This window comes from Zosterops lateralis (genome assembly GCF_965231275.1).
Source record: "Zosterops lateralis genome assembly, chromosome: 6".
NCBI classification, from domain to species: Eukaryota; Metazoa; Chordata; class Aves; order Passeriformes; family Zosteropidae; genus Zosterops; species Zosterops lateralis.
Window position 1 is genome coordinate 19,992,759 of NC_139761.1, and position 222,337 is coordinate 20,215,095.

Here is a 222,337-nt window from a genome sequence, read left to right on the forward strand (position 1 = left end):
TAGTATGAGTATGAGCCCAACCTATCTGCCCAAACCACTCAAACATCTGCTGATGACTTGACTAAGCAGATTATATGAAGAATTAATACAAGTTTTACATGATTGCCATCACCTGTTCAAATTGAGGCATGTAAGTGTCCATGTAGGCATCGCTACCTACATAAACCCTTACTCCCCTGTAGCCCATGAGCACTATGGGGCTATTGGATCTCTGATATGATCACAATCTCTACTCGGATATTAGATCAATGATATGATCACTATCTATGAACAGTCTTGTCTGCTGACTGTTCAGCTTTTCATCTCTGCAAAACTGTAATTACTTCATGATTTGACAATGGTAGTGCAAAGCGATTACTTCAAGTCACCTGAGCAACGCCACTTACATTTTCAGAAATTAGAAGCTACTTTAAACATTTCTACCCAAGTCTCATGATTAGCCTGTTAAATTGTCTATTCAGATAAAAAGCAAAAACAAAATAAACTACTGCCTTGATCAGGATTATTAAAGAAAAAAAAAAAAAAAAAGGGTAGAAAAAGTGATTTTCTTGATGCAACTCTTTCAGAAAGGCAAAATACATTTTAAATTATACTAAAAAGAAAACGTTATGATCTCTACAGTGCATGGGTAGCTTGACACAAACGAAGAGAAGGAAAGGAAAGCAAAAGAATGTCAAGCACTGCCCATTTGTACATTTTCTGTGGAGAGAAAGATGCATGCTGGTGGTAAACCTAATAGCATGTGAATGGAAATGAGGCAGTGGCACAGCACCACTGGTTTGTTCTATTTAAGCTCTGAACACTGATGTATGAGATCATTTACTAGAGAAGCTGGGAGAGCAATTCACAATAAATAATTTAGTCTCCAAATGTACCTCTTTTACTATTCAAACTGTGCACAAAGGCCAAGCTATTTCATACATGTTTGCTGTTTGTACTTATCCAGACAAGTATTTCCTTCCAGCCTATACCAATTCAAGTCCTGGTTTAAGGATTCAGCACTCACAATGACAGCACTGTGACTGCTCAGGCAAGTCAGCTGGCATTTCTATTGCTCCAGCTTAGCTGCATATACTAAATTCCATTATACAGAACTACAACTTCTGAAAGTTCTATCTCAACATCTACATATCTGGGGTTGTCTCAAACCTTAGCATAAAAACCCCTGCTCTTGCTGTACACCTCACAATGGATGTGAAGAACATGTCACCATAGGATTTTATTGCAAGGTTAGTCATTTTTTTACTTATTTCTGCAGCTCTGCTCTAAAGCACACAGCAAAAAAAGAGAATTTAGTAGACAGTCTGAGAGACAAGACAGGTAGAATTAGTCCCTTTTGTTATATCTGCTCTGTCCCTTTCCTCTATCCTTTGAAATTCAATTTCTTGTTTGCTGATATAGCATCTCATAAAAGCTTAACCAGAATACACATAAAACATTTCTTCTGTAAATCTGAGATTTATCTTTTCAGAATTCAGGTGTAAGTGCAAGAGAATCATACAGCTACTTTTCTAAATGTAACTTGATTACAGACCTCATACAGCTCCCAGAAATATGGCATGGTGATATCACATCTCAGGCAGGTAATTTTATATACATTCACTGTAGTTCACTTGCATACTCTGTTTATTCATAATAAGCTGCAGCTGTTGAAGTACTTATATTTCAAAAAATAAAACCACTTGGGGCTATCTGTGCTCTGGGATTTTAGGAAACTGATGGAGAAGAAATGGGTTTTCCCCCACAATGAATCTCAATGGAAATACATCCATTTTCCATGAAGACTGTGATTTTTTGGGATAGTACAATTCTATATATATTAAAAGTCAGTGGAAGGCACAATGTTCCCTAATAAAACTGGACATACTGCTTCATAATATCATACTTTTCTGCTTTCTGTAAGATATACAAAGCCAAAGGTACGAAACACAAAACAAGGTTTAAACATTGTTCAAATCCGAGGTGCTGAAACAAAAAACCGGTATTTGCTGTAATTTTGCACTGGAGAATAGATGAGATTAAAGGTACATCAAGTAGCAGAAGATCAAAAGAAGACATCTGGAAGAGTTCAAGAAGGATTGTGCTATCTCTGAATTAGAAGGTTATCAGTCATTAGACACCATGTATCCCCTGACCTAGAGTGGGGAAAAAATCAGAGAGCACTGTACTCTCTACTTGCTTCTGGTCTAATAAATATTTCCTCATAATCAGTTTCTTTTCATAAAATCTGACCCAGTAAAGCATTCATCACACTTTGGTTTTAGGTACAAGTGATACCATGCATTTCTAGGACACTATTCACATCACATAAGAATTCACAGAGTTAAAAGTTTGCTTCAGAACATCAAAATAATTAAGTTCTTGTATGATTAAACCCATTACTAAACCTCTAAGGCACATGATTTTACTGGCACAGTATTAATCATCACAGAGGCTTTCTAACATAATGCTTTCTATCCTGGAAAAGCCATCTCACTAATTTCATCTTAAACTAAGATTTTTAGCAGTCCTAATAAAAAATATAGAGTTACCTGTAATTCCCAGAGTCAAAATAAACTCTCAAGTGACTCAAATAAACAGAGTCAAAATGTCTGTTATTTTTTTCTTTCATATTCAAAAGTACAAATAAACACATTAGCAAGAAGGGAGAAAAATGTTTGACTGCAACACTTACTTTTCTAAAGCTATAAAACAGATTTTTAATGCATGAGAGGTTTTAGAATAATTATATTTCCAAGAGATTACTCAAGGATTATGAGTCTCTTTCAAATATACTAATCTTAACCTAATTAATATTTCTAATTTTACAGATGGGGTAATTGACATAACTGACATCTTCAAATTAGGTCTCCTATATTCAAATTACTATATTCACATTGAGAACTGAAGGAATGCAGGATCTTTGAATGTCAAGATATTTTTTTAGGAACCTATGCTTTGACTAAGCTAAGAATTACAGGAATTAATTTTCAGGAATTGTGGTCAATATGATGAGACCATGGGTATCATTAGGAAGAAATGAATATCTGTTCAGTAGTTTGACTAGTGTCTGATATAAAGCTAATAGCTTTCTGGTCTGCAGGTCCAACTGAAAGGAAGCCTAGAGGCTTCTGATCTAAAGAAGTTCCTCCTTAGCTCATAACACTAAGCCCTGGAATGTAGTTGTTGTGCATATGGGTAGTTAGTCACACCACAGAAGAAAAGCCACTCTCGGTCCAAACATTAAGTCAAGGCTCAGTTCATTAACAATCCTGGAGCCTAATTGTTTCTCCTTGAACTTTGGGGAAATCGGAGTTTAAAGCACGGAATCAGCAGGCTACACTGCTTTTCAGTCACAAACTTTCAGCATGATAGAGGAAACAAACTCAAATGGCTCTTGTACATTACATCCAGAAAGATGTAGGACATGTTTGCAAAGCAGCAGTTGCAGCCACTTAACCATACAGCCTTAAATATCTAGGGCTGTCTCCAATCCCATTTTGCTTTATTTGAAATATATGATTGTATTACTCATGCACAAAGAAACTCTGACCTTTGAACTACTCCTGCTCCTGAGTCACTAAGAAGATACTGGTATCTCTACCTTGTTGTTCCACACAATAAAATATCCTAGAAAATACATATAAAATAAAAGTGCTATCTTGATATTAATTGTATTTATTCTCTTTAAAGTCTCAGTGTCTTTTGCCAGTCCTCTCCACTAGCAAGTTTTCATCAGCAAGTACAGTATACATTAAATGCTGATCTATTTCTGCCCTCACAGTATGCTGGTTCACTTCAGCAGTCAATAAGCAAAAGAAACAAAGACATAAAATTTGGGATAAAAACAAATACTAATCATTACAAAACCGGAACTGTATGCACTTGTAATATCAAGCTTCAGCTATATCTCCAGCAATACTGAAAGACCAGTTTAAAATCAGACAGCAAGACTTAGCAACAGTTATCTGGAACGTGTTATATAAAAATGACACCATTCATCTTTCAATCTCAGATCAGAAAGATGTGCTCTTTCAAAATGAAATTGGTTTGAGTTATAAATTGCCTAAAATTCAAAAGTGAAAACAAAGTTACCTAGTCAGTCCCATTTAGAGAAAATAAACAAACAAAAAACCTAAAAACTTTTAAAAAATGAAAGCCTCACAAGCTAAAAACCACCAAAGTAAAAGAAAAAAAAAGAAAAGGATAGAAACATAAACTGTTCCTCATGGTTTTGGATATATATATCTCAAACCTGTTCAGAGATTAAAGTGTTTTAGTCTCTTCAACACGTTTTCATGATGAAGAAATCTGCTATTGTTCTACACCTTGGTGAGGCAGATTATGCACAATGATGTCACACGCTACTTAAAGTACTGAAGTCAGTTTTGCCTTGCATTTGCTTTCTTTGTGGTGTTTACCCAGATTTAAATAGCTTTATTACAAAAATGCCAGAATATCACTCCACAAGAAAGCTCTTGTTCAGTAGAGAAGGGATGCATTACTAATGCCATTTCACAGCTGAGCTATGTAAGTCTTGAGAGATTAAGGCAAGACTTCTCAAAAAGTGGACTCCGAACCAGAAAAGCTTTGCCCGTTGTTTTTACAGAATGACAGAATGGGGTTGAAAGGGATCTTTGGGGACCATGTCGTCCAACCCCCTTGCTAAAGGCTCACCCAAAGCGGGGCCAGGATTGCATCCAGGTGGGGTTTTTTGTTTGGTTGGTTGGGGGTTTTTTTGTTTGTTCTTTTTTTGTTGTTGTTTTTTGTTTTGTTTTGTTTTGTTTTGTTTGTTTTTGTTTGTTTGTTGGTTTGTGGGGTTTTTTGGGTTTTTTTTTTTTTGGGGGGGGGGGGGGGGTTGGGGGGGGGAGGTTGGTTTTTTTGGGGTTTTTTGTGGTTTTGGTTTTTTGTTTTTTTTTTTTTAACAGGAGATTCCCCAGCCTCCCTGGCTCGCCTGTTCCAGTGCTCAGTCCCGCTCCCATCCAAGGACTTTCTCCTCACGGCAGGACGGAGGTTCTGTGTTTCAGCGGGTCCTGTCGCCTTCCCCCTGTGGCGGGGCGCTCCGTCCCTTGGGACAGGCAGCAGCACAGGCCCCGCCGAGGCACAGCGCTCCGCTCCTTGGAACCGCAACTGCGTTCGAGGTGTTTTCAGACACTCGAAAGGAGACCACTCGGTGTATGTGTAAGCGGCAGGGGAAACCTCTCAGATCACCGGCCGAGCCTTTCCCGCTCCCGGCCCGGCGACCCCGACCCCGCGCCCTCCGCACCCCAGCCCGGCCCGGCCCCAGCCCGGCCCGGCCCCAGCCCGGCCCGGCCCCAGCCCGGCCCGGCCCCAGCCCGGCCCGGCCCCAGCCCGGCCCGGCCCCAGCCCGGCCCGGCCCCAGCCCGGCCCGGCCCCAGCCCGGCGCCGCAGCGACACCTGGCGGCCCCCGCAGGCACCGCGCTACAGGCCAAGGTCATAAACCTACCCAAACAAACACACCCAAACAAACATAACAAACACACCCACACAAACGTACATGGCAGGCACGTGTATCGATGGAACATACAGATATGCATATATCTAATATACCCATGTGGTACAACAACAACCTTAAAATAGTGTTTGCAGCATCCAGCTGTCACAGCTTTCAGCAGCTTTGAGGTATCTGCGTTAGTACCCAGCAGGAAACTGCGGCAGAGTGTCCCTAAACAATTCAGGACAAATCTAATCTACATGGCAAGTGTGTTTCTTTAGATGGTTATTTTACTTCAGTGTTTAGAATAGGCACTGCTGAGGAACAACGCCTGATTGCTGAACCAAATGTGACATGTATGGCAGCAGCAGAACAGACAGCTTTCTGCTCAAGTCAAAATTATTCTTAAATCTGAACTCCTCCTGCACAACAAATGGATAGTTGGATCTCTAATCTAGTCAGTTTATAGCTGAGGACACTGAAGTTTGCAACATGAACTCTGAGCTCCATCAAAACTGTGTGTGCTGTGGCTTACAGATCAGCTAAGCAGACAAAAACCAAGATCACAACAGAAGTAAGCTGGTCACTAGTGTCCTGAGGGAATGTTAAAGAGTCAAAAAAGACTGATATGCCAAACATTTAAAACTCACAATCACACCACAGGAAAAAGAAAATCTGAAGTGCAGTTTGTACTCCTTCCCAATGTGAGAATCATCTATCCTTCCACAGCGTGAACCGACAGATGCTTGCCCTGAGCAATCCATTGGAAAGCTCAGACTCCTGGTGCAGTAGATGAATAACCTGCCTTAAATCACATCTGACTGGCAATACCTTAACCTGAGCACAACTCTGAAGCCATCTGTGAAACCTGTGTGTCCTTTAACAACATACAAAATTTATGAGACACACAGCAATTAATTCCAATTAATTGCAATTAATTCCAATTAATTCCAATTAATTAATTAAAAAATTAATTCCAATTTATTTCCCAGCCATTCTTACAGAATTTACTTACATTCTTACAGACATTCTTGCAGCCATCTCACTTTGTAGCTTATACTTTTAATTAGAGGTAAACCATAAACAGAAGCAGCTAAAGCATTTGAGGAAAGAGCTTTTTCACTAAAGCAAATATTTCCAAAATAAAATAGGCTTGATACTTTTTCATTATTCTCTCTCTAGATATCTGATCACTAGACCATTATTAGTGCATCAGGGACCAGACATGAGAAACACAATGAAACTGATAGCAGTGTAAACTTTGTGTGAATTTTTCTGAATAAATTACACTCTGCATGAATGACAAGATTTTTTTTTATGATTGATAGTTTAAACCTTGTGATTGTTTTCAGGTTTTTTCCACCTGAATGACTCAAATTTTCTAAGCAAACCTTTACAAATACTAACTACACATATTTAAGAGCTAACTCTGAAAAAGCCCAAGAAATAACAGTGCTGGCATTCCATAAACAAAAGTGATACCTGAGAGTTCACAGAAAGCTAGGGCATAGTTAATAGAGCAAAATATGTTATCAGAAATGCACTTTTCTTCATCTGGCATTGTGTACCTTCCAGAATTACAGCTCTGGAGATGTTTCCCAGTTAATACCCAGTCCTATTATCGTAATAAATATCCTGCTCCTTGCCTGATCACTGAGCAGAGCTCTGGCTTTGGTCTTGAGCCTGCAGTCTGCACAAAAACTTTCAAGAAAAGAGCTCACAAGCTCGGAAGAAAAACATCAAAACCAGGTCCCACTTACCCTTGAACCATTTCCACGCTGTACTTGTTATCTTGTCCTATTTTCCCTTGAAAGCTTTCAGCCCCATTGAGGTTTTCTTACTTTTAAGTAATTCAGGCTACTCTAGAAATTGCCACTAAAATAACTGACACTGCTAAATCCATAATTGCAACTGAAGTGCAACATATATGAAAATTTTAGTTTGCAGGCAGCATAAGGTTTAATTTCATCTGCACTGCAACTCATAAGACACTTCTCTGGAAATCACGTGAAAAACACACAAATATACAAGAATTCACATGTATGTGCATGTTTCAACTTCTTTATCAATAGCCAAGGATAGAATGTACCCTCAGCAGGTTTGCTGATGATTCAAAACTGTGAGGAGTGGCTGATCTACCTGAAGGCGGTGCTGCCTGAAAAGGCTGGAGAATTGGGTGGAAAAAAACCTAATGCCGTTCAACAAGGCAGAGTGCAGGGTCCTGCACCTGGGGAGGAAGAACCCCAAACACCAGCACAACCTGGGGGCTGTCATACTAGAGAGCAGCACTGCTGGGAAGGACCTGGGAGTCCTGGAGGATGACTGGATGACCATGTCCCTTGCATGGGAAGGGACTTAACAGTGCCCTTGCAAGCAGAAGGGCCAATGATAGCCTGGAATGCATCGGGAAGAGCATTGCCAGAAGGTAAAGAGAGCTGATCCTCTCCCTCTAGTCAGCCATGGTGAGACCACATCCAGCATGCCATGTCCAGTTCTGGGCTCCTCAATACAGCAAAGTGAAGGAGCTACTGGAGAGGGTCCAGCAGGGGCCACAAAGATGATGAGGATCTGGAACATCTTCCGGAGAGGAGAGGAGAGGAGAGGAGAGGAGAGGAGAGGAGAGGAGAGGAGAGGAGAGGAGAGGAGAGGAGAGGAGAGGAGAGGAGAGGAGAGGAGAGGAGAGATCTCATCAATGCATATTAGTATCTCAAACATGGGTGTTAAGAGGATGGTGCCAGACTCTTTTCAGTGCTGCCCAGCAACAGGACAAGGAGTAACAGCCATAAACTAAAACACAAGAAGTTCACCTCAGCATGAGGAAGAACTTTACAATGAGTGTGGCAAAGCACTGGCACAGGCTGCCCAGGGAGGTTGTCAAGTCTCCCTCTCTGGAGATACCCAAAACCCACCTGGACAAGTTCCAGTGTCACCTGTTCTAGGTCACAGGTCACCTTGGCAGGTGGGTTGGGCTAGATGATCTCCAGAGGTCCCTGAGAACCTAATTCTGTGATTTTGTGATTCTGTTCAATAGTACAGAAAGGGAACAGACCACAAGCAGAATGTGATTTCCAATTACAGACATTTAACAGTTGGACTGTTTCTTCTTTTCTTCATTTTGTCCAGTTTCTGAAAATTAGGGGCTAGAATACAAATCTATGGATTTTACACAGCCTTAAAACAATAATCTGTATGTTTTTTAAATTATAAATACTGTGTTTTCACCAGACTTGTACACAGGTCAGCCTGATGTCACTATACTTTATCTCCAGAACAGACTAGCATTTGTTTTGCTGTAACACCTGCAGACTCATTTGTGCTTGCTATTCATTGTCATCTAAAGACAGGACCTCGAGCACACAGACAACTGGATAACATTATTTTTAGTGCAAGCACACCAACTGTTCTCGCTGGAGGGTTCCCACACTAGGCACCAATCTGAAGCTCTCAGCACAATTTGTACACAGAAGAAATCTATGTAAGCAACTCAGTCATGCCTCTGGGACTCTAACATTACAATTGTGGTGAGCATGTAATACTCAGGTTTCATTAAATCCTATAGGAAATCTCATTGAAGATAACTGGAGCTCTTCCCTTGAGAAAATGAACAGAAAAAAAAAAGCAAGTGATAGCAGTAATTCAATAACAGAGGTAAAACCAGAACCAATACAAAAAGCAGCATGATTTCAGGACCTTAAATAAGCAAGAGTATTTTTCCTCTATGTCACTGTAAGAGTACATAGACTGTAAGAGTATCTGGTTCATTAAGCTCTTTAGTTAAGGACCATTCAGTGTAATAGAAGTAATGAGCAACAAGGAAAACAATAAAGCAATAAAGGAAATGAATACACAAACATTAATGAGCAGGTAATAAGGTAGACAAAGACCAGAACTTTTCATTCACTGATTGATGGGCTGTTAGAACTACTTAGACATAGGCAGGGGCAAGGGGGAGTGGGGAGCAGAGGAGGGAACAGAGAAGAAATCAAGACTTTGTAAGTATGATGGCATATTTGAAAGTCTTTCTGAGAGTGTACCAAAACCATGGAAAAATAAAAAGAACTTGTGGGGGTTATGTAAAAATTATAGCTTATTTATGGGAAGTGAAAAATGTAAGGAAAGTTGAGATATGGCTAGATAGCAGAGGAATAAACATAGGACATTTGTCTGAGCCACATGATCAATACGTGATCAACACATTATCAACCCAGTGCATCCTTTCTTCTTAATAAATTCTATTACTGACTTTACCTTTGTAACCTCACTCTGTCCTACATGAGTGCTACAATGTCCAATTGCCAGCAGCTGGAGAACACACCACGGGTCACCAGGTTGTAGATCCAGGTGACAACAGAAAGACTGGAATACAATAGAGATCTGAGTGCCAGCAAGAGGGGAAGGGATCATTCCCCACTGGCAATAGGGTGTGTATTGGTGGGGTCTAAATGTCAACAACTGCAGCAGGGACTGTGGCTCACAGGGCCCATATGTTTAAGTGCCAGCAGTTGGAGACACCAGACTGTTTATATTTCCTACTAGGGAATTTAACTGTGCATACACCTGTGTGTATGCACATCCACGTGTACACCTACGTACACTTTGCTAGCCAGCCTTAAGCTGTAGCCATGAGTAGCCATAAAATAGAAGATCTATATCTGGAAAGACTCCAGCTCTGAGTCAGCAGCTATGTAAGGGACACAGTGTGTGTGCATGGACATTCCATCAGTGGGAGATCTCATGTCTGAGCAAGCATGCTTGTGAGAACAGTGTGTGCATCTGTTCTGTACTGAAGATCAAGCCAGACTCTCCTGGTAAGTAGGAGAGGCCCCAAATAATGGGTGAGGGCCATGAGTCTAGGCATGTGTATTGGAGCCCACACTGATATTACAGAGACCTGTGAATGCTGGTATATTTAGGAAACTAGAAAGCAACGGCTGATGTTTTCACTAATGAGCTCCAACCCTTACCATTTGGAGAGCAGAAACAGGCCTGGGTTATCTGCATTTCTATTTACGCAAATGCTGGTGGTTCACAGTGTTGCCTAACCTCTGCAATCAACCTCCACCAGTAACCTCTACAGTTTGTTACTGGTCTAGACTGGGTGACAGCTCTTCAAGCTACATCTTTCTTGTTCCTCTTGACTGGAGTAAAAAAAAAAAGCTTCACAAAAGCTTTGGCAACAACTTCTTTTCTAAAATATACTGGAAGAGTCTTCTTCCTGCATCACTGCTTCTCTCTCCCTCATTCCCTGTGACTGGGCATTTGATTTTACAGACCAGGTGCTATTAACCATGGCAATTTTCACCTTTTCTCCCCCTTAGACTGCTTAAATAACACCTGTATTATTTCTCTTACTTTGCATATAGGCCGTGGTAGAATCATAACCCTCCAACTGCCATGAACACTGGAGATACAGGAGTGTTATTCTCCTTGTAATGGTTTTCTCAGAAGTTAGCATGCAAAAACTTTTAAAAACATAGTAAAATATTTTCTAAAAAAATCATTAAAAAGATATGAAATTTAGTCTGCCTAAAACTATATATTTTGTATACTAATTTAAGAAAATAAAAGAATTAAATAACTTTTTGCTAGAAAAATCTGTCACAAAACCAATGTACCTTTTTAATGAAAAACTGCACAAGTGGGAGAGGTATGAAGCTTGGTAGATTTTAAAGAGCAATTTCCCAAGAGTTCTCCTTGCAGAATGTTCTCATAAAGTTTTTTTCAGCTTGCTTCAGAAAAAAAAATAAAAGGAGAACGCTTCATCAGACATCTCTCAGGGAAGATTTCTGTCCTAAAATACATTGGTATCCCTCAGCCAGCCCTGGGTGGGATTGCACTGGCCACAGCTTTCGGCACTGTGTCCCATGGGAGGAACAGCCGCTGGGGCCGCTGTGGCCCTGCAGAGATCCCAAGGACAGCGCTGTGAGGTGAGGGGCCCTGACACCACTGAGACACTGCGGGGAAAACCCACTTTACAGTTCACCACAGCACTGCGTAACAGTGCAGTCCTGTGACGCGGTGACATCCACCCCCAGCCGTGTTTCAGTCCATTAAAGGCTCGGTTGCTGTTCCTTCCTCGTTCGGTTTTTAACTGGCCCACAGAAAGATGCAATTCATGAGAACCGAAGAGTTGCGTCCCAGAGCGCTACACCCATTTCTAGAACTGGTGCCTTTCTGAAGATAAAGTTGCACTAAACTCTTTATGTTTCACATACTCCATATGTGCAGGTTTAGGCATACATTTAATTTACTGCCGCTGACACTCCTGGTCAACGAAGCGTATCCCACCCGCCGGAATTGGGCGGTCTGGAGTGGGCGGGGCTGCGGGCGGGGGCGCCGCGCTCGCGCCCCGCGCCGAACGGCGCGGGGCGTTGTGGGTCACGTAGTCCCTGCTCAGCTGCCGGTCCCCGGGAGCACACGCTCCCAGGCGGCATCGCGGCCATCGCAAGGGGCTGTGGGGGCTGTAGGATCGGCGCACGAGCCAATGGAAAAGGGCCGTTTCGGGAGGAACTGCTCGCGCAGCGGCCGTCGCTGAGACACGTGCGGCGCTATTCGCTAACGGGAGGGCGTGACGGACGAGCCGAGCCAATGGGAGCGGGCCATGTAGAGCCAGCCGTTCCCCGGGGTTGCGTGTGCGGCTGCCAGCGGCCCGTAGTCGGCCGTCAGCGCGGCAGCTGATTGGTGGCGGCGGGGCGGTGGGCGGGGCGAGCGAGCCGGAGTCGGGGGCGCTCGGCGCGGCCCCTCAGAGCCCGGCGGGATGGGGCGGCGGGCGCGCTGGGTGGTCCTGCTGCTGTGCCTGGCCGTGCTCTCGGCCGGAGCGCTGCCCGCGGCCGGTGAGTACCGCGGCTCCGCCTCCCTGCGTCCCCCTGGGCCCGGGCGCTGTAGCGGCATTGCCCCCCGCGGCCTGCGGCGGGGGAGGGGGGCAGAGGTGCCTGTGCGCGTCCCGACGCCCGCACCGGGGCGCGGAGGCGGCCACAGCGGGAGAGGCCACCCGGTGCTCTGGCCGAGGCTTTGGGGGGCGTGGGGGCAGCGCCGAGCTCGCCGGGGCGCTGAGGCGGCGGAGCGGAGCTGCGCGGAGGGGGAGCGGGGCTCCTGTCAGCTCCCTGCCCGCGGGTGCCGGGACCCGGCTGGCTTGAGCTTTGCCACCGGCGCTGCTCCCCGGGCCTGGTGGGGCCAGACGCATTGCTCAGTGCGGTGCCTGCCTTTAAACAGCTCGTTGGGAGCCCACTTGGTAGTGCTTGCACTGCATAAAACCGAAGTGAGGCGTTTTTTCACCCTAGAATGCATTTTATCCCCGAGGCGCTGATAATGCTGATTTCAGCCTTATCAGAACGTCTTACCACCTCGATATGTAGAGAACATTTATGCGTCCTGTTTTATGTCCCCATAATACTGTTTTCCCCATCCCTATTTTGGTGTTCTGCAGCTCGGGTTTTGTCTGATTCTTACGTGTTGTTGTCACCTACTTCCTTTCCTGAGGTTTCTACCTCCCACACTCTGCTTTCCACCACGGGCTGCTGGGGGGGATGTGCGGTGCATTTATTTATAAAGCCAGAAGCCACTACCTTAAAGACAGCCATATGTGGTGCTGCTGGGCATTTGCTTTTCCACTATTTCAGGAAAGTAACTTAAGGTTTTCTCTAGAGGTGAGTTCAGTAGTTTGGGGTTCATTTTCCTGTATGCGGTAGGAAGTTGAAATTTAAAGTAATATTACTGTACCTCGGATCATACGAGCTTTGTGGGTAACTTTATAAGCCAGCAGGGCACTTTTGAAGTTATGGAAAGGATACACACAAGTTCTGTGAAACCAGAGAGATGTGGCCAAACTTTTGAACTGCGTGCTCTCATTTATCGTGTATATGAAGAAAAAAGCTGAGGTGAGATGAGGCTGTGAATGTCAGATGAACAGTGTGTTGTGTATGTGGGAGTTGGGTGCTGAGGGCTGGTCAAGTGTGCACCAGTGGCTGTACTGCCTTGCAGCTCTGCTGTCTTGGCTCTTTGTCCACTACCACAAAGTAGTTTGTGAGCTCGAGGTTCTGATAATTTAATTCAGTCTGTAGAAACAAAATGTTTAGATTCAGTCTAATACAATTAATAATGCAAGGAAAGCACAGGACATGAATGTAGGCTTAGGAGCTGTTTACAAACCTAAATTGCTACTGTAGTATCAAACTGTTGATATCCACGATTAATTAGGAGAGGGTGTTCAGAGTCCATCTTTTTGCAGAAAGTTATGAGAGGAACAAATTTCTTGCTCCAGTTTTTGACAAGAATCATTCTGAAAGTTGTTTTTACTTTATGCTTTGATTTCCCACTGTAACTTTCTGTAGTAGAGACTGGTGTAAGCCTTGGGACTGTGTATTAAATGCTTCCTTGAATACTTAATTGTTTCTAATGTCTGGTCTGGGAAGAGTCATCTGGGGTGTGAGTACAGTGGGAGGGGTTTTAAGAAGAATGAGTCAAAGTGGTCCAAGTATTACATTTCCTAACTTTAGGAAGAGTTTTTAATGAGGACTTTTTTTAATAGTGAGTATTTTAAATATAACTCTATCATCATAAACTTTGTTTAAATCAATTTATTGACAACTTGAGTTGAATGCAAGAAAATTCAGGCCTAAGGAGAAGGGCACTATATTCTTTTAAACACAGGCTATTGCTGCAGGTTATGAAGGCATGGGGAAGGATATTAAGAAGCATTGGCAGAAGTAGCTAAAAATGCTAAGTGTGTGCATGTTCTCCAGATTAAACTAGCTGTCTTCTGCTCATCGCAGCAATGATGGCCTTCACCTGCTGATCACTCATTAAAAACATTGAAAAAATCCTTTTTTTTTTTTTTTTGGAGATTGCTGGTATTATTTGGTTACTGGGATTTTCCTCTTGCTCACAGACTAAAAGGTAAAAATGTTCTCATTCTGCCTGAAGAGAGGAAGTGATGCTTCCTGTGACTCTCCTATGTATTCCATGGCTAATTTCAGTGATAGGGAGATGTTTTTATACTGTCCCACTCATTGGTGGGACAAAGAAGTGCACTCATATACCTGTGGAGAACTTCTGTTCCTAGTCTTCCGTAACACAGAGCTCAGTGTTTTTTCCTGACCTTTCTTTTTTTACTTACCTGAGAGAAAAATATTCCTTAAACTATTTGCCTTGTTGCCAGTTGGGAATCTCAGTTCCTACTGAGGAACTGCTGGAAAGTAAGTTCTGTAACTAGTTAGCCAGCAAGTGCAAGGACACTGGAAAAAAGATTTTTATTCAGGGTGAGCATTGACCTATATCTCAACCTTTTGGTTGAACTAAAATGAATATCTTGCACAGATTGTAGCTGGGAACAATTTACTTGCTGCCAAGGATATTTTGGAACTATTCTTGCTGAATAGGTGCCACTTAAGGATTCTCCTTAACTCACTGCATGTTTTAAAGCTTCATATAATGGGAATAACATCTATGCCATTGGGTCTGTTTCTTCTGTGCTGAATATATCAGTCGAAAAATTGATGGGAAGCAGTCTGAGGTAACTTTTTTCTTCAGATTTCCTTTTTTCCTGCAAGAACTGGATAAATAGATGTGTTCTCTTTCAGTGTCTATCTAGTCACTTGCACAAAAACAATATTGAAAGACATTGCCAAAAATACTACAGAAGATCTCTCATGGATGCTGTAAAGCAGTCACTGCCAAACCATTTCTGTTCATGCACCCCTCTCCATAGAAAGATTTTTTTAGCATGCATTTTAGGTGTATTTTTGGTAAGTTAAACATTGATGTACTCTTGTTCTAATATATTATGTACCTCATAAAGCATGCACAATAACACAAATGAAAAAAAGAATGAAATAAAGGCAGAATGACCACTGCGTTAAGAAAAGTTTTATGTATTAACAGTCCAAAAGGTAAGTTATTCCTGCAGCCCCAGTGGGTTGGCTGGCATACTCCTGAGGTGTGCACACTCCACTTGGGAGATCCCTGCTCTCAGCAGAATCCCACTAGTTGCTTTGCTCTCATAGTGTTTGAGGCTTGAAGAGTTTGGCAAAAACTAGAAGGAAACTGACAACAGTAATCAGTTAGGGATTCATCAGAACTGTGGGAGACTGCTTAGCTTACAGAATTTTTGGCTACTTCCTGAATGTGGGTGACCGTTTTAACATTGAAACCAGAGGTATTTCTTGTCAGTAGTAGCAGCCCTTTAGCTTTATGAAATGTCAGTTGATCTGTTCTTCTAATACAGCAAAACTTTGGAACTGCTGAACTCCCTCAAGCTAATGACGTTATTGCTGAATCACACTGCATAGCTCTTCTGGGTTCTACCCTTTTCTCCTCTAGTGCTCTCTTGAAAACAGTAATTCTCAAAAAATGGTAGTATCTTATCCAGCATATGGTAGGATCTTTTTCTCTAGCATAGGCTGCCAGAGTACTTTTGGTATATATACATAGCATGCTTGAACACTGGCCTTTCTAATTGAGGAAAAAGGAATACTTTTTAAAGCCGATTTTAATTATATATGAACTGGTGTATGGTTGAAAAAAGATTTTGATTCTGTGAAGTGCTTTAAGGTCTTAGCTGGCATGAGATTACCCAGCAATGTCTATAGCTCAGCACTGTTTGTAAGTGAAGCATTCTGTGCAACATTGTCAGCTGTCCACTTGAGCCACAGGTATTTTTGCCTACCTTTTGCTTTTAAGAGATCATTGCACTCCCTAACTTCTTTAACAAATTGGCCCTCTTAGAGGAGGTTCATAGAATTAGACAGCCTTGGTAATAGATCCGAATAACAATAAAAAAAACTTAGTTACTCTATTTAATTGAAGTGTGGAAAAACAAGCTCAACTATCAGCTGTAATCTCTGAAGCAGGTGTGTAAACTTAACATCTGTGACTTAGTTCAGTAGCTCAGCCTTGACTGATAAACTGTTCTTAGGTCCAGCTGTGACCTTTCATAGACCTTTCATTAGCGCTTTCAGAATAGTTTTCTGAACTGTTTTGTAGGAGTAAACACTTCTATAAGTGGTGGGTGCATATTAGTCAGCAATTCCATGAAAAAACAAGGCTGTGATACCTCCTCTAGTCGTACTATTCATTTATCTCTGCAACCTCATCTGCATACCTTAGAAGTCTCAAAGCTAAGAAAAGTTAAATTAATATTTTGGTTTGCTTTAGTGCCTTTTGGAACCACTGTTTGAACACAATCATTAAAGTACAACATCTCAGTAACCAAGCTGGTTTCTTCAGAGAAAATTTAAATGATGCAATAGGAAGGAAACAGGTTTATTTACTTTCAAGGAAGAAGAGCAAACACTTAGTGAGCTCTACTTTGTGTTGCTCAGGTGTCTCTTGCCTTTCAGTTTAGCAAACCTTTTGCTTTGCCTATGAAGTTACAATAAAATTGTCCTTTCGTATGTGTGCATAGACAGTATAACCTATTTATATTTGTTCTTGTGTGGTCTTTTGACATAAAGTGAACCTACCACCACAGATTGAAATCAGTTAGTGAAGCCTTTTCCAAAATGTTAAAAAGCTCTAGTGCTGTCAGGCATATAGGCTGGTTTTGTACAGACAAAAACAATCACACTAGCTGGTATAGCTGTTAAAAAAAAAAAAAAAAAAAAAAAAAAAAAAAAAAAAAAAAGTTTTCTGCTGCAGTAACAGGTACTTTATAAGTGCTTTGTGTGTATTAAAAGGAGCATACAAGGTTCTGGGTAGGTTACCCTGTCTTAGTTTTCCTGCTCTCCAGAAGCATGTCTGGATGTCTTGACAAGCTCTGAAGTTTGAAGGTGGCATTTGGTCTTAGGTCAAAATTATTTAGTATAATAGAATGTAATATGTGGTAAACATGGTAAATGACAACTTCTTTCATAATTTCGAACACCAGCAAGTATCCTAAATGTACGTGCACTTTTACTGAATATAATGACCAATTGTTATATCATGATCTGGAGTGTCAAAGCTCAGTGGTAGAACTTGTTATGACTTTTCACAAACGCCCTTACCTCAAGCTGCTAAGCCCTGAGGTCTCTGCCAAAAATGCAGCTAGCCTTGCTTTTTCCTTATGCCTGATAATGGGGTTTTTTTTTCCAAGTTGGTGTGTGTTCTTATGCTGTTTTGGTTGCTCCTTGCAGGGTCTGTTTCATCTGGAGTGCTCTTTGCTGTCTCCACAAGTTTTTCTGAAGTGCTCTACACATTTTCATTTTCAGACCCATAGAGGACAGCTACTTACCCGCATCAACTGTTCTACGTCCTTTTAATTCCATATCTGCTGGCAGTCTGACTCTTTGAGCTTTACATCCTCTTCACCATGCTCAGCAGGCTGTTATATGTCTCAGTTGTACCCTCAATCATCTCATCACCACAGATTTGTAGCTTCACTTATAAGTCTTTGCAATTTTTCTTAATTTCTATTACACTGTTACAGCTTAAACTTGAATTCTCCCTCATCTTTTTGCTTGTTCCAATCAAAGATTGTACTTCAAGTAACAATATGGAATCTAGATTCCAGAAAGGGATTTCCAAGATTAACCCTTTAGTTGCAAGGGTTATAGTAGTATGCTTCAAAACTTGACCTGAGGGAGGAAGTGTCTTGTTTGCAATTTGTCACTTCAGAGATGGTTTATCTCTGGTAAGTCACTTTACTTGCATGAGAATGAAAATTGTGCAAGTTTTGTTTGCTAAGTGCTTACAGGAGTCAGCGGAGTTCTCTAAACTGTTGGAAGTGTTTGTGCAGATAACCTTTCATGGCTAACTGTGACATACTAAATGTATCTCATGCATGGGGCATTAACTTCTATCAGTTTAGACACCTTTTGCAGTCTCAGTGTAGGTCTCCAGCCCATCGTTGCTTTGCCACTGCTGCAGGGCATTGTGCACCCCAGAGCTTCAGAAGGCAGGATTTCTATACATAGGAGTTAGTGGCAGCTTTGCTAAGTGGTCTGTTCATGTTTTGAGCTTTTATTTCAATGTAAGTGAGTTGTGTACCAGAGAGAGGGAGGGGCCTGTAGCATCTTCTTTCAAATGTAGGGGGGTTTGTTTGCTGAAATGAGGTGGTATCAGATACTGATGATTGAACAGTCACATCTCAGTGATGATAATTTTAGAGGCTTCCCATCAAAATGATAGCACAGACCAAGCTGTTTGAAGCACAAGTAGCCCATTTTAGTTAAAGGAACAAAACACTTGTTGCAGAAAAAAATTCTGAAAAACAACGGTGAAGCTGTTTTAAGTAAGTTTTTCTGATTATCTTCACTTTTTCACCTCTATTCCTTTAGGTGTCTGCCTAATAGCCTTTCTTCTTTACCATTTCTTCCCCTTCCAGCCTTTCTGATCAAATATCCTATAGCTTTTAGACAAGAAAGATGACAGTTAAACAAGACTTGCATATCTTGAAGAGTATCTTAAAGACAAACAAATTCTGCGGAGTTTTGAAGAGAAACCTCCATATGAAGGTTTGAATATGCTGGTCAGGCAGAACGAACTGGCATTTTGTAAAGGACAATGTTTAATTACAACCATGGGATTGTGAATACAACTGTCTGGTTGCTACTGATGCCCTTCTTACTAAGGCTGATTTGGTCACTAAAAACCTTATGTTCCATAGGCCTTTTTCACTTGATGCAAACCTTTTTAAGTAGTTTGACTGGACTCAAGCCATTCAGACTGTGATTTGGGTTTAGGAAAACTACACTTTTTTCACAATGAAGTGCACAGTTGTGTTGGCATAATTTAAGGAAGAGGATCATCTGTGAAACATTTGATTTCTCCTTGTCACAGTAACAAGGTTTTTCTGAAGTGTATTAGTCAACTTACATTAGAATATTTCAGAACCACGGTGCAGTATTGTAACTAAAGGTTTTATTTTTGAGATAGTTATTCATGGAAAAGCATTTTACTGACTTGTATCTCTTCTAGATGAAGAAGGAAATCAAGATGAATCACTGGAGTCAAAGGTGAGGAGATAAGTTTCTAGTCATTCTGTTTTACCTGTGGAATGAGAGCAAAGGTCTGAAATTCAGAACAAAAATTTGATTTTAGGTTTTAAGCTTTTCTGTAGCTCTTGCTGTCTCATTAATTTTTTCTGTGCATCAGGTAAATTAATACTGTGTTACAAGTTTGAAACCTTTTTTTTTTTTCAAAGACCTGAAAGGGATAGAGGGGTAATGAGAGCTGATAGGTAGCTCAGCTTACTTTGATTCTACTGTTTAAGTTAGTCCATTTAAAAAGTTCTTAAAAGATATGGTTAGTTAAGCCAGCTGCTGCTTCTCAGTTTCAATCTTCTTAATTATGTGTCTGCCTTCCTTCAGACTTTATCTGCAGAGGACCAGGTAAAGGATCATTCCACAGGAACTCGAGTGGTAGCAGGTCAGATCTTCCTTGAATCTGGGAAATCAGACTCTCAATCAGAGAATGAAGAGAACTTTCACAGTCAAGAAGAGGAAAAAGAGAATTCACTGGAAGAGTTGAACTCTCTAGAAATGTCAAATCTATTAAATAAGGATTTGGAAGAAGCGGAAGTACAGAGTCCAGGTAACTGCTCACAGACTTTTGAACAAGTGGCAACATAGATGCATCTGAGTAACTCCAGCACATGGGTGAACACAAACAGTAATTTTGAACATATGAAATAACTAGTGTCTTAACCTTTCTGCAATGGAATGGTAATTGCTGCCTTTTTATTAGAAAGTAGCATCAAAATGTCTTGAAATGTATTGTAATTGAAATGAGTAGTTATTTTCCGATGTGTTTGAAAGAATTTTCCATTTTTCTTATTGTTTCCACCTTGCTGTAAAACTTTAACTATCAAATAGAGAAGTTCCTGATTTCTTCAAATAGAAGTCAATTACAAATCCTGTGCTCTGTGTATGTACACCAGCAAATACAAAGAGAAATTTGCATCAGTCTCTTTCAATCCCCTGACTGTTTGCCTGGTGAGTCAATTGACAGAAAAGGAACAAATAGTAATGTAAAGACAAGCTTCCTAGAACAGCATTGAGGTCAGCATCTAAATTCCATGTAAACTTCATGAAATTTTTAAATATAGGTAAAGCCTTATGTCTTGGGCCTAAATTCCCAGGAAATTCTAGTAGGGCTTTTTTACTACATGATTTTTTTTATTTTTTGATTTGCAGTTAGTAGTCAATGATAACTAGATGGCACAGTTGAGTACCTTAACCTATGCAGCAGACTTTTCTTTTTCATTTGTCCATAAAAAATAAATCTTCAGTGTTACTGAAAAATACAGTTATGGGTACTAATGATATTTGAAATGTCAAAAGAAAGCAGGAGTTTTTAAATGAGATCTATCATTTAATGGCTGAGTGTTTTCCAAGCTGTTTCCTTATTAGAGCAGAACTAATATCAGTTTGTGAAAACTGAGTAATAGGCTTAACTGTTGTTTTTGATGCTGTGTTGTACAGGAAAAAAGTGTATAAAATCCACTAAATATCTTTCTGCCACAAAACAGTGAGCTAAACACCATATTTAGTCAGTGCAGTCTATTTCAAAAGTAAACTTTAAGATACTTTTAATCTCCTACAAAAATATATCCAACTGGCTCCTCGGGAATGAAGGTTTTTAACTCTACCTCTCAACATACTGCAAGTTCCTTTCAAAAACCATAAGTTTAAGTCTTACACAGTTCTTGGGACATCTTATGAATTAAATAAGTAGTGTGAATGAAGGAATTTTTCATTTAAAAAAGCAATTCTAATAGAAAATACGTGCTTTCTGTATCTATCTGAGGTGCAGGACTGCATTAAGGGACAAAAGCTTTTCTACAAACAGTTTAACTGCTCTGTATGGTCATGACATTGCGTGGAACAAAAGTATATTCTGTGAACTTCCATACGTATTTTGTAGGCCATGGAACAAAAAAATCAGTAATTTAGAATTAGTGATAGTAAAGGTTATAACTTTCTTAGAAAGTTGTCCTGCTCTCTTCTGATGAGTGAGGAGACTGTGTGTAAAGAAAATGATATTTTTTTATTTATTGCTACTTCGTGTTCTAGGGGTTTATAACACTAAAGTACCGTACTAAAAGTTTTTGCTCAAAATTGCTCACAGATTTATACCAAGCTGGCAATTCCTGTTCCATTGGTTTTCCAATTTGGAAGAATCTTACAATAATATTGCCAATACTTACAAGTAATCTATATATGGGTTTCCTGCAGCATGAAGTATGAAATGAGACATAAGTAAATTAGGACAAAATATAATGAAATAGCGTGTATTTTATTCAGAGATAGTAAAGAGGTAAATTTCTTCTGGAGCATTTGGTTTGACAAAAGCTAATTTATCCCCTGGGTAAATTGTTTGCCTCCGTTAGTATTTATCAATGTCTAAGTATGTGAATAACTGTTGTGAGCTTTTTGACCTGTGATTGCATTGCTGTGTTGCTCTTGGGATTAGTCTTTAGTTAGTTAATTAGTTATTATCTGGAAGCAATTAATTAATTAAATATCTGGGTTAAATAATTAGTTATTATCTGGGAGCAAAAACAGCATTATGGTTGAATTTAGAAATTAAAAAATGCAAAGGGGAGCACTGAGGTAGAGTAATTTCCTAACTTTAGTATGCAGCTACATCTCATTCAGAGCACTGTGTAAAACTGCTTTCCACACAGGAAAAAAGGTACAAAACAATTACAAGTAAAACTATGAGCCCTCTAGTAGTGCTGATACCCTGGACTGGGAGCTTTTCAAATGAGTGATCAGAGGTCCCATAAGTTGTAGTTACATGAACCCTTAGCAGGAGTTTGTGTATTAATTTGTAGTTAACAAATGTCTGAAAGTATTCTAGGCTAATTGCATCTTACCACATTATTTTTGAGTGCAGTTACTGAAAATTTCAGTTTTTCTCTTGTGGTATAATTAAGTTGGATTGATGTGGTGGAATCTGTGTGAAGGCATCCAGTTATGAAGAGCAGTTTGAACAGGTCCAGCTATACCTGAAGACTTTATTTTGCTTCAAAAAATCAAAATTAAATATTTAAATTAGTATAGTCTTTAGACTTTTCAATTATAGACCCTCAAAAAAAGAACCAATTTTCTCTGTAACTACAAAAATTATGAAGTTAACTTGAAAAACTTCTTTAATTGATTATGTCAATTGCATGATTTTGCAAAGGTTTCAGATGAAGCTGAACCCAGCTGTTGGATTTAGCTTAGTGAAAGAGGAAAACTTTTATAAAAGTCTAATTGAAATATTTCCATCTTCAAAACCTAGAGAATTCTTAGTCTTCATAGAAGATTGATTTTATTTGAAAATATTGTGATACTAGAGTCATTAACCTTTGAAGTTTTAGTGCATGAAAAGTGAATAAATTGTGCTGTTCAAAGCCATTTTGGATGCAACTAAATATATTGGCAAAATGACATAATGATTTTAATCTAAGTATTTTCAAGAATAGAAAATTACTGACCTCATAGTGATGAGAATCTTTTCATCTACATCGTAATGATTTCACTTAAGCCTTTCCATATAGTTGTATGTTCCAGCCTAGTCCCTGCTGATACTGCAGGACTTTCAAATATAGCATTTTGTGATGTGTGGTGTTCTGTTGTGATTGTGTCCAACCCTGGGGCTGAAATGAATGTGCTCTGGAATGCACTTCAGGCATCCATTACATGTTTTTTACAGAGAAAGAGAAAGTTCAAGGAAAGACTGTTTATTTTGGTAGGCAATAAAAAGGTAACTGAGATTTGCCTTCTCCAGTCAAAATGATACTTTCTTTGCTTAGAACTAAGAATATGAGAAACCACATACCTTCTGCTTCATTTCATAATTAAAACTAAGAATTATATTTTTCAAGTGCTATTTAGAAAAACTGCCTTTTCAAGCTTTTGTAAATTAGAAATTTTAGTGAAAACTTGATTAATTGTAGTTCATAGAAATTAAAACCAACATAGGAGCACTTTTCTTTATGTAATATATGATTTTAATTTGGGAATAAAGGAGAGTAGTCTTAATTGCTGGATGTGTGTTTTCAGTTTTGACAGCCATTGGAGGCACTGCAGATGGGGAACCTTGCCACTTTCCATTTTTGTTTATGGAGAAGGAATATGCGGAGTGCACTGCTGATGGGAGGGAAGATGGCAGGCTTTGGTGTGCAACAACCTATGATTACAAGAAAGATCAAAAGTGGGGCTTCTGTGAATGTAAGCAACCTTTTGTCTTATTCATGGAATGCTTTTTTAGGCTAGTGTTTTCAGTCCTCTTAACAGTCTTTATTTCAGCATGTAGAAGTCCCTGGCCACTTCATACCACAATAAACAAATAGTTATAAAAGCAGAGTTTTCATGGTGGAAGAAGTTTTCAAAAATGGCAGTTCCCAGACCTGATTTGGAAATCTTGCAGTGAGGGCATCTATAAAACTGTTTCTGAGGCTGTAGGAGGGTGGAGGTTTGACAGTGTTGCCCATTATACTTACTGACTTGTTGCACAGAGGCAACCCTTCTCTAGGAAACATCCTTCTGAAGGAGGAACCTGCACAGCTTGCTTTTGAGCAATGAATGAAAAGAACATTTTGTCAGCAAACTTGTACATGAGAGACATCACACAAGAAAACATCATGTATTAATATATCAAACAAATCCATTAGGCAGCTTTTTGTAATCACTTAGTTTGTTTATTGGTGTTCAAAAGCATGTTTCTGGCTGTACTTACCCTTTAGAACCAATAGGAATTTTGAGAGGATAGTCTTGAGTGTGTAATTGGAGCTTTTTATGTACACTTTTATTTTTTTTAGCTGAAGAGCAGTCTAATAAGAGAAGGCAGATGCAAGAAGCTGAGGATGTTTATCAGATCGGAATGAAAATCCTTAATGAAAGCAGTAAAAAGGCTCAGAAGAAAGTGTAAGTACTCCTCATCTACCCCCACAAGAGAAGGATGATATGGCTGGTCACTTTTTTTAACAGAAAGAACTTGAATGAGCTGCCCTGACATTTTGAGCTTTATTGGACTCAGCATCACTGTGCAGCGATAAAAAAAAGTAAATTCAGGGTAATTAGAAAAACAAATTTATGCCCGCATTCCTTTGAATGCAGTAAAAATTGTGTAAGATTGATTTCTGAAGTGTGGGTGTCATCAAAACATTGACTTAATGCAACATGATTCTGCAGTTCTCTAGCCCCAGTTTATAAGTGGCAACTGCCCAGGAAAAAACCTGAGAAAGTGATACAAGATAATTGCCCTTTTCCAGATGTTTGTTAAAGTCCAGTTCTCATTCTGCTTCAAAGACCAAGTGGGAAAAATTGGCATTTCTTGTCCTGCTCTGGTTTTTCTTCTGCTTTCTGATGATATTGGTCACCATAAAAATAGTATTAAACTTAAGCTCAAGAAATCATTAAAATTCTAATAATGAATGTTGTTAGAAATGCTTGTAGACAACACAAAAAATAAGAAATCAGTGTTCTGCTCAGTCTTGTCTCAACTTTCTCTTCTGTATGCATCCAATTACTGATTAAATAACTATGGACTTAGCACTATAATTCAGAATTGCTTTGTTAGTTTAGATCTTCCTCCTATTCATGTTGACAACTTCCTCAGTTAAGTGGTGACTTCTGCTGATTAATATTTGAGGACTATTACTATTTTAAATTTGTTTGTGGAAATAAGAGTGTATTTCTACTTTGTATGAGGAAAAATGAGGCACATCTATAGTTATCTGCACCTTGGCAAGGACAAAGGGAGTCAATATCTCTTGGATTCTGAGTGTAGTATTTTTTAGAATAAAATAGTGTAAGAACTCTAAAGCAATATTAGGTGTTAGTTCTCTTGTACACCTTACACCTTCTTAGAAAATGAAGCTCTGTGAGGAACCAGGTTTGCCTCTGTCTCTCCTAAAGAACAGACATGAGAATAGAAAGGAGGAGAGGTAAATAAAAATCTTGGAGTGCTATCAAGGATCCCTGAGGCTAAGCTGAGGCAGGCTTGCTGATACTGCATAATGTGTAAGGTTAGAGGGGTTTTGATTACTGTGAAACCAGCTGCTGTGAAATTACTTTGAAGTAATTGCTTACATTCTGAGACTGAAGTAGAAAGAGGCATTTCCAGAGATCCTCCTGATTGTTAGCATTACTTTTTTGGCACAAAATTGGTCATGTATGCAGCTGTCTTGAGCCCAGGGCTTGGTATTTTCACTGGAGTGGTTTTGTACCCAAATTGTAGAGGCTCCATTGTCTTTTTCAGGCTGCTTCTTTTTACTGTGATATATAAGATAGTTATGGGAGTGGTGCTACTGGATACCTGGTACAGAACTAAAAACAGTTGCTACAAAAATATGATCATTTGCCCTTAAATGTCTTGTGTATCGTAGAGGGGAGGAAATGCATACTGCTTTGTTTATGGAGTAGAGCAAATGTTAAAATTCAGCTTGTCTATTAACTAAATCATGAGTTATTGCTTGTGTTGATGATTTGTAGCTGAAACAAATGACTGTAGGCAGATGTGGTTTTAGAAAATAAAGGCTAAAACAGAGAAACAAAACCCCTCTCCAGAATCTTCAGGTTTATGAATGGAATTTGCTGCTTTGCTTCAAGTTGACAAAGAAATTGTTTTCTCTTAAGAGCCTATCAGTATCTTCTGAAAGCAGCTGACATGAATCATACCAAGGCCATGGAGAAAGTATCTTATGCTTTGTTATTTGGGGATTACCTGAAGCAGAACATCCAGTCATCAAAAGAACTATTTGAAAAACTAACAGAAGAAGGTTCTCCTAAAGGACAAATGGTATGTATGTCCTAAGATTGGTTCTCGTAAAGGACAAACAGTATGTATATCCTTAAATTCTACAGATGCTTCTATAGGTTTGTAAATGGTTTATAAATTGCACTCCCTCTAGGGTGCTTTTATAGGTGGCACCTGCACCCTAAGAGTAAACATGAACATATCTTCTGTGTGAGTTTTAAAAAAATGTTTGACTACTAGGAATACGGGATGGTGGTGGTCCTCTAATTTAATTTTTTTCCTGTTACATGACTGACAATATTGGATGTATAAGTCAAAAACACAGGTAGATATAGATGACTCCAGCCAACAAACTTTCTAAAATGGTGTGGTTCTTAGGTGTTTTTTGGGCAATGTTGTGGCTTTTCATTTGCAGTTTTATCTGAGATGACACCAATTTAGGAAATAAAAACTCCTAGGAAACTTGGCATGTATTTAGTAGGTTGGGACTTGCTTTGTCCCTGCGCCTGTGAATACAGAATTATTCCTACTTGCTATTACAAAGTGTCAAAAAATGAGTGTTATGGATTTAATGTCTCAGTATCTGCATATACCTATTGTTCAGTTCTCACTTGTTTTGGAAGTATCAGCTTCTTAAGGAGTTATTAACTTACTTCTTTGGCTACCAGATCTCCAGCTGTTCCCTCTTTAATGGTGGAGTACTGATTTACCATAGAAAGCAGGAACATGTTTCTTCTAGAGACTTATCTGTCAATGATGACCTTGGCTTCTATCGATCTAGAATTCAATACTGTCTGCATGAGATAATTTGTGTATGCTTTCAGATTGCCTAGAATAGTCTTAGAACACTGTGAAATACAGACATCTTTACATATACGCTGTCTTCTGTACTAGTTTCTATTCTGAGCTATCAGCTGTAACAGGTGTGATAGGTAGAGTAATAACTATGTAAATCTTAAGAACAAAAATAACTTCTGAAAGAACATCAGCCAAATAGCTCAGTGTATTTGGATTGTTTATATTTATAGTCACAGTTGCAAGTAACCAGGGGCAGAACAGATGGAAAACTGTAAATTCATAGGGTCTGTGAATCAAACGTTACAAATCATTTGTGCAAGGCTGTGGTTCACAGATGTTTACACTGGTGTTTGAGGCAAACTAGGTACATGAATAACCGGACAGATACTGCTTAGCTTCACTCAAGGATCTTTAAACTGGGATACCTTCACTGTTTAGGACCTTTGGATCTACTCTTGATATTCAGGGCAGTAGTAGTTTATTCCTTGCATTTGATTCACTCGTCTGAATTTTGGTGAAACTCTAATTTATGTTAGCATCCTAAGCAACTGAATAATTTAGAAACTTCGTGTTCTGAAAGGGGTAGGGAAGAGCATAGATATAGGCAGCACCAAACCAAAGGTAGCGCTTGGCACAGTCTTTGCAGCTTTGAATCTTTATGCCTATGTATTCCAGGAAAACTGATTCTTGGGTTTTTTAAAAGCTGTGCTGACAAACTTCATTTTATTTCTAGGCTCTTGGATTTCTATATGCATCTGGCCTAGGAGTCAATTCTAGTCAAGCTAAGGTAATTCAGAAATTTTCAGTGTGTGGTCTTGTATTTTTCCTTGGGGACCGATGTTAAATAACCAATGATTTTGTTTTAAGGCCCTGGTGTATTACACTTTTGGAGCTTTAGGAGGAAATCTGATCGCTCATATGATCTTGGTAAGTAAGATGGTTAATAACTTTAAACGTCCAAGAGTGTTTTTTTTACTCCTACATTTTCAGTGTTAAGATTTTCATAAGTCTTTCATATGAATACCCTGTCTAAATACTAGATCATTTTGCATGTTTTGGGTGGGCAGTAGTATCTTCCCCATTATTAGTTTTTAATTCAAAGATTATTCTGCTCATTTTAAGCTATGTGCTACTATGAATTTAGATTGACCATTTTTACATCTCTTAAGTCAGAATTGTCAGACTAAAATTTTTGTAATCTAGTGAGAACTGTGAAAGAGATCTTTACAGAGAATGCTTTAATCAGTATTGTGAGATTTAAGAGAAGGTGCTATATATAAATAAAAGGCTTTACATGTTCACCTTTAAGCATCATTCTTATTTGCTTTTTCTTGAGTAATATTCGAGCTCTGCTGGCCATGTTTAACCTTTAACAGTGTCAGTCATGTGTTTTTTATGTAGCTATAATGGACTCATGGCCTTTGTCCAGCCTATTGTCTCATCAAGTCTTGATCAAGTAATGTGAAAAAAGTTTGTGACATGGCAAGCAGTATGTTCTCAAGTAACTGATAGTTCCATATTGACATAATTTCCTTTCTAGGGTTACCGGTACTGGGCTGGGATAGGAGTCCTTCAGAGCTGTGAATCTGCTCTCACTCACTACCGACTTGTAGCTAATCACGGTAAAAGCTTTTTACTTGGGTAACATTCCTGACTTTGTGTACTTCTGTATCATTCAACTGGAAGATACTGAAGTACTCCTCGTGGTAATAGGATAAATAGAGAATTCCTGCTATTAATCAAGTTATCCATTTGGCTCTGCATTATGATACGCTATTTTTATCTCTATTGAAATGGCTTAGAGGGTATCAAAGTAATTAATTCTCTCTTGAGTTAACGGCTTAAAGCTCTGTAGGCATCTGGTTTTAGTAAGTTATGGTGTAACTTCTGCATTGAAAAAACCTGTCCGAAATTTTCTCTCATCTGTTTTCCAGTTGCTAGTGACATTTCCTTGACTGGTGGGACAGTGGTTCAGCGAATTCGCTTAGCAGATGAAGTAGAAAATCCAGGAATGGCAAGTGGGATGCTAGAAGAAGACTTGATCCAGTATTACCAATTTTTAGCAGAGAAGGGAGATGTACAAGCACAGGTAAAATTCAGTTCATCTGATGGCACTCAGACATTTTCAAGAATTACAGAACAGCTTTATAAAATATACAAAGAGATTGGAGCTTTAGTGTTCTCTTCATCCAGAATCAACCTGTTTGCTATTTCCCCATTAGTTTTTATGTGAAGAGACTTAGATTTTAGTGTGTTTAAGGTAAAATTTGGACAGAAAATGCAATTTTTTTTTTAGTAAGTCAAAAACATTACAAGTTTAGCATCTTAGGAATGAGACTTGGCTTTCACTAGAAACCAGGCAGACTGTTTCAAGGATAGCTTCAGTTGTGGAAGAAGGCTAGATAAAAAAACTGGCCTTGACAAGGGATTTCAGTTTCTCACTGCTCCTGCTCTTGTGTGACTTGTGTGTGGTGCATGCTGGACCTCTTCTACACACAGTGCAGGAGGCAAGGATGCTAATAGAGGCAAATTGTCCCAAACCAACTTGACCATGTATGACTTAAGACTTAGGTTGGCAGGATTCAAACAAACAGTTGTTACTTTACATCTAGGACATTATGTTGCGTCTGTCCAGGATTAATTTCCATTTCGACTAGTGTGAAAAAGTAGGATAGTACTGTAGTTACTGAAGCAAATCTGTGCCTTTGAACTTTGTGGCATCTTTAACTCTGATATTGTCTATCTTTGTGCATGTAATTAGCTCACCCATATCTGTATTGGTAGAAAAAGGAAGTCTCAAGGGAAGAGTGATTTACTTGAAATGTAAAATTTATTTTTAGGTTGGCCTTGGACAGTTGCACTTGCATGGGGGAAGAGGAGTAGAGCAAAATCATCAGGTACTTTTTCTCTGTATCTCTGATGCACATTGCGCTTAGGCAGAGGGAGAGAAAGTATAACTGAGAAAACAGTGATGCAAAAGTGTGTAAGTACCACTGTATGGTATGTAAAAATTTCAATAGCCTTGTTCAGTAAAACTTAATATTTATGTGATTAGAAGATGAAACTGATTTTTTTTTATGTAATTAGTTTAAGGCTAACCATCTTAGAAATGAGAATGTCAAAAATAAAAACTTTATCAAATAGTACTGGAGCTGGCTGAGCTTTTGTAAATGTGGTACAATCTTCATGATGCAGTGGGCATGCATTAGTGATGACAGTGTAGTTTGTGGCTTGCAAGAATATTTTGCTTCTGCAGACAAAACACTGCAATTCTAAATACTAAAGATATTAAGTGTACGTAGAAAATAGAATTTCTACTGATGTTAGCCAAGCTAGCCACCTTGTTTATATGAGTTAAAATAGCTAACCTCATCTTGAAGTATGTGTTGAAAAATAGAGAGCTAAGGATCTGCAGTCCTGAGGATTATTTCATCCACTAATGTAATTATCTGAGAAATTATTTATTGGTCATCATCATTATAATACCTCAAAATGACTGCTTCAGGAGGGTTCAGAGACGATAGTGAGCGGTCAGAAGGAGTATAACCAAATTCTGTGTAAAAGTAGAATAGGAATTGGTAAATCTCACCTATTCCAGACAGGGTTTGATGGTACACTAAGAAAGTAAGATTTACCTGTGTGGCTTGTGCATAGTAACAGTTGTAGTTTGTTGGTTTTTCCCCTTCTGGTTTTTGGAATACACTGGTTAGAGGGATTGCTGCTTAATATTGCAATTATGTAAGTGAAGAACCCTGACACATATATTAAATTAGGTGGGATTGATAACTTTCATTCTCAGAACCTGGTAACTTGGCAAATCTACCTGCCTCTACTCCGTTTGCAAGAAAGGTTATTCAAATTGTAGTGATGGTGGTTAAAACACTTGTTCTCTACAGCGTGCGTTTGAATACTTCAATCAAGCAGCTAATGCTGGCAATTCCCATGCTATGGCTTTTCTAGGAAAGGTAAGATATAAATACTCTCAAAAGTAAGAAAACTGCCTTGCAACGAAAAATAGCAGGTGTTTCCTACTTTCTGATATCAGGCAATCTAAAACTTGAATTCTGAAATCTAAGTGTTAGATTTAGCTCCTGTTTAGCTCCTGTTTTGATTTTCTTTCTGCAAGATTTGAGTGTTGTCTGTAATGTCTTGTCCAAGTTTTCCTTTACTTTAGGAATTTTTAGGGTTTTTTCAGTAGTGGTGGAACTAAAATCAAATTATTAAATATCTAGATGTCCTTTTTCCATGATGGAATTCAAAACTCTAAATAGGCAACTATTCTTTTCCACACAGTATATGGGGAACAGCTAGGCTTCTCAAAACTTTGCCCAGCAGGAAATACTGAATTGGGAAAGGAAATGGGAAGGAAATTCTTCCAATTTCATTCTGTGTGGAAAATTGAGGCTTCTGAGTCAGAATTGCCAATAGGCCTGTACTTACTTTGCACTAAAGCCTGTATCTATCTGCAGAGTGGGCCATTGTTTCAGTTATCTCAGATTTAAGGGGTTTTTGTGTAGGGGCAAATCTTACCTGACCAGTCTGCCTTCTGTGATGGAGTGAAAACAATGGTCAACAAGGGAAAAATGTCTGATATCAGGCATCTAGACTTCTGTAAGGCCTTTGGCATGGTCCCGTACAGCATCCTTGATTGGAGAGACATGAATTCAAAGGGTGGAATATCTGGGGGATAAGGAATTGGCTGGATGGATACAGCCAGAAAGTTGTGATTAATGGCTTTATGTTCAGGTGGAGGTTGGTGACAAGTGGATTCCCTCAGGGCTCTGTCTTGGGACTGGTGCACTCTAATCTTTACAAGTGGCACAGTGAGATCGAGTGCAGCCTCAGCAGATGACACCAAGCTGAGCAGTGCAGTGACAACAGAAGGATGGGATGCCATCCAAAGGGACAAAACTGAGATGTGAACCCATGAGAACCTCATGCAGTTCAACAAGTAAAAACGGGAGGGCTGCACCTGTACAAATACGAGTGCAGACTGGGAGATGAACTCATTGAGAGCCTTGTAAAGGACTTGGGGAATCTCATGGGTGGAAAGCTGGATGTGACCCAGCAGTGTGCACTTGCAGCCCAAAAGGCAAACAGCATCCTGGCCTGCATCAAAAGAGGAGTGGCCAACAGGTTGAGGGAGGTGTTTCTCCCTCTCTACTCCGCCTTCATGAGACCCCCACCTGGAGTACCATGTCCAGGTGGGCAGTCCTCAGCACTGAAAAGACATGGACCTGTTGAAGTGAATACAGAGGAGGGCCATCAAGATGATCAAAGGGATGGAGCACTTCTCCAATGCAGGCAGGCTGAGACAGCTGGAGTTCTTCAGCCTGGAGAAGGCTCCAAGGAGACCTCATTGCCACCTTCCAATACCTAAAGGAGTCTTACAAAAAAGAGGGAGAGCAACATTTTGCATAACAGATACTGGTAGGACAAGGGAGAATGGTTTTAGACTAAATAAGGAGAGATTTAGGCTAAATGTTAGGCTGAAGTTCTTTATTCAGAGGATGGTGAGGCAGTGGAACAGGTTGCCCAGAGAAGTTGTGGGTGGTCCCATCCCTGGAAGTGTTCAAGCCAGGCTGGTTTGGGCCCTGAGAAACCTGGTCTAGTGGCTAACATCCCTGCCCATGGCATGGTAGTTGGATCTAGACCAAATCTAGTCTATGATTTTTAATTTAAAACATGACTGGCAGGCTGCTGGCAGTAATGATAATGCCTTACTGCTTAGAGAGGTATTTAGGCCGCTTGTCTGAGATCTGGGTTGCAGACTATGTAAAGCCTGGGAAGAGCTAAATCCTTATGACTCCATTTGAGTACCTTCTAAAGGTTAGGTACAATAAGCACCAGCTCTAGCTCATCTTTTTCAGGCTGTCATTGTAGTAGAGGATGCAAAATTAATGTCCTAAAAGCCTAAAAAAACCCAATGTGCTGTTCAAGGCACTGACAGAAGAAATTGCAGTTCCTGCTTTCTCTATTGTTTGAGTGTTTTGTCACTAATTATTGTTGAAGTGACCTGTGTTTAGTAACCAATTTTTGCTTTGTTTTTGCAAAGGATTTTGACTGCCAATACAGTTTGATTTCCACTGGTCTCAGATTTTTGCCTGATTGCACTTTGGTAGAAATTAAAGGGTATTGTCATGAAAAAAAATTTAATTTTATGGGCAGTTCATTTTCCATTAGAAAGTTAAACCCTCTGAGTTTTACAGCAGATAGATGTGTTTTCTGTTTCTGGACAAGTTTTAATGATTATTCAGTAATGCAGTAGTCAGAATAATCTAAGTACAATAGACTCCCTCTCAGTGTGTAAAGCGAAGATGCTTCATGGTGTTCATGCTAAACTGACTCCTTTGGCTGTTCTTCAGTAATGGCTTACTCTTTCAGATGTACTCGGAAGGAAGTGATGTTGTACCTCAGAGTAATGAAACAGCCCTTCAGTATTTCAAGAAAGCTGCTGATATGGTATGATTGTCTGTAAGGTGGAACTACAACATGTGCACTAGCTCTGAAATGCTGCAAATGCTTCATGTGCTCTTCCATGTGCACACACCTACTCCAACTTCTGTCCCAGATTAATTAGCCCATAATCTTGCCTGCCTAAGATGTCAAAAACTGCTCTGGCCATGGTGCTTCATGGAGTTGTGTTCAGCATAAGGAGTCTAACTCTCATCAATAGTCTAACTCTATTTCCTCAATATGAAATAATGTCCACCTAAATAGTCTGCAATTCTGTGAAGTGCTAGTGTTTATTAATTTGAAATTGTCTTGTCACAGGAATTTACAGTGCTTATATTTTGTGAATTTATAATAGTTTTATACCTCTCATTTCATTGGACTGTTTGCTTTTTGGGATGACGTTTTTTGATCCTGTTAATCCCTCATATCTGTCTTTGACCTGTGGTCACTGCCCTATGGTAGTGTTTATACAGTTAAAGCATGAGTAGTATTTAAGGAAGGATGTTTAGCATGTGAAACACAGTAGATTAAGTTCTGAAGGGACTGTTGTAAGATAGCTGCCTTCATGGTTCTTACATTCCACAATCAGAATGCTGTTCCACATCTCTGTGCTAAAGTGAGGATCTCTCAATGTGCTCATTCCCTGCATTCACTGAAACTTTCTGATGTGTTCCAATGCCTGTCCTGGCACTGAATGAGTGCCATCATGCCTGCTTTTGCAGGGGCAGGGGTTAGTAATGTAGCCCACAGGACAGCCACCATTCTGCCCTTAATACAGTTTCTTAGAGTTCCTGGAGTTGTTTTGGGAGTTCCTGTAGCACCCAAAATGTTTTGAAGTTGGAAAAACTAAAGAGAAGTAAGCTATTAATGCCCCATCTTTCTAGGGTTATGGGCTCTGCATATTGTATGGCACTGTAAAAGTACACGGAAGACTTTCATAGCTAATTTTGAAAGTTCTTTCCCTGTTCATCAGCTGTGTAGTTACTGAATAAAAATGACTGTAAATGCTGTTTCCTCCCCAAATAACTGCTACTAGGAGCAAGAAATGAATCACTTGAATACTATATACTTCAATGATGCTAAAGACATACAGATTTGAAAGATGTAGATAAAGGTTTTTTGCATTTCTTTGCAGAAGTGTTTTTCTGTGTTTTCAGGGTAATCCAGTAGGACAGAGTGGATTAGGAATGGCTTATCTCTATGGAAGAGGTGTTCCAGTGGTAAGCTTTTGGCAGTCTTCTTTCTAATCATAGGCGATTGTGTGACTTTCTGTTGTCAACAGTTTGGGTTTTTTTCTGGAAGGAAGTACTGTAGAAGGCTTAATTGTGACGATTTCTGTTACACTGAAAATTCCTTGAGGAAATCTGTAATGTAAAAAAAATGCACTATGGAATTAGCAGCTGTGAAAGAAACATCCTGATTTTTCTTCTCAAAAGTTTGAAACTGTTGCTTAAGCTATTAGAAATGCACAGAAGTGTTCATTTTAGCAGGAGATTTGAGCTTGTCTGTCATTTTCTTGTGAAATAAAACGAATACTAGCTGTCCCCATTTTGTGTCTCTTGTGGGAGTGGAGGAACACTTTGAAACTTTTAATTAGTTCATTTGCTTTATTGCTTTTCCCACAAGAAGGTTTCTTGTCAAATGTTTTATATTTAGCTATGCAAACAGATACTCAAAAGTTGAATTAGCCCAAAGTTGAGGAAACAAGTGTTCTAGAAACAGAACAGAGCTTCCCTTCTGTTAAGCATAGCTGTTCCTAGCAATGGTGTGTAGATGCCAGCTTTGAGATAGCTGCAGAGTTACAACAGGTTAAATATCATTGTAGTCTGTTTCATTTTTTGCCTCCAGATTCTGAACAGGGGAGTATTTTCACTGGAAAATCTTGCTGTAATTTTTCTGTAAAACAGATCTGTCCTTTCACATATGCACATGCATATTTTCGCTCTTAAACTTTGGTGTACTGCAAGGCTCTAATGACTGGACCAAATCTTCCTGCAGAACTATGAGCTAGCACTGAAGTACTTCCAGAAGGCTGCAGAGCAGGGATGGGTTGATGGACAGCTTCAACTAGGTTCCATGTATTACAGTAAGTGGCATCAAAACCATTTGCAGGTCTCAGCACCTGCCCTTTCAGTCTCTCTTCGCTAGGTGGCATTGGAAGTGTGCATACACTGCATGTTGAATGGGCTGACTACATTGAACTTGTTTCATTCTGGCTTTTCCTAACATTTTCACAATGCTTTCTAGAGTTAATTTTAAAAAGTGTACTGTATTTCATACAACACTGCTTTGGAAGAGGAATGAATAGCAATGATTTTCATCTTTCTTTTAGATGGCATTGGAGTCAAGAAAGACTATAAACAAGCTTTGAAATATTTTAACCTGGCATCCCAGGGTGGCCACATTCTTGCTTTTTATAATCTGGCTCAGATGCACGCTACTGGCACTGGAGTGATGCGGTCCTGTCATACTGCTGTTGAGGTAAGGTCACCCATTTACAAAGATCAATAATACTGACTTGCAAGAGGTTGGCTATAACCACATCAGCCTGTATACGACATTTCTAGTAGTGACTGCAAAGACTATCAAAAGGGAAAGTGATTAGAAAACTTGTTTGTATTTCATGCAAAAAATCTTTGGCTATTCTGTTATGTCAGGTTTGTCTTTCCTTTATTTACTTCAAAGAAAATCAAAAGAATGTAATACAAAGCAAGCAACAGTAACTTAGAAATACCAAATTCTTTTTTTATACCTCTATTTAAGTGTAACAAAACTAAGATACTAAATAATTCCAAGTAAGCATCTGAATCTTACAAGTTACTACTTTTACTTACTAAGGATGTTACAAGTTACAAAGCATCTATCTTATTAGTAACTTGTATCTTAAAGTAAGCCCGTCTTGAACAGTGGAGTTTGCTTGTGGTGTTTTTCATGTGAAATACAAATATTTTGAACAGGCATCAGAATGTTCAAACGTTATTTTTTGCAAAACCTAATTTTTTTAAGTTCCTGACAACCAGTATCCTCCCCCTTCCTTTTTCCTCTGCAGTTATTTAAGAACGTATGTGAACGGGGGCGTTGGTCTGAAAGACTGATGACTGCCTACAACAGCTATAAAGATGGTGATTCAAATTCTGCTGTGGTTCAGTATCTTCTTCTGGCAGAACAAGGCTATGAAGTTGCACAGAGCAATGCTGCTTTCATACTTGATCAGAGTAAGAATCTGAGTGTGTACTGAAAAGGGTTTTTCTGGAGGTGGCATGTTAGAACTTTGAAGCTCTTGTCCTCTTTCCTGCTCTTCAGACTGGAAAGTAATCAGTTCTTTTTCACTTCTAAGGATGACTTTGTAGACTAAAAGTAAAAATACATTCAATTTCTGACTTAGAGATTTTAAAGTAGCATAGGAAAAGAGTCTTTAGAAGCTTGCACAGTGCAAAAAATTCTCATCCCTAGATTTCCTAAGCACAATTGTAGAAGTAGGAATTGCATTAGGTGTACCTTTGACCTGTACTATGCATGGAAGTCTCCGTGTCCTTTGTTCTTTCTCTTGTAATGCATTTTCTCAGCACCTTCTTTGTGTGACTTTACTGATGCTACTCTTGAAGTAGGAGTACGGAGCTGGGCACTCTTAGATTTGAAAAAAAAGCCTTGTCCCATGTGTCTTCCTGGAACTAGATGGCTAAAACTTGGATTTATTAGAATTTTAAGTCAATGGGAAACAATGGAAGTACACTGGCAAATCTTTCTAGAAACTGCAAAACCCAGTATTTTAAACTTTCTCTATACCAAATCTAGGTCTCATTGCCAACTTTTTATCTTAGTATTGAAAGCACATGTTGGTGGCTGATGGGCTAATCTAACATCTTCATTTCCAGTTAATGTTTTTGAAAGGTGTCTGAGTGAATCATCTTTAGATAAGGTACAGTAATGACAGTCTTGGCTGGAAGTGCATGCTTGCAAAGAAATAGCATTTTTCCTTGAGTTAAAACTCTGTTTGTTTTTACTCAGATATATCTGCATTTCAGCTGGAGATTGATTTAAAATTACTTTATATTGTTTTGGACAGAAAACCTTTATGTCAGCTGTGGGATAGTACAGCTGAAACCATAATTACAGTAGAAGTTCAAGTTATGAATCCTTTGAATTGATGGAATTCTAATAGTTCATGAACTTTCAAATTGTGAAATGAAAAACGTCTGAGGTAGCCAAAACACTGCTGTGTAAAAGAGAGACTGTAGTCTCTGGCTGGTTAAGGAGTTTAAGCCTTTGTTTTACCTGACTAGTCCTGGGTTTCAGATGGTCAAACTATAACAGGTTATGCTTCAACCATGTATTTGTCAAAGTCCGAATTATGTGCTCTTAAGACTTGCCTTTTCTGTCATTCCTCAAGCATGCGTTAGAATCTCATACAGCTGGAGTGGGAGAGAGGCTTGGTGTAAGCCATAATTCAGGGTGAAATTATATAGCTCTCTTATGTGGGCAGATAAGTGGAAAGGCCATATAACTGAAATGGGTTTTTATAAATTTCAGATGGATTGAATCTTGTTTGTTCCATAACAGAGATTGCTTCAAGTTTTTAACTGATTTCAACAGACTGAAGATAAGCAGGGCGGTTTTTGTGGTCATGTGTGCATATACCATGGTTCTATTTAACTGGATTCATTTTCTTCTTTAGAAGAAGCCAGCATAGTAGGAGAAAATGAAACCTATCCTCGAGCTTTGCTTCACTGGAATAGAGCAGCTTCTCAAGGTATGTCAGTACCTCACAACTTCTATCAGTTTATTTTTATGTTGAGGAATCCATTCAGTGTGGGTTTGCAGCTGCAGTGTGAGCTGCAGGTTGAGTTCTGGGTAGGAGGAGCCCTTGGCAAGGGGCCATGAACTGCCGACCGTTTGCATCACAAAGGGCATGGGGACCTGTGGGCAGCCAGGTGAGAGACAATGGGAGCCAAGGACCCCAGACTTAAGTATGAACAGACTGAGTGTATAAAAGCCCAGGGATCCCTTTGTTTGGGATTCCTCCTCAGAAATACAAGCTCAAACTGAGTTTTGTGTTACTGTGCCATTATTGTTTAAAAGATTCAGCCATCTAAGACTCTGCTTTGGAAACCCAGGGTCAAACCAGTAAGGAAAGCTTGTCTGACTGTGTGAGTGTGGCACAAGTAAGGGGTCAAGCACCCATCAGCCCCTGAAGCCACCCACTGTGAAGGGGGAAGGAGGTTCAGTCCCTGCAGTAACAGTCTGTAGTTGTGGGAGTGTGATGGCCACAGTGCCTCCCAAATGGTCAGACAGGAAGGTTTCCTTAACATTTAGTAGAGCCATTAATGTGCAATTTCATGTTTTGCTATGAAACATGTAAAGAGGGAAAGTTTACCTCCTCCTGTTCAACAGAAGTTGTATCCCAGGTAGGATAGTTGACATTCTTTGTTCTACTGTTAGATAGTGTGTCATTGCAATGCCCTTTCAGGTCTGAGGCTTTCTGTGATTCTGAAGACTAAAAGGACTGAAATACAAATGTATTGTGTGCTTCTTTTGCTGTTCCATATGGAATTGTAGAGCAGTGTTAAACAACATCAGTAATGTTTACACTGACTTTTCTAAAAATATATCTGATTGGAAAAATGGATCCAAAATCCTTAAGAGTAATTTGCTACTTTTCATTATTTATAAGAAATACAATTTCCTGTTCAAAGTAAACTGAGTCCAACAATGAGGAATGCAGCCTTGATGTCCAAACAACACTAACCCTGGTGCTTGTGATCCTACCCTAAAATAAGCAAAAAGTGAACTTAAAATATCTTGAGGTATCTAACTTCCAAATTGGATACACTAATATCTGTCTACTAGTTTTTGGCTGTAGAGCAAGAGTACCATGCAAATTCAGACTTTCAAGGCTTTTAGTTGAAAGTTAAGAAATTGAGATGATGACATGGATGAGACACTGTTTTTCAAGTTTCCAGGATTACTGCTTTAAAAAAAAGTTGAATCCTTTAAACGCCATATAGCAAATGAAGAGTTTTTCTGTACTAAGTGACTGATTATGAACATGTTACAGGTTTTTAGCTGACACCACTTCATAGCAATAAAAAATGTTGGTAGGATTACTAGGAAAAGGTCTTACCTGCAAATCAATATTGGTTGTGCTTTAGTTAGCTTAACCAAATTTAAAAACTAAAAGCTGTTTATGTCAGGGGGTGGCAAAAGATAAACAGTTTCTACAAACTGTAAAAAGTAATACTAATGCTCCTACTACATCTTCATAGGAAGCCAAAAGGGTTTCTTTGCTTAACTATTTTATCTTTTTTTTTGTTGTTTCTTTATTTATAGGCTATACTGTTGCAAGAATTAAACTTGGAGATTACCATTTTTATGGGTTTGGTACTGATGTGGATTATGAAACTGCATTTATTCACTATCGACTGGCATCAGAACAGCAGCACAGTGCTCAAGCAATGTTTAATCTGGGCTACATGCATGAGAAGGGATTGGGCATCAAGCAGGTGAGTGAGCTGTAGACTGAGAATCTGCTTTGTTGGAGTACATTTGCCAATATTCAGTTAAGGCCGTAACTACTACTGGGCTTTGGGTACTATATAACCACTTAAATGGAATTAGCATGTCTCCTAATACATTCACCAATAGGCAATAGACAAGTGCATTGGCTTCACACTTAACTATGGGAAGTTTCACACTTAACTATGGGAAGTAATGATGCATAGACAGAGAGGAAACATTTGCCCAAAACAGTGGATACTGGCAAAAAGAGTGCCATATGCTTCAGTAATGCTTTCAAGAGATTGAAGTGTGCTGAAATGAATGCACATCAACTTTAGGCTCATGGTGTTTTAGTACAGGATTATTCTGGTCCTCTGAAACACTGATTAAATTGTTTCCTGTATCATGATATTTTAAAAACGAGGTAACAAAGCATAACCACGACCCAATCAGCTGTGGTTTTTCAAGTTAGGCAAGCTATGTCACCTAAAGAGGGCAGTATATCTGGTTCTCCTATGAAGTCTGTGGTATGTTTCTGTCCATGAGTTAATTCTTATGGAATCCAGAGCAATGTATTTCTGTATGTGTCAAAATAATGAAATTGGCAATTGCATACTAATTTTGAGCAGCCTACTTTAGTGTAACATATGAATTTAATAATAACTTGACCAGAAACTTCAGAAATGGCTTCATTTTCTCTATTTTCAGTGATCTTCAACTTTTTTTTTTTTTTGGTCTATGTATGTACCTTTTAGTTATTCTGTTGCTTTGTGAAAAGATCAATTTTTGCTTCTTGACAAAATACGAGAACAATGCAGAGCAATTAATGGGTTAGTATTGTTACTTTGGTAACATCAGGCAATCAACACTTGAAAAATGCTTAATGACCTAGATCTAGAAATGACAATACAATACACAAACTATTTTTCCTGAAGTTTATTTTCAAGTGTTACTTTAAGATGGTTTTCCGTTTGTAACTGAGCCCTCAAAAGTAGTTAACTTCTGAAAATAAGTCCATGGCTAAAAGCAACAGTTCTAAAGTTGGAGGTTTTCTTTAAAAAAACAATTCTTTCAGGCATGAGCCTTTTTATTTTGCTTCTGTCTTGAACACAACAAAATTTAGATCAAATAATAAAAGATTTGAGACTGTTCTTGCATCGTGTTCAGCATGATGAGAAAAATGATTCCTAATGCCATCACTTGCACCAAGCATGCCCACAGAGAGCCAAAATGAGTGCACAGAGGCTCATGATGAGTATATGTAGCCTTGCTTATGCATAGGAATAATACTCTCCCTCCTTCAGATCCATCATGGAATGAAATGTTGAATTGCAAGGGCAATAAAAATAGTTAATATAGATATAGGAAAGGAGCACTCTGAATGTCTAAGCAAGGAAATTGCATGTATAAAACCAGTCTTAGTAATTCTGAATATGTAATGTCTTTGCTTTCTGTGTTCTAAAACTCTACAACTTTAAGACGTGAAGATGAAGATTTAGGACTGATTAGATTAAGGCTAGAGGCTGGGCCAGGATATTGTAAAAAGGCTAAGACTGAGTTTTCTATGAAGCAGAATATTTGGCTTTCCTTTCACAGAATGGAAATTGCTGAATTCTGAGCACCTCTGAAAATGATTGACAGTTAAAGTCATGTTTCCTGATCTAGTAGGATGTCTACCACTGAAGTGTGTTTTTCCACTAGAGGCTTCTGGATGGGACATATAAACTGTAGTAGTGCTGTAGTATGTAACAAAATTGGGGGCTTAGTGTTATGAAGAAAAGGATCTGTACTCTAAATATCTCCTCACCCAGATCCATGTCATTAAGACTGTAAACACTCCAGAGCTAGGGAGAATATTCCAATAAGGTGAACTGCACAACTTCAATTCAGGACACTGTTCATTCTGGATAAATGTGGTATTTCTTTATGTGGGGATTTTTTTCCCCACCAAAGAGCTTTTGCCTTATTTTCTCTTTAATTATTGAATAAATAGTATTTTCCTACATACAGAATTTTATGATGCACTTCTTATGCCAAGAAGGTTTTCAGACTCAGACCAGGTCAATGCCAAATATTGAGCACTTTCAGAAATCTCATGCATGTACGCTTGGACACTCTTCGTGGATTTAATGCTGTCAATCTCTGAGGCTACATGTCAGAATGAAGACTGTTTCCATAAAAATTAAGAATGAGTTAATTTTATTACAGTATCATCTTAAGATTTGGTGTGGCATGTCAGTGCTATTTGTGTGTTATAGCTCAGACTCCTACAGTTTTCACTTTTCTGTCAAGTAAGAGTAAAGTATGCATAAGCAGGATGAATTGCTTGCTAATTAGAAATGAAAATAAGCCATTATTTAGAATCTCCTTTTCCACCAACACTAGCATGGTGTGAAGGAGGTAAGGAAGCTCTTTCAAATATCCACTGTATCAGGGACAAGAAAACCTTTATGGTATTTCACCATCAGGAAATGATGCTGCATGCTCATTTGATAAAGTCCTGGAGATTCCTCTTATTTTAGGTGTCCAATTTGGAACACTTTCAGAGGCAAGTCTTACATGATCCTATTCTTCACCTCATTGGTTGAACATAGCCAGTTTGTATCCAAATATCCCTAACATTGTACAGTATGTATCTGAAGCAGAGCCAAAAAAACACTGAACAGCCAAGGAAAGTTAAACTATTCAGAATATGTACCCTCAGTTCTTACAGTCACCACCTTGTTTCAATTGCCACCAAAGAGCACTAATGTAAGCTCTTCCTTAAATTGCTCCCTGTTTGTGCTCAAACTTTTGCCAGGCTCCTCTCACTAATGCCAGTTATGTGCATTTTGGACAAGTAGTAGAATCTAATCTGTGTATATGTGCAGAAATAATTAGACACTGCACTGTGCAGAAGGCACACTGTAGTGTAAGTGAGAGGAAATGCTGCTGCATATTTCCCTGAAACTTGGGTTTTCTTAGTCTTTTCTGTTTCTTGCGGTGTTGGAGATGTTAGAGTACTAGAGTTACTGAAATATTTTCCTTGGTTTACAGTGAATAGGTTGAATATGTTATCACAAACCTGATTGTGAACTTCAATTCTAGCATCAGTTAAAATAGCTTCATCCTCAAATTGAAGCTTCCATTTACTTGTATATTCAAAGGTGAACATCTCAGGAAAAAAGCCCTATGGTTAATTTTTCAAGTTCTTCAAAACTGAGCTTTGAATTTTCTTAACTTTAGGATATTCATCTTGCAAAACGATTCTATGACATGGCAGCTGAAGCAAGCCCAGATGCTCAGGTTCCAGTCTTCCTAGCACTTTGCAAGCTTGGAGTGATTTATTCCTTGCAGTACATACGGGAAATCAATGTAAGTAATGCAGAATTAAAAGAAAACAGCAAATGCGTTTTCTATTTTTAAAAGGACATTTGTAATCTTAAGATTTCAATTTGTAATCTTACTTAAGTAGAAGTATTGCTTGAGCCTTCTGCAAACTTAAGATAAATTTGTTTTCTGCTGTTGCATATCAAGAAAGTCACTGAAGCTTTCAATCCTGTTTCCTATTAGTGTAAACCTCTGAAACTGAAATGTGCACAGGCAGTGCTCTTTTGTGCTGTTTTTCACTTGAAGAGACTTTCTCAAAAGCATTTGACTGTTCTAATCATGACCATCTGCTATCAAAATGAAGCAGATTTAAGTGACATAATTGTTCAGGGGAAAAAATTATATCTCTGATTCTCATGCTATTTTATGTTCAGCTTTAACAACCCCATTAGAGTTGTGTTTGATCTCTGTGGGGAGAAAAATGTATTTGTGTTAGATAGTTTAGGTATTTTCTAGTGTTTCTACTGGGTGATGGCCCTGGAAAAAAAAAAATTGTCTGGAACTAAAGTGAAGTCTTTCCAGTATTTCTCAGTGTTCTGATATCTTACCGTCTTTCTGGATTAATCAACAAATTAAAATGGTATGGAAGTTATTACCACTTAGAGCAAATGCAGTTTCAGGTAATTCAGCAGAGTTTGACAAATTATAGTCTTGAGGCTGAGGTCAGTCAAAATACTCTTAAGTCAATTGGACAAATACCCACATAGTGCTCACAGAAGCTGGTATGCAGAACACAGCTTTTCCTAGTTTTAGGTTTGCTGGTGCAGATTAAATTGGCAGTGACTGTGTAGGATCATCAGATAGAGTAGTGAAGCATAGAAGTGCATGTTGGTCAATCCTTATGCAAATGGAATCTTATAAAAAGGCACTTCCATCAAAACTAACATTAAGTCACTTTAATTTACCTGTCTGTTACCTGCACAAATCTCAGCATTGTCCCACAAGTGTCCTGAGGCTTAATGCTCTGTCCTTTATGGGAAAGCCACAAAACTCCATGGTGAGAACTTTGATCTCTAAAATAGAAAATAGAGTGCCTCATTCTATATAACATGGCACTTAGAGGTATTTTAGTTCCTGGAAACTAAGCATATCACTGATGGGATATTATTTTTTCAGAGAGGAAAAGAGCCACTTAGTTTTAAAACTGGTACTGGTAAGTGTTACAAGTCACATTTAAAATCAAAGTAATTTGCCCTTTGTCTTCTTTAACGTGGTGTGGACTTTTTCTTTCTTAGATAAGAGAAGTATTCTCACATATTGATATGGACCAGCTGCTGGGGCCTGAGTGGGACCTCTACCTTATGACTATCATCGCCTTGCTCCTGGGAACGATTATAGCTTACAGACAAAGGCAGCACCAGGCAATTCCCAGAGCAGCAGGACTGCGGCCAGCTGTGCCTCAACAGGAACCGCCCCCAGAGCATCAACCACCACAATAGCAACAAGAGCCTCCGTGAAAGAACTGGATTTTTCCAAAAGGAACAATTTTCATTGTGAATTAGGACTTTGGATCAACAGTCCCTCCCCAAAAGAGGCACAAAGAAGTTTAAAAAAAAAGTTTGAAAGCTGCTTAGAATGATGCCTTTTTTCAGGGATAAGAAAATTATTTTGCAACTGATTTGAATGTTATTTCAGTGCCAATGGAATAACACTATGGCTTTTTTTCATGGAAACACAAGAGTGCTACTACAAAAATGTTGCCTGCTGTATCTAGTTCCTCTTTATTCAGAGTTCTTTTCATCTCCCAGAGAGACAGAAGTCTAGCAGTGGAAGGTTTTTGCCTGCTTGATAGCAGTTGCCCTTTATAAAAGTAATAATAAATTAATGGCCAATTTAAGTCCAAGAAGCTGAACTATATTCAAATTCTGAAAAGATTAGAGCTGTTAGGAACTTAAATTCTGACCTGCATCCCAAGTATTTCTATAGTCTTTATTTCATTATTTTTTTTTTTAGTATTTCTTACACTTCGGTCTTTTAGGCTGTCTTGGATGGTTTAACATAGATATTGATAAACTCTGTAAAAACTAAGCCAGCGAACATGCCACTCTCCATTTATGCTTTGTTTTGGGTATCTTCCTCCATTCCCCTTAGGTAGTTCTCAGCAGTCAGTATGCAGCCTGTGAGGTAAAGTGGGACAGACTGGGTCCATAAAGCTCGTCAGTTCAAAACTGTCCACACAGCGCCCAGATCTCACATACTTCTAAAACTTTTCAGGAGCCTGTGTAGTTTCCAATCCTTCATGACATTAAACCATATTGGTAGTGTTCCTAAATTTCAGTTTGTCTTTACTAAGAGGCTGAGTCTAGATTGGAGAAAGCACCAGTATTACTGCACACACTGGAGAAAGGAGAGAGCCAGAAATCTCCATGAGTTAGCTGACTTGCATTTAGAGTTGGAAGTTCTATGCTTAATTTTCAACCATCCTGTTAGTGATTTGCACTGCAAGAAAGAAATGTGTGTATCTCATGCATGCATCTGCTTAATGCATCTACAAAAAAAAAAAAGCCACAAAAATGCATACTCTCTACAAAAGGGCATGGGCTTATCTGATGCTCTGATGCTACTTCAGAGCTACAGGGGTGCTCTGGCTGTTGCCAGCCTCTTCTTGTACCTGGTATAGGAGAAAGTCACAGTAATGTCTCTGGCTGTGCCATCTCAAGGACCCCTTGAAACAAGAAAATCCAAAGAGAAAGAAGACTAGTGGCTTCTTGATGCCACCAGGTCAGTGTAAAGGCCTTTTAATGAGTGTAAAGAATGTGACCTGTGGACTGATGATTTAAGACTGCAAGAGGAATCTTCACTTAGAGACGATTTTCATTGAACTATGATTTCCGGGGCTGGGGGTGGGAAGCAATTGGGGAACAGTTTAGAAGCACGAAATGCAGAAATGTCTGTTTTTATTTACCAATGGTAGTTAAATATTGGTTTCTGTACTAGCATTAAACCCTCTGAATATACTATCATAAAGCTGAATGGATACAAACGAGGAGGCTTTAGCTGCTTTCTGACAAAAGCTGTTGTGTTTAAAAGGTTAAGGGCTTCTTTTCGTGCAAATGTTTTTCCAGTGTATTGGCAACAACATATCAATACACTTTATTTAGAATTGAGATTTTGGTATGGTTTCATACTTGATACTTTTGCAAGGATATCATTGCACAATAGAGCTCTAGCTTGGGATAGAAGATGAGCAATCCCTTCTTTTGTAAATGGAAATGTCACAGATTTACTAGTATTAAAGGTACTAGTATTATAGGTAGAACTCAGTACTTAACAATGCTTATGCTGATCACGTGAAGACAAATCTTTAATTCTGGAGGGTTGCAGCATGTGGGAGAGGAATGTCTTGTTTGGTCTTAATCATCATTAGCAGATGAAACAGTATTGAACTAAAATGTAGTGTCTTATATGTACAGCATTCCCCAGCTGCATTTCTAAGATATCTGTGACTTCTGAACACTCCCTCTGAAATATTTTGCCACTGTCACTTAACTCTTTTTAGCTTGGCATGAGTAAATTAAAGAGTATATGGAAAATGTTTTTCAGTTAAATACCATTGGTTCATTGGTATTGCTCTCTTAGGCAATTTAACAATTTTGTTACTGCATTATTAAAATGTTTTGGTTGTTTATCAAATAGAACTAAATTCTAAAATCGCTATTCTACTTGCATGAGAATCTCTCATCACTGCTGCTATATGACAGTCTTATAGATGACTTTTAAGGAATCCGATGCATTTTTACATCCAAGAAATCAGCAGAAGAAAACAATTGAAGATCAGCAAGTTACTTAATTTTTAAAAATGCTTTTTGAAGGAGCAATAAGGAAGTCTTTCTCCTGCTTTTTTCCCTTCCACCAAATTACTACCACTAACTTTTCAAATGACATTCATTTGAAGGTGGTGGTAGAAGAAAAAAGGTACTTACCATAAATGATGGCAAGTTAACTCAGGGATTAAAGAAATGAATAAGTTTTCTAAATCAGTTATCTACAACATGACTTAAGTTTTTGTGACAATCCCTTACTACTCTGTTCTGAAAGCTTGCATTTCGAGGAAAGTATATTTAACTCTTACTAGCAATATGTTCCATGTTGTGCACTCAGTTGATCAGGCATCTTTTTCCTAAAGAAGCTGAGTTGCTCCATTTATTGCAGTGAAGTACTTTTCCCTTTTGGTAGTACACAGGTTATCTTATAGTTCATATGCAGGAGTATTTTAGAAAGGAAATTTGATTTAAGAGAAGCATTTCTGGGTGTGTTCAGCATGGTTTGAATGGAAAAGTTGTATTCTTTGTGTGTAGTAACATAGGCCACAGCCTGCCTATTTGACCTTCATAGACACATGCTCTTCTTTCCCTGCACAGAAAATGGAGCTACAGAGCAGTAAGTGTTCTTGGTGGTATTTTTATATGTAGGAAAACTGTGGGAAAATATGGACAAACACATTATTCTGCATCTCAAATTATAAATCAAACACATTAGCTGTTTCTTGCTTGTTCAAAGAAACACTGAACTGTTGAGAAAACAGGATTTTAGTTCATCGCTGGTGAAATTTATCCCAGAGCTATCTGTTGAAATAATTTTCTTGCTTTATATTGTCCATGATGGGACAGTGTAATAGAAGGTAAGACCTTTGATACAAACATCCCCGTGAGATTCTTGCAAGTTAGTTTTACTCACCTTTTAGTCATCTTCCATAAGTCAGCTACTCTTATTAAAAAAAAAAAAAGGCAAAAACTATCAAATGTTTTAATTTGGGGGAAGAACATTAAGATATGGTTTGTGAAAGGACTTTTTAAAACTATGCATTATCTAATGTTCACCTATTATATGCTAATTTTGGCCTATAAAAGGGGATGAAACTCACCTTCGCAAGTTGCTTTCCTTTTAGATAGGCAACAATGAACTGAAATTCTATTTTTGTTTCAGAGAATATTAAACTGAAAAGATTTAGTTTGATTTGAACTACTGCAAATGCATATGGCAAATAGGGACTATTGGGGGGGAACCCTTTGTTTTTATCAGCTACAGTTCTTTAAAGGGTCTTGTAGGAGTTTTGTAAATTTATTTTGTATTTAAAATCAGTATAAAGGCTGGTCAAATGTAATATAATTGTGTAAACAAATTCTGTTAATAGAAAGATGTACAGATTCATTTTGTACTGTATCTTTAATCTTGTGAAATAAAGATACCACCTGTGTGGTTACCCTCAGTGTTCACAGTGGTTATGATAACAGAAGGTGTGAATTGCTAGTCATGTGCACTGGTAAATGCCACTGTTCAATGCATCCCTTCCTATAAGGATTCTCATATTTTTGCTTCCATTTCTTAGGAAGGGCAAAGAAAGAGGCAATGGATCATTGTGCATTTTGTCTTCAGTTATGCTATAAACTTACCCTCTGTGTGTGTATGTGTGCGTGTGTCTATAGCATTTGTACCATGTCTGACAGCCACAGAACTGCTGTGTGATTCAAGTAACTTTAGACTTGTTACTGCATTTTCAGTACTGATACAGGGATAATTCAGTCAGTTGGAACAGATACTGGGGGAGGGACCACTCCAACTGACAAATTTGTTTGCATTTTTGACTCATTCATCCCTTCAGGCTCCACCTGTTGAGACCAAGTCCTCCCTTGTAAAATTCATTAAGTCGATGGGCTTTCCAGTGTGCTTGTTCCTTGGGGAGAAGGAAAGTAAGGACAGTGGGGGGAGCAATAATGGCTAGGAAAGGCATCAGTAGGTAAGTGATCCTGAGCATCAGCCCAAATTAACATAGTTTTCTGAAGTATTTGGAAGCTTTCCATGTTGTCTGCTCCTGCCAATAGCACTTTTTGCAGGTAAAAGCAGAACTGCAGGTATTAAAATCAGCTTGAGTTTGACTAACAAAGCATAGTGAGGTCATCCCTCACCTTCAAAAAAGTCCATTGTTTGAGATGTGGTTGCTGACATACTCAGTTGAGGTAGGGTCAAGTATAGATACTTTATTTGTAGCCTGTAGCGAACGTGGAGCTGTATTCTGTGGAGGGAACTGAGTACCAGGTAAATATATGATGAGGTGTGGGGGAGTGTTGGGGATTTCTGTTGCTTGTTTGTTTAAAAAAGCTCCAGGATACTGTTCATTGAAAACTAGTATTTGTTTTGTTTTGGTTTGGTTTTTATATTGCTGTATTCTCTACATTTTAGTCTTGAGACTAAAACCAATTAAAATGTTAGAGAATAGTAGTTTCTAAACCTATAAGACCTGTTTGATTAGAATGTGTTATTTGGTATAATGACAAAATGTTCTTCCTCTTCTCTAAATTATGATCTTAATGGATTTTCTGAATCATGACTTTGATTTTTTTTTTTATATATATAAAGAATAATTGAGGAAAAAAGTCACTCTAGCCTACTTACTGTCAAAAATCTTCAGACAACTGTAATCAACTTCTTCTAAAGCCAAGGGTGAGGGAGGGCAATGATAATTAAAACTGTAACATATAGTCTTAAATTTTATTTTCAGAAAGAAAAGTAATGCAGATGGAGTACCATTGTAGTTGCACTTCAGGTAATGAGAGATGTCATTTATCTTCCACAGAGATGGATTGCTCACATTTTTATTTCTTTGGTATGCAACTTTGTGAGCTTTCTATGTAACATGGGTTGCAATTGCAGATTTTTGAAAATAGCTTTGAAGAATATCAGGTTTTTGTGTTGCAAAATACTGAAATTATAGCTCTTCAATTCTGCTGTCAATAATTTTCTGTGTTTCCTTATTTTTTTATATGCTTGTTTTTTCCTCATTCTTCCTCCTAAACACAGGCTGTTCTGTAAAATTAGATGTTCCAGTTCCCATCTGTTGTAAATGTGACTCCATTTCTGTACAAGATTCATACCAACTTTTTTTTTATTGCTTCTAATTAACTGCTTTTGCTGGGGCGGGGGGGGGAAATGTTGTACCTGGCATGTGTGTTTGTAGCAACAGGGGGATGTTAGACAATAATGGCAACTTGGACTTGTTAAATACTTAGGGTCTCAAAGATTGGGAATGGAGTAACTTCCACACTTTGAGTCACTGTCATATCTTGGGAGAATGTGTGTATATCTGTGAGTGTGTGTATATACACACATACACAGACAAAAGTCCTTGGTAGCATGACCTTCGGAAACTTAACAAAATTTAGTAATTTTATTTTAAGAAGTACTCTTCTTTCTCTCATATCTGTGGAGCAAAAGTTCAAAATTAAAAATCACTGTAGCTTCTGGTAAGATCTGGTAAATAATTGCTTTGCCATGACTATTAGAACTTTTGTGGTATGTAAATCACTCTAAAATGTGCCAGACTGTCTTCCAACGTTGTTTGAAATATTATGTGCACAGCTTCCAGGAGAGTAGCCTCTTTTGCAAAGTTAAATCCATATTTTCTTAGAGTCCAAAATCTTTCCCACAAAAGTAAGTGAAAGTGTTTAGCAACAGGTGATGAAGAAATTTTTTAAAATCATTTTTCACTGAGATCATCTGGTGCAAAATTTGAGGTATTCAAATAGCTTGAAAACTGTAACTAAAAAGATTTTACGTTATTTGTTTCTGACCAATTTTACTTTAATGTTTGTTAGGCTCCAGGCTTTGCTATATACTGAAATTATATTAATTAATGGCATTTTAGGCACGTCTAAATAATTTATTATTGTTGTTATTATTACTGCTACTATTTGGAAAGTTTCCCAGATCTAGTCAACAGCAATTTTAAAGGAAAAGCAAATTTGCATTGCTAGTATTAAAAAGTGATATGTGCTAAAGTCAAACACACTTTATAGACTTTAAAATCATTATTATAGTTGATGTTAAAATTACTGAAGAAATATGTGGAATGTTCCAGTTCAAGGGTTATAACTTTTCATTATAAAAGAGATCCTTCTTGAACAGTCATCCAACTTTGAATTCAAAGGCTCAAAGCCTAACAATCTACATGGTAGTTTTCCAAAGTGATTTTGTTACCTTCATTACTGGGGCTGTGAGATCAGGAGGACTTGAGTTAATTCTTTTCGGGTTGTATTTAGTTTCATCTCTAGTTTTATCACATTAATTATAGGACTGGACAGTCCATTAGGAAGAATAGCAACACCAAAATATGTATACACCTCCTTGTGGAATCCAATGTTATGTTAATGTTCAGCTGTAAGAAGAAGTAAAGGATTTCATATTTTTTACAAATCATTCTGTGTTTGACTTGGTTGTTGAAATCTGGGAAACATTGCACAGAAGGGAGGTGACTCTAGTAAGAGAATTCAGACTCAGTGAGATAAATGTGGTGATCTCACTGCATGCAGCTGTGTTGGCTTTTCCTGCCTCTGCTAAACTAACAGCCTTGCTGAGCTCCCTACTAAAAGTCTGATATTTTGGAAGGCAAAGGGTACAAGTAGGTAGAAACTTCTCAAAACAGAGCAAGAAAGGATTTCTTCATCGATGTAATCTCTCAACTAACAAAGTGAATGTTGTATGTTAACTGTTTGCCTGCTCTATCTTGCCTATTCAGTGAATAACTCCATAGAGACACAAAAAATACTTCAGGTTTTTTGCACATGTAATTGCAAAAAATTGGCCTAATCATTATGTTTGGGTTTACAAGCCCCAAAGACTTTACTCTTCACTACATATGTCATTCTTAGTTCAGTTCCAAAAGATAGATTGATATGAAATACTTGTAAATGTTTCTGGTGATACTAGTTCAGCATCGTAAAATACAGCTCTCATGCTTAGAGTAAACAGTTTGCAAATAATCCTTTGGCTGAAAACTGAAAAATTCTATGGTAAATACTGAAAATTAATAGAAAAGTAAACTAAAAATAAATCCCCTTTAAGATTGCAAGATCTAGTGTCTCACTAATCTCATTTGGCCCTGTGAAAGGTGCTAGAACAAACAATATTCTCTGTCATTTTAAAGTACTATTCCTTATTTAAACACAGCAAATAAAATATTCATTTCCACTGTTTCCTTGGGATTTCTGAATGCCAAATGATAAAAACATTCTTGCAGTTACAGAGAAGGAAGCAAATTACATAAAATGAGTACGTTTAATAGGCTTTTAGCTCTCTCTGTACTTATATTCAGCATATTATGCTTCCAAATTTCTCCACTAGCCGTTACACTCCTGGCACTGCTATTCTACAAACTCTTCATTTGCTCAGATTGCAGGCAGAACAAGCTCTGCAGGTACTGGTAATTTGATGTGCTGTTAGATGGCAAAACAAAGGTGTCTGGTCATAGAGAAATGTCCTTCTATGGGGAAAATATCATCTGTGAAGGGGAAGTGAAGGCGATGGGCTGCCATGCTGGAAATAGTGCATTTGTCTCAGCAATATTTGTTTTACACTAATCGTGCCATTACTGAGATGTGCAGTTAAACAAATCTCTCCTGAAGTATGTGATCTTCCAGCCTGGGCTGTGGCAGTGGGAGCAAAGACCACTCAAAAGTGTGCATGTGGTCCAAGGAAAGGGAGCTAAGCAAACAATCTTTTGGCACTACGTGTTTATTTTCTTACTGCTCTGTGTGTCAATGTCAGCTCACCAGCTGAGAAGTAACACTCCTGTGAAACTACTTTGTGATACAATATAAAGAAATGTAGACTTAATTGTGGAAGCAGGTCCTGGTAGGTAAAGAAAATCTTGACGTGCTTCTGCACACTTTGGAATTGAGTCTCCGTTGGCACACCACTAAGGGTTATGTCACACCACCTCATTTTATATGATGGAATATATTGAATTCCGTTAACTGACAAATTTAATTAAATTTGCAGTAAAGCTTGCATGAGAATCATGGTTCTGTATTGGAATAAAATAGTATCATTTTCCAGGATGTAATGAATTATTAATATCTTTATAATGAAATATTAACAATAAAAACCCTAGTTAGCTGTCAAGTTGAAGGGATAAAAAGTCAGGTGATGTGTATATTCAAAATAAATTAGATTTTGGATCATTCTAGCAATTAGTTATTCAGTACATGTGTTTATAGTTATGACTTCACATTCTCTAACCCTGTAGAGTCGTATCATAGATACATATTCAACATCAGTCAGAATTTCAAGAATAGAATGCTGTATTTATATGGTTAATGTTGTCATATTCTAGAAAATGGAAGAATATAATCTTTGTTCTTCAAACCCAAACTGTTTGAAGTAGCCAAACCAGACTGGAGTATGGGAGGTTTTTGGGGTGGGGTTGTTTTTTTGTGGTTTTTTGTGGGTTTATGGGTTTTTTTGTTGTTTGTTTTGTTTTGTTTTTGTTTTTTTGTTTGTTTGTTGGTTTGGTTTGGGTTTGGTTTGGGTTTTTTTTGTTTGGTTTTGTTTTGTTGGTTTTGTTTTTTTTTTCCCCGCTATGTCTTTACTTTGTTGGGGATAAAAGTTCAAGTATATTCTAACTTCTCTTTCCATTGTAGGAACAGCAATGTTCAACCAGAAACTGAATATGCTTATGTAAATAGAATAATTTTGGGTTTGACTCTCTGATGTAATAGTGTGTTTCAGTAGAAAGGACCTATAATGACCATTAAGTTCAATTGCCTGACTGCTGCAGGGCTGACCAAAAGTGTTTTCTGTGGTTTTGATTCTGAGAAGACTCAAGAAAATATAAGAACCTGTATCAGGTATGTTACCTCCTACTCCTTCCATTCCAGGTCTCACTAGTAAAAGAACTTCAGAAATATAAAGCAAAAATTTTCTTGCAAGTCCAAACAGAATAATAGTACTAAACAGAGTTGTGTGATGTTGTGGTAATGATGTCATAATTTGGATGGAATAAAAAGTGTAAGAGAATCAAATCTTGTAAAACATGTTTTTGCTCTCCCTCCACCTCTCTCCCCCTCCTCCTTTTTAAAAGGATGCTTAATACAGGAACTTCAATTTACCTAATATCAGAAAAAATGATTGGTGCTGGAGCAATTTTAAGCCTGATAATCTGCATAAAAGAGGGAAAAGTGTTAAAAAGCATAATATATTATATGCAATCCTTTCTTCCTTTAATGATTTCTTAAATGAGGAAACATCCCTTTCCTCAGCCCTTAAACCATCTAAATGATATCAGTAAATATGCTCTGGTGTGAAAAGAAAGCAAAGATGAAAAATATATTTCTGATGCTAAGTCTTAATTACAATCTGATTGATGACATTTCATGCTTTGTGCTCTAGCAATACAAGGTACAGCACCCACTGTCACTGCGGGACTGTGACAGCATTTGTAACTGCCTTTGTGACTATAAGTTCAAATACTGTTGTGAAAAGTTACTCTCTAATAGCTTTTACTTTTATTCAGAATACAAAGAAGAATAAAAAGCAAAAGAAGAAATGGGGTTCAGGACTTGACCAAAACAAGGAAGGATTGATGGCCTTCAAGTCTCTTTCTATCCAGGATCTTTCACAGGACAGTACATCAGAGGTCCATAATGTTATTCTGGATCCTGGAATTATTAAAGATGGGGAAGATAAAGGGAAACAGTCAGAAAACTAATCTGTAGTTCTTTTGACTCATAAAACAATCCTGAGAAGAAATGAAGACACCAGTTGTACCTGAGTGGAACTACCCGTGTCCTTGTTGAATTTACCCTGTACTCGTGTAAATGGGTCTGACACCCAGCCTAAACCCATCTGGGCCCATGGGCAGATTATTCAACTAAACATCTTCCAGGTGATTTCCTTTGTCTGGGCAATCAACATCTACTGCTGGGTAAGACAGGATCTGCGAGTCCCGTTTGGGGATGTGCGAGCTGGGTGCTGTTTTCTCTGAGCCGCCTCTAGCTGGCACTGGTGTCGGTGCTTTGGGATGTCCTCGCTGGTGCCGCGGGTCTCTGGGCTCGAGTGTTCTCTGTGATGTGTGTCCCCAACCGCTCTGCACCAGGATCCCCTTCGGAACAATCAGGGGAACCAGACGTGCTGAACTGAGTGTAACATCAGTTGTAATAACATGGTTATCTTGCACTTCGCATTTGAGATTTTCCCAGCGATTTTGCACTTTTAAAAACTCTTAGCTCACCGAGAGAAGAATAAAACTGCGACTTTCTTTTTCTTCTTCTTCTTTTTACAGTCAGTCTCTATTACTAATTAAGGCTGTTATTATAGTGTTTATTGCGAATGTTAAGGTCATTAACATTTTCTAGGAAGCTCTTTGACTTGCTACTCCCTCAGCTCTGCAGAGTCGTTCTCTGACTCTGCTAAAGGATGTAAATGTGCACAGCTGTGCTCACGTTTGCGCTAATGATGCACATGTTCATTTTGCATAAGCCTCCCTTCAGCTGGAGTCTCGGAATTGTACTGAGGTTAGAAGTTAATTCCTCCATAAAGATATTTCCCTATGTAAATTGCTCTCTGAACTATTTTAAGGCACAAAATAAGATTAATATTACCATACAGTTTATATTATTAGGTTTATAATACTCTTACAGTTTAACAGCTTAAACACAATTTGGTTCGTAGCCATTGTATTAACTTTTTTATACCTGCATAATCGGCAAAATTCATCAGGGTCCACCAAAAGAAGTGAGATGCCTGTTAATTGGTGTTAAAAGTGTGTACACGAACTCACCAGTTACAAATAAATAGCGTTGTATTTAAGCATATAAAATAAAACCATATAAATAGCGTTGAATAAGCCCCGGCAGAAGGATATTAGCTTGCGTTATCGAGTGTTATTTGCACATTGCTATTTATTTTTGCCCGTGAGTGAGCGGAGACGGCAACGTCCGCTGCCTTGGACTCGTGTGGAGAAGCGGCCCCTCAGAAACTTCGCGGGGACCGAGGCCCGAGCGCGGGACCGGCCGCCCCTCAGAGACACCTGTGCGGGGCCGGGCCCGGCGGCGGGCAGCGGGGACGGGACAGGCCCGGCCAGTGCGGGGGGCGGGCGGGACAGGGACAGGGCCCGGCTCGGTGCAGGGAGCAGACAGATACAGGGCCCGGCTCGGTGCGGGGGGCAGGCGGGACAGGGACGGGGCCCGGCTCGGTGCAGGGAGCAGACAGATACAGGGCCCGGCTCGGTGCGGGGGGCGGGCCGGGCCCGGCCAATGCGGCGCGGCCCCGCCGGGAGCGCCCAATGGCGGCAGTGTGGGGCCGGGCCGGGCTGTGTGGGGTCGGGGCCGATCTTGCCGGGAGTGCGGCCACAGAGCCTGCAGAGCCCGCGGAGCAGCGCCCGCCGGTAGGTGCTGGGGCCGGGCGGCTGGGGGCAGTTCTGCCTGCCGAGCGCCGGGGAGCGGGGCCGGTGCGGGCGGGGGGCATCAGAAACTGGAGCCGGGGAACCCTAAAGCCAAGGCAGGTGGCCCTGCTGGCGGGGCCGGGGTCGCCGCTGCCCCGCGGTGCCTGGGAGCTGAGGTTCCCCTCCGCCTCCAGCCCCTGCCCCGGCCGCTCCCCGGGGCCTCCCTGGGGCCGGGCCGGTGTCAGTGTCGGTGCCGGTGCGGGGCAGCCCGGCGGCACCAGCGGGTCGGCGCTCCCGGCTGCGGAAGGGTTAAGGCTCATCAGCCCGGGGAGCTGCTCGTACCCACCTGCCCGTCCGCTGCTCTGGGTCATTACTCATGCCTTGGGGTTTGTTCTTGCTCGGGTCCGCTGAATTGTGCTGCTTTTGAAACGTTTTTTTCTGCGGTTCGGGTATTGCAAGGCAAACAAAAATCGCTCGCTCATCTTTCTGTTCTCGCGTTTGAACACGCTGTGTAAATTGTAGGTTTGAAATGCTCAAATTACAGATTTCCATGCAAAGTAGGTTTTTGTGTTGGTATACGATCAGACAGCCTTTTTTTTCTGCCCATTTGTTTAGTTCATGTGGTAAATATTCTTTCTGTGCTGCATCTCCGTTTTTCTCTATTGATTTTTGCTATTTGTTTTGTGGATTAATTGGTTGCAATCAGCCTCGACTTTTCTGACTTTTTCTTTCCCATTGCTAAATCTTTTTGCGACTTCATGTTTCCAGAGACACAAAAGTTTAAAAAATTCTGCACTGCTTGACTAGGGCAGGTGATGCTTTGCAGCTCATTGTCTTCTCATACTTTAGTCGTGCCTTTTGCTGGGAAATGTCCTTAGGGTAATATTGCTGTATTGGTTTGAGGGCACTTTTAGTATTGTCGAGGCAAAAATTTGGCAAACACTGGCACTTCTTTACTTGTGAATCAGATATGAATCATTCTTGTCTTCTGTGAAATGTGTATTTTACGGACTTACTAGTCTGGGCAAGCAAATTTCAAACAACAGGTTGCCTGGAAAATGATTGTGTTTGCTAATTCTGCCATGTGACTCTGATTTTGTGTTTTCTCTGCCAAGGTGATGGAAACATGCCTTGCATTACACAGACAAGAGAGAGCTGGACTTTGCCTTAATATTGTCTAGATAAAGAGGTTTATTTTAATAAACTTTGTGTTATCACCAAAAAGCTTAAAGAGCAGTTTCCCACATCTCTAGGATTATGCAACACATCAGACTTCCCTAAATACTTAGTTTCCTAATAGCTAGGCTGTCTCCTCTACAAGAATTTTCAGTTTTGATTGATTATGATTTAAAGCGGTGTTTGCTATGAATTACTTCATTATGTCATGGGGTTTTTTTCAGGTAAATATTTTACTTATTCTGTATATATGGCTTTTCATTATATTCCTATGATGCTTTAAAGTACAAAGTGAGTAGCAGTAACTCCCTAGCAGATCAAACACACAGGTTTCCTTATATGTAGGAATACAGCTGGCAACTTTAGTGATCTCTGCTCTTTTATAGTTTTGGCTTTTAAATTATTTTAAATATATGAGTATAATCAGGAGCATGACCATTAAATTTTCCAGTAAGAGAAAAGGGTCAGATTTTTTTTTCTCTCACATGGTGCAGTGTATCTCAGTTCTGAACTAGTTGTATGCTCTTATAATTTGTGTCTTTCATTAAGAACAGAACAGCATACCTAGGTCTTTAACTCTAGAGCTTTCTTTAACTTGAGTTCCTTGCATCCCTCACTACATCAGTGGCATAATTAATACTCAGTGGGTTGATTTAGAGTACAGTCCAAGGGATGAAAGGTAAAAAGGTAACAGCTACATCTCAGTAGTGGCCAACTGCCCATGTCAAGTCCTTGTTTGTGCTGCCTTGCCAGCTGTCTTGTTAAGAACTGACAGCTGGTACAGTTCCCTGCTTGAGAAACCCAGACTGTGTGTGGGTTAAAACCATATTGTGAGTGGGCTAAATACATCATGTTTATAGAGGCTGTAATTTACAGCTATCTCAAGTCTGGCATCAGCAAGCGAAGATGAGAAGTGGTATCTAAGTGCGTTACTAACATCTCAAGATGTTTTGCTCTGCAAGGCTCCTGTTGCCCCTGCAGCAGTGAGTCAGTTCCAGTCAGTGAGCAGTTTCCAAGGTGGCATCAGCTATAAGGTTGTGCATGGCTCGTGGATTCTCCTGCTCTGACACTTGGCTCCTTGGCTCCCTTTCTTCATGCAGCTTTTAACCCAGATATTGCACTGAGGTTTTGTGCAGTAAGCTATCAGAATCAATTTTGATTTGTTGAAGTCCTGTTAAAGACCAGCTTTTCAACACGACAAGCTTTCTCTTTGGAAGCTGGAAAACCAAAAAGATCATTAGGAACTAAGCTATAGAGTATAAGGATTCATGTGGTAGTGACAGTCTTCTAACAGAATGTTTGCCATCTAAAAGTTGTGTTTATCAAAGACAATCACTGAAACTTACTCTGCTGGTCAGCTAGGAAAGGACAACCTTCTAAAGGCAATTATTAGTCAATTTGTCTGAACCACTAATTGCATTAAAAAAAATAAAATAAAGTACTCAACTGCAAAACCAGATTATTCTGTCTTCAGATGTCTTAGTACATTTCTTTGGAGTCTCTCATGACAGATGTTTTCTTACAGGATTGTGAATTCTGCTAATGGATGTAATACCTTCACAAGTGGTTAACCTCAAGGAAGGAATGCCTGTCTTTGTACGTGTCGCGTATGAGCATGTGTTGTCTTCAAGACTATAGCTGTAATTATGACCACAAGAATTTGAGTCCTAGGAAATTAGAAGCCTTACAACTCATCTTGTTCATCTGGAAACTTCAGGGATTAAATCTTTGCACTTTTAGGTGGTGAAATGTTTACCAGGACCTTAAAGAGGGTCAGAAATCCATCTACAGGTCTATGTGGGTAAAACTGCTTCCCAGGAAGGGATTATGCATCCCCTATTGACTTCTCTCATCAATTTTCACTGTCTCCTAAATGTTCAAATAAGGTGAATGGTATGGAATGCCCTATTTTTTTCAAAACTGAAAGCGGGGTAAAAGTTCAGAAATTGATTGAAAAATTGAAAATATGCAGTCCTGTGGCAAGACCAGGGAACACACATCAGTGTTCCAGATTTATTATCTTTCCTGAAAAAGCTATGGATGCAAATACATGAGTACATTATTTAGAGCAGGAATGCACTTTTGAAATTTATATCCTGATCACCTGCATTTCTGCAGTTCAGTTTGCATCTCGGAGCACATAAACTGATTCTGTTTGGGATAAAACTGAGCAGAAGGAGGAGCTCATTTAATGTACTCCAAGTGCTAATGCAAATTCAGTCTACAGGATCATTTTGGAGATAATTGTAAGTAAAACCCACAAAAAAGGTAGTGTGAAAGTTGTGCCCTTGATGCTTAGTATTTTACTCTACCTGCTCCTACTGGTAAAGTTTTATGCTGTTTACTAGTGAAAACTCAGGATATAGTCTCTTGACCAACTTGACAATCCATTTTTAAATTTAGCATAATCATTATTATATATTGACAGAAAAAACAAATACAAGAAAAAGAATAAACATCATAGAACAATGCTAAAAGAGTTAATAGCAGACATCAATGCTAGGACAGTGTGTCCCTTAAATAAACATAGAAACAAATAGTGCTTTTTTAATAGGAAATAATCCTAAAAGAAGTAGCTTACTGGAATGCATAGCTTTCTTATACATCAGTTCTATAGAGATACAGTTTTTGAAGGGAAACCATAAAATTAAAGAGCTTTTGCTCTCATCAGTCCCAAAAATCCTTCAATAGGTACTTTTTTGACAGGAAGTATTTCCCATAATACTGAAAATAATTCTCAGTGGTGATATATTAAGGTTTGCCAGTCAGCTGCAATGAAATGTCTAGAAATGTGTGAAGACTTCTTAGGTGTGAAAAAAGACGTGCAAGTCCAAGTTAGTTACCATACTCTTCTTGGAGAGGGGTTCACCTCATTTGGAAATAGATCAGGCAAAGGACCCTCTGGAGGTGTCCTGTTCCTTCTGTTGACTGTAAGCAGAGCATCAGGTGACTATCTCAGATATCTGACAGGTGTCTGGAGTTAAAGGAGGTGTGATTCATCTTGCTTTATTAAGGTAACTGAACTAAATATCTCAGCACAACTCCTTCAGCTTGAAACAGAGGGCAGAACTGACCACTGTGCTTCAGGATCCTACAGAGGTGCTCTAGTAGTTCAAAACTATGCTGATATTCAAAGAGCAGACAGTCTTCTCCAGAGCTGAGATTCAAAGGGGAGCTCCTGGTCCAAGGGCAGCAGACCTGCCTGGTGCGCCAGAGAGAAAGGATGTCTTTTTGCTGAGCTGTTTCTTAATTCATTGTGCTCTTTTAGGCCAAGTTTTAGTTGGCATTTATAGACATGAATATTTATAGAAACCAGTTCTCTCTGTGGGCTCTTGGGCTTGCCAGCTGTGAAATGAAATTAAAGAATTATCTTCAATTTACTTTTGAAATAGAGGGTGGCTATACAATACAGTAATTTTGCTATCTGAATCAAGGGCCTCTGCTGAACAGAAGGTACTATTTTGCAGAACTTCATGGTGGTTTTGTGGTTGTGTGGGTGATGGAAATGCATGAAAAAAAACTTGACTAAGCAGTTTTGAAGAGAAAAAATATTACTAGCTTCAAAACTGAAACTGGAGCTAGTCAAGCTCCGCGGCACAAGGCCTGTTTATTTTCTAATAGAGCAGTTTCAATTGAATAGCTGTAAGGAAGAATTTGGCTTATGAAGTTTAATGATTAGTTGCTGTTTAGTTGCCAGCTCTCCTAATGACAGAAACTTGCCAACAGAAATGCTCTTTTCTCTCTGATCCTTGCTAGGTTATTTCAAGTTCACCACAGTTCAAGTATTTACCGGGATAAAGCTTATATTCTATATATAAAAATTACACATGGTGAAAACATCAGGTGCATGGTCCCAAATTTATCCTAAGTTATCCAGTACATGAGTTTAGCATGAGGAATGAGATCTCATTTGATAGGTGCATGGATTACTTTGGGGGCATTCACAGCCAGAATCTCAAATGTCACTGAAGAGGATAAAACTGAGATGGAATAGATTTGGCAGATCTGAGCTTTCCTCACCTAAATAACTCATCTCTGACCTCTGCAATTTAATCATCCAGTCTCTCTGAATGGAGGCGGCTTTATTAGTTTACTGCACTACATGTGGGCTCAGAGCTTGACACCAGCATTCAACTCTTTTTTTTCTCAGAAAAGTTTCCAGATTCTCCCTGTATCCAGTCCAGGCTATTGATATGAATGTGCTTGGAGCTGAGGCTGATTGAGGGTTGCCACAGACCTTTGGGAGCTGCAGCTCCAAACAGCTACATTAGCTCTTCAGTGACACTGAAATAGGCACTAACTCTCAAGAGATAATACTTTTTTTTCAGGAAGTTTGTCTTTAAAAAAGTTCTTCTAATTCTGCTAATTTTCAGTAATTTCTAACATGCTTTTGTGTCTGTGTGAATTGTGTCAAATTTACAACTCTGACACAGTGACTCTTGGTAACAGAGTGTCCCTGTGCCTTTATGAAAGAGGAAGTAAATACCATAAATATTTTAAAATCTACTTGTCTGTATTCCACTGCCAAAATTTGTCGACTGGATTTGGCAGCCTTTGCCAAAGGTTAGCTGGATTCAGCCTCCCCAGAGCTGCCAAGAGAGCAATTAGGATTGCCATGAACTGGTATTTCCAGATGTCATAATGCTGTGCTGCTGAGACTTACTGTGGGCTGAGGAACAGGATAACCATGGTCACTTTTGGCTGCCTAAGGCTGGGTGGCAGGTGGGATGGCCTGACTGCATTGCTTCCATTTCCAGAGCAGCTTCAGAGGGCAGCATGCACTGCTGGGAGTGTTACCTGGGAGGGGTTGCCCAGGCAGGATGTTCAGATTCCAAACCTCTTAATGAAGAAAGGCCTTGCTGGTATGACCTGAGTGCCCAGCATCCATCTCCAGTCCTTTATATTGTTTCGTTCAGTGAAGCGAGTGAAGTCTTCCTAAAGTTCTTTTTTCTTTGTTTTCCTGACTACACTCTAGAGTTTTCAAGGCAACAATGAACCTGTCTTAAACTTGTGGTGGCTTGGATGGAAAGGGAGTCTTGGGGTTTCTTGGGTGGTTTTTGATCTTGTATTTTTGTGGGTTTTTTTACACGGTTGCTCTACTAAAGCACTTGCATAACACAGAAGAGGTCATGCATTAACCAAAATGTTATGCAATATTTGACAGCACTCAGAAATGTAACATGAATTAAATTCTTGTCTAAAAATTTGGGATACTGCATTACCCAAGCCCAGCTGAGAGATAGAATATGTTCATGACTTCACTTCTCTTACCATGTGAGTCTCATCTTACTCTAAGTTTCTACATGCATAATGCAGAAGGGGAGCACAGTTCTAGCTGTATAGAATGGCTGGTCACCTGCTGCAAGTTAAACTTTACATGATTTCCTCTTCATTAGGAACTGTACTGATAAGAGAAAGAGCAGTGGGTACAAATTGAAATAGGAGAAATTCAGGCTAGACATTAGGCCAGAATTCTTTACTGGGAGGATGCTGAGACACTGGAACAGGTTGCCCAGGGAAATTGTGGATGTCCCAACCCTGGAAGTGTCCAGGGCCAGGTTGAATAAGGTGTGCCTGCCCATGACAGGGTGTTGGAACTAGATGATCTTGAAGGTCCCTTTCACACATTTACATTTTACGATTCTATAATTAAATGATAAAACAAATCTCAGCTATTTGAAATTTAAGCATTAGTTTTTTGGGAAGGAAAGAACAGAGATATGCCTTGCTGTACATTTATCTGCATTTTCCTTTCTCTTTTTCTTTCATCTTTTTTTCTGAATACTGATTTGTTGTAACCAACTAAATTATTATATATCCTCAAAACATGGAATTTTGAATGATTGAATCACATTCCTATTCCTATGTGAAAACTGAAGTGGTTTTTTTTTTCCATACACCTATAAATAGTGGTTTGTTTAGTTTTGGTTCTGTGTAGCCTGTGCATGTACACACAGCAACACCACTGGTGTCCCACTGGCTGAAGCCAGGCATACAAGAGGGTGCCACTGCAGAAGCTTCCCCAGCAAATGGTTTGGCCTCCAGGGACCTTCCCCAGGGTGTCTGCACAGCTCTGTCATGCACACAATATGCATGCAGTGCTCCCTGCTATTCCAGTTCTGACAGTTTACTTTGACAATAATGCCCCTACCATTGGATGATTAGCCATTGTCCCACTCTGTGGGAGCTGGTAAATAGGAAATTTGGTGTATAATACTACACGTTTTTTAACACCCTGAGTTCTTTGTAACTGGGCATTTGTGTCAGATTAAAAGATTGAAAGATGATGGAAGCCATGCAATAACATTGGTATTAATTGTTTGATGCCCTCTAGCATGAGGTGCAGCCAGTCCTTTTTCCTGCAGTTGGTGTCAGACTTGCATTATTTCCCTGTTGTAGCTTCCTCAGCAAAATACTGAGTGTAATAAAGTACAAGTGATTTGCTGCCTGCATATGCAAGAGGGGCCTGCACCACTCGCACCATGTACCTCTGCATCATCTAAAGGATCTCACCGAGATAGATGGCCACATATCTTGGATTCCTCATTTGGAATGCACAAGGTTGCCTGATGTCTCACAGGCTCTATCATCAGGGTACTACCATAGAGTACCACTTATTAGTGTGTTAGTAAAAACAAAACAACCCAAAACCTCAGTAAAACCAAAACCAAACAACAAAAAGTGAAGGATTTTCTCATACCCTCTGTTCTAGACCACGCTAGTATACTACGCATTCTTATGTTTTGACAACTAAACAAATACAGTTAGACACAAATGCATTGGACAGTACCATTGCAAACAAACATACTCTTTTGGACTGTCAGGAACTTTGTTTCTACTTCAGATATATTTTTGGTAATAGTATATAGAATACTGGGTACCTTTAAACTCAATCTTTGCACAAGCTTTCTTTTTTTTTTTTTTTTTTTTTTTTTTTTTTTTTTTTTTTTTTTTAATCTAGAGCTGTTTGTTCATTCTCTTGAAACAGGAGTAGCCATGCTAAAGGAATAGAACCATCATGTCTAATGGGCCTATATTTAGGCTGTCTAAAATAGAGAGTGACAACAAACATGATATTTGTGGGTTGCCCCGAAGGACTGCAGTGTCCTGGCATCACATTAAGTTGCATTTGACTCTTCATACACTGGAAATGAGGAAAGACCAGTTGGATCATTGAAAGAATTTTCTTCTAGGGCAAGCTTGTTCCCTGTGGTTATCTCTTCTGGAGTATTGTTTTTTGTCTGGCTTTAAATAATCAAGCAGGGTTTCCTTAAACTGGGAGACAACTTTACATTTTAATGTTGCCTTTACCTCCAACAATTGAGAAGGATCTCCTTTATAACAAAAATGTTATAAAAAAGATCCTTCTGGATTGTTGGAGATAAATGCAAAAATCCCTTTTTAAATTCTTTTCATTGGAAGGATGCTGCTGATACAGATTAGACATTATAAAAGATGTCACATAGAAATACAATTATAGAGAAATTATTTATATGTAAATAGTTGTTAGCTATATGGAAATACAGAGAAGGCTTGAACAGAATTTGACTTTCTCGCTCACTATTCCTATTCACCCTTTTGAGCCAACATTCAGCACAAGAAACCTTCTTTGCTTTCATTCAGGGCTGCATCACTTCCTCAATAGTCCTTGTCTTCCTGATGCTTTCACAGTTGGATTCTGTGTTTTTCTCTCACTCAGAATCTGTTCTCCCGTTCTGTGCATACTCACAGCTCAGATAGATCAGTGCCCATCCTCTCTGTGGGCATACAGCCTCCAGTGAAGCATCTCTCAACAGAATTCAGTTCCTCCCTTGTCTTGAATGTGGCTAGTGTTTGAGGGCTTGACTTCTTTCTTTCTTGGAGTTTCTTTTTGTTTGGGGTTTCTTTTTTCCTCTTCCCTCAACTGTCTTAGTCAAAATGAGAGTTTAACTGATACTGATTGTTGGCGAATAATTGTACCCACCATCTTCGCTGAAGGTGTTTTTACCTATCTTCTAGCATTTAACCTATTTGCAATCAGAAAATTAAGCCCTGATTTCATTTGTGCAGGTGAAACTTGAGGCACAGGAAGAATTCTGCTGGCTCTCCTTTTACTGATGGAAGCAGGATCAGTTTTTGAGTTGCACAGCAAATACTTGAAATGCAGTAATTCATTGCAATGTGTATAAGCAGTGCTGGAGAGTTAGTATCTGTCAGAACAGAATGGCATTTCATACAAGCCAGGTTCTGTGTTTTCTAAAAGCATGTTTATCATCCAGTCTGATATTTCAGTAAACTTATGATTGCCTACTCCTTTCCCTGTTTCTTTTGTCATTAGTCCCAGTACAGAAGAAGGACATGTAGATAGGATTTTATGATCTGTGTTTACTTCTTGATGGCTGTCTTCAGTGATGTCAGGCTGCAATGGCATAGTTGGTTCTACAGTGATTAATTGGAGCACATTGTCCTTTTTGTGTTAGTGAGATAACTTTAAAAAACACTTTGATAGTCATCACAACAACAAATAAAGTACAGGAGCTTTTGGAGGGTTTGGTAAACAGAATACATCTGGCTAGCTTGTCTGTGCAGAATTTAAATGAGAATATATGAAAGCATCAATATCAGACATGCAAACCAGGTCGTGCAGTAGGAATTTTCTTTTGAAAGCCACGTTCCTTGTATGACTCGCTTTTTGAGATTTGAAAGAAGAAATCAAATTTTAAGCACAGTTCCCTCCACTTACTGTGGGTTGGAGCATTGATTTTATGGTATTGTGTTGTGCAATAGTTGTGACTCCTGCAAATTCAGCATCCTGAAGCAGAGAAGAATTTGTGACACACGTAATGGGCGTTGGGATCTGGATGCTGCTTTGGCCTTCTGCCCTGTGGAGGCCTTGAGAAAACAAGGAGGAATAGTAAAGACCCGGTACCCACCCTCTCTTAAGGGGATGTTAGCAACCTCTCCTCCCTTACTGCATCTGGATTTCCTGTTGCCTACTATGATTATCCACGGAATTTTGCTGAACAAAGTAAAATCTGATCTGAACTATTCTAGTCTTTGGGAAGAAAAACCTTAAATTAGTGGGTTTTTTCCTTTCTATTTTTCCCCCTATTTGTACAATACTGACTGGAGAAGGGGAAAAAAGTGCCAGATTTTAGAGATGCAAATGTTCTGCTAAACAAATTGACACATTGGTCTTTCCTGTGATCTTGTCCCAGTCTAGTTTTATTGCACTGTTGCTCTATATGGTAAGAGAAACATTTGACTGATTGTTGCCTCAGATTCTAGTTTGAGTTGAAAAGTTGGCACTTTGGGAAGTTGTCCTTCAAGTTCCCATGCAATTACATGGCTTCAGTTATGCTTTGGATGAATCATGTACCCAGAGTGAGCTATACTGAAAGTCCTGAAATGCAGAACTTCTGTTTTCCTGATGTGACTGGTGATGTGAACTGTCGCTGTCAAACATTTTGTCTCACATCCTCCCTTGCTTTTTGCCTGCTATATATTACTTCTGATAGTAAAAATAAATAAATAAATAATCCTATGTTGTTTTGCACTGCTGGTTTTCTGCAGTGTCTTACTACATTTCTCACGTTCCTACGAGTACCAGGAATAGAGGAGGTTATACAATTTGTCTCCAGCATCAGACTTTGAATCTGTCTGTCATTATGAGGCATCCAAAATCCATGAAGTATTTCTGAGGCATGGCCTTGACAGGAGAGACATTATTGCCTTCTGAACTGCCTAAATATGCTGGTATTGCCTGCAGGAGAGCATTTTAGGTGTCTTCTCTTTCTCTGTGGAAAACAGAGGAGCTTCTGTGGCAGATAAATTTTGGGGCAGAGCAAACAGCAGCTGTTGACCTTCCAGATATTAGCTTTGACGCAAATATTCCTGGGGGATACGCTCATGACTTTCTTACCAACACATCCTGTACAGGCTCTCCTCTCTTACTGTCACTGAATTGTGAGCTTCCAGGAAAGCTGGGATCTATGTTTGTGGCATATGGTTTTATGTGTGCTGGTTGTGCTGGAGAAAATAAGGTCATTCCAGGTCACCTCAGCTTTAACACTGCTTTTGCCGTGGGCTTGCAGTGTGGATTTAGGCAGATCACTTCATATCTGTTGGAGTAATTGGGAATGGTCATTAGTGTGGCTGCACTGGGTCCTGGGCTCAGGCAGGCCCCCAGTCTTCTTTTCTGTCATTCAGTGTTCCGGATGGCTCTAGTCACCTTCAGTACCTCACTCCACCTCTATCCACCTCTGTCTAAAATCGCCAGAAGACAGCACTAATGACCTACCTTGTAATGGCACAGGTGGATTTGCTCTGGCTCTGCAGACACAGCACTGTCAAGGCTCTTACTACCATTCACTTAGGTGTAATCCATAATGGGAAAAGCCATCCTTTCTCCTAGAGAGGCTGCAGGAGTTTAATAAAGGCACATCCATTTGTCTCCCTTTGGGCCCTAATTCTTCCTTTCATATTGAGAGCTTTTGTGTTACATGCAGGTAGTGACTGAGCTTCTTAAGCTGTATCTGAATTCATGGAGCTCATCTAAAAGCATGTATCAAAGTAAGTAAAACTGGTCTAAGATCTAAACAGTTTTACCAGAGACTTTCTCAGGGCAATTTACAAGCTGGCAGAGCTGTATACAATGGGGAAAATATTGTCAATATTACAAATACAATAATCAACCACATATAACATTATTCTTGTCATCATCTAGGTCATTCATAAGGTAATCTTACTTACTGGCATTTAGGCAGAGGTTACTAAAATGATTTTTTTTTCAGTAAGAATGATATCCAAATCCACTTCCTTTATTTCATTGGGTTTCGCAAGTTCATTGTTTTGGTTTTTTTTCCTGTTGTTTGGCACTGTGTTTTGTTTATGCTGTTGCACCTTGAAGTACTTGGGACTTGGTTTTGATGTTCAAGAGCAGAGTTTCAATTTGGAGTTTGTTTATTATTCAGATCATGATGTGCTGATGGTCAGTGTTTATTTACAGGCCAAACTGAGAGGAAAAGCCATGAGTTCTCTCTCACTTGAAAGTTTGCCCAAGGCAGCAATCATTCCTCAGTTCATGCTACTAGAATAGTTTCATCTTTACAGGTTGCCAAACACATGGTCAAGATAAAATTACTTATTTTTCCTTGAGGCTTTCCTGGTGGGAGTGAAGCTTGTTTGTAACAATAAAAGCCCGGTCAGAGATTTTCCTTTTCTTACTGTCCCTTTGGCTTAGTTTCTTTTCTCTTCTGTGTGGAATTTAACAGCTTGTCTGGTTGTTTTCCCACAATGGTCTCCTACAAAACTAAATGCAAACCACCGTAACTAGTTAATGTTTCAGTTCCTGGGATTGTAAGAGAATATGTAAGCAAGAAGAACAGAATCACTGTATGGATACAGTGATTTTTTCAATAGTGTTGCCATGTAAGGCAATAGAGTCTATGCACTTAGCACAAGCTTGCTATTGATATTATATTTGGAAAACAAGAAAGCAAACAACTGAATTTCGTTCTCAGTATTTTTATTCTGATTTTTTCTCCTGTTTTCCCATGGAACTGTAACCTTGTAACTCTGGGTAGTGACCAGAAAGCTGACTGCAGCCTGCATCATATGAATGTAACTTGAAGCAATTGAAGAAATTACCCTTAGTTCTACTAACTGTGCTAATCTGTTTCTTCTAAACAGAGTTGAAATCTACTGAGAAACTGTTTGAGTTTGCTGTCCAAACACAAGTAATTAAATACTTTGCACGGTATGTTAACAAAAACACCACGCAATTACAGATACTCCTGAAATCCATTACAGATACTTCTGGTATTTCTAAATGTCAATCATGCCACAAACATTTCTACATATCAACATTACTGCTGGTGGTGTTTGTACTCATATAGTGTGTAAAGGTCCCACCTAAAGTGAGGGCTCATTGTACAAGGTGTTGGGTGTCAGACTTCTGGCATAGGATAATTATGTGTGTGTTTCTCAAATTGTGTTTTTGGTTTACCAAGATAAAGGGAGAAGGACAATGATCTGTCTCATCTGTTGCTAGAGTGGAGTTGTACAAAAGGACAGTTGGGTAGTCATGTCACAAGAAGGAATGACTGTAGGCTGTGAATTTACATAGTTTTGAAATGAGAGGTTTCTAGTTATCAAAGCAGTTTTGTCATTTTAGAATGAACGTTCATCAGTTTTAAAAAGGGCTTGTATAATGTGTTTTATCAGAACACTGGGAGGACTAAAGAGACAAGGAGTTTTGTTCCAGCTCTGTGATCTCTGCCTTCTGGAGAACTGGAAATAACTGTCACCTACTTGTCACTCAGATTTACATGCACCACTGTGAAACTGTAATGTGAAAAAGAACACCTGAAGCAGAAATTTCAGCTTCTTAGAGGGTTTTTTTGCCTCATGGTCAAGTCACTGCCTTGAAATTGATGGTAAGGATCACTGGGGTGAGAAGATATAACATCTTCTTTACTTTGTATTTACTGTGTAATAGTAGGAAACAAACAAACTTTTGATTCACAACTTTTTACCAAAAATCTGATTAATTAGCTTACATTTTTTTAAACCAGATCAGCACCAAAAGCTTAGTGCACATAATAACATGAATCCAGAAGTAACAATCTAAACAATCCTGTTTGTGTAGAGAGAAATAATGCTGGTCTGGCCTGGTAATATCTTGTTCCAAGAAATGTGTTTCCATCTGCTCTTGTTTGGGCTGTGCAGCATAAACTTTTGCTTTAACTATAACTCACTTGGAGTTTAAAGCATCCATTTGTTCTTAGTCCTAGTAGGCTCCAAAATTCATTCCTTTACAAATAGCCAGAGGTGTCTGAGAAGTCTGAAGAACAGGAAGGAAAACTCTGAAATTCACTTGCAGAGTACTTGCTGCGTATTTTGTACAGGCATTTAGGTCAAGGGCTGGGATTGAGGCTTTTTTTTGAATGTTGAAAGAATGCAAAATTATATCTTTTTCTCTTTTTTTAAACCTAACATATGCATCCTCAAAATGCCTCTATTCCGAATATCTTTGAAGTTATTAGCTACTCAGACTGCCTTTCCTCTCTTTCAGGCTGCTTGTCTAAAGGGTGTGATAACCCTAATAAGTCAACACAATCACTTTTATTTACCAAACTGAGAAGTTTCTCGAAAATTCCAGCCATGGGAAGTTGTATAACCCTCAGTGCACAGTATTCTGATGCTTTTCTGGGCTTATAGTGCTCACTATACATTTTAAAGTGCTAGTTTTGCTGTCTGGTACTAAATGGATTTTATGTTTGTCACAGGGCAGTAGAGTACTAGAGGAAGTCCAACTTAAAATAATGGTATAATTCTCTCATGTATGTGCACTGGGAAAACAGTCCATTTTCTTGCCTCCTTTCATATCTTTCTTCTTCTTGAAATTAAAAGGGAAAAAATTAATTTAGAAATGAGCTCTACTGCTGTCTCTACTGCTGTCTCTGTGCATCAAGAGCAGGCTGAATTGTTTTCTTTATTCATTTCCTGCCACTTCATGCTTCTGTCAGGACTTTTCCAGGAGAAAGGGCAAGTCAGTGTCCAGTTGTCTGGGAAAAGAAAACTTAGTTACAGATATTTAAACAAGCCCAAAACAAACAGCTTAATTGGTCACATGAGGAAAACAAGATGCCAAGGTCATCCTCTCCTTCCCTCATATGGCATCCAAATGACCCTAAACATCTGATTTTTTTTTTCTCTTAGCTTGCTTCTGTGTTTAGCTTTTTAGTTTCTATTAACAGCACCCAAAATAGATGTTGTTCAAGGCAGGCAGTGTATCTGCCCACACTGCATGGAGACAGAGCTCCTGCCATGGCAGTGGGGGAAAAGGGGCTCAAGCACTACTGTTCCTCCTGCAACAGGGAATTGGTTGTGTAACAAGGGAAAAATATGCAAGGTGACTGGTCAGGGGGCCATAGGCTCTGCAAAGTCTATGGCAAGAAGATCAGTCTTATGGCAGATTGCACTTAACCATCAGGATTATCTCCAGGAATCCTTTTATGTGTTTGTAGGAAATTGTACGTTTTGCATTCTATTCTGCCCAAAAAGATTATTCTTCAGGGACTGAACACAAATTCTCTCTAGTTGTCAGCAGGTTTGTAACTTCCAAACTTTTGAAGTTTTCAGCTCTTTCTTGGTTGCTGATCTGCCTTCAGCAGACAAAAGACTTTGCGGCTCTGAGGAGAATAGTAATACTGGAAGCTATTTGATGATCTGTCTCCTTCAGAACTACTTAAAGATTGAACACATTTAAATATGTCTGCTTTTTAGGCCTATATTTTGTTAAAATGTGGTAAAGAGAAGCCTTGGTGAAGTATCTTTTCCGCTACACTAACATGGAGTTTCACCCTGAAAAACCCTTTAGTTAGGTGAGAGACAGGAGGCCAAGAAATGCTGCTTAAAGCTCTTTCAAATAGTTAGGTCTGAGTTTCAGTATTTTCAAGTACTTCAATACCATGGCAACAAGAGCTTCAATGCTTGAGATTGTGATAATTGGGGACAGAATTAGCATATTTCCCTAGGAAGAGTCTTCTGAGAGTTTTGAAGTGGTTTGCAAAACTGAGGTGGTCCTGGGTGCTTGTCAGAGAGAATTTCTCTGCCTGTACCTGACTGTCCCCGTTACTAGCTAACAACCAGAGCATTTTCCAGTGTTCCATTCCATCTAGCAGGTTCACAAATTTGTGTGGGGTGCATACCATTGGCAGGCTTACTAAATTCAGTTTTCACATCTGTGAAAACATTTGCTGAGCTACAGCAGAAACATGCTTAACTCTGGTCAAGGTCTAAGATGGTTTTTAAAATTAAAATGTGGAAGGAGACAGGAAGCAGAATGGAAAGTGCAGCTGAATGAGAGGGCAGCTCTCTATACCCAGACTATGATAACAGTCATTGGCCACTCATCCTCATTCCAGAATCAGCTACATAAATGTTATCAATAATGAAACGTGCAATTTATTGCTTGCTCTGCAGAGGGATTAGACATTGTAAGCAGCAAGGTGGGCAAAGATGTGTTGACAGCTTGGAGTGGGGATTAAGTTACATTATAATCAAAATTTGCTAAACCTGGGAGAATCTCCTCATCTGCTCTTCCTGGGATTATGAGTTGCTCAAGTGCAACCCTCCTCTGGACATAGGTGACATTCCTGTCTCAAAGGTGGTTGTGTTTTGACAGTACTGTGACTGTAGTATATAAATCACTTTAGCATTCTATATTAGAAAAAATGGTGGCAGTAGTTTCTCCTATTTAATTTTCTAAAAGACATAATTTATTTCTTTCTTGTCTTAACAGCAGTTTGGAAAAAAGCACAAAGGAGGTGTTTCCCTCTATTGTCTCATCTTCACTGTCCCTCTCCCATTCTGCTTCCACCTCCTCATGATCCCCAAGTGAAGATGAGTGACCTGCTGCGAATATGACATCTCTGACAAGTGTCATTGCCTCCCACCAGTCTGAGTGGGTGTCCTTCACTGATGAGCTTCTCCTGCCTGTTCACCCACGAGGTAAGCTCTCTGATTTTCTTTGAAACTGGTGAGACTTCCTTTGTTTAATTTAGACCAACTATTGTCATATATCTAGCATGGGAGAGCATGCCTTCTACATGGAAGCAGTTTGTGCAGAGATTGAATTATCTCCTGCTACCCCTATGCAATAGGAGAATTTGGGCCAAAAAGGCAAATTACTCTTCTCATGTGATGTAATGTGGATCTACTACAGGTTTTGGATCTGTCCTTCAAAATTCAAGACAGTATCCAACCAACCATGGAGAAAATCTCACCTATTATAATCAAGTGCAAGACTGCCCAGTGTTAATCCAAAAACTGCATTAGGTGAAGGAAAATTTCCTACATTTAATGGCAAATTGTAGATGTTTCAATAAAAACCAATGAAATAATGGTCAATCCTGTAAATCTCTGTTGTCTCTATTTTAGGTGGCACTGAAGCTCCTCTGGTAAAATGTTTAAATTCCTCAGACACATCCTCAGAAGAGAACCACAATGCAAATGGAGGATTTCAAGACCCTTTCTGCACAGAGCTGGAAGAGGCAGCTGAGCAGCCCAAGGTGGATTCTGCTGTGCTTGGTAACCATGGTCTGTCATCATCCATCAGTGCTTGGGTTCAGTTTGAAGATGCACCGTGGACCAGTGTTTCATCAACCCACCCACAAACAGGTGAGGCAAAAGCAGTAAAAAAGTCTGTTCCAGTAAGATAATAAAGTACAATGAGAGCAATTTTTTGCCTTGCTCTTTGACTTCTCAGAGGTTTAACTTTGAGTAGTTTGTATTGTATTTTAATACAAATAATGTTACCAGAGTTTCAAAAAGGGCTCACACGATCCTTCTGGATTGAACAAGAAATATTTTCTTTTCAGAAAAAAAGTGAAAACCTTTTGTGATTCACTCCACCTGTGTCTTGACTAAGTCTTGGAGATGGCCAAAATGCATTCATGGAGATAAAGCATAGAGGTGTTTTCAGTAGTGACATCTCTTACATAGAGGTGTGATCAGCCATCGAAAAAGTCTGAGCCATGTTTGCCTCTGTAATCTGGAATTGAAAGAATAGTGATCACCTCTGTGATAATAGTTTTTATCTGATCATAGTTCCCCTATGTTTTTTTGCCAGCAGTTCATTGATACCAACAATTGGTGTGCCAAGTGTTCATCAGTACTTTCTGCTGTCTTTTGATACTATGATTTAGCAGCTGGAGAATTACGAAGATAACAGAAGTTTATCTTAATTCCAGCACTGCATGCACTTTCCTTCAAATATAGCAGTTCTTTCTGACATACTTTAAACAAGTGTACAAACTCTGTGGCTTGCCTCATCAGCTTATGGTAACTGATGTGGCTGTATGAACTTCTAGCTTTTCTGCATGAACAGACTTCTGTCCTTCCTTGCAGGAGGTTGTGGAGTAATTGCCCAAGAAAACAATAGTTTACTTTTTCATGTTTAAATAGAGATTCTCTCTTCTTAATTCCACTTTATGTCTGATAGTTAGTAAAGCAGTTTAAAGAGTTATAGCTTTCCTCTGCTTACTGAGTCCATCAGATATTCCCTGTAATATGAATAATATTTCTGTCAGAAAACTTGGATTGTCAACTTTGGATTGAGTTTTGGGTAAACCCCATCTGGTTTTCCATCTGCTCCTTTGATGGGTGCTACATACTAGTCCATTTGAGACAGTGTGGTTAGACCTTTGTGCAAAATTAGGGAAATCTTCAGGCTAAAAGGGATTTCACTGACCTTCTTTATATTTATTTGTTGGTTCTTAGTTGTAAATGCTTATTTAAACTTGTGATATGGAGAGAAGGAAGAGCACCCATGAAGTGTAAATATGTAAAACGGAGGTGCTGTACCTCTCTCTCTAGTTTCATTACTGTGTGATCCTTATGCTTACTCATAACAGCCACACACTTTTGAAATGCGGCTCTTGGTTGCTCTGACTTGGTATTTCCTTCCTACTGTTGTTATATCCTTGTTAACTGAAAAACTCATAAATGCACCTTCTTAAACAAAAAATAAAAATCTTTATTCAACCTTAATAAAGCTAATAATAAGAAAAAGACTTCCATAAAACAAATCCTATGGTATATTACTTGATGTCCTACCCTTAGAGGGATGTGGCCCAGTCTTAAGGTGTGTGCTTAGCCAAAGCACTGCCTTGGTGTGTGTTTCCAGTCACAGGGGACACTAGTCTGTAGGCAGAGGTCTAGGATATCCAGATGAGGAGAGCAGAGTAGACTTTCCAAAAGCATTGCAGTTTTAAAGAGAACACTCATTTGTGTCCCTGTAGAGTTTATCCTGTGTGATCCATGTCACGGGGGGGAGGATGTTTACACATTAACTTTGGCATCTGAGATTCATAGAGGAGGGTGGTTTCCCTAACAGTGGGACCAGGATGTACTCCATGTAATTCTTGCATGGGAAGCTATTATTCTGTGAACTGTATAGGAACCCTAAGGAGGCGTTTCTTAAGGATATTTTAAAATCCTTCTTTACAGGCTGGTCCCACTCCTTTTCTGGATCCTGTATGATAAACGGCCAGACAGTGCAGCTGACAGCCTCTAAAGGGAAGCAGAAATGACAGTTCTGTTTCTGGCCCTTTACTTTAAGGGACATTTGACAGCAAGAGATGGGATAAACTTCAGCCTAGTTGTTCTCCATTATTGTGCAGCTCACATTTTTTTTCTATGGGCGACAGCAAAGTGGAGATGTTGTGAACACTGACACCCGCAGTGGAAAGCCTGTGGTGACAGCAGTTATTCATTTCCAGTAGCAAACATTCTGCATAAGAACAATAGCAAATACCCAGACAGGAGGAGGGAAGAGTATAAAGGCCAAGTGCAAACAGAAGGATTGGTGTGAGGAGGATGGACACATTTGAATTCTGTTTCCTGTGCAGGCAGCTGTGAAGAGCAACGTCCTGGAGGCTCAGCACCCCCGATCGCATTCCTGTCAGGGCTCCAGCGCTGTTAGGAAATCGTCTGTCTGTCTGTCTGTGCTTAAGCAGCTGCTCAGCTGACTAGATAATTACCCAGGCTGATGGCCAGGCTGCCTGGAAACACATTTTGAAAAGGGCTTGCAAAGTGGGATTTCCAGAGTGCCATGAGAGCCAAGAGGATGGCTCCAGGAGAGAGAGACGCTGGCTTGCTCTGACATTAGGGCTACAGTATTTTGGCACAGGTTCCTCCAAAGGCAAATATTTGTCCCAAAGTACTCAGTCTAAAAAAATAGCATTTTAAAGACAGCTTTAGTAGTGGCTATGCTATAGGAAGTACATTTTAAAGAAAACCAAGACTAATGCTGGACCCTTGTTCTGGGAAAAGTGAAGATGTTATTGGGGGAGCAGAGGTCAGGGATTGATGGCAAGAAACAGGGCTGAACAAACAGGAAAAGATTTTGAAAGATGAAAAGAATGGTCAAATTCTGAGGTACAGAAATGAAAAGCACCCGTAGTAAGTCTCACAGTGAAAACTATCTTTATTTAGGACGTTCTTGTAAACCCTTCCTTCTACCAGGTTCAGCCAGAGTAAATGCTAAGCAAAATGTTTGTTTCAAAATATTTCTGCATTTGATGTTTATGTATTATTATGATGTTTATGTTTATTTATTTGATGTTTATGTAACTGACGGCTGCCAAATAAGGTGGATTTCTCCTCAAGACACAAAAACTCTTGAGTGAGGCCATAGAAATCTTGACTCACAGAAATTATGTATTGCTGTGTCTCTTTCTCTGTTTTCCTTTTGCTGGGAAAAGAAGACCTTTGATTTTTGTTATGATTATTATCAGCCTAGTCAAACTGTTACTGCCAAAGTGAAAAATGAGATTTTTAGGCTGACCTAAATGTTGCTATCACAAATGCTGCACAATCTGTAAATGATCACAGCCAGCAGGTGACAAAACATTTGCATTTGTTACAGCTCACAGTCTCGTATTCTATCAGTGTTAGCTGCACTCTTCAATTGAATGAGGTATTCTTAGTCACCATAATTAGAATAAGGCAAGATCTGTTACATCATCCATCCTATTCAGCCACGCCCACTTCTTCCCAAGAGCTTTTGTCTGATTTTAAATGGCTCAAATTACTTGGACTCTTACCGTATCCCTTGAGAGGCTATCCAACAGCATATCTGAGCTTAACTACTTTGTGCTGTTCTCTCTGAAAGTAGGCAATATTTGCAACACAAGATTAGCAGCTGGAAGCTACACCTGTCACTAGAACTGTGATGATATGCTAAAATCAGAAAAATTTGAAGTCCTATGTAATAAGAAAGGAAATTATGCTAACATGGTTTATTGTAATACAATGTAGGGATCAAGGAACAGGTCCTCAAAGCACCAAAGAGGAAGGAATGCTTCAAGGTAAATCTGCATATCAAAAGCCAATCCATTGTTTTAAGAATAAACATGTCAAGAAAAGTAAAATGCATGTTGAAGGGAACACTTTGGGAAACAATGAGTTGATTTTCAGTATCCAATGCATGCTACAGAATTTGCATTTTAGAGATAGTTCTGGCACTGGTCTTTCAACATTAACAGATTTCTGAGAAATTCCTGCAGCAGAAAGGCTGTGACTCTCAGGCTATTGGCATTAGAGACTGAACTCAAAAGTTCAGCAAAAGAGCCCTGCCTCATTTAGGAATTTGTCTGCAGCACTTCCAAGAATCTGAAGAGCAGAAGCATTTGAAGAGAGATTTTAAACATGTGTAGATGTTTACTTTTGCTTGTCTTGCTTTTTGAGATTGCTAGATGGTTTTTTGGCTGAGCATAAGGGAAAATGCAGCTTTGCTAGTTTTAATAGTTAGTGTTGGGGAACCTAGAACAGTCACAGGTAGAAGTTGACTGTAGTAAGAATTTAAAGAACATCTGTTGCAGAAAAAGCTGCCTGTGGTTTTAGTTTTCTGAAGTACAAGGCTCCTTTTAGGAAAAAAACAAACAATTCTGTTCTTTCAAGATGGCCCAACTTACCTGGAATAAAATTAATTTGCCTTATATAGAAGCATTTGGCAACACTAGTCCAGTCAGTTGCCTCCTTAGATAAAAATTGACTTTAGAAAGCACAAAACTAGTTGGCAGTATTTGAGTTACTCTATCTGACATGTTTCTAAATTAGCCTGGTTTTTCAAATTGCTGTGAATGGCTTAAAAAACACTGGAAATCTAAGATGTTTTTTCTATAAAATAATTCCACAGTTTCTAGGATATGAAGCATACTTTAAAAAAACATACAAACAAACAAACAAACAAAAAAAAAAAACCAACAAAAAAAAAAAAACCCACCCAAACCTTGGCTCCTGTTAGTGATCCACATGCAGAGCTCAGCTTTTCAGTTTGTCTCCTGTGTCCAAATAAAGTGCTCTGTCTGTCAGAGCAATTTCAGCTGAAGTTTTAAGGGTGGCTTTTGAGGTGCCTCATGCCATGTTTAACAAAAGGACTGAGAGAGGAACTGATAGACTATAATCATCCATTCATCATCCTTTCTCTGCAGGCATGGAGCGCAACACAGTGTGCAGTTACAGGAGGAGGAGGGGTGGGCTTTGGTTGTGTGTCTGACACCAGAGCTGTCAACCTGTGCAATAAGGAGACAGATCTGACTTGCAGCTCCTCGTCCTCAGGGATGACTCTACTCAGAAGCCACTCAGTGTCAGTAGACTCACAGCTGTATATATATATAAATACTACTGCCTGCTTACCTGAGGCTGTCAGTGCAGGCATATAAAATAAATTCACACTTCTCAAGAGGCAAGGCAGAGAGCACTGTTTGGATATTCTGTCTATGCACACAACAAGGTGTCCATAATGAGGAAGTGTCCCATCACATCACTTGGATGGAGAAGTTTTCTTTAGCATTAATTTGTAATTTTTTTCCAAAGTGTATGTCAACCTAGTAAGTGTTGTTTGTTTATTACACACTGAGAAGAGACTCTCTGTGTCAGTAGTTGTTCAGTAACTGCAAGATTTGGGGAGCATCAAGATCTTTGTTGGTTTAACAGCTAAATATAGATGTACTAATTTAGAAAACAGTTATTAAGCTGATGTTAAATTAAAACTAGTCTCTACCCATACAATTTTCCTTAGTTCAGGGAGACTTTTTAACCATAACTTTCCTTTCTATTGGTCTTTTTTCCTCACTAGAGCCACCCATTGTTCCTAGCATTCAAGTGATGTTGTGGGCAAAGAATGTGCCGTACAAAGAGTATACAATACAAACTCATAGCAGTGGATGTGTGTGATTGTGTTCTAAACTCTGGGTGATGGTTAGGCAGGACTGAACTGTTTGACATGCAAGTCTGGCAAATTAGTAGAACAGGGGTTTTGGTCTACACTGAGCAGAAATGTTATATAGTATATTGAGACTGGGACTCTACATTCTGCATGTTCAGAAACAAAAGCCATTCCTAGTGCACATCAATAGGCCCGTTTCAGGTTATTTTTATACTCCCCCTCCATGCAGAGCATTCCTGAGATGATGACTGCATTTGAGTGGGTGTCACAAATAGGGAATTCTTAATGAAAAATAATAAAACCACTTAAAAAAAATCTGTGGTGCTGTAAAAACTCTACTGTGTTGCACAACAAACATATTCAGGTCTTGTCAACAGTGTCAGAAACATGAAATCTCATTTGGAAAAGTCACAGCTTCTCCAATGCTTGAGCAACAGGAAAGCATATGGCTGCCTGCAGTACAGAATCTAAGGCAGACATCTGAGTAGTGCTGGAGGGTGACAGTGCCAGGCACTAGCTCTGGGTTTGTTATAAAATAACTGTGTTTCTGTGGATGTTGGAATTTGTGTTTACAGAGCCCCAGTACACTGATCTAGCATGTCTTTGGAACAGCTGTGATCTTTGGGTAGATTTCCCTGCATGTCTCTAACCAATACCTGTTTTCTGCTACCAGTGTCTGCATCAAAAGCACCCAACTGGACTTCCCCCTCTTCCAACTCTTCTGAGAGGCAAACCCGTGCCTCAGAGAGCAGCTGGACAACCAACTCAGAGGACACCAGCAGCCCAAGCATTGCTCCCTCCTACACAGATCTGCAGTCACTGAATACTGAGGACTTGACCAGTGGTAGAACATCTGCAGCAGATTCAGCTGGTAAGAGGGAACCCTTCAGCTTCCATCTCAATCTTTTTGATGCTCCTCAAACTCACTGTTCAGAATTGAGCCACAGGGAAGGGATCCAAAGCAGAACAAACTCAAGGATTAGACAGACTAACATTTTGTTCTACTCTAATTGCAAAAAAATCACGCTTGGATTTTACACAGCACTGACAAGTGCAGGCTCCTGAAGTTAGAGCCAAATGCAACTATGTACCTGTTGATAGACTTGGAGCATTTCTGGATTTTCACATGCCACATCAGCTAAAGCTGATCTAGGAACTAGTATGTTATGGGAAAGGCTGGATGCCTTTCCTGAATTTCCATGCAAAAATTTTCTCAACAGTGTATTCAGCTGAGGCAGGCCCAGTTCTGCTTGCTCCCCTCTGTTTCAGTGAGTGCCAAGACACAGATCCAGTTTGCTGGAGGCATTCTTTGCATAGTGCTTTGCACTGTTACTGAACAGTAAATGCAAAGTGTAAGACATGACATAGTGGATTCAATAGCAGATTTTAACCATTGAAGGATCTTATATCTGACCCTGTAGGGCTCTATTCAGACCCAATCCTGATTGTGGAAAAATGTGCTACATGGCATTGTAGCTCTTTGCTCCTCAGTTGTACTCTGGGTAATCTAAAGCAGGAGAAATAAAGCAGAGTGGTGCCAGTCATGTCATGGAGAATGGGAACTCCTGAATGACAAAGCTGACTTTCACAGTGCATAAAAAGCTGACATGTCAGGACACAGAAAAAAATACACAGCTCCAGGAGGAAGCACCTGCACTATGTTGGAAGCTGTTCAACCCAAGCTGAGGAAGGTCAGTAGTTACCCAGTTCGGTGATGAAAATTGATTCCCTGGTGTCATGATAGCTCAGACCTGGGAGATATTTAATGTGTTTTTTCTCAGGTGGTGAATGTAAATGTATGTGGGAAATGAGATCTGTTTTGTGAGAATGGGCTTCCTAAGTCTCATTGAGGTCATGTGTCCCTTCCGAAAGAAACATACACATACATCACCTGCAAAGAGTATTATTTGGTGGTGCAGTAAAGCTGGGTCAGACTTCTAGGCAGGTTTATAAACAGCAGCATGGTAGGTGCTGGCTCAGTACTTTGGACAAAGGATTTGTGAAGAAGTAGTAGTTACTTTGGATAAGTAGAGCGGTTTCTTTTTTCAAATAATGAAGTTACCACAAATCTGTCTGACCATATTTATTTTGGAATACTCTGCTTCTCTGTACCTCTGAGCTTGGAAACCACTTCTTGGTAGAAAGGTAGAATAGGCAAGCTAGAGTGTGTGCTGGATATTGCTATTTTGTTGATTTGGTAGAGGCTGCTGTCACTGGGGCTGTCTCCATCTGAGCAAAGGGAATGAGGGATGCCCAGTCTGCATACAGGCAAGTCAAAGACAAAAGGACTGCTGTATATGCCTGTCACACATATGGGATTATATCCTATAAATGGCCCGAAGTGAACCTCATTCTTCAGTAAAAGCTTTGTGAGCAACTTTCTTACTATGTCTTTCTCAGTCACAAGCTGACATCTTTATTAACAAGATGAGTACAAAAACTCATTCCATTCACCTAAAATTTTTTACAAGTAAAAAAGGAAGTCATATAAGCAAGTAAAAACATAAGCAAGTAAAAACATAATCATAAATATAAGATACATAGAACATAACATACACTCCCAGTACCTTAGTGATACTGGAACTTGAAGTGTGAAATACATGGAGTCTTCCTGTTACAACGTGTAGAGTTTGCAAAAGGGCTGCATGAACAAAGTGCATCTGTTTGTCCTGTTCCTGGGATGCCTCACAGTCCACTACCTAAGGTGACTGCTGGCATCAGGAAGGTTTGTAGAAGTGGGGAAGCTGAGGACCTAGTGGCCAAGGAATTGCTGTACAGTTCTGGCTGCTTTTCTCTTGTTCAGTCCACCATCATCCCACCATAACAGTGCATAAGTGGACAAAAAATGTATTAACTTTTTTCTTCTCTCCATCCTCTCTGCCCTTCTCCAGAAACCCAGTTCTTTAAACCTGACTTGATTCAAGCATTTGATTTGCATTTATCCCCTCAAAGGACTGGCTGCCTCAGTCTGTAGTGAAGTTTGAAGGCTCCATCAAGACAATGAAATGGCATGTATTTTGCCATGAAGGCAAAGAGAGGACTCTTCATGCTCTGTGTGATGATGAAGTCACCTTGACTGCTAGCCAGGATTGTTGACTCCAAGGTCAGGCTTGCTGGAGGGCAAAAGAAGTCAGACTAATTTCACTGCTGAAAGCCCTATGAAAATAATAAGTCAGTGTTTGATCTACTTAGTGATGGTAAAGAATCAGGTCTATAAAACAGTCTGGGTTTAATACTGTTTCAAGTGAGAAAAACTTAGTGATGAGAAAAGCATGAAAAATACTACTCTGTGGTCAGATGCTAAGTAAAATAACTATTTTAGCCATGGTGAATTTTTATTGCCTGAACAGGATAAAAGGATACTCTGTTCCGTAATTTCACCACTTGTCTTGAATCTATCCTGCATACAAAATGTTTAAACACCACCTGCCTGTGGTAATTCAAGGCACAGGGTTTTGTACAGGAGCAGATTAAAGGCTGAGGTAGGTCTGACTGCAGGCATATACAGCAACAAGTCCCAGCCATAAAAATGGGCATCTTGGTGTCCAAGGCTGGTAGACTCTAAGCAGAAAATTAACCTTCTCACAACTGACACAAAATTTGAGTGTAAAACCTATGAGCTTGAGCTTATATAATGCATGTGTTTATGCAAGATATGGCCCAGGAAGATATCTAAGGAAGATTAGAGAGATCTGGATGATGCAGCCTGAAAGTTTACTCTTGCTACAGGGGACTGCAGAAAGCCTCCCAACTGATGGAGTTGGGATAAGCAGACTAATGTCCTGTAAAAGCAGCAATGTTCACAGTAGTGAAGGTAAATGTTGCATGAGCAGACCTGGAAAATATTTTCTTTTCTATCAAAGTGCAGCTAAAAGATGCTGCATTTCGTTGCCTATGCTTGTTTGAACTCTGGCACCAAGAAGCCTTTTGTATTATCCTCATCTTTGTCAGCACAGGGGACTCTTTAGCCTGCAGCAGCTAGCCAATAAATGTGGGACAGGTGATAGCAGACTCTACATTTAATGTGAGCATGTTTATGTGGTTATTATAACAGCAAGTACTTTGCAACAACTGGGGTTTCACAGTGTGTGTGAAGCTGTGTTTGGTGCTGGTGAAGTGCCCCTTTGCCTCAGTGTTCTTACCATGCCTTACCATGTCACTCAGCTTGGATCAATGAGCATGAAAAAGTGGGAACTTTTGGCCTTTGTGCTGTGCTCTGCAAGATAAGTAACACAGGACATCTCTGTTGCTGATACAATACAAGTATTTGTTCCTTCTGTAGCAGATGCCTGTCTCAGCTTTCAAAAAAGGCCAAATATCTGCGAGACAGAGGAGCAAGGGAGAGGCCTTCTTCTAGCTGTGGTTATGGATCTGTTCTGAGATTGTGCCCAAATACTTCACAGCTTGATTTAGATTTCTGCATATCACCATTCTTCTTTAAAATAATTTTATTTATATAAATTAAAAATTTATTATATACAAACTATAAATAATTATATGGTCAGAATGTATATAATAAAGATGATATATATTTTTTCAGAGCTCATAAACTATATTCTATTATAAACTCAATAGAATATATAATAGAATCTCTCTGTATTATATAATAAAGCTATATATGTGTATGTATGTTTATGTGTAGGCATAAGTTTCCTCACAGCAATTTTAGGTTTATTGTTGCTAGTTGTGTTGTTTCTGTTGTGATTTGTATCTTAGCAAAACTGCAGCTGGGCCATGTTTGATGTTAATGGTTCAATTTGCTGATCAGTTGTTCTCTTTGGCACTTTCTCATATCTCTGGGACTACTGGGATACTGAGGAAATTGCTGTGTTATTATTTTCTGAGAACATCTTCATGTTTGGAGGTAGAAGGTTGCATGTGTGACCCGTAACTTCTCAAAATCCAGACAGTTCATAAATAGCACAAGGAATTAATTCTGAGAATGTTGTTTTTTTCAAAGTAAAACACATTGTTTAATGGGGTTCTGGTGCTTCTGTTCCAAAACTTGGAAATGGCAATTCTGACAAGCTCAGCTCCAGCTATCTCTTGAAGGTAATAGAGGGCAAGTAATAACTTTTCAAACCTTTTCCTAATGTTTTTCTGCAGTAGTTCTCGTTACATTTCTTCTGTAATTATAGCCAGCTACATACTGTGTCCCAATATGATGACTGCAAGAATGGTGTTCTGTGAGTTTCAAACAAGCTTTGAACAGATTATATAGCTGTGCCATGTGGTTACACTGAATGCCATGAACAGGCTACAACCTCTGAAATTATTCCATGTTAATTACCATGGTAAGGGGGAAAATAATATATTCTGATGATTACCACCTTCCATCCAGAAATGCATTTCAGTTTTGCTGTAAAACTATTAACCAGCTTGTACTGGTGTCCCAGTCCCAGACACATGAAAAACTTGTACATGAGAGCCTGCCAAAGCCAGCTGGAGAGTCTGCAGAGAGGAACGTCCAACCCTTTCTTCAAGGAGGAGGGGATTCCAGAGTACCATGAACAAATAGCACCTAAAATATACTCTTAAACAACTCCAACCTGTAAGGGCTAGATTCAGCACCAGAGGCAGGGTTGGTTTTTTTTCATGTCAATACCAACTAGACAATTCAGGAGTTTTATGTCCTAGTTGTCATCCCAGCTTTTTCTCATGCAGTTTTAGCTTCTTGAAGAGTAATGAATTAGTGGGACAGATCTGGGAAGCTAGGTCTAGATAATTCATAGCAGTAGAAGTGTTGTGATACCAAGATAGACCTGTGTACTGGGAATTAGCTCATCTTCAAGGCTTCCTGGCTGCAGTATCCCAATGACCTCTGCAGTAGAGTTCAGTCCTCATCCCTGTTTTGCAGTGGGGAAGCCTGCAGTTTGGTTGTGCAAGCTGGACCTGGGTGAAGTAGAAATAGCTTTTGCCATATAGACTGACAGTCTTGCTCTTTGATGAAGGCTGCAGGTTAAAGCAGTGGACCAGAGTCACTGTCTCAGTCCCTCCTTGTGGCAGGAAGGCAGAGAAGATCTGCCAGGAGGAAGGGGAAGTGTTAGAATGAGGAAAGAACAGGTACAACAATAAACAAATGTTTATTTCTATCTATTCAGTAGATAGAATTACAAAATAATCTTGGTGTGCAGTCATCTGACTCATTGGCTTTAAGTCCAGAAAGGAGGACTGTGATGTTGTTACTATTGTCCAGTCTGGCCTCCTGCATGTCTCAGGCCAAAGAACTTCTCAGCTGGTCATTTCTGCACCAAACCTTTCAGTCTGAAATATACAACACAACTGCAGGCTGTGCAGAGAATGCATTGAGAACAGCCCTGAGGAGAAAGATGTGGAGGTGTTGGTGAATATAAAGCTCAACATGAGCTGGAAATATGGAAGAAATTCTTTACTGTGAGGGTGGTGAGGCACTGGAAGAGGTTGCCCAGAGAAGTTGCGGATGCCCCATCCCTGGAAGTGTTTAGGGCCAGGCTGGATGGTGCTTGGAGCAAGCTGGTCTAGTGGAAAGTGTCCCTGCTCATGGCAGGGTGGTTGAAACAAGAGGATTTTTAAGGTTGCTTCCAACCCAAGCTATTCTAGAATACTACCATATCCTGAGCAAATACTTGCATAATATCTTTCTGATTAACATCAGCTGCAGCAAAGTTAGTCCCTGATCAGCTATTTCCATCCCTTCAAACTTCATTTTTAAATAGGAGTGTCCTAGTGATAACACTTAAAGCAAGATGAGATTTCACTGAGCTCAGCTCTGACAGCTCTTGTGGGGCTAAATGTAGTCTGCTAACTTCAAAGGGTCCAATATCTGCCTCCACTACACCCCAGAAAAAAACACTGATTATTTATCTTCACTGTTACTTTGCCTCACAGAGAAGAGTGGTTGATGCTGCTGGAGGACTATCAGATTCTTGCTTTTTCTTCAGGAACTATGAGAAATATCAGGGTGTAGGAGGACAGGATTTAACATTGCTGTTATAGTAAGAAAGGAGTTAGAAGAAAGCTCAGAAGTGTCTCCTACTAATGTCTACTAGGCTGAGTCTTACGGCGTTTACCCCTGTGAATTAATTAGGCCTTCCCTGCTCCTCCACATTCCAAGAATGGAATTATTGCTTGGAAATGTTATAATTAAAAACTTTATAGATAGATAGATAGATAGATAGATAAAAATAACTTTGCTGTTTAATTGAGTGTTTTCTTGTCTGCTTGCTAACATAGAATCAGTTCTGATCTTGTGCATGTTATTGGCCCTGTGCTGCAAACAGCTAAATTAGCATCTCCTAGTTCAGATGCTGAGTTTTCTTCTCATGGCTATTTGGAAGTGCAAGATATACAGTAACTGTAGATTTGAAGCAGAGTTATCTTCATTATAGAAGAGCTAAATGCTGACCCTACATGGTATTATTAAAAAAGTTCACTCTTTTCACACCTATTCCCCAATGTTTTTACGTATATATATAGTCAGATCAGCTAAAAGGACAGCAGAGACAAGCTCAGGGCGAGTCACAGGAGTGATCTTCTGATTTGCCTTTATATAGGCAATAGCCTAAGAAAATAGATGTGATTAGATGCTCTGTAGTTTGTCTCAGGCCAGTGAGGCAGACTAGGTGATACAAAGCCCTTTATTTCTGTTTGTAAGGCTGTGATTCCTCAGCCACAGTGTTTACACTGGCCCCAGTTGGTCTCTAATGCAGAAAGCTACATGCTGATATGATAAGCCTGAGGACTTCAGCAGGAGATTTTGCAGCTGGACAGGACATTTCAGTGTGAAGCTTAATTGGAGATGGAATGTGTAAGTGCAGCAGCTATGTGTGATTGCTGTGTTCAGAGGAAAAGCTTGGTTTATTTGGACAAATTCTGCAGGATGCTAAGGTGGCTTCCAACCTTAAAGCTGCTGGGAGAGAAGAACACCAAGATATCTCCCCACATCCAGCTCTATCAAAGGGGAAAGCAGCAGTGGCAGTTTTCAGTGACATCATCTCACCTGTTGCATTCAGTTTGTGGCAGCTGTAACTGCTGACAGGAGGCAGGAATGGCTCTGTAGCCATAGAGTAGCTCTAGAGAGGCACTGTCCCAGCTTCATGCTGCTCAGCACCACAGCCAGTGCCCTACAGCACTGGCTGCACCCCAAGGAACACAATCCTGCAGCTCCTGAATCACAGCAGGATTCACCGCAGGGAGGAGTCACCCACCTGAGAACTGGCATTTTCCACCCTAGATTCTACATGGCAGAGAAGCAAGCAAGGCTTCAGCAGTAGTACCAGTTAACAGGAGTTGTAAATCATTGCATGTGCTCTCGATTAGAGATCCCAGTTCTGTGTGGAATTTCCTGTCTGATTATGAAGGGGCTGAATGGAGCTGGCAGAGTAAAACAGCCAGTGAAAAAGCTGGCAGCCGCAGAAAGCAAGTAAGGATGATAAATTTCACAATACTCAAATGCATGGATTTGCTTGTTTCTCTCTTGCTGTGATATCATCTGAAACCTAAGAAAGGCTCAGGGGATCACTGGACTACACATCACAGGAATTGGAAAAGTGATGATGAACACCTATAGGGGATCAGTTATAGAGGCATCTCCTCAAAGAACAGTGTGGGATAAAATGGGAAGCAGATTTGTCAAAAACATGAATAGTGAACAGAATAATTTAAGCAAAAACTTCAGCTACTATGTTGACAACTTATTTTCTTGTGCCCACTCAGAAACTTGTAATAAGTGTCCATTTTTATCAGGACTTCGACCTCCTTTTTTTCTTTTATTCAACCCCAGTGTTAGGAAAAAAATGTAACACTTTCTGTTCTTTCAAGGCAGAAATGAGTAGAGTTGGATGACAGTACTCAAGGGAAAATGCTGACTTATGTCTTTACTTCAATATCTCTGTTTTTTATCTTACCTAGCCTTAATCAAACCATATAATACTGGAGTACAGATATGACATGAATCTTAATAACCATGTTCATCTGTTATTAGAAGCAATTTGGTCTTAATTGTCCTCATGTTTGACAGATGAGACCAAAACACTCTGCCTATATAAACTGGTATTTGCATTCTGACTGTGTGTATTACATGAGAGGAAGAGGAGACTTCATGCTATTTCATCATTCTAATTTTGATTAGCAAGAATGAGAATTGTGATTCTGGGTTTTGTCACATGGATGCCAGTCCAATTTACTTGTCAGTACCCTTGTGGTACTGCAGTATATTTCATGGACACCGATTTGAGCTAATCACTTAGGACTCAATTTTTTAAAAACTATCAAGAGTGCTCAGTACTTTTTGTGAAGAAGTCCAGATCTGGGTTTTACACCTAAAACTGTTTCCAAGATTCTCATGTCCCAGCTATTCTTGTTACAGTTAACGAAAATTTCAAACAGCTTCAGCTCAGTGTGCTCCTCTCCAAATTGAGCCATTTAATTTAGTGTCTAAAAGGAGATTAGAGATCCTGCCAACATATGTCCTGTAGCTCTGTGTTCTAAAGCCCATTAGAGGCTTTGTAGAAATTATTCCATTTAAGTGGAGACTTTAGTCAGTGGTTTATTGAAGCTGCTGTATTTTCACATGTAGACATTTCAGAGAGCTTTCAACATGATTCACTTAAGAGCATAGGAATGGAATCTGTTTCCAAGGCCCTGATGTAAATGTGTTCATGGCCATCTCCTATCCATGTGTTCCTGTGCCAATATTGTCTTTCAAATAGCTTTTTGCCTTCTCCAGTATAAGCACTTTAATATATTTATACAGGGTAATTATCTCCTGCTCTGCGTCCATTTGCTAAACTGAATGAGACAAGCTCCTTAATATTCTGGTTCTCCATTCTCCTCCTTATCCTAGAAAGCTTTTCTCAGCTCACATTGCTGTTTGAATTAATCTTTCGGGTATGTGGTGATCAAAACTATGCAAGATTGAGGTTTCAGCACAGCCTGATATCAAGATACTAGTTTTCCCATCTTCAGAAATTGTGTCCTTGATACATCCCAGGATCTTATTTCCTTTTGTGCCAGTGCATCAGGCAAGTACCCCTGCAGTATATTCAAACTGGTTGCCTGTATGTGCTTGCTGTGTCCTGCCTCTGCTACACATGCATTTTTATGCTTGGTGGTGGGCATGAGCCTTCAGAAGGGACTGTGGGGGAAAGGGAGCACATGCCAGCACAGAGCACACAGAGAGGCACATGGTGCACCCGGCAGAGCAGACAACTGCAGGGTGTCAGTGCATTTGTCATGCAGCCACAGCGCAGCCTCATCGCTTCCTGTGCTCGGGGCTGCTGCCAGCACGGGCACTTGGCTCCACAAGTGGGACACGAGGTTGGCCCGGGGCAATTCACTGCACCTCCTCTGCAGCAGGCCCTTCACCAGCCAGCCAGAGTTAGGATCTGGGTGGGAAAGTTTACATAAAAGAAGTAAGGGGGAGGCTTTCCTGGAGGCCTTGCTTTCATGAACCCACCGCTCCTCCTCCCCCGGACTGATTTGTTTGCTCAGGCTTGGTTGCCTCCAGCAACACATTATTAGTGCGAACTATGGTGTATCCTGGGAGACCTGCAGGATTCCCTGCAAATCTTTTGAGTTTTTCATCTCCAAGGAGGAAGAGACACAAAGGCATTTCACTGTGTTGACGCAGTTGCATGTGCATTGTTCCCCTCCTTTGAGTGTTGGTGTGTCTCTTCAGCAAATGCAGTAATTGGACTACACAGTCTTTATCTTGCATCTTCGTCTTAGTGAGTAGATTATGCTTTTCTTGGTAAAGCCACCAAACTGCACTGCTTTAAAGGCTGTATTTGAAAACATGCTTAGCTGAAGGGGTTTCATCAGAGCTGTGTGCTAATTGTTGCACACACAGATCTGTCCTTGCTGATGGTAGGCCTCGGGCTTTCAGGGTAAATCTGGCCTTAAGATAAATACAGATTGTATTACACATGAGCAGTTTTCCTTGATTTAGCATGGTTGCAAAGGCAGTGAAGACACAGTGACATGGATTAACAATGTGGGTATATACTCAGGGCTCTGCTAAAGACCATGTATCTCTTCTAAAAGACCATACATCTCTGCTAAAATCAATGCCACTGCAAATTCTTTAGATATAACAAGTATTATGAGAGCTTCCCCATGATGTGATCAAACTCTGCAGGTATGCTTTTGATCTCTGCTTGGTTCAAAATTACAGGACTCAGCTTCAGCTCCTTTGGCTGTTCTCTGTCCCAGGCTTGCAGGGACCAGTGAGGGACTGCTGGGGCAAAAGGGTGAGCTGCGCTCTGCTGAGATTGACAGTCCAGCTGCATCCACAGAACAAAACCAGTTTGTCTCACATGTCTGAGCAACCCAAACCTGAACTAATGGAACAAACAGGTGTGAAAGGAGAAGGGTTTTGGCAGAGCCAGTAGCTCCTTGTCTGCCTGGATGAAAGGAAAAACCAGGTTAGTAGAAATCAACCCATCCCTCATCAGATGGCAGGGAGAAGAGTCACTCTTCAATGAGCAAAGGCACTTGAGATTAAACTGATAATTCCTGGATCATTCTCAAGTCAAATAGCAAGGGACCAGGACCCAGGAGGCTTCTCCTGCTAGACCTGGAAACCCACCTTATGTGCCTCTTGATATCTTTCTCCAGGGAAGAAGTAAGGGGGAAGAAAATACAAGGATGGATGACTAGTCTATACTTTTTCCATATTTGAATTATTTCTTACTGAACAGCTTTAATCCCCATGGTCCAAACCATCTCCTGCTTTACAGAAAAGTTTCAAGGTGGCTCCTGAGCCTCCCAACTGCCAGTGCTCTAAGAAATCCTCTTTAACCCACACGGTCCCTTTTCCCTTTCTTCACCACAGGGTTTTCTCTTTTCTTGCACATTTTTTTTTCTCTTCTGGGTACTGCTCTACTTCTATTCCTTTCCCATTTAAAATAACTTAAATGCTTAAAAGCTTTGATGGCAGTGGCATCACATTGTTTCTAGTGGGTGACCTGCTGTCTCCTGCATTCCCTTCTGGCAGGGAGGGAAAAATGAGTAAAGGTGCTGTCATTCCCCTGGATGCAGTATTTTGTATTTTTTCATATAAGTGGAGCTGGCTTTGCAATGTGTTTAATAAAGTCAGTTTCCATGTTGACTATGTGCAACAAAAAGGGAAGATATTTAAAAAGAGGAAAACACTATTGTGAATATACAGTAATAGTCTCCAAATTGTATGCTGCATCTGCCAGTACAGTTTACTTTAAAGTAATTTTCAAGCCAACACTTGTACAAAACAGTGAACCAATGGTAAAAAATGATTAAAATACAATTTCTGTTAAAGAATAGCTGCTAGACTCCCTAAGGCAATGAATTATGGCCATGGCATGTTTTGTGCTATCTGTCTTCTGTGATGAATGGCAGGACTGTTGAGCACTGTAAGGATAAAGTAATTTTTAATTCCTGTGATGAGATAAGATGGTGGGAACAGTGAAGATCCTCCAACATACTTTACTACTTTGTGTTTTCTCCCACAGAAGAAGGCCGCCTTTATCAACTGCATGGTTTTTTTCCCTCAGCTTCTCATACCTTATAATTTGGCTATAAATTTTAAAGAATGGAGCAGAGATTAGAAATTAGCACCCTTTGTGTCCTATTGAAAGCATATCAACCCCTCCTCCTTAGACACTGCAAAATTCCTTGCTAATAAGGCTGACTGAACAAGTCTTCATTAAACTGCATGTTGCTGGGCTGGAGAATTTGTCTCCATCAGCCATTCAGACCATGACCTGGACAAATCAACCGTGATGCCTCAGATGTGAAAAGCCTTTGTTTGGCTTCTCACGTTCTGAACACAATTAGTAGCTCTGCAACTCTTCCCTTTGGCCAAGGCAGAGTCACAGCTGTCCCTTGGTGTAACTACTGGTCTGGAGGTAAGTCACTCCGAGCATTCCTCAAGTGATTCAGTAGAAAGTGATTTTAACCATGTAACTCCCAGTCCCATGGAAATGAGTGGCAGGTAAGAATAAAGCTGGTTACACCCAGTTAGCATAGTCATTCGGTACTGTCTGTGCTGGCAACCTAGTAGGAAATGTAATTGGACAAAATTTCCACTAAATTGGGGTAAAGAAAGTAACTTACACAATATGTCTGTCATTAAGGTGACTGAGGCTTCTCTCAGCTTCCAAACCAGGAATTAAGTTACAATAGGTGTGATTTTTGTGTAACATAGCAGAATACACCAGTCTGTCATTAAAAATCACCTTCCACTTGAAGATAAAGATAAATTATACAAATAAAGGAGACAGATTTTTGTACTAGTAATTAAAGGCTTAGAAGCTGTTTCACAAATATGTAACTCCTTGAACATGTCAGAGTTTGCTTTGCTCCAGAAGAATGAAAGGCCAGTGTTTTAAGCTGTATTTCCTCCTCATGAATCCTGAGCATTGTGCATTTACTTTGGCACTGGTTTTGCTGCTTCTTCAGATTATGTCTCTGTTCCCTTCAGTGTCACTGCACTGGAGAAGTGGTATGCCTTCTACTCATTATGGTCAGGAGCTAAGATTTCAGATTTTTTGCCTCAGGTACTGATTGAAGCCTTTCTCTGTTATGTGCCTGAAAGTCACAAGGCAGCGGAACCGTGCAGCAGGTGAGCCAGGGTACTCTCTTTCTGTCTGTCTATACATATAATTATCTGTATTTCTAGATATGTATGGGAGTGTCCATGACACTGGATACTGTCCATACATACTCTCATTTGTAAATTCTTGCAAGACCTCAAACAAAAATCTCAGTTGCGTTTTTTGTTGAAAGGGATTGGGTGAACATCAGACCAATCCAACCAAGTGGCTCTTCAATCAGACAGGTCTTAACAGTGTCCTGTGTTCTCCCCTGGCTTCCTTACCCATGCCATCCCTCTCTATGCGCACAGATCCTGGTCTCCTCAACCACAGCACAGATTGCTTTGCAGCAGCAGGAGAAATGCTTTCTGTCAGTTGGAATCCAACTAGGATGTGTGGAAAATAACATTCTCATGCACTTCTGAACCAGCCTTGTCTTGGAGCACAGAGCTGCTGTCTACAGCTTGGAGGCCAGGAAAGATGGTCACTTGTGATAGAAGGTGCATCTGAAGGGATCCATTTCAAATGGATTTAAATGGCAGGCATGGTTATAGGACACCCTCAGGGTTGAAGGAGGCATCTCTCAGAGTTCTCAGCATGAGAACTGGACCAGCTGGATGGTGCTCTGTGACTTGTGAACTTCTCCACACATTTTTCTTCTCACAGACCTTAAATGCTTATTGGCAAAATGCTGCTTCAGGCATGTGGATTTATGTAACAAGCAGAAACTTGTCAGAGACTATATTTCATAGATCTCCCAGGTATCAGTGGGTTTGGCTATTCATATTTTCAGTCATGAAAAGTTGTATTTAGCTCTGACTAGTGTCTGGATTATGTGCTTTGTGCCATGTGTTATATAGCTGAGGAGTATCTGGCTTTCAGTTAATCTTTTCTCCTAATGTATATTGATGCCTTTCATTCTGTATGTGGTGTTTTTTGCTTTAATTATATCCTAGCCCAAACCATCTAGTCCTGCTAGGATGATACTACAGAAACCCATTCTGAACTACTGAGCTTTAATTTTGCCATCTTTTCTTCCCAAGAAAGGGGTCCTGGAATAGCAACTATTCAGAATTCAGTGGTTGCAAGATAAATGATAAACACAAGCCAAATGCTGCTGACAGAGGATTGTGTTCAGCCTGGGCTTGGTTCCTTCTCTCTTCCTCAACTGCTGCAGGTTGAATACAGGCCAGCAGTGACAAGATACTGCTCAAGAGCAAGTTCTTCTCTGTTACCTGTGCTTCAAATGCCTCAGGAAACAGAGTTGAAACAGACTTTTATACAGCTTTCATATTTTGTAAGGATGAATAGGAGTAAAAGAAATATGAATGTGAGGTCTGATGAAAATTACACCTTCTCAGGGGTATCTGGGAGAATTTAGAGACCCCTCAGCGATTTGCTGTGCAATGAGATCCATTAGGCTGCCAAACAGGCCCCAGCAGTAAAAGCTCTATTGGTTGGCTGTCTGCAACACTATCTGCCAGAAAGGTATCAAACACCCAAAGGACAATCTTAGAAGTGCTGAACTAGACATACAATATTTATCAGCTGGTTTTAGTTTTTCTGTGGGGATTGTGGTCACACTGGATTTTGACTAAGCTTTCATCAAGGTCCAAGATGGGGTTTTGACAGACTGGACCCAAACTGGCAATAGCAGGGTGGGTAGGATCCTTCTCTAGGATGAGAAACAAGAAGTTCAGGTTGAGCTCTTGTGTAAAGAAAAACAGAGTTGAATTTAGGTTTCCTGCAGCCAAGCAGAGGCTGAGTTAACAGATTAAGAGGCATTTTTGAGTGAATTTATCCTTTATATTTTTCACAAAGCTGTTGACAGTTTTTGACACATTCTGCTTAGAGATAATAACAGTTCTATAGTGCATGTATTTTTTTTTTGAAAGCAGATTATATTTCTTTCCCCACAAATCTGATTCTATCCCTAATTTGAGCTAAACAATGTGCACATTTTAAAAGGGTTTTTTTTTTTTGTATTAGACAAAAGGTCAAGGGACTACCACCTTATGAGGAAGAAAACCATTTCCTGAGAAACAAGCATGCTTCAGTATGTCTATGACATCCCAGCACCCCATGCAGTGCTCTGTTGTGATGGCCAGATTAATTATGGACCCTAATTGGGAACAAGAAACAAAAGAGGGAGTCTAAGGAAAGATGACTTCATCTTCCTACTCATCTTACATTACTGTTCCACACAGAAAGATTGAGGCAACAGACAGAACAGCAAACAAAACTATCTACACAGTTTGCCCTTGGCTGAGGAGAGAAAGAATAAAGTGAGAAAAGGAGCACTGTTCACCTGGAAAGTCACAAGAGCAGGTCTAAGTTTTCATCTTTTTCAGCCAGCATGTTTGTTTTAAGCCCACACCTTTAAAAGTTTTTGTTCAAGCAGATTGTCCTTGGGCTAATTTCTCCATCTCGTTCTGCTTTAGCCTCAATTTGCTATAAGCCTGGGAATTTTTAGCCTCTGTGAAAGAAGCTTTCTCTTACACTGACAGAGAATGCCTTGTCTGCTCCATGAAGTTGTTACAACAAGGTGTGGGAGGGAAGTGAGGCATGACGGTGTTGCATAAGGGACAGCTTCACGGTTGGCAGACCTGGGGGGATTACAAAACAAATGTTCTGGTTCTTCCATTAATTATCTAATTTCAGATGAGTAGTATAGACTCAAATTGGCAAAGGCCTAGACAGATAGGTTGGCACAAGTAAAGACAGCATGTGGCCATTCCCAATTTATTAGTTGTTTTGGGGTTTTTGCTGAGGAAAGGCATCTAACCACTGACTCCTTGCCTATCAACACACACATATCTCTCCAGTAAGGCAGTCATGTCTCTTCTGCAGGCACCAGTTTTGTTGCATGCTGTTCAGCACCTTTCCCACAGGAAAGGCTCACACAGTTGTCCCTGCAGTCCCTGATCATTCATTCCATCACCTACCCTCACCCTCTTTCATAATTTAATTCACATTTACCATTGTACCAATACCCAGAAGTCACAGCTTGGCCTTCTGGTTTTGGTTCTGCATGCTGCCACACTCCACCATTCAAACCATAAAGTCATTTACCTTCTGTGGTAAATTTCATGTACTTAAAATTATTTCTATACTGATAAAATTTACTGGGTAAATGGCAAATCAATAATTTTTCTGTACACCAGGTACTTTTTGGCATTACTTCCCAATTATCCAGATAATGTTGCCTTCAAACAATCTGTCTATTTTCCTCAGTGTGTCAAAATATCACATGTAATTTTTTTTTCTACATAGTAATCAATAAAAGCAAATGAGAAAAACCTGAATAACTCAAGGAATATCACAGAGAGCAGAAGGATGTTAGCTATTTCTCAGGAGCACTGACAGATTGTTCCTGTGGTTTTCAGTCTTACACTTCAACAGTTTGGGGCAGAGGTAAGGGAAAGGAAAGAAAAAAAAAAATACAGGCTAAAGCAGAACATTTGGGACTAGCTAGAAGTGTATTTGGCAGGTGGAGCACTGTGTTGGTGGACCTGGCTGTTTGGCATGTAGGTTGGGTCTCCTCCTGCCTTTTATGGCAAGAACTTCCTGGATCGTTAAGTCTAATTCCTGCTATCGCAAATGGGCATGTCCTGTTACTGATGTTATAAATTTGTCCTGCTTGGTGTTTAAAAACAGGTGGTTTATTCCCTTTTTTTCCATGTGTAAGACTGCACTGGAATCTCACATCCTTACAGTGATCAAAAACCACCCTCCAATTTCTGTCCTTTAGTTTGAGAGAGACTCCTGTCTATGACTGAAAAACACAGGAAAATGTTTCCAAGGAGACTAGAAATGACTGGCTGACTGAGTTCCTTAGAATGTGGTATGTGCTTTGCATTTAGAAGTTATCTCTATATTTACCCAGGCTGGAGTAAATCCAAAACAGTTCACCTGAGAGGACAAAAGGAAATCCCAGCCTTAAAGCCACTTGGTGAGGGAGGAGTTAACGGGACACGGTGGTTCCGCCTGCTGCACTTCTGCAAGGTGATCGGCTGAGATGTTTGGCGGTTCACTTTAGTTTCGGGGAAAAAAAAAAAAAAAAAATATATATATATATATATATATATATATAAAGCACACCACCTCATCTTTTACTGGAGGAAGAAAACTCAAAACTTCGGGGGTTTACCGTGAAGTTCCGCCCCCCTTTTGCCGGCCGCTCCCCGCCCGCCTGTCCGCCCCCCTCCCTCCCGCGCTGTGGGTGTGCCGTGCCCGACCTGCCCCCGACCTGCGCCCTGCCCGCCGCCAGCCCGCTCCGCTCCCCGGCCCGCAGCCCCTCGGGCACGGACACGGCCCTGAGCCCGGCTGGGGGCAGCCAGGACAGCGCCCACCCCTCGTCTCGGCCGGCTCGGGTTAGGTTTTGTGCCTCGGCGGGAGCAGCAGGAGGAGGAGGAGCAGCGCATGAACTCCTTTAGCAACAAGGTACTGCAGCGGCGGGGCCGGGGCGCGCCCGGGCGGGCGGAGGGATGGCGATACTCCAGGGAAAGGAGATTGGGAGAAACATCTCCAGCCCGGGAACCTCCAACACGATATTATTGACTTGGGAAAGTTTTATTTATAGGCAGAGTTTGATGCTGTGAGCGCTAGTGGTAGGATGAGGCAAAGAGCTGACGTTTTTTCCCCTGAGAACAAGTGACTAAAAAGAGAATGGCACGGTTTATGTACGCGGCTGAACGGGCATTTGGATTCCCCCCGTGCCCTGTTCCCGGCTCCCGGTGCAGCGGCACGAGGGCACAGCGCACCGTGCTGTGGAGCGGGCAGGATGTGGGGGAGGAGGCTGCGCTGGTTCATGAACTTTCCCGGGACCTTATTTCTCTTCTGAAACGGAGGAAAACTCGGCTGTTCCTTTGTAGGAGAAGATAAAATGAAACAGACGAAAAGAGCTGTATTAATTTTCTCCAAATATTGCTGAAATTATCGTGGAAATCCGTGTCTGTGCCCACTGAGATGCTCAGGAGAGGGAAGGTTTGGAAGCAGGTTTTGCTGTGAGATTAACAACTCTGAGCTGTTGTGTATAGAATTTCAGTGGGTGAGTGAGCAATTCAGATTCGTCAAGGCTGCATTGTTAGGGGATTTCAGTGCCTCGGTGTTTGTTGAAAGCACAAGCGCTGCATTGCCCTCATGTATGCCGGAATAAGCAGCTGGATTTACACAAAAGTGTACATCGGGAGCTGAGGTTTGAAGTGTAAAAAAGCAAATTTCAGCTAAGTTGTGCTCTATAAGAAAGGATAATATCATGCAAAACATTTTATTTCCTGTTGTTTTCAACATCATTTAGTACTGGAGTATCATGTACAGGATCGTGTATGTCCGAGTGCTTTGAGGGCAGGTTGTGTGAGGACATCCTCGCTGACATGTTTGTGTTTGGCTTTCTGAATATTGGTCTGGCTTTCTTTGTAACTTGAATTTTTCATTTTTTACAGCCAGTTCCAAGATGCTCAGTTTGACATCAACTCTCCACATCTAATTTAGTTTGATTAATATTTTTTCTGTGAGGGAGCAGCACTAAAATTCATTCAGCTGTTTTGAAATTCATCACACAACAGGGGAGTGCAATGGAGGTGCTTAAATAACCATTGCTATATTTTTCCCATGCAGATTAAAAGGTCGAAAAGCTTTGAAGTGATCATGTAGCTGGAGCTTCTGCATATCACAAACCATAGCACGTCCCTGAGTTAGTTCCTGTGAGAACTAGAATAATCTCACCTGCCTAAAGCACTGCTGTGACTTCACTGAGCATAGTTTTTTGTAAATCAGTTCAGTGGTTAATTGCCTCTGCATGGTTTTTAATCTCAGTTTCTCCATGTTGCCTACCTACTACCCTACCACATACCACTTAGTAGATCACAGCAATTTTTCTTTTATAATTTTCTGTGTAGGTGCTTACAGCTTGATTGTTCCTGAATCTCCCGTAGAGCTGATTAAATAGGTTGAGCTTTTGTCTTTTGATCTGTGGTAGAGTTTTTATTCCTTTATATTGTTGTGAATCTTTTCTGAACAGTTCTCAATTTTTCTGTGTTCCTGAATTCTAGACAAAAGAACAGGTTTCACTAGAAATCAGACCATACTACATACACAATTGAAACTATTTGCCATCCCCTTCGTGTTTGTTTCTTCCAAAATCCTATTATATTGTTTCTTTTAGTCTCAAGATCGCATCATAGGTGAGAATCATCCAATCTTCTCAGAGTCACTGCTTCCAGAGGTGCCATCCATCCCATAATGTTGCCTACTTCCCTCTGACCCTCCTTACCTGAGGGAAATCCATGCACATTTATCCCTAAGTACAAACTACTGAACATACCATTTATGGTAAAACACCTTTGCAGTCAACAGTAAATGAGGTGTACAAAGTTATTTCCATCTAAAAGTGTCTCCTACAGGCTCAGTGTAGCAAGAAAGGCTCCCTTTTGCCACTTCAGCAAAATTGCTGCTCGCAGGATATAGGAGTTCTGCTTTACATATCTTTTATCTGCTGCATCGTGCAAGTGCAGACATCTGTGGAATATATTCACTCAGTAGTGCAATCTACTTGGCATCTGGCCATCCACGGGCAGACAGGGCAATATCCCCTTTCCAGGTGGTCCCTTGTTAGGAAATGAATGAAGTAATGCAAATTAAAAGAACCAACCTGAACTTTCTCCTTCCCATCTTTAAGCTGAACTCCAGAGCTCTACCAAAGCTGGAAGCTGTTCAGTTGAGCTTATTGTCTATTTTGCAGCTGCCTCAGCATGTACAGGTTCCAGCTGGGACCAACAGAGAATCACTGAAATGTTGTCAGGAATGCTGATCCAGGAGACTCTGTCCTGACCTGAAGTTCATATACTCTCATGAGAGCTCCTGTTCTCAAGAGATTTTCAGCCTGCTTTGCAGGTCAAAAAGACAGTGAAGAAACACTCAGGCTTTGGTGTACTTACATAAAACTTACAGTTTACAAACTGTAAGTGGAGTGGACAGCTGCTGCAGGCAGGATCCTGGTTCTTACAACCAAATCAGAAGTATAGCTGGTCTTGGCTGAAAAGGGAGTAGCTTTGTCTGCTTGACATTGTTTCCCCAATTTTTGTACCCAAGCATTACAGTGATAAGAAAGGAAATAAGGTAAGAAAGGAAATAAGAACATAACAATAGATCTTTTTTCTTTTTCTTTTTTTTTTTTTTTTCTTCCATCAAAGATCATTGAGAAAAAGGTCTTGCCTGTAACAAAAGCAACCAGAATTTTTCAGTTTGGACAGTGAGACTCAGGAGTGGATTATAAAAAATCTGCATAAACTAGAGCTACATGTACATACAGAGACTCAATGCTGAGAGCCAAAAGTTGGGGAAAGCATACAGGATTCCAGTAGTTGCCCTCCTGTTAAACTCTACCCTGTGTTTACAGAGGATAATGCTACCAGTGCTATCTATATTTTTTCTTTGTGTTGGAAAAGTGTTGGCACTTCCATTGAATGGCTTTCTAATGGTTCTCACTGTAGCCTGCTGTGCTGGAGAAAGAGATAAAATACCTAGAATTAGTTCTTGCCTTATGTTAAAATTGCAAACCATCCACTCAACATCCTTGATTAGCCAGAGCTTCTTGTGAAATGACTTTAGCCAGGGACCTCCCGTGTTTTCCCATCTATTTCTGGTGGACCCTGAAGGATGCCAGTTCCAGGCACGCAATGCTTTTTAACGTGTTTGGTGCATGTTATTTTTGATCTAGTTCAAATTCCTTAATTAGCGCCCAGACTTGTCCGTACAAGCCGCTCCTGCGGAGGAGCCTGTCGGGAAGGCCGGCCCGCGGTGAGCCCCGCACAGCCCCGAGCTGCCCTGCCCAGCCCCGCACAGCCCCGGGCTGCCCTGCCCTGCCCTGCCCAGCCCCGCACAGCCCCGGGCTGCCCTGCCCAGCCCCGCACAGCCCCGGGCTGCCCTGCCCTGCCCTGCCCAGCCCCGGGCTGCCCCGCACAGCTCCGCACAGCCCCGGGCTGCCCCGCACAGCTCCGCACAGCCCCGGGCTACCCAGCCCCGCACAGCCCTGCCCGGCCCCGCACAGCCCTGCCCTGCCCAGCCCCGCACGGCCCCGCACAGCCCCGGGCTGCCCTGCCCGGCCCCGCACAGCCCCGGGCTGCCCTGCCCGGCCCCGCATAGCCCCGCACAGCCGGCGGCCGGGGAGGGCAGCCCGCTCCCCCGCTGCCATGGCAACAGGCCGGGAATGCCTCTGGCTCAGCCGTCCCGCTCCCCGCTCCGGAGCGCCTGCTCTGCAGACAGCTCCATTGTCTGCCGGACAGTTGTCTTTCCATCGGCTAACACCGAAATAGCCTCTTCCCGAAGACAAAAGGCTGGGCGCAAAGGGACTGAACAGGGCTAAAAGTTTAAAGGTGGAAAAAAAAATCCCATAATTTATGTTTTAACTATAGGGGAGAGAGGAGAAAAACAATCCTGTCTTCTCCTAAGTGATAGTTGGTGAAGAAGGAGAGGGGTCATAACTAGGTTTTGTTGGGATTTGATAATTGCTTCCTGATGCATCCTGGAACTATTCACAAGGAGACTGGCTTGCCCACAGGACTGTGGCATGGTTTCTATCCCTGCACAGTCAGGCTGCTGCCAATTGACAACTGTTCAGATCATGTAATGAGAGACCTGGGTTTCAATTTGCTTTATGGGTGAACCAGTTTTCATATCCAGAATCATCAGAGTTGACCCCAAGAAACAGTTTTGTTTAGATTCAGCTCAGAGAACTCAAGTGCGGATTTGCCAAGTGTCAATAGATACCTTGTTTTCTAGAGTTTCCCCCTTATGTTGTGGTGCACTGATGATGGAGAAATTTAGGGGGGAGGATACTGCTGAGTTAGTAAATACAGGATTTAATCTTGCAAGCTCTGTCAGCATTTCTTGAGCATTAAAATTCTGGTTCAAATAAACACACTCCCAGTACATTCCCTTTTCTTGTCTCAAGCAGAAACATGCTTTCCTGAAGCCAGTGGGAAGGCAGAATTCTCCTTCATGACTTCAAGTGCTCATATGTGTGTTTCTGAACAAAGCCTATAAGAAATGCCATTCCATGTGAGAAATTGATTTCAAACCTTTCCATAGGGTGCACATCCTTGTCCACATGACTGGCCCTTTTGTTTCTGCCATTTGACCTTGATGTGACCTAGATGAGTGGTACAAATCTGCAAACTGAAGAGATGCAGTGCAAAAGATCAGAATACATTACATTCCTAAATGAGTTTAGATATTTCTTCTAGACTCGTTAACCTAGTGGAAGTCCACTGGTGGTACTTTCTCATCTGACAGCTATTTCTGACATTTTATATAAGTCCTTTATCCAAATAGACCAGTGGACAAAAAAATTTCTCCCACTCCCATTTTCATAACATATGGAAGGAATTTTTCAGCATTATCTCATGAAGAAAGAAAATATCTTTTCCTAGGACATGATCAGTTCTTGAAATCTTAGAATAGCAGTGAACTGAGCAGTCATTCTTGTCCAAGGCAATGTTGTTCTTCTTAGGTAACTCCTGTCAAATTTCCTCCACCAGTCAGTGCCACTCTGTAAGATACTGTTTTTGGGTATTTTGATTATGCATTAAGTGTTGCCCATTTATTTCTTGAATGTTCATTTGATCTTTTTGTAGGAATACTTTCAAATATATATTTTATAATCTGAGTACCTTTTGTTTAAGCTCAGTAAAATCCTCATTTTATTATTCCATGTTCCTCATTTCTCTAATCCCTTTTGTTTCCTTTGGGCAGACCTCAGTTCTTTCAGGACTCCTGCAAAACCTCACATGGCCCTTCAGAAAGCTGAGCTTTGTTTACAGGGCACAGCAGCTGTGGGGGCCCTGTTGTTTTCCTTCACATTGGTCACATTCCGTGCTCAGCTCTTGTCTCTCTGGCGCCGCCACCAAACCAGCTACACAGTTTGGTGATAGAGGCAGTAAGGCTTCCTATCACATTGTCCATGCCTTTCTTTTCCTCCCTAATCTTGTCCTGTACCCTGAAGAGATCTGTTATCCACATCTGTGGCTCTCCCTTCCGCATCTCCAGAATGCAGAAGTCTATTTCCACTTAGCTTTCTGTGGTGCATTTTGTACAGGGATTGTCCTGACACTATCAGGGCTCCACTCTCTCCAGCCCTAGTACCCTGCCTGATTCCTGCTTCTGGTGTCTCAGGACAGAAATTTTCAGGATTCCCTGTTCTTCCCCTCTCTGCATTCCCAACCAAGGAATGGTGAGCATCATTTGGGGATGAAATAGGACATGCAGCTAAGACAAAGTGGTGATGAGGGTTGCTAAAACTTAAAAATTATAAAAGAAACCAGTTGTCTGAGAAGTTATTCAGAACTAGCATACAGAAATTTGGACCCTCTATACTCTCTGTTTTGCCTCCAGCCAGCATCGTAGCTTGGATTGAAGATGCCTGTTAAAGATGAAATGATGGGAAATTAAAATCAGCACAGAGGAATGAAGTAAAGGTTTCTTCTTCACTTTTCACTGCAGTGCTGTGATAATGTAAGGAATTACATCTTTCCATTGTTCTCGTGTGGGTCACTTTTGCTCAGACTTTCACACTTAACAGAGTCCCATGCCTTTCCATTCACTGTAATCACACTGACACGATCCAAGGGAGGGAGGAAGAAATTGCTTGTTGGATCATTTCTGTTTGGCTGCTTCTATGGAGTGACCCTGAATAATCCTGTGTACTGTGGCAGCTACACACCTACATAAAAAAAGGAAAAACAAAACTCCAAATGACATAAGATAGGCAACGACCCAATATTTGGTTCTGTTGATTTCCTGCAATTGTGAATAGCTGCACAACAGCTGGGGTTTTATGGCAGGAGCCTGGACTGGTTGTGCTAAGGGAGTCTCAGGCCTGGAGCAGATGAGTGTGGAAAAGGGAGAATGGCCTCATCAATCACAGCAATATATCGTAAAACGAGCCAGTCTGTCATAGCAGCCTCCCAGGCTGGTCAACAGCTGCCTTGAGGTTGGAGATGACATGCTGATAACACCACAGGATGATAACAAGACTCTCAGGCTTGGACAGAGCGCTGTAGAGCAGGACAATTAATTAAAACTTATTTGGATGAACAAGCTGACAAGTTTTCTGTCTTCACCCTCTTTGTGAGTCCTTTTGTTACATGTATGCAATGGGTGAGCTGGGTCTAAGTGTTATTTTCCAAAGTTGTCTGAAGTTGTTGATGGTACAGTTGTGCTCATCAGACTGGCAGGGCAGGCACAAACTCTGGTGATGCATCTGTGTTTTTCATAACACTTTCCAAGACAAACCCTGTAGCATCACTTCTTTTGGATGGGCCAAAACTGAGATCAGTGTCACTGTAAAGAAGGCTGGAGTTAGGTTACCAGTAGTGGGAATAATTCTTCCTACTATATTCTTTTTCTCTAAATTGTTGTGCTCAACATATATCCCAAACACATCTTTAAAGGCCTCAGGAGGTGAAAACTGGCAGTGCAGCATCCTGACACAACCCTGCAACCACCTTAGCAACAGCCCAACATGAATTTTGAAGACAATAATAGAACAATGACCAAATAAAGTGTTGCGTATCTGACTGTAAGAAGCCCGTTTCACGATCTGTTGCTGCATGCATTTGCTGTCCAAGGTCTTGGTAAGCTTTTTCACTTGCCTCCAATATTTTTTGGGGGAATCCTCCTTGTATCTAAATAGTGTGGATAGTACCCTGTTTCTCAATCTGTGGGAGGAGCAAACAGGAAGAAGCAAAAGTCCAGCATTTCTTGCAGTTCACAGCCAGTTTGGTATGTAAGCATTGAGCCTTATCTGTTTACTCCAGTTTCTCCACCTTTCTCTTTGTTTTCATCCAGATATGCTTGCTTGCAATGGCCAGTGCACAAAGAACTACCTTGACACACACAAGTTTTGCTCAGCTAAGGGCCACAACTTCTACTCTCTACAGTTGTTTTATTCCCTACAGGAGCTTCCTTGCTTATTTCCTTTATCTTGTATGGTTCCTAGAAAACCCACAAGCTTTCACATCACTTATGATAGCCTATTTATCAAACACACATGACAACAACCATTAACACTTCCCATTACATCAGTATTTTTGCTTTGCTACGTAGAGAAAACTTGTGGAGCAGAGGCCATAAATTGCTAGCTGAAGGTCACTTAGACAGTCACATGGTTCAGATTAGCACCTAAGACTTTTGCAGCCCATTCCTGTGTCATATCCTTTGCATCATCCTGCTTCTCAGGCACCTTTAAATAATATTTTTTATTGAGGGTGTGGGTGTTGAGCTGGCAGGTGCATCTTCAGTGATATCTGTGTGGGTCAGGCGCTGCATGTAGATCAGGCTGTCCTTTCTGTTTTCTCACACTATTTCCAGCCAGTTACCTTCAGTCCTTTGTGTTATGTGCAAAAAATCCTTCCAAAATTAAAAAGAAACCAAATTCAGGTACACGTGGCTTTGTTACAGCTCTTCTCACCTTTACATTGAGCACCTCACCTGTTAGCTCATAAAACTTCCCTATAGCCTGGAGCTCACATATGCTTTGAGTCAAGAACAGGGCAAACTGGCTACTCTCATGAAGTTACATGGTCTTCTCTGCGCTTTAAGCAGAAAATGTTTGCATAATAAGCTACAGGGGTGAAAAGTATTAGCATTAGGCAAAAGTTGCATATTGCTATCTTCCATAATTTATAGCTATGTATCAGCTGTGTTGCCCATGAAACATATTTGTCTTCGCAGTTCACCTGGTAACTAAATTATTAAAAAACATAACTGAAATTGAAGTTTCCACAGAATCTTACATTGGAAATTTCTAAATGGGTCTTTGGGTTTATTTTAAATATTAGCAGTGATATAACTTGTAAATCATTTTGATGTTGCTCAGAGTAAAGGTAGTGTATTAATATGGGATTACCTCTTGACCGCATGACCTGAGATATGCAGACATATCTGGCAGACAGGATGTGAGCTGTTGACTTGATATGATATAAAACTTGATCCTGGGAAATGCCTTGGGCACAGGAATGAGGAAGTTAGTGCTACTATTTTTAAATGTTATGAGGACCAGAAGTGTTTGCAGTAGTGCGTTTTGAAGATGTAAAATATCCTGTTCTCTTTCTAAATGATGTGCAGTGTTTATTTTTATAAGCAGTGGATTGAGCACTGGTACAGGTTTATTCAACATCCCTGTGTACTGACTTGTCTTTTCTTGCTAAAGAATCAGCACAAGACTGAGCAGATAGTTGGGGTGACACTTCAGCTGTTCATGAACTTCCCACCTAGGAATCAGAGAACCAGTTATTTTGCCTTGACTACCAAGTTGTCATCAGCTGATGTTACTGTTTGTGGTCACTACCTGAACCGATGGACTGGCAATAGCAAACCTAGAGTGTAAGTGTTTCAGTCACTTAACACACACAATGGTCTCCTGCCTTGGGTTTTCCTATGGCTATGGGAGCATTTCTCACATTTATTAAGCAGGGCCAAACCCCATGCCTTTGCAGTACTGCAGCAACCATTTGAATTCATAACTCAGTGCATGAGACCATAGTGTGTTGCTTTGCTGTCAAAGGTTATGCTGCTCAGTGGGACCCCAGATTCTGAGTGGATCCAGTGCTGACACGTTTCTACCTGCATTCTGGAACTGCAAATGTCAGGCTTATTCCATCTGGTATTACCTCAAGTACTCAAGACAAAGCTAACGAGGTCTGCAAACCTCTGAATTTTGTTACTGGTCCATCATGTATTGCTTGAAAAGTTACAGCATAATGAAGTAATGTATTGTCTGTGTGTGAGAGATTTGTGTGATTGCCTTTTGCAAAATAGAGCTTGTGAATGAATGGTCATCAGCTCTTCCAAGATAAATTGGGATTGTCTTTGCATTTATAGGGCTGGCTACAGATTTATTCTGCTTGCCAGATACTAATTTCATGAAGCATCCTGGGCTTGCAGACATATTTCTCTTTTCTATTCACTCTCATTTCTTCATGAGATCAATAGCCTCATCTCAGTGGCAGCTCCACTATTGAAGGATATGTTGTATGTACTGTGGATTAAAATCAGAGAGGGAGGCAGACGTCTGTGGAGAGAAGCAAAGTCCAAAGTACATTGAGGAAAACTGTCTTAATTTATCTTTGCCAAAGTACTTTTAAAGGAACTGCTTTTGAAAAATGTTGTGCATGTCTTGTTCTTCTCATTTGCTCCTTGTTCTCCTTTTGGATGAAAGATGAAGTAGTGTGATTCATTCTTCTGCAGAGAATCTCTCATTCTCTTATTGATCCCTCTGCTGTAACAGGTTCAGCTTGGTGTTTTCCAGATCTGCTCTGTCCCTTCACTCAAAGTCTTGCCTACCCAGACTGGGAGTGTAGGTATTCCCATGGCAGTAACAATGACTAAGTCTAGGGTGTAGTCACTGTCTTGGTAACCTCTGGGCTGAGCACACCTTGCTGAGAACACAGTTAGATGACATAGTGGTAAAAATATGTCAGTCATGTCTGTGCCATGTCTTCAGGGGTAGAAACGAAGGTGCTTTGTAATGAATCATGTAGGTATGCTTGCTTGCTAAGACATTTACTTTATGACTATACCTGCTTGTTTAATAGAAACAAGTTCTCAGGTGGAAGAAGAAGGTTTTAATCTTTTCTCTACCACTTAGGTAAGATCTCTTCACAACTTGGCTCTAATTATAGACAAACAGTATTATGTCACATGTAGCATGTGAATCCTTTGAACAGGCATAGTCTTGTCTAAATCTTGTAAAAATCTTGAGCACTTCATCCAATTATATCAGTGTTAATGTACCACCTTCTGGCCAGCTAATGGAAGCACATGAATTTATCTTCAGGAGCTTTCCCATGATTTGTGCCTCTCAAATGGGCTAAATCAAATGGCCTCTTTTTCTGTAATAGTTTTGGGACCCATTCACTACCATTGTGTTAAACAAGAGAAGAACTCCACTCTTTTAAGTATGTAAAGAGAACAAAAAAGTATTTACTTCAATTTCTTTTTAGAGTAGCCATCTTTACTGGAAAAAAAAACAACAAAGCAAGCTTTGTTTAAGTGATAAACAATTATTTTACTTGGAGTATGAAATGTTTTCTAGTTACGACTAGGAGAATTTTATTCCTTTTAAAAGTAACTGCCTCTAACACCTAATTCCTGCCTGATGTAAAGATGTAACAGTTTATTCAAGACACCAGCAATCTCGTCCATTACTTGCATGAACTATATCTAATTTGGAGTCTGCTGTTCAAATGATAAATTGGTATGAAGAGACACAGGCACTTACACTAAAAAGCTATATATCTCTCTTTGTTGCAGTGTTCTGGTGATTTTTTGATAGGCTGTATGCTTGTTCTTGACCGTAATTCTAAGTGTTTACAGACTAAAAACTAGGCAGTAGATCTGGAAAGAACATTTTATGAATATGAATATCTTCTGCACAATTCTAATTTATCAGTTTTGTGCACCATGTGTTACAGGTGCTTGGTTTTGTCTTAAGACTAGCCAGATACATTCTGAGAGGACACAATCTTAAGCTTTGTCAAGGGAAATATAGGTTGGATATTAGGAAGAAGCTTTTCACAGAGAGAGTGATTAAATATCGGAATAGTCTGCCCGGGGAGGTGGTGGAGTCACCATCCCTGGATGTGTTTAAAAGGAAACTGGATGTGGCACTTGATACCATGACCTAGTTGAGGTGTTGGGCTGGGTTGGACTCTATGATCTTGAAGGTCTCTTCCAACCTACACATTCTGTGATTTCTTAGGGCACTGCATAGTACAGACTGCAGAACACATAAGAAACTTTTATAAAACTGTAGTTGTAGCCAAGATCTGTACAAGAGAAAGGGGAGTTCACTATACACAGACTATGAATTGCTGAAGTATTTTTTTGGTTATTCCATACTATATCTGACACGCTGGGGGTATGGATTTTTTTTTTTCATGAACCAGAGTTTTAACTACTCAATAAACATACCACAATAAAAACATTGAGTATTTTTAAATTAAATCATCCAAGAAAGTTCTACCTTGCAAACTAATTTTGTTATCTTGAACATTTTCTTTATTCAAGGAAGAGTGAAAGGGCTCTGATTGAATTCATTAGTTTCTCCAGTTGAATAAAGATAAATAGAGAAGAGGAAAATGATTGATAGCTTCCATTGCACAGTGCAATGAGACTCAGAGCTGCAACTACCACTCTTCTGGCAATGTGAAACCAGTGTCTTAATGGTTAGTTCAGTCTTGTTTTTTGGGAAGGTGCTCTGTTTCTTCTCCAAGCAGCAAGACGGTGTGAGTGAAGGAGACACAAGGCAAATAATTCCAGGCAATGAAGTGCTGTAAGCACAAACGCCTGAACTACAGTAATCCTTCCTTCTCATAAACACAGACTTCTGTGTAGAGAGATAATTGTTAGAAAAAGTCAAAACATCAATGGAAAAAGTCAGCAAAAACTTCTAGGGTCTTTTAAGATAGTACATAGAGGACTGTCCTTTTCAACAGTTTTCTTTGCAGTATGAGGGTTGCTGCAACCCAGCTGTGAGGGCTGAGTAATCATTTTCTTGTATTTCATCTTCAATTTAGTATCTGCATGATGGCTTACACTTAAAATGAAATATAGCAGTTCTTACAGAGACTCGTGGGGATAAATTAATGGAACCTAGATGAAATTCATTGTGTTTTAAATAGATCTGGAAGCTCCATTATATAAATTCTTTGTAGCTTCAGATTATTTAACTTCTTTTGACAATTAAATTTCTGTCAGGACTTTTGATGAATTTGCAATAGTTAACCAAGCAACAGGCATTGTATTTAAGTAGTCACTAAGCCACTGCTGGGAACGGTCCGTGCAGTACTACTGTAGTATGGATTTGGGATGCAACTATACTAGGTTTAAGCAGGCCCTATTTACATGGCCTAAATTTAGACAAATGTGTTCAAAGAGATGTTGTGATTTGGCAGCGTGTTATGAATTGAAAAGTTACCTAAGGATGAATCCATTCATCCTTAACATGACCTGAGAAGTCAGTCAAGTGGGAGGAGAATAAGAGGAAACCGCAGAGATCAGATCTGTGACATCAGTCTTTCATCTTGCACCATCTCCTTCTGCTTATTTAGTCTGTGGTGATTTTGAAATGTCTCTTAGCTGTGCCATAAAACCTAACTTTTGTACTAACAGTTCAACATGTTGGAGAACTAAATTGCTGTTAAATTGTTGCATGTGGTGTGTTCAGTAGTGAGAGTAGAGGGCACAGCCCCTGTGAGCAGTCACTTCTACGTGTCAGAACATGCAGAGACACTCAAAAGTCTGAGGAATGCTTACTAATCTATCTTGCAACCTGTTGCTTGCTGTTGGTCAAGAGGTTTTGGATTTTCCAGCTGTCCTCTGTAATCTTGAGGTGAGGTGGATGCCTCTTCTTCTGTCTCCAAAATCTGTTCTGAACCTCATGGGGAAAAAGTGTCCTGCCAGGTTGTGAGAGGATATTTCTTAATGTTACCACACACTAATTGATAGCCCCTTAGAACTTGGTTGATGCGTTTTGTCCTTAGATCAGAAGGCTGGGCAAACTTACATATTACTGAGTATGGCAATGACAATGAGAGGGCCAGAATATCAAGTTAGCCAAGACATTCTAATGAGCCCATGGCAGCACTTTGGCTAGCATGAATATTCCCCATTTCATATTCTAAATGGTAGCAGAAATAAAAATTCAAATTGTCTGTTATGTTGAGGCAGAATGAAAATCAAGCTCATCTTTTTAGGGAACTGGTGGCAATTTAAATAATGACTTAAAATAGTTTGTTGTTGTTGTTTTGTTGTGAATTATGCTCAAATCACAGGTGTACAGCTATACCACGATGCTACATTTTACATTTACTTCTCACTTGTACTGAAGAACAGTGACTTGCGTAAAACATGGGATGTCTGGGAGAAGCAAAAAGCACAAATGCCAGCACTGCTGTATCATGTAAAGCAAACACGGTTCAGCTGAAGAGTATAATTTCATGCTGGCTGCTCAATTTTAGGAGCACTCTGATTCATTCTGAGTGCAGCACTCAGTAGGAAGAAAATGAGAAGAAAGTCATTAAATTTCTTAACACTGAGAATTTGTGCTCATTTTGGAAAATACCTTATTACCACTACAACAATCCTGGGAAGAGCTGGGACTGAAATAGTGCACAGTTTTCTACAAAGTGTCCTGGCAGAGCCTGAGACTAGGAAAATAGCAGTCAAAGGTGTCCTGTTGTGAGAGAGGATGAGGACAACTTCCACAACACAAATGAAAAACATGTTTTTCCTTATCCTAACATATATTTCTAGATCACAGCTTCTCCAAGAGATGTTTTAGAGACATCCAAAGACTGCCAGACTCTTGCACACTGAGTACAACAAAGAGTCTCTTTACTGAACACATCCTGGGGAGAAATCACACCTGGTGCTGTCACCATAACCCATGTACTTTTGTGGTAACAGCAAATGCACACACAAGTGCATGGGGACAGATTGGAGCTCTTCTTCAACATTCATTCCTCTTCCTACTGGATTATCCTCTAGAGCAAAGGGTATGGGGACAGAAGAGGGAAGAAAATTATAACAAGAGTGAGGGAATATTCCAGGCAAACTGTAGAGAAGAAATGCATCCTGAAAGTTTAGAGGAGAAGTTTTAAAAAATCACTGTGACATGTGGTTTCTCCTTTAGGTCATTATGTTGGGATGAGATCAGTACAATCATTTCTGTCATTCCTTTAATATTTCTTTTTGGGTTCCTTCTCTGTGTTCAACTGTGTGTCTTTTAATTAATTCTTGTCAGACTTCTCGGCATTTTAGCCAGGTCTTTTGACAATCTTATTCTTGCCCAACATATGAATAGGCCTTCCTTGAGCATGCAGACTCTGGGGTTTTTTTTAAGGAGAGAACTAGGTAACTTCAGAATAATTAGCTGAAATTTCCTCCCCTCCCCTCTTTTTTTAAAGACAATTCCTCGTCTCTCCAGGAAGATGAAGAGATAGATATGGAGGCTGTCAACTGGCAGCTGAACAACACCTCCATGAATGGCCATTCATCTACCCCAACCACAGTTCGCTTTCCCAGCTGGGTGACTTTTGATGACAATGAAGTCAGTTTTTCACCACAGAGCCTTTCTCCCTTGAAAACAGATACCCCACCTGCAGAAACGCAGGCCCCAGATGTTAACTTTAATCTCACTACATCCTTAAAGAAAAGAGAACGTCCTAAAAGCACATTGGGAGACCTCTCCAAAATTCAAAAACTAGATCTTTCCTCTTTAACCAAGTTGCCTTCTGTTGAAACACCACCATGGAGTGCTACTAATCCCTTTCTGGATGAATCTCTTCGAGATGTCCAACCGTCACCCATCAATCCATTCAGCTCATTCTTTGAGGAGCGAGAGAGGCGTTCCAAAAGCTCTTCTGTCTCCAGTGCTCCAGGCAAAAGCCAAAGAGACTCTCTCATTATTCTCCAACAAGAGCCTGATACCATCAGTTTCCATGAGGCAAACAAAACTGTAACCCACACAGATGCTGTAGAGCAGCTCAAACAGCTCCAGATTGGAGACCCAGATCGTGTAAGCAGTCCAACCTTGCCTGATGATGACCCCATGATGCCATATGATCTGGATGCAGCTTTATCTAACCTGGCACCAGCTCAGCCAAAGGATGGATGGCCAATGATGCTGAGGATCCCAGAGAAGAAGAACATTATGTCATCCAGGCACTGGGGACCAATATATGTCAAGCTGACCAACAGTGGATGTATACAGCTTTTTTATGAGAAGGGACTAGAGAAGCCTTTTCGGGAACTCAAACTTGAAATCAATCATGAGATCTCAGAGCGCAAACTGCAGAACTACGATGAGAACGGAAGGATACACAGCGTGCGATTGGATCGCACAACATACAAGGAGAAGAAGAAGTATCAGCCCAAGCCAGCTATTGCACACACTGCAGAGAGAGAGCAAATTATTAAGCTTGGGACTACCGATTATGAAGACTTCCTTAGCTTCATCACTGCTGTGCAAGACACACTGATGAACTTGCCAGCTTCATCAACAGATCTGAGCACAGTGGGACTGAATTATCAAGAAGAAGAAATCACTGTGGATGTCAGGGATGAGTTTCATGGCATCTTGGCCAAGGGAGATAGTGTGATTCTCCAGCACAGTGTGCTGACTCATATCTATGTTCTCAGCTTCCTTTCTGGCCTGGCAGAATGCAGACTGGGCCTTAATGATATCCTGGTCAAAGGGAATGAAATAGTTGCAAGGCAGGATATTATGCCCACTACTACCACTAAGTGGATTAAATTATACAGCTGCCGGTTCCATTCATGTGTGGATGAGGATGTGTTTAATAACTCCCGTATTATCCTGTTCAACCCCTTGGATGCGTGTCGGTTTGAACTGATGAGATTCAGGACTGTCTTTGCTGAGAAAACTTTGCCTTTTACTCTGAGGACAGCTGCCAGCATCAATGGTGCTGAGGTGGAGGTGCAGAGCTGGCTGATGATGTCCACGGGGTTCTCCTCCAATCATGACCCTTTAACTCAGGTCCCTTGTGAAAACGTGATGATCCGCTACCCTGTGCCACGTGAGTGGGTGAAGAACTTCCGCAGGGAGAGTGTCCTGGGGGAGAAATCTTTGAAAGCCAAGGTGAACAAGGGAGCCACTTTTGGATCAACCAGTCTTTCTGGTTCTGAGCCAGTAATGAGAGTAACTTTGGGAACTGCCAAATATGAGCATGCCTTTAATGCCATCGTATGGAGGATAAACCGACTGCCTGACAAAAACTCAGGTGAGTGGCACATACCATCTCTGCAGAATAAACTAAAACAAGTTATATATTTTGAAAGATAGGAAATACTGAGTTGAAATGGTGAGATGTATCATCCTCTGTAGTATACCAAAGGGCATAAGTTAGCTGCATGAAGAATGTGTCTGACCTTTCATAGTAATAGTTTTATGTATACTACAAATATAGCTAATGATAAAAGAGTTTTAGGTTTTCTGGATGCAAAAATACGTGTTCTGTCTCTGCTTGGAGGTACTTAAAAGAGGTAGTACTTAGGGAAATGGTTTAGTGGTAGAATAGATTCATGCTAGGTTAGTGGTTGGACTTGATGATCTTAAAGATATTTTCCAATAAATGTTTCTGTGATTCTCTGGTTATGAACCTAGGCATCAAACATCTGTTTGCTCAGGACTGTTATTGGAAGCAGGGCTTTTTCACTTAACTTGCAAAAGCAAGATTCTGTGCTATGGGACTAAATGACAGGATCAGATAAATTGCTGTAGCTCCAGCACATGTGATATCTTTTCCATGCATTGCCAAGCATACTGGTCCAGTGCTATATATTTTAATGCTTATGCCACAATTAATGCCTCAGAATTATCTGAAATGGCAACTGTAAGAAAACAGAAGACATTGCTCAACCATTAAAAAAAAAAAATAGACATTTCCAAATGCCATTTCGTGGCTATGTTTCTGTAATCAGTGCAGACAGGGAATTACAGCTTAAACCTGAAGAAAGAATACCAACATGAAGCCCACTTTGTATTTTTATCCCAAGTCTTTGTATTTCTAGTAACATAGTCGTAAGTAAACATTAAAATAATATAGGCAAGCTATTGTTCCCTTTGGCCATTTCTGCCAGGCATTTTATTTGCTGCCTGTCATCCATGGTGCACAATAAAGCTGGACAACTCAAGTTTACTTTTATTTGTAGTGAATTCTACTTCTTGACCTCTTTGATCTAGAATACCTTTTTGCAGATGAGATGGACTTTTCAGTATTAAAGCTGTAGTAATGCATCTGACTGACTGGGAGGGTTTCTATATTCAGTGTTCCCTGAAGGAAAGATCATTGGGTACCAGATTTGGCACTCTCTATATGTTTTTCCTGAGACTGAGTTATAGTCTCAGCAAAAGAGTGATCCAAGTGTCCTAACCTTTTGAGTCATGTTTCAGCCCAAGGACACTAGTTTACACCACTGGTTACAGATTTGGAGGGATATCACTGACAGAAAGGAAGGCTCTGGGTTTCCCGTAGACTGAGCTGTAAGAAGACAGAGCTTGGAAACTTGAGAGAAATGTAGCAATGAAAAGTTCACCCCAGGCTGCTTATGAGCAATAACATGCATGTGAGGAAAATCTCAATATGCCATCTACATGAGCTCTGGGAATGAGATGCTGAGAAATTTGCCTTCTGTGGCATCTTCTCCCCAAAGACCTCAGTGTACCATATAGGCATCATAGCTGAGGAAATGAAAGCCCTCAGACTTTAACACAATCACAAACCATTCCAGTAGCAAACCAGGAGAAGAGGCAAAGCTCCTGTCTCTACTGCCTCCTGCAAGGTGATGCTGCATTACCCGTTGCTACTCTGAGGGAGATATTGATCTGTGCCTCTTGTTTCCTTCTTTCCCATTGTGACTCTTTATTGTATATACACTGTGACAGGGGGAAGGAAATACATTACAGATTTGTTGCTGCTGTTGGACCCCTGCCACAGAGCATCTATCCATCAGTGTCATCATGCAAAACACAGGGCAGTTGGTATTTGTTTACATCCTGAGAGGAAGAGTGTCCTCACCCCTCCGGTCAGATCAGATGTAATTTCAGGGAAAGGAAGAGCCTTGGAAGCACTGTCTTGGCCAAGACACGAGGTATGTGAGAGGGAGGGAATCCCAAAGTGATGACAGGGCAGGCCAAATGTAGTTCAAATCTGACCTTGCCCTTCAGGGACTATTTCTGTTTATTGGTGGTACTTCATCCCATGGTTCTCCTTTCTCAAATTATATGGCAAACCAAGAGGTATATAAGTGGTACTCAGAAGCATTCATTCTCACTCCTCCTTAGGTTTGCCTAATGGACAACATATACTTGTCTGCGGATGATACTCATGTGGGATCTAACTGCCAGCCTTGTGCATGTTTGGCTGTATCCAGCCCTGTCCACAAGTCATATAATTACCCAACTTCATGTATTTGCAAAGTCGTTATAAATGATGCAGTTCTCAAGCACTAAACATAAAACTACTCCACTGACTCACACTTTATGCTCTCTTACTGTGATACCTGTAACTCACCTCTAAGAGCACTCTGGGTCTTCTGTAATTATCTGGCCTGCTAATGAACTCCTTTGATGCCTGAGACTCCAGAGCAGGAGAAAAGTAATGGCATCACATTGGAGCTGAGGGAAGAGCTGCAGGTGGCCACAGCCTGCAGCCTCACCTGCCTCCAGAGGCCACACAGCAGGTCCACACCACCTGGGGCATATGCATTGCGTGGGTGCTCCAGCACATGAGCTGTCTGCCAGACATGCTCACAGGAGTACATATGTAGGTACACATTTTGGGACTTTGTGTTCATCTACAGTGTGTGCTCTGACACACAGTCTCTTGCAAACACAGAGGTTTCCAGATAGCCAGCTGGACCTCCTGTGCTTCACTCCATTCCCTGAACGTGGACTGGTGCAGTCTCTGTGTAGAGGTGAAGGGCACAACCCCCAGCCCTGCCATCCACAGAAGAGTGTGTCCCTACTGAAGCTCACTCCTTGTATGCAGGTTGTAACATCCTAAGAACCCAGATTGTTAAAAATTATTTCAGCAGCTTTTCACTCTTACCTAATTTTTTTTTCTTTCTGTGCTTTCTAATGGGATGGGGCCTCTGCACTCTAAGTCTAGGAGACAGTGTTATCAGCACAGTCTGTATTATTTTGTAGCCAAATTATCTGCTTATGACCGAACATTGAAAAACATGTGACAGATGAAGGACAGTGCATACTCTATGATTTGACCTAAGGAAAAAATATGGACTGGATTCTACTGAGCACATGGCTGAAATCCAAATAGCAAATATTTGTCCATTTTTACAACTTAGTAAACTTTATTGCCTGTCTTATATTTAAAATTTGTATGAACAAAAGAGTTGATGAAGAACACCTATTTGCAAGCTGTTTACCGCTCCTGTTGCTGCTGGCTGGGCTTCACATGTTCTTTTCTTTTTTTAATCCACCAGTAGAATACTAGGGAAACATCCAAATGGTCTTTGATCGTGGGAAAAGGCTCTTTCTGTGAAGCAGGGATGTACCATCTATGCAGAGCCTTGGATCTGGATTGGAACTTTTCTCTAGTTTGGCTGTGGATCCCAGGCATGCTGCCTGGAATACTTTCTGAAGTAAATTATATCTTCTAATCCAAACATGTTGGGACATTTGGAGTGTCACGAGTCATTTGGAACAGATTCTCTCCAATGATAGTTACACCATCAGATCCTTGATTGTCAGAACAAACAGGTAATAGGTCAAGGAAACAAGAGGTGCAAAACAAAAGCAGTGTGTTGATTCCTGCTGATTTTACTAAGAAGGATACCTGTCCATTGGAGAAAAAGCTCTGAATGAGCCTGTTGAGCAGTCTAGAGATGCTGCCTCATGAGCTTCGTGCGCAGGACAGCAATGAACATCAATGGACTAGGTAATTTTGCAATAGCTTCAGTGGAGGAGTTGCTTTCTTAATCTGTTCACCTTGTTATCTACCACACTGAGCTGGTTTAAATTAATAACTTCCATAATTTCATAATTTTCATTCATTGCCTGCATTCCTCCTTCATTGTCTCTGTGCTGTATATCTTGCTGACTTGTATGGAGAAGAACTTTCCTAGTGAACAAGTATTCAGGCATCCTAAAGCCTATAATAAAGGCAGGCAAGGATTCCATTCATTTACTTTGACATTCATTTACAAATATATTGATAGTAGGATCCTTTCAATCAGAAAGCCCTGTGTAGCTGTGAAGGCTTTCATCCTCATTTTGCAAATAGAGAAACTGAGGCAGAGACATTAAATTACTTGCTCAAGAGTTTAAGAAGTTGGCAGCAGACAGAGAAGAAGCCAAATTACTTTGACTAGAAGTGCCTACTTTAATTTTTACACATCATTGCTGTCCAGCAAAACAAAGAGGAAAAAATAATAAGGGTCATTTACATATGACAGAGCTAAACTTTACCTCCTCTCCTTGCCATCCTTAATGGCTAGCCACCTTGTCATGGGTTCAAGTGAAGAATAAATGGTTATTCCAAAGCTTTGCACAAATTTGCTTTTTGAACACAGGAAAGTTATTAAACCTTGTCCAGTACATTTTCTTCTGCTAAAAAGGGGGATAACGATTTCAAATAAACATCAAATATTTCCAAATTCCTCCTTTCCTTACTATCAGTTCATAACATTTTAGAAGGATGTGCCATGATGTACTTAGAATGTGACAAGCCCTAGGGGAATCAAAAGAAGACAAATAAATACCTTTACCCTACTGTGCTGGATTTACTTCTATATTTTCACCCACTAAAAGCAAACTAGAATAATTAGCAATCCTCTTTGCATGTTGTTTAATTCCTTCGGTAACTTCAACCGCATTGAAGCAGGTAAGACACTTGCCATGAACTAGTTCACCTAGGGATAGTCCCAGTTTCCTGCAGCTTTGTGATGCTGCTTTCTCCTAGGTGTTGTGTTTTTATTCATCTGACACAACTCTCATGACTGTTTACTCTCTTTTTCAGCTTCTGGCCATCCTCACTGCTTTTTCTGTCACCTAGAGCTTGGCTCTGATCGGGAAGTGCCTTCCAGTTTTGTCCGCTATGTGGATGTGGAATTTGACATGCCCACCACTTCTGCATCCAAAGCCACTGTTCGGTCCATCTCTGTCGAGGACAAGACCGATGTGAGGAAGTGGGTCAACTATTCAGCACACTACAGTTACAAGGTAAAACTGAGCCGTGCTGATCACCGTGGTCACTTTGCATGCTTCATTGTCTTGAAAATTATGGGCAGACAAATAAAATACCATGGACAAAAGAGGTGGGAGTTTGGCACATGCCAGTCTGCATGCAGTAGGTACCCATGTGCAGCTATTGATTCATGGCAAATAAGCAGTGGATTATCCCTCAGCAAAGATGGAATAAATTTGCTTGCAGTTGCCTGTGGAAGAGCGTGCACAAAGCCAGTTCCTGGGGATTAGCTGATATGTAGAGTTTGAACGGGGAGTTTTGCTGCTCTTCATAGTGGGAGTGCTACCGTGAGAGTCCTACTGCAGACAAAAGAATCACATTGTTTCTCCACTTAAATATTTCTTCCTCCTGGCTGCTGAAGGAGAGAGCAGATAGGAAAGTGCACTATGTATATACCTGTCAAAATATCTCAGTAAATTTGCATGTTAGCTGCAAAGAAATTGCCTTCTTTGAGAGCAATGGTAAGAGGTTCTGAAAAGATTCTCATGGCAAATATTTTTACTGGTAATTGTAATTATATTTTTAGTAGTTTCTTAAATTCCCTTGAGTTGGTATTTGATCTTCCTAAGTATCCCCTTTAGGAATTAAAACATGGGATTATTCCTGCGTTTTCAGAGATGTGGAAATACAAAACCCAAACATGGATTTCCCCTTGGCCTTGTGCCAATACAAATTGGTATCTGTAGGCCAAAGCACCTCTGAGCCTGAGGACAGCAGGGAGTGTGCTGATATTTGGGGTAGTGTTAGGCACTGCTTCAATAAGCAGGGAGTTGGATTTGACCTTATAGGTCCCTTCAAACTCAAGATCATTTAAAAAATCTCTTTGCTTCATATATTAGCGTTTGCAGAATTTATAATTAAGGCTGGTTTTCTACTGTCATGTAGGAGGCCACCTATTGTCTGCACATTTGGTTCTGGGTTTGTATTCAGAGTACACCTGGGAATGGTAATGAATATAAAATCATGTGAGTTCTCTACATGACATTTTCTCTTCTGGAAGTTATTTCATGACATTGCTGAATTGTAGAACTGCTTTGATTAGACTGAAAATCCTTAATAACAGTAAATAAAATCCCATTTTCCCTGATCCTCAGTCTATTTTTCCTCACAAACCTCTCAGTTCACCAAGAGTTTCTTCACCTGAGCACAAGAACCACCACTGAGGAAGATTTGTGAATCTTTTGTTTTTCTTTCTCATTACAAATTTTCTTCCTCTTTTTCTTCTACCAGGTCGAAATAGAACAGAAAAAAAGCTTGAATGAGGATCTGAAGGGAGAAAGTACTGCAAATGTCAATGAATGTGCTACACAGTAAAGGAAGATCAGTCTGCAAGTCCCAGGAGGGGTGGTCAAATTAACAGACCTGGAAGAAAGGGCTTGCAAGGGTTGGGTATTTTTCTTTTAAAAAAACTAGGGACTACTGCTTTTAAAATAATGCTCTGAAGAGTATAATTTTTTTTCTTTGTGATGATCCATACTTTGAGAAGAATGTGGTCAGTAGTTTGTTTGGAGGGGATGCACAGGCTTTTGCTGGAATGGTGTAAGTACAATTGTACAGTCAAGCCTGCCTTTTCTGCCTTTTCACCATTTAGGTTCTGCACTCAAGTATGGTCTGGCAACCATCGGAGCCACACCAGAAAACAGCCTTTATCTCACAATCTTGCCCTCTCACAATAAGCATTTTGTTTCAATGCCTGAATTGACTGAATTGCTTCCTTCTGAACTGCCAAATAAAATTCAAGGAGGATCAAGTGAAAAATTATATAAAATCTCTTTTCTGAAATGGTTCACAGAGTGAAAACCCTGAGCATCATTCTGGAGAATCAGCACACTCTGCATCTGAAAGAGAATGGTCTGTGAGTTTAAGCAGGTGAACTACAGACAGGACAGCTGATCACAGAGCTGTTCCTCTGTTCAGCCCTTCCTGTCTCATCCCTCAAATGACATCATGTAACTGTGCACGTTTTCACAGGGTTTGCACAGGTTACAAGAAAGCCTCTGCAATTTCTTAAAATTTTTACTTTGTAGTCTGAGCCATTCTGGTATCTTGACTGAACAAGGTCGTGGCTGCTAGCAATAGGGAATGTGTGTTACAGTAGTGGAGACACCAGAGAGACTTTGCTGAGATTAGATCATTCCTGCCTAGAAAGGTATTTAAGGGAAAAACAAGGGGGTTTAGTTTTGGGTTTGGGGTTTTTTTTGTATGCTTTTTTGAATGCGTAAAATGGGTGGTTATTGAAAATGTCAAAACACAATTACTTTCTCAGACAATGTTCTTCGTTTTCCTGAAAATCCTTGGAAGTCTGTCCAGCCACAATATTATTTTCATCTTCTATCTTGAACCTACTTTATAAGTAACTTGTATCTTTATAATACTCCCATTAACTGGGCCCCAAAATCTCTTTCCAAAAATTAACAAGCTTCCATCATGGAGATTTTTTTACCCCCATTTAACTGGAAGTAATAGCAAGTCTTAAAACCTCCTTATAAATAAAAATTCAGAAGACATAAATCACTCATTTACACATATTTTCAGAAAAAACAGTGTTAAAAGTACCTTTTTTTAGTTGTTTCTATAGCTTGTGTAATATTTTGTCTCCTAATGTTAAATGTAAAGTAAGTAATTTATTAAATCATTTATCTTTTGAAAGGTTACTACTGACTATAAAATACACATTTGGAAAACTTTGGCAATGTAATTTAAATTCATAATGAATTAAAATGAAAGGTTTTTTATAAATTTATTTCATTTTACATTTAATATAAAAAAATCAATACATTCTTGATTTACCACTTTCACTGTGACTCCTATAAAAATTACTACAATGTTAAAATCCCAAATAAATAATGAAATTAATTTCATTGAGTCTTTAACTGGTAGTGGTAGAATTTAAAATAAATTGTAGGGAACTTACAAATGCCTTTTTTATATGCACCTACATTTCAAGCTTGCATCACCCTAGTGACACATACTTACACAGGTACACCACTTTCAAATATGTTAAGTGTCAGTCCTTCTAGAACTTAGTAACAAGCTTGTAATACTCCATTGCAGGTTGCCTTTCTGAGCCCAGGATGCTCCTTGGAGCACACCACTTAATACTAAGCATTTGCAACATCTCTCTGTAAATGGAAGAATGCTATTAAGTTTTATAAAGAATTTTGAGATCAATGGATTAAAATTTCTGATATTATTAATGGTAACTTGTATAGGTTGTGAAATATCTGAGAGCACATGGCTGAATTTGTGACTAATTCTCAGCTCTGGCACAGGCTGGCTGTGATGAATTGCATGGCAATTCCTCTACAAAATTCACTCCTGTTCAAAGCCAAGCAAAGAATTTCTCGGTGGTCTTCCTGCTTTTCACTGCAGCTCCTAATGTACAGATTCTGAAATCCCACCATCCAGAAATCAAAAAACAACCAAGCGGAAGCAGTGCTGAGATATTACTGAGGAAATGTGAGAATGTTTTGTAAAAGAAATTGAGATTTTCTATTCTGACCTGCAGGCTCAGTGTCTGGTTTTTTTTTTTGCCTATTGCCCCTCAGCTCATGGAAACAAAAATATGTAATACAAGTTAGCAAAGTTATGTTGTACACCTTAAGAGGGGAGAAAATAAAAGGAATATAATTTTCCATTGCTGACGAATTGCAAAGCTATTCAGCGTCTATTATACTTGTGCCACAGAACAGTCTACGTTCCAGTAGCTGAAAGATAAACATACTGGAGCTTTATGGATTTATTTAATTTCTTTACATTTCATCACTGTTTGTTTGTTTGTTTTTAATTCAGAATCAGTGAATGACAAAACCTGACTGTCATCTTTCTAGTGTACACAGAAGTATTTCTTTCAGTCATCATGAATTTATGCAGGCAAAACTGGAAAAGTGTTCTGGTTTATATGAAAGCTATTTTAATCCATTCTCAGCTCCAGACAGTGTTTTTAGATGTACTTGCCACTGAATTTTCAAGAGTTTAGGATGAATACCTCAGCCAGAGTTTCAAAAGATCTTATTTCCTGAGACTGGAGTAAATAGTTTGATTTTTCAGAAGAGTGCTAATAACCAAAATCTTCAGAAACTCTATTGTTGGTGTCACCAGGTGTCTCAATTCTTTTTTCAGTCCAGCACCATTACAAACATTGAGAATTTGAACACTGGAATCCTAAGTGTCCTTACTGAGGTCTCCGCTGTTTTTTATTGATTAAGTAGTTCCAATTTTTCAGTGTTACACACTGTCAAATACGTACTTTATGTACATATACTCTTCACCCATGTGAGTATAGAAGTAATTTAAACAGCCTGTGGATTGGAGTGAAGGGAAAAGATCTGAGAAGTTTGTGAGTTTGAAAGCAGCAGAAATTATTTAGATACAAGCAGGGCCTGTAGCAGGGATGGGTTGTTGGGGTTTTTTTATCATGTGGAAAAATCTCTCTAACTAGTTTCAGATTATTACTTCTTATGGGGAAGATGCATCACTGTCCTTTGGTTTATTTAAAAGCTTTGTAGTACTCAAACACTCCATGCAGGAAATGTGCCTTCAAGGTAAGCAGACATTTACTCCCTGAAGTGATTCTCACTTTCAGTCCCCTTTCTCATTATGGTTTTAATATTTGCACTGTGGTAAGACTTGAGGTATTGTATGGAATTTTGCCTAGAAACATAAAGTGTCTTTCATCACAAGGGATAAAGATGAACAATATCTCCAGGCAGCTGAGCTTATTTTAGTTAATGTCTCTTACATTTATTAACTATGGACACTGCTAGAAAAGGAAAATGGGTGAATTCAGCTGAGAAATACTAAAACTGACATGTTATTTTTGTTCTTTCTTTTATTTAGATTTAAATTTAGTCATCCTATGAAGGAGTCAGACATAGCAGTATCATTACAAACACTGCAGAAATTATTTTCCTTCTCTGGTGAGTTGCTGGCTGACAGTTACTTGATAGGATGTCCAGTGCCTGTCTACATTATTTAGTAGCTGCTAAAACTCCCTCTTGAACAGTCACCTCCTGGGACAGAGAGCAATTGCATGCAAAAGAGCATGAAAGCAAGTGGAAAAGGTATATAAAGTTCAGCCTAGAGGTGCTTGCTCTTTTGCTTGCTTAAAATCCTCAGTAATTTCCTAGGCCCTTCAGTGCACTAATCAAGTCCTTGATAGGTCACCTGTGTTCCAGATGGTGAAAAATTTCTTTCAGTGACTCTTAGCAGTTCATGTGCATAGCTGTATTAATCTCTAGAACTGACCAGCACAAGAACAGAGATCACTTATGGATGAAGTACTTACCTTCTTCTCCCACTAAAGTTAAGTCTACATCATGCATTGTCCAAATACAAAATTTTGTGTTACAACATGCACTGCCATTCCTGATGTTCCTGTTTTGTCCAGCCAGCCACCCCTCACACATTCAGCCATTCATCCTCCCATCCGTCCTGCCCTCCCTCCCTCTCTCTCTGTTTCATACTTGCAGTTCATACTTTGCACTATTGACATTGATTGGTTTAATTATTATTTTGTAACATGCTCCTACCTTCTTATTTTGTAAAATAAGTCTATACACTGGCTAACTTCATAGAAGTGGGTTTTTTCTTTGCATCAGTTGAAATGGGATGTCATGTTTTCTTTAAACTATGTGAAAACTTAAATAAATGTTAAGATGAAACAGCATATCTACATTTTCACTGTGAAATTGAAGTTGTATGTGCTGTATATTCTGATAAATCAGAGGTCTTGAATTCAGAAGAGGAAAGGGAATATTTTAAATGGAATAAAGGACAACATCAATTACAAGTAATGGGACTACATACAGAAAAGAGATTATTTTATTTGATCATACAGATTGAACAGTAGACTGCAAAGGAAATGGAGCAGGCCTATAGCTTGAGCCACGTAACAGTTTGGAGTAGTACTAACATCATATGGAAGACAGTCCAGCATTTGAACAAATCCATCCTGAAAAAAAGTAACTGAGGATTGAAGCCTCTGCTCAGTGGTCTCTTCTTTGACCACTAAAACCAGGAGTACATGAAAGGGTGGTATCTTCCTGTGATCGGAATGTTTGTTTGCAAAGCAAGTATAAGGTCTAAAGTATGTAGAGTCCTCTGCTATGATTCTCTGTGTTCTTTTAAAGTTCAGTAAGACGTGTCATTTCATCCATCTTTCCACATTTCTCAGTCACTGAGACCCACTTCAGTCTGTTGCTCTTCTCAAAAGTATTCCTTGTACTGAAGAGCTGAGCACTTCTCTTGGCCAAATAAAATCAGATACTCATCATAAGGGCTGTTCAGAGTATTGCTCTGGGCTCAGTACAACTGACAGTAAGTCAACCATTTTACAGTATCAGAAAATGAAGGTACACAAGTTATGATGCCTCATTTTTGTTATTTAAGAGTAAATCAGTCAGCCAGAAGAAACAAGGAAAGTTTAAATTCAAGGGCTGCTAGTACTAACAGGTTTTTTACTACAATTCAGATACTCAGTGACTTTTGGAAATGAATTAAAATTTTTATTTGAATAAAATTGGGAGAGTAGGATTTTATTAACCCTGATAGCTTGCTAATACGCATAATGTTTTTAAAAAGAAAGAGAAAAAAAATAAAACCAAGGATCTCAAAGATCCTTGGCAATAGTGTATTCCTATGAGATAAGCCAAAATAACACCCTATAAGAGATAGGGAGGTGAGAGTGCCAGTGCAACATGTACCCAAGCAAAAGACATCACTAGAATGAGAGAGCACAATTTGGAGAGGAAAAAAACCACAGTTTTCTTTCAGTACTTAGTTGCCATGATTGCCCACCCTGACTAGTGCAGATACATTGTAAATTTTTAAGACAAAAAGTGCTGAAAGTCAGCTGGAGATGAAGCAAAAGATGGGAGAGCTGCTCACTTTTTTAGCTTAGGTGCAGGTGTGGGTCACAGCAGATGTGTCTGAAACATGAAGTGCACCAGTCCCAGAAAAAACTCTTGTCCTTTTGCTCACAGTATCAGAAGCCTAACAGCAATTGCTGTATATAAAAAAAGTAATTGGAATAGTATTTTATACACTAGCTATGAAATTCTGAATCTTCAACTCTGAATAATGGGACAGCAAAGCCTAATGGACAAGGGTGACTGTAGTACTGCCTTCAGTAGCACTGGGGTACTTCAACAAGTGGCAGACACCTGCTGGGGCTCAGGAGATCCAGGCAGACTGGTCCTTTGCTGGTTGAGGGCCTTCTGCAGCCTCCCAGTTGTTACTGCTCCAGGGGCTCTAGATAAACGGGGAGCAGTCAGCTCAGCCTAAAGAGCTTCTGAAGGAAAAGGCTGAATACAGGCTGAATACAGCTGAAAGTAACTTCTTAAATTGGGAACCTCTTTTGTAAAGGTTTTCCTGATGCAGGACTGAAAAGGAGAGCTAAACTCCTTTGTGGAAGCAAACAAATTTGTCAGGGCATGGTCAGTTCAGCAATTTTACTAATACAGACTACTCAGATTGAAAGGGAATGAAGTGGGAAAACCTTGGGTCATTGCAGGCAGAGTAGCAGAGTTCTGACTTCAGGTTAACCAAAACGAAAGCAAAACTGCAGACAGTTTGAAACTGAGATTAAGAGTTCAACTGCTATGGCATCCCCTGTGGCCATCTCCCTTTTATCCAAACCTTGTTTCTCATTGCAGCAGTCAGCAGGTTGGTTTGATTATTTTTGCAGGTATTATTTGTTACAGGTACCCTTTGCCGTGGCTGTCAGGAAGTGACAGTGCAAGGGGAACACCCACGGGAGTGCTGGTGGCAAAATGGGATATGCTGAAGTTACAATCTCAGCAGAGAAAATGTGTGCTAATACTTCATGAAGCCCTGTGTAAAGTCAGGAACTATGCAAAAAAAAAAAAAAAAAAGTGACTTGGGGAGTCCCAGTCTACAAATACTGATCTTGGGAACAAAGGAACAAATACTGTAAAAATTAATATGAATATTATGAAAGACTGGAAAGCTTTTGAACAAATAGAATTAGATTTGGATCTGAACCACATTGTCAAAATCAGCTCTCAGATTGTTCAGGGCCAGCAGATACAGCAATGATGAAATTGTGAAATTCTGACATTTCTGCTTGGTAAGTTGGAGTGTGTGGTATGGGTCCTATCTAGAGAAATGAATCACAGATTGGAACAAGGCACTTAGCTGTGTGCTCACACTCCGTGGGTTCTCAAAAGTAAAGGGACTGTTGCTCTCTAGTGGTCACTGCCAGGTTCTTGCCTGGACTACTGACCTGCTGCAACAAGCAGCCTCAATGAATCACAAGTCTCACTGGTTTTCAAGATTGAACTCCATGCAGAATCTGGTGCATTGTAAACCAGTTGTAAACACCTCAAAATTGGGTGTAAGATTTAACTACCTCAGCTGATTCCACGTTTAGCTGAGAAAAGGACAAGAAACAATTTTTCAGTGGTACTGACTAGCCTTTTCACCTAAGTAGTCTTTCCCTGTCTGCACAGTCATGCACATACTCAGTTTAAATTTATATCCATAAAGTACTTCAAATGCCTCCAACAAAAAATGCTGTAATAGGATAAGGTTTAACTATTGTCTGTAAAAAACAAAAGCATTTGTGTGTGTTGTGGAGGCATGCAAGGATATATACAAATATGCATTGATGGAAAGAACAATTTGATAACAAGTTTTGACCTTTTTATTTTCTGGACACTCTTAAAAGAGACAGCTACTTCCCACCACGCCAAGGTAAGCCACTGTGGCTCAGCCCAAGTCCAGGCAGCCAAGCCCACTCATCCTGTCTGGTCAACCCCCATGCAGCTGCTGCCTCATTCTGGAAGTACAAAATTCCCAGAAGCTCTCATAAATTTGCATGAAAGATGTCTGCAACCACCAAGTGTTCCTGTATGTGACCCAAACTACCACAGTTCTATACAGCCAAGTCCATCTTGGGTTTTCAAGCCAGGTATTCCCCTACTCTGCCTCTCCTGCAGATTCCAACCTGCTGCTGTGCTCACAATGAGCATTGTGTACTGTAAAGCTGTGCACTTGTCAGAACACTGCACTGCTGGGAAGTGAAGAGGTTTGGGATCCCTTTCTCCTCATTTGGGGCTACCTAGAGGGTCAGTACAGAGGTGGAGGTAATTAAAGACTGAAAAGAAGGATTGAAGGCTTTGAGGGTTTAGAGTGCTGACCAGGTTTGTCAGCCTTTGACTGTAGTTTCTGAAATTCTGTTGAATATGCTCCAAGGACTTAAGGAAATAGTCCTTGGAGCAGGAATTAGACATCAGACCTACCGTTCCCCTCCATCCAAATTGCTTTCTCTTTTGAGCTCAGTGAACCTAGAAGGCCTGTTGCCCAGTGAAAGTACTTAATAGGATAAAAAATAGCACCATTTGAGGTTAGTTCCGTATGCGTTTGCTGAGCTGCTATGGAAATAGAACTGTTTAAATACATCCTTACAATGTATTTTCTAAGAAGCAAATTGTTACAAAAAGTATTCTTGCAGAAAAAAAAAATCTTTCTGTATTAGAGCCTGGCACAAATACAACTGTATGCCTTTAAATAATGGGGATCGTTTTCTTTCCCATCTACAAAAAAGGACATGACAATCGGTTCCAATCTCTCCTGAAGTAATTTCTTACCTAAATATTACGTTTAAGAAAATTATGTATTAGTTACTAATTTTCAGCTTACATTAACCATTTAGTATTTACCGTGCATGGAGTCTACATTCATAGGAGTTACAGCCAACAATCATTGTTCTCAGTGCAAGGGCTACTGGACAGTTTTATCTCAAAGAAGGAAAATGTGAAAGTGTATTTCTCTGATTTGTTTTTTGCTGGGGTTAATATACTGCCATAGGAGTTCTGCCTCCCTCTTGTGGCTACCTCTTTCACTTTCAGCTTGGAAAAGAAACATTCACAGTGCAGCCATGATCGGAGTTCCTTATAGTTGCCTTCCTGATATAAGTCTCCTCAAGTTTAGTTAAAAACAAGCCCCATTATGTCTGGATTCTCCTATACAGAAAAAAAAAATTATTATTATTAATAATAATAATAGTCTTCATAAGAGATTCATTTTCACATTCATGTGGAAACAACTGAACATTTTTGAAAAAATCAGTGGCAATTCAGGCTGATTATGTTTTTTAATTGGGTCTGAATGTTTGGATTCAAGTCAGCCACATGTAGGAGTTCCACCTAGGAGCTACTAAGATAGGGGAGCATGGTAGGCAACATGATATTTTCAAGTCATGGCATGGCAAAAACCCATGTTCTATATATTTTAGGATATCACTTTGTTCTTTCCTATCACCTTCCATTTAAATATTACATAGTCCTTTTCAAACATTAAGAAATCAGGCTATCTGAAAAGTGCAATAAAGGACTGTACCTCTAAGATGATAGGAAAACCAAGATGGAATTAAATGGCTGCTTTAGAATGGTAGAGCCCCAGCTGAATGCAGGTCTAATGTCCCTCCATTGCTTCTCCAACCCAGAACATCTCCCTTCAAAGTCCTTAGCAGACTTACAGCATGTGCAGGGTGACTGACCTTGAGTGTGTCTGCTCTGTGCCCTTCATTCTTTTGCAATTTACTCTGATATCAGTATAGCACTTTATAGCCTGACGCACCATTCAGGAAGAGATGTGAATTTTATCTTGAGAGCCCTAGCAAGACAGTGGACAGGAGGGACATGAACATTTGCAGCAGAAGTCTACAGTAATAGAAAGAGAATTAGCTGCACAGTTCAAACACTACTGCTGGTCATCTTGCTTTGTCAGGTCTAAAACAAAGCATCTTTCTAGTTCTACAGCACTTGGTTGCATCCTCCAGCTTCATCCCCAACTTCATCTGGCTTTGGCAGCAGGGTAAGAGACTTGCTTTGACCACTCATATATTTATGTAACTGTTCAGATGATGTGGATAGAGACCTTATCACTTTGTCTTTGGTACTCTCATTCTCCTCATGTCCGATGATACCCATCAGCACCTCCTTGACAGCTGGCCAGTGAAAACATTCATGGGAGCTGAGCCCAGCTGAGCTCAAAGTACAGACTACCAGGCACTGGCTGCAGTGACACCCAGAACTTCTTGGGAAAAATCATCCCTTGTGCCTACAGACCACATCCAATAAAGGCAGCATGGCTTCCTCACCCTGTAATTTTAACAGTGTGTCTGCATCTGAACAGATGGGTGAGAGCATGGGTCAGTCTCTCCAGCAAAAATGCATCTGTCTAAAAACTCCATAAACTGGAAGTTCTGTTTTCTGCTCAGCAGGTGTTCTGCTCATACCATAAAATAGTGCAGGTATTGCAGATGTGATGAGATGCCTCACTAGAAATATTTTCTGTCAACAGAGACACAGCCACACTGACCACTAATCTGCCCAGAGTCTCAGTGGGAGAAAAGACATGGCTGATGTCAGTAGATCATATTGCAAGTCTAGGGAGATCAGTGGTGGAAGATGATGCTTAAGATGGAAAAACTCCCTTTTGTCCAAAGCAGCAAGGCAGGGAGTAGGAAGCAGCTGAAGCAAAATGTGAATTCCAGTCTATAAGTGCAGCTTCCCATTTTTTAACATGTTTGCAGCTGTCAAAATCTTGGTATGCCAAAGACTCCCAGGTTACATATCAATTACCATGAAGACTGGAGCAGAGAGGAGCTCTGGAATGGGTCCAATGAGTCTGGAAACAGGTTAGGAATGACAATAAATGCCTAGGGTCCTATAGCTCCACTACAGGATGAACAGGGCTGGCTTATTCCTGCTGTTTTTCTTTCTCTTAAAGCCAGGGACTCCAGCTGCCCAGCAGTTCTCACACTAGTGCAGCTTTGCACTAATAGATAATTTGCTTCAGAACAAGAACTCCACATTAACTACTCCTAAGCTGTGGGTTGGTTCCAGCTGAGTTTATGTTCACTGTTCCTCCCTGTGGGAAGACTGAATTCAGCCAAAACTGACCTGGAGTTGTTTTCTGCAAATTCCACCCAATCCTGTGAAAAAAAATGGAAAGAAGGAAGGAAGGAAGGAAGGAAGGAAGGAAGGAAGGAAGGAAGGAAGGAAGGAAGGAAGGAAGGAAGGAAGGAAGGAAGGAAGGAAGGAAGGAAGGAAGGAAGGAAGGAAGGAAGGAAGGAAGGAAGGAAGGAAGGAAGGAAGGAAGGAAGGAAGGAAGGAAGGAAGGAAGGAAGGAAGGAAGGAAGGAAGGAAGGAAGGAAGGAAGGAAGGAAGGAAGGAAGGAAGGATTCTAAGATTCTGCTTGTCTGTCTGATGCCTCTCATGCTGGGTCCCAGAAGGGACATAGGATCACCTCTGGACAGGCTGCAAAATGTAGGGCACACCTATGGCTTTTCCATGAAAGCTGTAGACTCCTTGCCCTTAAATCTATGAAATTCTCAGCAACTCAGAAGCTGGTGTGGATTGCAAAGGCACTCACCTGAGCACAAACGACCAGAAGTATTAAGTGGGAGGCAGTGAGCATCTGAAGTGGAACAAACCTGCCTTGCACAAAAGCATTTTTAGCAGACATGAACATGTGCCTGAGGGAAAAAACAGAGTGAAATACATCACAGCACATCTCTGCTTGGTGACAGCAGCCTGTGTGCTGTCTCCCACTTCGCCAGCTGTGCCAGGGAAGCTGAGGCTACACAAACACACACAGTCCCAAAGGAATTGGAGTTATCACTCACACAGACCAGCACCATGCCATAGTTCCACACTGTGTATCTGTATTCTCGTGTAGCCCAGGTGAAGTACTCTATCTCAGTCACCTCATGGAGCCTCAGGTATGTAAGGCTTCCAACAGCACAGTATATAGGTCACTCTGCAAATTTTTCTCTACAGATATTTCATCCTCTGATGTTTGTATATATCAGGAATAACTTTGCTAAAGTTAATTCAGTTCTGCAGTGGACCTTTGTACGTCATAGCTGCTGGCTGGAACACATGACAGTAATCTGTAAAAACATTTATCAGCATGTTACATACAGCTCTGCTTTGGATCAGTAAAGGAGGACATTGCCTATGAGGAGACTAATTGGTATTTTAAGTCTGGATCTTTTTTTTTTTTTCTGACTTCTCAGTTGTTTGGTTTCACGGATCAGAGTCAGCAATATTTTGGCTGTTGCTGAAACATTATCACAGCTGAGTAGCTGTGACTCATAACCATTGCAGTCTGAGTGAATAATATTACTACTTTAAAAACACTTCAGAAAGGTACTAATGCAGAATATATAACTCAGAGGTACTCCTTTACATCACACCCTTTCAGGGAAGCTCTAACCTTCAGAATTTTAGGGACTTTTTTCAGCTATTTAAGCATCGGTACTCTGTAATCAAATTATGAATCATTCAGTTTGTGGAGACTTCAGCATTATGTCAAACATGCACACATGTGAAAAATGAACGGGTGGTCTCCGCTCTAAGACCAGTAATCTTCCTGGTACAAGCATGAGAGTTTGATTACAGCAAGCAGGGTGTGCATTTTAGTAATGGCCAATTCTTCTTCAATAAAAGGAAGCCTAGAGACTTTTCTACATGACAAAGCATTTGGCAACAATGTTGTTTTGAAGCATTTCCTCCTCTGGTCACTTATTTCTACTCCTGTCAGCTCTTTCAGTTGCATTAACACATCTTTTGTAGGACTGCCCTATGAACCAGATCAGGAAACTGATTCAGGTTAAAAATTAGCCAGCACAGGAGGAAAAAAAAAAAAAAAAAAAAAAAGGCACAGCAAGGAACTGGCAAAAGCAGAGCGTGGTGGCACAGAGACAGAACGAGCACAGTGGTATGGGAAGGAAGTACAAATGCCTGAAATCCTCATTATCACTGAATACTTGGGGGTCGTGAGAAAAACTGAGTCAGTGTCTCAATTAAGCTTTGCCTTTGCAAATTAAGTGTAGCTTTGTCAACCAGAAACATAAAAAAACCCCACAATCTCTGGTCCACAAAATCCACAATGGCAAAAACCTCTGTTAAAGTGTAAAATAAATGTAGCATATGGCAAGAGCCTGGAAAAGACCGACTTGTCTCCTCCAGCTGTAGCTGATCATTTACTAGAAACAGCTGTTATAAAGACCACAGTGCACAGGTGTGTAATGATTCCTTGAGGAAAGTCAAATTTCTAAGCAGAGGAGGCACGAGTGGTCCTAGAAAAGGAATACTTTTGCAAACTCTGACATGGAGTTTGTGTATAAGTCAGATAGGGGACTATGATTCTGCTAGAAGAGAAATCTGGCATTGACAGGAGAGGGTTGAGCAGTTGTTTGTGGCAGCTTCAGAAAAAAATCTCTGATTGGTCCCCTGGCTTTTGTGGTGGTGTTCTTCAGTCTTCCAAGAGGTGAGAGATGTGCTGAAAACAGATGGAGACAGAAGGAGCTACAGTAATGAACAGTAGTTGGTCACCTGCTCATGTAGTCTTCTGTGAAGTTGCAACTTGGGTATTTTGCTTGGGGCAGGGAAGATTAGGGAAGATTAGGGAAGATTAGGGAAGATTGCTTGCTTATGTTGGTAGTTATGTGGCTCTGACTGGATAACTAAGCACATAATTTTATTGTCCAATTTACACATCCCTTAGTGAGAAAAGGGGTATATATAAGTTATTATCAAATAACTATATGTATTCTGACAGCAAACAGTCTATAAAAAAGAAAAAATTATTTGTATTTACTACTTTGCTTCAGTAGGTACTTGGTAAGAGCAGAGCAGGCCTGAGATGCTACAAATCTAATAATGAAATAAAAGCTTAATGTGTAACTCAGTGGCACTCCTTTACCTCACAACTTTTCAGAGAAGTGCTAATCTTCAGAATTTTAGGGACCTTTTTTTCAGCTTTCTTGAAGGCCTTCCCTGCACTAGCACTTCAAAGATGAGACTTCACTGAAATATTGTCTGCCCTCTGCAAGGTCATGAGATGCAAAATACACTGCTGCAGGATGAGAAGGTTTAGCTTTCTATGGGCTGTGAGGAGGGCTGTTGAATTGTACATAGACTACACCCTTAAAACTGGTGTTAGTGTGCTTTGGTAAAGCATATTGGTGCACTTCAAATTCTAGATATGAGAGTAATCCAAGTAGACGAATAAAGGTGCCTTGCAATAAGGGTGATATGAGCTATTTCATTCCATTTCTGCCTTGCTAAAAATACCTTTTTGGAAAATCTGTTGCTGAAGGAAAGAGGGAGATGTTTATTGGTTTTGGGTTCCAGCTACTAGATCATGGTGAGCAGGCTGTTAGGAGAATGTAAAATAATATATATATAAATTATTCCATTTAATTAGGGAGTTTTTATTCAATACCTGATCACTGAAAGTCATATCGCGTAAGTTTTGTTATGTGTCAGCATCCCTTTTGACTCTTGAGAGCTGGTTGCAACCAGAAAAGCTTCATTATGATGTGTCTGCTTTTAACTTCTGCCTGTGTCCAACATTTTGGATTGTAGCTTGAGCCACTTATTTTTGTTTTTAGCTCTGTATGGACACTTAAAAAACCCAAAGAAGCAAAAAGAACAAAAAAACCCACCTCTCACAAACAAACAAAATTTCTCAAATTTCATTTAATGTTATATTATCTCTTTGGTACAGTGAATGGAAGCAGTGAGAGAGACTTAGCGGACAAAATAAGCTCTAATCTCACAACGTGTGAAGAAAACTTCAAGAAGCATTTTCCTTAAGAACATTTTTTAGACTGCATTAGTTCTGTGTATGTTCCTGTTTTATCCTTTAACACATGCTATTGCAATTTGAAGTTTAAATGTGTACCTCATTCTTCTGGAAACACACCATTTCAGAGGTTGGGTGAGAAGGTAACTTTTTGACTAATAATACTAGTGTGTTGCCAAAGCCTTCTGAGAAGTGTTCAACAGCTTAGCTTGTTTTTAAGGTAAGAGTGTAATAAATATACTGGGTGAAAATTGTATGTTGTCTTCATGCCTGAAGCAGGAGACTTCCCCAGCACACGAGCAGATTGGTAATGTGGACAAGACAATGATGACAACTCTGGATGGCGTGCTGACAGTGAGCATCATTCTGTCATATAGTTAAGAACAATTTTTGTTTTCCTTGTTTGACCACCCCCCTAAGAAGGATGGGGAACTAGGAGACACAATCACAAGTCATCAACAAAACAAGTTTTATTTTGTTTCAAGAACTAGGAAGTTGAAAACCACTGTTGTCAGCAACACCTCATACTAAGTACTCTATTCTTCACTGTATGATCAGAAATTACTTCAAAGAAAAATGAGTGCATGCTGATACTGCTCTGGTAATGATTTCTCCAGGTATAGGAGATCAGGCATACTCATGGTCTGTTCTTTCTTGGGGGCAGAAGAGTAGTTACAGGTTTTTTTTTTTCAGATGAAAAACAAAACAAAACAAAAAAACCACCCTAAATTAACAAAACTACAGAGAAAAAATAGAAATTAAGATTTCAACTTACTTGAATGTGTTTTAACTTAGCATCAAGATTTTGTGGTTCTTTCTTACAGCTCAGTTGTTAGCTGATGGTTTGCTGTGGCAATCACTGATACTTTCTAGATTCAAGCGTGTCCCATCCCTGCCCCGTTATAAAATACTTATACATCAGTTATCCCTTTGCAAATGTCTTCTTGAAAGATATGCTGTGTGGAACAACCCATTAGTACTTGCCAATAACTTTAAAATGGAAGAGTGGTCAACCCAAAAATCATACTGAAGAAAATGTATTTCTTCCTTCCCTACCCCCTGCAGCTTCCTACTTGCAAGTTCAAAAATCTCTGTTCTAAAAGAAGTAATTCCATGATGGACTACAAAGAAGATGAACTACAGATACCCCCATATCCTAGACCCTTTGCATTAATTTAGCTCCTGTTGCAGTGGTTAGTAATTTGCCCTGCTGAGGAGAAGCAAGGGATGCTTCTTAACAGGCCAGGAATCATTCAGGGTACTCAACGTAGACTGTGTGTCTCTGAGTGCAAAATGTCTGTTGTAAAAGATGGTTTGTCTGTGTCTCAAACATTTGGGCGAGAAAGAAATATGATTGTGTCTAGGATTGAGGGGGAACTTTTCTATATTATTTCCTTCTCTAACACACCAAGGATAAGCTTTTGATCTTGTGCACAAATCGGCTTTTCCCTACACTTATCTCATATTTGGCATGATTTTTGCATTGAAGGAGAAAGTTTACCCAAACGTCATCACCTTTGCTCTTGATGTAATGTCCATCTTCACTATGGGGCTCAAGTCTAGACAGCCCAATAGCTAAAACAGAAGTGCCCACCCAACAGTACAGCTGGTGTTATTGCTAAACCTGGTGAAGCCACCCTGAGTTGTCAGTGGTAGAAACCTCAGGGAGAAAGATGACAGACAGGGTAACACACCAACTCAGGAAGATTCATGCTTGCCCAGCAAACAAAAGAGAATGTTGGCAGATAACTATAAAAGTAACGCTGTTATGTAGCTTATGCCTTCTGATGCTCCCCAGACTATCAGTGTTGCTCCTGCACTATACACAAGCATGTATGTTATTCCAGTCTAACAAAATGCTAAATGAAGTAGAATCCCCTAACATCCATACAGCAGGCAGCCAGGGGGAACAGACTGCAGGAAATGGCCAACTCGCCTGACTCCCCAAGCAGCAGCTGAATTGCCATGAATTAAATGGATCATTAGCCTGACTCAATGGGGCATTTCTCATGAGGGCTTGATTTTGTTCACAGCAATATTCATCAGAGGCACTCAGGGGTTTGCAGTGCTGAGCTTCAACTAGATATTAGTGCCTGAGAAACTGAGAGAGGGCTGTGCACACAGGTCTTGCCTTCTGGGAAGGCAGTCTGATGAAATATGGAAAGGAGCATGACACCAGATTGAGGTAGTACTGCTAACATGCCCACATGTTAAATTTTATAACTATTCACTAAGCCATTCTGAAAAACTGGGAAGGGGTTCCAGGGTAGGAAACTGTAGGCATGTAATGCCTTGTTTTGAAAAGAAAAGGGGTATGAATGGCAGCCTGATTCCTTCCTGGTAATATTCCAGTCATTTAATGAGTTTTGTTTCACAGTGAAGTACAACCTTTCTGCAAGAGACTACTACCTTCCTGTCAGAGGCATCAGAAGTCAAGTAACAACCAGCATCTCAATCAATCCCAGTAATTCATTCATCAGACCATGAATTAGGACTTCTGAGTGGGCAGATCCTCTTCAGTCATGTTGGCTGTGCTATGCAGGTGGAAAATTCCAGCAAAAAGGTGAGGTTGGACAGGTGAGAATGACAGAACTTTGTAAACTATGCTATTTTCTTGGCCAGGGCTCCAGCAATGTGCATAGTGAATACCGACTTAATTAGTGGACCCACTCTGAACCAACCAGTCATGTCCCTAAACAAAGTCTGCATTCCATCAGGGAAATTAGTGCGTGTTATTGTAGAAATGAAAGATCACTGACTCGGTGAAGAACTGTTAAAAGCAGCAACGTTGCAGATCAGTAAGCACCTGTGGGCTTTGATGAGACCCTGAGGAAGGACATCTGTAAATTTCCAGGTTGTGCTGCCTCCCTGTTCCTGGCCAGCCCCAGCCTCAGGCACCAGCCCAGGTGGTGGCACACTGCCTACAACAATGGCACTGAGGCCTGTGCAGCCTTTAAATCAACTGCTTGTGGGGGAAGGCACAGCACTCTCCGTGCTGAGCAGGGCTCAGAAACACCTCTCCTGTGGGCAGGGAAGAGTCATGTCTGCCTTGCAGTTTTTAATTGCCTTCTGGGGACTGAGGTGAGGTGTGCTGATTTCTGTAGAGCCTGGCACCAGCTGTGACCAGCAGCACGGACAGCAGGGCCTGAGCCACCTCCTCTGGGAGGGCTGCCAGCCCCTCTCCCAGTGCTCTGCCCTGGCGGGACCACCTCAGCCCAGCCCTGCTCGTAGTGCCTGAACATCAGTCTGTGCACAGCTGGCCAAGAGGGCTGATGGCACCTTGGGATCAGCAATAGCGTGGCCAGGAAGAGGAGGGCATTGATTTTATCCCTCTACTTGACGCGGCTGCACCCTGAATCCTGTGTTCAGTTCTGCGCCAACACTGAGGTGATGGAGCCTGTGCAGAGGATGGGAACAAAGCTGATGAAGGCCTGCAGCACAGGTCTGAGGAGGAGCAGCTGAGGCAGGATTGTTTACCCTGGAGAAAAGGAGGCCCAGGTTTTTGCTCTCCACAGCCACCTGAAAGAAGGTGGTAGCTGGTGGAGATTGGCCTCTTCTGCCCGGCAATCAGCGATGGGACAGGAGGACAGGGCAGGTTGAGGTTGGCCATCAGGGTGATTTTCGTCACATAAAAGGTGATTAGATGCTGGAATGGGCTGCCCAGAGAGGCGGTGGTGTCAACAGCCGTGGGGATGTTTAAGGAAAAACTGGCCGTGACACTTAGTGCCCTGCTCTAGCTGGCACGGTGGTGTTCGGTCATTGCTTGGACTTCTCGATCCCACGGATCTTTTCGAAACGAACCCATTCCGTTTTTCCGGACGTCGCGCGCGGGGCGGGGCCGACGGCACTTCCGCCTCGGTAGGGCCCGGGCGCACCGCCTCGCGCGGCCACTTCCGCCTCGGTAGGTGTCATGGCGGCGAGGGCGGGGCGCCCCACGTGACGCCCCGGGCCCGGCGCGGTCTCGCGGCAGCTCTCGCGGTGTCTCGCTCCCCCCGCCCGCGCCCCCCGCGCGCCGGCCGCTCGCGCAGCGCTCGCTCGCGCTATATAAAGGGGCGAGGCGGCAGCGCGGCGGCTGCAGCCCCGGGGCCGCGAGCGAGCCCGGCACAGGCCGCGGGGCCGCCCGTCAGCCGGGGCGGAACGCGCGGGCGCTGGGGGGACGCAGCCGGGCAGGTTTATTGTTTTTTTTGGGTTGACTCCCCCCCCGCGGTTGGGGGCGTCCCGGGGGGCTCGGGACATGGCGAGCTCGACTAACACAAACCCCGTGGTAAGGACCGGGCCGGGGGGCGAGGGGGGCCCCGGGGGCAGCGCGGGCGGAGGTGGCCGGCGGGGCCCGCCGCCCCCTCCCCCGCACTCCCTTCCCTCCCGCCGCCCGCCTCGGGCGGTCCCGGCCCCCCGGCGGGCAGGGGCGGCGGGGGGCGCGGGGCAGCCTCGCCCCCGCGGCGGAGCCAACTTGTGGCGCCCGGCGGCGGGGGAGAGAGGCGGCGGGAGCGGAGCGGAGCGGTGGGGGCGCGGGGCGGCGGCCCGGGGGCGGCCCCGCGGGGAGGCCGGGGGTCCGGCGGGGAAGGGAAGGAAGGGCCGGCGGGCGGGGGGCGCCGCCGCCGCCGGCGGGAGGCGCCCGGGGAAGGGGCCAGAGCTGAGGAGCGCGGGCGCTAACGCCCGCCCCGAGACCAGGGGAAGGGGCGCCCCAGCCAGGTTTCGGTTTGGCGGTGTCGGGGAAGCCCGCCCGGCTCCGCTGGAGCCATTTTATGTTGCTTTGTAAGAAGGAGACGATGGTTGAAAAGCACTTATCCCAGTCCAGCCGGATCGGCTAAGCCGAGCGAAAGCCCTCAACTCTGGCGAGCGAGGCAGTATTTATTTTAAAAAGAGAGCATGAAAAAAAAAAAGAAAAAAAAAAAGGAAAAAAAAAAAAAGAAAAACCCCCCAAACCTCTCCCCCGTTCCATTCTCGTGCTTTCTGCACCTTGGCGGGTGGCTCGCTGCTGCACTTGTACTCACAGCGGTTTGCAACAAGCAGTCCCACAGCCCTGACCGAGCCCCCCCGGCCGCCGCTCCGCTCCCCGGCGCGCCCCCGGCCGCGACCCCCGCCCCAAGCGCCGCAGGAGACAAACCCGGCGTCCCGGCGGCGGGCTCGGCCCCCTTGTTTGTGGCTCTCAGATCCATCATGGCTTCCCCTGCCTTTCTGTCTCCCTGCTCCTTGTGTTCCTCCTCCCTGTGGCTGCCCTGTTTATATAGCGCTATTGCCGCTCTCTAATATAGACTCTGCTAGGATGGGAAGGTGCTTTCCAGCCCCACGTCACCGCCTCTCCATTTAAACACCACATCAGCCTTTAAATAGGGAGCGAGCCGCGGAGCGCGGGCTGGGAGGTGCATGCGTCCGCGGCGGAGGCTGGAGACAGAGGAGCGGCTTGTCTGTCCCTGGGATCCCGGCCGGCCTTGCCCACCGCTTTCTCTGCCCTCCGCCGCCGGGCTGCGGAGCGCTGGCGCTTTGCGGGGGCGAGGGTGTCTCCCAGCCCGTGTGAATGGGCTTCCCTTTGCTTCTCCGCGTTGCACAAAGACGGTTTTCATCTGCTCCTGCGTTTGAATCTGTTTTACCTTTTCCTTCCCTTTTTTTTTTTAATTTTTTTTTTTAAATTTTTTTTCTTGTTTGGTTTGGGGTTTTGCAGCGCGGATTTTTGTTTGTTTAGGGTTTGGGGTTTTTTGTCCTTGGCGTACAGCTCGTACACGTTCCTTCGCTCCTGTAAAGTCTTCAAAGTAGCTTTTCTGCTGCGTGGGGAAAGGAGTGTTTAAACGGTTCCTACCCAGTGTATCAAGGAGAGTTGTGGTATTTATTTTATGGCGCTTTGCCAAGGTCTGACTACAGCTGTCTCCCCAAAAGTGAAGTTAATATTCAAGTTTTATGCATGGGTCATGGGCTGCAGATGCTGCTCAATGATTTATGTGTATTTCTGGTGCCTAAAGTGTACAAATATTTTATTGCAGTCCAGGCAGAGCTGTGGTTTTGGAATTTTCACGACTTAGTTTTCTTTACAGTATTTGATCTACTACAGAACACACAAAAGAAAATGCAAAGCGTCTTAGTTTTCTTTTCCTAATCTGAAATGTTAGAGACGTGCTTGTGAGTTAGATTTCTGCAATTGCAAGGAAAGATCTTTGATTTGGTATTTTGTCAGCTTTTATATCAGGAAAATAGTTAGCTGTTACACAGAGGGCAGTTACTCAGCAGGATGCATATTGAATGTGATTTGAATCTTAGTCATCCTGTTTGACAACTAAACTTCTTGATTTGTGTTTTTATTGTAAGAAAAGGTTTTATTTCTGTGTAGTAAATTAGCAGGTTTGCTTCTCTTTCTTGACCAAGGTAGTACTGAATAGCAAAAAATGCATATGTTGAATAATCTCCAGGGGACTTGTAAATATTTTTGACTCAACAATTTACTAAGACTTGTTTTCTTTCACTGTATTTCTGTACTGGAAGTTCTTTTGAAAGATGTCAGTGTTTGGAATAGTAAAAGCCAACGTTAAAATGAGCCTGCTTCGGATAGGTATGCTTTAGGTTAATTTTCAGCAGCTGAGTAGTAAAATCTTACAATTTTGTCAAGTTGGGTCTCACTGAGTAGCGAGAAATCCATTGCTCACCCAAGGGCTGCCAAAGATGAGTAGGAAGGAACATTGTGAAATGCTGCAACCACGTGACTTAAGGGAGCTGGACTTGGAGCCTGATGTGTCAATGGCGTCACGTCAGCATCTGATCAAATCTCAATTGCTAGAAATCTGTTCTCTGTAATAAAGGACAAATATTGGATGTTAACAGCTATATATAGTGTAAGATTTTATGGATGATAAAAATAACTGACTTGTAAAAGTCCCCAACAACATAAAAAAAGCTCAAATTGTAATGTTTACAATGTAGATTATATCTGTTAGGTTTTTTTATGCACATCTTTGATGCAATTGTGACTAGAAGCAGTTACCTTTACAGTGTGCTCTGCTGGCTCTACGTGGCCAGCTTACAGCTCTAACTGCATGGCTGGAGAAAGGTTAGCAGTGTTTCAGGGAGAGCTGCAGAAGCAACCAGGAGCAAAACTGTTGTCAAATGTACAAAGCATGCTCTGGTCTGTCTCTCCATAACGTATTGGTTATTGGAAACCCAGGTTGCTGAAATCCCAAGTGTTGTGGTAATAATTACAGAGAATTGCAGTTTTTGTACCCTTGAAGCGGAAGGAATGTAGGAAGTGTAAGCCCCAAAGGCATGTGGCATTTCTTAAAATAGCTTGCTGGTTGCTCCTGGATCTGGAGCGCCTGTGTAGCGGTGTCACCATTCTCAAGAGTTTTCTTTTCAAGATGCACAGAGAAAGTAAAATATAATCGTTACCTTATGTTCCTGGAGGGGGAAGTAGTAGATTCCAAATATCTTCTGTGTGTTTGTGGTTGTATGTAATAAATCAGGAATTTTAATTGTTGTCTTTAATCTGTAGTAAGTGCTTGGAATAGTGTTTATTGAAGAGTGATTTGAGTATTTTGCTCTTAAAAGAGCATGACATTTACAGCAGTGTACTCTTTATGAGGGAGACGCTTTAATATAAACCAGATGAAAGCACAATTATTTTAATAGCAATCTTTAAAGTTTCCATTTGTTCTCATTGCTTTCTCTAACTGAATGCAGAAACTTAATGGAAAGCACACCTACTAGCCCATCTTTTGACTTATTCAGTAATTGTATTACCGTGTTTATTTTTTGAGTAAGCAGTGTATGCAAATTGTTTTGTCATTCAACTCCAGAGTCTTAGGTGGCTTATATAAACAGCTTCAGCATCATATAAATAATGCTTCAACACACACTTTGTCTGTTTTGAAAACAGTAAAGTGTACTTTCTTTTAAAGTCTGGAACTTAAAAGACTGTTTTGTAGTTTTAATGGATATGCCTCTTGAGAGGTAGCAAAAGAGCATTTTGTGATACTCTTCAGAATTCCATTGTGAATGTCTCTTAAAGGCATTGTGCACCCAGTGTGAGAGATGTTCCACCTGGGCTGGATGTTCAGTAGGGGTGTACAAAAGACAATTTCAACTGGACAGGGTATTGCTGAATATTATATAAACGTGTATAGGTAAAATCAGACAGGCACTGTTTCCATTATAAGCTTGCAAATGTTTTGTTCTCTCTTTTCTTCCTCCTAATTACAGAGCCATGAGTGTATCGTGTATATTACTGTGTGATTAGAAGTGTCTGAAAATTCTGACTCGTTTTGAGATCCAGTGCACTGTGAGGCTCATGCAGGGGGATACATGTGTGTATAGACTGCTGGTGGGCTGGTTAACCCACACAGAACTCAGCTTACTCCACTCCTGCAGGACTCTCCTCTTCTGGGGGACTTTCCTGCTTGCTTGGCCTGTTGCAAGTAATGCAGAAGGATCCTGTGTCAGCAGTGGCAGAATGAACATCTGTGCTCTTAATCTGCCTTTCTGAGGTCTTGCTAAGCTAATGCTGGACAACAGAAACCAGATCTGTGTGCATTTGTTTTTTCTCTTACCTGCCTAGGGAAAAAAGGAAATTCACAAGTAGGCTGTTGGGCTGCGGAGTCAGTTCGTAGCAGCTGAATGTTGGTGTCTTTCTTACAGGGCTTTATAGACTCAGCTTTGTGAATAAACAAAAATACTGACTGTGGAGATAGGAGGAAGGAGCTACTGGTGGAAATTATTAGGCCTGTTTGTGTAAAATCTGTTCTACTAGAAAAGTAGACCTAATAGGTAATGTGGGGAGAGGAGGTTTAAAGGAGAAAATGCACCCTCCATCCCACGGGAATTTTGATTGTAATTTGAGGCAAACAGGTAGTTCTCTTGACTTAAGTAACTTACATGCTTGAAGTTAAGCATGTTTATTTGCAGAATGTGGTTTTGGCATTAAGGAACAGATGCTTTTAATGTAATAAAAAACAATATATGGAATAGGTTAAGTAGTATTTCCGTGCTAGTTGAATTGTATAAGCTTCATGCAATTTGTTTAATTAGAGAAATAATAGGACTTAATGTTATTAAGTAGAATGTCTTTTTGCATCTGTTATGAATTAAGTGGAAAAATAATCCTGTTAATGGTGCTTGGTACTTCTGAGTTGCTACACAGATTTAAAATACTAGCGCTCAAGAAAAGTCTGGCTTTGAAATGCTGTTTCAATGTTTGGAAGCTCAGTTAATGCAGTATTTCAAACCTGGATAAGAGAGCATGCACTATGGTATGTTTTGTTTCTTTTGTAGAAGTTGTGCACATAGGTGCTGTAAATGTAGTTGTCAAGGATGGTAAACTTACTCTTATTTAAATTTTTAGGGTTTTTTGTTTTTTGGGTTTTTTTAGTTGGGTGTTTTTTTTGTTTGTTTTGTTGCTTTTTTTTTTAAGACCAGTAACAAAAGGATGAATAATAATATTTCTGGTACTTGATTAGCAGCAGCATGTTTTAAAGCTAAAATGTGATCAATAACATAGAGTGGTATGTTGGGTTTTCTTGGGTTTATCTCGTTACTTTTGCACTTCTTTTTGGGAGTGGGGAAGGGTTGGGGCAGAGGTTGTAAAAAAAAAAAAAAACCCAAACAGTTTGAGCATGCCCAGTGCAGAGCTTTTTTAAACAGTAAGGACATGATGCACTAAGCAGCCATCACACTGTTTATTCCCAGGTTCCAAATATGTTCTTTTACTCCTTTGTAATCTTTATGCATTTTCTTAAGTTTTATTTTCCTTTCATTCTCCCCTCCCCCAAAAGTAAAGATATTGAGTGCTTTTTTTTTTTTTTTTTACTGACCCCTCAGATTTTCCCTGGATTAGTAAATCATGAGCTACTAGCTACTAGTCTCCCTACATTATTCCATAATTTAGGCATAAAATTTCCATAACATGTGAAATACAATTTTTAGCGTGTCTGCAACAAATTCAACACTTCTGGAATGCATTAAAAAAAAAGTCTGTGCATAAAATAAATGCTTCACTGTATTAAATAAATTTGTGTAGTCTCACACCTCTGGACTATCTGCTTGTGTTTGATGCACAATGCACATTTCCTGTGTGTGTGTTGGTGGCACAGCCTTCCTGGAGTGCCAAACCCACTGCATCGGTACAGGATGATTGTTTTGCATATGTGCAGCATATCTGATGTGTGTGGCATCATTCAGGATTTATTGCCTAAGGGGGCAGTGGGGCTGAGGAGGAGAATGGCAGTTTAGAGAAGGTTGTGGCTACTTTCTGGTAGTTTAAGATCGGTGTACTCGCAGCCCAAGGAGCAGCCTTGGGCAGTGAAGTGTGTGTGGTTCTCAGGCCACAAGACTCATCAACCATAATTTACAGCTTGTAGTGCTACCTTGCAATTAGGTAGCACAGATATTTAAGCCTAGCCAAAATCCCGTTGAGGTTCACACATACAAAGAGAGGTCCTAGCTGTACTAATTAAAAGGTACAGCGTGTGCATAGTACAGTTCTCATGTGGTTCTCATCAATTGTATTTTGTGCTTTAATTGATAATATTAAGTGTTTACATTCTCTATTTTAAATTCTATCTTCATTTTAAAATTCACAAAATGGCTGAAGTTGGAAGGGACCTCTAGAGGTCTTCTTGCACCCCTCTTGCACAAGCAGGGCAAACTAGAGCCCAGGATGGTGTCTAAATGGCTTTTGAGTGTCTGCAGGAATGGAGCCTCCAGAACCTCTTTTGCCAACCAAAAGTGAGCTCACAGTTCACTTTCTTTGATAGCTTAGGTGTGAAAGCAGTGTAATAATAACAACATATTTTTAGTATCTCCCCATGAAAAGTTTAAAATGTAAACGCATAAGTAGTGATTGAAAGCAGAAGTCTGTCCAGCCTAATATCCTGTTTCTGAAAACAAATACATAAGGAAGAACAGGACATTCACATGAATCCTTCCAGTTTTTTGAGCCTTGAATGTTTTTCAGCTCAAGATCATTCTGAGCCAGATTTGGTGCCTGTTAAACTAATAAGCACTAAGAAGTTTCTTTTCCTGTCTTTAATATATCTTTGTACTTTGAACGTTCTTTAATGCATTTTGCACACATCCAGGCATTTTTACGTGTTCAGGATCTACATTTGCAAGCAGAAAACAAATTGACTGAATGGAAAACAATCTCCTTTTTTCTGTTATAAATTGTACTCTTCATGGCTTGGTAACTCTTGTGCTGTAGTTACATCACAGATTAGCGTGAACAATCTCTTCCCTTTTCACCTGTTTGAGCTGTTCTTCGTTCCTGGATATTTCATTTATATCTTCCTGGATATTTCAGTCACTCAAAAACATGTGGTGTATTCTGAAATGCAGTTTTTTGTGGGGGAAAATCTTATATTAAAGAGACAGATTTTTTTTTTCAAAACAGTGCTGACAGTTACTTTTTTTTTAAAGCCTAAATTGTACAGGTCTGTAATTGAAGATGTCATTAATGATGTCAGAGAAGTTTTTCTGGATGAAGGAGTGGATGAACAAGTTCTCATGGAACTCAAAACAGTAAGTTGAACTTAAAAGTTGTTTTTAATAGACTGATACAGCAGTTAGTTTCCAATTCTGGCTATTGTTCACAGTAGAAATACTAATTTTTAGTTAATTAAGCATGGTATCTGTAACCTCTATAATTTGAATTGCACTGTTGTATAGACAGATCTGCTCACCCTGTTATTTTCCCTAATCTGACAGCGGTCTTCTGAATGCAGTGTTACTTTGACCCCCAGAACACTGCATCTCTAAAAAAGGGAAAAATGCGTTTATTTTATAGACAGACAGTTCTTAGTGTTTCTCTGCAGGAAAAATAAAAATGCCTGCACTGCCTGATGGTTTTGTCTTTCTGAAAAAGGGTTGCATTGTTTGATACGTTGTCAGATTTTTGCACGTATCGTTTGTTGTTTGCACAAGTATTGTCATTTGGAGAGTTGGTACATAATAAATCACACTGTATGCATCACACTTGCCTGAAGCTTGTATTCAGAATTGTTTTACATGGAGTGGGTTTGAACCAAAGGTCCAAAGTAAAGGCAAGATGTTAACCTAAGCTCCAGTGGGTCTCCTATGGCTTTCTTCAAATTTTTCAGGAGTAAAAAAAGCCCTTCAAAGGGGAAGGGAAAAAGCAGGGGAGAAAAAAAAGGCAAAACAAAACAACAAAAAGAAAGGGAACTGGGAAAGTAGGTGACTTTTTGTCTCATCTTCTTCAGTGAGTATGGTGTCCTACATTTACAATATTTTTTAATTATTAAAAAATGGATGGAGTGGGAAACAAATTTTGAATTTGACTAGACAGAAACAGGTGAAGACCTTTTCCATGACCTGTCTTGGTGGAATCACAGTGAGCACTACAAAAAAGTGCCTTGATGTTTGTGTCAGAGATGTGTTCTGCAAATGATGTCAGAAGAAATTAATGAAGAAAGGGACAAGAAGGAAAATGAAGTGTTGAAGAGGAAGGGAGCCCTAAGCAGATTTTGAAATCAGGAGTCCTGAGTGCCTGTAGTCTTGTAGATGTCAGTGCATTACAGAGTTTTTTGTGTTGCTCTTCTTACAAGAGCTGCTTTTCTGCATCTGTGTCTGTTCTTTGGAGACATGTCAGCTGACATAAAGAACCATAGGGCTGGAGAAGCTGAATTTGATGTTGTGGTAGAAAAGTGTATAAATCATTGTAGAGTGACATTATCTTAGGTATACTGGTAGCTCCTGTTGTAGGAGGCAGTAGTCTTTAAGGAACTTTTATTGAGGAGTTCCAAGAAGAAATGGCTTAAGGAAAGCTGTATTAAAGAATTAATTTTGCAATTAAAGAGGTAAGAAAGAAAGAATATAGGGCAATGGAAAACTTGAAGTCTTATTTAAAGTTACTAGTTTATCTCAGTTCATGCTTCTATTAAGGTTATTGTGAATCTTCCACACTTGGAAGAAAGAAAGAATGTTAAAGTTTAATCTTAAACTGACAAGGGATACTTAATACTTTTTCTTAATTCTGTGGCGTTATCTATAGCTGCCTGAAGGCTTTTTGGGCTTTTTGCACAAAATAAACAGTGAAACTCAGTTTTGGACTACTGTCATTATATTGTTACAAATCCTGTAGAGTAAAAGTTACAGATATTTTTCTTTCCTTTTCCAAACTAGCTATGGGAGAACAAGCTGATGCAGTCTAAGGCTGTAGATGGCTTCCATTCAGAAGAGCAGCAGCTTTTATTGCAGGTGCAACAACAGCAACAGCAGCAGCAGCAACAGCAGCATCATCACCACCACCATCACACACCTCAGCCCCAGCAGACTGTGCAGCAGCAGTCTCAGCCACAGCAGGTCCTTATTCCAGCATCTCAGCAAGGTCAGACTTGATCTCTAAACACTCTGGCAAAACACTCTGAAGTTAGTCCAGCTCCTTAGCATATTCTAAATCTAGGGCAGGATGGTTGCCTGATGATTAACTTTGTCCTGCTCCTTGGCCTCTATTCAGTGGGTCAAGAAAGCTGCTTTGGTGAAAACTGTTTTGGTATTTTAGTCATATTCTTTAGAAGAAAAGCTGAACTCTCTTGGTCTCCTATAACATAAGATGCTTTCAGAATGCACAGCTTTCAAAATTCCATTAGCAGCTCTAAGTTCAAGCCGATAGACATAAGCAGTTGACTGTTTAGTCACAAGGTGGTAATGTCATTAGGAGCAAATTATTTCAAAAAACCATTATTGGTTAGCATAACTCAATGCTAGGACACAAAAAATACTTGTGTAATAGTCTCAGTATATGTAGGTATCTTTTTAGTGTTAAAAGATTGCTCACTGTGTAGATGTGGATGTACAAAGGTGTATTTTGGCTAGGCATAACAGTATTGTTTCTTGTAATAACTTATGTATTCATTAATAATTTAATGAAAATTTTTTTTAGCAATTTTATTTTCATTTGAAAACTGAGAACTCCTACTGGATTTTACTGCATATATGCTGAGTAAAGATATCTGCCACCTATTAAATGCTTGAGTTTTCAGTGTATTAAATTTGTGATATGAAATACTTATCTATGGTGGTCACAGACTTCAGATTTCATGGATCAGAGAACTTATGTTGTTATAGGCGCGAAAGATAGATACGAGTTGATATCCCTCACTGTCTCCCGCCAAAACTCAAGCACCATATATTCAACACGGTATAGAACTAATTAATGTGACTAGTTTTCCATGGTGTCTTTTTGGTTGGGTTTTTTTTAATGGTTGGTTTGGGGCACTTTTTTGACAGGTAGGGAAAGATGGGTGTTGGTTGCTTGTTTTCTTCTTATAGTACTTTTTTTTTTGGCTAGGCATAAATGAGTTCTGTGTGTTGGGATAAAATGAATTTTGAGACAAAAGCCTCTCAAACAAACAGGGCGGCAGCAAAGGCCCGGGGCTCCGCGGGGCGGCCGCTCACCGCGCCCTCTGGCGGCCCCTTGGCGGTCCCTGCGCTGGAACATGGAGCTTGTTCCCTGTGCTCCCACGGGAGGCGAGATCCTGCCCGTGCTAACACCTTAAAGATCATTTATTGTTGCCCAGACTAAATGACAGCACAGAGACTAAACGAAATTAGGATGTCAAAGCACTTCCATCGCAGAGATGCAGTTTTATGAGTTACTTCCCTGTTCTGTGGTGGAGATGGTATGGTAGTTCCTCACGTGACCTGGTGCAGTCCCAGGGAGGGATCAGGATGATCGACATGGTGATTCCTGCTATCCCTTCTGTGGTCCTGGCAAAAGATTTCCTTAATCTTTTGCCACCCTTCATTACCCTGAAAGTTGGAGATGCCCTCCAGATCTCTGTACAGGTTGTGAGGCTTCCTTCCCCTCTTTTCCAGAAATTCTTATTCCTAATATTCTTAAGTGTCATTTGTTTAAAGAATTGGATGGAGAATAGTTTGTCAGTGATTAATTAATTCAAATTGCTCTGTCACTTTCAAGTTTACTGATGCTGATAATAGCAGTGGCAACTTGCTTATTCCCTACACTTGGACATATGCACTTCCAGATGATCAGCAGGTTGTTGGTATAGTTTAGCTGTGTCTTTCCTTTAGCACACCAAAACTGCTTTGTCGTGTGGGAGAGGTGGTTTATCACATTTCATCTGCTTCTGCTGCATTAGAAAGGCAGTGAAGATCGTGAGCTTGCAGCTGTGCTGACTATGCATCGTTCAGGCTAGTTGCAGAATCCTGTTACTCTTCATCTTGGAATAATCCTTGCTTAAGTCTACTTTAAGAGTTAACGGGTTTTGTTTTTGAAGAACTCTCATATTGGGCATCATAAATTTTATCAACATCTCACTAATACCTTTAATTTCAGAAATACTTTTTCAGTCTTGCTTTATCTAGATTCAGAATAGGTAACTGAAGCCCTTGAAATAAGATCTGTAAAGGCAGAGTAATCATAACACCCCTCAGAGCTGCTGTTAAGTACTGTCTTGAGAGTAAAACTTAGTAAGACCAGAGACTGCTTAGTATTGGTTTTTGTGATGAAGCTCAGCTGACATTTGGGTGATACTCTTTTTAAGTTACTCTGGCTGGGATGTTATTTGGGCAGATTGTGTATTTTTCATTAAATGCTGGGGTTTTTTTTTGTTTCTAGCACCTCAGCAGCAGGTTATTGTGCCAGATTCCAAGCTGATACCACATATGAATGCATCAGGCATGGTAAGAGAAGGACAAGTTCATACAGGCTTACACTGTCATTATGTAAATTGTTTTGATTAAATGGTAAATAAAAATTTCTGTTAGTCATCACATGCTTAAAACCAAGAAATCACATGGAGTTGCATTAGGTTGTGATATTTAGTGATTTTGCTTCAGTCTTCTTACTATTAAGAAAAATAAAATAGTTTTATATGTAATATAATGTACAGTGGAAATGCCTGCATTTCAGTAGCTGCAGGAACTTGTGTGCAGGTTTATGTAACACTGTAAACAGCAGTAAAAAGTTCAGTACGTTCAGGCAGCATGTTGTGAGATAGAACACTTTCAGTATTACGTTTGTGGTTAAACAGCTTTTCTTGTATTTCAGAGTGCTGCAGCCACTGCAGCTACATTGGCTCTCCCCGCTGGTGTTACTCCAGTTCAGCAGATACTTACAAATTCAGGTAACTCTTAATATTGAGAATAAACTAGTTTTAAGTGAGTATAAGAGGGAAGCATTCTGGGCCTTACTTTTTATTATTTACTGCTAAAAAGCAGGATCTGGGAATCCATCCTGACAAGGTAGTGCAGTCCCTTTACTTGATTCCTGCACTTTTTGCTCAATAACTTTCTTACAAACTTTGTGGTTCTGCTCTAATGGTGTTGTAGGTTAGAATTTGTGTAAGTTTTCCCCACTTAGAGAAGTTCTAGACACACAAGGATTGGTGTTGCTGTCTTTCCCCTTTGTATGTTTCTGAGCTTTGTGATGCATGATCCAAGCTCAGGTACTGGGTATTAAACTAGGATCACTATTTCTGTGACTTTAGAAGAGTAATATCCTAAGGTTTTTCGTACTTGGTAACAAGTGCAAGCTATGCAAAGTGGAATTTCTAACTTTGCTAGAATTGGTAACTTTATTTCGTATTTATTTCAGTTTCTAAATACTGTTATGCTATGCATTTAAAATATAATTGAATGTTACTTTGATGAGCAGCGTGTCTGATACTTCATGTACTTTCATATTATGTTGATTTTACAAACCTGATTATAGATCTGTACAGGAGAGGAAGTAAAGAAAGGCCTGAGAAATCTCATTTTCTAGATCTAGTAGCCACTTTTGCCAGAGTAGTTTACCTATGCTCAGGATCACCTGGGACTTAACCCTCCTGTTTTAAACACTATAATGTTTAATGATATGTAGTTGAAGTAAAATTTAAATGTGCAGCTGTACTAAAAATCAAAATCTTCCCAGTTTTAAGGAAGCACATCTGTGTTTGTTATGGCACAGAATAATCTGCAGCCTTCATTTGTTACTTTCCTAGTAATACTTCAGTTTCAAACATTTATAGTAATTTCTTAGACTAGGGCTGGGGGAGTCCCTTCTTTCAGGTACATTTAGCTATTTCAGTAAATAGGGCTTTGCATTTTGCTGCAAAGGGAGAACAGGAAATGCATCTGAGGGAAATGTATAAAGCACAGGGTTATCTAACTTAATTTCTTCTCTCTTCTTACTCCACCTTTCTGATAAGAATGTTAAAAACTACTGTTGGAGTGTATATTACCTCTTACTTTTCAGAATTAAAGCTATTTCCAATGTGCTTGTATCTTGGATGTATTTTGTTAATTGATGTAGGGTATAAAATGGTAAGGCTGAAGGATAACAAAAGGAAATTAAGTACAGGCATTGTGGTAACAGAAAGGAGAGGTGGTCAATAAGTGTACGGATAGATTTTATTTTTTTTTTTCAAAAAAAATCTGCAAATAATACTGTAAAGTTATGGACAGAGGAGCTTCTTGCAATGCGGCAATCTGAAGGGAAAAATTCAGAGGAAAGGTCATCATTTCACAGGACCCTGGAAATAGCATGGTGTTAGCAGTGGATAGAATTTTTATATTGTGAGTATCTGTACTTACAGTTTGGCTTCTGTCTTTCCAGCTGTAAAATCTATCTTTTAAAACAGGAGGTATGCTCATGAGTGGGAGCTATTACTTAAAATACTATGCTGTGTTAAAGGATTAGTTTGTGGCCTGCAAAAGGAAATTTATTTTTGGATTGCACACCTCATGATCATATTTAGATGGTAAACAACCCTGTTCTTTGTTTCTGGCACAGCTGCAATTGCATACTGTCTTTTCACTGATGAAAAGGAATCATTTTAGTATTTCTCTCTTTTAATTGCCATTGCTTTCTTCCAGGAAACGACTTCTGAACAAAGATTATTTTTTAAAAGTGAACTTGTTAATTTGATTAATTTCATACTTATTTTACTACAGGCCAGATCCTCCAAGTAGTTAGAACTGCAAATGGAGCTCAGTATATTATTCAGCCACAGCAGCCAGTGGTTCTACAGCAGCAGGTTATACCCCAAATGCAGCCTGGTGGAGTACAAGCACCCGTTATTCAGCAGGTAAAGGAAACTTTTTTGAATAGGTACATTTGGAAGAAAAAAACATAGTAGTAATTACTAAAGGAGCTTGCATTTTTGTGAGCAAGTTGAACTAGAATAGAAACTCAGAAACACAATAATTAAAAAAGAGAAAATTGCATCAAGTGTGGCAGAAGTTTTTTGGTTATTTTTTGTGTTTGTTGGTTTGTTTTGGTTTTTTTAATGAACAATCTTGAAATGTTGTTTTCAATGTCACTTTTATTCATGCCAGATACTGACTGGCTGCAGTTTAAAATTTCTTTTGTGCATCTCCTGATGAGGTATATTGTGTCCATAATCCTAGTTTACATACTTGTAAATTAATTAAAATGATTCTCAGTCACATAACACACAGAACAAAATACCTAAAACTGACACTTGGTTATTTTAGTGGTGAATGCAGTATGTTTTAGAAAGATTGGTGTTCATTTACAAGGTCAGCTGTGTGTGCAGACTGTGTTAGCATTGAACTTAGCAAAGACACATTGTCAATGTCACAGTTTTACAGTTTAAGCATGACTAATAATTTGTAAAGAGTTTAATTTTTTTTTATAAAGATTTTTAAAAATCTTTACTTGAATTAAAACATTCCAATGCTTTATTTGGAACTCAAGTGTGATGGTAGTGCTCATGTTTTAAAATGGGTAGACTTGTAAAATTTTTTTCTTAAATTTAGCAATGCAAAATGCAAAAATGAGCAACCAATAGTGCAAGAACGTTTGTGATTGAAATTAAAATGGTGTACCTGATATAGGTGGAATATTTGTAACTCTTCTGTAATTAGTTCAAGTCAGATCGATATGCTTTGTTTCCTTAGAGTCTGTGATGTGGTAGTCTGTCACATTAGCAGCCACAGTACTTACAATGATATCCCATCAGGTTTTGGCTCCTCTCCCTGGAGGGATTTCCCAGCAGACAGGAGTGATTATTCAGCCTCAGCAGATCCTGTTTACAGGAAATAAAACTCAAGTTATACCTACAACAGTGGCTGCCCCTACACCAGCTCAAGCACAGATTCCTGCAGCTGGTCAGCAGCAGCCGCAGCAACAACAGGCACAACCACAAGCACCACTCGTTCTCCAAGTTGATGGAACAGGGGACACATCATCTGAAGAAGAAGATGATGAGGAAGAAGAGTATGATGATGATGAAGAGGAAGAGAAAGAAAAAGATGGGGGCGAAGATGGCCAAGTTGAAGAGGTAAACTTAAAGTTATGGTTGGGTTTCAATTTTTTTGTTGGTATTTTAAAGAAAATTATCTATATCAAATAATACAATTACTTCAGTAATTTTGAGAATATAACTTACCCGTGTACTTCAGATTGTTTATTTCCAATACTGAAGAAGTGGAAATGGTGTGTATTAGCAAAGCAGTGCATCTGGAGAGGGTGCTGGGGACAGACACAGCAAAAATTAGCTGTGACCAACACCATTTAAAACTCTTCAATAGGAATATTTTTGATATTATGGAGAGGTCAGTCATGAAATGGTGTAACTTTCATGAGCAAACAGAAATAGTTTTTGGGACCAAGTGCATACAAAAGCTGAGTGTTAAGATTGACAAAAAAGAGAGAGCAGTATTTTGTTCTATGATGGCACCAACAGATGTGGTCTACCTGTATCTCATGGGCTATTCCATTGCTTTCTGTTACATGGGAGCAAGTTTGAGAACTCAAATTTGATAATAAAGCATCTTCTAGAGATGCATCTTACCTCGATTTAATAAAATAAGGAGAGAGGAACAGGAGTGAGTTGTTGCATTCTGAATAGTATGTGCTTAATTTAGACTTTGAGTTGGCTTGGTTTTGGACTTCAGCCAGCAGTTCTTACTGAGTTTTGGTTTATTGCATCAAAAAGCCCCACAAGAATAAGAAATTGTATAAAATGGGCAGAGGGTGGGGAAATACTACTAAGTTAAAAGTATTTATGCTTAGTCTCAGACTGGAAGCTTGGTACTCCCTAAATCTGTCCCTAAAATGCATTTTGAACTTCCAAACTTCTCTACAGCCTTTACAATTACTTTAGATTCCATTTTAAATGCTAGTATGAACAGCATTTCACAGTCTGTATCACCCATGCAAGATATGCAGGTAAAACTTGTAAATTATCAGATTTTCTGTAGTACATTTACAGTGGTGTCTTAACACTATTTTTCTGTTACAAATTACAGTTTGGGTTCATGTCACTTTTCCTTTATATCATTCAGCACTGATGTCAGTTTGAATGTTTTAATAGTTGCCTTATTAAGTATAAGTTGTCATTCTTAGATATTAAGTATTCCTTGACCTTAATGCTCGCATTCTGGAGAGAATTTATGTGCCAAGATTTCATTATCAGCATGTCAGAAATCTATTTTTTGCTTCCTTTGCTCTTCAGCAGCTACTTTGAGTGGATCACTTCCTTAAAGATTTTGAACTCAGTTAAACATAGCGTTACTGTGAATGGAATCAGGACCTCTAGTACACTTTCTTCTCTCACTAGCATCTCCTCCATTTAGCTTATATATTTGAAAGCATATTTGTTGTCCTGTGTTTATTGATGGTCGCTTTAGCAGTTGAAGTGTTTATTATTCATGTAAGAGTGTGTATGTTGAGGTTTGTTTTCAGTTTTTGTACATCAAATGTGAATAAGCTGTGGAGTTTTATTTTTATGGGCACGTCATTCCTTATGTGCCCTTAAAAATACAACTTAATGGCTTATTCACATTCAATGCTTTCCACTGCTTAGACGCTTTACAAAAAAGAAAACCTGCCTACTTTTGTGTGAACATTTATGGTGAAGGAGCAAGAATGGAATAGTTGTGGTGACAAAAGGCTGCAGTGCCCAGAATCTGGCCTGGACACAGAAGTTCCAGACTAAATAAAATTCATAAGGATATCTTCTCAGGATGGAGAGTAGGAAGCATCAGCAGTCTGTTGGAAAACCTAATGTTGCCCAGCTTAACTGCATTTTAAGTTCTGTAGTTCATAGTCAACACTGTAGCCTCGTGTTAATAATCAAAGTAACAGCTCTAATTTTGCCAACCATCATAACTTTTTGCCTGTGTTTCTTTCAGGAGCCTCTGAACAGTGAAGATGATGTGAGTGACGAGGAAGGACAAGAACTGTTTGATACAGAAAATGTTGTTGTGTGCCAGTATGATAAGGTAAATATCTACAGAAAACAAGCTGAGAGTTTCACTTTCTCAGTTCTTCCTATCAAATTAAAATTTTTAAGTAGTATCTTTGTTACTCTTAAGTACAGGTACAGATGATAATGTGAATGGAAATGTAAGAAATACCTGTTGTTTTTAAAACAGCTTTGTTTACCATGTTTGTACTAAACTTGGTAATGAGTAAAGCTTAGAAAAATTTCACTGCATTTTATTTTTCTTCGTAGTGTCTTTTTATGCCCTTTAATAAAGCGACAGCCTTCTGGGACCAGGAGAGGTGAAATGCTCTTAAGTTGGTACATTTATTGTGGCTATAAACAAGAAAAGTAGTGATCAGGATGTAGACTTGTGAAAAACTGTTTCTTGATCACTAGAAGTATCTTTTCTGGATGATAGGATAGTTACCAGAGGATAATGCTCTTTCTGTGCTATGCATTGTGCTATATGAAATGGCAGTGTGGAATGCTTGAGCTTGTTTAGCTTTAAATTCTGCTGAACTGTCTTGCAAGAATTCAGTGGATCATGTTTTCCCTGGAATATGCAAGGATTCATCATCTGTGCTGGAATCTTTTTAAATGTGTCTAGATGATATCAGAGCCTTTTGGCTGAGGTAGTATACAGATTATTTGATGTGGATTTTTTTTTTCCTGTACATGATTAATTGGGCTACAATGAACAGGGGTCCTTTTTAAAGCAGGAAAAAAAAAAGCTGTAAGCTTATTGAATAAAAGGTCCTATGTTGGAAAGAATGACTGTGTTAGCAAGTCTTCAGTTCTGCCCAGACTCTGCTTAAACTTGCCATCAGATTCAACACTAAATAGAATATAAGACCTACATCCCAGCCATTTGTCTCCTCTGGACTGTTACCCAAAACTGTTTTGAGGCAATTTTTAAGGAATAGTGAGGGACCTCAGAAAAGCTTATTGGGAGCTGCAGGAACTACTCTGAAATCCTCACCCTCTTAAAAGTTAAGAATGGGAACTTGGTAGCGAACAGTGTCCATCATTAACTTCCAGTGCCACATATTCTGAAAGGACCTCATCTCTTTTCAAGAAAACATCATTCAGTTTGCCTCTAAAACAAATAGGATCAGCTTAGAGCAATTCCCTCCTGCCCAGCATCCTGTATCAGCTGATGGTGGGTGCTTCTGGAACTGGGACAAGAACAGACAGGTAGCAATGCTCATGGCAGAGCTTTTTACCATCTTTCTGTGAATTGTCTCTTGAGGAAGAGAAAGTGCCGCCTTCTCAAAGGGCCAACAGAGGAGTTTTTCCTCTACTTGTTAGAAATCAATTTGATTGATTATGAATCCTTGAAAACTTTGCCTTATGACAGGAAGTTTCATAAATGTATTGTGTGACTTGTGGAGGATCACCTCATTTTTAAACCCATTAGTTCATATGGTACTTCCTACTTCTGAAGAGTCTTTTCTTTTTTGCTTTTTTTGGTGCTGTTCATGATATTGCAGACCATCATAACCCTCCTTAGTTATATCTTGGGCATTAGAGTTGCATTTGTTATTTGTACAGCTGTTCAAACATTTGATTGCTCTTACTTTCATGCTCCAGATCTGTTTGTTTTTTCTGTATCTTACTGGTAAGGGTAGATAAGACCTGGGGAGGAACACAGGTAATACTTCAATTTATTTGCTGATCAGCATTGTTCTGCAATAGGTCATGTGTGCTTTTGGCCTCACTGGACACAGAGGTGATATTCTCATGGGAAAGTCTTAGAACCCATTCCCACTGGAATCTCATTCCTGTCTTGTAATTGTTAGTTCAAATCCACCACTTGTGTTATCTGTGTAAATTGAAATTGATTTTTTTCCCATTGTTACCATCTTTGTATGCCTTGAATGCCACCCTTGTTTCCTTACACAATGAGTTAGGGCAGTAACATTGTTCTGCAGCTCTTCAGTAACTGGGGTTTTTTGTATCATCAGTACATTTTGTCATTTTTCAGCTCCTTAGTGAGCTGTTAAACTGTGTAGACTCCAACCAGCACAAATCTTCTCTGGAATGAACTCCTTTTGCAGTAAAAACTGTTCTTAGCTGTGTTTTCTCATCTTTATTCAGTTATTCATCTGAGGACCTTCCTTCTAACCTCGTGGCAGCTCAGATGCTTCTGATGAGGGATTTTTGTGGAATGCTGCTCAGTAGGGCAAGAAGTGTATTTAAGCCAGACCTCATTTCTTGTTCATTTACTTACTGACTGACTTTTGCCACTGATTGTCTTTTTTTCAGCTTAAAGTGAGAACAGATCAATGGGTACTAGAAATAATTAGTAGACTGATATGGTCATAGCTGTTTTGGTGCTATGTTACTGTTTCTGTAGTGCTAATGGTAGATGGTGAGACTTCGTATGCTTGATAAAAATTGAAATATTGCAACAGGGTTTCCTGTTTTTATGACTTATGTAAAATTTTAACGTTTTCTAGACCATCTTTCGTCTAGAATTATGTCTTTGTTCCATCTGCAAAAGTTTATCATAACCTTATCTTACGGACAGCATTTCTGAAAAGTCTTTGCTTTCTTTGAGTATCTGGTCATCTGGTGATCTTTTGCACTTTCAGATGCAATTTTTGATACATTGCAAGTGTGCACTGCTCTGTGCTTATAGTATATGGTGGAGGGTTTTATTGTTTATTATTTTATTTTTTTCCAAAGTTTACTCCTCTATCTTGAGACTGAATTTTGTTCAATTTTCTTTAGTTCTAACATATAGGCTGGACATCAGGAGGAATGTCTTAACCTAAAGGGTTTTTAAACATTGGAATGGGTTGTCCAGGGAGATGGTAGAGTCATTGCTCCTGGAGGAATTTAAGGAAAGACTGGATGTGGCAGTCAGTATTTTTAATAATTTAGTAATGTATGTCTCATAGTTATTTATATTTTTCTTGCCTTTATATTTTACTTACGCATTATTACCTATTTTTGATGCAGAGTAATAGCTTCATGTTTCTGCCCTGTTTTTAGATTCACAGAAGTAAAAACAAATGGAAATTTCATCTCAAAGATGGCATCATGAATCTTAATGGAAGAGATTATGTATTTTCCAAAGCCATTGGGGACGCAGAATGGTGAAGTTTTAAAAGACAAAAGAACTCCCTGTAAAAGGAAAAAAAAAACATAACAAAAGCAGGAAAGGTTGAGACTTGGATGTATACTCCAATCAAAATGTGTATCTGCACATCAGAAATAAACAAAAGTATTGGAACAAAGGTAAAATGCGGCAACAAAGACACTACTTCAGATGAGCAAGCCATGGACTGTAGCAGCTATAGCATTGTCTGGGAGCTGGTTTTGTGTGTTAGGAATACCTTAATTATCAATTCTACATACAGGTACCTACAGCTGGTATTTAGCATGTAAGGCTTTGTCCCCCCTGCCCTTGATTTAAGATTTTAAAATACTTCTTCCACTGATTGAAGGAACTATTCCCTTTGATAGATTATTAATCTGAAAATGCTTATTGTATGTACAAATCTTTGCTTTGAACACTTCCTTTTGGTAGTGAGGATGGTCAGAATCTTACTGAAACTGCGTGCAAGCTTTGTACAGAAGGGTAAGAATTAAGGTGTTAAATTTTAAATAACTTGTATAAGGAAAATATTTTTAATTCTGATATGCTCATTAATTATTATATCTATTGTTGTTTTCAATGCAGTTCCCCATAAACAGGTTGTTGTTCCTAGCAGTTAAAAAATGGTAAAATGATGATTTATATTTCAAAATTGGTTTAATTTCGTGTGATAGGTTTTATCTAGGGCTGCATTTATCAAAGTCAAAGCACCTCATCCCCTGTGGAAGTCAGATTGCTTAACTTGTTAATTATATTCTTGCTGTTTGTGGTGGTTCATCATCACTGAATTGAAACAAATACGTTTCCCTTGATTTTTAAAAAAAAAAAACATTTTTTTAAAGAACTTGGATGTCTTTTGAATCCAATATCTAGGTAATGCCATAATAGATGCATTCCTTTACCTGCTTACTATGTATGTAGTCCAGACACCCACAAATAATTCAACAGGCCACAGGAATGACTAAATTTTTAATACAGAAAATCACATAAAATTCTAACAGCCTGGCTGCAACTCTTAATCAAAGATCTGCTTTACTAAAAAGTATAGCCAGAAGTTACCTGCAGCAGTTAATCTCTCTAAAGTTTCCAGATGGCGTGTAATTTCATGAAGAGAGCTGCACAGCTTTTGAGAACACAAGTTTTGTTAAGAGGATTCTTTAGGCTGTCTTGGTAACAGCAAATCAAGCAGTCAGATGCACTAAACCTTGTGTAGTCACTTTTTCACTAGCCTTTTTTATTGTTTGTTTGTTTGGGGGGGGGGGCGGGGGGGGGTTGTGTTCAATTTATGAAAAGCAACAAAGTTATTCCCCCCTCCTTCCCTTTCTCACCTCAGAAGTTGAAGAACTTTACTTCATGCATAGGGTCATTGTTGAAAACCCTGCTTTTGGAAATACAGTTACTTTTGAGGAGAGGGAATGGGCATTATACTTCAGAAACTGTTGAGGAAGGAATGTTCATGTGGCTCACCATTTCAAAAAATTCTGTATTTTGTTGGGTGCTTGAAAGATTAAGAAAAAAGGACACAACAAAGATAATTTTTACTAAATTAGATAAGACCATGAGAAGCAGACACAATTTCTGACTTTTTTTGCTTGAGAATGAGACATCTTAAACATTATTTAACAGAGTCACAAGTGTATATTAGCAGTATGCAAGAACTGCTTTAATTTTCATTCTCTGATTCATTTGCCTCCAAGTGCATTTATAGTCTCAGCAGTATGTAGAAAAATCACAACAAATTGTGAAGAAGGTTTTATTGCTGTGATTTTGTACACCTGTGCTCTCACTGATAATGACTAAAACTGCCTGTAGGCTATGTCTAGAGTCATATGGTTGTTAGAAAGCCGTCTACATTTGTAAGCTTTATGATAAGTTAATTCATGATTCTTCTACTTGTTTCTTCAGTAATGGAATCATCATTTAGACAGCATTTTTAGCTTGGGGCTTTCAAGGTATCTCAGACTGATTGGTGTTTGCTTTCTTCTGAACAACGCAGATATTTTATTTTTTTACCACTGTTGACACTTCTATGTACAACTGCAAGGAAATCAATAATATACCAACTAATTCCTTCCCTCACCTTTTCCATGTCTGTTACCATTAAGTCTTAAGTAGTGGACTTCAGGAAAATTCCCATAATGCTGCACAACCAAACCAATAAAAGGAAAAAAAATCCCTTTAGGTATAGATTACTTTTTATACTACTGGAACCCAGTTTACCTATACAACACTTCGTTTTCATACAACTGAGTGATATTTCTCACCCACATACATATACTAGAAGCTGCATAGCCTCTCTATTTATTTTTAAGGGGTAGCTGAGCTTTAAAGGTAATTAAGCTTAATCTGTTCTGAAGGATGTTAGAAGCTTTCTGTACTTGCACAGCCTCTTGCAAGCTAATTGTTATGGTATGCTTTTCAGATAGGTTTTGTCTTCAAATACAAATATCTGTGAAGTTTTGGGAAAGCCAGTCAAACCATGCACATACCAAACTGTGCTCTTATTGCTACATCAAGTGTTCCTTTTTTAAGTCAAAAAGCATGTTTTAATTTCATTTTATTGTAGCAGCTTGCTGTAAGAATGTAGTTTGCTTAATTTTATTATTATACTTGAATTTTTAATCATGGTTTTAACTATATAACTGAACAGACCATTTCATTAGGTTCAAAAGAAACCATTCCTTTCAGAGGGCAAGGGATTCCCATGTTTATAAGTGATTTTTTTCCCCATTAGAAATAGCGCGCTTTTTTTCCAATTTAAATAGTTCAGTATTATGGAAACAATTAATGGTTTCAAGAGGGCTTATGTTAAAATTTGCACAGATAATGGAGCACCTTTTTATGATGGGAAAAAAATGGGGAAGATAACTTCAGAATTATAACCACGATGGCTGATGGAAACTTGTAGAGCAACTGGGCAAAATTGAGTCTTGTGCCTTTTCAGTTTGCAGAATACCTGTTTTGCCAGTATGACAATGATTCCTGAGAGAGTAAATTTCCTGCAGTGCTTCAATCAGAAAAGCAATTTTTGTGCTAATTCTGTTGGGTTTTAGTGTGTGCAATCATTTAAAACCATCTAAGTGGAAAACAAAATTAAATGTTTTCTTCTAAGGAGATAATAGAGTTTAGTCACATAAGGAACTTTATTGGACTATTTAAATAAAATATGTTTTTATTCCCCCTCAGTTGCTGGTTAGCAACAAGATTTTTTTGAGGTTTCATACTCTTCGTTCCTGCATTGTACTCACAATTTGCATTTAAACATCATTTAGTTTCTTCAACACTATTTAAAGTGACAGTTGTGGTCCGAGTTTATTTCCAGGGTTGATATGTGATTCTGAAGCACAGTTTCTAGAAGAGAGTAAAAAACATGTTGTGTCATGTAACCATTTTTTAAAATAAATATTTTCTTATCTTTTTGCTGCACAATTAGGAGTGCTAAAGTAAACTTCATTGAGTCTGTGAAAATAATTTCACCTCTTGACAGTTAGCAGTAATTATGTCACCACATAACACTACCAGAGTAAAATTTCTTAATTTCAGTGAAGGAGTTAAGAGACCTTGTTAACTGAAGTTCATATTGATTTAATCTCTTCAGTTTGTAAAAGCTCCTTTAAAAACAATAGAGTCCCCCAGAATTTCCCCCAAAGCAAAAGCTTCCTAATAGAATGCAATAAGATGTCCAGGAAATGAACAGTGGTTTTAGGGCAACGCACACTGGATTGATACTGGGCTGCCTTACACAGCACCGTAAGGTTTACTGTGTGCCATCCCACACCACCCATGCACCCCCATCTGATATTAGAGTTCTTCTCAGATTTTTGAGATTAGTGACTATACAAGATGAAGAAACTTGCATATTGTTCTGTATTGGTGTCTGGCATTTAAAGTCTCGTTTTTCCCATTGCTGTGATTGGTTGGGAAATGTGTAAAAACCAGTACATTGGTTTCCATGTCGTCTACTTTTTTCAGGCAGTTCATGCAGTGTATTTTTTAATTATTATTTGGTGGATTAGATGTTGTGGAACAAAAGGAGCTTTTTGAAAACAGGAAAAACTACCTTGGGTTAGCTATATGTACAGTCATCCAATGAGACATGTTCCAGAGTGCATAGGGTACCAATAGATTATGGAGTGGGGGACTATCCTTTTTTGCTGTTCTGAGCTACTATTGTCAACTGCTGTTGTACATATACTGTTATGTGTAAGGGGGTAAATATATTTATTATGTTTGTAAAATTCATTCTGTACAATTGCAGATCAAGGTTGCTCCTCTGTGATATACAGGATATTATGTTTCAAAGGCCATGCTTGGAATACAATTAGAGAACTTAGTATTTTGATGTACTAAGACCTATTTTAAGTTTAATATTTTGCCTTTGCAAAAACTTTAATTAAAGATGTTATTTAAAAATGTTTGCCACTTCATTTACTATCTTGCATGTGCATTTGTTTCATATATGAGGCTTATTCCTAATCCATAATAATGTTGAAGATTCTGAATTGATTTTCATCACATGCAGGTAATTTCACTGTCACTTACTTGTTCAGTTTGCCATGCAGGCTTTCCATTTAATACCATCACAATGTTATAAAAAAAATCACAGTTTAATTGTGAGGGCAGACTTGCATATTGGTTTAAGGATTTCTCCCTGCGGTAACTTAAGGCTTAGGAGTTGAGGTAAGATTGGTTGAACAACTTTATACTGAGGCCGGTGGTATCCTGAGATGCATTGGGAACAGTGGTCTGTGGGTTGAGGGAAGTGATCTTCCCCCTCTACTCAGCCCTGGTGGGGCCACATCTGGAGTGCCACGTGCAGTTCTGGGCTCCCCAGTACAAGAAGGACAAAGAGCCACTGGAGGAAGTCCAGCAAAGGGCCACAAAGATGGCCAAGGGATTGGCGCATCTGTCTGACTGAGAGCTGGGCGTGTTTAGTCTGGAGGAGACTGAGAGGGGATCTCATTACTGCATATAAATGTGTCAAGAGGATGGTGCCAGACTCTTTCCAGTGATGCCCAGCAACAGGAAAAGGAGCAATGGCCAAACACAAGAAGTTCCATCTCAACATGAGGAAGAACATCTTTAGAATGAGTGTGGCAGAGCACTGGCACAGGCTGCCCAGGGAGGTTGTGGAGTCTTGCTGTCTGGAGACATTCAGAACCCACCTGGATGAGTTCCTGTGTCACCTGCTCCAGGTGACACTGCCTGGCAGGGGGGTTGGACTGGATACTTTCCAGAGGTCCCTTCTAACCCTATTGATTCTATGGTTCTGTGTGACATCTTGATGTTAGTCCTGTGTGTGGAAATGTGAGAAAATACTGAGAAGTAAAATCTGGAGTTCTTGGATGATAACTGGCCAATCAATAAGGTTTTATCTTCATCAAATAATCTTATCTGACAGAATTGATTTCTGGTGTAAGCAGGTAATATCTCTTTAGTTCCTATCTAAAAGCAGTATCTGGAGACATGACTTGTGATTTATTTTTAAATCTAAATTTTGAACTTGAAACTCTAAAATAATTACAAAGTAAGTGTAGCCTGTATTGCCTTTTGGGGGGTTTTATTTTGGAATGTGATGATTTTGAAGTTTTCTTTTTTTGTCTACAGTGGTGTCAATGTATAGCAAAGCAAGACTCATGAGGAGTGGTGTGTTTTGGTTTTTTTTCCCTAGAATTCAAGGATAGACCCCTTCTGGTTGACCCCCCCAGTACTCCTCTTTGCTCTCCAGCCCTCAACACTTAAATACTGCTCTTCCCATAAAATTTGCCTTACTTGAAAGGAAGTTGGAGTTGATTCTGGATAAATAACTATTGATAATTAAAAAAATCTAGTGTTTTTCCAGAAGAGATCATTGCTGTTGTAGCTTGCACATCATGTAAGAAACAAACAGGTCAGAAAAATGGCCTGTTGTTTTGGCCAAAAGGTTTTCAAAAGGACCCTGAAAAAAGGAGGCAAAGCAGAATGCTGACAAATTAGTAGCAAATTTAAGTTAAAACACAAAAAAGCTAGATTTCTTTCCTGTGAGGAAAGATGAGAGTGTTACAATTGAATGTTAATTGAGTTCTCCCAGCCGTGGCTGAGCCAAGTATTTCAAGGATTTATTTATTTTTTTTATTTTTATTTTTTTTCCAAAATCAAGTATATTTAAGAATGCATAATTTTCTTAACTGATTTTTTTATGGCTTATTTATTGTCATTGCAGAGATATGAGAGGATAAGTATCTTGGGACATATCTTTCAGTATATCTCCATTCCTTTTCAACTATGCATTATTCATTACAACTTGTCTTAAACTGCATCATCTTTTGAGTGTGTATTGTTTTTTCTAATGCAGACTTCTGTTTGTAAAATACTCTGTTTAAGACTTGTCCCATGTTTCCAGAGCAGATTTCAGCACCCTTTACCACTAATGGGATTATGCCAAAATCCGATCCTTTCGCAGGTAAGGACATCTGTAGTACACTCAGATGAACTGCAGTTGAACCACATTTGACCTTCAATGTGGATATATAGCATTCAGAAAAATTGGTCTAGGACCATTTTTTTCTTTAGAATGAAGACTTTCCCAGTTATTTTTGTGCAAAATGCCTATGTAATTACGCCTTTTAACGTGGTGTGTGTATGCCCTTGTGTGGCCTGAAAGAGGGTTATCTGAAATAAATAATATGGAGACAGAATAAATGCAAATAGTGCTTTATGTTACAAATTATACTGAATTGCCCATTGACTTCCATAGGTCAAAAACTGCTCTCTGAAGATAGATATTCATGAACTGTTTTAATATGCTTTTTAATGATGACTATTTAAAAAATACATCTAGTTTTTGTTTTCCTTTTAGTTCAGTTTGGTAAATAAAAGTTTACTGAAATTGAAAACATGTTTAATTTGGGTAAGTTTATTTCAGTAGCAAATCCAAAACAAGGAATATCATTAAATTGTAAAAATTATTTAAAAATCTCATAACAGCAAAAAATGTTACATGTGGATGTGTGATTCTGTCAAGGTAGAAATATCTTTTCTTTGCTAGAGAAGCCAATTGAAGGAGAACAGTGTTGTGGAAAAAATCCCTCTAAATGTCTGGAACACTTGGAACACAAGAGAGAGTCTGGATGCTGCTTTACAAGTACTGAAGCTGCTGGATTTAATGTCAAGATAAAGAGCGGCCCTTCCTTGCTTGTGATGAGGAAAACCATTTTGACCAGCAAAATAAGGAAGGCAGTCCTTTCTGCTAAGGCTTTTGGCTGCCTGAATTTTCCCGTTTCTGCTACGGATCCTGTTGTGAGCCCCCTGCAGATAGGGCTCCTCATGTGTCCTGCTGTACCAGTGTCTGAGTATTTCATACAGACCTTTCCCCTTGGAGGAACAAGTGGCTGACTCTAGGTGGGCTGTCTAGTTCCAACAGGTGATGTATTCTGGGAAACAGTGTTGTGGGAAGTACCACATCTCTAAAAAAGGATTTATTGCAGAATTCACTTGCTGGGAATACTGCTTGTAGGTTTTGTTTTGGCACAGATTGCCTTTTGTTTCAAAAAGTCAGATTGTTGCAGGATGGAAGGCCTTTCCTCCTGGGCTCACCTTGTTAGTGGTTTTAATGAAGAAGCATTAATGCTGGGGATATTGCTGCCATCCTGGGTTTTGTGGGCTGAATTTGTCTGTCTGATTTTAATAAGTAGTTTTAGTCTTAAAACATTAAAGCAGCATCTAGTGAAATTCCCTGTATGTTTAAAGAGTTGACGAAGGGCTTGATAAGTGTGATGATGATACTGGTGTTATTCAGGTAGCTAAAGGTATATCACAGGTGGTTTTGCGTGTATCATTTAAGTTGGTTTTGGGAGGAGGCAGAGAGAGAATAGAGCAGTTGTTAAATTTACTAGATCAAATTGCTGTTAATTTTTGTTCAGAGTATCTTTTAGCTTTCATTTTCTGCCCTAAATGATTTTCATGTCCTTTAACAGCTTTGTTATTTCTCTTGGAGGTTCCTGTGTTGCCAGGTAGCCTAAAGCACTTCAGATAGTAGGTGGGAAATATAAAGTAGTTCTTAAAATAGAGTGTGGGGTTTTGCAATAGCAGAGGAAGGAGATGTAAAGGGATACTAGAAAGAGGAAACGGTACAGAGGAAAAGATAAAATAATGCAGCCAGCCCTTAAAAAAAACCCCACCAAAATCAAGGAGAGATTGCAAGCATACTTTCATGTCAAAGGAGAAGTGTATGAATTGAAAAACCTTTTTTTTTCCTTCTAGACTTTTCATGGGGAAAATGCAAGTGCCAGTGTTTTAAACACTCTTCTAACTGCTTTTTAATGAAAATATTGTTCTTGCTTCTTTATACTGACCATTGCAGGGTTTAGTTGGAAATCTCTAGCTGGCTAAAAAAGAATTAATTTGTTGTTTCCACAGCTCCCTCTAGGCAGCAGCAGTAATCCACATATAACTTAGGGAATTCTTACTACAGTCAGACTGAAACCAGCACAAATACAGCTTTGGTGCTGCTTGGTATTTTAGTGCTATCCTGCATATGTCAGCAACAAGCCATGGGGAAGACAGACATTCAGGTAACACCTCAGAGCCTGCAGTGAGGTTTCTGTTAAAACTCACATTACTGCTCAGGTTTAATTTGTTACAGCTTTGCCTTCATGAAAGACATGAGTACTGTAGGGTTTTTTTTTTTCACTTCTCAAAGAAAAGCCACTGTCATTTCAGCTGAAGCTGTAAGACAGCCAGCATGGGCTTGGTAGTCCAGCCAGTTACCAGTCTCAGTGTTTGAAACAGTGCTTGTTCCTGGCAGCAAAGTAGGTCTTATAAAAAGTATCACAGTATATATGTGAGTAACAATCCAATCGTTTCAGTCACTTTCTAATGACTTTTTAGTGAACTCTTAGATATAGGTTGTTAATGAAGTTGATGTTCACAACACATTTCTTTCTTTAGGAGAGAAGAAAACTCAAAGTATACTCCTCATCACAGCTGCATATTGAATAGCTGAGAACAAAATGAGTAGGTTCCTTCTCCTTGAACTCATTATCAAAGCTTTATGAACTTCTGTGGAACTGCACAGGTGTGCAGCAGTAAGAATATGACTTGAGATGGCCACAAGTACAAGCCCTGGCATTGCATGCAATCAGGACAACACAGAGAAGTCCTCCTGTAAGGTGGAAAGGTGGGGTAAGAGTCAAGTTGATTATATTAATCCCATGGAAGTTAAACTCTTGAACGGAGTAAGTTCAGGATAGCCCCAGTGAGGTCTAGGTCTGGTGCTACAGTTCATGAGACTTTCCACATTTTGCAATAGTTACCCAATATATTCAGGGTGGAAAGTAAGGGCAGGCAGTTACAAAACTACACAGGATGGGTATCCTGTCTGAGAACCTAGAAATTTGGGATACTGTGGAAATTCATACCAATGTGTGTTCATGGGGGTACAGAGGGGCAGGTGTGGAATGGGAATAGGAAGTTAAAGTTGATGGGTTCTGATAAAATACTCTGTGTATTGACCTCATTTGTTCACTTTAACATCATGAGTTCCTGTCACACAAAAAGGAGTCGGGTCAGATGGAAGTGACTAAACAGATGAAAAGTATTCCAGCTTTATGGAGATGTATTATTGACCAATGGGAGTTCTAGGCTGACGATGCTGTCAGAATCTCTCGGTGTGCGTCACTAAGACCTCTTAACCGTCTTCTGTTCCAGGGCATGATGAAGGCCCTTCAACAGGAGGACAGGATGCCTTAGTCCACAAAGCCTACATGTAAGTGCAGTGTAATATCATATGTTTTCAGAATCGCTACAAAGGAGGATGAGAGTGCCTAAGGGAAAGGCATAATATCCAACTGATTTTGTACCTCATGGTCCAGTTTTAACAGCAACCCAGAAACCATTTGGTTACTGAGTGGTTTTAGAGTGCCTGGCATCTGTTAGAAAAACAATACAGATTATGCTGCTATTACTCAACTGCCTGCCCAAACAGCCTGGGGAGGGTGGGTTTGGTTCATACTGACATATAAGCACAGGGCTTCTACTTAAATCAAGCTTTTCTTTCTAAGGACATTTTCTGGTACAGGTTTTCCTGTACCGTGAGTATTAATACTTTAGTTATCCCACAAGAAAGGAAGCAAAAGGGCATTTATGTTAATAAACCAAAATGCTGTGGTAGTGATATGAGATTTATCTTTGCTTGTGCTATTTTCAGAATCCAAATACCAATAGCAGGGCAGGGTGTGCTTTATTTTGACTATAGCTGACCTGTTGCAGATTATGTCATCTAGAACCAATACTTGGTCTGTAAAAGCCCACATCTTTCTCTGTTACACAGGGAGGAGACTACCAAAGTCACCTAAAGCCATTAAATTGCCCAGAGAAAGTTCCAAGTGTTCATAGCTAAGGCCCCACCCATCTCGACTTCACAGCGTTTTTTTCTTTTGGATTATCTTGGATGTAAGGAACGATGGTTGCGGAATCCCTGAGCTCAGCAGTACTACTGCTGTTCCTGTCTGTCCCTATTGCACTGTCTGAGATGGCCATTTAAGACATCCTCTCACTCCTAGTGATGGAGGTAAAACCTCCAAACCTGCATCAGACTGTGTCGTGGGATAGGTCAGCCAAGGAGAACAATGAAGTTGAATGCAAAAAAAAAATAGCATCAACCTCCTTTATAGGAAAAATACTTTAAAATTTCCTGAAAAAAACTTGCCAAGCCTCTTCTAGTTTCAAACAAAACATTTTATTCCCATGCTTTGCATTATTTCTGAAGTATTCTAAAGAACATACATACTAAATGCCAGAAATAACCCAACTTGCTGAGACAGATTTTAAATAGCAAGTATTACATAAAGGTGTGCGCAAACCCAAAAATGGCTCGAGGAATTGATCAGAGCAGGAATTGAGGAGAATATCTATAGAATACAAACATCTACAAGAAAAGGTCTGGCAAATAAATTATTTAAATTCTATTTGCTTGGACCTTTCCAAGAGCTAAAATATTTTTTTCCAAGTTAAACACAAGAAGGGACTAAGCAAGACAAACTGGAAATATCAAACTTTTTTGATAAAGGCAGTATCTTGGAATTCTTTTAACAGGCATAATGTACATGCAATGATGAGAGACAGAAAAGTTCAATAATGTGTAAATATATCTCATCCATTAGTAACAGCAAACAGCTACATACAAGCAACCTGCACCAGTCCAACATACCATATCTTTCCAAAGTCCTACTAGTTTCTGTGAAAGAAATATTCTGATTTAAGATCCATGTTACTTTAAAAAACATTTTTAACATAAATTTTGATTTAGTCTTTCCTCTCTTTCTGAAAAAGAGTATGATTTAATCTTGGATTTTCTTTTCCACTGGTACATAGTGTCTGTGAAGTCTGTAAGATACATGTCCATTATAACTTGATTCTCTTTGCTGCTGCTGAGATACTAAATAAAGGCACTCAGGAAACTTTTTCTCCCTTTAATCCAGTATCAGAAGGGTGGCAGAACCTGGCAGGGGGGTGTTGCATCTGAAAAGTCCTCTGTGTGTGTGTGTGACTCTCAGATATGGCCAGAGCATTACAAATGCAACTGGTTCAAGAGTAAGGAATTTTGCTGATCTGCACTCTTGAGAAGCTGTCTTTGTTTCTGATGTAACACTGGGCAACTCCAGATTACAGAAGAGGAGGTCATAAATTATTATTTGCCTGGGTTTCAGCAGTTTTGCTTTCAGAGTTTGCTGAGAATCAACCTAAAACAAAAACATGCCTCTCCCCCAAAATAAGCAGCTAAATTAGTCTATACTGCAATATTGTAGACTCTTTTTTAATGGCATTAACAATGATAGTTTATTTTCTGTAACACCATCTCATGGAATTCATGAATCTAGGCCCTTGCTTCCACTCACTGAAGCAGCCTTCATTTATAATCAGAAATTCAGAATCTAATTGAGTTTTAAATATTTGGAAAATACAGAATCAAATAGAGTATGTACTTGGCATTTGCAATCACTCAGTTTCCAGTCATAGTAGCCAGCAGTTCAAAAGGCTCTACTATTATGGTTTTTTGGATACAACTAGCCCCACATTATATAAGTTCTGACTATTGTCTGATCAATTTAATTATAGTTCTCAAAGACTATAATTCCATGAAAACCAGCATAGATATTACAAAATTAATTTTAAAATACCTACCTGAAGTCAAATACTCACACAATATTTTCTGTTCTTATACCAAAATTTTCAAATAGACGCGTGAAATGATCCATGGTAACCTTGGTAGCAGTTCTGCAGAGCCAGTAGAGCTGGCTGGGAACAGGTATGATCCTGCCAGCAAAGTCAGACACTCAGGCCACTCAAGTGTTAACAATGCAGCTGGTGCAGAGTAGCTCCTACTCCAGGTCCTGATGTCTGTAGGAGGTGTAGGGAGCTAGGCCTCCGTTGATTTGTTTGTGGTGTATGAATGAGCTGAGCACAGCCAAGCTTGACCTTGGTCTGGCCCCATCTAGAGCAGGTATGCAGGAAGGATGCTTTAGTGCTTTAGACTGGGGATTGGTTGTTCTTGTGTCTCAGCATGGATTTCCTTAAGCACACTGTGGAGAGCACGTGTCCCAGCTACAGCCAGGCTGTGCTCAGCCAGAAGATAACTGTGATTCTTGTAGTTGTGCTGCAAACATTACAGAAGTCAGGTAACAGATCTCTCTACAAGATAGAGATGTTCTTAAAACATGTTGGAGGAGCTAGAAGTCAGCCTTCAATACACTAAATTGTATGGCATGAAGTAACCTAAAGGTGTGATCCACTCTCTTGGTCTAAATTGGAGTTTGAGACAGCTCAACATAGAAAGTGCTAAAAAGAAAGTTCTACCCTGTAAGAGAGAGGTAAGTAGGGGCAGCAGAAGTGGTAAGAAAGCTGCCACTTTACAGTGGCAATTAAAGGGGGTTCAGAGCAATAAACACACTTAAGTAAAACAGCACTGAAATATGGTAACAACAGGGTCAATCATGCAGAAAAACCCAAACAACCATCATTAACTTGACTGAGTAGTCTAGTCTTCAAAACAAATTTGAATAAACCAGCTCCTAAATAGGTTTATCAAAAAGTGAGAGAGTGATAGTAGGGGACACAAATGCCTTGATATTTCTTACCTGTTACCTTATTGGCAGCTGCAAAATCACTGATAATTTGCCTTTTACCACTATAAAGGCAGTATGAAGAAGCTTGTGTTCCCACCTCACCAAACTAAACCAAGAACAGCAAACAAAAACTAGATTTGTTTCAGGTCAAGATGACAGAATGAGAAGAAATCTGGTCCATTTTAGGCCTGCTGGAAGTTTTAGAAATTTGCTGTTAGAAAAAACTCCAGCCTTTTGACATGTAGGTGTTCGAGAGCTTCAACCTTTAATTTTTTTAAAATATGATTTTAATTATCAAACTTTGTCCATTTTTTTCTTCAGTCATATAAGTATCCCCAAGTCTTATTGTTGGCCGCTTGCTTCTTACATTTTTTTTTAAGATGAGGGAATATTTTATATTTGCTCAGTGTATATATATATATTTTCCTGTTTAGGTAGAGCATTCACATCTACTTCTGGAATTATCATAAGGACCATATGTTTTGCCCTGTACTGACAAGAGGTTCAAATAAATGGCTTATTTAAAAGAAGCCACTCCAGAGGTACTTTCAGCTATAGCAAAACATAATCTAGGGGAAAAGGATATGGAGAATATTATCTTCTCACTTGATTCACTGTACATCCAATCACCTCTTGACCAGATTTTGGCTGTGATACTTTGAGATGTTAGAGCTCAGTTTGCTTGCATTCTTCCATGAGATTTTGGTTCTGCACTGTCACAGCAGGAAGGTAATCACTAACTGGGTCTTGAATGCTTGTAGGAATCTGACCTATCCCTCGGCTGATTCTCTGCCCGTAAGACTCACTGCTGTTTTTGGCTGAGACTGTCTGACCTCTGTAGACTTGAGCCTGACGCTCACATACACCAAACTTACTTAGCAGGATAAACACATCTCTACGGAAAGCTTTGGTGAAAATAGCGTAAAGAAAGGGATTGGCACAAGAATTGAGTGGGTAGAAAAGTACCAGTAAGATCTTGGAATTGGAGACAGTTATCAGTGGTTTGTTCATAATGGCAGATAAAGCATGGAAAGAGATGGGAGCCATGCACAGAAAGTCTGTGAAAATCAACACAGCCATCCGCTTGGCAATTTTGGTGTCCTTGTCCCCTGACTTGTACTGGGGGTTTCGTACAGTGACATAGATCTTTATGTAGCAGGCACAAATGATGACAAATGCAATAATGTTACATATTAAAATGAAGACAATGTAGGCTTCAGCCACTGGTGTCTCAGTGTCCATAGGCAGGCAGATGCTGACTTTGCTGTAGCTGCTGACACCAAGCAGTGGCAGAAGGGCAAGCAGGATGCAGGCGAGCCACCCTCCCAGCATGGTGAGCACGGCATGCCGCAGGCGGATCTTGCGGTCGGGCCGCATGGCGAAGGTGATGGCGTACCAGCGCTCCAGGGTGATCACTGTCAGCGTGTACACGGAGAGTTCGCTGGCAAACACCGTGAAAAACCCGGCTGCGTTGCATCCAGCCCCGGTCTGCCACTCTATGGCGTGATTATAGTACTCTGACCTGGTGTAGAGATCCACTGAAGCGATCAGAAGGAGGTATAACCCCATGCAAAAGTCAGCAAAGGCCAAGTTACACATCAAAAAGCGAGGTACAGTCAGTTTATAATGACTGGTGAGAAGGATGAAAAGGACAAAAACGTTGCCTAGGATGGCAAGGAGGTTCACAAACCACACCACAATCCGCAGAAACTGATATCCCATTATATCCTCACAGGGATTAAACTCATCAGGCTCTGGTGTACATATTACATCTTCATTGCCTCCACAGACAAGATAGTCATAATGACTGTCAAAGGTCTGGACATCCTCCATTTGAGGGTTCTTGAGCTCTTTGCCAAAGCCGAGATTTCCTTCTCCACGCTCTTCCAAAAAAATGTAGTAATGTGGATTTTCATGAAAACTTGTGAACTTGGGGTTCGTGTCATACACAGCATTGGTGTGGTCTGTGTATTCTTTGGCATAATCTTTGTAAAATGGGTCTCTGAGAGTCTTGACTGATCTCTTATGAAAGCTGTGGCCACTCTGGTTACACATCAAGTACTCCAGGATCCTGAAAGAGTAGAGGAGGAAATCACTGCTGGCATTTACAGTCTGACTGGTGGACAGCATGTGAACAAAGGGAATGCTTCAAAAGCAAATCATCCTGAATGAAACTGTAGCTATAAAACTGTCATTGGATATATTTTTGTTAACAGACTATATAATGTATGATAGTATTTCTGGGCTTTTTTTTTTTTCTTTTAATTGTATTTTTAATTTTATCCTCAGTAGTAATTTTATTTCTTTGGCATCCGTAATCCATCTTCTTTTTTGAGATCTACATTCTTAGTAAGTAAGAAGACATTTTTCTACTGTTTATAACTTCTTGGATAATACATACAGGATTACTTTCTTTTTCACTGCTGCTCAGTATTCAGTTTCTCCCAGAACTTCCATCAGTCTAATTTCTGTTCAGTAGCCCCTTTACAGCTAACTAGTAGTGCAGCAATTTGGAATAGTTTACCTCATGGTGTGATGCAGCTGTATTTGCAGTCAAAAAAGTTTTCAGTAGTCAACAGCTATTCAGTTAGAAAATATGAGTTTTGAGGCTATAACCTTTCTTCCAGGCTTTGCTGTAGCCCATTACCCTTTTATTTTTTCTTTCCCTTTAATTCTGGGCTTAACGAGAGGAGGCACTGTTGCAAAAGGTCCTACAAAAATTTCTTCTGCCAGTTTGCAATTGTAATCTGTTTCAAAAAACATTGTCTATACCTAGAAAAAATGGTTACAGAAGTGCCAGTAGATGCATTTTTATATTACTAATAAAACATTGCCTTTTCTGATATATTTTTAAAATAAATGCCAGTTAGTGAAACTCACCCACTTTTTTTTTTCCAGCTCTTGAAGGCACAGCAGTGACTTGGATATGATAGGTCAGCTCGCATTAGCTCAAGAAATACCTTTACAGCTGGTAATTTCTTTAAAGACCATGTATTTTTGGCCATTAATTCTTTTAGGCTTTCCAATCCTTTGGCTGGAAGGTTGGCAACAGCTGTTCTGGAGATGTCCCTAAGAAAGAAAAAGATGACTAGATCAGATTTTTTTTTCAGGTCATTACAGTTCTTCAGGAGTTTCACAGAATTCTAATAATAATAATCAAATCCTAAGGAGGTGGGGATTTCATATCACCCTGCTAAGTTCTGATACCATTCAAATTCAAGTAGGCTATTAATTTCTCTGTGATTTTTACTGTCTTTTAAAGCTCTTGTCTTTAATGTCTTATAGCACAGAATATGAATTATAAAGAAATATCATGAATTTTAAAATTACTCCTTTAAAGTGAACCAGATACGAATGCATATGCCTCCCACAGTTTTAAAAATCCTTTAAAGAAATCACATCTTCTATTGGTAGAGTTATATTCCCTTAGACTTCTTTAGATTAATTTTAACCTATTGGCACACTTTAATAGAAAGCATTCTAATTCCTAAAAGAATATTCTCTATATACTGAAATTAAAATCTATCTTAATCCATCCTGTATCTCTCAGAAAACTGAGTATTATGTTTGTTGCTTTCTACTTGTCTGCTGAGGTGGACTTATGGGAGAGATGATGCACAGTTGATGGGGAGGTGGCTTTCTTTTCAAACTGCCAGGTGAATGTTATGTGGTCCTGCTAGTGCTTTCTACTCAGTTTCTGCTTTGTCCTAGAACCTCTTCTAGTGACACTTCAAGTTAGGATGTTTTTAGAGTTACAGTCTGTGAAGAAGTAAGCCTGTATAAAAGGATTCTAGGGTAGGAGCATTGTTTCAGCATTGTTTTATCATGAACCCTCATAATAAATAAATCAGTTTTTTTTTATTTTGATAGGTGTTTCTACCAACAGCCTGAACTGGCTCTTAGAAGAGTTGGAATATTGCCTGCTATCATTTTACCTTCTCAAGAATCACTGAGTAGTTGAGTTTCCAAATCATCCAGATTATGGACAGTTTACGCTTTGCTGTGTTGCTTGTATTGATTGTGTCAGCGTTCAGAGAGGGGGCAAAGGGAAACCCCATAGTCCTGTCTTGTGGTTGTATCTTTGCTTGTATTTACTGGAGTCAGCCCCTCTTAAGTCTCTCTTTATTCCTTGGGTAGTTGCTCTAGCTCTCCCCTTTCCATACCTTATCTATGTTGAGCCTGGCTATGTCCCCATTCCCCTCCTAATGTAGTTTAAAATTCCCGTAACAAGCCCTGCTAAGTCCTTTTCCTCCTTTGAGACATTTTATAGAACTCTTCTTCTGCAGCAAAACATCTTGGTAGGTTAGATCTTGGGATAGATCTTACCAAGACACGGCTGGCCTTTCAGCAACCCTCGTGTGTCTCCATCAAGTCCTCACAGTGCTGGCAGCTATCTGCAGGGAGGTTAAATGCTCTGTGGTGAGAGATACTAAGACTCTTTGAAAGGGAAATTACAACTCACAAACACTTGAGAGTTCTTTGAAAATGTACTGGCACAAGCTTATGGAGAAAGATGATCCTGTTTGTGCAATGAATTGGGAATTATGATAAGCCTTGACAAAATCAAATATCAAAGGCTGTTGAGGTAACTAATCTGTTATGTGACAAGGCAAATGTCTCTCCTGGATTAATTGAAAAATAAAAGAGTGGGGTAAAAGCCTGAGAACAGATGACAAGATTTCATGCTAGAGGAAGAATGGAAAGTTAAGTGGTATCTCAATATTCAGGTGATTGCAGCAGGGCCCACAGAGGTGAGGCTGGCACTGGTACTACTGAAATATACTCATAAACAGTCTGGGAAGGAAGTGAGAGTAGCTGCAACAAAGCTTGTTCCTGGCACAAAGAAATACAAGGTAGTGAAACCTAAACCTGATTGTCTAAAGTACTCCTGCAATAGTACTGGACTGTGTACTGGACTAGTACTGGACTCCTGCAATGGCTGGACTGATGATCTTAAAGGTCTTTTGCAAAAGGTCTTTTGCAACCTTAATGATTCTATGATTCTATACACTGGCACACAATGAAATAATTTAGGAAAATGTGTCTTCTATTTGAATGCAAGCACAGATACTATAGGCACAACTTGAGGTGATTTCCTCTTGTCCTGTTGCTTCTTACCGAGCCCTGATCAGCCAAGCGTGGTCAGTTCCAACCAGTCAAGGATGATCAGTCCTTGGTCAGATTTTGGTCTGCTGAGAAAAATGGCAACAGGCTGCAGTTATGTGCCTGTCTCATTAACATCTAATCATATTGATAATTGAGATGATGTTTAAACACAGCAGTGCTTACATTGCACGCAAGAGTGTCTTGCTGGCACTGCTAAGCTATAGCTTGTACCCTCAAAGAAACACTAGAGAATGGGCAAGAGATCTGATGGGCTTGTCAAGAGGATCTGTCTCAAAAAGTGACTATAAAAGAGGCTAGGCAGGAAACTGATGAAAGGACTGGATGTTTTTCACCACAAAAAGTCACAAGGACTGGATGGTTTTCACCAGAAAAGTTCTGAAGCAGCTGAAGAAGGAAGTAGTTGAATTGGTAAAAGAGTCGTGGAACCTTTAGCTTTGCTGTCCTGCAGAAAGGCAGCAAACAAGCCACCACTGAATATGGTATATGTGGTGAAAGTCAGCATGTAAGGGGCTTTTGTAAAAATAAGCCCTGCCTTGCAAACTTCTCTGAGTGTTGTGCTTATGATCTGCTCAAAGTCTCTGGGGACTTATACAAGGCCTTTGACAAATGCCCACAAGGCTGAGACAGAAAGCAGGCAGACACATGCTTGTGGAAAGTGTCAAATGCTCAGGATTATGGAAAAGGCTAGCACCATTCACAGCTAGCCTAGAGCCAGACCAGACTTCAGCTTTTAAGTAGCCATGGTCTAGAGCCCACTCAGGTACTGGGAGTGGTTGTGTAGAGTTTTACACTGTGAGGCAGAACAGCAACCAAAGTATTCTCAACCACTCTTAACATTTTGGCTTGGTAGCAGTTTTGTTTCATCCTCACATATTTTCTTATAAATCTCATGTGATGTTTCTAGGCTGTTGCTTATCTCAGCTGAAATATACATGTTATATTGAATGCTAAAGAGACATTGGAGAGGTTCAGATAAATGTGGTTATAAAACACAGCTTATGAATTCAGAAATGCTGTTTTCTGAACCAACTGTATATTCCAGAAGATATTCAAGATATCATCCAAGATATTCAGTTGCTCAGATTATTTTTTTTTCTTTTTTCCTGGGTTATTAAATTTTGGTCTAATTCTTTGTTGGTTTTATGAAGTCAGTATTTCAGAACTAGATCTAAGTGATAATAGCTTTTGTCAATAATCCTTTTCATTGCTGGAAGCATGCAATTGTAGTATGAAATCCAGTAATAACAATAATTTAATAGACAGGTGATTAAGAAAATGAGATTGAAGGCATCATAATACAACTGAGAATTTTTGTCTAATCCTATACAAATTTCTGAGTACTGGAATAGATAAAGCATAAAATGGGCTTATATAATAAATGGGCTTAAACTACAGATACTATTTTAACTTTACTGAAAGATTTTTTTGAAGTCTAAAAATAAGCATTGTTTGATTAGCAAAATACAGAGTGCTTCTCTTGGGAGGAACTGTTCCTAGATTGGGAATGATGCTTTAAAGAGCAGTTCTGCATTCTACAGATAATTAACTACTCACATGTATCTTGTGTGACTGTAACATTTTCAGCTTGGACTGTGTGCTTTGTAAAAGCTAATTGAATAATGAGCCTGATTGTATTTTTGTTGTACTCTGTTGAACTTTTGCTCTAGGCAGCAGCCTTTGTAGTATTTAGTAAATCAGGTCCACCGAGCTGCTGAATCCTTGCCAAGGTTTCATTTTGAGGTGAAGAGCAATATACTGTCATCATACTCTTAAAATAGTTTTCTAAAGGGAGCAATCTGTGACCTCCCTGTACATCCACATACACCTGATTATGCAACAGTGACAAAGGAACCAGAATTGCTGACCTCTGTTATCCTATATTCAGTGATCACAATCCTTGCTTCCTCTGCTGTAGTAAACTGCAAATTTGAAAAAAAAAATTAAAAATTACCTAGCTTTTCAGTATTAAAGTATGTTTAATTAGGTGGTCTGAGAGCATGGCCAAACTCACACAACATATAGTGAGGCTCAATTCTTTGTAGTTAAATTTTTCTCATTGGGTTTCTTTAAAGCCAAAATGGAACATTACCCCATTAGGGTGAATCCATGGTCTGTATTTCAGCCTTGAAGTTGCTGTTGCTGCTGAAATCCTGATCAGAAAAAAGCACGATCTGTGGGGCACATATTCCAACTACCATAAATTCTTATCTCACTTGAAGAGTGCATATAGGGAACTCCAGACAATAAGTTCTGCCAGTCTGATAGGGAGGCAAGATAGAATTTCTCTTTAGAACTCCGTAAATGTTCCTTTTTTGATTTTTTTTCTTCATTTTTTTTATGCATACTGCTGCCACTATAAGCAATGTCATTCATTGTCCCAGGAAAAAAGCAATAATTAATATTCTCACAATCATTTTCCATAGAGTTAATTTTCAAGATGAAACAGTTTGGAAGTAAAACTTTATTTTGAGGAAGATCGAATGTTCAGCTAACAACACCAAGGTGCCTGAACCAAGAATGACTTAACAAACTATTCCTTATAACAAGCTAAGTTGTTTACACTGCCCAAGGGAATATGGAAGGGCTGTATTGCTCAGACTTTTCAGGCTGTTACATGAGTTAATAAATCTGTGATCTCTGTAAATAACTCATTGGTCACGATGGTATAGTGGGTGTCTATACTAAGGCACCAATTGCAAGGACTTTTTTGTCTCCTATGGGAGGTATTAATGGCCATTGACATGACACAACCACAAATACTAGGTTTTTCACTCATTTTTCAGTTTTTGACTTCAGCCCTCTTAAGGTAATAGATATGTGGGAGTTTAAGAAATTCTTCTGTTCCTGTTAAAATAATTCTAGTTCCTGAAGGTCAGCTAAGAGATCTGTACTGGTGGAAGGATTCTACTTTAAATTGTTGCTCATATTATGGCAAACCTTTTCTACATCACACATGCAGAGTAATTCCTGGTTATCTGTGGGTAACACAAGCCCCATAGCTGCTATTAAAATTGCATTAAATTAAAAGCTTATATCTTGAATTATTTCTGTACTGGTTTTGGTTGGCATAGAGTTAAATTTCTCTACAGTAGCTAGTATGGGGCTATGTTTTTGATACAGGAGTGAAAATAGTATTGATAATACAGGGATGTTTTAGCTGTCCCTGGGCAGTACTTACACACAGCCAAGGCATTTTTTGTTTCCCACACCATCTGACCAGCAAGGAGGTTAAGGATACACAAGAATTTGGGTGAGGATAGCCAGGACAGCTGACCCCAGCTGACCAAGAGATATTCTAGACCTTATCAAATCATGCTCAGCAGTAAAGATTGAATGGATGTTTGCCAGGACTGCCATGGCCAGGGGACTGGCTGGGAATCAATGGGAGGGTGGTGAGCAATTGTTTTTGTTACATCACTTGTTGTTCTTGGGTTTGGTTTGTTTTCTTCCCCCTCTCATTTTTTTTCAAAATCTCTTTTTTAATTATTTAGCTGACACTATCTCAACCCATAATTTTTTCATTTTTACCTTTCCAATTCTTTCCCTTTGGGTGCAGGGGCAAATATGCAGCTGTGTGGAGCTGAGGTGCAGGCCAGTGTTAAACTAACACCATCCTAGGAGCTTTGTCCTAGGACTTGCATATCAAGTATCATGATGTGAAATACTCTGGCTTTTTAAACCCACTGTTGATTCACTGTGCTTACGTGCCCTTTCTGGCCTTCTGCCTTTGAGAAGCAATACCTCCTTCTGTAATGACACTATAGTAAGTACCACATCTCCCTTTAGGTATAAGGACTGCTAGGACTCTTATTAGCCATGAAGGTATATCATTCTAAGAGGACATGGATAGCTGGCTGTTTAGACTGCAAGTCTAAAACATGTCCTGAGATCAAGGATTAATGGTAGCTGGGATAGCACAATAGTTATGGAAGACTAGAAAAAATTTAAGTCATTTGAGATATCTAACTTGAAAACAAGGTAAAAATGAACTTCTGTATGGTGAGATATCCACATCCAAGGAAAGCATCTCCAGCCCATAAACCAAGAGGTTTTGTGTAGCTGACACATCTTCAAGCTAGCCTTTACTCAGGAAGCTTACCTGGCTCTTGCAGTATACAATTAGCCACCCACAACCTTTTGCATCATACCATTATTTCTTCACCTGTCCAGCATAACAGCACTGACACTTTATATACCCACAATAATCAAGAGTCAAAAATCTGTGCTTCTTCAAGCTCTCACCTGCTGGAGCCAGACTGATTTTCTGGAGTTGAAAAGATTCTGAAAGAAAAATAATTACTTCTGCACCTTTTGTAATTGCAGGTAGCTGCTAGGATTCCTTCCAAGAAAAATACAGTTATTCTGCTATGTATAAGCTGTTTTCTTGAAGAGCAGAAAGTAAAACTTGTTCTTACATGGACTGAGCACTGCCAGCATCATCTGGTTTTGCAGTGGAGGAAGAAATTCCTCTTTCAGTATTTCAGTTCTCCTTCTGATCAGTCATAGGCACTATGTTACATACTAGACAATTTGAGTCAGGGAATGTGGTTCTTCTGGAGGTTCTTAACTTCTTTAGAGTTTTATTTTCATTCTGTATTATGATTCCTAATTTTAGTGAAAAGTTCTTTGGAGAATTATAAAATCAGACTGGAAGACAAATAATATGAGAAAAAAGAAAATCATCAGAAGTAACTATTTTTCTGTCTAAAATTATTTTGTCCCTCTCTTTCAATTTCCTTTACATGTGTGGTGCAAGAGTCCTTCTTTTGTATTACAATTGTACAGCCATAAGACAGGTTTTAGTACAGAATCTTCCATAAGAGTAATTGGTAGTAACAGTATATGTAATGTAGGATGCAGGCATTTCATAAATTGGTTCCCTAAAGCACAGGTTTTATTGCTGGTATTATTTTTGTGAACATGCCATTCCTGTCCCTGCTGCTCTGATGCTAATGGTTGTAAAGAAATTGTAAACTAAACCAGTATTATTTTTAAAGCTTTCTCTACTTCATTTTCACCTACTTACAGTAGAGTTGGCCCACTGTGCACTCCCAGAAACGCATCATCATCGATAACTTTGAGATATTTGTTCTTGTGCAGATAGCTGAAGGAACAAACAAAATACAGTGATTTGGAAGTGGTTATCCACAGGTTACTGAAGATCTCAAATTTACTTGCCTGCACAGATTTACAAAAGCAGTATGTATAAAGGCCATCCATTCCCAACCACATATTGAAGCACAATCAGTTACTTCATTTTCTGGGTACCAAAGAAACAAAATACACATTTTCCATTTTGAAAAGCAATTAAATTCCTCAACAAATAGTTTATTTTGCTAATTTATTTATTGTCTTTGTTCCAAATTTTTTCTCTCACTGTCATACACATAAGGGCACATGCATACACAGTGTATCTTCAAGTACATATGTATGAGGATGAGGTGAAATAGTTTTGTTTTCTTTCGTCAGAATGGGTGTGGGGAATTTACATGATGGAACACATAATGAACAAATAGGAAAACAACAATTTCCTCCATGTTGTGAGTTCAATAAAATTTTTAAATGCTTTAAAATCTTCATAGTTATGTGGAGGTTTCTATATACAGGCCAAAAGTTAAGATCGAAGTTTTGTTATAAGAAGAGCAAGGAAAGAGTAGGATGTTTGGTACCCCATTATAAACATTTACAAGCTAGCTCATGATGTAGCTAGTAAGATAGAAAGTGCAATAGGATGGTGGTGACAATTGATGTCAGAGAGTGTCTGTGAAGTTCACAGAGTCACAGAACATTCTGAGTTGGAAGGGATCCGCAAGGATCACCACAATCCAACTTCCTTCCCTGCAAAGAACAGCCCCAAGAGTCACATCATGTGCCTGAGAGTGTTGTCTAAACACTTGGAACTCTGTCATGCTGGTGCTGTGACCACTTCCCTGGGGAGCCAATTCCCGTGCCCAGCCATTCTCTGGGTGAGAAGAACCTTTTTATAATACCCAACCTAAACCTCTATGACACAACTTCAGGTCCTGTCACTGGGTACCACAGAGAAGAAATCGGTGTCTTTCTCTTCTCTTTCCCTCAGGAGAAAGTTGTAACTGCAATGAGGTCTCCCCTCAGTCTCCTCCAGGCTCAACAGACCAAGTGATCTCAGCTGCTCCTCACATGTCCCCTAAAGGCCCTTCACTATCCAGCCCTCCTTTGGACACTCTCTAGTAAGTTTAATATCTTTCTTATATTGTGACCAGAACTGCTGACAGTGAGGCCACACCAGGGCAGAGCAGGACAATCTCTTCCAGTGCCCAGCTGGCAAGACATAGTGTGAAAAAAGTTAAGTAAAGATTCTAATCCTGTCCTGGTTGAAGTCATTGGCAAATTTTTCATAACATTCATTGGATATAAGCTTATATTGATCACCGTAGTGAGAAATGAGAAATAAATGCACTTCATCTGGGTTACACAACAGAAAGTCTTAGGGAGCCAAATAATGCTTCTGGCATGTTATTCATTGGACATTACTCATGCCTTAAGCTTTGTTTCTTACAGAGGAAAATAGTTTACATCACCTTCTCAGCTGTTTGAAATAAGCTTTCATTCTTTATAAATACATTCTAGCATCACCTGGTGTTTTCTGAGAACTGATTTTCATATTCTGTAAATGGCACACTATAGTTGTGAATATTCCCTTTAGTGTGCAAATTTCATTATGATTTTGTCTTCAAAATGAATACAAAAATTAAAACCAGAGCAACAGTTAAGAATTAATCCAAGATTTCGACATCTAGGTTGTAGTGTTGAAGGACATAAAAACCTGCTTAACTGAATAAAACCTGTCTGTTTTAGTAACTAGACACTATTATACAATCAGTTAATTGCTTGTCCAATTTTGAAATATTTTCCGCTGATGTTTGAGTACTATAGTGACTAATAAACCTGAAATATAATAGCTGATATGCCTGATAAAATCTTCAAAGTTACAAATAGAAACAGCTAGAGACTTTGGGAAGTACAGAACCATGTGTTACTAAGGAGGGGCTGTGGTGTTAGCTGCCAGTTTTCACATCAATGAGTCAGGCCCATCAGAATGTACAATTTCCTGATGCTAATTGGTTTCAGTTGTTTAAGCCCTTTTATTTCAATAGGTACTGATTTTAAATTGAAAGAATAAGGCTTTGGTAAATACTAATTTGACAAGGAAAGCTTATATAGAGTCAGTTCCTTCTGAAAGCACCATTAGTCGTGTTCTTACTGATAGCTAAATGATACAGAATGTCATTTAAATTTCCTGCAGAAGAGAAAACCACAACAGTGATATCAACATGTCTAAACAAATCGTAATAGTTTTAGAAATCACATGGTTGATGTGTAATATCTAGCCTCAGTGGGGACACTAGAATAATTGTAATTTTGGAGAGTTTGTGGATGGCAATCAGATACACATGAATACCACGGTGCAAACTGCAGGAAATCTGGAGTAGTAAGTGAGGAATCTGGAGTGGGAGATGCTGATGGTTTTGTAGTGCTGTAAGTAAATGAAGGCCCTTTTTCATGTTTTTCAATCCAGTCAGAGCAGTAAAACAGCTATACTTGTATCTAACATTCTCTATGGAGTCAGGGTCCGGGGTAAGTGAGAAGAATATTGCATTAAGCCTCAACCACAGCAGAAAACACCATGACTGCAGGATGCTGAGCAGGACCCTCTGAGGGCACAAAAGACTAACAGGACATTTCAAGTGCTATGTAAAACAAATGTATCCAGCTGGATAATGACATGAAAGTTAAAGAAAGGGAGAACAGGCAAAAAAAGATGCATTGGTAAGGGGGTAGTACTAAGGATGCATCATATGCTTTTTCCACACAATTGTTTGTCTTAACTCTGAGCTGTGCCAAGCATTGTAAGTGAACCCTGAAAGTGTATACTAAAGTATATATATTCTTTTGGAGTTTATTTTTGTGATTAAATTTTGAGATCACACACTTTCCACTTCAGTAATTTAGATAGTTCTGTAAAATCTCATCACAAATGTATTTTGCCATTCACTGAAAATATCTTTTAAAAACTCTTCTTTCCTCACCAATTACCTTGCAGAAATAAACATTGATGCAGCAGCACTACTTTGCAGGAGTAATGCAGTTTATGGACTTTAATGATGGGTTAAGATTTCCAGTGTCAGGTGACTGCTTTTCAGTAAAAGTGTCATTCAGCCCTTCATCCCTGGTTCCTTACTTTCCTGCCCTTAGAAAACTTCTAAAGCAATACTATGGTTTGCTGTTAAGCACCAATCCTTGTTGGATGACAAGATCAACAAGGTAGTGCTATATCATACTATTCAGTATGATAATGGAAACCCTTTATCCGTAGTTTTTCACCTATACTTGCATTAATTTTTTTGGCTCCCTTTAATTACATAGGCATTTTAATACTATGAGAGTGATAGAAAGGCATAATGCATAGTAGAAGATAGACTCCGAGATTCCCAAAATGTCTTCTGATTTATGGATGGAACACAAAGTCTTTGAATAATTTGCCAAAAAATTATTATTGTTTTTGATTGTTTTTGTCCTTGAGATAATAATTCAGAACACATTCAAATTTCCCTCACCCTTTTTCTGTTAGTTTATTTTTACTCCTATTTTTGTTAAATTCAAATGCTCTTGGATCAGACCCAGAGAAAAACAGGTACTTCCTTCACTATACAGTGGTAGATAAACAGGAGTTGAAATTAGAAATGTCAAAATAGAGAAAATTAAATATTTGCCTCTTGCATTAACTTAATGCTGCTGCTAGAAACAACAAATCTCCAGGCTTGCACTTAGCAAAATTATACTTTATCCTGTCATATGGTAACTAAACTACTTCAGAAGATTAGTTTAGAAATTTAAGTGTAGTTTATCAAACAGATAAAAGCTTTAGCACTCATGTTCAGCTCCCTAGTTTGCCTTGTACATCTGGAGTGGTGCTCTGCTCCATGTCATATGATTTAATTTGGAGAAAAGTGTTTGTTGTAATAAACCATTTTTACTGCTGGTAGATAAACCCATGAACATAAGCCTAGTTACAGTTATTCTGTTGGTTGGTTATTGGTTTGTTTTTTTTTTTCTTTTTAAATTTGATTGACTAGTGCATCATAGCTAGTCTCTGGTAGGATTCACTTAGGATCATAAATCATAGAACATACCAGGTTGGAAGGGGCCCATAAGCATCATGGGGTCCAACTCCCTAGTCCTTGCAGGACAACGAAAAACAAAATTATGACTGGCCATCATTCAGATGCAGTTTGAACTCTGACAGTCTTGGTGCTGTGAGTGCTCCCCTGGGGAGCCTGTTCCAGTGACTGACAACCCTCTTGGTGAAGAACCTTCACCTAATGTCCAATTGAACTTGCCCTGATGCAGGTTCATTCTGTTCTTGTGTTCTATCACTGGTCACCAGAGAGAGATCAGCACCTGCCCCTCCACTGGCCCCCTTAAGGAAGCTGAGGGCTGCCACGAGATCTCCCCCTCATGCTCCCCTTCTCCAGGCTGAGCAAGTCAAGTTACCACAGCCACTCCTCATAAATCTTGCCCTCAAGGCCTTTCACCATCTTGACTGCTCTCCTTTGGACACACTTAAGGGTTTGATATCCTGCTTATATTGTGGCACCCAAACCAGCCCCCAGCACTGGAGGTGAGGCTGCTCCAGTGCAGAGCAGAGGGGACAATCCCCTCCCTTGCCCAGCTGGCCATGCTGTGCCTGATGCCCCCCAGGACAGGGTTGGCCCTCCTGGCTGCCAGGGCCCTGCCAGGGCTCATAAAAAGGCATAATTATCTTCCAAATTGTCTTAGAAAAGTTACAGATCAAACAAAGTTTTACTATGGCTTCAAACCAGAACAAAACTCACAATGGAATTACTTGCCATGATTTTATTTCTGAGCTATAAATATAAATACTAAATGAAAACACCCTGCAAGAGACATTAAGCAATGATACTGTTATTGCTGGCTGAAATTAACATCCTCTTTTTGCTCCCTAAAAGTAATTAAAATAAATACATATTTCAGAGCCTTAAATAAGCAGAGAAGTTTGGGCTTTTTTCTTCTGAAAGAAGAGAATTACGTGCTACTTACATAGCATCCAGATTTGTCCCATTGAAAGCATGGCCTTGTATACTGGTAAAACCATTATTGTAGAGTTTACTGCAAGCACAAAAGCAATTACATCAGTGTATTTTGGGCTGCTTCAATGCATGAATACCTAACATCTTATGCATCATTTTTCTTTGCAACACCATATTTATGGATAGGTTAATTTTAGTCTCTTGAGGAAGCAGTAGTTACTGTGCAAGGTCCAATAAATGCCCAAAAGCATCCTTGAGTGCACCTGAATCAAGGATACCATGTGGCAGGTGTGCCATCTTCTACCTCTTTTTACAGCAATGATAGACTAAACCACTTTCTATAATTTTCCCACACTTAAATAAAAGCAAGGAAACAAAATCCTGCTAGGACTGATTAAGGAAGGCTGAAAGAACTAACAACTAGCAAAAAAGGTCTGCTTTTACTGTCAGGCATGTCTTCAATTTTTAGAATTCATTATTTTACTCCCTTAGAGCAAAATAATTTTTTTTTTAGAATTTCTTTAGAATTCATCTGTTCACATTCTAATGCTTTTCCTCCCAGTTCAGGTCATAACTCAATTCAGTAATTTCACTCCCATCATCAGCCCTTTCTTGTTGCTCATGCTGACTGACCTGCATAACTGAACTTTATTTAACAATTTTCTTTCAAATATGACTCTTCTGATGTTTGCCATCCATTAGTTTATATGGTATGTACCACTCAGGTTGCAAAAAAAGTTAGACTCTGTTATAATCCTGCTGTAGCTTTACAGGGGGAGAACTTTGCAGACTTTCTCCTTTAATTTTTTTTTCAAATATAACCATTCACTGGCACTAGGGTCACAGAAAAACAAAACCACTTTAGTCAAGCCAGTTTTAAGAAAAGAGCAGGACTGATTCAAATAGCTGTCAAAGTACAGAATTCATGCAAACTAGAACATAGATACTGTCTGTCAGTGGTGCTTCTCTGTTGCAAACTGCTAGAGAGTAGGACAGGAATAATTTTATTTTTAAACATTTTGCCATATGCTTTATCAGAGAGGTAATTGCCTTGTGACTTAAACTGGAAGAACTTACAGGGTTAGAGATTCATTACAAAGCCCATGGAAAGCATTTGCAGGCACTGAAGTCATATAAGGATTATCTGCAATTTCACTGAAAAAGGAGACAAAATATCACAATCAAATATCTGCCCAACAGAGCACCTGGAGAACAGCTTTGTTATTAATTGTTCTCTGCCTTGATAATAGAAGTTTAAAACATAATTATTTAAATAAATTAATTTTAATGTATTTTAATATTACTATAAAATAAATAACATTGCCATATTTATTATATTGTAAATTTAAATTTACTTATTCAAATAAATAAGTTTAAAAGAATAACGTGTTTAGTTATATCTAAGGCCAGAAGATACATGTAGGATGAAGAATTGAGCATATTCCAGCATCCAGGAAGACACCTCATAAGGTAAATGGGTTTTGTAGTTCTGGTGAGGTGTGCCAAACCTGTGTGATAATAGTGGTTAATGGCACAGACAGGTCCCTGGTCTCATGATATAGTGAATTAGCAGAGTGAGTAAGCATTGGTGCAGTGTCAATTGAACAACCCATTTAGAGCTGAAATCCTGCTCTCTAAATTCAGTTATCAGATAATACATTATTCACGACAGAGGCATTTTACAGAAGTGCCTCTAGTACATCTCTTTCACTAGTGAGTGAAATAACTTACTGATTCTTCTCACCTCTTTTCCAAAGGAGTGTTTCACTACTCATTTCTTAAATACTTTTTTACTCCTACTCTACAGTCTTAATAAGTATTATGTATCTTCAGACCAAAATTCTGTTGTAACAAAAGGGAGAAAAAAAAAAAACGACCTAAAGAGATTTGCTATTACTAAACTGGAGAAAGGAGAGAGGAAAAAGCTGGTAGAAACAAAGGGCAGAGCAAAGTCTTTTATAGCCTTTTTTCTGATTTTTCCTGAATAATATTATAGTCTGGAAATGAAAATATTGTGCAAAGTTTTCTTTTTCTTCAGCTTGTGGATTAGGTATGGCCTAATAAGGCCCACACACAAAGTCCACGGGCTGAGAAGTCCTAACAGTTACCCATGTGCCAGAAATAACTTCATTCCTTTTCTGTGCTCCTTTTGTGCATATATATGTGCTAACACTGAACAGTAATACAGCTACTTTCATTCCAAGTAATTTTCACTGATAGGTGGTTCCCACCACAAGGTATTTGGGTTTGACGTTTTGCAGTTTGGTTCATTTTTTTCTAAATAAATGTTTACTTGTAAGTTGCTTGACCTCAAAGGCAAATAGTAATATAATGAATGGGTTTCCCCCAGCTATACCTTATTCATTATTTAGAAACCTATTATTTTTCAAGAGCACTTTTTTCTTGATGAAAGAAACAAAAAGTCTTTCATTGAATAGCAATATTTAGAAATATATATCATAGAACTGTCTTCCTTGAAAGTGCAGGTCTATTCTTTAAAAACTCTGTGCAGAATATAAGACCTATATTTATCTCTTGTTGGTTATCACTATCAAAAGAAGTATCAAGGCAGAAGTAAAACAAGGTTTGGCTTTCTGCCACTTAGGCACTGAGTTAGCTGGAAGTAAGAACACAGATGGTTGTATAGACTGCTTTGTTTCATCTAGCCTGTTCAATTCTTGGTTCTCTCTACCATGTAGAAGTAGATCTAAGCAGAGTTTTCAATCTAAGCTGAAGGAAGCCCTTCTGGTCTTTGAGAAACTCCCTATTAGTTCTTAAATTGTAGTTACACCTCACTCAGAGCTCTGACTGACTCAGGTTTCAATCTTGGAGGCCTACAGCCAAGGTGAATGTGTGTTAGAACAAAGCTTATCTCTGGTCTCAGAAGATCCTTGGAAGGGAAGATCTCATTGCTTCCCACAGGTCTACACTTTTTAGCAAAACAAGCAGCATTTCTCTGTTGCTCTAAGGTTCATCTTGCCAGTGGCAGACCATGAATGCAGTGGAAACTGACCCTTCTTGATGAAAAACACAACTTAGCAGCACTGAAACAAGGGCTGTGGTAGATCATCAATCATATGTTTGCAAATCACCTTCTAGCATAACACTCCTCATTTTTAGTTGCCTCTGCCCTAGCCCATCCAGCATTCAAGCCTCTTCCAGCTGACAACTGCTCCAATATAAGATTTCTAACTCCTCTCTGGGACCAAGAAATGACCAAGATACTTTTACATTCTGTCAGCCTGTAAGTCTTCTTCTCAGCTAGTCTTTCTTCTCAGCTTGATGACAACCCAAAATTCTAACTTAGATTAACACAGTTGGATGTTGTCTGTCCTTTTTAAATAGCAAGAAATTCCTGCTTATTTTAGAGTTCAAAGCAGAAGGCTTCATTTCTGAAATACCTTTAAGGATAATAGTGGGAGACCTCCTTGTCCCAATTTGCATTCCCATTCTTTCTTCAAGAAATTGTTCTTTGGTTTGCTTCACCATGCCAGCCCAAATTTGCTAGAAGAATTTCGATAGGATGACTTGATGTTAGCAGGATGTACACCAGCTCAGGTCCCATGTATTACACTATTTTGACTTCATATTAATTCAGGTATTGTCCAGCCATTGCAGAACCAAGAACAAAATAAAAGCAAAGGGCCTAGAGAAGTTGTGTATCATGAATGTGCTGTGTGTCCATGTCTCTAACTCGGGTCAAATGTATAGCACTATGTGACCTGGCATTTTCCAGATTTGATGCTAATGATCATTGAAATATTGAGGAAAACAGCTTTGTCAGACTTAAATGATACTTTTCTCAAAATCAGAAACCTTCATTATACATTTTCATGTGGTCTGAGGATGGCAATATTCTAAGCAGCTGTGGGGACAGATACTTACAGCAAAAAGTTCACATCAAATGAATAGATTTTGTTGAGGTCTGGAAATATTTTGAGTCCAGTATTAAAAATACCACTGGAAGAGAGGAGAAACAGAAAGAATTACTGCATCACTGAACAACAATAAGCAATGTATTTGAAGTGTTCAACAGGGCAGGATGGTTATTTCATCCTCTCTATTGTCAATTAGTTCATTTATAATCAACTGTCCAAAACAGAAGGATGAAAAATATAAAATATTTGAAATACCAGACTTATGATGAATTATAGAATCTAAAAAATGAGAACACAGACTAATAAGACAGCCAGGCAGATTTGCAGAGGGAAACATTTTGTGAGATTGATAGGAAGAAAATAATTGAAACTCTGGTTTATTTTAATTTGAGAGATTAAGACTGCTTCAGTTAATAGTCTGGACCCCTGAATCCTCTATCTTTTATTGAGGCTAAGAGCTGTTCATATAGCTGTAAAAGGGGAAACCGTCTTAAAATGTGAAATACTTAAAGCCTCTTCTTTATGAACTCCTGTAGAGTGAAAATAATTGTAGTTCTCAATTTTTAAATCTATTCTCCTGAAACTGAATTTTTTGCTACTTTCTTTTTTATTGCTTTCACATCTATAAAAAAAACCCTGGACAAATCTTTCTTCCTTGCCACTGCCCCCACCACATACAGGCAGAGACCTTGCTTCCAAATATTACTCAAAATCCCAGAAGTTTCTTTAGAAAATCATGGGAAATTTTCAGGATTTGTTCCTGCCATAGAGGTTATATGAAATCATGTATCTGTATGTGAGCTTTTCATATTTGGCTGACAGGTATGCTTTAAAACCCTGTGTAAATGTCTAGTAAATACTAAAGATATGTATATATTTGTTGTGTCCCTTCTTCTCACTATTTCCTACAAAAATAGAGTAAGACAGTACTTATCATAAGAAAAGAGCTAGCTGTGGAATTTTTCCAAGGAATAGTAGTGTATTCTAGATATTTAATGGATAAGACAAATGGGAAAACTACTGATGAATTTGTGAACATGTTTTCCTTTCTCACAAAAGTAGTGAGGATTCCAACCCCTACCCTTGCTGGCTTTCTGTCATTAGAATAAAGCAACAAGGAAAAACATGGCAATCAGTTCCAAAATCAAATGCAAACTAACAAAACTGCTATAATGTAAAGAGTCATCTGTGAGATTTAAGTACCAATTTGTTACAGGTACTAAATACTTACAGGTATTTCAAAAGTGGAAGGTTCTTAAAAGCATCTGGATCTATGTAATCCAAGTTTCTAAGATTTCGAATTTCACTGTAAAAGGGAGAAACATTGATAATTAATATTTAATAACTTATCACAACAGAAATCAGCAATGTTAAAAGGAAATTTCAGGGACCTAATTTCTGCAATAAGGTTTTTTACTGGCCAGCACTAGCTCAAGACCAGAGCAATCTTACAATGATGCCCTATCATCTGGATAGGGGCCATCCTGGGGACTGGCCTTTTGAAGCACGGGGGTAAGAAGTACTTAAAATTTGATTATGGATCTTTTGTCTGCATGGTCCTAAAATCAAAATAAATACCCTGTGGTAATTGCTATTACTTTGAACATGGTCTGCAAAGTTAGGTAAAAAGAAGAAAAGTAAAACCTTCAGTATTTGTATATAATAATCTTATCAAATTAAAAAAATCTTATTACAACCATCTATGCACTTTATAATTTTATGTGCAATTTTTCTGTTTACTTTCTTCATCTGCCTGACAGTATTTCGTATTATTTTTTCCTGTGTCTTTTACAGAACTCATCAAGAGATGAGTACAGTACTGCTACTGTAGTGCTACATTCAACTATTCTCTACATCTGTTACCTACTTTGAACTGTAGCTGTGTTTCTGTATTTAAAAGAAATCCTCTCAGTGTCAGTTTCTTGCTTCTCTCTGATTATTTTGTTAGTTATGTAGCTATCACATTCCCAACAGTGGAATTTGCTTCATAAACACTAACTGACATGCTTTTTCCATCACTGACTGCTTTCAAAATATTGGACTCATTGGGCTTCCTGGCCTGATACTCCTCTGTGGACCAAGCATATTCCAGGGAAAGAGAGTCTTCAGCTCAGCCTTTAGCCTGGAAATGGATAATGTAGTATCAAAGAGTCATCAGGTTTCAGTTTGTTGCTATTCATAGTATCCTGCGTAAATTGTTTGGATGAGGGTACTGGAAATAAGAATTTAAAATCAGCAGATGGTACTAAAATTTAAAGAACAAAATAACAGAATGAGATACAATTTTGATTTATTAAGTAATTGGGCCATGAGAGGACATTTGCTGATTAAAAAGGGCAAATAAAAAACTAATTAATCTGGGAATAAAATATTTTAAACAGCCAGATGAGACAGCACAGTAATGAGAGAAAATCTTAAATAATGTGAGGAAATTAATATGATTGAACTAAACATTGGGAAAAGGTTTATATCCCTGCTGTTCAGTTTTCTTGAACTGGTAATGTTTGGATTAAAAAAGGAAGTATGGTTTAAGATAAACTGTATTTATACTTGCATTTCATCCTACACTTTATATTACAGAAGTGTGTTAAAGCCCAAAAGGAAGAAAAGGGCCCTTGTGGAGCAGACAGACAGGCTTAGAAGTGTCTAGTCAAAATAGATGAGAGAGGTATAAAAATAAAAGGTGAGGATGGAAATTCGATTTTCCCTACTTCTAGTCCAGTCAAATGAGCCTCCTGTATTTGACTGGCCTGAATACGTGGCCTCTCATTTTATCTGGGTGAAAAAGAGACAGATCTTGCGTGCTGTGGATAAATGTAGGTAACACCAAAACGACCATGACAACACAGCTGAAGTGCAAAGAGTAGATTTATTCCATCATCGTGCTGGCTGGAGGATTCAAAAAAAGCAAGTAGAGACATAGCCTGGTATGGGCAAAACACAGTGAGGCCTGAGTCCTGCCTTACATATCAAAGGGGGCCTGGAACATGTGCAAATCTTCACCAGGCTGTGTTTTACAATCTCAGCACTTCTTATCTCCTTTCCCTGCTTACAAAGAGGCCCCAAGCCTCTAATAAGAATGCTTTTAAGTCTTTCACAGTTTTCTGTTATCTTGTGAGAAAATTTCACTTCTTTAGTAGACAAAAAGCAACCCAAACAAACAAAAATACATTAATTCTCTGACACTGTTTTCTAACACCTCCCCAGTGCAAGATTAGTCTTTGAATGAAAACAATTCTAATCAAATTTATCTTTCTCTCTTCTTGTCAGTCTTCTCTTTTCCAACCCTTTCCTCCCCACAGATCTTCAGATTAATTTCCATTCATGAACTGTGCTGCTTTCCTTGTTTTAAATACTCAAACATCATTAGTCTTAGAGTGCTGGAAGAAATTCCTTCTTAAAATCACAGATTTAAAGGATATCTATTGCTCCATTGATATTAGGGCCTATGAAGTTAGGCCCATAAGGAGGAAAGATATTTGAAAAGTTCCAATCTCATCAATTAACAGGAAAAACTGCATTTCACAATTTCTTTTACAGTAATCAGTAATATACTCAAAGGTGTATAAATGTTATATGATCCTAATTTTCAAACTGTTATCAAAAGACTTCTGTGGTTTAAAGATTAATCCCAAAAGGTCCATAAAAGTAGAAGAGCAAGCTGATTATTAGTAAATTCATTAAGCTGGGTTTGCACTTTTATCATTTATCTTCTGTGAATTGGTGAGTTGAAAATATTGAAACTTATCAACTTAAAAAGTGATGGTTCTTTGAAAAGGAGGTCTAGGAAAACTGTTAGTAGTTTAAGGTGCCTAAAATGCAGATAAAGCCTAGTAAGCTGGTTCCCAGATATCTAAGTGTCTATGAGAGCTGATTTTAAATTACTTTTGCAATGCAACTTTGACACAATCTACAAACAGAATAATCGTGGCGTACAGCTTTGTTACAATTCTGAGTCCTTCTGGGCATTAAGTGCTTTTAAGATATAAGAAAATTTGAGACAGTTAGTGGGTATTTTTGTTGACCATTGATGTAACAAGGCAAAAGGTGCTGTGAACAAACATTTCGCTTGACAGTCTTAACTAAAATTACTTAGAGATGCTCATAAAAAAAAGGATGCTGCTACTTAGCCACAAGCTAAGAGAGCTATTTGTGAAGTATTTACAAAAGTCCTCAAAGTTGCTTTACAAACTCTACTTTATTCTTGGAAGTACAGAAACCATTTAAAAACTGGGTTATTTGTGCTTTAAAGACACTTGATGTTTGAAATTTTAGTTCTGGCACTCAGACTAGGGATTAAAAATGTACTAGGTCCACAATCAAATCACCACCTGTCTGTCCAAGAACAGCAATTCACTTTTCCTTTTTAATGAAAATACACAAAAAGCTATCACATCAAGAATGGATGTGCAGAGAAAGTCACTTGATGTTAAAAGACATGTGTCAAGACTTACAAATAACTATGAACTTATGTTTAGTTGAAAAGCTATAACTACTTTCAAATCCAAGTGAATCTAAAAATGAAACTAATAGTAAGAACTATTCAAATATTAGGCTAATTAATTAATTAATTGAGACTTAGGTTTGCCACCTAACTTTTCAGAAAGGTTAATATGCTACTTAAAATTCTATCTGAATTTGGCAACATTAAAAAAAGCACAAACATGTACATATTTAAGTGGAATCTAAATTTCATTTACTAGACATGTTTTTCATACCTGCCTTGCAATATTGATACATTCTTGAGTCTATTTAAGCTCAGAATTCAGAAATCACAAATCTGGCTTTAGAGTAGCAATATAACTATGTTATGCTGAGATACCTACAAAGACTAAGGATATCCAGGTCAGCAGTTGTGAAATGTTTTAAATAAGCTTTTTTCATTCTCTTGTAGTAACCTGGGCCTCCCTCTGTACCTTCTGAGACTTACTTTGTCTGTAGCTACCCTAGCTTCTCTCACCTGTACATCTATGTCCATGTTTTATTCTCCTGCAGCCAAACCATCCATGGTATTTCATCTGCATGCATCTGTTTAAGCCTTTGCACTACTGGAACCAGAAAACTGGCTTAGACTCCCAACAGTCTACTCCCTACCTCCAGACTGCAGATTTTAACAAGTTTTTTTGCACAGCACTTTTCTCAGCTCTGAAATTCACTGCAGGTACACAGCATTGCCCACAGATCTCTTCATTCTTCCTCTCCAGTTGTCTCTCTCTCCTTCCTGCAGCGCTGTATCCCATGGCCTGGCATCACCAGCTGTCCCAGTGAAGTGCAGCCCTGGCCCAGAGGATGTGGGGCTGCCCTGGCCCTTGGCTCCATCTCACTGCAGAGCTGGAGAGTGGTCCCCCACCAGCTCTCCAAATGACGTCACATGTATGAGGGCAAGCCACTTAACCATAACCTTTGGCCTTGTTCCCAAATGCTGAGAGGGCTTTTTATGTGGTTGTATAAGAGGAAAATGCTTTACGAGTTAGGAGAAGAGAGTAGAGAGAGACCAGGGGAGGGTGAGCCAGGACACAGAGAAAGGAGGAAAAGAAAGAATGAATTTTTCTGAGGTTCTATTTGCATGAATGTTTCCCTGAGAAACAGAGACCTAATTACAACAGGTTTTTATTTTATTTAGTGTAATGTTACCAAGCTTCAGCTCTACTAGGAAGGCAACTTCACAGAGAAAATGCTTGCTAATCAGACCCTTTCACAATTACATTTACAAAATAGACATACTTATGTAATTGTATGAGAGAGACAGTTTTGAATCTGTAAACAGACATGTTTGAAAAAGGTAAATACAAAAAGAAGAAACAAGAAACCATTGTGAGACCAATTTAACACAATCGAGGAGAAAAAAAAACAGCAAAAGCTTGTTTCTTATTTACATCTTCATAGAGTGGAAATTTTGCCATTAATTACCAGCAAAATGAGATGTGGCTTATTAAAATACAGCAGATGATCCATGTCCTGAGTTTGGAGAAGTTGCTCAGTATTTGTAAAGGCATGGATGCATAAAAATATGATCTGTGCTTAAAGAGCTGAGGTCTGCTTTATTCTGAAGGAATAAAAAGTGAGGACAGAGGCACATGAACCAAATAAGGACTGAGAAAATGTGTTGCTGAAGATCAAAGCTGAAGTGCACTAACAAGCTTGGCAGACAGATCATGATGAACACAGGATGCCTATTCACATAATACTTGGCTTAAAGCAAAGCATTAGTTCCTCTCTTCCATAAACACTGAATTTTCTCTTAAGAAGTTCTTATGTCCAAAAACAAATGTTTTGAGAATGAAACTGTGTGTATAAGTTTCAGTTAGGGTAAAAAGATTATTTACATAAAGCTGCACTTTATGGAAGTTCAAAGAAAACCAAGCTGTAAAAATAAAACTCTGTGAAATTACTTTTCCAAACTTAATCTCAACCTCCTTTAAAATACTTTGTGATAATCTTAACCTAGTATTATTTTAGCAATAATACTTTAAAATACTATGTAAATGGAGAACATTAAATTATGCATAGCACAAGATACAAATTTATCCCTCTATAATCCTGTTGTTTGGAAAGTAAATCAAACTTGACAGTGATAGGCTTTAACAAATCAGGAGTTATGGAAAGAATTCATAAAAATTATCAAATATAAAAATTGCTTTCTTTCACAGCTTATATGCAACTTTCTAACTTGCCAGATGCCTGGATGTTCCCTGATTAAATCATAAAACAATGTAAGTGCCTTACTTCCAAACAGATTTTATAAACCTGTTAAGCACTCTTGACTGAGTGCTTGACTGATAGAGTTGACTGATATCTTGACTGATAGAGGTGGCCCTTCTTTGTGGCCTATCTGCAAAGACTTGGCGTTTTCCTGTAACTTTTGTGAGCAGAGTTCTGATATCTTGTCCTGGGTAGTAATTTTGGCTCTTGTGCAGAAAAAAAAATTATATCTTGTATGTCTGTGAACAGTTTCTCTTTTGGCAGTGCTTTGCAAGAATTCTAAGGGGTCCCACATTATCATACCCTTGTATAGTGGAGCAGGAACATTCCCTCCATGTCTTCCCCACAGCCTGTGTCAGAGGTGACATGAGAGTGAGTTCAGCCTGTGAACTCTGCTGACTCCTGCACACACCTGCAGCTTCCCAGTCATGGACAGCACATCCAGGCCTGGGGGCTGGAGTGGGTGTGATAATGTGGTGGTTTTTGAGCTTTCTGGAGCATTTTATCTTTGATTTCTAATAAGGTGAACCACAAAAGAAGTACCATATGAAGAATTTGCAGTGCATACTGGTAAATGCTTTATTCATTGCTGATAAAATGTGCTGCCAGTAAATGTTTCATTAAATGTTCATTTGTGTTAAACAAGAAATTTTAAAGACATGACAACTATGAAAGAGGAAGAGAGAACATGGACACAACAGGGTTGGAAAAAAATCTACATCACAGGGAATGGTATCAAAACCAAAGGGTAGGTACTGATATCACACCAAAGCCTTGCTGTAAAACTCAGGAATACTACTGGAGCATGTTGTTGGCCTGAAGTAGATCTCAGGATCCTGCACTCTGCTTCTAGATATGCCAGTCAGGTTCATGTTCTCTTAGAGGAGTCACTTACACTTTCCAGCATTAGTTTTTTTCTTTATCTTCATTAACAATAATTATATTTTTCTCCTGTAACTTTGTTAGTCTTTCTGATTCACACTGTATAAAGTAAAAGGAAGAAAGCATAGAAAATACAGCAGTGTTAAATCATCATTTAATTCAATCATTCTCTGAGTGAAGGTTAAATATACCTATGGAATTTCAGATCATACAGCCTTAAAGGCTTGCAGTGGTAAAGACAATGTCTCCAGGAAAACAATTCCAGTGTTTGTTTATACCAGACAGAGGAATACATTTCCTCAAGGCTGACATGAGTCTTGTCTAATCTACTTCAACATTATTATTACTTTTTCAAACATTAGTGTGAAATTGAGTGGTAGCTTTCACCTCTTGCAACAACCTTAAAAAAATCAGTCTGCCTCTGGCATATTTTCTTTCTGGACACAAAAGACTTTTCTCTCTGACAATATTTTCTGGATCCATGGTGACCAGTTGTGCTCTCCCATGGAACCTTTGCAAACAAAAGTCTCTGAAATATGCCAGATTGTGATTCAGTTGAGCTTTACAACAGTGGCACACTTTCCAATCCCTCCTTTGGATCAGTAATGGAAACATGGAAGAGTACTAGATACAGGATGGATCCTATGGAGCTCTCTATTCAATACATTGCATTCTCACTTTGACAGAGTCCTGATGGATGACAAGAATTCTCTGGATGAGTCCTACCAGTTCTGTAACTGCCCTTAGAGTGTCGCTTGGTGTGAATTTGTCAGACCATGAGAACAAAAAGGTGTAAAAACACTTCCCAGAAGCCTTTTTCCATAATATTCTTGTTCCATTTAATAACCATATAAACACTCTTCATTTTACTAGTGCACTTTCAGAATGATTACTTATTCTTGATGTCTCCAGCTAGTGCCATTTTGTTCTGTGCTTTGGTCCTTCTGATTTTATTTCTGATGCTTTTATTACTGTTTTACACTTACCTGCAGTAAATTGACAGAAATAATTCTTAGCTGCCATTTTATTTCAACTTGACTTCTAGACCATGATGCAGTCCCACTAATTTCTCACTACATTTACCTACATTTCTATGGGAAGACACAGAAGAGCAAGGGAATCAAAAAGATGTATGGAAAACAAGCACAGTAAATAAGTTCAAAAAAGAGACTGACTCACTCCACATTATGGGGAAAGAAAATGAGAAAAGGAATATTTAGCTATATAGGAGACAGGAATGACGAACATCATCTTGTATGTTTTTTCCACTCATTCCAAATTTATCTTATCACTGTATTCATTTATTTAATTACGGTACTTACATGTGAGTGACTTTGCTTAAACTGTTGAAGGAATGGGCCTCCAGACTCTGAAGTGTTTCATCTATAGAGATGTAACTAAACACCAGCAAACAGAAAAATAAAAGGTCTCAGACACTGGGAAGCCACAGCTAGTGCTCATCATGCCACTTCATTTGTTGTCTCATTTTTTTTTTTTTTCTTATCTAGCTATGATGGCACTCAGAAAGAGCCTGAGAGTGCAGGATTTAAATCAGATCAACATTTGGGAGCAGTCACAAGGCCCTCTCCCAGCCCTTATTTTCTTCCTTTTCCCCCCTCTCCTTTCTTTGCTTTTTTCCAGCCTCTGCATCCCCTGTATTGCTGCCCACCAGCTGCCCCTGTTGTCCTCTGTGCTGATGGAGAGCAGCTTTGTGGGGCACTTCAGGAGGGCATAGCCAGGAGCAGATAAGGCAATGGAAACTGAGTTGAGGCTCTGCTGTATCAGCAGGAGGTGCAGATATGTGTGAGGTGTGGGGAGCTGTGTGGTGGCCCTGGCTGTGCACAGGGTGGGAAAGGCACTGTGTGTGGCACAGGAAAGTGGCACAGGGGAATCGTGCTTTACACAGGGCTGCTGGCAGAGAGCACTGTGAGATGCTCCTTTGTGTGGAGAACCTGTGGTGAAAACACTTTGAGGAGCTACAAACCAGGTATTTGTGAGGTGCTCATGAATGTGACCTCAAAGCATCATCCTAAACCCAGAAAAAATGTTTCTTATCCTTGACCTTAAAAATACTGAATGTTCAATATATCCTTAAGTCAGCAGAAAACACCAGGTGAAGTCCTTTCACCAAGATATAGTATATTTGCATTATTAACAGTGGAAAACAGAAATTTCTCTTGCATTTGAATATCCTATAAAACTTCTTTTATCCCGTGATGACTTTCTGACAGGAATTAGCTTTGCAATTAAGCATGTAATTAAAATGTTTTTTCTTTAATTCATGTGGAAAAGCAGCACGAGGGCGGGGGGAAATCTCAACTTCTGGCTATCAAGAGTACATAAATATGCATTAATTTAAGAGAAATTGTAGCTCTAAAATTTTTGTTTAAACAAAGTTCATAAAGAGGACAACTAAATTTTCTAGTCAGTATGGATAAAAAACTTGTTTATTTGTGGAAATCATATAGTAGACACCATATAGCAAAATGAACTGCTGTATTTTGAACAGTAAACACAGTATATATTCCGCTGTTGAAACTTCAGGACATTTTCTAGATGAATTTGCAAAACCAGGAATGGCCTGGTAATTTTCATTGCAAAGTTTTCATTGCACAGAAATTATGGGCTGGGAGAGGCAAATGAGACCTGGTACATTAGAGGCCAAGACATACACATAAAAGTTGTAGTTAAAGCACAGGTACTGATTCCCTAACCTGAAGTTTATATCAAGAAGGTGGGAGTTCATGTTTTGTGGTTGTAGTAATGATATAAGGAATATCCAGATGGGCACTGAGACTATTCAAATTTGAACTGACAGCTGGAGATTTTGGAGCCAAAGAAGGGCTGACACCATTTTATATTGAATCAAACTATGTTCTAAACTAAGTTTATCCTTTTAATATATTATACTATACACCATGTGAGGGATATTCTTTCTCTTCCCTCTCCAAAAATCCTCCAAAAGATTCACCATCTATCTGATTAAACTGAGATGGTAAATGAAACTGCAGATATCCAAGGACAATTACTTATAAGAATTTTAGGAAGTCTTTATTTCAATATATCTGGATGAAACTATAAAATATAATAGGCAGACCATGTTCCCCCCAAGTTATTTTTCATGAATTCTTAAATAGTAATCCTCAGCTATTCTGTCAAAGCTCATATAGAATTGAGACTTTCGAGGAACATCAAGGGCAAGAAGAATTCCTATTGCTACATTAGTAATAAAAAGCTGAACAAGAAAAAAAGTGGGCCTGTTCCTGAACGAGGTGGCTTATTTAGTTAACAGTGGCCACAGATAAAGCTGAGCACCAGACTGTTACAGCCCTATGCATTCTGGTTGGATTGTAAGAGCAGATTCTGGACTAGAGCCCTCCTGAGGCCCCTCCTAAATTACACGGCTCTGATTCTGGGGAGTGAATTGCGAGCTGGCAGAGAAATTCACTGCATCAAACAGACATAAACAAGATCACAGATTATGGGCCAGCGACAAAGAAGAAACAAATCTGGGACAACTTTTTGTCACAGCTGCTGACATCAACGAGCAGTTCAGTGAAAGGGCAGCTGTTGAGGAATCCATTCAGTGTGGGTTTGCAGCTGCAGTGTGAGCTGCAGGTTGAGTTCTGGGTAGGAGGAGCTCGAGGCAAGGGGCCATGAACTACTGACCCTTTGCATAACAAAGGGCATGGGGACCTGTGGGCAGCCAGGTGAGACACAATAGGAGCCAAGGACCCCAGACTTAAACATGAACAGACTGTGAGGGTATAAAAGCCCAGGGATCCCTTTGTTTGGGACTCCTCCTTGGAGGGACCAAACTCGGGCTATTTTGTTATTTAGTTATTGAATCAAGATTAAACTATTAGAAGATCTGGATATCTGAGACTTTGCTATGGGAAATATGGGGTCAAGCTGGTAATGGTGCAAACGTGACTCTCAGAGTGACTCCTGGATGGTCGGACAGGCAAGTTTCCTTACCATAGCCACCTTCAATGGGACAAATGTAGACACAGCTGGTTCTGCTTTTGTGGACTGTATCCATGCATATGTTTGCACACAAAGGAATTGACACAATGGAAGTCTCTCTCACATCACACAATTATTAATGTTTTGGTGAAAGGCCATCTCTAGTCTAGAAATGTCTCTGGTCTCCAATGAGATGTGCTACAAATCATAACAAATTTTTAGCCAGGACCAGCAATTGAATATGTTAATTTGCTATGAGTGAAATTATTTCCTGTAATTTGCAAACTAAAAAGATGTTTTATAGCTTTATCACATTGACTTCAGTAGAGGAGTGGTCTTGTTCACAAATGTGCCTTCCTATAACTGGTTCAGGTTATAAACAATAGAATTATTTCCTTCAGTTCTAAAATGTAAGTGGTGAGGTAGCAAAGGTACACAAATATTTTCATTTCGTAAATTTTTATACACAAACACAGAATTTTGGAGAAGGAAAGTAATTTCTAACAAAAATTTAAAAGAACAGTATCAGAAACCGAACAGAACTTACATCCTAGAGATGTTGGGGAGATTGGAAAAAGCATCACTTGGAATTTTTCTTAGATGAGTCTCCAAAAACCTCCTAGAGAAACAAAAGTTTGGTGGTTAATATTCTTTGGTAAGTACAATTTAACATTAAGAAGTCCTACACGGCTTCAGCTCTGCTCCAGTATTTTTGTTCTTAACTTGCCTTTTCTCTGTGTTGCCATCTTTGCTTCATTTCTATTCCTGTTTCATTATGTGGCTTGTTTTGTTTGGTGTGCTCCATCAATCTAAACTGCAGCTTTCTGCATCATCCCTCCCAAGAGCTCAGCAGTCAGTGGTGACGATGGACCTTCCAAAACTCCAGAGCATCACCAGAAAAACAATTTGCCCATTGAAATTAATGAAGTATTAAGAGAATTCTTTTAATCATTTCAGGCTTCACAAAGATATCCCATCCCTTATTCTGAACAAGAAATTCAGGTATGTCAGCCAAATTTGAATTAGTGCAACTGCATACTACCTCCCCAGAATTCTCCATTTCTTTGCAATAAATACTTCATTCTTCCTCCCCAGACATTTGATGCAGGAGTGGCATGTAGCTTACCCATCTTAAGGAGATTTCAGAAAAACCCACAATATTTAAGGGAGATACTTATCAACAACCAAACTCTTAAGAGAATCAATCTCCAGCAGGCTCACTCCTCTAAATAAGAAAAGAGGAAATGCTTTTGAAAACCAGCCTACGATAGGTGTTAAACTTACAGTTACAACCTGTTCTTAATCTTTGGTTTCCCAATACTGTTTGGGAGTACACTTACAGAATATCTAGTCAATGAATAGCTTGAAGAATAATTTGAAGAATAATCAAGAACAAATTATAAACTTTTCCCCTAGCTGATATTTAACAACAGTGGAAGAAAAAAAGAAATAAACAAATTAGGATGATTTCCCGATTCTGTTTTGTTTCATAATGTCAAGTATCTGATTACTATAATTATGTTTGATTTACATAGCCAAATATATTATCATCTTGAGATTTATCAAGCTTCTGGAACTTGCATACAAGAAATAAAACTAGAAATAGAGTTTAATAATAACAATATATGTAGAAAATCTTCAAGATTTTGTCTTGAATTAAAGTATAAATTAACATAAATTCCTATAATCCCAAGGGATGAATCTACTCCCCCAGTCTACCTTTCTAATCCCATATACTTGTTACAAGAATGAGTAGACTTATACTTTTCCAACAGTGGGTTGATGTTTCTCTTGACCTCAATACACCTGCTCCATACAAGCCCCCAGCCACAGGAATGTCAATTAGTCCAGAGGTTGTGTCCATATAGATATTATTTTAACATCCACAGCTGTATCAGTGCTATTACTTCAGTACGATACATTAGGGAAATAAATATATATTTCACATGGTTGCCTCTTCATTTTAAAAGAATTTTTAAATGCACATCTACAAAATCCAATAAGTAAATCCACATCACCCAAAGAATTTCAGACTGAAATTATATGATTTATAATTTGAATCATGTCAACAAAAGCTTTATGTATTTTAATGAACTATTCTCCACCAATACAGGTGGAAAAATTTACCATATGTCAATGTGAAAAAGATCTTGTCAACTTAAAACAAAATAAAACATTTTAGTTCCTAATTTCATTTTTCTGAGAAAATGATCACAAGCAGTTACCTTCTAGCTTTTATATAGGAGAAATAAACATGACAACAAAGTAATGGCTACATAAACAGCAATTGACACATTAGTTTCTAGGTTTTTATATCTAATTAAATCCAACACAAACAAAAAATATTTTAAAAATTATTCTGAAATAATTGCATTGTAGTCTTTCAGTGGTGCAAAAATAGCTATAAAAAGGCATTTCACATAGTGAAATTCATGCTGAGCTTACCAGAAGCTGATTACCACCTAGTGTCCAGTGCTAGTATTACCAATATGGTAGGAATGAGGGAAAGATTCACACAGCAAAGGAACTCTGAAAGTAGGGAAACACTTCTGAATATGCAAGACTACATAGCTGCTTTCCTACAACTAGCAGTCCAACAGAATAACGTAAAGTATCCCTCAAAACTGCCCCAGCCCTAAAAAAATTAAAGAAATACTAGATTCTTTCAAAATTAAATTGCACAGGTCAGTATTTGGAACAAGTAGTCACTGAAAGTAAGCTCTTACTGCTAATGTATCCTCTTTCTACAAACTGAGGTACATATGGACACTGTCAGACTGACAGGCAAGAATTTAGGTTGGTTACTTGCTAATTTATAGCAAACAGAAAACAACAATCCGTAATGTTGGAGCTTATCCTTGCTCAATTTGTGGTCACCAAGTGCTTCTGACTGGATTTAGGTAAAAAAAGACTACATGAAGGAATGATCCCATCCTCAGTCAGTTTTCAGATGACACCAAGATGGGCAGGAATGTTGGAACTGCTGGATGGTAGGACGGCTCTATAGAGGGTCCTGTACAGGCTGGAATGATGGGCCAAGGCATCTGCACTAGGTTCAACAAAGCAAAGTGTCAGTTTGTTGTGTCCCCTCCCAGCTCCTTGTGCATCTCCAGCCTGGTGGGGTAGTATGAGAAGCAGAAAAGGCTGTGACTTTCTAAGCACTGCCCAACAATAACTAATACATCCCTGAATTACCAACTCTTTTTCCAGCACAAATATAAATCCAATCCAATCCACATCACCATACTTGGTACTATGAAGAAAATTAACTCTATCCCAACCAAAATCAGGCCACTTTTCTGCAACTTTTGTTTGTTTGTTTGTTTCTGTGGAGTTTTTTGTTGTTGTTTTTCTGATGTTGGGTGTAGTGATGCACCCCACACACCCAGCAGGTGTTTCCAAATAGGGAAAGAGCTTCAGTTCACCTTCAGACATGTTAGGAAGTTTAGTTAGAAGATTCTGTGGGTTTCTCTTTGTAATTGGCTCGGACCCAGCCCAGAAGTGTGGATTGGACTCCGAGAATGTAACTCAAAGTCTGTTGTTACTCTCATTGGGCCAAAGCCCACCTAGGCTGTTAAGTACTAAATAGAGAGAACAGAGAAACTCCAGGCTTTTCGAGGTGTTGTAGCAAGGTGCAAGAGATTTCTCAGGCGCCTGTGCGCTGCTTATTATTTATTATCTGTAACGTTTGTTATTTTGTTATTTTTTCTTTATTAAATCACCTTTTCTTAATTAAAACACCTTCGAGGAGCAGTCTGTCTCAAATTAATTATAGCCACTTTTCTGCCAGGCTGGCCCTCAGAAGTATGGGTCAAACCCACAGTTGGGGTTTTTTGTTGTTTGTTTCATTTGCTCCCTGGCCTCTTAAGTCCTTTGCCTGGCAGCACAGCCTGAGGAAATGGAGCATTACCTGGAGTAGAGGATAGACCAAAGAAGCTCTGAAGTGTACCAGACATACAGCAGTCTATGGGACCAGATGTGTTGCACTTAAGGGCAATGAAGGGTGTGGCTGATTCCATTCTGATATCATTCTGACATTTCATCATTTGAAATATCATGGTGATGAAGGGAGCTTATATCTGAAAAAAAAAAGCAGCATGCATGTCTTCTAGTGAGGCAAAAAGGAGGATCTGAGGAAACACAAGCTAGTGGCTGCTATGTTTTTTGTCTGCAAGTAATTTTATACATTTGAATGTCCTTTTCCAGGTGCTATGTACACAATCAGAAGCAAAAAATTTCCTTTATTTTCATCTATATTTCTATCTTAATACTTCCTAACATTCAGTTTGACTTTTTGACCTCTGCTGAGCATCTGGCAGCAATTATGTGCACTTAGTGTTTCTCTGATTAAACACAATAGTAGTCAGCAATTACAGCCTATTCTTACTCTCTTTCCCTGTACGAAGTGAGCCTCTTCAGACTGCTGTTTTCTGAAATTTCATGGTCCTGTTTGAACTTTCTTTGCAGCAATTTATAGGCTTTTAGTTCAATATTTCAGAAACACAGCTCCTCTCTATTGTAGTTAGAGTACATTTTATTGCAGGCCATCACAAAAGTTTGAAGTTCAGGGTAAAAAAAGGTAACGGTACTGGTTTTAGGTCAAAATCAAAATTTAGTTCAAAAGTAACGAAATAGGTACGCCTGTGATCACAATAAAAGAAAATATATGAGGCTGTAGTGTTTTAATGTGGCAATTGGGTGAAGTTCCAGGTGACTGGAAAGACTGTTCCTGTCCTTTAAAAGGGTAGAAAGGAGGATGTGGTAACTATTGACCTGTCAATCTCATCTCTCTTCCTGGGAAGATCCTCCCAGAAGCTATGCTAAGGCACATGGAAACCAGGGAGGCGATTTGAGACAGTCAAAACAGCTTCACCAAGGGCAAGTCCTGTCTGACCAACCCAGTGGCCTTCTCTGATGGAGTGACAACATCAGGGGACAAGGGAAGGGCTACAGATGTCATTTATCTGGCCTTCTGTCAAGCTTTTGACACAGCTTCTCTCTCTAAATTGGAGAGAGATGGATTTGATTAGTGGAATGTTAGATAAGAAATTGGCTGAATGGTCACATTTGGAGCGTTGTGGTCAATGGCTCAGTGTCCAGATGGAGAGCAGTGAAAAGTGCTGTGGACAGTAATGGGCAAATACACAAGTCTTGTGCCCAGAGAATAATATCTTCATCAATCAGATAAACAGTTGGGTCAGGTGAACCTTCAGCAAATTTGTTGATGACATGAAGCTTAGTGATGCAGTTGATACACCTGAAGGATGGAATGTCATCCAGAAAGACCTGGACAAGCTCAAGAAATAGGCCCACAGAAATCTCATGTAGTTCAACAAGACCAAATGCAAGGTGCTGCACCTGTGTCAGGGCAACATTTTATTGCATCCTTCCAGTACTTAAAGAGGGCTTCTAACAAAGCTGGGGACACACTTTTTAGTAGCTCCTGTTGCAATAAGGCAGGGTATAATGATTCTAAACTAAAAGATGGTCAATTCAGACTAGATGTAAAGAAGACATTTTTTCAATGACTGTGTTGAAACCCAGGCACAAATTGCTCATAAAGGTGGTAGATAAATCATCTCTGGAAGCATTCAAGGTCAGGCTGGATGATACTCTGACCAACTTGATCTAGCTGAAGATGTCCCTGCTCCTTGGAGAGGCAGTTGGACTAGATGATCTTCAAAGGTACATTCCAACCCAAACTATTGTATGAACCTATGCTAAATTATAACATTAGGTTTCATTTCAATTACCTTTACGGGCTTTTCAGCCTCTATATTTATGTATCTACTCATTTGTGAGAAAAAAATAGCTCAAACTTTTCATGTTGTGTGAGCCAACCTTTCTTCATAAAGAGTGCCATTTAAAATGTCTTTTTGTTTAGATCCAGACAGATCACACTCACTCAAGAGAGAACTAATCTTCTTTTAGTATGTCCCAGCAGCTCATTGCCTACATTTAGGCTTAAATTGTAATGTTTACTGTAGCTGCTCTCATTGCTTCAACTGGAGTCCATAGCATTGCATTTTGCAAAATCCTGGGTATTGTTTCACATTGATTTGGGTAAGGTATCAGGGCACTGACTGGATTCCACAGTCTTGAATGGAATAGAAGCTCTTGATATAAAATGGCCTTTTGCAGATAGCTCACTTCTCATTTTAGAGTAAAGCAAACTACTTTTTCTACTCTCTAAATTTTGGCTACCACATAGCAGCCTCCTAATTGTGGTTAGCAAGCTGCTATGCTATTAGCAGCTGTTATATATATCTATATATGTAACAGTATATATTGTTACATTTTTTGAGATTCTTTAATGTATATTCTGTGAACATGAGGATATGTAAAGGCTGAGTCCAGCAGAACACAAAAGCATGTTTAAAGTTGAGTTTTTGAGGAACTGAGACTGTAACTCATTTTCCTTATTCCTGTTTTGGAAGATTAGCATTTCACTGTAGTCTCTCTGAACTGCATGTGGGAAGGTTCAGTCACACTTGGTGATGAAGGCAGATCATTTAAACATCTTTAAAATACTTCCAGAGACAGTCCAGTTTTCAAAATATAATAACCTTTTATAGATGGTTTTGAGGTTCTGTAAGCCCATGCTAAGGAGAACATGAAACATTTATTGATTTTGCAAATATATAAACAGATTGTATGAGTCAGACTCATGAAAAGTTGCCTTCTTAACTGACATTAGCTATTTCCAAAAAAAAAAAAAAAAACCTGTAAATTATTCCTGAGTAGTAACATGGATTTTTTTTTTTTAAGTTAATCTTTTTCTTTCCTTTTACAGATGTACCAATAAGCTCTGTTTCCCAATTCAAGAGAAGGCTGTTGTGTGCTTCTGAAGTGTAATGGATTGGAAATGTTATGTCAAAAGAAAACACTGTAATGAAAACTGACTATAGTAGCAATTCAAGACTCAGTGTAGTGTAACACTTACAGAATCAGTCTTTTAAACCACTATTGAAATCAACCCCCAAAATAAGAATTTTTCAACTCTGATATAAACTACTCTTTTGCTACTATTAAAACTCGTTGTTAAAACTTGTAATCTTCTCAAACAAGGAAATGATACAATAAAATTACTTCTGCCTTATTACCAGTGTCTTCTGTAAAAATGTGTGGTATTCTCATTGAGGTTAATCTCTTCACAGCATTTACAAAAGAACTACTTGCACTTGTTCTGCTTTCTGTTGAGCAAGCTATGTGTATAGTTAAAAAATGCTGAAGTAATGCTTGTTTCTACTAGGAATGGGAACGGCTTTTTTGTTTGTGCTTGTACAGTTCCTAGCACTTGATGGATTTCTGTGCCATGACAAGGGAAATTTATATGCTCCAAATATACAAGAAATGTTACTGATACAATAATTGATAAGGAATGAAAAAAAATTACTATATTCAATGTTCACAAGATATTATTTTGGTCTTTAGTAGTTTCTCTGTTCCCTTAGTCCCTCATTCCTGTTCTCCATCTGCTCACTTTGAGTTGGCCTGTATATGTACAGTAAAGCAGTGCAGTTTGTAAATTACTTTAAAAACACTTAGAACAGTGCTTCAACTTACCATTAGGATTATGAACAAATCCTTTCACTTCAACCTTTTACTTTAACTGTGATGATAATACATATATATTTTTCGACCTAGTGTATTGGACCATCTGTATATGTCATCATAATAATGCCAAGAAGCCTCTTACAATAATTCAATAATTATGGTGCAATTATATCTTTGGAAAAATGTTCAGTGGGGTTTTGGCGATCTGTATGTGTAAGTAAAAAAAATAAATAAATCTTATACTAAAAAAAGGACATCTCCAAGATCAATATCCGTGTGCATTCAGGCATTCTGGATAAGCACCTACATTAACTGTATTTGGCTAAATAACAGTTTAAAATAAACACAATTTTCTTGCTTAAGTTCATGTCACTTTTCCACTAAAGAATTAGAAATAAACCATTATTGGAATTTCTTATAAGCATTTCTTTAAAAAAAGGTTTGCCCCATTCTCTTAAAGTAGGGTAGGGAAATGAGAACAATTCTGACTGAATAATCAGAATGAAATTTTAATTGGAGTTTCAAGATCCCATGCACTGAAAAGAGCTCATCATCTCCAAAAGCTGGAAAAGTGTTCCTAGACTCACCAGTCTCTTAGTTCTACAAACCCTACAAAACTGAGTAGCCGCACAAAAAAGTTTTTAAATTGCCAATCTTGAGGTTCACACATTACCACAAAGAAGCAGAATTACTTTGCCTAAAGTAACAAACTTGCTGCATTTAGGGAAAATTGTAGAGAGTTTCAGCATAAAATGTGCAAACATATACAGCTACGTATTTCACCTCAAAGAAGTGTTCATTTGTTCTTAAGGTTAACAGAAACTTCAATGATTTTGGAATCTTTTTGTCTTTGATTCAGAACTGCTGCATATTGTAGGGCAAAAGGATGAAAACATGACAGAATCAGAGGCACACACTTTGCAATCTCTAACAAAATTCTGTGTGTTGTTTTAACTGCCACATGCAAATAATCCAGTCTGAAACAGCTGAAAGGTAACTGTTATGACTTTCATTTAACCTATGGAGGGAAAGAAATATTAAGACACTTGCAGAGAGCAAGGGACTACATAATCACACATTACCCAGAGAGAAAACTTCAAACTGAAGTTAAAAAAAAAAAAAAAAAAAGTGGGTTTTTTTGTGTTTGATTGGGTTATGTTTTGTTTGTTTGTTTGTGGGGCTTGTGTGTGAAAAGAGCTCTGTTTTCCTTATTTCCTCAGATAATTCTTCCATTTGCTTTCCAATAAAAAACTATGCAGCACATGTTCTGCCACTTCTGCCATACACTATAAAATCACAATCGTCATTACCTGGAATATTTTCTTGATGTGGTATGGAGCACATGCTTTGAGAAGTTTGCAATGATCACTCTAATAGGTGCATGTGATTAAATATCACCCCAAATAAACAGAAAAATATTTCTCAGTTGTTTTTGTTAATTACTTTTCCCATGGAAATAAGATCTTCATGGAGTGTTTTTGTGTTTTCAAAACAATGGCTTATTATTTTTCAGCCCCCATTACTACAGGTGTTTAAAACACGAGAATTCCAGTGGCCAAAGTGCTTTATTTCTGGAGCTGTATGTAGAGAGGTACTGCTCAGCCACCAAACCAGTATATTTCAAGGAAAGTAACAAATTTCATTATGTGATCTCATTGTTTCTATTAACTCTTTTGAATACCTGTACAAAGACATTTTCTCCTATAAACTGAAACTGTTATATTTTCTAACTTGTCATGGTAGATTTCAAAGAACATACTACTTGGTGCATGTTTTAACATTACTGCAATTTCAACTTAAATATACTGTGTATATAAAAGTACAATAACAAAAAAACTTGTATAATTTAAAATCTTATTAACTGAAATACTGCAGTCTAACCATCCAAAAAATTAAAAGCAAGCAAAAATAATGGAAATAACACAAATATTTTTTTCTTTCTTCCTAGGCAAGAGACCTATTTAAGCTTTTGCTTTCAGTGTTAAAAAATCTGAGAAGTATTCAAATAAGTTCAAATAATTTAACGGTTCTTATTTAAATAAAGTCCTGAGAATCATTATCAAGACATAAACCAATCACTCTGTTCCTGTTTTACCTTGCAATTAAATCAACTGAGTTTGACTTAATTTACTTTATCAGAAAGTAATCTATATTTACAAATGAACCTTCCCATGGAGACTATAAAACTTTTGTACCTCAAGAAACAAAGTAAAAGCCAGGAGTGATTAATCTGCTCAGTTTTAGCTGACAGGTGCCATTTCAGTCTCACTACAGAATTTAACTGACAGATATGACAAAAGAAGCATCTGCATTGGCAGCAGGAACCAGTCAAGATCTTCTACTGCGTTTGTAACGTACCAAACACTTAGGCTGAGGTACCTGAATTACTCTATCGCTTTGGCAAGCTCTAAATTTGCTGCTTTATCCCATACTCCACATTTTCGTCTGAAGCATTCTGTCTCCCGGACAATAGACTTGGATTCTCAATTCCCATGGATTTTTTTTCCCCTAGCTTTTCCAAAGAAGCTGAAAATGCACAGAGGATTTTGTGGAACTCTTTGTGAGGTGACACATCCAATTCCTATGAGTTTTTAATCACAAAATTGTGTTTGCTCTACCTTTCCTTCCCCTTACCCCCTGAGCACTTGCCCACATAGAATCCAGCCTAGTGCTCACTGCGCCCACAAACAGCCCAGTTACTTATTTTCCCGTATTTTACACAGAACTCTTAAGATCCAATGAACCATCTCTTCATAGCTCTTTACGGTTTGAGAGCTACTTTCCCTACCTCCTCCTGCCACATGCAGAGTCTGCACACTGCCGTTCCACCATCCCGTCCCGCCCAGGGAATCTGCAGCACTTCTCCCCTCTCATCACTTCCTCATCTCACAGGACAGTAGCTCAGAGCATCTCCTGCCCACAGAGTATGAACACTCACAGCTGGCTTCCCTAAACCACCCCAATGTACTCACAGGGTCTGGGTGTCCTCCGGAAGGCTGGGGATAAAGTAGATGTCCCTGCAAGTGATTTTGTAGTCCTCCCAGTCAGAGCACTCGCAGAAGGCTGAAGGACACCTCTCTACGCCCTGACTGCACAGCACGAGCACCAGCAGCAACTGGAAGGCCACCGTGAGGCACAGCATCTTCCGCTCCCGCTCTGCCCTCGCTTTCCGAGGAGATCCCGGAGCCGCAGGGCAGACCACGCTGCCCCGCCGGGAGAAGCTGCCGGGGAAAGGCGGCACCTGTGCTGGACAACGCCGCCTCCTCACCAAGCGGGGTCAGGAAAGGTCTCAGCAAGCCCTGCGCGCCCTCGCCATCGGGCAGGGTCCCTCTCCTGGCCCCGGCCTGCGCCCATCCCGCGGTCATGCTGGACCTGGCCCCCGCTCCTCCGCACCGCTCCCGCGCGGTTCCCCGAGCCCCGGTTCCCCCAGCGCCCGTTCCCCGGCTCTCACCGCGGCCGCGCCGCTCCCCGCGCTCCGTCCGCAGCCGCCGGTCCGGGGCAGCCCTGGCATGCCGTGGCCGCCTGCCGCGGGCGGCCGGGACTGTGCGGGGCGAGCGGGCTCTCTGCCCTACACTGCCCAGCCCTGCCCTGCCCTGCCATGCACTGCCCTGCCCTGCCCTGCCCAGCTCTGCCCTGCCCTGCCCTGCCCTGCCCTGCCCAGCCCTGCCCAGCCCAGCCCTGCCCTGCCCTGCCCTGCCCAGCCCTGCTCTGCCCTGCCCTGCCCAGCCCTGCCCTGTCCTGCCCTGCCCAGCCCTGCTCTGCCCTGCCCTGCCCAGCCCTGCCCTGCCCTGCCCTGCCCAGCCCTGCCCTGCCCTGCCCTGCCCTGCCCTGCCCTGTCCTGCCCTGCCCTGCCCTGCCCAGCCCAGCCCTGCCCTGCCCTGCCCAGCCCTGCCCAGCCCAGCCCAGCCCTGCCCTGCCCTGCCCTGCCCTGCCCTGCCCTGCCCTGCCCAGCCCTGCCCAGCCCAGCCCTGCCCTGCCCTGCCCAGCCCTGCCCAGCCCAGCCCTGCCCTGCCCTGCCCTGCCCTGCCCTGCCCTGCCCTGCCCAGCCCAGCCCTGCCCAGCCCTGCCCAGCCCTGCCCTGCCCTGCCCTGCCCAGCCCTGCCCTGCCCTGCCCTGCCCTGCCCTGCCCTGCCCTGCAGCGAGACCCACGCCGGCAGTGGGACCGGCCCGTCGAGCCGCTTTCAAAGGCAGCGGCGAAACGTCGGACCCCGACCATTCAAACATTTTGAGTACAATAAATCAGATACTATTTTGATATAACTCTTTTAAAGTACTTTAAGTCAGTTCACCAGTATGTGTTTCCTAAATGTAATGAATCCCCTCAATACATCTTTTTAAGGTAAGCAAAAGATACTATGGCCATAAAGAAATATAATATAAATCCTGATCTTAAGGGCTCATGTTAAGCAGTTATATCTTGTGTAAGAGAGAAACCCCATCAGTTGCACTTAGGATGGGGGATCCTTAGGAGTGTCCCAGAGAGAAGACAAGCTGAAGTACTGACAACAGTGTCCTAGAGAACTTCACACTGCATTGCATGAATTCCCTTAGAAACTTTGGCTGTCCTATGCCCTGTTCACTGATGTTATTCTGACACACTGCACACATCTGTAACTCACCTGCAGCCCAAGGAGCCACAACTCACCACCACTTTTTGGTGTCTGTACCAACCTGACTAAATAACAACAAAGCCACAGGCAGATCACTGAAATTCTAGAAACAATATCTCAGTGCCCACCTGTACCGTAGGGAGACTTTTGCCAGGATCTGTGGGATTTGCCTTCTTTTTTCTTCTCATGCTGTTGTGGTTTCCATGGTCATAATTTTTAAAAATTAAATGCAGATATGTCAGAGATCAAAAAAACACAGAAGTTTAGTGGATTTAGGCCTGCCTTGGTCCTCTACCCAATGGGAGTAATCAACCCCTTAAACTTCACCTAACATGTTGCATGTTACAAAAATCAGGCTACACCTGCCTACATTCTCCTCTGGTTTCCTGCTTCTTATTGCCAAAGTAACAGCTTGTCCAGGGACACTGTACACCTTATTAAAAATGAGAAATGAAACTCTGCTCCTTTTGGCTTTGGCAAAGAGATATTTTGATTGATGCAGGCCAACACAAAAGCATACAAAACCACCTAGAAAAACGAATGTATAATCAATGGGATTTCTTTTGTCTTTCAGACCTATCTCTTAGCTGTTGTGAGCCTATTCTACACCTGATTTCCAGGTGCAACGAGTACGAGTTAAAGTTATTTCATCCAGCAAACAATATTGCCTGGCACTGTCAAGATGCAGCTTGTCAGCTTCAAGCAGCATATAATTCTCTTCCAGCTTAATCTCTGTTTTCTCACAACCAATTTTGATGACCTAGTACAACTCTGGGCACAACAGAGGAGTTCTTACTTCTCATAACATGAGCTAGTTTGCCGGAAAAGACCAGAGATGTGTATCCCATCTCTAATTACAGTGCTGCTGGAGTGATTTGTAGCAGCATCGTGTATGTACTCTCTGGCAGCCCACCTCTATCCCACTTTTATTTCGACTTCAGAGTTACTTTTTATGTTTCATTTTGTATGGACGAAGCAAAGGAAAACCAGATTTATTGGTGGGAAGACAAGTAGTCCCAAGATTTGAGCCATTTCAGTAGGTTATTGTCCTGGGTTACAATGTAAGATGTGCCCAAAGTATATATTCTATCACCATCTTCATGAGCTATTGAAGCCAGGTAGGGCAGTGTTTCCCTTGTCCCCTCCCTCTGGGCTGTCTTCTGTTAATGGGCCCATCAATGCCTTGCCCATGACTCACAGGTAATTCCCTCCAGGAGCTGTCTCTGTTTAATGGGCAATCCAGGACCCACTGCATGACTCATAGAATGATATCAGCCCATTGTGAGATGCTCCACCCAGAGGGAGGAGCCAAGCATTCCCACCTGGATATAATCTGGGATTTGGGAGAGTACAGGGAGCCTTTACTTGCTGGGTTCCTAGAGGACAAGAGCTACCAGACCTTTCTGTGGGATCACTCCTTCAGCAAGACCACTTCATCTGGACTGCTACCACCACCCTAACTAACAGGGTGTCAGGTTGTATTCTGACTCTGTCAGTGCTCTTTTGTACTATTGCTTTTTATTTTCTTTTACCCTCCCCCCACAATTAATTGTATTTCTGACTTGGAGTCTCTCACTGGTTTTGCTTTCAGCCACTAGAGTTATCATAAATCAAATACTTGTCTGGTGTACTTACCTTAACTAATAAGGTAACCTGCATTAACTACTCCATCATAATTGTATTTCAGATTCCTAAACAAGAGGTAATTTTCTTCATTGCTCTTCGACTGAGAGCAAAGTATTTTGAATTACCTTTCATTAATTAGGGAAAAGGATCATGCATATAGATACTGGCATCAGAAGCTTTGTCATGGCAACTGTTCTGTGGCAGTGGTATATAGACAGAAAGTCTCAATGAAAGGAAAACTATCCTATGAGCTATTTCTAAGGGATCAAAAATGGAAACGATAAAAGATTGTATACTAGAAATGGCAAAGCTGACACAAAGATGTTTGGAACAGATTCTGAAATAAATAAGAACTGTTTAATATATGATTTCTGGGCTTGAACCATAAATAAGAGAAACAAGGGATTCCTGTTGTTGGAGGCCTGATAGCGCTGAAGGACAGAACGTGTAGCTTCAGCCTGAGAAGAGCTCCAGGTCTGGAATCACCTCCTTCTGTGCTTCAAGACTTTGCTTGCCCACTCTGAGCCAGGAACATCAACAGAGCTTGGGGAGAAAAATGACTATTGCTAACCACATGGTGTTTCCATGGACACTGGCTTCACTCAGAAAAATTATGTTCTAAATAAGATGATGTTTGCATTGAAGTTTCTAGCATGTTTAAGGAATTTTCTGGTTACAAGTCTGCAATCACTGTTCAGTTGTCTCCCTCTGTCAGGGCTCTGCCCTGACCAACCTGCCCACCCCAGCACCTTGTACCCTCTCTGACAGCTCTAGGACTCTGTGTAAGCTCAGGCCTGAGCTATTCAAACACTGAACTCATTCCCATCCTGATTCCCACAGCCCTGTCCTGCTGACTGGTTTTCCTGCATTTACTGAGGACCAGTGTGGAAGGTAGCATTGTCTCCTGTCTTCTCTCCAGTCCTGTCTCCTTGACAGAACTTGGACCTACATGGTAGTCTTGTCTCCAGGTGTCTCTTGCTCCTCCTGTCTGGATGCTGGATCTATTTTCATTCCTTGCCTTGCTGTGACTATCAATATCACCAACCCAGTCCTGCTGAGAAGCTCCAGGACTCTGTCCTGTTGGCAAGGTCACTCTCTGTGCTGTGGCCTCGCTTGGCTCACAGCCTGCAGTCCCCCCTAGAGCAGCCTGTCAGAGCTGAGAGCACTGATGGACCTGACGGCCCCATCTGACCTCCACTGAGACTCCCCCAGCCTGCACAAAACCCAGGATTCTGTCAGCCTCCAGGGCTCTCAGTCCCTGCCCCAGACCACCACACTGTCCTGCCTGGCCATGGGCCCTGCTATGCCAGCCCTGACACACAGGCTGCCATCCTGACCCAGCCTTTGGCTGTTTCAATTCCCCGAGGGAGTGACAGTACCTGGGGTTGTGGCTGCCCCAAAAGCCACCAGCTGCCCATCCCTTGGCTGGGCTGGTGGGATGGGATGGGCTGCCAGGCCCTGTCTGCTGTTCTAGGTGGATCCCCTGTGGCTCCTGGTGCCTGGCCCTGGGAGAGCTGCTTGCCTTGCATTGCCATGCTCTGGCTTCTTCTAGACAATTCCTAGTCCTTCTGTTCAACTTTTTCAAGAACGAGCCCAGTGATGGGGAAATTGAGAGAGTATTTTTAAGTCTACAGACAACCCCGGGCTGGGAAGGTCTCTGAGCTCTAGATGAGAATGTAAATTCTGAATAGAAAAACACAGATAGCTACATGCAATAAGATACATCCTGCATGGTAGAAATATGGGAATATGTTGCAATTACTCTATTTAATTTTGCATTTATAGTGTTGTCTGGAATACTTCATAATCAAGAAGTAGACAAACAGGATTATTCACAGGACAGTAAGGAAAATGGGGGGGTTTAGAAACATGACCTGTACTGAAGAAATGATAGAACAAAATCGCTTAGCTTAGTCAAGACTGCAAGTGTTTTAAGCCATAAAAAAGAACAATAATTAATAGTTCTGATCACATAGTTTTGAAAAGTGATGGCATCTAGCAGCTTAGAATGACTGGCAACTTTTCAACCCTGTAGAATATTAATAAATGTTCCTCTTTTATATACTAAAACCAGTTAATGAATTTAAAGTATCATCAACAAGTGTACATCCACAATTATAAATACAATCCTAAGAACAGAGATGCAAAATCCTGTATGTCCTGATGCTAGAGAAATTAAGTTATTTTTGTCAATTAAAATGCCCTGTGCTCTGATTCAAATAAATTAATAGGAAAAACCACTACTTTTAAATCACAGTATATTGCAGATTTCTTTTTTCTGGTTCTTTTTCAAAGAACCCTGTGTGTCCCTACTAATTTAAACACCGCAAGAATTGACAAGCATATTTTTCCACTGTTACAGGCACCCCCCCTAGTGACAGCCACAGTTTCTCATTTACTACCTCTCATCTCAAGCACTGCAAGGCTCCAAATTCCATAGTTTTTGTGGTGCCTTCTGCAAAAAATAACATTATTATCATCTGCCAGGTTTGATGTGGTTTCTCACTAATCCTTTCACTGCTTATATAGTTTATACACAAATCAGATAAAATACAACAGGTTTTAGCAAAGAAGCAATTAGGTCCAATTGGTGTTCCACAGAGATCACCACATACCAACAACCACATCTAGGAATATCTGCATGAGGAAATGTTTAAACTCAGAAAATAAATCAATAAACAGTAGATTAAATGATTTGGTAGTGTTCTTTTTCTGACTAATCCACATGCTTTGCCATACTAGATGCTTGGAAGATATGGCAATTCCTACCTGCTTGTTTTTCAGTATCATAAATAATTTCTGGCCTGTCAGAAAAAAATACATTAGACACACTGCTTTGACACAGCATCATTCATCAAGTGTTTCAACAGCTATATGAAATAATTTTATTCTAGGTTCTTGAAGATTCATGTCCATATTAAACAATTGTCTTCTATTTCAGGGTAGCTTTGGAGTTTTATGGTTGTGGGATATTGAAGAACTCTTGTGCTTTTCCTTACTGTAAGAAAAATCCATGAGAAATTGTGAAGACTGAAACACCAGGTAGGCTGCAGGATAAAGAGGAGGTACTTCTATAAAGCCTGAAGCTGTCAATTCTGAGTGGTCAGAAAGAAGAGCAAGATGAAACTATCTCTTGGCCTTAAGCAATTAGTTTAGGTAAGAATGACGAGAGCTGCTTTCAGGCAGGTATATTTGTCTACAGAAAGAGTTACTGAGTCACGGAATCATTTAGATTAGAAGGGACCCTGGAAGCCATCTGCCCAAGGCCCTGATCAAGCAGGGTCACCTAGAGCTGGTTGCCCAGAACTGTATTCAGACAGCTTTTGATTATTCCAAGGATGTAGATCCACAACTACTTTGTGCAATGCATGCCAGTGTTTGATCACCCTCAAAACTGAAAAGAATTTCCTGATGTCCGGATAGAAAGTCCTGTTCCGTTTGTGCCCATTGCCTCTTGCCTTGTCACTGCACACCATCTTATCTACACTCTCCCTTTGAGTATTTATACATAATGGTGAGATTCTCCAAGTCTTCTCTTCTCCAGGCTAGACAGCCCAGCTTTCTCAGCTTTTCCTCAATGGAGAGATTAATTATCTTGGTGTCCCTCATCACATCAATAGCTACCTCAGCATCCATGGCTGCATCTCAGGGCCTATGGACTTATATCTCTCTTTATATATATTTTTCCCCTCAGGCTTACATTCCCTGTGCCTCTTCATCTAAAGTCAGCTTTCTAGCTGTCTTTGCCTTCATTCTGCTCTGTCATCATCTCTTGCATGGGCATCCGGGCTTAGAAATAACCTCCATCAAAAATGTATTTGCCCTCATAATTCAGACTTCAGACAGATCTTGAACTTTTACATGGGTCATGGCACATACTTCCTTTAATAAGGAGACCAGCATGTTTAATAGAAGAGTTTGACTGTTTATTACAACAACCGTAAATAAAAAATGGCTCACTGACTTAGGTGACAATTCATCTACCACACAGTGCTTCTTCTCTTTTATGCATTTATGATAGCTGTTCATAAAAGAACTCATTTTCTGAGTACCATGAAAGATGAATCTGTAAGACATTTATTTTGTGTCGCTTTTTTTTTTTTTTTAAATAGCCTTGTGAAAGAAATAGCAAAACAATCTGAAAGCTACATGAATAATGACTTCTCATGGAGGACAAGTAGTATAGCATGAAAAGGCAGCACTAGTGACAAATACAATAATTTAAAAAGGGAATTATTTTTTTAAAAAAAATTACAGTCCTTCTGGATTTTCTGCCCTTAAGGTCTGTGTACTCAGACTCAATACACATTTATTTACATATATGCAGTAATGTAGCGGCTCAGAATATTTCCTTTTTGTTTTTTGTTTTCTGTTTTCTTTTTTTTTTTAAGGTTTTAGCCAAGATCTATATTTGTATTATATATTTGTATTAGTCAAGGGGCACAACAGCATTAATCAAGCAGCACTAACCTGAAGTAGAAAGACCATGCTGGCCTCTCGAAATGCAAACACTTTCATGTTACTCTCTCAACACAGCATTTCTGATAACAAAAGGCTGGGATATATGTTTTCAAATTCATCTAATAAAATAAAAGCGTTCTGTTCTTGTGAAGTTAAACAACTTCTTTAGAATTATGTCTAGTATATTAGTTTGTATTGCACAGTTAAATAATTTCTTATCATCCTCATTCCAAACTGAAGTTGTTCTATAGCAATTTTATGCACGTATTTAACATCCTTATAACAAAAGTAAACAAACAAACAAACACAATCACAGTACTGTTCAGCTTCAAAAAGAGAATGCCATAAATATGACTGACAACTGTAGTGAGTACCTCAGTATAAACTACTAGGAAGAATAAAATTAATGTATGCATGTTCTTTGAAGGAAGAATCAGAACAGCTTTTTTGAAGGACAGATGTTCCTTATATGTTTTGAAAGTCTTCTGAAGCTGTCAACAGAACTCCAGATACAGTTGATTTAGATTTTCAATCTGCCTTTAGCACAGTCTTCAACAAAGGCCCTTAAATTATGCAAAACCATAGAGCAGTAATCCAGCAGTTTTTCACACAATCAGAAGTAAGCTTCCAGAAATCATCACTAGGAGGTTGGGAAGGCACACAGGATTATAGAAACTTGGGGTCTACAGTCCTGTAAACAGACACCAAAGGAAACACGGCCAGGTTCATGTGCTCTCTCTAAATATAACCTCCTGGTGCCACTGATGAACACAGCATGCTGGACCACCAGGGCACTGAACACAGTGACAAGTACATGCACACTAATCTTAGGCCTCTCCCTGCTTTAAAAAAGGTGTAATAAAAATCCTCTAATACACCCATCTACTATGGAAATCAAAATGCACAGGTACAAGGAACAGTCTTTACTGAGCTGACAGTTCATTGCACTAGTAAATTAGCAACCCTCATGAACAACCCTATCACACTTACATGTTCTTTCTTTCATTCCTTGAGTTTTGAAGAGAACAGAAGACACCAGAAGTTGGCACCAAATATGCTGTACAAAACAGGGCACTTCAAGCTGTTTGTTACTTTATACTGATGTTCACTGAATCAAATGAGTGTGAAAACATCAGTGAAACGCTGCATTATTTTCTGTTGAGAGTGGCGGGATCTGGATGGTTTGAATCTTTTTCAGCAAAGATACACAAAATCCGGGATGTCCTGGTTCCAGTCAGGACAGGGTTTATTTTACTAGTAACCAGAAGGGGGCACGGTCAGGACCTGAAGGTTATTTTATACCACCTAAGTAATTTGTCGGGTGCAGGGGAAAGGGAATCTCTTCTGGGAAAAAGGAGCTCCTTCCAGCTGAGGAAATGTGGTGGAAGGAACCATCTGGTATTGTCTGTTATTGCAGGGTTATTTTCCATGGATCGTTTCTTTTTTAATATCCTATGTAATTAGTACTTCTGCTGTTTCCAGTAAATTGTTCTTGTCTCAGCCTGTGATCTTTACCTTTCGTGTCTCCAATTCTCCTCTGCAGCCCACCGCGGGGGGCGGGGTGGAAAGGGAGAGGGCAGTGAGGGAGCAGGTTTGGGTTTTTTCAGTGGGAATACTAAATTGGGGAATACTGTTCCTAAACCATGACAGAAATCTTGGCATATATGCCTGCTTACATGTTTTCTGTAACAGTTTTTAGTATCTCAATTTTTATACCAAGCAAGCCTTAACTTGATGGGGATGAAAAACTGTGTCTTAATCATTGTCATCAGCTTTGTTTCATATGCACAGGGGAAAGAGATTATCTGTGCAATGCTGCAGTTGACAA

General features: G+C 39.8%; 4 protein-coding genes across 12 annotated transcripts; 3 read left to right on the top strand and 1 right to left on the bottom strand.

The window, feature by feature from the left end:
- The first annotated feature begins 12,163 nt into the window (after nucleotides 1-12,163).
- SEL1L (SEL1L adaptor subunit of SYVN1 ubiquitin ligase) lies at nucleotides 12,164-49,307 on the top strand. Of its 2 annotated transcripts, none has more exons than XM_083864530.1 (21): nucleotides 12,164-12,267; nucleotides 19,328-19,365; nucleotides 19,720-19,942; nucleotides 23,404-23,571; nucleotides 24,162-24,267; nucleotides 25,981-26,143; nucleotides 27,633-27,686; nucleotides 27,767-27,826; nucleotides 28,440-28,521; nucleotides 28,834-28,988; nucleotides 29,740-29,796; nucleotides 30,796-30,864; nucleotides 33,284-33,361; nucleotides 34,513-34,575; nucleotides 35,354-35,441; nucleotides 35,688-35,836; nucleotides 36,405-36,570; nucleotides 38,031-38,105; nucleotides 39,683-39,855; nucleotides 43,076-43,204; nucleotides 44,455-49,307. In XM_083864530.1, the coding sequence occupies exons 1-21, from the start codon at nucleotides 12,192-12,194 to the stop codon at nucleotides 44,656-44,658; spliced, it is 2,376 nt and encodes a 791-aa protein (XP_083720656.1). In that variant the 5' UTR covers nucleotides 12,164-12,191; the 3' UTR covers nucleotides 44,659-49,307. The 2 variants fall into 2 exon arrangements, with proteins under 2 accessions (XP_083720656.1, XP_083720657.1); XM_083864531.1 differs by having other exon boundaries at nucleotides 38,034-38,105.
- A 6,994-nt stretch (nucleotides 49,308-56,301) lies between these two features.
- Nucleotides 56,302-122,244, top strand: STON2 (stonin 2). Of its 6 annotated transcripts, none has more exons than XM_083863701.1 (8): nucleotides 56,315-56,378; nucleotides 69,854-69,967; nucleotides 72,838-73,046; nucleotides 73,476-73,715; nucleotides 79,943-80,140; nucleotides 111,788-113,623; nucleotides 118,382-118,584; nucleotides 119,840-122,244. In XM_083863701.1, exons 3-8 carry the CDS (start codon nucleotides 72,959-72,961, stop codon nucleotides 119,921-119,923), a joined length of 2,649 nt encoding a protein of 882 aa, XP_083719827.1. In that variant the 5' UTR covers nucleotides 56,315-56,378; nucleotides 69,854-69,967; nucleotides 72,838-72,958; the 3' UTR covers nucleotides 119,924-122,244. The 6 variants fall into 6 exon arrangements, with proteins under 6 accessions (XP_083719830.1, XP_083719826.1, XP_083719831.1 ...); XM_083863702.1 differs by having other exon boundaries at nucleotides 72,841-73,046; XM_083863704.1 differs by lacking the exon at nucleotides 69,854-69,967 and having other exon boundaries at nucleotides 56,302-56,378; nucleotides 72,841-73,046.
- A 16,119-nt stretch (nucleotides 122,245-138,363) lies between these two features.
- Nucleotides 138,364-158,602, top strand: GTF2A1 (general transcription factor IIA subunit 1). Its single transcript, XM_083864534.1, has 9 exons — nucleotides 138,364-138,497; nucleotides 145,625-145,726; nucleotides 147,347-147,551; nucleotides 149,805-149,869; nucleotides 150,237-150,312; nucleotides 152,123-152,256; nucleotides 153,154-153,474; nucleotides 155,330-155,419; nucleotides 158,401-158,602. The coding sequence occupies exons 1-9, from the start codon at nucleotides 138,468-138,470 to the stop codon at nucleotides 158,506-158,508; spliced, it is 1,131 nt and encodes a 376-aa protein (XP_083720660.1). The 5' UTR covers nucleotides 138,364-138,467; the 3' UTR covers nucleotides 158,509-158,602.
- A 13,673-nt stretch (nucleotides 158,603-172,275) lies between these two features.
- TSHR (thyroid stimulating hormone receptor) lies at nucleotides 172,276-212,954 on the bottom strand (the record flags this gene model as incomplete). 3 transcript variants are annotated; one of them, XM_083864159.1, is made up of 10 exons in its annotated part: nucleotides 172,276-173,680; nucleotides 174,490-174,678; nucleotides 181,763-181,840; nucleotides 186,838-186,906; nucleotides 187,905-187,982; nucleotides 190,713-190,787; nucleotides 191,937-192,011; nucleotides 199,612-199,686; nucleotides 202,803-202,874; nucleotides 212,785-212,954. In XM_083864159.1, 10 exons carry the CDS (start codon nucleotides 212,952-212,954, stop codon nucleotides 172,276-172,278), a joined length of 2,286 nt encoding a protein of 761 aa, XP_083720285.1. The 3 variants fall into 3 exon arrangements, with proteins under 3 accessions (XP_083720285.1, XP_083720286.1, XP_083720287.1); XM_083864160.1 differs by lacking the exon at nucleotides 199,612-199,686; XM_083864161.1 differs by lacking the exons at nucleotides 199,612-199,686; nucleotides 202,803-202,874.
- Between the last annotated feature and the right edge of the window lie 9,383 nt (nucleotides 212,955-222,337).

Excerpts from the sequence above, each read along its gene's own strand:
- SEL1L (XM_083864530.1), top strand. The coding sequence starts at position 12,192 with ATGGGGCGGCGGGCGCGCTGGGTGGTCCTGCTGCTGTGCCTGGCCGTG. Across the intron at positions 34,576-35,353 it reads ATGGAAGAGGTGTTCCAGTG|AACTATGAGCTAGCACTGAA; the intron begins GTAAGCTTTTGG and ends ATCTTCCTGCAG. Across the intron at positions 38,106-39,682 it reads GAATAGAGCAGCTTCTCAAG|GCTATACTGTTGCAAGAATT; the intron begins GTATGTCAGTAC and ends CTTTATTTATAG.
- STON2 (XM_083863704.1), top strand. The coding sequence starts at position 72,959 with ATGACATCTCTGACAAGTGTCATTGCCTCCCACCAGTCTGAGTGGGTG. Across the intron at positions 80,141-111,787 it reads ATCTGCAGCAGATTCAGCTG|ACAATTCCTCGTCTCTCCAG; the intron begins GTAAGAGGGAAC and ends CTTTTTTTAAAG. Across the intron at positions 118,585-119,839 it reads CAGCACACTACAGTTACAAG|GTCGAAATAGAACAGAAAAA; the intron begins GTAAAACTGAGC and ends TTCTTCTACCAG.
- GTF2A1 (XM_083864534.1), top strand. The coding sequence starts at position 138,468 with ATGGCGAGCTCGACTAACACAAACCCCGTG. Across the intron at positions 152,257-153,153 it reads AAGCACCCGTTATTCAGCAG|GTTTTGGCTCCTCTCCCTGG; the intron begins GTAAAGGAAACT and ends ATATCCCATCAG. Across the intron at positions 155,420-158,400 it reads TTGTGTGCCAGTATGATAAG|ATTCACAGAAGTAAAAACAA; the intron begins GTAAATATCTAC and ends CCCTGTTTTTAG.